At 46.1% G+C, this 206227-nt stretch overlaps 5 protein-coding genes and 1 pseudogene across 21 annotated transcripts; 2 read left to right on the top strand and 4 right to left on the bottom strand.

Annotated features, from left to right (window-relative positions):
* The first annotated feature begins 20481 nt into the window (after window positions 1-20481).
* On the top strand, window positions 20482-68553 carry MAP7D3 (MAP7 domain containing 3). 7 transcript variants are annotated; one of them, XM_067304059.1, is made up of 21 exons: window positions 20482-20608; window positions 34759-34860; window positions 35703-35783; window positions 37174-37337; window positions 40138-40252; window positions 41326-41358; window positions 46413-46514; window positions 49022-49120; window positions 49523-49621; window positions 50700-50825; window positions 52944-53089; window positions 53451-53581; window positions 54159-54412; window positions 59590-59725; window positions 60850-61030; window positions 62193-62297; window positions 62593-62646; window positions 63565-63658; window positions 64113-64311; window positions 65441-65736; window positions 67086-68553. In XM_067304059.1, the coding sequence occupies exons 1-21, from the start codon at window positions 20527-20529 to the stop codon at window positions 67091-67093; spliced, it is 2607 nt and encodes an 868-aa protein (XP_067160160.1). In that variant the 5' UTR covers window positions 20482-20526; the 3' UTR covers window positions 67094-68553. The 7 variants fall into 7 exon arrangements, with proteins under 7 accessions (XP_067160160.1, XP_067160162.1, XP_067160163.1 ...); XM_067304061.1 differs by having other exon boundaries at window positions 41326-41346; window positions 65441-68553; XM_067304062.1 differs by having other exon boundaries at window positions 52968-53089; window positions 65441-68553.
* Window positions 68554-69385: 832 nt separating this feature from the next.
* FHL1 (four and a half LIM domains 1) lies at window positions 69386-104105 on the bottom strand. Of its 4 annotated transcripts, none has more exons than XM_067304067.1 (6): window positions 104011-104105; window positions 73646-73827; window positions 72639-72816; window positions 71975-72144; window positions 71155-71341; window positions 69386-70381 (listed from the first exon to the last, which is right to left on the bottom strand). In XM_067304067.1, exons 2-6 carry the CDS (start codon window positions 73799-73801, stop codon window positions 70224-70226), a joined length of 849 nt encoding a protein of 282 aa, XP_067160168.1. In that variant the 5' UTR covers window positions 73802-73827; window positions 104011-104105; the 3' UTR covers window positions 69386-70223. The 4 variants fall into 4 exon arrangements, with proteins under 4 accessions (XP_067160168.1, XP_013798482.1, XP_067160166.1 ...); XM_013943028.2 differs by lacking the exon at window positions 104011-104105 and adding an exon at window positions 103685-103703; XM_067304065.1 differs by lacking the exon at window positions 104011-104105 and adding an exon at window positions 83105-83204.
* Window positions 104106-116022: 11917 nt separating this feature from the next.
* SLC9A6 (solute carrier family 9 member A6) lies at window positions 116023-142593 on the bottom strand. Its single transcript, XM_067304415.1, has 17 exons — window positions 142532-142593; window positions 141005-141504; window positions 134137-134336; window positions 133677-133754; window positions 132868-132944; window positions 131781-131893; window positions 129288-129393; window positions 125809-125950; window positions 125485-125590; window positions 125180-125268; window positions 124849-124962; window positions 123151-123262; window positions 122473-122626; window positions 121967-121997; window positions 120562-120641; window positions 120059-120164; window positions 116023-119444 (listed from the first exon to the last, which is right to left on the bottom strand). The coding sequence occupies exons 1-17, from the start codon at window positions 142591-142593 to the stop codon at window positions 119169-119171; spliced, it is 2346 nt and encodes a 781-aa protein (XP_067160516.1). The 3' UTR covers window positions 116023-119168.
* Window positions 142594-143105: 512 nt separating this feature from the next.
* Window positions 143106-147680, top strand: MMGT1 (membrane magnesium transporter 1). The gene is made up of 4 exons (XM_067304047.1): window positions 143106-143229; window positions 143548-143600; window positions 144517-144620; window positions 145339-147680. The coding sequence occupies exons 1-4, from the start codon at window positions 143148-143150 to the stop codon at window positions 145499-145501; spliced, it is 402 nt and encodes a 133-aa protein (XP_067160148.1). The 5' UTR covers window positions 143106-143147; the 3' UTR covers window positions 145502-147680.
* Window positions 147681-157842: 10162 nt separating this feature from the next.
* LOC106484777 (integrator complex subunit 6-like) lies at window positions 157843-202021 on the bottom strand. Of its 8 annotated transcripts, none has more exons than XR_010885510.1 (19): window positions 201847-202012; window positions 201683-201760; window positions 180679-180828; window positions 179862-179951; window positions 179349-179532; window positions 178376-178504; window positions 176204-176367; window positions 174918-175070; window positions 173126-173258; window positions 166984-167078; window positions 166120-166230; window positions 164173-164388; window positions 163570-163693; window positions 162858-163000; window positions 162284-162515; window positions 161136-161528; window positions 159584-159677; window positions 158859-159160; window positions 158337-158420 (listed from the first exon to the last, which is right to left on the bottom strand). XR_010885510.1 is itself a non-coding variant. In XM_067304038.1 (18 exons), exons 1-18 carry the CDS (start codon window positions 201955-201957, stop codon window positions 158216-158218), a joined length of 2805 nt encoding a protein of 934 aa, XP_067160139.1. In that variant the 5' UTR covers window positions 201958-202013; the 3' UTR covers window positions 157843-158215. The 8 variants fall into 8 exon arrangements, 6 of the variants coding, with proteins under 6 accessions (XP_067160139.1, XP_067160142.1, XP_067160140.1 ...); XR_010885511.1 differs by having other exon boundaries at window positions 158338-158420; window positions 158783-159160; window positions 201847-202021; XM_067304038.1 differs by lacking the exon at window positions 158859-159160 and having other exon boundaries at window positions 157843-158420; window positions 201847-202013.
* On the bottom strand, window positions 197858-198034 carry LOC136993319 (U2 spliceosomal RNA; annotated as a pseudogene).
* Window positions 202022-206227: the final 4206 nt, after the last annotated feature.

Below are 206227 nucleotides of genomic sequence, written 5' to 3'. Positions count from 1 at the left end.
AGAGTTTTTGAATTCTGTAGTAGGTATTTTAGAGATCTGGGTAAAATCCTTGTGAAGTTCTACGAGTTTAAGAAATACAACTTTAAGAATACAACTAAACCTTCAGATTTATTTGGGTCATTTGTTACAGACTGATTTTAGGATGACATACTTTTTTAATACTGTCAAATATCCTAAGCATGCATTTTTAGAAGGAAAATTTCACGTTTTCTACATTCATTATTAATTTTTAAAAAATTACACTTTTTAAATCCAAAATTGGAGTGAACATTTTGAGGGACCCAAAATAATTTGTTGTGATATGTATTTTTCTTTTTTTTTTCCCCTTGGTTATGTTTTAGTACAAGAAGTAGTGGAATTTTTAATGAAAGAAAAAACCTGTCCTGGACTAGTTACTGATGGCTCCTGAAAGAAACTAGCTATCAGCAAACATCCTGCGCCGTGTTTATTGCCGTGTTCTGTGCCATCACCTCACATTGCCTTTCTACACAGCAGAAGCACTGGGTGAACTTCCAGAACATGATGTTCAACAGAGTCACTGCTGCTTTCTTCTTCCCTAGCGCCGTGGCCCAGCACTGCTGTATCGGCGTGGTTCCCTGGGCATGGTCTTCGGTGTGGGTGTCTGTGCCTCCCTCCCCGGGTAAAATCTGCCCCCGTTGGTTATTCGCTTGCATGCAGCCCATTGCCGTGCCCTGGGCTGAGACGCTGCTGTCGCTCTGCTGACCAGCTATCATGGCTGGAGCCCCGGGCCCAGCACACGGCTTGGCTACACATCCTGCCTTGTGCAACCACATGAGCATTATCTGTTTGCACGTGCTGGGAAGCCCTTAATTTTGTTCTCTATGACTACAAAAGCATAGCTGCAGGAAGTGTACCTGCACATCTGTTTTACAACTATAAGGACCAGATTCTTGGTCTTGCTCCATCTCTGAAATCCTCATAGATGCCCAGCACGAGGGATCTCCAGCTGGTGTTGAGGCAGCAAACTCGGGGCTATTCCTCTCCCTCAGTGCAAGCGTGTTTCCAGAGGGTTGTGCCAGGGGCACGGCCACAGCACCCTGCATCTAATGGCAGATTCCTGCTGGCTCCCTGTCAGCTGGAGTGGTCCAGCCCTGGCCTTTTGCCTGTCATAAACGGTGCATTAGCCCTAAAGATCAAGCCTCACCAGCATTTCCCTCCTGCAAACTAAACAGAGAACCTTCTGCACAACCCATGAGCCTCTCAAAACTGCAGCGCCTAACAGGAGTTTGTCCTTCATTGATCCAATCCACTGTTATTGCTATTGCAACCACATCACATAATCTCCTAAGTGCTGGGACAGAAAATGCTGCTTCCATGCAACACATCTACCCTCCGCTCCCTAGCTTAATGGCCCCAGAGTGACTGCCGCGTGGAGACTTACATGAATTACAATGTCAATCTCATAACTGATTTTATTAGTAGTGTCTCTTCATGGTCCCCTGGAATTATGGATTATGAAAATTGCCTTGAAAGTAATTTGATGTTATGAGACTTTGGAACAAGACCTTTGAGTAATCGAGTGGTTAATATGGTATTAGACTCACCTTGAGGGACATTTAAGTAATGAAAGAGGAAAGAGAAAGAAAGCTGAGGTAGCTATGAGCGGTTGTGGTGGGAGTTAAAAAGCCTTGGCAATGGAGCTGTAGCAAGACTTAAGTGAAATGAAAAATTACATTCTCAAATGATCTCTTTAAACCTGGCTTGTCTCCATAATGAAGTGCCATTAAAGACACCTGGTTTGTTCTGAAAGCGTTATGCTCAGATGCTCTGCACAAGCTAATTTACCACACCTCTTGCTGGTGCACAAAACAGATTAAAAATCCCAAGCATATCCAAAAGACTCGTGCGAGTCCCTAATAGGGACACATCTGCTCTGACCAAATCTCACCACCCTTTTCACGGCAGTGTGCACCACCATGAAGTGCTCAACCGCATTAAGCCGCCCTTGATGCAGGCAGCTTCGCTTTAGCTGCTTCCCGCTGTGCCAGTGAAAGGGGGTGTTTGCAGACACACACGCACAGATTGGTCTTGGGAGCGGACTGAAGGGAACAGGGCTTTTTTTTTTTTTTATAAGGTATTCGGGCCACATGGGAGGAAATACTGCTTGTGGAATTTCATTTATATGTTATTCTGAGCAACTTCATGTCTCTCCTTTGTCAAAGCTGTAACCGTGTTACAGCCAGGACAAGGCACACCAGGTTGTAATTACTCTGGGTGAAATCTTGACTCTATTAAACAAATGACAAATGTCCACTGACTTCAGCGGAGACCCAGTTTACCCAGCGCACAGAGCTGAATCCTGGCAGACCGAGGCGCACACGTGTTTATGGATTATGGGCTGACTTGGGACCGCTGGATGTCACTGTTGCCCCATGCAAGTTTTGCTGATGGGCCTTTCACTGGGCACACAGCAGGTGGCTCTTGCAGAGAAAATGCTGGCATCAAAGGAAGAGTAAAAGCAGCATAAAAAGGAAAAGCAAGCTGCTTATTTTTCAAAAGTGGCATTTAAAAGAAAGAGCAGAACTGCAAGAAACGGGGAGTGAATTTTGCTTACAGCTCATCGCTGCCCACTGAGCGTGACGTAAGCTCACTTCCTCGGGGCGTACGGCAGCGTGAGATCAGAGCCCAGCCACACACTTACGTCCTGCCTTGTCGAATGCAACGTGCCAGGCCGACACGTGCTGGAGGGAGACACGGATTGCATCCCTGTCAGCGGCACATGAGCGCTTACTGTGTAAACCGGAGAGCTGGAAAAGGCCGTTCAGCATGGCTCGCAGCGCGCTGTAATCCATCTGCAGAACAAGGGGGCTGATCAACCCGTTCGGTCCCTGCAGCATCGCTACAGCCCTCCTCATCTCCTCCGCTGGGTTCAGCCCATTTTTAAACATGCTTCTATCCAGCTCCTGGGCACGTGTACGTTACAGGAATAAAACCAGAAAAATACCCACAGCAAGAGCCACTCTCTTGCACTGGTTAATAATTTCCGCCGCCATCCTTCTGAAGCCGGAAACGCCTTCTGGGAGAAGAGCAACAACCGCTGGCATAAGTTGGCCTCAGAAATTTCTTTCTTAAAGTTGTCTATCTCTGGAAGCATTTGTGCCAGTGAGACAGAGTCCTTTTTGGCATGAGACCACCAAAATTACAAATCAGAAATTCAGCCACATGTCTTTACTCTTTGACAGTTTACACTTTAAATCCTCCCTTCCCTGGTAAAATCTTAGTTATATCCTTGTAAATATGATGGAATAATGGTTCTCATCTGAACACAGCCATCCAGACAGCAGTTCAGGAAGACAGGGACCTGCACAACACTCCGTAAAGGGAGCTGCCTTCAAGTTACTGAGGTCTGATTCTTCTCTTTGGCTTTTTCATTCCTGGTGGTTGTGGTTTCAGTGAAAAAGATCCCCTGTTCTGAATTTTCAATCACGCATTGGCCTGGTCTTTGCCAGTTCCTCCCCATCTGCAACCAGGCCTTCCCTCTTGCCCTTTTCTTGCAGTCTAGCCAATGAATTATTTAGAAGGGCATCTTTGATCAGTGACGTTCCCACACGGGGCTCATGCTGGAATCCTTAAATTCACCCACATTTGCAGCCTTCCTCAGTGCATGTGAACAGAGGAAAACCCCAATTGCCTGTATCCTGGTACATATATCTACAGTTAGAGGAATTTACCTATAGTTTTGCTATTCTTATTATTTCCAAGTAGTCTGGGAACTGTAGGATTTCTATGTGGTTATGATGATGCTGGTCAAAAATATGAAAGCTCCAGTTACCCTGCAAGCCACCAAAATTGGGCAGTTCAGTAGGCATAACGGGCTAAATGTTTCCGAGAGTCACCTGGAGCCAGAAACAGGCAAAAGCAGTAGAAAAAAATCTTGCTCCGTAACAGTCCCGTGGACACCTGACTGCGGATCTGGAAGAGGGAGCATGTCATGGCTAGCACTAACAGTCTCTGACCGGTGGTAGGATTCCTCAGTAGCCGTTATTTCCAGCTGGGAAGTCAGAACTGCCTGAAGTATGTGAACTATTCTGCTAGGAAAGTACAGATGACACAGAAACTCAAACAGACAAGTGCCATAGCCAAGATTTTTTCCAAAGCCTGAATTCAGTGTGTCATATCATTGCCGCTTTTCTCATTCCTTCGGCTGAGGAATTTCTTAAAGTGATAATAACATTTTCACTAGATATGACCAAAACCCTATAAAAGCTTTGGAGCTAAATGTAATAGAGCCAAATTCACTTCTGTTGTACATGAATATTTCTCCCTCTGCTTACACTAGAGCAGAATTTAGCCCTGGTTGTGTGGTCGGGGGCCCAGAATGCAGGGACTTGTTACCAGCTGACAGCACACCACGCTTGTCGCATCGGCTTTTGGTTTGCCCAGGACAGGCAGGCACGCCAAGGGGCAATAGCCCTTCTGCCACAGGGAAGCAGCTGGGTAACTCCAGCATCCATGTTACCACTGCCTCCACTTCTGCTGCTGTCTAGATATATTTAAAAGTCTTTTTGATCCAGAAACCATTTCTTATAGGCTACGTTTTATGGCTAGATTTTGCTTTATTACTAAGCACTGCCAGGAGTCTTTTTACTTAGTCTCCTGTTTACCCAATAGAGATGTATTTTACCCAGTAATTATGGGCGCTAGTTGTGAGCGGGAGGACGAGCTTTTGTTTGCTCTCCATTTCAGCTAGCGAACTGCTTGGACCTGGCGAGGAGAGGAGCAAAAGCAGTGGTGCAGGGGTAAAGCGCTCTGGAAACCCCGGCGAGGCTGGTGGGAGATGGAAATGTCGCTCCGTGGCCTGCCCTGAAGAAGCCGGTTGTTTCGGTGCAGCTCCCGTACCAGGTGCACGTCACGCGTACACAGACTCTCCCCACGGAGCCCAGGGACTCCCCATTTCAGCTGCTGAAGAAGGGGGCCGTGCCTGTCTTTTCCCACCAGAAGTCCCTCCAGGTTGGGGTGAAAAGAGGTTTGCAAAGGGAGAAAAGGAAGATGCTGCCCTGTTACGGGATCGATGGAGAAGGCCAGCGGGGTTGGTTGTTCTTAACACATAACCGACCGCCCCTCAGCGTCGTGCAGCGGGAAGGGGCGCAGGGCCGCGGGCTGCTCAGCCGGAGGGTTTCCTTCCCCCGGCAACAGCCGGACCACGGTCGCAACAGTACCCACAGCACCGGTGTCTGCGGAGGGTCAGAGCGGGATTTGTCCCGCGGCTGCTGACTCCTGTCCACGACTGTGGTCGACTGTCTTCTTTTATCTGCGCTTGCCCGTGGCAAACCTCAGGCAATTCTGCGGTTTGATCCAGACACATTTATGCTAAGCGCAACCTCACGCCAGCTGTGCTTTGTTCAGAAAACTTTGATTGGGAATTTCATAAGCCGTCCCTTTAACTCTTTTAATTCCTCTGTAAATAGGCAACTGCCTTTACTTAGCAACTGCCTGACTCACTTCCTTTCTGAGCAATCCCCTGGGCTCCCTGGGTTCTGCATTACTTCCTCTTCGCATTTTCTACATCTTCTGATATTTGTCCTTTTTTAGCTGAGAGAGGCAGTTAAAAATAGCAACAGGATTGCAGTGTGTGTCCATAAAATCAATACAACCACCCCAGAGATCTTCTCGAGCTCTTTCTCAGAATCATTCAATTTTCAGTTGTACGATTACTGTTAAGTCTTGAGGCAAGAAAAAGGATGCATTTTAGTAGCTTCTATAATTTTTTTCTTTATTGACATGTAAACTTCTTCAATATAATTCAGATAGATGTTTTGAAATATTTCTGAAACAGTACTGATATTAACAATCTCACCAGAACAGAAAAAACAGATTTTAGGGACAAATGTTTTACTGTCATCTTTGTATTTTCACCAGATACCTAGAGGATATATTGTTTTTGTAATGCAGTCTTCTGTATTAGTTTATATTAATTATCACCCAGAACTGTCCTAATGGAGAACTAATTATGTGTCGTAAAGAGGTAGTAAAGTTCAAACACATTAAAGCAAAAACCTCCATAACTGCTCAGTGGAACATGCTGTAGTGTGGCAACCCAGATCATTTCAGCAAAATATTAGCCCTGGTTTTAGGTAAAGACATTAGGATTTACCAGCCACAGTAGCACTGCTTGGGGGGAAAAAAAGAACACTGAAAATTATCATTTATTTTTGTCATCATGATTATGTTCACCATTACCTGGCCTGTCAGCCGGCATGCAAGGTGCTGTACACGCACATTACACATAGCCTCTGCCACGCACAGCAGACGATCATCTGCATTCCCAAAGGTGATCCTGCACCCATTTCAGGGCAAGGGCCTAGCTCAGGCTATGGAGAATAGGGCTCAGATCTGAGACTTCACTGCAAGTCTGGTTAAATGTGATTTCTGAAACCAGGAGAGAGTCATGATCTACATTTTAGTGCTATTTAAAGGACAGCCATCGGTGCTAGCAGAATCCCAGTCCGCGCTGAGTCCCTAGGTCTCACCCACCCTCCCGTACCCGTAAAGCAAGGGTCTCTTCCAGGAACCCCCCGTACAGCCTGGCACTGCTCTGGGTAGAAATGAGACACTGCCCGAAGTGCATCTAAGATTCACAGACCCAGCAGATGTTTAAATTTAAACCTAGATTTGACTTGTGCTGAATGGATTTATCTTTGCAAGGGCCAAAGCAAGCCCAGAGTGTTAACGCCTCCAGTGTTCAGGGAATCTGGGAGCTGGAGCCAGCTTTTAATTGTGCTCTCCCAGCTCATTTCTAATTCAATTTTGCTTTAACATTTTTACATTAGAAGGAGTCATAATTGAGTGGGAGGGGACTCTGCTTGAGTCAGAAGTGTATATGTTGAGCTGATTTATTATAGCTAATAATCAGGGCCTCGCTGGATTGTTCCCATCAGGAAAAGAGACCAAAAACATAAGTCAGATATTTACTGTAATGTGCACATAGTCCTGTTTCCTTGAACACAGTAGAAAAAAAATGAAGCAGGTTTTCCCCTGTTCCCTGTTTCCAAATCAGGGCCATTAGGAAGGCCTACCCCCAAAGCCAAGGGTGCTGTTATTTCATGAGTCCGTTGGATGACTGCTTCTCTCACTGACACACTGGCTTGCCTCAAATCCTCTAGCCTTTACGTTTGCAGGCGCAAGCTTTGACATGCAGCCCATTGCACTGGTTGGGAAACTAAAGAGAAATATCGACTCTTAGCTGTCATTACAGAAATAGGTTGTAACTGCATTTTCAATTCAAAGAGCAGTGGTAAGTGAACCATCAGCTTAACTAAGTCTGCAATTGATGCACCTTCCATCACAAGAAGCATTCCTAATTCCTGAATTATTCTATTCTGCCACAGCTTGCTGGAGTGGAGATAAAATCAGATGCTACAAAGCATCCTTCTGTGCTGTATCCTACGTCTAGTCACTCCACACATGCATGCATCTTATTTCACTTTTAGTGTCAAACCGTGCAGTGTGTTCAAGTGAATGGTATCTTAATGGGCTCTACTACCTTAAAGGTTTTTAAGGAATATTGTCCCATGAGAACAGGATGAAATCTGAATGCAGAATACAGCTTTATGCTTGTACCACTTCTCTGTGGAAGTGAGCTATTCATCTTAAGCCAGTGAGAGGCATGAGTAGTTCTCTCTTTATTTCTGCAGGTGGCACCAAGCATTTAGTTCTGAGACATACTTGTTCTTTTAAAGCTATTTTGAATAACTAAAAGTTGCTCTCCGTGCTATTGTACCAGCCCTCTCCATATCATAACCTATATACTAGAACGGCGCATAGGTAAACCAATAGGGTCTGTTTTGATTTTAGTCCATGGACCGTGGGGACATTAGCCGCCTCTCACAGTGGTGATATAACACTTCTTTCACTAGCATCTAAGTATCATCAAAAACATTTTCAAGAGTTTCCTCTCCTTGGCACAGGAACAGAAAATAGGCAAACTTGGCTAAAGACCCTAAAAGATACGTATTTTAAGGGAAGGCTGCAACTACATATTCTTTTAAATATTCCTTCTAGGGGAAATGAAGTTGCTCCTTCCATCCTGACCACAGCAGAGATGCTACCTCAGCCAGTTCCTCCTCTGCACAGGAACTGCCTTCTTCTTGCAAGGGGTCTCATGTTGTGGGCCAGCAGACAGCCTTACTTCTCCCACTCTTCCTCCCTTTCCTAGTCCGAAGCCCACCGTCCAGTACTCCTGAAGGCAATGGGAATTTTGTCTTTGATGCCAACAGAAGGAAGACTGGGTCTCATCTCTGTTCTGTGCCACTCCCCACTCCTATCTACAGGATTTTTAGTCATTTTACAACCTCATATGCCTCATTTAATTTTACAAAATCTTAATGTTCTCCCAGTTTCAAGAGTTTTTTCCTGGCCCTTGTTCCTCTTCTCTGCTCCTGTGTGGTGATCACCACAAGTACCCCCTAACGAACCCCGCAGCCTTGCATGGCTGGGATGTGTCAGCCAGCAGTTGGAAAAGTCTCACGGTAAAACCTGCTTTGCGATAATAGCTTTTCCATCCAGAGTGGGGGGGATCAAAACTTCACACTGACACTAACCAAGGAGAGGAACTAAGGACATAAGGGAAGGAACGATGAAACTGTATGGCCTTCCCCCTTGGATAGCTACCTAGGGAGCATAAGGCACACAAACAGAGCCAGGGAAACCACGTTACAGGGACATTTAGTGGCAAGACACTGGTGCTGGGCTGCCCAGAGCCTCTCACAGCTAAATACCCTGCTCAGCTGTACCCTCAGTGTCTGGGCAGCATGTGGCCTCTCTCCAGCTCCAGGACCCAAGCACCAGTCCCAACTGGTCAGCACTTCCCCCACCAACCCTTGCTGTCACCGGAGTCGTGGTGGGAGCCAAGGTGCCGCCCTGCGGAGGTGTGAGGCATCGATAGCCCCCGGAGGGGGAAGGCTGGGCAGAAGCCAGCGATGGGAGCGAGTATGGGGTTACGGCTGAGCCAAGCACACGGCTTGCTGCGCGTGGGGAGGGGTGTCGCTAACCAGTCCCCTGCCCCGGCTCTGCAGTCGTACCCGTGCCTCGCACCGCTCGCCGGCCTTGCCCGGGGCTGCTGCAGGAAGCCGTACCCTCAGAAGCCGTCCCTTTTGCAGGGCACGTCTTCTGCGAATTTAGTCCGGCTCGCCAGGAGGACAGCGAAGCACTAGTACTGGCAGAGGAGATGCAGCGGGAGTAGATAGCCAGGCCAGTCCTTCCTTTCCGAGCGGAGGTCTGAGCCGGATGCGGCTGTCCTGCTCCATCACAGCCCTAAGCCAACCTACATGCCCACAGTGATTTGGTGAACCCGTGAGACCCAGGACTGAAGCGGATCCTGGTCAAGAACTATAAACTAAATATCTGCGTTCCTAACCACTTGCAGTCGCCGTAACAGTTCAGTGCCACAGTCACAACTCTCAAATTTCCCAGTTGTAAACTCTCCCACAGTTAACTCTGGGGCTTTAAGTTTTCAAGGCTCAATCGGGGATTATCAGTCTTTGCCAGTTAGTTACCTTTTTGGGTGCTCCTTCACACAGATGGCCTGACTCACTGCATTGTGTCAGAGCCAGGATTACATTTCATTGCAGCCTTTTTGAGCTGTTACTCTATCCCCAGGCTAACATATCTCCCATGCTCGCGTGCAAAGGAGAGAGAGACAGCCTAGTGGCCTGGGCCCAAAAATGTTATGACTTATTAATTTAGCAACACATTTTATTCACTGCTGGCAGCATTGGCTGAAGAGCAAAATAAGGAAGCAAGATTCAATCCTGACTCTGTTTCAAAATAAAGGAAACAAACCCATCAATAGTAGTCGTGCACAGTCATGCTAAGAGCAACCATAGACCCCAGGGCTGGACATTGATGGAAATAAATGGAAATAGATTATACTATATCTGTCCTGTCTTCCTCCTGGTCCCACTCCAGCAGAGCACTGTGCTGTTTGACTGGATTGTATATAGGTTCCTGTACTACACTCATCACTGTAATATCTGAAAGCTACTTGTGCTAGGCTTGACTTTCTTAGCTGAGCTATACAGGTATTCAGAGTACACAAAACACCTGGGGTTTTCACAATAAGTTTAGAATAAATGAAGATTTTCCTTGAATTCGTGGAAAGGGTCTGTGTGTTTGGAACATAAAGTCCTGGATTATTTCACTTATGTAGCATTTTTGGTCTACAGCTGAGTGTTCTGGTGTATATTGAAGCATACACTCATTACAATATGTAGTAGAAAGATTATAATACTTAGAAGGTAGATAGGGTTTTATAAGTTCAAAGCACTGTATAACCGCTAACTAATTGAGGTTCATAGCATTGCTTTTAAGTAGATAAGGAATTGCCACTAAAAAGTAAATAGCAGCCAACACTTATTACCCTGAGGTCTGAACTACAGTATCTATTTTTCCAGGTGTGGGCTAGCAAAATAATTGAGTTTGCTCAGATGTCACTGTGCAGTAAAACTGCTAAATGACAGTATTTAAATGGAAATTTTAAATGGAAACCCCCCACCCTCGTACATTGTTCCACCCACTCGCCAGCAAAAGTTGCACAGCCGAAGCGCTGCTATTGCAAGGTATGTCACAACTTCTTTCCACGGGAGTTGAGCAGCCCTGATACTGGCTTGAGTCAGCGAGGCGCGGGCTGCCTGAAAATCATGCCCCCGGGAATCCCCTGCAAACAGGCAGCGCTGCAAGCCCGGTAGGCTGCACGGGTTGCTCGCGTGCTAAGAAGAATAACCAGTAGGTCTGGCGGAGTGAAAGCGCTGCACACTCAGATCTGCCGGAGCACTAGGCACTTCTTTCTTTTTCATTTCCTGCAGCGGAGCAAGCTTCAAAGGGCCTCTCTGTGAGCTGCCTGCTTTGATCCAGTGCTAAAAGGCCTTGAAGCAGGGAATCTCGCAGACCAAAGCAGGCCCTGCCTCACCACAGTAGGGTAAAGGAGAATCCTCAGACATTTTCAAATTTCTCTCCATTTTCCTTCTTCACTGGGTAAACCATGCAACCTCAACAACACACTTGCAGCAGAGTTTATATGCATATGGGTATTATCGCACGGCATTCACAGTAATTTATACAAGGCCACTTACCGCAGAAGGATTTCAAACCACTTAGGGCTCACCACTGTTGACTTGAGCCAGAAATTTTCACACATGAAAGCAGAAGTCTTGGCAAATAAACTAGCAGAAACTGTATTAGCAACTCCATGACCTGTGCTAGTAGCAGTCATACCGAAAGCTCTTACCACCCAGAAGACAAGAGCCCTAAAGGTTTCCATTGGCAGTGTACAAGGGTTGGAGAATACCAGAATTGAAGAGTTTGCTCTGAAAGCTCACTAGAGCACGTGCTCATCTGCTTTACTGAGCTCGTTTCATCGGCTGCTGAGTGTTCGGATGGATGGTTGGCGGCTGATGCCGCCCATGACAGTGAGCATATGGGAGAGAACAACGGTGGATACTCTGAAGGGTTCTTCTGGAGTTAATGTCATTTACATGGTCCCCTGTGCCATTTCATGTTTCTAAAGAATTTCCGCACGCTGTTCCTATGTCTCATTTATTTCAGAAAGATTTAAATGCCTTGCTGGTTTGGCACTTAAATTTCCAGAAGAAATCAATCTGGCTGTCCTTGGCAAAATGTAAATAAATGCAAAGCTAGAAAGTAACAGACTGGACAGAGTGGATTACCTGGGGGGCTCCAATCCTGCATGGTGCTGAAACCATTGCCTACAGCACTGGTTTACTCATCATGATGCCCTTACCTGATATTTTACATTCACGTGCCATGAAGAAGTCAGCCAGTGCTCATTACAGACAGCTACCCTAGAGGCCTGATTGCAGAGTATGCCACTGGTTATATTAGAGGAGGGTGTGACAACTGATTGCTTGTGCATGCAAAACGTAACTGGGATATTTTCAGCATTTGCATGGTTTGGATCGCTCACCTAGCAAACCCTAGTTACAGTAGAAAGCTTCACAGATGTTACCCTCACACGGTCCATTCAGGGACATCTTGTTGCCTGCCTGTTAAGAGCTGGTCATTTTATAATATTAATTTTGATTAATGAACTTCCTTTTTTGTGAATGGACCATGTGTCCTCTCTGTGGTGGAAAGCCTACTTCAAGATTCACAATTCTGTAGCAGCTCACAGCAGTATTTTGAAAATGTGTTCTGCTGGGAAAACTCTGCATTCACATTCCCCAGAGCACAGTGATTCCTCAGAAAAAACGGCAAAGCACTCCCTGCTATTATTGCTTCGAAGCCGAAATGCTTTCTTTACATTTTAATCTTGAAGACTTACCAAAACTGAAGTTAAAACCAGATGTGAAGCCAAAGGAATCATGGGATGGCTAACTTTTGGGAGAGAGACAATTAGAAAATGCTCAAGGAGAAACATCTGGCCTTTCTCTTCCAGCTCCATACCACCATTCAGATCCTTAAGTGAAGAGTAATCCAAACGGGAAAGCATGAAACCTGCTTATGACGGATACTAATGATTCGTTATGGCTGCCCCTGCAATGCAGTCCACAGTTTCAAGAGTAAATGGCAATTCTGTAGGAATGAATTCTCAAAACAATCCTACCAGGCAGGGAAATCAGCCACAGATGGGCTGACGCTTGTGTTTTAAAGCTCTCTTGGCTCCAAACCTAGCTGCTTACCACTCCTTCTAGAATCTGAGGTCCTGATGTCCTCAGTAGCACAGCTTTTGCTGGGCTACAGTGTTTACTAACTGCTGTCTGATGAGTCCAAATCTGACTTTTGAATTAAATTTGGGGGGAAAAATTGTGTAAAAAGGGAGTTTTGTTTGTGTAAAATGAGCATGGGTCTCACCAAAATCTGATCCTTCATCTCTCACTTTGTGTGCATGGATGTGTGGGTGCAGGGAGCCAGAGGAAATATGTGATAGAAGTTATAAAAGCTCCTAGATGCCCCTAAAGTATTTTTAAGCTATTGCACAAGTAACAATACAGACAGACTTAAATTCTAACACAAGGGATCTATTTTACATAGAGAGAAAGACACTTGTGTGGAATACGCTCACAAAGAAGCTTCTTTAGGCAAAACAAACAAACACTAGAGTCATTTATCTCCTTGCCCTCTTTTTAGGCTGCAATACAGGAGCTTCACAGTGTTACAGCCTAAAACTGTGGAAGAGGCTTCCCTCTGTCCTTGCTGAGTTCATCTGCAGGATCCTGCTTCAGCCTGCTCAGCTGGTTGGGAGTAGAGGGCCCATTTCATGTGAGGACAAGGTAGGGTCTATGGAAAAGCAGCCCATGAGACCTGGGTCTTTCCAAACCATGTAAGAAGCTATTGGGAATTGCCAAAGCAGCAAACTCCAAGCCAAAACAGGAAGGAACACTGTAGATTTCAGTAACAGCTATACCACTTAAGCTTCTCTAAATGTTTTTCTTACAAAGAGGAACTCCTCTATGTTCGCCTAAGTGTTTCAGCATGAAATTGCTCTTTAAAAACTCACTAAAGGGACCTATGAGCTAAATTCTTTCTTGATACAGCGAAATAGGACCCATAGCTTTTATCCTCATATTGAACTAGATTAGGTTGGATTAATTGAATGGGAAGAGGCAGGTTCAGCAACAGAATAAACAGATTGTAGCTCCCATACAAGGAAGAGAACCACAGCTTCTTGACACTACGACTGCAGCCAGTGCCTATCTGTGCCAGACACACACATGGTCTTTTACTGTGTAGACCTAGCAGCATCTATATCATACCAGGAGCATCTCTGGCCTCTGCAGAAAGTAAAGGAAATTGGATACTTATGCAGTCATCCTAAAAACACCTGGCTAGTGCCCACTCCCATGCATAGTGGAAGGGTCTCCTTACAAGCTGCAGGAAGTCAAAATTTGGATTAAAGTAATTCCAGCTGTTAACTGCATTAATAAAATCATTATTGCACTTTTAAGGTCTGGCAGATTGCTGCTGTTGCTGCTGAAAAACTGGTTATTTCCTGCTTTTCGCCTTTGTCAGTGGGGTAGTTTAACAGCCATTAGCAGTGTTCTCTCTGGCCGGAGTTCACTTTCCTTTGGCATGGGAACGGCCAGGCAAAAGGCTGCACATTGTATGCACTGAAGCCGCACAGGGTATAAAGACAATGCAGCAAGGTTATTAAGTGTAAGTGTGCCAAGAAATCTTGGAGGAGAAGGTGGCAATATGAAGCAAAAGGCCTACATGGAGCTCGGAAAACAGGAGTTGTTCCTAACAGATCTTCTTCTTAGAGTAGATGGAGACTATCTGACCTCCAAGCAACCATCTTAAACCAACTTAGGAAAGCAAAGATTTCAGTTACAACTTCCATTCCTGCACTAAGAACCTTCCTCATCCTCGCTACAATGTGCTCTTTATTTTTGCTGCTTTTCCAAAAGCAGTGAGGCTGTTATTAGGGACTCTCCTCTGCTTTGCCAAGAAGCTTCGCACATAATGCAAAATGGCATGACTGTCTGTTCTCCTTTTTCCTCCAAGGAGACTTATTTGAAAACCGATCTTTCAAAAGAAGTCACCTTTGAGCTCTTTGAGGGAAAAATGTCTGAGCAGCATCAAGTTCCTGAGAAATAGTATTTTCATGCTCAGATAACTGAAAAATTATTCTGCATTCTCAAATTTCCCATGCTCAGTTTAGGCAGGGAACAATCAGAAGGATTTTCAGATCATTACATAGACTTGAGTAAAGTTATATGCTAATCAGAAAAGAGTCTTCAGAAAATGTCCTCTCAGTCAGGTGTGCAGCACTGTTAGCATAATACTATATCTCTTCACAAAGGTGTTTTATCTCAGCACCACTTGGAACAATACAATATTCATAAAAAGCCACTGCTGGAATATATTATCTCATCAGCACACAATGATAAGATTAAATTGTTTGGTATTAGGAGTGATAAGGATTACTGTATCAGTGTTTAGTTTGTTGGACTTGTATTACTTAGTGCCATTGACAGTAATCACATCAAAATTCTGGATAATTTAGCAATGATTCAATAATAATTACCAGATTGTGCTGTACGGCAAAGGGAAATGCTGGAATCCAAGCAGCCAATGCAGCATTTGTACAATGAGTCAGTGTGATGGGATTTGTACCTTCAGAAAATTGATTAAGCTGATTCACCTTAATCTTTTTTTTTTTTTTTTGGGGGGGGAGGGAAGGGGAGAGATGCACCACATCAAATCAGAGCAGGACCAGGCAGAAGCAAATACTAGAAAGCTACTTTCAAAACTAGCCAGCTACTCTACAAATCTCACAACAAATTTTGGCTTTGATTTAGGCTCTTTGGGGCTGGGAATAACTTACTGTTGCCTCTGTTTAGCCACTGGGCACTGTGGAAATACAAATAACTAGTGATGACAACATTAGACATTTACACATGCAGTGAGCGCTTAAATACAAAGCACCTCAGTCTAGATACACAGATGCAGCTTTTACACAGGCTGTTCAGGCAGTCACTTTTGCAAATCTGGCCAAAGAGCTTAATTTTTATTATTTACCATTACTTGTTTACCATCTTCAATGTGCTCAATGTACCACACACACACAAATACTGTCATTGTTTCAACCTCAAAGAGCTTCTGCTTATATGAAGGAAAGCTGTAGAACAAGTAAGTAGATACATAAACACTGAAAAGACGACATATGGCGAGAACAGACTTTTATTTCCCTTATTTTGCTCCCAGGATTAACTAAAATTTGGATGTTATGGAGAATATGTAGGCTAAGGTAAAATATAGGCGTTATTCTATTAAATGAGAACAGGTGGGACATTCCATGCATCGGATTGCAGACAGGAAAGAAGTTGAGCTTTTTCCACATGGATTACATTACGACACACGTATCACACATCCAGCGTTTGCAATTGCTTGTTCTTTCTGACTTTTCTCCTTTCATACATATTGGACTTCTGTCCTTATAAAAACTATTATACAGCAAAGGAGGAACTAAGATACGCACTGGTGTCATGCACTGAAGCAGCAAACCTTTCCTGCCAGCTACCCAAGGTCACGTGTTGCCTTCCCTCAAACTCATTTATCTTTTGACACCACTTAGTATGCTCTATCTAAATTTAGAAGGCAATTTTGCAATCCTTGCACTGAATAATATGTTTTGGCCAACAGTCCCAAAAATCACCAGCAAGAATCGTCGAATCACATAAACACAGAGCTGGAAGAGACTTCAAGGGGTCAGGCACTCGCTTCCCCTGCCCTGTGATCAGACACTCGGATCAGCCACACATCTCCAGTGCTCCAGAAGTCTTAGGTGTCCACTTAAGTCAGAGCAAGCAGATTATCACCCTTAAATTGTCTCTTCTTTAAGCTAAAAAAATCCCAGTTCTTCAACCATTCCTCATTAATCTTCTCATTATTCTTGTTGCTTTCCTTTGGACCCTCTCCAGTTGGGTGATATCTTCAAGTGCAGTGCCTTAACAGTGGTCCCGCTCGTGCCTTATCCCTGCAGAGCTGAGTGGAAGGATTGCTCTACGGCTCACAGGCTCCCCTTCTGCTCATGCTTTCAGGAAGGGTGCTTCCCTTTCACCATACCATGACACTGTTGACTCATGCTCAGCTGGTAACATCCCAGATTATTTTTCTGCTGTACCTGCTACACAGCAAGCTGTTCTCTGCCCTGCAGTTCTGCAGCTAATTACCCAATCTAGATGTTTTATCTTGCACTGGTCCCTATTTCTCTTCATTTAGATTTTTTTCAGGATTATAACTCTAGTTTGTCAAGACCATTTCGAATTCTATGCTTGTCCTCTAACATATCAGCAGTGCTTACAAATGGAATAGGGATGCTTTTCCATTCCCCCATTATATGTATAATTAATAAAAATACTAGACCAAGGACAAACTAAGGGCTTGATTCTGCATCTCTTGCATTAAGCAATATTGTTTGATAACTTTACATCTAAGGAATTATTCACCCAGATAAATACAAGCCAGTTTGAGCCAAGACTGAAAAATGAGGCCCTTAGAGTGTAGATGTATTAGTAACACAGACTGTTCCTGGTACTTGTCCCAGCAGGAGAGTAATAAACAAGAATGTGCAGTTAAAGCCCATTTGGAAAGAAGGTTGGATGGCTACAGCAATTTTCATGCTACCAATTTTCTTGCCGTCGGCCATGGCAGTTACATTCACCACAGGAAACCCACTGTAATCTGTCACAATATACGTTTTGCGCTTTTGGATTTAGACCATTTTGAAATATTCTTTTTTATTTTTTCAAAATCCTCTGTACAGATATAAATATATAGATGCATCTAATTTCCCTGGTTTCTTATTTTAGCCCTAACGCATTAAGATTCCTACACAAATGAAGTTGAATACACATGAACATTTTATTGTTAGGTACTTCAGAGATCAAAGCAGTTAAGGTCTACAGCTTCACAGAAAATTTAGGGATTGGGTTTTTTTTTTTAACTAGAACATAAAAACCGCTATACCAGATCACAAATTGAGGTCCAGTCAGCATAATATCTAACAGCATGTAACATTAGATACTTTGGGAAAAGGGGTAAGAAAAAGACCATGGGTAGGTGTTTCTTCCTATAGCATGTCCTCCTCAGATATACCAGTGGCTTACGTATTTTCTGAGCTGGCATTTTCTGCACCTGGATCACCCTTAACGTGCTTCTAGTTGACTAATTTTGGCTGAATCATTGGAACATTTTGATATTTCTTAGACCAAAATGCATAGTATAAAACCCCTAGAATCTCAAATTACATCAAGTGGCATGGCTCTATTGACTTTCATCTCATAATGACAATATGCACCAGTTAATGATTTGGCCCAAAACATTTCTGAAAGATTTGTCAGAAAATACCACATGAAAACTAGAAGGACAGAAAGAGTGACTGCAAAATTAAATTACTCATTTTTCTCCAGGGACAATGCAAAAAAGGACAGTCTTTAAAGGATTAGATTAAATCAGCTATTGCAATCAAATCTGCAAATGCAGCAAAATTGAAAGATGATTGCCAGTGCTACTGAAGCCATGCAAGGTCAAAATTTTAATGAAGTTCTACTAAAAATGATTGAACTGAAAATCTGAGAAACAAGGTTATATCAGAAATAAGATGGAAGCTACAGTATGATTGCTGAAATATTAGCTCAAACATTCTTAAACTGCTCATTAGAAAAAAAGATGTTTTTCACCTTAGGGCAGATTTTCTTAGCTAAATTCCTGTGTGCCTAGAGATGAAAGTTATGTACCTCAAGCAGCATGTATACATATGGAGAGCACGGGGGGACAACGTCCCACTTCTACCTCAGGAGTCCTTTTCTCTCTCCCGGATTTCAGTGTGCTTGGCCTTTCTGCTTTAAGTATGCAGCCTCCATATAAAGTCAAACATGTGGAACACTCCGTTTATTTCCCTCCTTGCAATTTGTATCTTCTACTCTGAAGCTTCGCATATGCAGGAAACCAGACATGCTAAACTGGAAGCACTGAGGCCCCTTGTATATACGTCTATCGAAATGGAAAGAACGTAAAATACCATCTCATTTGAAAATTCATTTTGGCTGACCATGCCATTTGCAAGCATTCCTTTCAGCAGAGCGATTCCTCCCAGGCTAATTTTCTCATTTTCTCAGAGGAAAAAAAAGGATAAATGGACGTTGCTCCCCTTTTATTGCCCCGTGCGTTAAAGAAATTCCTTAACTGAAGGGGACATATATGTAACCTAATCACATTCGAAGGCACCCAAACCTTCACAAGTACTCTATTTATAGACATTATGGAAAGTATAGTCTCATAACAGCACATTACCTATGGATCTTGCAAAAACATAAAAATTATATTCTATCACGTAGTCTGACCATTTTTGTCATGTAATCTGACCATATCTATAGTAATTTATGTGGTACAGCACCAACAGAAAATGTTTCGGATACATTTCAAAATAGCTGTTGCTGAAAGGCAGTGGAAAAAAAATACAATGATACAGAATTAGGAGTCAAGAAATCTGGGTTGGTTTTTTTGCTCTGCTGCTTTGTTAATGACTGGTAACCACAGCCTTTGATTTCAGTGACTCAGTTTTCTCACCTGTACAATGAAGGTAATGCACCTAATTATCCCTCCGCGGAAAGGTGAAGTTTAATTTCAGCATGTGTGTAAAGCACATTGAGATTGCCAAGTGGAAGCGCTGTGTAAATGCGAGATATTATTACTACACATTATTAGCGCAGACTTGGGAAATTTGGCACGGATTGTTTTGTTCTTTTTTTCCCTTTAGCTGCCCCTTTGTTTTAAATAACAACAATAAGTGGCATTCTGTAACACCAAGAGGAAACGAGAGACGAAGGACTCCCTGAACACACATGCTAAAGTGGGGAAAGCCAATACAACAAACAAGAAACAAAGAACAGGGCAAGTCCGTGGTCACAATTTTCAAGCTAAAATGGAGCCTTGCTCCAAAATTTCCCAGGGTTCCTTTACACTTTTGTGAGATGCTGCGTGAGCTAATTGCTACTTTTTCCACATTCTTCCCACTTACGGGACAATTCTGTGGCTCTCAGACAGGTAAAGGCCCCTTCGTGATTTCGAAGGGAGTTTTCCGCCCAAGGCCCAAAGCACCTATCCTTTAATAAGGCCACTGACACCGTTTTATCCTCACTCTTCCCAGAGTGTAAGCCTAGAGGCGAGATGAGAACAGACTATTCCAGAAGTCACTGATAAGCAAACCAGCAAAATAACGAACAAGTGGCAAATCCAAAGTGTCACAGAACATGATACGTGGGAATTCATTCAACGCTTTTTGAGTAATCTTTTTTCCCAGGATGGCTCGCTCACCTCGCCCATACCCTGTTACGCTTTCGGGAACACGTACGAACAGCGGTTTTGTGCAGAAACAGCCATTTCCAAGCCCTGACAGCGTGCAGAAGTGGCCAGGGGTGCTCGAAGCAGGCCTTGCATCCCAGCGTCGCCTCCAGCCAGCGAGCACTTGCTTACCCAGCGGCTGTAACCCACATCGCACATTTGCGGCTGCTGATTTCTTGTCAGCTCAGCAAATCTAAATTTTTGCAGGACTGGTAAAACCCAAGACGCGTGCCGCCTGCGGACCGCAGGGCAAGCGGGCCTAGCCGGCGGGCAGCAGCGCACCCTGCCCCGCTGAGGGAGCTTTTCGCAGCTTCAGGCAAGGTAACTCCATTTAACTACCCAGCTATCACTTAACCCTGACCCCGACCCCCCCACCCCCCAACGGCCCCGGGCGCTGCCGCCGAGGCCCCCTCAGGGCTGGGGCCGCCCCGGGGCGCGCGACCGCCCCTCCCCTCCCAACGGCCGCCCGCGGCGGCACTGCGCGGGGCGGGCGCCGGGCGGCGCGGCCTGCTCTGCTCTGCTCTGCTCTGCTGCGCTCTGCTGTGGCGCGGCGCGGCGCGGCGCGGCGCTGCCCTCCCCCGCGGCGGCGCTGGCGGGCGGCGCTGGCGGGCGGCGCGGAGCCTGCGCACTGCGGAGCCTGCGCACTGCGCCTCCCGCGTCCCCCTGCCGCCCGGCCGCCAGTCGTCGCGCGGCCCGGCGCTGAAGATGGCGGAGGGCGGCGGCGGCGCGGCCCCCCCCTCCTCCTCCTCTTCCTCCTCCTCCTTGAAGGGGCTGCGGGAGCAGATGGGTGAGAGCCGGCAGCGCGGCCCCGGGGGGGAGGGAGGAGAGGGGCGGGGGGGCGGCGGCCTCGGGGACCCCCGCGGCGCGGCGCGGCCGCCCGGCTTGGCCCGGCCCGGCCCGGCCCCCCGGCGCTGCCCTCGGTCTCCTTCCCCCTCCGCCGCCGCGGCCCTTTCCCGCCGGCCCGGCTTGGCGGGGCAAGCGGGAGCAGGGAGGGAGGCCGGGGCGAGGAAGAGGAGCGCCGCCCGCCTTCCTCGCGGCGCTGCCCGAGCCCCCGGCCCCCGCCCGGCGACCTCCGGCGGGTCGCGGGCAGGGGCAGGGGCAGAGGCGGCCGCGGGGCTGCTTCGCCGAGGGAATCGCCCATGTTTCCTGCCCCCTTCGAGATCCGGGCTTCGCTCCGCGGTGGCTCCTGCACGCCGGCTCGCCGCTGCTGCAGATGTTTTGTCCAGGTGTTACGTCCCCCAGCACCTAAGCACAGCACGGGACAGTCCGCATCACTGTTTCCTAATCAAAACCTTTTTTTTTCCCTTTCATTTTTTCCCCCTTTTTGAATCAGTATCGTCAGAGGGTTAAAGAAACTTAAATATAGCTCTGCACTGCTTTGGTCTTGTCCTCGAGTGTGTTTATGTATCTGTTTATACTCAAGATGCTTAATAATATCGCACTCTGTGAAATGAGTGTTGTGCAGGTACAAAGCATGCTCCGAGGTGATTTCGTGGCACAGCTGCACACATTAGCTTTGTGGGTGAGCCATTATAAAAGATAAACATTTTCTTATCTCCGGCTTGGAAAAATAAGGAAGGAGCATCATAATTTTTGATTTGTTAGTTTGATCTAAACTAACTAACCTGGATGATGTACAAAAACTACTCTGGCAACCTCTCATTTGACTTTTTTCAATGTGTCTGTGTAATTACTTAAAGAAGAGTGCTGGCAAAAGGTCCTGAATCATCAGCTCGTATCTGGCAGGTTTTCTTCCTCAGTGTACTGTGTCAGGAGTATTCTTTAATTATTTCTTTTTTTCCCCTTTCAGAATTAAGACAATCTTAAGTGCTTGGGAAAGCTAATGATCTGCCAGAAGGTACTTCTCACCTGTACAGATCATGTCTATTTGATCACTGTCCTTGCTGCAAGAACTGCTGAATTTTGTGTATTGGATGCTCTTAAACTGGGAGCCCTAAATGTTTCTAAAGGCCTCATGCAGAGGGTACCCCCACTTGCTGACAGCCATCAGCATTTAGGCCAAGAACCAGAGGTGAAAGGTTCCTTGAACCAGGCAGCTCCATCTCCCTTTAGATACGCACATGTTCCAATATGCACATCATCTTAACAACAACAAATACCCTAACTAGATCCTAGAAAGGATAGACCTTGAATTTTTTTTCCCCTGAGGGGGTAGAAGTCACTGAACCAGTGACATAAACTTCAGTTTATGTGGAACGTGTTTCTAGCAGCTACATGTTAGAAGATGAACTCATTGCTGATGTGAATTGAAGCAATAGTGTCTGTGAGTGTACAGGCCACTGCGCTTCTGCTCCTGCCTTCTTGTCAGCAGCATTCCCTCCCTATCTGGAGAAAGCAAGCAATGTTTAGAAATCATCCTCACAATACAGTGGTTAACAGTGGAATTTGCAAGATAATTGCCACTGTATTTGCTGCTGCTTGGCAAAGTTGTGAACAGCAACCAAGTCTGATACTGCAGCTGTTTGGAGAAGATCTGTAAAAAAGACCATGAGGAACCTCGTTCTGTCCCACGCTGCTGCTTTTTGGCAGGTTTGGAGGTGTGGGCAGAAGGGCATAACTCTTTCTAAGCTCTGTTGACTGAGTAGCGAGTTTCTAATTTGTAACATTTCTTCTAGCCAGAATAGTTATCCCCCATTTCTGCTGGTCTGTGGGCGATTATGTACTTTACCATCCTTGTCAATCTGGAGCATAGACCTCTATGAAAAGCAGAATATAGTGCCACAAGCAGCATCAGTCCTTTGACCATGAACTTCTAGCTGGGAATCTCACGTTTAAGCGTGATGAATAAAGATGGGCAGCGTCTTGCTGAAAAAACCTGGATCCTTCTGCTAGTCAGGATTGGAGATACATACATGTTCCTTTTCTAGGTCCTTAATACAAGACACTACTGGATTCTTGCTCCCTGCTTCCACTTGCTGTTAGCAGCCTTTTGGTACTGGTTTGGTCTTCGGCTTGTTGAGCTTGATAATTGTTTTAGGCCTTGAAAACGTAGAACCCCATAATGCCAGTTGTTACTAACTTCCATATCAATATGGTAAGTTTAAGGAAAATCTTTTTCTTGCCAATTCAGGCTAATACTGAGGGAAGGAAAAGGTGTTTCTCTTTCTGTGAGTATCAACTGTAATTAAGATTTTGCAGGCCAAATCATGCCTGCAGTGTCAGTTCTACAATTCCTTTGCATTAATTTTCTGTCCTTACATGCTTGTCCAATCTTACTTGCTTTAGGTAGGCAACAAAAAGCAGAAAGCTTGTGCAGTTAGAATCTAGTTAACACTTCTATTGGTGATGCACGAACAGGAAACTTAAACTAGATGTGAAGTGTGGTTGTACACTGTGAAAGAGCAGTGCATAAATGGCAGTTTCTTATTCCACTGTTGTGCTCCGTGAGTGCTGTTGTCATCCTTCAGAGACAAAGAGGAATTTTCCCTAGTATTTTAATACTGTAAACGCTGCTGAGCTTGTAAAGATTTGAGAAGAGGGGAATAATCAGTTACCTGTGGTTTACCCAGTTAGTGAGGGTTTTTTTCTGAGAGATATGGGTAATCAGAATTTTAAAAATAGTTTAAACTGTTGTAATCTACCTTTATTTTACTGTTTTACCTTCATTTTCACTAAAATACTAAAGTCTTGACCTTCAAAGTATCAGTGATAGTGGATATGTGTTTGCTTTTGCCAGAGCTTGGCTTCACTGTTGCTTGGTTTTCCACAATATGTTGAATCACTGTTGGGAAGTTTGTTCAAAAAATATTAAAACAGTATATATGTTTTTTCCTTTCTGAGACCTACACAATCTTTGCAATCAATCTGTGCAATCTCAGGACACGGAACAAAAATAAAGTGCTGCCTTCCTGTGGCTTTTTCAGCAAATCTAGCTGCAAGCATGATTACCATTACTTCCATAGCAAGGCCCAGTTTGGTTGGAACTTATCTACTAAAAGTAACAGCTTCAGTCAATCTAATTGCTTGTTCCTCCCTGTATAAGTGACACTGTCTGGCTTTGTCTGTCTTGCCTGGGACACAGTTCCTGTGACTTCTTTACCAAGCATGTATGTACAGAATTAGCACTAAAAGAAGGCTGAATAACTAATAGGGAAACTTCATTGCTCAAGCAAGTAGTCAGGAACATACGCTGATTTGTGTGGTCTCTAGGTAATAGTTATCTAATAAAGTCTGACCTAAGAGCACAAGTTAATAGCAAAAAATATGGAAGTACTAGAGAACTCCTTGGCAGGGGCTTGGTGGCAAAGTCGCACAGCAGTAAACTGGAGGGTGAGTGGTGTGTAGCAAATGCGCTTGGGATCCGGGAGCACCTGACTGTTAAACAACTGATGAATTAACTTCTGCATCCAAGTTTCTTCCTGGAAGAAAGAATTTGCTTTTTAATTTGGATTCTGAAAAGCCTCTGGGTTTTACAGAGTGATTGTGACCAGGGGTGGGCTTCAAAACTTGTCTGGGAAGCTGTAAGACAAGGAAGCCATCCCTTTGCCAGGTTCCTAGTAGCATGGAGACACTAGAGTAAAAACATCTTCAGTATTCAGTTGTTCTGCCTTACTTGGTGGTGGTTGCACGAGTGACTCCCACTGCTTCAGTCTGTGGAGCAAAAGTGACCTAGTGGCTGGGGTGTTACTGTCATTCACTAGATCTGGGTTCAGTTTCTTGTTTTGTCAGACTCCCGAGAACTTTGGAGAAGTTCTTTAAGATCTCTCTGTGCTTCAGCTTTTTTCCCTGCAAAGAAGTAGTAGTAATACTGCTTCACAGAGTGCCAAGGTGATAAATGCATAAAACTCTACAGAAACTGGATGTTGTGTAGGCCCCAGTGGTGAGAGAAAACGTTCCCAGGTAAGGCTGAGAACTTAATGTAGTAGTAATGACTATTAGTCTTAATTTCATTCTCTTCTTGTTGGTGGAAATACAGTAGTACACAGTAGAAATAATTTCACACTGATTCACAAAGATGCATGCTACATATTAGGTGCTTAACATTTTGAAGATTACTTCCAGTTGTAAGTGGTTTATAAAAAAGAAGTTCTATTCTAATTTAAAACTTTTAAGTTCTTCAAATTCCTCCAATGCATTCAAGAAAAATATCCTCCTTGCTGTCAAGCACAGAAAAAATCTCAAGTAATACCACATGCAACATATTTTTGGAAACTTCTCATATAGAATGTTGCATTCTCTACATATTCCTTTATGTGTTAAAATTGCAAAACATACATTTGGATTTCATGCTTCAATTCAGATGAAAGTATTAAACAAGTCTTGCAAAGATTGCTAGTATAATGGCAAAAGCCCAGAGATACCGTGGTTTGTACGATCCCTAACTGTACAAAGCCTTAAAATGTGACTTCGATTAAGGACTGCCTCTTCTTTGTGCACTTTTCTTAAAACGTGCCAATCTGTGTTCTTATTGAAAAGTACTGATACTATTGTTAATTCTCACTTCTTAAAAGTGATGAGAGATTGTGGAAGAAATGTACTGGGATACTGTGTGAGAGAGAGGCAGAAATACTCTGAGATAGTCATAATTGCAGAAGTATCTCTGAATACTTATATCTTTAATTAAGCTTCATTAATCAGAGATACCTACAGTCATATTGTGAAAGGATACCCTGACAATTAAAATTCTGAGCATGCAATTTAAATAACTTATCTGAATATGACTTATCAGATGACTTGCGATGTTTTGAAAACAAACCAGAGACTTCAAATTCCTGGTCGACCACAAATGAATTAGAACCATTTAGCTTCTCATTATACAGCTTACAACCAGGTAGTTCTTAACTGATGATATGCTTTTGATATGTTTGCACATGCCTGTCCAATAATGAGAACTGTTCTAGATGTTAGTGATTAACTTGTTAGGAGTGTGGGATTCATGGAAGAAAATCAAATGTTGCTCGATGTGTTTTAATTTGAAAGAGAGAGCCATTAGCTGCCGTGCATAACGCCCCAGTAATCCACAGTATACATGTGTGTTGTTCACAATGTAGAGAAGTGGACATTACCATTTGCTTTTTAAGGAACGCTGGTCTCCTTGCTTGGCATTTGTTTTCTTCTAAATAATTTTCATTTTCCAGTCAGTTTTGAACTTCTGCTTTCCAGGTGAAGGATTCCACAGTTATAGTTGCATTTGAAGAAAATAGTTACCACTAGCAGTGTTCAGAGCAACTAACTCTCTTCCTCATCGTGTTTTCTGTTTTCATAATTCAAAGGGAACTTTTAAAATATTGTTCTTTGAGTACTTACTGACTCTTAATTTATTGACACCTACCGGTGTTTAAATATGCTGACCTCAACCTTGGGAGGCAGCAAAGATACTGTACAGGCCTTTGAACCACCTTTTCTGGGCAAGTGTCTTAAAGCTTCTAAGTGTTAATATCCCTCTCCAAAGTTAGAGATTGGTTACAAGAATAGGAATCTATAGTATATTTAAAGAACATAAATGAATAAATGTGTTCTGTTAAATGTAAAGTTTATCTTCTCTTTAGTTTTGTCGAGATCATTTCTTAAAGAAACACAAGTTTGTGGCATAATGTTGATCAATGATATGTAAGTTGTGTTTTGGACGTTCAAAGCCTTGGATGGTAGTCTCCACACCAAATCAGTTAAGTGTTACCTTCCTCACTTTCAGATTTCTCCGGAAGACTTCTCTGCCATTAGATAATGAATAAGCTGAAGAGGAACTGAGCCTTCAGTTTATTAAACAAAAACATAGTCTCTTAACTCTTTGTTGTCCTCTTCTGCCCTTTTATCCTACTTGTTTTTTTCACCCATCTGTCATTTCTCACTTATCCATTCTTTAAGCTCTTTGGGCAGGGGTCAGTTCTTGATTAGTTCCCTGGGGTCTTGCATTATTTTTAGGGAATGCCTCTTATCAGAAATGCCTCCATTTTTAATTGTTAGATTAAGCATTCAGTTTTAAGAGAATTTAGTTTAATTCCGTTTACATTTTGTACCACTGTGTTCTGCTCTAGCCTGTGCTTTTGCAACATTAAAACACCCTGTTAACCTGCCAGCATCTTCTAGCACTGTAGTGATGCACAGTTGTATTTGAGTGCTGTGTTAGCCTGGAGACTGGTCTCGTGGAGGTAATGCCAATGTAGCCCCTCTTGTTCAGAAGCAGAAACAGTGTTGGGATTAGTTCCGAAGTTGCCATAAGAAATTCATCCAGTGTAAAAGGCAAAAGCAATAGTTTTCACTGCTATCATGTAAAGGAACTATTATCCTTCCATCTAAAAACAGCTCAGAATTGTGCTTCTACAGGGTTTCTCTCAAGTCAGTTGTGACTTGCAGTGCTAGGCTGTGTTACTGGTGGCATTGTTTGGCCTGGGTGTGCTAAACAATAGCCAGCCTGCAAACGAGAGGACAAAAGCGTTCACACGAAAATGCTTCGAACAAGCAAAGGAACCAGACTGCTCGGGAAAGGGGGAAGTCGGGGATAGGAGAAGCTAGCTGATTTCCAGTGTTACAGATAGTGCAACATAAAAGAAATAATACAGTGGGGAAAACAGATGTGAAAGAGAGAACTAGAAGTTTGTCTTGAAGTTTTTGCAGCAGGGTTAATTTAAGGTGCAGGTGTGTGGACAGGAGCGAGTTTAAGGCCCCCTCCATAGCTAGAGGACTAAAGTGGAGGTGGCTGATTTGTGCCTGTTTAGCTTTTGCTGATACTGGAGCTAGAAGTACCAGTGGGAACTAAACTGCTCTGCAGGTCAGACCTGGGACTGCTCTCACATGAGTTAACCCGATCCAGTAAGAGGCACAAAATATGTTACATTTTTTCCAAATTTACTCCAGAAGCCTGATGCACTGGGAAGCATTAGCAGTGAAAGAAAATGATCTGTACAGCAGAGAGGGTACAAATAAGCCTCTACTCTGTGTTTAACCCTTCACCATTTTACCTTTTTTGTTCCCTGTGTAGCCGTTAAAGCTGCGTCTAATTCTGTCAGGTTTGGAGTATTTAATCTGTATACACCTATATGTAAGTGTATAGCTTATGGTGCATAACTCTCAGGTTTCACTGTGAATCCACTTGAGGTAATGTAAGAGTATATTTATCACATAAATTGTTTTCACGTTAGGCCAATGTATTAGGAAATATTGGAGTTTCCACTATGCAGAAATAGGTAAATACTGATCTCTGTTACAATTATGGAGGTTCAGAAGGTACTTTTAGTCATAGTTTATTGCATCAGCATTAAAGTCAGTGTCTAATATTTCTTTAAAAGAAATCATCCAAGGTGGATGAAAGCAATTTCTGTTTGTTTTGCAGTTGGCAAGAAGAGTTTGTGGTTGCCAACCCACAGAAACTTTGTGCAGAAATATTCTCTTTAGATCAAAAATGCAACCTTAATGTATGCTGATGGAGAATTTTACATAGAGTATAAATATCTTAGTGACTTGCTCTTTCACTGAGAAAGAAAATGAGCATTCCAACCTTTCCAAATCTCTGGCTTCCCTGTAGCTGTGTCTTATAACACTGTGCTTTTAGATAGCAAAGAAACAACAGCAATGCATGACCATTTGCTAAGGAATACAAATGGGCTTGTAAGGCTTGTGTACTCTTTATGTAGGAAGCATTTATTCTAAAGAGAGGTCATTGTGCAGATAAGCTTTGTAAGCACAATGCAATAAAGAGATTAATAACTAATGCCAGATAGAGCAGGGAAATCTGAGTTGCATTAAACCTTGCAGAGAGTGGGGAATATATGAATTGGAGAATTGTCCCCTTTGAAATGCCTTTTTGTACAAATCGTATTATCATATCAAAAGTGACTGGTGAAGGAGTCCTTTCTAAAAAAAGGCCTGGAGAAAACTGGATCATGCTAGATGCAGAGCTTTTTCACTTGACTTCACAAAGGTGAGGAAGAACTGTGGGGGGAAAAACAGAGTGGCAAAGGAGAAACAGAAAGAAACAGAAAGCCAGTGAGTAATTGAGAATAGTGCCTGCCACAGCTCAGTTTCATGTCTTTCAGGTGGTGAGTAATAGCGTACCTTACTAAGAACCCCAAATTGTGAAGCCTAGTCTCTTTCAGAGAAGGGGGTGGATTTAGACTGTTAACTCCTTAACAGCCTCCAGTGCACACGCTACAGGCAGTGCTTCCTACCAGCCTTTCGATGGCTTCTGCAAGAGCTGGTGACACCTCGTCTTCCTCCTTAAGCCCTGTACTGGCAGTTGTCTCACCACTGAGTAGAGAGGAGCATAACTCTAGGCAGAGCAGTGTGAGCAAGTTTAAAATAAGAGAACGAGAGACACAGCAGGAATGAGAATGACTCCTTCCATTGAAGATATGCTGCTTTTGGAAAATAATATAGTGTCTCTGACCATAGAAAGTTTTTGGAGATGGCTGCTGTTTCTTCTAAGGACAAATTTTGATTCCTTGGTCTGTGCTCTTATTACCTTCAAGTTTGGCTTAGCTTGTGTTCTTCCCCTTGGGAAAAGCGTACAGAGATCAACCCACAAATTATTCTAACTAGCAGCCTTACTGGTGCCTCTCTGAGCATGCCTTAGGCTGAATGAATATGGTACCGTGTCTTGGAGATTGCTTCTGCTGTATCTTTGTAGATTGCCTTATTAAAGATAAGTAGTGTTTTGTTAATTATGTGGGGGGATTTTTGATGTTACCAGCTCATAATCTGAGTATGGATGTTTAAGGATAAGTAATAACTTACATTTTTGGAAAAATGTCTCAAATGCTTATTTGTGGACCTGCTAATTCATACACCGCAAAGAAATGCTTGTGTTGAGCAGTTTTGCAGTGGAATCTATATTTGTGATGAATTGAAGAAACCATCCTAAGCTGCCCTGAACACTGAGAAGGAAATCAGATTGTTTTAGAGAATTAGTTGCAGAAGTGGACTTAAATACTACCGTGACAAATTCTGTGGGAGAGAAAAGCACATTAATGTAATAAAATAGGTAACACATTTAGGGAATAAATACAAAATGAAAGCCTGCAAACAAAATCTAGAGTAAGGATAAGGCAACATGAAGCTCTTTTGGCCTGCTGAAGCTGAGAGACGGCGCGTGCTGTTTTATGGAGGTCTGCGTGCTTCCCATCTGGTGAGTGACCAGACAAAACAGGAGAACCATCTGCCTTCCAGCTGGTCAGTCAGGAGGTGCCTACTGGGAGGCTCGCACATTCCGTTGTGGAGAAGGAGCCTGTCAGCCCCTGCAACCCAAAATGGGAGTTAAGGTTTACCGGGAAAATGTAGGAAGAAAGAGAAAAAGAGGGAAAAGAGGATAGCATAGAGGGTCATTCTGTCCGTCATCCAAAACTTTGTGTTATCTACCTGTTTATGTGAGGGTGCGTCCTTGTTCTGGGTCCTCTGAGCAAGGATTGATGGTGTAAAAAGAGTACTTGTCAGTAACATATCATCTTGCATCCATTTGTCTAACCCGTGTTAGTTAATGAGTGGAAATCAGCATAAAAGAAAATGCACAGAAATCTCAAACTAGAATCCTAAATTCTGCTTTCCTAAGAGCAAAAAAATTATTAAAAGAAATAGGATCTGAAATGTGTTACAGAAAAAGATTACTAGCAGCTAGGCAAACAGTAAGTGCTGTAGTGGAGCAAGACAAAAATGGCGTATTGCAAATTTGACACGGTTCACTTTAAAGGGGATATATCTGTTAAGGAAGATAGACTTCATTATTGTTTTATGCATAGCTTATGAACTTCTTATAACCTGCTTTAAACTTTTTTGAAAATGTTTAGATTTAGATAATGTTTAGATAACAACCCTTAATATTCAGGAGATCTCCTAACCTTAGTTTCAAAGACTCAGTCTGGGATTTTTTGTTTGTTTGTTTTCATAGTGAGTCATTAAATCATAAGAACCAGAAGGATTGCTGTGAAAGTCAGCGCGTTCTGCTTTCTTTCTGGCTTGGTATGGGAAAGGAGTGGAAGAGTGTCTGACCAGTTCAGAGGTACCCTGAAAGGGATGAGATGAAAGTCCTAAACCTTGCTAGGGACAGAGCCAGTTCAGTTCCTAATGAGTATTACCTCAGGGCAAGGACAGAAATAGAAATTAGGTTTTATTTTTAGCACCAGTCTCGTCAGGGCATATTGGAAACCTGATCAGTGAAGGGAAGTGCCGTCATACTCAGTGCAAGGGAAGCACCATCATACTTGTGTTGTTAGCTATGTTATGAGCTAAAAGATATTTGAAATAAATGGGATAGTTTGTTTTATCTGGCGTCTTGCCTCAAGTGGTGACCGGTTTTTGATGCTTTGGTTGGTTTGGTTTGTTCATAGTATACTTGACCAGATACATAATGTTAAATGGGGATGAAGGTTCAGTAGGAAAACTGCTTCTCAAATCATCTAATCATTTTATGTTCCAAATAGCCCTATTTTATAATGCATGAATGCAAATATTATTATTGACCAGATGGGGCCTGTACTGTTACTGATTTTAGCTGCAGTATTTAAAGGCAGACTACTCTACAATAAGCACACACATTGAGCTGATCACAAATGATAGTTTTGAAACCTCTAGTGACTGCTGTGGCAGGGGATGGAAGCTCAGAATAGAAATGAAATTTAGTTTAGCTCTAAGATATTTTTTTCTTCTCCAGGAAGATTGCTGAATATCTCTGTGAATGCATCCCCCAGTAATAAGGCAAATGACATGGGCTGCAGTGAAATGGCTGTTAACTAGTTTTCCTTTCTGGGTATCGTCATTGATTAGGGAAGTATTAGGCTCATTTTACAGAGATAGATCGCTTTTGTGTACAATTCTTTTCAGTGAAGCTTCACTCCATAGCAGATGACAGTGTTCATTACAGAAAACTGTACTAAAAAAATTGTAAGCGTCCTGTGCCAAAGAATATTTAGAAGTGTTGAAAGTTAAAATTTCTTTATTCATATTACAGCAAAATAAAAACAGTGTGTTTTTTAAAGGTTGCACAGTACGATAGCATGCTATTTCATTTTCTTGTACAGCAGTAGAATGTTGGTTTTGAAAGATCACAAATAAATGTTTATCTTAAATTTACCATAGAAATCAGAAAGGCTGTTAAACTCTTCTGTTGAGCTGAGACTTGGTGAACTTGTGAAGTTCAGTCACATATCTTGGGGATGCATCAAATATGATGACTGTTCCCTTTTTAGTAATCTTTTGTTTAAATCCCCAGTTCACTTTTAATTCTAACTTTCTGTGGTAGTGGTAGTTACTTCCTTGTAACCTCACTCCTAGTGCCTTTAAATCTGTTACTTTCGAATTTGTAAGCACGTTGCTTCTATTCAAATTCTGGGACACTGAAGCAGTAAACAAATATTTTAACTGACATGCAGAATACTTTTGCTAAGTATTAGAAGACTTTTTCCCCCCCCCCGTGTCCTTTGCAAGTTGTAATGCTTCTCTAACCTACTTTGCTGTTCTTCTATAGAATCTCAAGTAATTTTTTTCAGCCTTAGTTATATTTTTAAGATGAACTAATTGCCTTGCAGATATGACACATTTTTTAAGTTGACACTTTCTCATCATGAACATTATTCAAGTATTTGTTTCTTTTTTTAAATTAATAAATACATAATCCCATAAATCCATTGTGACTGGTTTGTTCGTCAAGATTTCTAATAATAAAATACTTCTGCAAGTAAAATAAGATTAATTTTATATCTCTTTAAATTACAACTTGCTTCTTACTGTAGCTTTGTTGCAAAAAATTGGATGTTTGACATTTCTGAGAGTTGAAGCAAAATTCTAGTGTTGGACTCGAATAAACCTGTTTGTGTGCAGGGCGAATTTATTCCATCGTGCTCCTTCCTGTCTGGGCTGCTCCGCATTCGCCTAGTCTACCTGTACCCCCCCCCCCCGTCCTTCCTCACCCACGCCCTCAGGGAGGCTGAAGAAAAGATGCAATTGGATTTCTGCATTTGTCTTAATTTTAAATCGTATTTAAAGTGGCTTATGTTCTTTTAGCCTTTGTGCTCTACAAAGGTGCCCTTGGACATAAATGTCCTGGCGATATGTTCTCGTTCTCAGAAAAACCTGCAATAGGCTGTGTTTTTTATTGCACTGTTTTCAAGTCTGGCTGGGTTCAGGGTATGTGACTGTGCAAACTTTGTTCTCTGGTTGATGCACTGAGCTGGATTCATATTTTTGTCTGTGCAGCGTGCTACATTGTACAAAATCAGCTTTGTGATTGACATTTTATGTACGCAGTGAAATTATAATGTGCCCTCTTTTTTTAAGCTGTTCTCTTTGCCAATTGGTAATCTCACCATGTCGCAGTAGATCTGGTCTCTTACTTGTTTGAAAAGAGCCTCAGAGATGTAATGGAGAGAATTGAGGAAGACTTTTGTTTGGTGCTGCAATGAAAAATTAATTCAAGACATGGCAACAGCTGCGGGTGACAATTTAGAGTTGCTGAATAAGTATTGTAATCAGCATTTATCACTGCCATCACATGGGATTAAACACTTTGAGGTGATTGTTCTTGGGCACAGCCTTAGGGAGGATTATTACCATGACAGAACTAGTTGTCATGGAAATACATGAAGAAGAGAGACTCTTCCTTCCTCCTTTGCATTCTGTGCTACTCGATTAAAGGAAAGGCTGAGATCATTGAGAAAGCTGTCTTCTTTTTCTTTAAATATAACACCAAATTATACTATTCATCCCTCATGTTATGCTTAAAATCACGGAACATTGTATGTTACTTTTGAGGATTGCCTTTTCTATATAAAACAGGTGTTAACATTTTTTTTAATTATTATATTGTAGTTGATTGCAAATGTGGCTGCACTGCCTTGGTGTTGTGCCGTCTGGTCCATTCCAGTTTTGTGTTTGTTTGTATTTTTCTAAAAGTTTTTCTTAGAGTTAAGCTTTTCTAAGAATGCAAATGATTTCCCTGTGTCCATCACCCGCAGTGACTGGACAGCGTTGAGGAGGAAAACACGTCACTTGTGGGAAAAACCCTCTCCCCGGTGGGGCTGTGCGGGAGCACGGGGCAGAGCAGGCTTGTGGGTTGCCCTGTCTGCTTTCTGTGTAACACTTCACCTTCACACCCTAGAAGGTGACTAATTAAAGTGAAAGCTGATACCAAAATAAAGAAAGATCTGTGCAAAGTGATACAGTAAATTGTCTTCCTGACTTTTTAATGGGTTTTGTTAATTAATGAAATTGGTACTGCCAGGATTTGATTTCTGCGCTGAGGCTTGTAGCCCCCTGCAGTTCACTGCACTCGCCTCGGTAAAACTTGGATAAGGTGAAAGAGTCGCTGCACGAATGCTCAAATTATTGACGTGGAGTCTCATTTATAATTATGATTCATTCCTACAGATCCAATTTTAGAAATACTTTCTAAGCATTCCTTAATGGTTTACTTTATACAGCTAATCCACTTTCTGTTTCATGTCATGAAGTAATGAAAGATCTTAAGAAAGCTTTCCCTGCTTGGGTCTCCGAAGAATATTATTTTACCAGTACTAACCGTCTATTATGTATGTGTTCAGCCTGCAAAAATAAGTGTGGTAGCAGAGAGCCTTTATTATTAACTATAAGTCAGGCTCTAAGTCTACTAAATGTTGTTTCTCTTCTTGCAAAAGTTCATTATTAAACAAGTTAGATTTTTTGGAAACTATATAGTCCTTGCCTATACGTTTCAAAACAAAAGGTTTTTTAACTATTGTTCTTATGAAAAAAAGCTGTACCAGGTCTGAAATCACATTTGCAAGTTTTGTCTCTCTCTTTCTCTCTCTCTCTGTCAAGAGAGAAAGATTAGTGTTTGAAATGAAATACAAATACACTGTAATTTCTAAAGGTTTTTTTTCTTGTTTGTAGGATGAGTAGTCCCAAATTTAGGTATATAATAAAAGGTTCTGCAGCCTTAAATAGATTTCAAATCTTTCTTTCATGGGATTTAGTTGTAGAGCATTTTTCTTAATATGGAATGACTCTTTCTCACAGTTGCTGCAGCCCAAGCCATAGCAGAAGAAAGAAGAAGCCAAAGTGCTGTTAGCCCTGTTGCAGTCCAGACCTCAATAAACATAAAGACAGCAACTAAACCAGGTATAATTATTGGTCATTGTTTGTAAGGAAGTACTGGTTTCACTAGGGAGAGTTGGTGGGGATGAATAAAACATCTTTTTAAAAGAAGTTTCATGCTCTTTCTTCAGGAGAGATCAGAGCATAAAGCACCTGGCATGCTTCATAGGTTTATTAAAGGTCTGGTTTTGATGACAGGTTTTGGTCTTGACTCACTCAGAGTTCATTTGCTAAAGTTGCCTATCTTTTCAGCAGGGCATAGCAATGAAGGTAAATTATTTTTTTGTGTGTTCTGTTCTGGTTACCAATTTGCTTCTGCCTGAAATTCAAGTTTTTATACCTACAAAGGCTCAAGAAGTCTTGGTTCTGCTTAGCCTGCAGACTAGCCTATCCTAAAGCACTTTAGTTTTGTCATGACAGGTAAACTCTCTGTTCCCAGATTGAGTTTTCCTGGATTCCTGTCTTTCTTGATCATAGGAGTTAACATGTGCAAGAATAAGGACCAGAACAGAATTTGGAATAAGTGTGTGTTCTTGCAGCATGACTGACTTCTACTGAGGCTTCCTTTTGGATGTATTCATTGGGCCTTTTAATCTTGTGTCTACTTTCTGCTGCTCTTATTAAAGATACTGGATTGGTTGTTGTGAGGGAATGGAAAGGGGGAAGAAAGGGTAGTCAGCCTCTTCCAAATTTTACAGATGACATCTTTAATCTCTGTATAAAGTGTACAGAGCTTTGATGGTATGTATCTCTCTCAGGATGTTCCACAAACCTTTCAATGGTTTAGACTTACAACTACTTAATTTATTTAAGTTTGAATGTTCAAAATAACTGACAATTACCTGTCTTTAATTTTTTTTTGACAGTGATAGATGGTTCCACTCTAAGAACAGAAGAAAGACAAAGACTAGCCAGGGAGCGCAGAGAAGAGCGGGAAAAGCAAAATGGTATTTTCATTTTCTATTATAAATATAATTTCCTAAAATACTTGTGATAAAAGAATAATTTATTCTCTTATTCCCTGTTCTGTCACTTTTTCAGCTTGCTTGGGGCAAACAACAAGATCTGCTATTTGTCCCACTTTAGTGACGAACCTGAACGGGAAGTATTAGATTTGAGAGGAAAATATTCCAGAGATTCTTAGTTTCTTGAAGCTGTATGTCGCCTTCTCTTTCGTTTCTTAAGGACTGACAAGCAAATTTTGCCAATTTCTCACCAAATACCTTGACAAAAGCACTTCTGAAATAATACCTCTTAGCTTAGAACTGCTTCCTGAAGCCCTGAAGACCAAAGTTTGGGAAGCACTGGTTCAGAGAAAACCAGAAAAGTGGAATGGCTTGATTGCCATTGAACCCTACTTTTCTTGTTCCCTAGCAAACTGAAAAGACTCATGAATTGAAGTGTCAGCAGTATACACTTTATCTTAGCTAAGAATCAAAGACACGGAGAGGAGTATAAAACTCTTGCTCAGCTTTGTGCTGTTTGTGACATGAATCTCGGTGCGTATATGTGCAGCAAGGGTCACTGTATGCCCTGCAGTCCTGGTCCTCAGTCTCCCAGCTTGTGAGGACTAGTGTCTCCCTCTGGCCAGCATGTCTGTGTTTCTTAACATATATGCAAGGGCACATAGGAAGGGGAATGATTGTCTTATCCTTAGGTAGAGAGAGGATAGGACTGGGGCATATCTAGATTTGGAAGTACTTTTAGGTCTTGTATGTAGATAATGCCTATGCATGTTAATATAATAACCTAGTCTCTCAGTACATTTCTTCTGTCTAGCCACAGAACATGTCTCTGCTGTGTATTTAACCACTAGCATTTTGTCACAGGAGTTGAAGCTTCCTGTTAAACTGTACACAGCTGTTTCTAGGTGGAGAATAGCAACGCAATTATTCTGAACTCAGATATGGTAACTGCTGAGTTTTTCCATCTTCTTACTCAGTGCTTTACATCTTTTCATTATATCTTATTTTTAAAAAAATGAGAAACACAGCACAGAAAATTCTGCCCTTTGATACTCAGCTTACTATTAAGACTTTACTATTGTGATGGTAGGAAAAGTGTATGCATAACATAGCATGTATGCATATCCTGACATTCCTGTCTAGTCAGTAAAGTCTAATGGCAGAAGAGGTTCCAATTCGTGCCCGTCCTAGGGACAGAATTAAGACAACTCTGTAGTCACATGCAGTGTCATTCAACACTGCAAACAAATCTTCCTGTATGTTTTACCTTTAAGTGGTGATAGTTTTGTTTGGAAGTCTCGTGCTTGTATGCTACATTGTAATATTGATGAATTGTTAAGTTTGATTTTAATTTCTCTTAAAAAATTTACAGCTGCCAAAGAGACACAAATCCTTGAAAAGGAAAGAAAAGCAAAACTTCAATATGAAAAACAGCTGGAAGAAAGGCAGAGAAAGCTAAAAGAACAGAAGCAGAAGGAGGAACAACGGAGGGCAGCAGTAGAAGAAAAGAGAAAACAAAAAATAGAGGAGGAAAAGGTAACGTGTCAAAGTTGTATAGTTTTATAGCAACTCCTACATTGTGTTCTTACCATATCCTGAAGTGAGGAAAAATAGGGTGGTTACATTCATCCTGTTTTGGTTTGCTTGGAAAGTTACAGGAATTCTCTGTGTGTCAGAATATAAAGATGTTTTACACATCTGTACAGTGGGCTGTATAGATCTGTCTCCTTCTCCCCATCGCAGTCCTAGCTTTGAACTTTAGGAGGCTTTAGTTACTGTTTGGCCTTTGGTTATTTTTAACATGAGTGGAAAAAAAACCCTCATTCCTAGATTTCTAGCTTCCTTTCAGTGAACTTGCACTATAGAGTCTGTAAATTAGCATGGGTGACTGGTCTTAGATTTTTCCTGTGCCTTGCTTCCTAAGAACCCAACTGTGGCCAAAGAGGCTCATGTTTCCGTTTTTCTAATTCACTGTTACTGGTATATTGACTGTTCTTACCTGTCACTTTATCTTTGCTTTGACTGCACATTGACCAGCAAAGCATTATTTGAGTTATGGAACTCATTGTTGCAAGATTCACAGAAGCTGAAAGTAGTAATAAATACATGAACTTGTCATCCCCTTTGAGGAATAGGTCTGCTGGTGGGTATTAAATGTGATGCAGATTCTGAGGGGGTTGATTTCTAGAAGCAGTGTGTCAGTGGTAAAAGCGCTACACGCATACTTGCTTTCATAAGCTTGCTGTACGCACTTGCTATGGGTTATTGCTGAAGAGATGTGGGCCTGGCTGGATCTTCCCCTTGGAGTCCAGTTATTGTTACGCTGTTCTGGTAATATGTCTTTTATACCCTGTTTGACTGGCCATATTCTGCATGTGCAGTAGTGTTCGGTCATCTGTAATCAGCTTCTGTGTGTGTTCAGTGTGATATTTGAACTTCACGGAATAGCTTACATTGCTGAAGAAAAAGCAGAAATGCTTGGGTGGGCCTTGACTGTTATCTGATGCAGTATCATCTCTTTAAGCCACTACTCTGAGTAAAACCATCCCTTGTGCTTCCAGAGATGTGTTACCCTTAAGCCTACAGTACATTATCTGCAATTTTGAAGATGGTGGATATACTTTTTAGTGACCATCTGGGTGAATGATCAAGGAAAACAAGGATTAGCCAATGAGCATTTGATGGTGTTAACTTTGTCTTTACCTGATCCCTAGGGGAAGATCATACCTGTACACGGTGTTGTTCACAAAGAAACTGGCAGATAGGAATACAGTATGCACTTGACCTGTAAACCTTGCTTTTAACCAGGAGGGGAAAACAGATCTTGGCTTTCAGACTCTGACATTAGAGAACAATTGCTTTTAAAGAAGCTATCTTTGCCAGCAAGATACCATCTATGCTTGTAAATTTAGCAGGTATAAGTGCACGAAAAAATTCACAGTCTCCCACAGTCTTGTATGGTACATTAGCTAATTCACTTTTAGTTAATCACCTTCCTTAGATAATGTAGAGTAAGAATCATAGTCATGAATAATGTGGAAGAATAAGTGGTTCTCTGTCTAAGTCTTGAAGGCAATTAGCCATGGCTAAGGTTGAGATATCTGTCCACTCGCAATTATTCAATTATTCTGTACGTCTGTGCAACTGATTATGTTGATGTGTTGAGCTGATAACTGCTTTTCTGTTGTTTGTAGAGTGAGGCCTATGTCTTTAATTACAGCTTTCAGGAACACTGCGCTTATCTTCACAGAAATGTCACCTACAGATTGTATAATGTCTGGGTACTTTGGTATCTTAGGTAAAATCTAGTTGAACTTCATTTAAGGAAAAAAAAAAAAAGCTAAGCTTTATATTTCAAATAAAACATTTTAATTTCATCTTTTTCATAGTGTATGGGATGCTTCCTTCTTTCCAAGTTTGCTTTGTCTGTTTTACACTGGGACTTTTTTAGTCTGCATTGTGAAATGCTGTTGAAAGAAGGTAAAAGCCTTCTGTCCTCAAGAGGGAGAAATGTTTGGATAATGAGTCCCCTTGGCATCTTACTAAAATGGATCAGCAGCAAATACTGCTTCAAAAGATCATTTGGGATGTGACTATTCCAGAAAACAAATCTGTTGTTGATACATGTATGGAAACCTGGCTGATGATGGAAAAGAAATAGTCTAATATGGTTACAATTCATCTTTATGCACAAGAACCAAAGTTTCCCCGTTAGCACTTACTAGTCTGGAGGCAAAAAAGAAAGCTACCTTCATACTCTTTATCCTGTCGGCAGTGGTTGCTGAATATGGAGTTCAGGGGTCTTTTTGCAGTTTTGCATCTTGCTGTTTCTGGTTTCATTATATTTCTGTTAACATCATAATCTGTTAAGAGTTGGGTCAGTGCTTGTATAGTACTCTGCAAATACAAATAACCTTATACTTGGTATTTGATAATGGAGAATTTTAAACAGCTTTTAGAAATAATTTCAGAATATAAACAATCCAAACTGTAAGCAATTATTTTTACTCAGTTTGAGGTTTATCCCTATTTAGAAGATGAGTAGTGCTGTTTACTGAGCAGGGAATCTGTTAACACACCGAATGTAGCTATTTAAAGTAAAGAGTAGAACAGATGATCTATGCTTTAGCTCAGCCTAATCACGTTTGCAGTGTTTTGAAACCGTTAATTGTCATCAACATTGTTTGTGTGGTAGTTTTTACAACAAAAGCTTTTTATCAGGCAGTACAGGTAGAGCATTTTAAATCTTAATGGAAAAAAATCTGTAGTTTGCCTTCTGGCATGGTTGTGCTTGGTAGTGATTATATAGGTTCACAGAAATGTTGTTTGATTACAGGAGCGATATGAAGCAGTTGTGCACCGTACCTTGGAACGAAGTCAGCGACTGGAAACGCGACAAAAGAGATGGTCATGGGGAGGGTCTGTAACTCCAGATTCAGAGACTAAAACAGGTGAGTAGCACCTTTTCTAGCATGGCTAAATACAGAATACGATGGGTGAACTCTGGCAGGTGTAGCACTATTTAGGGGGACCTGGGCATCCTTTACCTCTCTTGGTTCTTGTAACAGGATCTACAGGGAGGTGTTGGGGGGAAGGGTTGTACCTGTACTCACTCTGAAATGCTGCTCAGACCTACGGCTAGTTTCGGCTTTGGGAAGTGCTAGACAGAAACCACCTGGAGATACAACACCTAGCAGCATTGTATTGCCTGCCCCAAACCATCAGATAAGGGGAGTCATAATTTTGAATATTAAATTAATTCTGATTCCTTCAGATGCGGTATGTTAACAGTGATGATAAAACAGAAAAAGAAATAGTGTACTGTGTTATTCTATAGAAAAATGTTTTAAACACACCCTTAGTGTTACAGAATGCTAAATGATGGTTTGAATGACCAGTAATGGGTAAGGGGATGCAGTGGGCAGTGTCCAAGCTTCTTGGAGAATAGGTTCTGTCCTAGATTAGGTGATGCATACTAATGCTCTTTAATTTGGGCTCAGACTGTTGTGTTTCACACAATTAACGGTTTCTGTTTATTAACATTCTGAAATTAGAACAGCAAATCAGGATTGCACTGGGAGGGATCTTCTCACGCAGTGCCTAGTTGGAAGAACTTCCCTTACAGTCATGTTTGAAAGGGAAATAAAACCCACTTAAAATCAAGTATTAGTTTGATTGAATTCTCATTTGAAAAGAAGGACTTTTAAGGATAGTGGCATTGGGTGGCCAGTAGTAATTACAGTGAGTAACTTAAAATAAGTAATTGTTGAGGAATAAATTAAAAACAAACACTCTTCAAGTCAGCCTGTCTTCTGAGTTACTGGAATTGTATTGAGTGTGTTTCAGCATCTGTTTTAGAGTTGGGGTTTTGTCTGTCAGTGAGATGGTGTTTGTTTATGACGTGCTTGGAAGTGCTTATGATATAAATTATCGCTGTGATATCTAGCCTCCCCATGGTTTGGTAAAGTTACGCTGATTGCTGTTTGACCTTGTGACTTAGCTTACGAACCTTCTTCTTCTACAGAACCGCAGACTGCAGATGAAGGTGGAACTGGCGGTATTGATTTCCAAAATGTTCTTTTTTGTTGTTTTACACTCACTACTAACCTTTTAAACTTCAGTTCTTGTTTCTCTGAAACTAAGGAAAACCGTTTTCACATAGATCTTTTCCTGGATCTAGGCCAGCTGTGCAACAAATGTGATTCCTAAGTGGAAAGCAGTCCCCTACGTCTTTAACTATCCCTCCTAGCTAATTAAACTACAGATTAAGTCATGGCATCCTGAGGGAATTTTGAGAGAAAGGATATATGCATTTGGGTTTTTAAAGATGACTGGACACAGCATGGGAGAGGAGAAGAGACATTCCTAGCTGTATGTATTTTGAATATAAATTAGTACAGTGGTCTAAGTTAAAAAAAAAAAAAATCCATCTCTGAACCCCTTTATTGTTTCCTAATTTGCAGAAAGTACTTGGTAAAGTTTGTTTTGTTTTGTTTTGTTTTACCAGCAAATGAAGTAGCGTTTATAAAATCAAATGATACTTTGATAAATCTTTCTTAAAGGGAATGGCTCCTTTGTACAGTTTCATACTTTTTCCATAGAGGGCTCTGCAAAACCAGACCTGGCCATTTATCTAAATACAATTCTATGTATTAAATGCATTTTCATTGGATTTCTAGCACTTTCCAGTGCAAAGATAAAGACATTTGTAGAAACCTTCTGGATTACTGATAAATTCATCAAGTCTGTATGTTTAATATGGGAAATTATTCTTTGCAGCTAGTTTAAGATGATAGCCTTCAGCTAAGACCCAGCTAAATCTAAATTCTGAAAATCTTTGCATGCTCTCAGCATTACTAATTCAATACAGCTGTCTCATAATGCTGACAATATGAGACTTGAAAATGCAATGAAAGTCTGACTGAGTATGATTTAACTGCTCAGGCTTATTCTGGCAGCACAGCAGAAGCATGTGTATTTTATTTAACGTCTCTCTTCCCTTTCTCTGCTCAGCATGAATCCCTAATTTTCTCCCAAATTAGCCAGTTTGCTTGGATTGGTTTACCTGTTAAACATGTGTTCCTTGGGTATATATATAAATCCAATTACTGTATTCCACATTACTGAGTGTCATTTTACTTGGAAACTAGGATATCAAATTTGTCTTATTTCTAAAGGAAAACAACATTTTTTTTGTCCTCTATTCTTTCCCATCTTCTCTAATTTTAAAGTTAAACTTGATAACAAACACAAAATACACCCTTTGCTGTCTCCTACTTTATGCTAGGAAACGAGTCTTGTCTCACCTTCTGATCATGGAGAAAGACCTGAACCATAGTGCTGCTGAAATGCATTAAAAAAACCACTGTCTTCCAGCAAACGTGCTCCTGATGTGAAAATAAACATTGAAGCTGTACCTTATGCATCATAAAGTAACAACAGGAGGAATATATATGTTCTGCTACATTAGATCAATTTGAGTAACTTGGCACTAGTTTTGAAAAATTTGGCTGTGTAGATGAAAAGATAATGCAATGCTTGACCAAGACGCTTTTGTCATTCACGCTGTTTTAAACCTGTGTTATTCTTCAAATTGAGATTTCAAATGTACAGTCATCTTACCTGGGCTGAATAATGTGAAACCATGATTGAATTAATGCTTTTCATATTTCTTCCCACATAAGGATTATCCTTAGCTTTTTAACTTTCTGGGATGTCATTAATAATCTACCCATACTGTATAGGATGCATAAATCTACCTGTTTTTAAAATCCTTATTTGTTCTCTTCCTCCTTATATTTGTGTAATTGTTGGAATGAAAACAATTATTTTTGGATTTTTTGAAAAATGACAGCCTATGAATTCTGCATTATCATTGTGGCTGGGTAATGCACCTTCTCTAACAGCATGTTTAGAGCAAGTTTCAGTATGATATTTTTTCTCTACCATCAGTTTCTATGGCAGATCTAGATTTAGAGACTCCATTTCTTAAAATGAAAAACACTTGGAGTGAGGGGGAAATTTTTTTCGAGTTTCTTTATATTATTTTAAAGCTCTTCCAGATACTAGTGAAGAGTCTTTCATACAAATACATGCATACAAAATCAGACACATTCTTCCATGGACTGGCCATGTCAACAGTAACATCTAGGAATGTTGACTGGTAGAGCAGCATTTATCAGGGGTGGAGGTAGTGTGTTCTGAAAAGTAAACCCCATGTAATTGAACATTTCAACAACCAACAGACATTCTGTATGATTTACAGAATGTGATTCAGTGTGACCACACCAAACACCCGACTGATGGTCTGAAATTTAAAGATTGATGAAAGCGCCAGGGTCAAATGTCACCTTAATGACGCTGCTGTCAGTGCTAAGATGAAACATGCGGGGTGTGGGTCTGCCAAGAAACTCAGGTGAAATGGCAAGACTGTGTAATAAAGCATCCTCGATGACAGAGTCCTTGCAAATGAGAGAGGTTTAGTGATGAGTGCGAAACAAAACTAGCTGTTCAGGTGCATCCCAAGTAGAGACATGTGCCAGTAGAATAGAAATTGGGCTGCTCGATTCTCCCCTTTCTAAACAAAGAGACTAGTAGAAACTTGGGAGGAGCTGTGAGACAGATGATCTTTATTTAGTCTAGTTTTATCCAACCTCAGATAGGCAGTGCTCCAGCACCCCCTCTCAGTGAAATTCAGTGAGAAGCTACGGCTGAAAGCTGCTATCTCTCATAATCATTTTCTTAAAGCACTGTGTTTTCTAGCCCCTTACCCACTACAAGACTTGCTGCATGACAGTCATATGCTTTCTTTGGCTAGGTTGCTACATTTTGTTTTCCTCTCTATTAAAAAAATACAAATGTTTGGTATGATATGGGATTATGCTATATGCTTCTTCCAATTCAGTTCCTTTGCATGGAAGTAATTTAAATTTAACTTTCCAAAATCCAGAAGAGTCTGTTACCTATGTAATCAAACTAACTTCTTCAAGAATATCCTGTTTTCTGAAGCTTTTTTCCTAGTGAATTGTCCAAAGCTTTCAAATTTGCAGAAGCTATCTCATGATTGGAATAGGGAAAAAGTTGAGGCTGTCTGATCATATATTTACAAATATTTTGATCAAAAAGGCTTTGACTTTTTAAGATCTCCAGGCAATTAATGCAAATTAAAATTTTCTGGAAAAAAAAAGCTCAAATATCTGCATGGATATACTTTCTTCTGGAATGGTAACATATAGTACAAATTATATCTTTTCAGTCAAAGGCATCAATTTTAGCCCACGTTCTTGTCACTTTGCCCTCTTTCCCCATGAAAAATGGACACTGATACTCCTTTTTTTTTGTCTGAACAGTCTTTTCAGTTTTTTCTTCTGAGTCTTCTAATGTATCCTGAGTCTTCTAATGGAAGTTTCATCACTTGTAGTCTCTTGACTAAATAACACAGCCCACCTCAAGAACCTGCAAGCTTGCTGAAAAATACTTTGCTTACTGTAATGTTTCTCAAGGCAAGATTTAATTTTCTGTCCTTTGGATCTCAGCAAGTGATAGACCAAGTTTCAGATTTCATGCAAGTGTTGAAGTCCTAATTTGAACAAAGGGAAATTTGTTTTAAAATACCTCCATGATTGAAGGCATTTGATTTCTGCACAGTTGAAGTTAATGCAGTAGCCAAGCTTTCTTTTAAGAGTAGCCACTAGAGGGTAGAGTTTCCCTTTGAAAACACCAGATACAAGAATTACCAGTTTCCTGATGTTTCTGCTCAGTCGTCTTCATTCACAAAATGTCCTTTCTTCTTACCTTAGAAAAATATCTGCAAAGCTCAGATCTCCATTTCGTAACCAGATTCAGTAGATGCCCCATTCTCCCCCCACTACCTTATGGGGGCTGTTCTCTTAATTCACTGTGGCAAGAGCTTTCCACTTCCTTGGCCTCAACTCCAAAATCTGGTTTTCACTTCACATGGTTTTGCTCCTTTGAGAGGGAGTCCAATGGCTCGTGGTGCGCAGGAATCTGGGTTGGGTACATATAGCAAAAGTATGGTCAGAGGCAGGCCTGTCCATATGCATCCTTGTATCCTGGCTGCTTCTACAAGGAGCTGCTATAGCATGCTAGCCAAAGGGAAAAGAAGCTGCCTCTTTGGTGAATAATGCTGCTTTTTCCTGTGGCATTACTTATGCACTAATGAGTTCACATTAATCACCTTTGCTGTCCAGTATGCCAGCAAAATCAATTACTTGTTTGATGTATAGAATTTTTTGTGTTTATTGTGCTAGTCTGCACTGCTTTGTGTGCGCTACCCTTCTCTGCTTATTGAGTTTCCATAGTAACAGATACATGCTTTTCCAAGGCTTTCCCACTTTGGAATAGTGTACATCCTGAAAGAGCATTTCTGAAATTAAAAAGCAAGTTTTCATCTGGCTTGAGGTAAACTTGAAATTTTAAAATATGATACATGATCATAGGATTTTTTTTTTAACACATTCTGATACAATTTATTTAGAAAAGTTGGAAGACTAGTAGGAAGCATGAGCTTAAGGAATAACTTCTAGAAAAACTTTTCAGAAATTTCTAAAATGGTTAGAGCAACCCTTGAGAAATACTCAGAAGCAGGAGTGCTTTCTTACCTTTCCTCGGGACTTGTTTTATCCCTCCAAAAGCATTTGTTTTGTTTTGTTTTTGCTAACTAGCGAATGATTGAGTTAACTGTTTTAACATACCTGGGTGGAAGGAACAAAGAAAGAAATTATTGCTATTCAAGTTTTTTTGTTGCTTTATGTCTTGTCAGTCTGGTAACAACACACAATCTCAGTAGCCTTTGCCTTTACATGTTAGGAGCACAGGCTTTAAAAATCTCTTGTTTGCATGCACGTGCATAAAATCTTGACATGAGTCCAGTAAAACTAACGTGCCATTTCTGTGCAAGTTATAACTTGTGCTAGTTGTGTCAAGTGTGTTCAAAGTTCAAAAGAAAAAGAATCTGTATTTCTCATTAAGCAAAACTGGAAATAGCTTTCAGGATGTAATACTCACTTCCAAAGTTATCTCAGAAGAATGTGTGAAAGGTGCTTCCTCAGATACGAAGGTGAATTCTAAAGTAACCGCTTCTTTACGCAGCCAGCAAGCGGTCCACCTCCACAGCAAACCTCAAACAGGCAGAAGCTGTCGTGAATAAACGTTTATCATCATCTGCAGCACTTCTAAACACTTCTGATCGAAGTAAGTGTTTGTGTTTCTGCTAGCAGCAGGTGTACTGCTCAACTGTTATTTGAGGAGGAGGAAGGATACTCCTCTTCCTCCCTAGCTGTATCGTTCACTTCATATGTTGATCTCAAATGCATTTCATGCAATTTGTTAATCCAGCTTGACTGTTCAGGGCTTTGACCCAGTTGATGTGATCTCTGTTAGAGGAGAAGAGTAACGGTAAAGACTGTTGGTTTTTTATTTTTATTTTTATTTCTGTAATTGTTTTACTAAAGCCAAATCTTGGTGAATGACTGATTCATAAATCACTTCACATCAACTTCAGGGGTTTGCATGCCTTAAATCACACCCTAAAATTTAAGCAAACTAAAAATAGTACAAAATATAAAAATTTGGCTTGTTCTGTTACACAGTTTCAAATCTTTGATTGCCTTGGTGGAGGGAAATCAACTTAGTTTTGGCATCTTTCTATTATGCAGGTCCTGTACTCTGTAGACACACACCTCCTTTCTAATATTAGAATTCAGATACAGAAGAATGCATGAAAAACTCTACTTTGACACCTATAGGAGGTTTTTGGTTGGATGGACATTGTTTTGCTTTGACCTGGAATAGTGTAGCATGATTATAGCCATAGAGTGCTACTCTGACATAATTTCCTAGCCCATTAAAGCAGTGTATTATAAGAGCTTGATACTGATACACAAATTAGCATTTCTTAAACTGTTAGTACACACTGCTGCTTCCAAACATTCTGGGGTATATCTTACTGTGCCAGTGACTGTCAAGGAATAGAAATAGCCTTGAATCCAGCTATTCCTTTTGACTTTTTTTAATGGGCTTCTGATAATGTTTTTGTGCCAGAGATCCTCTGCCAATTTTTGTGGCTTCCAGTCTCATTTTGAATTACAGCTTTAGGGTGGATGAACCTCCTGAGTGCATTGTGTCATGTGAAGTGTGCACCACCCAACTGGTCCTAACTAGGATCTAGAGGGATGGGATAAATTTCTGCCCTTTCCACTCTCTGGTAAATCTGTTCATGCGAGTGTCCTCTCTTCCTCCTCTCCTCTCCCCGCTCCCCATATGTATAAAATACCTAAAGAGGGGAAGTGTGAAAGAAAGCTTGTAGGATGTTACGTCCAGGTTATTCTGTAAATCATGGCAATCTGCCTTTTCCAAATCCAAAAAATGTCAGAAACACATGGAATTGTACTAATCTACTTGTTGTTAGGAAAAATAAAAATGATTTGTGTTATTACAGATTGGTTTATTTTAGCCTGAGATTTCCCTGTGGCGAAGTTTCTCCAGTGTTTTAGGAGCCTGCCTGTATCCCAGAAGGTTTTTTTTTTCCCCAAAAAGATGAAAAGCATTAATAAACTAAGAGCTGTTTAATTCAAAAACAAGTTCAGCTAGGTCTACACTGCAGTGTTGTGTCAATCTACAACCTTTGATCAAATTTGCTGTGCTAGAAAAATCTCTAACATGGACACAGCTAACAGCTTTTACTGGTTCATTTTGGAAGGTGATGCAGCAAAAATCTCCTTGTACTCATACACAGCATGCCTGATAAGTAATCAGTGAACATATCTATACTGGCATAGCTGCAGGGGCAGTCTCTCTGAGTCACTGGAGACTTCCTGTGATTTTAAATGATTTTTATATATAATGTGTCTGCCAGGTTGAGCCCTGGGGTAGGAGCCAGAGACAGGGCTGTAAAGAACAAATTAAGCAACTAACAGAGAAAGTAAGTCATTAGTTATCAACTAATTGGGATTGCTTTCAAGCTTACTGTCTACCTTCAAATTCCTTTGTGAATCTTTAGTCGCTTTGGAGAAAAATTTCTCAAATGGCCTGAAGTAGAAGATGTTTGGACAGGACTCCAACTGATCAAGTGGTCAGGATTAGAGGTTGACAACCTGACTGATTTAGATCGCCGCGACAAGTTAGAGCAATTCTGTGCTCTTGATCTGGCGCTCAAGAAGAAACTGGCTGTTTGGTAAATGATGGCTAAATTCAAACTGCGGAGAAAATACAACTGCAGGATTAACCAAATTGCTTCTGCTGCATGTATGTGCCTGGGGAGGGGGAGGCACAGAATTTGGAAATGAGAGAAAGATGCTTGTCCCTGGGTCAGTGGAGTATTTCTTCAGCTGTGATCTGTGCTAACTTTCAGCTGAACACTGTTTGTTGCTCTCTTGCTTGTACAGAATGTGAGCAATGGCCTTTTTTAATTATTACATGCATTTAAAAAGGCATACAAAGATGGCCTCAGGAGGTCAAACGCAGTCTATCAAGACTAGCATCCTGTCTCTGTGATCAGTAACGTACACAAGGAAGGGGTATTAGAAGCAATGCATATAGGGAGTGATTCTTCCCTGATACAGGTATCCTGCTTCTGAAGGATTCATAAATCCATGCAGTGACTTAATTGCGCCTCTGTGTCTTAGGCCTAAGTGGGGCTGGTGTTAGAAGGGACTTTCTAGACTTTTACACAAAATTAATCCATGCACTTTCACTTCCAGGTACCACAAAGAGAAGTGCCTCATTAAACAGACTGAATAACAAGGTTCCTCTACATTCTCAGCAGTCAGCACCCAAAGGGTCACAGGTGGAACAGAAAGGTGCTAGAAACCAGCTTGTTTTGAGAATTGGGAGGCAGTAAATGGGATATTTAAAAGTGACTTTAAACCATGTCCCAGTTTTATTATAAATGTTTTCATTCCGACTTTCGCTGCTGTGCTTGTGGTCCAAGCACTTGAATATAAATATTGTTATGCACATTCCAGTACCAGATATTCAATAACTTGGTTTCTATAAACCAGCTTTATTCCTTTGTACAGTGGAAGGGTGGGGGGAGAGAAGAAAACCAAACCATTTAGCTCGTGAGGAACTAGTGCTTCATAATGATAGACCAGGGTTTTTAGGTGGTTTTTTGACAAAAGAAAAGTATGGGAATGACAGTTCAGAAAATCATATATATAAATACCTTGTTAAAAATAATCTTCCTTACGCTTGGTCTCTAGGAGGAACAGAAAAGAAGAGGAGCACATCTTTGAATAGAATGAGTAGTAAACCCCCTTCCACTCCTGAGCTAGAAAAAGTGAAAAAGGAAGAAAAAACAGGTGGTTGTTTCATAAAGCTACATTTCTCTTAAAAGGCATTCACAGTAAAGTTTGGATAGGCTAAATTCCACTAGTTTCCTTTGGTTCTCAAATCTCTAGAGCTTTTGTAAGGACTTTTAGTTATCTAGTGGTAAAGATAGAATTGTAAATGGTAAAGATTAAATTCCTTGCTTTGAACAAAAAATCCTATAAGAAGGACTTTTAATTAAATTGTGCTGTAAGTAGATAGCAAAATGTCTCTCTGCTCAAACTAGAGAGATGTATATTTGAAAGTTGATAGACTTATATGTAACTATAGTAAAAATTTCACTAATATGTTCACTCAGGTAAATCTTACACTTTCGCTTTTTAAGCTCTGTTTCATCATTCAGTTTAAAAGCAACTTCTCTGTTCCTGCTGCTGGCCTTAACTTTGTGCATGCAAATGAAGGAGGAAACCTGTTCTCACTTGAGTCTGTTTTCCATTCTTTGTATTCCCCACTAGGTTACGAATATCTCTTTTCTAGTAAATCTTCCTAAAGCTGAAGTCTAGCAACTTTTCTAATATGTTTTTCCCTTTGAGTTAACAATTCTGAAACTTTCCTTTTTAGCAGCTCTTGCCAACACTCAAAACTACAGTATTCTGCTTCTGAACCTTTCCTGTATGGGAGAATGATGGATGCTGTCCATGTGAATTTGTATGTTCAGATGATGCCTGACAATAACCATCTGCTTTGATTTGAGAGGCCTCTGTTTATTAAAGAGCTTTTCCTGCAATCTAGAGAAGAAAGCTCTGCAGAGCTGGGTCAAAATTGTTTTGTATTTTGACCAACTTCAGCACACGTCTGTGTTGTGTGTGTCAGTCCTTACTCATTAAAATGATTAGCAACCGATGGACAATCAGTGCAACATTAGAGATTGCAGTGTTTAATTCTTCCGTATTATTAGTTTGGATTTCCCTCTTCATGACTTCAGTATCTTTCTCCAAAAAATGTTATGATTTGCAACAATGCTCACAAACCTCCTTTGCTTTGTGCTGCTTGTCTCTTCCATTATATGATTTCACGTTGGATCCTTTTTGATTTGTTCCCATCATTTAGCTCGTCGCTCCCAGGTCAGTCCTCTGGACAGTAGCGTAATCAGTCGCCTCCTCGCCCCCACACAGGCCTCCTTAGCTAGGAGTAAAAGTGCTGCTACATTATCGGCTGATGGACAAGATCCCTCAGGTAACAGGAGGACAGTAAAGCCTGAAAGTTTTATGCAGTTGCTCTTCAAGCAAGCAACTTACATGATAGTCACTAACCATGGTACTCTTCAGTATGAATTGGACAGTTAATATATGGTTGCATATTATATTATTTATCTAATATTTTCTTTGGTCAGCAATAACAAATTCATATGCTACATTGCATGTTTACTTTTCAAAACTGTAGAATAATACTGGCTTTTAAACTCCAGTGTCAGTTTACTTGCTCTGCAGAGAACTGAATGCTGGTGTTCTGTTTTGTTTTTCTTAACTGACTCAGAGATCTGCATTTGAGTGTACCCTCAAATGAATCTGAGGCATATTTGTCAGAGAACAGTGGTAGGAAATGGGAGAAAAAAAAATCCAAACATATGACTTCAAAGGAGGCCAAAAGAAATAAGTGTAGGGCCCAGATTTCTTTATGGGGAAGAAACTCTTGTAGGAACATGACAAAAGGGATGTTTTAACATAAGTGCAGGGAGCTCTGAGCCAGCTTCATTCAGGCTGATTGTAGAAGCGGAGGCATATTAGAAGGAGAGAACATACTGTAGAGGAACCATAGCTGGCTCATGCAATTTTATATTGGTCCAAACTGAGCTGGTAAGTCCCCACAGCAGCTCAGGTTGGTACTAGCGCAGGGATCGCTACAGCATATTCCATTTGCAAACCCTAGGTGTGTCCCACGTGTCTTAAAATGGTAACTGGATGACTGTAAGAACACTCCAGTAAATATGCATCTGGCACTGCTGTGGAGTCCTTTCTCCTCCTCTTTTACCTTTCAACTTACATTCCCAATTTTGCTCATTTCCTCTTAAGTATATTCCTCCGTCTTTATTTTTTATCTTATGCCACTTAACTTGGTCCTTATTGGTAACAGTAACATTTCTACACTGCTACTCTTGTGTAATCAATCCTTTACTTTTTTGGTTCATAGTCAGTGGTTGTATTTTTTTCCACACCTATATCTGTGCCACTTTTATTTTACCATGAATATTTCAATTCATGTCATGTGGGGAAATACCATCTTTTTCACTGTTACTGACAGCATGTGATTTATTCACTATTGCTGAGTTAAAGATAACTTTTACAATTGTATCAGTTTACTTAGAGGTACTTTCTTCATTTCGGTAGACACCTACCTGTGCTTTAGCACAAACTAAGCACAAACAGAATGCAGTTCTCCTTAAACAAATGCTATAAGTATAAAAATAAAATGTGTTTTCCGTAAGAGTACAGAAATTGAGTGCTAGCATCTGTCACAATTTATCTGTCACACTATAGAAAAATCAGGCGCCTGGTAGAGAAGTAGATTTTTACAAATATGTATATCCATCTATGGTTATCTTAATAAAAGAAGTAATTTGAGAATATAATCTCTTACAGTATCTTACTACATGTGAGGAGGTTGACGTTTAAGGTAGCAAAGCTATTTTAGTTTGACAGTTAATCCTTTTCTGTTGATCAGTTTCTCACACACCTTCTATGTTGATTTGTTAATGTGGATAAAAGCCACAAATAGGTAGTGATAAAGGGATCAGAGAGGGAAAGTAGAATAAAATACTGTTGCATGAAGGCTTATTCCACAAGAAAAGTGTGTAAAATAATGCTCAGATTCCTGATGTAGTGCTGCTTTGTAACCAGTCTTTGAAAGGAAGGAATTTTTCCTCCCTGAGTATGGGGGAAACATTCTTAAAACTAGAACCGATCTCTGTAACATGAAGAACTTGTAATGAATGTTGCTAGGCCATTAAAGCTATTCTGAAGTATTTGTGACTAGATGCAGCTTGACTGAAGTGAAAGTTACACTGATGTGTTGCAAATTTAGAGATTGTTTGGAAAAGCATTTTATTTTTATCTGCTCCAAACTGCTGCTTTTCAGAATGGTTTTATTCTTGGTGCTATTGCTTCCAAAGTACTAATTGTGGTGGTGGTGTCTGTGTCCATGACCCATTGCAATGTGCACTTCCTGTGGTGTTTCTCTGTACGGTTTCTAACACACACAATCTTTCTTTCTCTCTTTCTCCCTCTTCCTTTTCTCCTGTTCTTATGCTGTGCACTTGGTTCTTGTTTTGTCTTGTCAAATTCCTAACTTTTATAGAATCTTACCTCTGTCCTCGTTCAGCTTCAGCCAGTTCCATCAATTCCCCAGTTCCAACTCCTAAGGTGCCCGTGCGCAGTCGTAGCATCGACAGATTGAAGTCCACTGTATCTTCATCTGATGCAAGTTCACCTAATTCAACCCAGGTTTGTTGAAAATCCACAGGATTTAGCTTTGTATTAATCTGGGGGTTTGGAACAGCTCAGGATGGGATTCTGTTTTGTTTTCTTATTGAGATGTCCTGTAGCAATTGCTTCAAAAAACATAGTACTGAAGTTGGATTTGAATTTTGTGATCCTTGATCTCTCTAATATCTTAAAGACATGCTGCTTGCTACTTATGGTTCCTGAAATTTCAGTTTTGTAACATATTTTCTGGATCTGTGTTTTAGAATAATGCATCTTGTTGAGAAGTTGTATGTTTGTTGTGCTAACAGCTACCCTGTCTTCTCTGTCTTTAATGTATCCTAGAAAGTGAGCATTATTGTATTTTTATGTATTTTCTTAGAAATCAGAGACAGAAAAACCGTCCCCAGGTTCTGGGGGAAGACGCCCTCCATCACCATCTGTGTCTGCCCGTAGAAGATCCCCTTCTCCTGCTAATTTGGTGAAGCGTCCTCCGTCGCCTTCTACAACTAGGTATGCATCCTGGTTAAATATCTTTTAGTTTATTGGACCGAAATGAAGGCTGCTTCCTGTCTCAAAGACAACTGTGCTGTTAGAACTCAGACAACCTACGCAAGGCCATGTTCATGTACATAAGGACTTCACTTTGTCCAGTTTGTCTTTTCCACAGTAGAAATGCAACTATTACTTAGGCCTTCATCTCTTTTGTGCGGACAAAATATACCACTTCTTTTGTATGGTCTGTACACTACAACAAATAGGATGCGTGCAAGCTTTCACTTAAGTCAATCAAACTGTGTTAGTGTAGGAAGTTCCTTGGATTGGAACCAAAGGGTTTATCCTCGACATGGAGTAAATGGAGGTCTGTGCTAGAAGACCTGTTTTAATGTTAGCCCACAAGGACTGAGTCCAGGTGCCCGGAGTATTTTGGAATCCTATGTTTCAGTTTTAGGAGGAAGGCAGCAGTAATTTGAGTGTGGCCTTATTTTTAAATAAGGTATGTAATATAAACTAACCGAAGTAGACTGCTGTCTTGAGCTGTGTGCTTGAGGTTTGCAATGTTAGCCCTGAAGAATGTTCTTTATTTCAGCAGACAAAATCAAAAGACTCGCCCGCTTTCACCTAGCATATCAAAACAGAGGCCACCATCTCCTACTCCAGTCTCCAAGCCAGCACCCATCCAACGCCCACCTCTCACACCAAGTGTTATGAACTTTACCAAAAAGAAAACTGAAGCAGAGAGCAAACCAAAGGATAAGAGCACAGAAGGAGCAGGACAGGAGCAAGGTGCTTCACCTGCCTCGGATAGGGACACAGTAGCAACTAGCACAAAGACCAAAGAAGGTGAGTGTTTCTCAGTGACTGATGTACTCAAGACATCTCCAGTGTATGTTAGGACTGGTAAAGTAATTAGTTTATAAGGCAAACCACTAGAGATTAGGACGTTTAAAGGTGGAAGCAGTTCATTGCTGATTACTTATTTAATAGTTTCACACAGTGTGACTCTGGGGGGGAGGGGGAGGTTAGTACAGTAGTCAGTTTATTTGACTTGGAGATCCAAGATTTAAGTCAGTAACTCTTAGTATTTCTGTTTACACTGTAGCTTATGAAAGTAGAAATCCTCTTTGCCTTTTGGACTTCCTAAGTTTCCTGTTTTCCTTCTGGACTTTTAGACATCCTAGATGAGAGGTCTACTACCTTAGGTTTGCAAAGCCAATAGCTAAACATACAGAGGATTTTTGATCTGGTTGGTAGTTCTTAAAATTGTACAGAGACTTACTTGGAGAAAAAGATCAGCTATTGATGCAACATAGCTTAAAAGCCAGTTTTCATAAAACTAGAAACCTGCCTGAATCTTGATTCCAGTCAATGTATAATGATTGCTGCCTCAGGAAAAAGTGGTCAGTGCACAGGTCGTGCTGAGGACTGTACCTGGGTGGATTAAGGAGAGCCATATACCAGAGAAGCAATTAGTTTCCTGGTCCTCTTCATTGTGCCAAGTAAGCACAGCGCCTGTCCCTCGTGCTGGAAGAACACTCTCTGCCTTCTCCAGAACAGAGTCTGGGAGAGTCTTCTGATGAGGACTTGCAGGCACTTCTCTGTGGAGAAGGACATAGGGGAAACTTAACAGGAAAAGGAGGGATCTCTGGAGTTTAAACTACAGCCAGTGGGCAGTACTGAGGGTGAAAATCTTTCAGAAATGACAGGTAAGTAGGAACATATGCTTGCTGCATGCTGCTGCATGTACAGTTCCTTTTGTGCATTCCTCAGCTGGTACAGTTGTCTGTCACTTCTGCGACTCTTCTGTGACACTACTCAATGTTGGATGTGAAATACTTTTAGTCTGTTGAAGAACCCATTTATGGTACAGTTCTTTGAGCATATGTTCCTCTAGAAGGAAGCCTGGGTGTTGTAGTCAAGTGTCAATGTTTGTATGAAGCTGCACATCCGTCTTCAAACAGTGTCTCATCATTCTTCTTTGCAGTCAAATGTCCATCTCTCCATGTGTGTACATTACTGTAATAAATGTCTTGCATGCCTCAGAGGGGACATAATCAGTTGTAATCAATGTCATCACTTGGTGAAAGCTGCCATAACAATCTGTCCTATTCCTGTATCTTCCACTTGTTTTGGAACAGGTGTCCTTGTTCCTTGGGTGCCTCACCTGTCTCTTCTCCACACTGACTTCTGGAACTATATTAACCCAATTTATCTGTTTCTATTTTATTCTATTGCTAATATCCAAGCTAGTCATCTTTGTCGTGATTTGTAATGGTGTTGGGTGAAGCTCTTTTTCTTTGGCATATACAAGATAAGGAAATAGTGGCCATGTTGTTGAACCTAGAGATGATTTGGTTTATCTCTCTGAATATTTTGATACAATGGAATATTGCTGAGTGTTTCACATGTGAATGTAGGGCAAAATCTTTGTTCTTAAAAATAAAAAGTTGCATGTATTTTTCAAGGCACGTGGTGTGCAGTAGGTGTTGAAGAGCAGGAAATAGTGATGGACATCTGTGTAGGCACTTCACCTTGTGGACTGGTGCAGTACCATATCTCAGTCAGCTTCTAAAATCAAAGTGCACCAGCAAATGGCATGTGGCAAATCAGTGTCTTGTAGGTTCAACGTAATTGAGCTTTGTGTACTTGGATCTTCATACCATCTCTTTTCACTCAAACTGAACTTGATTGCCTGTTGCTGACAGACGGCAATCAAGTCTCTTTGTCTTGTTTTTTATGTGTCTTTGTACAGAAATATGCCGTTCTGCAGTAAAACACTTTTTATTTTTCAGTGGCTTGGAGCAGTTGTCATTTCTGGCAGCAGCCTTTCGCAGCTTCTCTGAGAGTTAAAAGGCTTGTTTCAACTTAAAACATAAGAAATGCTCCTTCATGAGCTCACACCTTATGCGTGATGATAGGTAATAAACTTAGATCTATCATGGAGCCTCACTTTTTTTGTATCCAACTAGAGAAGGCTTTGGAATAAGAGTTCTGGATAAAGTGTGTATATATGACTTGCCTTGAAATGAGTTGGAATCTTCTCTCCATCAAAGTAATGGTTCAATACAAGCCTGCTTGTGTTCTCGCTGTCAAAGTGAAAAGTAACAGTCCAGCAAGGTAATGACACTGGCTTCTCCTCACGCAGCAGATAATGTGGAATATTTTTTAATGCCTTGTGAAAAATTACAGCTTAATGAGAGAAAAGGAGGAGGTTCAGCTTTCACCTCTTCACATGTCTCAGGTCTTCTGCATCCTTCCCACTCACTTGGTGACCAAGTACTGCTGGAGAGGAGCTGTCTAGAGGCAGTCTGTGTTCCTAATGACTGCAAGTATCTTAATAGTGCCTCTTTGCTCTTAAACCATAGGCTAGAATTAAGCAAGACCAACAGATCAGCTGTCAGTCCTATGGGTATATTTAAAATTATTCTGAGACATCTCTCTTACCTGTTTTCCTCTTTCCCCTCCCGTCAGGAGGAGGTCATTTGAGAAGACAACCATTCTTATTATCAGGGACAATACTAGGAGCACTAGGAAAATAGACTGGTGTGTAAAATGCTGGAGGCGTCTTCCTTAGACACATTAGGAATCATGTTGGGAAGTCCTATGCCCTGCCCTATATGGACTGTACAAGGCAGGAGTATAGGAAGCATGTTCACCAGTGCAGTTTGCTCACCACAGTCTGCAGAATTGTTTCCTTGTGTTAGAGAAGTGCTCTAAAGTTGACTATCCAAATATCAAGGAGTTGAACAGGAGAAGCGTGATGTACTTAATTGTCATAGAGGTAAGATATTTTGACACCTTGGCAACTGAGGGCAGCACAGGATCTCCGTATATAGTGTATCCACAAACTCAGGCAGTCTAGACCAGTGCGCATGGACCTGTGCATCTGACACTTTGCACTCTTAACCTTGGGTGCACAGACATGAAAGCACTACTGAAGTAACTGTATGGAAAACATCAGTAAAGCTTCAAAAAGTGAATATACAACGGGAAGATCTCCCATAAACTTGAGGTGTGCTATCCTTTCTTTTGTTTTTCTGCCCCCTGTTCTTTCCATATCTGTGGTATTCTGAATATTGCTGTGACTAATTTTTCTATCTCATTTTTGATACCTGATATTCATAGTATTACAAGCTATTATTATCATGTTATAACCCTAAAACAGTAGTTCCCTTGGGCTCCTTGGTGAGCATTAAATTCTTTTTTTAGGTTCAATTTGGTCAACCAATTTTGGCATGATTTAGATTCTAGCAGTGTTAGATTAGGACTGTTATGCTAGTTGCTGTGCAAGTGCATAATGGAAGATGGCTTCTACTGTAAAAAGCATCTAGTGTAAACTTGCAAGACAGTCAAGTGGTAGAGGAGAAGACAATGTTGACTTCCAAAGGGTGTGTACTAGCAACACTAAATGAAATCCTCCCTCCTTTTCTTCAAATAAAAAAAAAAAGTTGCAGAATTTATGAAGAAAAACACTTTTTTCTTAGTTTTATGTTCATGAATGTCTTGAGTAGGTAAACAGTGAATGGTGCAGGTTCTCATAGTATGCATGGTTCTCATAACTGCAAAGGACTGGGCATTCTTGCTCAGGGAGGAGGAGGAAGATCACCTTTGACTGAGTTCAGTTTGGAAGTGCTATGGTTGTATTCTTGTTTGTACCAACATGACTGTGTTTTTGCTGAAATCAGAATCAGCCTTCATCCTGGAGAGGTGCTGCTTTTTCAGCATTGTATAAATCTAAATATTAGTGCTGGAATGCTTTCTACAAGACTGCAAGAACAATTTGCATGCATGCAGCAGTGCCGTGATTCAGCTGCTGAGGGCGTACTCTTTGAAGCTTTGGCCTCTGGCTGCAGGTAGTGATTATGTGTCCACAGGACTTAAGCAGCTTTTCAAATATTAAAGTACCTAATGACGGCATTGTGTTTTGAGTGATTTGTCGTTAGGTCAGAAGCGAAATAGTGGATCAAACCCTGATGTCATTGTTCATTAAAATTACCTTGGCTTGAAGGTTTTATAAATGTTATGCAAAGATGTATGTGCTGATTTGTGAAATATTAAAAAGAAGAAAGCAGGTCCCCACCAGCATTATGGTGCTATTGCTCTGCTGACATCAAGAGCTAATTCTCTGAATATTCAGATGCTCAGTTCTCCAGTCACATTAAACCAGTTACATTTCTAGAGAGCAGGAATAGCTTATAAAATCAAAGTTCTTTTAATATATATTGAGTGTAATTGAGTGGCAAGCTTCCCCCTGCCCCCCTTAATGTTGATTTATAATAGTATCTCTGATGTTCAGACACTGTAGTACCACACAGGACATTAACAAATGTAAACAGGATTATGGAAGTATTTACCTACTGTGTGGTTGGTGCTGTTTTGATCTCCATGTAAAGTATAAATGGATTTGTTGCTAAAATATGTGGAAATATGGTATTACTGAATTCATTAGTGTATGCTTTCACAGCCAGATAAAATGGTGATTATTGGCACCCTAAAATTCTCTATAAATATAAAAGCAAGGATGTTAATGTTATGAAACAATGAAGAGAAATTTTAAAATTAGTATTTCCTCTTTGGGCTCGTGGATGTATGCTCAGTTTTATTAGAAGGAAGATAAATGTATTTCCTGAAGCAGGTTTTTTTTTTCAATTTTCTTTTAAGTGCATGTAAATGTTCTAGAATAAAAGTGTCTTTTTAGAAATATGTTTTTAAGTATTATGGTAATTCTAGAATATCTTTAATCATATTGCCTGAAAAGTGGTTGAATCAGTGTAGCTGAAATGAGTTGTTACTAGTTCAGTATCAATGAGATACGGTGGCTCTGCATTCGTCTCCTTAGGACTGCCCCTTGGCTCTTGTGGGCCTTTGTACGCAGGGTATGCTCACCGAGTGGTGAGTACTGGTCTGAAAGATAGTGAGTCATTTGATCAAAAGAAAAATCTCACGTCACAGTGATAAGGTCTTTTTAATTTTAAAATTACTGGAGCTTTTTTAACAGCAGTTTCTTTTAAACTTTGCAGAATCAGGTAGCAAAACTATAGCAGGGACCACCACTGCTGAAGAAGCTGCTAAAATCTTGGCAGAGAAACGACGTCTAGCACGGGAGCAAAGAGAGCGTGAAGATCAAGAAAGAATTCAGAGGCAGGAAGAGGAAAGGTAACAATTCGGGAGCAGGAAATGAGGCCTTCTGAAGTGGGGCATGGTCACTTTAGATACATAGATTCCCTAAGCATTAGTTTGAGATCCTGTAAATCTTAATGCAGTTCCTGAAGCGGTGGACTGGCACTAGCATCATTTGAGATGGGACAGGTTGTTGTGTATATCATTAATGTATATCTCAGTATTATGTAGTGAATGGTCAGTGTGCAAGTAACTGCTCCTTTTTCCTTCTAGTCACCAGTGATGCTTTATTTCAAATCTAGAATGTGCTTTTTACATCATTTATATTTGATTTGTTGCCTTGAGATATTCGAGCACTCTGTATTAAACTGCCCTTTGACGAACTCAGGCAGTGGTTTGATGTTACACTACATCTGACTTTAGGGATCCTAAATTTGGATCAGAAAATGTTGCAGCCAAGTAATTCAAAGCAATAAATTAGAGTTTATTTGGTTTGCCATGTAGAAGTTGTTAAAAATAAATTAACTTATTAACTGTGTGCTGACTAACTCTGTTACGGATCAGGTGTCACCTGTCTGTGCTGCTCTGAATGTTATGGAACATCAGATATTGTCTGTTTTCCAGTCATGGGTATAAAGCTATCATAAACTTATATATAGTCTGCTGTGGATGTTTTGTCAGAAATATGATGTCATGCCCTTACTGGATGAGGTCTGATCTGACAGTGCACACCTCCAGTATGATGTCTGTGGAACTAAGGCCATGGAAAAAACAGTGTTTTAGAAAATCTGACTAATTTTATGCTTGACAGTGATTGAAAGGTTCATTCGTGTCATGGATGCTGATGGTATTTATTAAATAGTCATCTCTTAATCCAGTTCTCAATCAAATGTTCCATTATTGGAACAGCCAGCCTTGGACTTGACTTAATCAGCAAAGAGCATTTAAGCACTTGGAGATAGTTTCTTCCAAGTTATTTTGTTTTTTCCTTTGACTGGTCTAGATGGTAAGATTTTTAAATACACACCAGAAAGTATCTTAATGCACTTATTCTGTGGTTAAGTAACTTTAAACTTTCTTGCTTCCTAGTCTGTTTTATGTGCATGCATGCTTTAAAGAAAGTAATATCCAGTCAGTAATCTGTATTTTGGAAACACTAGAATCAGAGCAGAAGAAATGGCCAAGAGAGCAATTGAAGAAAAAGCACGACGGGAAGAGGAGCTCCGCAGACTGGAGGAAGAAAAAAGACTGGCTTATGAAGAACAGCAAAGACAAGCTGAAGAGGAGAGGATTCGCCGAGAACAGGAAGAACAGGAAAAACTTGCAGAGCTTCAACACCAGGTCTGCTTATCTGTAGACTCCACTGTGTTCCTTGTACAAGCTGTTGACATGTTTTCAAGGGGCTTATCTTTTTTTGTTCCATAGAACAGTTTTGACAAACCTTTGTCAGGAACAATAAAAGCAGAGTTCATCCTGTGCGTGATGGGAGATTGATTAATGAATGTCTTGAAGTCCTTTTCTTTGCCCTATTTTGTGTGATTTTTTCCAACATTCGATAAATACAGGCCTGGGACAGAAGCAAATTTTTTTGGAATTTTTTTTTATCCATCTGGGACATTATTTTGCATACAAGAGACATGGAGAACTGTAAAATATTTGTACTGCTCCCACTTTCCCAACTAACTGCTATGAATTATAAGAAAGCGGTCTGTCTGGAAAAAGTCATCTAGCTTGCTCTGATTTCTTTTAATTAAAGATTTGTAGTGTTTCCAAGTCTGCTGTTCCAGTTGCTAAATATAGTCTTCCACAGCTAAGATCTGTTTACCTTTGCAAAGGCATCTTCCTAAGTGAAGGAAGTCGTGTTTTGCAGAGAGTGGACTTTCTTTGAATTAGATTAATTTTGAAAGTCAAAGCAGTTTTACAATGAAATTACTTGCATTTAAAGAGCTGTATCTTATGGATTGCATCCACATGTGCGTCTGAACTTTTCCTTGCAAGCTTGCTTATGCTTATAAAAATTATTTAGACAGTGTTCCCTATCACCTTCTCATCCTTCCAGTTATACTGGAAAAGAACACTAAGATACTCACTGCCAAGTATCTTGATAGTAATACCTGACTGCCAAGATTTTTAAATCAACCTTGCCACATTTAGGATTTAATTGCTGTCCTGTTGCTTCATAAAATATCCTTCTTAGACAAATCTTCATCCTGAAGTATAGTTTGAACCCTGAGTAGCTCAACAGCATCCAGAATGTTTGCATAATCCTAATACAGCCACGCACACAGATTTTCTTTTCAAATCAGTTTCTGAATCTCATAGCAATAGATAATTAATGTCAGTAACTGGATAGTTGGCATTTACCTGCAGTGCATGGTAGTACTAGAAGAGTGATTGTCTGGGACTTCTGTCTGTGTTGAACAAGAATCTCTGTAACAGCTCTGATTTTGATTCTTGGGAATGAGTTGTGCACTGGATGCTGTTTTCTTTGCATTATTTTCAGAGAGAAGAAGCTGAAGCAAAAGCCCAAGAAGAGGCTGAAAGACAGCGGCTGGAAAGAGAGAGAATTATGCAGCAAAATATGCAGGAAAGGCTTGAAAGAAAAAAGGTATGCTGTACTGAAAGCAAAAAAGTTTCTCAACCTAAAATAGTGGTTGAAGTGTTAGTATTAAAGCAAGCTGGTCTAAATAAACTGAACAGGCAAACTGTCTCAGATGCATTTGAATAGAAATAGCATGTTTTGGGAAAAAAAGCCAACTCTGGCTTATGAGCTTTAAAAAATGGTAAATAAAGTAGTAAATTTATGAAATATGAACATTTTTGATGATTGGTGAAAATTTAAACCAGAAGGCTGAAATATAAAGTTCTATATGTCATTGCAAATATTTTCTCCATTTTAACAGAGAATTGAAGAAATAATGAAAAGAACACGAAAATCGGATCAAAATGAATCAAAGGTACTTGGTTTTTTGGATCTGTATAATGACACAGAGTAGGCTCATAGAGATCCACGGTTGTGATGCACTTTCCTTCCCAGAGAAGGCTTTACCATGCGTCCTGCTTTCCACTGTTATTCTGCCATAAAATTACTTCCATGTGAAGTGTAAAGGTCTGGTACAGTAATTTTCAGTAGCTTCCCATTGTACACATGCTTCTTTACTTGTTCTGACCAGAAGTCTTTGCATCTGATGCGTTTTTGTTCAAACCATATAGAACCAATGTGATCTGGCATTATCGCTTGCAGATCACTTTCAGCAGAAAACTGCTGTTAGCAATGGATCTCCCCCCTTCCTCCCCCCACCTTTTTTTTTTTTGCCATTTTTACCATATCCTTTCTGCTGAGGTTATTTTTCCCCAGAAAACTTAAGATTCCTGGCTTCATCTATTTATTTAAAGCAAATCTTAGAGGTTCCTTTGGGTTTCTACAGTAAGCTGGATGTATTTTTGTTAGCACAGTGAGCCTTGACCTAAGATTTGTGGTGAATTATTCATATTGTACTGAGGAGTAGTTGCCATTTTCTGAATATTCAAAACGCAGACCCAAGTCTTCATATGGCTGAAAACCAATAAATATGTAGCACATACCTTGGAGAGATGAGAGAAGAGAGAACTCTGGAGTAGTTTGTAGGTAGGAGGTGGTAGTAGCTCTTCCACATGTTCCATTACAGGCTCTGGCTCAGCTGGGCATGTTGTTGTTGGGTGACCTGAGAATTCAGTATTGACTTCAGCAGCCCTGTTAGTTGATGTCCTCTCCCAGCCAGGGATGTGGATTGCCTATTAGCTTCTGGACTAGTCTTGTGCAGGAGCTGTGATTGAGCCATTTCTGAACCGCTAAATAGTAGCGAGCTATTGTGAATAACACTCAGGGAATTCAGTTGCAGAATGAAGAGAAGTCTGCCTCCGAGGTCATTGAGGGAGAGGATATTGAAGAGGAGGAAGAGTTGGGTCTTGAGAAGACTGATCAACCAGGTAAGGAACCTGGCTGAGTCAGATCTAAGTGGCAGTCGGTGTTTCAGTGATGTTTAATCATTGTCGAAAATGTCACTGAGTTAATAGCATTGTGATGGTCTGAGCACACAAGTCCCAGAAGTGCCATCGAGGCTCTCTGCTCAAATGCAGTATAGATCATTGCCTGTTCCATACCACAGAAGAAGAGCAAAATGGTTAAATGGAGAATGATTTGAGTGTGAAATACAGGCAGCATGTAAGCATTTTATGTGTGTATTTTTAAAGATAGAAAACAACTTTCCTGTTGTTATACAAGCTTCTCCATAGAGAAATTAATCTATTGAAACTAAGTTCCTTGAATTTTGACTGGGAAAGGTTATTTGGACGGTTGTATTTTATTCATTTTGAGTAACAACTCAGTTACTGAAGCTCTTTTTTTTTTTTTTTTTTTTTTTCTCCCCCCCTTCACCTTCAGGAAAGCTAAATGGTGTTGACTTACCCCAGGAAGTCAAGCAGGAGACAGAAGGTTGTTCAGAGATTGCACATAGCTTGATCTCTAAAGAATCTGAGGAACAAGATGGGTCAAAGTTGAAGGCCAGTGAAGTATTTATGAATGGAAGTGATTTGAAAAGTGATGAGGGGTCTCTGCTTGTTACTGAATTAAAGGATTCCAGGTGAGTCTGTGTACGTGGTGGTTTTACTGTCAGAGCAATTACCTGTCATGCAAGAAATCCTCCTCTATGCTTCAGTTAAATTTAGTACTGTGTGTTGCATTGCATCAAATTTTGTACCCTACTAGCTTAGTGGTATTTCTCTGGCTTGCTCCAGGCATGTGATGTGTGCATGCTGTCAATTTACTGCTTCATGTAGAGACAGTTAGTTCAGAATGATTGTTTGTGTGGATGGCACCTTGTTAATGGTAGTGGCTTTTCTAAGAAGTGAGAGACAGAGCCAGCAGCACACCAGTGTTACTTCTTGTAAAGAAAGGCAGTGGCTTGAAATCTTTTCCCTGGGAGTGACTGGCAGTTCATTTCGTTAAGAAAACATTAAACAAAGGGGAGGAGGACAAAACTGAAAAGTAAGAATAACCTACAGAAGGCTCTCGAACAGTTTCAGTTGTGCTGAAACACCAGATACAACACAAAAGCCTTCCTTAATGGGAATTTTTTTAATATTTCAAATTTTATCTCTTTAGACATAAAGCATTTCCATCTAATACTGGAAAAATTGTCCTCTGATGCTTGTTCCATTTGCTCATCTAAATGCTAATGATTTAGAAGTGGCAATGTGAACTCTTTTTTAAAGTGATGATAAATTTCATTCCTCTAGTGATGGAATACAAAGACATTTTCATGATTTTCTTAAGAATGAATGAAAACTGATCACTCTGATTTGGGTATAGATTGTGAATGTTTAAGTATAACTTGTCTTCTGAGGCTCAATTTTGTGTTCAAAAAAGTCTTAACTGGAGAAAAAAAGAAAGGAGAATTGTCCACTATTAAAATAGGGGTTTAATAGTGCAGGGTTTTAAACTTGTTGCTTTCTTGTGTCAAATTTCTGGAGCTAGACCTTACTCGAGAGCTATTAGTATAGTAAAAAGTGAGTGTGTGTTGGTGAATCGTTCTTCCCCTTCAACTCTTGGGGAGGAGATCTCATGTGGCAGCTGGAGGAGCTTGTGAGGGAATGCCCTTCAGGATACGCTGTGCTTGCAAAGTATGCAGATTGCTAATTGTCTGGCCTCTAAAGAATCTAAAGATTAAATATCCAGAAATTCTAATAAAAATATCCATTCTCTTTTTCTAGCCATCCTGCAAAAGAAATGGTTGTCGATGACTCAGTAATGTTGGGTGTTAATGAAGCTGATCATACAATTGGACTTATTCAGAATCTTAATGGAAAATCCGGTTCATGGACTTTTGAGGAGTTTATTGACGTTGGAATACATTCCAAGTCAAGCAAACTGAGTTCGGACAGCATCCCTGCTGATAACTGTAATCAAAACTTGAATGATGCTGCTACAATTCCTTCTAGTCCTAAATTGGCATTTGAGGAAGATGGTGCAGTGAATTCATTGACCAAACCTATAGATGCTTCATCAGGTAATCCAAGCTGATTTCCTCCTTTATCTCCTCCTCTGGCTAGATAATTCACTTTCTTGCAATTTACTCTTCTTGCCTTAACTTCAGCTTCTTATTTTCAAGGCACTTTTCCCAGTGTGTAGGCTGGAAAGAAAGCTCTTCCTTTAGTGCTTGTAACTTACATTCTGTCAAAAGGAGACACCAACTGATGCCTTTTTAGGGACTTGCTTTATGCTGTGGCTAAAGCCCAACATTAAGGCTTTCCAAAGACACAACTGAATCCCTGTGAAGCTCCTGTAGCTCTCACCAGCACTCAAGCCCATCTCTTGTATTTTAGGCTTCTTCTGAAATGTCTTAAATGGCACATGTTACTTTTGAAGATACTAACAGTTTAAAAGGTGTCTGATGTAACTCTTTACAGATAAGACCTGGCTGCTTTCCCCCTTCCACTCCTAGGCATGTTCTGTAACTTTTTGATGCTGAGCTGCATGGCCTTAGGAGGTTTCTTCGGGCTCTGGCAGGATATTAGCTGTCCTCTCTACTTACTGTAGAATAGTCTTTCACTTGACTGAAGGATGTAACACCATCCTTAAATTACACAAAGAGAGTTTTGTTACATTTTGGGAGGAGTGATAGGGCTACAGACACAGTACTCTGAATTTTCTGAAAGAAGCTGGGCTGCCTCTGAAGCCACGTATAGTTGAGAGCCCAGACCCTGATGCAGTGCAGTGCAGGGTGTAAGAGGGGCTTCGGTAAGCTAGTTTACGTAAGACTAAACCTCTCTGGTGGTGGAGCTAAACCCCAAATGGACATGCTCACAGCAGGAGATCTCTGTCAGTGAGATAAATGACTGCGTGAACAGTTGAATGAATGGTAGTGAAAAACCAAGACTTGCTATCCGCATTTCCTTCAAATGATGTGTAGCACTTTTTTTGATTAAAGTGTAGCACTTTTCTAGACTGAACTGTTTCTTGAGTCTCCTCTGTCGCTACGCGTCTTGCGAATTGCAGTCCTATGGGCATAGCCTTCCCGAGACTTTCCTTGAGGCCAGGCTATGGGATGAGAACGACTTACGTGGTATTGCTGATCACATTCTCTGTTCTGACCAAAATCATTAACTTATTCGTGAAGAAAGTATTGCCTTTTAGTTTTGAACTTGAATATTTTTGAGATAATATGATTTAAGAATTATGTACGCAGCTTCAGGAACTAATATTCATAAATTAGAAAAATGCTACTGTGCTGGTTTTCTAAGTAACCAGTTGGTTCTGTGCTCACCCCCTGGACGCAGACTGACAGCAATGATAGACTGATGTGGAATACACACAGTATGATGGTTAAATGTTTTCTTTTCTTTGCTCTTTGGACAGAACTGTGAACACTAGAGACCTGGAAATAATCTGATTGCACTTCAGTAATCCAGTGTTTTATCAAGTACCGAAGGCCTTGTTTTGAAAAGCTGCTTGTTTACCTTTACCCATCTTCAAGCTTGCAAAAAACAAACAAAAAAACACCAGGGGAGGGATAACAAACTTCTAGATTTGCACCTTGAAAACATTTCAGGGAGACTCTTTTGCTGTTGTTCCTTTTCCATTTGTTTCGTTAAATGTTGGATAAGATTTTCTTGTTTAAATATCACTTGGTTCCCTTTTACAGACTTTCCCCTAACCTGTTTGAGTCCTTTCATTTTCATATCACTGTACTGTACAGCAGGGTGCCACTGGAGGCTTTCCAGTTAGCTACTGGCCAGATTTTGCATCTTCCTAAAAAGGCACTTAATGAATAAAAGACTCATTTAGTGCATGTTAAAACTGAACTCCATTTGTAACAGTCTTCTGAAAAACGCTGTACACGTGTTGGTTCACAAACTATTTAAAAAGGCAAAATTATCTTCAATTTTGAATTAAGTAGAAAAATTTCTTACTTCCTAACATGAAAATATTGGCAGTTTCAAAAAGCAGTATTGTACCATCGCTAATATGTTTTAATCTATTGGAAAACATCAAAACGTTTTACAGCATATGCACTAATATATTACAAAAATGTTGATACCTAAGACATGTTTGTCATAGTGCAGTTTAACATTGTCATGCTTTTAAAAATGTTTTCCTTTTGAATTACATATTTAAGTTTATCTATACTCATGTAAGTATTATTTTATTGTGTACATAACAGTATTAGACCATTGAAGTCATGTTTTGTTCATGTTAATTATTCTAAGTGTTCCTGTGCTAGCTTTATAACAGTGGCTGCAAACTGCATACATATTTCCCTTCCCCTAAAGCCTGCATTAAGTAATCTATTTAACCTCAACTTGCCTGCTTTTTACAGCATGAAGAGATTAACTAAACATCTTCTGAAAAATGGCTGCTACTAAAAGTAATAATTCAGCCTTGTATCTTCTGTAACAGATATATTGAATACGTGAGTACTTTAAAGAATAGCTGTCTCAAATCCTGCTAAAAAACATTGGCTGATACTTCAAATGAATCATCCAAACGGCAGCTGCGTTTTCAGTGTTTAGATGCAAATGTTTTTGCTGGAACTAAATGTGTTCTTTCCTCAACACCACAGTTACAATAGGAAACCCTCAGCTGTCTTACTCTCGGTGTTGGCTATTCAGAATATGGTAGAACTGTTTTAGACTTAGAGCAGTGCCTTAGGTAAAAAGACTGTATTTTTGTATGATAGCTGTTTCATTCTGGCAGAGACAATCATTCTAACAAACAAGATGCTGATATTTTTTTTTTTCTGTGCAGATATTATTTGTTGAAAGGTCTGTTACAGCTCTATGTAAATATGTGCACACTGTTAAATAAACTTTGCAGTTGAACAATGCTTTATTCCTGTAGTACTAAACATTACCTTACCAGGAGTCTCCAAACCCTTGCCATGCTGACCTGCCTTGAGGTACACTCTGGTGCTGCTCTGACTGTTCCGCACATAGCAGACTCCCAAAACGAGGAGCCTCTTTTGCAGTTGCATTTGTGTGGTTGGAAAGGTATTTGTATTAACACCGTCAGATCTTGCTGTGTTTGTACCTGCCTATGACATGTTCATTACTGTTGAATTCTTTAACTCGCTTTTCACTTTAAGTCTTTGCCTTTTACGTGTATAACTGGCATCTGTATGTTTTAACGCTGATTCTAGCGAATCATGACCATAATTCTAATGAATTCTAGTGAATTATGACCAGAGGGGAGCAGTGACTGTTGGGAATACAGCGAGATGCTGCCTTTTTGTTTTACTTGGGAGGGTTCTTTGTTTCTGGTAGGTGCTTGTGACTGAAAGGGAACAACTGGAGCACCATCCAGTTTACAAATATTTGTTTGGTATCAGCTGCTGCTATGGAAGAAACCTTAAACCAGGGTTCAGGTCGGTGAAGAGCTGTGTGTAGACAGTGGTTGTACTTGTCTTCTGCAAAGGACTCTTTCACACAAGCTGTTCCTAGCAGATGGTCTGGAGTCAGTTATAAAAGAAAAAGAAAAACTCTGGTTTATGGAAATTGTTGGTTTGGTCCTCAGCTATTTAAGGGTACTGTGGCAGAGCAGCTGCCTCCTACTTTGCCAGTGGAAGCATGGTATCAGACCTGATTTCAGTAGCTCAGCCATAAGAGGTGTCACTCATGTGAGACAGTGAAATGAAAAACCGGTTTTCCAGACTGCAGGACTCCAAACAAGCACTAGTCTCATTTTTATTAAATCATAAAACGTACACTGACATGATAGGAGAGCTATGATTGTCTGAGCTACTTTAAGGCACTTCTAAATGCATGTGCATTTTGCTGTAGTTCAAAGACTTACTTCTTACTAATGGATTAGTAATTTCATATAGAAAACCTCATTTAAACAGTGATGTAAAAAAAGCTGGTGAGCAAAACTTTTGGACAAACCATGCAGAAATCAAGACTAAAACATGTTTATGGAAACTAACTAAAGCTAAATCATACTGTCAAAATGTTATTATATGTAAGACAAAGCCATTCCATACACTTGCTGCAATTCAGTGTGGTAGGATAATGTAAGGTATTTATTATGACTTGCTATTGTGTGATATACGTAATGTACCTGTACTGTAAATGCATAATAATAAGCTCTCTCTCATCCTGGGTGCAAGGTACCGAGGCTTGTGCATGCCTTGTCAAACCCAATTCATTTAAGTGCCAAGCTTAAATATACCAGACAAGTTTAAAACCAGCTTTGTTTTAGTTTAGGCTACACATGCAGATTATATAGTATTGGGATCTTTAAGGCTAAACCTAAAACTGAAGTGGCATTTTAAGCCTTTACACTAAAGGTTACTTGAAAGCAAAGTTAGCTTTTTGCAACAACATGTGTTTTCTTACTGCAGGAGCTTCAAAAATCAAACCCAGTATGGTTAGGTTACTTTAGTTTTTTATGCTAAAATGAAAAAAGGTAAGAGTTTTAGCATGCAAAGCCTGCTTCTTTACCAAGACTATTTTGGAAAGCAGGGCTGAAATCCATTTTACAGCAGTTGCTGTTTGCTCCTTACAGTCGTTTGGGACACTCAGCGCAGTAAATTTTTCCATTATGGCAAACAAAGCGCTTGTTGGCCAGACCACGGGCACACTTTGTGCATTTGAAACAATAATCGTGCCAGGATTCATCTTCGTAGTTAACCACACTGGTTCCTCTTCCAAATCCTGCTAGGAGAGAAAACAATTATAGGACGACGATAGTAGGTTGTCCTTGGCCGTGTTAGTCCACCAAGCAGCAAGTCTCATTCTTAATGCCTCCTGTGCTTCTACACTAATGTAACTAACTGAACCACACTGTTTGCTGCTCAGTATTACTGCTCTTGGAGAAACAGGCAGCTTTGCATGGGTTTGTGTGGCTTGTCTACACTAAGGTTTTTCTCTTGGATCCTATCTCCAGGGAACAGTCAAGTTGAAGGAAAGAGTAATAGAGCAAGGACAGGCTGGGCCAAACACCCAACCATATTGTTACAGGGTCAGATCCATGCTCTGAAATGCAGAAGAGAAGGGAAGAGTCATGGGACTGGCAGGATAGTACCCATATTTTAGGGGTGAGCTTTCTGGGGTTTTCATATCCAATAGCCATGACATGTAAAACATATTAGAAGCAAAGCAAGCATTACTCCAGGGCACTAAAGCACTGCTCTTTTTAGTCTTCTGGTTCCCAAACTAAGATTTAGGTGGGAAATGTTCCGTTTGGGGCAGTTCTGGGGGAGATAAATTTGAGGAGTACAAAAGGTGAAGAGTTCAGTTAGTTACTAACTCAGCCTCCCTCCAAGAGGAGCATGTGGCTTGTAATTAGATCACATGTAAATTGCAGGAATACGGTTGGGGATACTAGACCTGCTCCTGGTGTTAGTAGCCTCTGAGGTACATGGCTTTTGGCGATCACACTTCTGACCTTAAGCACTCAGTGCACCCAAACTGCATTTAATCCAGCTTACCTGTAATAGGATTCTTGCAGCCAGCACACTTCTTGGCAACGCACTCCTTGTAGCAGTCAACACAGTAAAACTGATCCTCTACAGCTGTGAAGCGCTTCCCACCCAGTTGCTTCTTGCAGTTGGAACAAATGAAGCACTCTGAATGCCAAGGCTGCTCCTGGTAAGTGAGACCTCCAGAAGTGATGGGCTAGGAGGCAAAGAGCAGATATGCTGTGTTTCAGAATCAGTAGGGAGGAAGAGGGGTGACACTTGCATGGCGTGTATGGTGGGGGAGCTTTGTCATTGTGAAGATCTTCTTTTGAAGGTTTCCATTAAAATGAAATAGAGCAATACTTGAGTTTCTGTAGCCTGAAATCCTACATGTCTGGAGCCTTCATAATAGTTTATTTTACCTGCAGCAACTCTGCAGTTCTACATTAATCAGTTGCAGAAGCTGTAAAACAGTCATTTATATAAAACATTGGTTTGCTGCTTGAATACGCAATACCTACTCGAGCACTTAAACCATCTTAGCCTTGTCATCCCCAAAGCAAGTGCAGGACTGGTGTTGTCTTGGTTTTGGTCTGTGAGCAGCAGAGCTGCCCTCGGAAAACTCCTACAGCCCCTGCTCAGCTACTGTAATATGCAATAACCTTTAGCTCACTCATGATGTTAAGCCACACCAGCTGCTCACAGCAGTATCTCAGGGAAGGAAAGTAAGCAGTGCAGTACAGCTATAGCATGATCTGTCTGCTGGTTTACCCTCCTAGCTTCTAACAGACACGCAAGGGTTAGCAACTCTAAATTCAGGCAGCTGCCTTTGCAAACCGGAAGGACTTACATTCTTGCATTTAGCACAGGTCTTGGCAAACTTATGCTCATGGCAGGAGACACAGTAGAAGTCATCGCCCTTGGGGAAGAAGCTCCCAGATCCGATCACTTGCTTGCACTGGCTGCAAGTGAAGCAGTCCTTATGCCAGACCATCTTCTTGTACTCAACATTTTGGTCTCCTATAACAGACAATGTTATTTGGGATTTCAGGCCGGCGGCAAACTCTCCACCCCTTGCAATGTGGCATGGCAGTAGACAAGACCTCAACTGGCGCGTGTGAATAAGGGAAGGGCTGTTAATTTCTGCATCCCACTGAATTCCATCTAACCAGGGCCTTCCAGATTTTCTTAAATGTTTATGCCAGGCAAGTGCCTGAGCCTTTCTGAGAAGAGGGGCACTGGAGGTTGCACTTCTACAGAACAAACCTTTTGATAGAAGTGGTTTAATACTGACTACTAAGGTGAACAATTCACACAAGGGTTAACTGCAAGGCAGCCTTGGAACACTTTTCTAAAATGAACAGGTGAGAGCAACAGTTAAAACTTGCACCATTTCGTGGTGCTCCAGACTTTGAGCATGATGCCCAGACACCTAACAGCAGCCTCCAGGACTGATTAACCTCTGTGCTTTTGCACTAGAGCAGCCCTCAGCAGTGGTATCACTAGCACCATACCTGCAATAATAGGCTTGAAGCAGCCCTTACATCTGGGTGCATCTTCAGTGGCAGTGCAGTTGCTGCACCAAACCTTGTTGTTCTCCCTCAGCATAAAGGGCTCGTTGACCAAGGATGTAGAGCACTTGAAGCAGCGGAAGCAGCTGTCATGCCAGTAACGGTTCTTGAAATGCAGCTCCTGGAACAAACAAAAATAAAGTGAGCAGTAAGTCCTTCTCTTTTGCTGAGCACCCCTTAAAACAAGCAGTCATCTCATAAGCCTTGGCAGTAAGGATAGATTTTATTTTTTTTTTCTCCTGTAACTTCCACATTCAGTGTTTGGGGGTGCAGCTCACGTGCAAACGAGGAGGGACATTTAACCAGACTCACTGACACAAGGGGCTTAATTACAATCACAGTTGAAAGGCTACAGCTATGAAGATTTTAAATCCACTATACAATTAAAACTTGGGAGTTTCAGGGTACCAGTGTTTTTAACAAGCCACTTTGAGATTTGAAGTTCTGTAAGCATTTGTGGGCTTCTCTAGTCATCAGGTTCCCTCTAGTTAAGGTGTACATTATTATTGCCAGAAACACAAAGCACTAAAGGCTTAACTAACTGACAAAAGCCAGACCAAGGAGTGTCTTCCCAAGTGCTTTGGCCCAAAGATTAGTTTTCTGCAAGTCCTGTGCGGGCTAGATTAACTGCAGTGCTGTCTTCAGGACAATTGAGCATTTGCAGCGGTTCATGTGGCTGAATCTAGATCCTGAAATTAGATCCTGTGCAAAAGCAGCCCATCCTGAGCATCCCTTATTGCGTTATCCCAGAGCCTCTGGCTCTTTGCCCAAGAAACACGTGCAAGCACGGTCTGACCAACAGCCAGAGGGCTCAGCTCTTGCTTTTGCACAGAGCCTCACAGACAGGCCAGAGCCAGAAAAACAAATGGGAGAGAAATCAGCATCTGCCTGTCACATTCTCATCACAAAATTTAATGCAATGACCACCAGTTTAACTACTCGGCACTCACCTTGGAGTCGGCACCGATGGGTTTCTTGCACTCAATGCAGGTGTTGGCGCAGAACTTCTCAAAGCACTTGACGCAGCAGTGGCGGCCTTCCTTCTGCACATACTTCTTCCCTTGCAGCGGGTCACGGCAGTAGTGGCAGTCAAAGCGGTCCGACATGGTGCCCACAGTGTAACTGCCAGGCCCTGCAAGAGGAAAGAAGGTAAATTTACAGCCCTGAAGCCCTAAGAACTGTTACAGCTTCTGGGGCCTGTGCAAGTGAGGACACTTAATAGAAGGGCAGCCCAGCAGTGAATGTGTGGCAGTGCCAAGCTCTTTGAGGGCTTGTTACTACAGAGAGCAGCTTTTGTTAGGGCAACTCTGCCATCAGACAGCTCAAGGGTTTATAAAACAGCCTGCTCTCTACCAACTGCATGGGCATTTTCCAGGTGCCCACATAGTCCTTCCTTCTTGTCCTTTCTTGACATGAGCATGTTTCACTAACAGCTTCTGCTGCTCCTTAGCACAGTCACACCATCCATGCAATAGCTCCAGAGTGGTGTCCCCTGTCCTGCTGCAGCGAGATGCAGCTCTCCTTGCAGGGACCTGGGTGGCAGGTCTGGGGCAGGGTGGCTGTCAGGTCTGCACACAGGCAGGACCCCGTCTCTCTCTGGGTGCTGGAGCAGAGGTGGGAACGCCCAGAAGCGCCTCCATGGCCCCCCCAACCACAGTGCAACATATCCAAGGGCTCACAGCTAGCAAGTTGCTAAGTAAACTGTACAACTCTGTTCTGACTTTTGCTCACAGACCATTAAAAGAAAGAAAAATGCACAGAAATGGTAGCCAGGACAAAGCAGGAGATTTAGTTTTCTTCTACGCTGTAGGATAACACTGGTGAGGAGGATGTGGCCCCAATGTAAATCCAACAAGAGACCAATCTGCCAGAACTCTATCCCCTTTCCTTTGAGCACTGACTCCTGCCAAAGGTGCAGTGAGCTCACCAGCCCCCAGTACACTAAAGCCTCTCAGTCTTGCAAAGGCCTCAACAGAATTAAATGTAGCTTTACCATTGCTAATTAGGGCTCAGCCCTGCACCCACTGAAGTCAGAGTTTTGCCATTGCACTACCCTGAGCAGACACCGAGGCTTGTGCTTCTCTTTGAGTTCTGTCTTTGGGGTCTAAGGCCACTAAACCTTCGCTCTCGGGAAGGCTGGGCGCAGTAGACAGCCTGGGTTCATTCACAGCAATCGCCAGCTCAAACCACTGTGTGTTGTGTATTGCCCTTTAGGATGTAGGGGGGAGACGGACCGTGAAGTTTCAGGACGATGTGGGCTCCAGCGGAAAGCTATGTGGGCTGACTCCTGGCTGTGCTGTGGAGCTCAGCAGGGATGGGGCCAAAGGCTGCCCTACCTCCTGGAAGCACCGCGTTTGGCGCTACAGTTAGCATAAGCAATGCATTAGTAACACAAATATTTTCATTTGCCTTAATAGCCAGCCAAGATATGAATGCTAGATTTCTGCCTGCAGAGAGGCAGGATGGGCTCTGGCCAAACAAAAAAATGCAGCTCCCTGTCTCCCAGGGTCCCAACTGCTGTGACTGCAGCCCAGCAAAGTTTGCTCGCTCCATGACTCCTGGACGTGGTTCCCAGAGAGGGAAGTCGAGTCAAGCCACAGCCTTTCCTTATCACCTTCTTAAGAGGAAGGATCCTAGCCTGTTTTATTTACATATTTCAAGTCAAGCAAGGGTAACGATATCTAATCGCTCATTAACAGCAGCTTAGTTCAAAAGGGCCAGATCCAGCAGTCCTTGGCTAGACCCTGGCTGAGGCTCCACATAATATGTGCACAGATATCACCGCCAACCAAGAACAGAGCAGAATAGTTTCCATGTTTCCAGCCGAAGCCTGCAGCCAGCTGCAGCCCTCCCGAGGCCTTTTGTGCCGGATATTTGTGCAGCTTCCAGCTGCCTCTTTCACTGGGCTTTCATATATAAAGTGATGAGGAAAAAAAAAACATGAAGACATCTCCCGATATTTGAAGAAACTTCTTAAGCTCATGCCAGCAGCACTCTGCCAAAACATGACTATTGCACCGCGGCCGGCTAGCTAGCACTTCAGCTGGGAGCTAAGGTGGGTGTGGAGGTCTCTCGACCGTAGGAGTTTCCACTTTGGCCGGAGGTGCAAGACCAGCCTTTCTCCCCCAGCTACCCACCCCCAGCTCGCACGCCTAGTCTCAGCCTCCCAGACCACCTCTGCTAACTGCTCTTTCCATTTCCCCGCGCCTGGCCGCAGAGGAAGCCAGCAAAGTTTCCGGCTAGAAGGCTGTAGAAAGCACCTGCCCGCTTACATAACCCCGTGCAGTCCTTCCCCCTCCGTCGCGCAGGGTGGGCACGCGGCCGGCCCCCCGCAGAAGTCGCCCTCGGGAGGAAACGCGGCTCGGCCTCTGCTCGCGCCTCTCGGAGGCTCCGCAAAGCCGCCTTTTCCGTGCGCTGCAGGGAGCCGGGGAGTAGCCTCGACCTTTCTTCCTCAGCAGCCTCCGGGCGGGCGGGAGATGAGGCAATAGTCTGGCAGCGGGGGATGCCAAGAGGGACTTTAATTAGTCTTTTCCTGATAGAGCTGAAGCGCCAGCGGGGAGAGAGAGGGGATTACGCGGTCGGGCAATACATCGTGTTGCTGCTTCCTGCTGTTAGCCGGGGACGGCTCCGAGCATTTCCCTCGCGTAGCCTCCGCCCCGGCCACCCCGCCGAGCCCCTGTGCCCCAGTCCTTGGGGCTAAAGCACCGAGACGGACAACGCTGCAGCTGGCGCGGGCTGCTGTGCTATCCGCTCCCCGTGGAGCCCAGACCCGCGCCGGCCTTGCCCGGGAGCCATCGCAGCGCTCTGTAAACTGGAGCCGGGCTTGGGATTTCTGGGTGTACACGGGGCGCTTCAGCTCCGGGCTGTGCCCGCATGGCAAGGGAAGGTCCACGGGAGCCCCGCAGTTTGCTGCTGAAGGCTCTAAAGGCAGGAATGCTGTGCTTTTATAGCACAGAGACCTGTTTGCATGGCTTTTCATTGGACACCTGCCCGCCCCAGTGCTGCTAGACTTCCATCAGCCGTGTGGTCCAGCCCATCAGCACGAGAAATCCCCACGCCGGCACCGGAGCCCTGGGCCGAGGGCTCATTGCTGCCGCCTTTGCGAGGAGCGGGAGCAGGGCTCAGCAGCAGCAGCCTCTCGAGCGTGAGCACCCTTCACCAGATGGGCATGCATCAACCCAACCAGGTCTTCACCAGAGCAGAGCCCTGCCGAGGCTGCCCAGCAAGCTCGGACACCAGAGCATGAAGCGCTGGGGCAGCAGACGGAGGGAAAGCTTTGCTGTCTGCTTAGCAGACCTCATTTTTTTCCCCTTTGAGAGCAACACGCTGTTGGCAACGCAACACAAGCGGCCCTGAGGCAGCCAGCTCCTAGGCGCGAAGTCCAGGGAGGTGCCTGCCTCCACGTGAACCTTGGACAGTCGCTCAGAGCTCTCCTCCTGCCTCATTTCTGCGCTCAGGAACGTGCTGAAAACAAGACAGGGGAAGGGCCCACCACGTGCTGTGGCCACCAGTCATAGAGGACTTGATTTGCTCCAGCACCGTGCACAAGCCGAGAAGTAACTGGAATAGGGAACGGGAGACGAGGCTCACACTTGCTTCTCAGATTTTAAAATCCAGGAGCCATCCCGGTGGCTCCTGTTGGTCACCCTCTGGGTAACGCCAGGCCAGAACAAGCTGGAGCACTGCTGTTCCGGAGGGCAGGACGGATAACGCTGTCTCTCTTTCCCAAGCCAGAAGGGACTTGCCCCGAGGGAGGAGCGCTGCGCGGGGAGGCGGCAGCAGCGGTGGGGACACAGTTCACACCCTTTGCCTTCCCTGGAGCCTGTAAAGCCGCGCCGGAGGCCCAGCTGGCAGGAATTGCGCTCTGCGGGGAGCGAGTTCGGGAAGCGCAGCCTTGCCGAGGTCAGGGGACGGCCATGTCCTGCTGACAGCTCTGCCAAGGGTTGCGCTTGTACCGGTTCAAGTAAACAAAACAAATAAACAAACAGCTGGGAAACATGGAAACTATGTGAGCCACCGCCAGCTCCGCAGAGCTTTGTCAAGCAAGTGGGTTTTAGTTGGAAGAAATGCAATTGCGCGGAGTCCAGGGCAAGCGGTACTGAAACATTCCTGATCTCAGGTTCAGCGTTGCCTTAAACCAGAACATGTAATTGTGAACATATGGCCCAGGGAGGAACACACCCCTGTGATCCCGTGTAACGCTCCGTGCCCTAACCCGAGGCAGACGTTCATCGCTGCAGCTTTGGAGACCTGCAGACAGCACCGGGCCTGGAGCCCACAGGAGCCGGGCTGTGTCTGCAGACATGCTAGCATCTGCCCGCCTTGAGCCAGCTCATGGACCAATAAACCTCTCTCATACACGGCCGGGGGCAGCCGGGGGACAAGAATTTGCTTTCAGCTCTTACAGGAGCTTTCTGCCCTCAGCGGTATCATCCCTTCCCTGATCTAGGCCTCAGAAAGGCCCCTCCACCCCCCTATCTGCAAGGGGGATGCAAACACTGCCCACTCTTGGTGCAAGAGCGAACCCAGCCCTCCACGCGGTGGAACGTGCCGTCTGCTCAAGCTCTCCGTTCACCCGTGCCGTGCCCAGAGCCCGCACCAGCTGGGCCATCCCCAGTAACCCTCACGCTGAAGAAGCCCAGTTAAGGGCCAGCGCACAGGAGCCCCAAAACCCCATCGGACCACGGCAGGCTGCCCAGAGCAAGGCCAGGCTCCGGTGGCGACCACCAGACCACTTCCCCAGAGGGGAGCAAATGCCCACGAGACTGAAGAGCACTGCAGCCCGGAGAAGAAACATTCGGCTTCCTACTGCTGCTCCCTAAAGGAATCCAGTGTCCCCTGGCAGAAGGTAGAGACAGCATGTACTGGTTGTGCTCCGTAAAAAAATAAATACATCTGCTAGAGCCTGGATGGCATCAGATCACAGTTTTAGAGATGTTTACCTCCTTAGTAACCTATTCCTCCTACAGCTGCACTGTACCCCCACCGCTTAGCTTCCAGATACGTTAACCTTGGCCTGTCTTTGCTGTCCAGAAAATAGGCCCATAAATTATAAAAGCTAAAGACACAGTAGATGCATGGAAAAACCTCAACTCCTCCTCTCAGCTTGTCATAACCACCCTTCCTGGGGGCCTTCGTTTGGGTGCACGCTGTGCAGCTCCCCGTGCGGCAGCTGTTGAGCACACAGCGTGGATTCACACCGGTGCCGCAGCCGCGCTGCAGCAATGCAAGACGCGGTGCTCAGGGTAAGCACCCAAACTAGCCAATGAAGCTGTAAGTGCCGCACCTTTATGCTTCGTTTCACAGCAGGGCGTTTAAAACGTGCATGTGTTTGGGCTTGGAAGTTATTTGAACAAGGTTTCTTTGGCTGCAGCCGTGCACCAGACCACGCTGCCCCCTGAGCTGAACGCCTAGCTAGGAGTCTCCTGTTTAACACCAGGAGAATCACGTCTATCCCAACACGCACCTCCAAGCCTGCTTTCAGCCCGGTGGGACCACAGAACGTGATTTAGGAAGCGGAAACAAAAGCATCGACTGACTCAGACCATCCTCTGGCCTGGGCTCCCCTCCGGCGACATAGGAAGTAGGCAGGAAGAGAGCGCGCAGGCTGCTGGGGATGGGGGTTAAATGCAGCGCGTGCCTTTCCTTAACAGCCTGGAGGGCCCTCGATAAAAATAAGAGCTCAAGAGAAATCCAGCAAGACCTGTAAGTCCTCTTTTCGTTCCTCTTCCAGGAGTTCAGACTCCCCCAACAGCAGCACTACCAGTTTTCCAAAGCTGCTCCAGAAGCTGACACCGCTTTAAGCGAGGTGTCCCCCTCCCACGAGCCCTGACGGGTGCTGTCTAAATGTAGCTCCCTGATGAATTTGGCTACAGCTAGAGGGCAGCTGGCCAGACCGGTGGCCTTCTCACGTATCAGGCTATTTGGCACAAAGACCGGCTGGAATTCAACTCTAACATTTACCTGACCGTAGAGGTGCCAGCTAGCCACTTGTCCCAAAAGAGCATCTGCTGCTTTTCCAAAGCAGCCCCTCAGTCCTGCACAACCACAGCTTTCATCCTTCAGACAGGGATCTCCAAAGTAGGGACCCCGCAGGCCTCCCGGCGCCCCACGGCACGCTGGCACCACGCCGCGGCGCGGCCGCAGGGCTCTGCAGGCTGGTGGCCAGGCTCAGGGCTACGCACGGCACGGCTTTGGGCTCGGAAACAGCGCAGTCGCGAGACCCAAGCGGTGCCGCCCCACAAAAGCAATGGCATTAACACATGCTTAGCGATGCGCTGCCATAACCGTAATCCCAGAGAGCACGTACCCCGAGCACGCGCTCGCCCTCCTCTCCGCACACTGATCTCTAGGCTGCCCCACCGAGCGCCCTGCCTCGCAGTCCCGGCTGCGGCTCCTGGCTCCCGCGGCCCTCGCCCTGGTCCGTCCCGGTTCGGTCGTGCTGCGTCAAGCGAGGCAGCATCGCCGTGGTTTGCAGAGCAAACGGAACCGAGGCACTCGGCAAACGGAGCTGAAGCGTGACTGATAAGCGAAGCACTTGCCACAGGATGTGTGTTAATGTCTCCGGGGAATATGTTTAAATGCGATAAACCACCATGGACGAACGCAAAGTGTGGTCTGTAAAAGCAACCAGGGAAACCGCGCTTAAACCTTACGGACTCTTCTGCCATTTAGGAAAGCAGAAGAGACTAAAGGTGCTGACCCTCTGCCGGTGTGCTGGATACCCGGGCTGCATATTCCACGGCAATGTGGAAAGAAGGGAGCGGTTGCTTTTTGACTCTACACGAGTTTGATTTCCCTCCACCGGCTGAGTACGCCCAGCCCCAGGAACACCGGGCACTGCCTACACCTGCCTGTTTCGGCTCCAGACCTGGCACCAGCTGCTGCATCACCTGAGTTTTATCTTCAGCATTTCTCCGTGCAGTGCCGCGTGGTTTGCTATAAATACCAGGAAATAGCCTTAAAAGAAGGGTCCCATTAATCAGGAGCGCGATGCGACACGCAGGAGCGCACCTCCAGGTCGCTGGCACGCCACCCTGGACAACAAACATTTGCAAAGCCAAGGGGAAGAAAGAAATCCCTGGCAGGTCATTTTTGCCGGGAGGGCTGGCAGTAAAGGGTGAAGAGCTGTGCTCTGCCATTGCCAGGCTGGAGCACGTGCGAGTCGCATACTCTATAATCCAAAAATTATTCTGTGGATAAAATGGAAGCTTCTTTATTTAGAACAAAAACAGCTCCAAGTTCCTCAGGCGGCTGCCAAATCGTTCCCTGTGGTCCTATTGCCACCACGTCTGAGCACATCCCAATCACTATTAAATCTTCACGCTTCTCCGGGGAAGGAGGGACGCGCTATTAAAAACACACCGCTCCAGTCCTGCAAAGACTTCCCGCAGGGCTTGCTTGAGCGCTCGGTGCGGAGCCCGGCTGAGGCTGCCAAGGCTCCAGCGCGCACGGCACTGCGGCCGAGAGCGGCTCCGAGCGCTGCGCAGGACTTGGGCAACAGAGTCCAAACCTTTCAAGAAGGACCCAAACCAACAGCAAAAAAATACCCTGTTCAGGGTGACCCCAGGCACAGGCGGGCCCCGTGGCTGCCTCCGAGGCTCCCGAATGGTGCTCCCGGCTACACGTGGATCTGCCCCCTCTCACTACCGCGATGCCTCTCTCACGCCGGGGCGCACCCGAGAGCCAAACGCGGGGCTTCCTCCGCTGCAGGGAGCTGGTCCCAGCGGGACCCTGCTGCGGCCACCCCGGCAGAGGGGGGTGGTCCCGGCTGGCTTTGGCAGCAGGCGCACGCGCACGTAACCTGTCGGTGGCAGCGCTCCAACCGCAGCATCCGCCTGGGAGACACTTTTGCGTTTTGCATTACAGCGCGACATCAGATGCGGAGAGGCCAAACCCTGCCCCTGGTTCAGGCTGCCCGCGGCCGGCAAGGCAGGAAGCCCAGCCCAGCTCCGCTGCGTCCCAGCGCGGTGCCCCAGCCGCCCAGCCAGCGGGAAGCATCCCGCTGCACGGTGGCTATCCGCACCGTGCGCACCTGGGTGTGCGTTAACTGTGATTATCGCTGCAGTACTTGGGCTAGAACCACTCAAAAGCACAACAAAGTTTGGTCCTTGTCGCAGCGAACACCCAGGCTGAGGAAGGCAGGCACGGCCGGGAGGATAACGGAACGATGCAACAGCGGCGGTCAGTCTGGTGGGCCGAGGTCAACAAATACATGTCTTGCATCTAAATCAAATGGATCCCTCTTGTTAGACACCTTTGAAAGGCTTAAAAATGCCACAGGAAATCAGATTTTATATGTTATACGGCACAACGAGTATCTGTGCCGCACAAGTAAATCCTGAGCAATTACGTGCAACGTGAGAAGCCTCACACCCACCCTTCGCCCAGGGGGGGCTGAGCGCGAGTTTAACGGCACGCCGCGGCTTTCCTCCCCGCTTCGGAGAGGCTCTGCGTTGCCATCCGCGTCTCGTGAGCGCCACGTTGCCCTCGCTCCACGCATGCGGCCGCTCAGCCCCAAACTCAGCGCCCAGGACACGTCCGCCCCACACACTACGTCTCATCGAGGTTTGCAAGGGCAGTGCAACCAGGCAGTGTAATCTAGGGCTGTGAATGGATGCTGGACCTTAAGAGACGCACGAGCGTGGTTAGCTTCTAGGAGCCAGATAAGGGTTTTTTTCAACCCTGAAGAGTTTTCAATGGGTCTGTAACTGGAGGGCTGACAAGATTAGTCATAGGTGGGGAAACACAACATATCTGCATGCCAAGGGGGACGTGCAAAACACTTTCAGGATTCCTGTCAGTGTTAACAGGAAGGAAAAATTACATTTTCTTACTACTGGTGAGGGTCAGCCTGTTTGATCCATAGGACAAGCACAAAGAAGAGGAAGTAACCACCAGCCCCCCTGCAGAGCAGAGCAGGGCAGAGCAGAGCAAGCCACCCGGGTTTACGCACACGTTCCCCTCCGCTGCGGGCTCCCCCTGCTCACGGCCGCAACAAACTCGCTGCCCAGAGAAGCGCCATCCCCCACTTTCACCTAACCTTCCTCAAAGAGCAGCCAAGCCCCAGGATTCCCACGGCAGCGGGTGCAAAAGCACTTACCGCCCAGCACATTGCACAACCGCATGCAGCCAGCACCACCTGCACCTGCACCTGCACCCCTCGCTGCTGCTGCTGCTGCTGCTGCTGCTGCTGCTGCTGCTGCTGCTGCTGCTGCTGCTGCTGCTGCCACCACACTCCCAGCACCCCTCCCGCGCCCTGGTTATTAAGCCCATTTGCCATCATTAGCTACAGCTGCAGACTGCAGAGGCATAGGACAGCATTTAAGGAGGTATTTCTCTGGCGCAGGATGGTGCAGCAAACCCTTCCTGCCCGTTCGGCAGGCAGTGTGCCTGCGTTTCCCCGTCACCTGTGTGCCTGTGGAAAGCCATCGGTAACAGCCCCGATCACAAGCAGCCCCTTGGGCAACGCGGGTCACGGTGTCTTGGCCGATAAGGAAGCGCCTCGTTTGATAACATACATTTAAAGGGAGGCTATTAATACGGACGGGACTCCTACCAGATGTCCACTCCCCTCCCCAGAGATCACAACCTTAATCCCCCTTGAAAATTCTTACCATTTTAGGTGATCCGAGAGAGAAGAATAGGATCCAGAGACCTCTGGGGGCAACATGTAAATACCTGCCTGGCTACTCAGCACCCAAATTAGTCCCAAAGGCAGAGCGCGCCTCAGGAACTTGACCCCCTGCTAGTACAATTTGGCCTTGGCTTTGGAGCTAGATTGTGTCTCGCAGCCGTCGCGAGCTGAGTTACAAACCCGACGTTGCTTCTGCGCCGCCGTTGCTGGAGGAAGGAGGCCCGAGGAGCCGGCTCCCGGCCGTGGGGCACGGAAAGGCTGCGGCTTGCGCCCCTGGGGACCCGGGTGAGAGCCCGGAGAGGATCGTTCATGGGAGCTACTTCACGCTGAAGCTGTCTTGCCAGTAAAACCAACACAGCTGGTCCCCCTCTGGTTTCCACCCTGAGGAGCGACCCAAAGCGAGCAAGCCCCCCAGCAGCAGCTCTTGGAAAGCCTGGTTTCATGATTATGGGGCTTCTCTGATGTCTAAGAATACAGCTGGGCTCGTCGCCTTGCTGAGAGCGCTGCCGCCTGCCCTGTCCCCTGCTCAGGGCTCTGCAAGCCCCCCGGGAGGCCCCTGCTCTCGGGCACAGCCTGAACCCGGCCGACCGCTTTGCCCCCGCATCGCTGCAGCAGCGGAGCGAGGTCTGGAGCGGGGCTCGCTCCTGCACGGCGGTTCGGGCTGCCGCGGGCGGAGGCGGCGAGCTGCAGCGCCGGCTCGCACCCCGCGTTATGTAATCGGCGGCGGCGGCGGCCCGCGCGCAGGGCCGGGGGCCAGGGACACCCAGCTGCTAATCCCGCCTCGACACTGACTCACTCTGCGGCCGTGGGAAAGGCAGTTAACCGCCCTGACAGCCGCTCGGAAGAGCCCGTGTTTATCATTCCTGCCCTCGCAGCCCATCACGGTGGTGTCTGGCCTCCGGGCAGCAATCGGCACATCCAGCCCGCGCGGCCCCGCTACGGCCCGGCACCGGGAGCATCTTCCCTTCGCGCTGCGGAGTCGCTGAGAGCTCCTTGGCCACATGTGCGCGCGGCGGGGCGCAGGCAGCCCCCAGCCCCGGCGCCGGGCTCGGTGACCCCCCGGGCCTCGGCGGCCGTGTTAGGGCCCCCGGCAGCACGCACACAATGTCCACAGCTTCGCTGGCATCCCGACACCTCCGAGTTTCCGCCGTGGCCTGGAAAAGGCCACCCTCGACAGCGTGCAGTCCCCGAACGGCGCAGCACGGCTCTACCTGCGCAGCACGTCGCGACTGGGAAACGCGCTAAAATACCAGTACGCTGAAATACTTTGGCGAGGAAAAACCCGACGCTGCTCTGCCCCAGCTCGTGTATAAACTCAGGCAAATTGTTTGCATACTTCGGATGGTAACAGGAACCCTAACAACTGGTATTTTCCTGTGCTAATCTCACTGTGCACAGGGCAATGTTTACAGACATGAGTTCATTTTTGGCAGTGCGCACAGCGTGTGCACCATTAACCATTCTCATTCCTTTCTGCTTCGCTGTGCACAGCGCCGGCACGTTCCTGCTCGGGAGCCGTTTCCTCCTTCCCTGGAATACCCCGTTATTTTGGTTAGAAGCGGAAACCTTCGCTTCCCGTCCCGAAAGGCGGCACGGGCATCCCAGGCGGCGCGGGCTGGGGCCCAGCCTCGCCGAGGGCACAGGGCTGCGCTCCGCGTCTTGGCCGCTCGCTTTGGCCGCGCGACCTTGCGCAGCTCCCGCCTCCTCCCCAAGCCCCTTTTTGTCCCCCGGCTGCCTCTGCGCGTGATCAAACGCGGCGGCGGCGGCGGCGGCGCGAGGCGCGCGTGCCCGGGGGGCATCGCTGCCCCGTGCGACCCGGCAGGGAGCCGAAGCCTCCGGGGAAGGGAGCGTGCCCGGAAAGCGGCAGCGCCAGCCCCGGCTGCAGCCTTCCTCGCCGGCTGGGCCGCGTGCTCCCCGGGGACGGCGCGTGCCTGTGCGCTGGCACCGCGCGGCGTTCGGCGTCCAGCCTCGCCACCGCGCTCCCCCGGGGCCGGGCAGAGGGACGAGCACTACAAACACGCCAGCGGGGCACGCGGGCTGGCGCCTGCATGTTTTTAACATTAAACCTCGGCTTTCCTGTAGGTTTTCAGCACGTAAGGGAGCAGGGCCGGGCGCGCCGACCCCACCGTACGGGTCCGAGCGCACAGCGGCATGGCTAAGGCATAGTGTCATGCACTCGGATAGACAAATGATTCATATTGTGGTTTCCAGAGTATTTTCTTGCCCTAACAATCCTGCCAGAAAAGGTCTGGGCGGCTCGGCTTGCTCGCACATCCTGCTGTCACTCAACGGGCAGAAAGTCCTAAATAGAGCCCCTCTAACCCAGGCATTGATGAACTATTAGTCACCATCATCAAAGAAAGCAGCGGGCAGCAGTAAATGCGAGGAGGAGGGGAGCGTCTGTCCTCCTCTTGGGGTCATGCGTTACCCCCCGGCCCCCATGCACCGCTCAGCAAAGCCCAGTAAACTGGCGCCGAAAGGCTCCCGCTAAAACGAGAGCCCCAGCTCGCTCCACGACCCGTCTCTCTCGCAGACGGGCTTCGGACTCGCTCCGCTCCAGGCTGGCGCTGTGGAGGCGCGGGAGCAGCACGGGACCATCGGAGGGGCCGAGTCAGGCAGTGCGGGCGTTTGCGTCCACAGCTGCGTTTGCTCCCATCTAGCATTTGCACAAAACCTTCCTTTTTTACACGTAACAGCACAGCAGATTCAGGCTTTGAGGGGTTCATTTGTGTATTTTAAATCCCCTCTTACAGTCGCATGCAGCCTGCGTATATCATCCCGCAGCAGAGAGCTCTCCGGCCGACCCACCGCAGCCCGTTCAAGCAACGCAGAGCCGGTGCAGTTCAGACCCAGACAGTTTGTCCCTAGGGTAACACCGAAACCCCCCCCGAGGCTCAAACCTGGACCACCTCCCCGAGGGGCTCGGACACCCCTGTGCCCCCCCAGCCTCCTGCCTGCTCAGCCCAGCTGAACCCCAGCCCACGCGGTGCCAGGCGAAGCTCTTCGGCTCGGCTGGGAGCATGGGGCAGAGGAGCTGGGAGCAAGCTTGTAAGACAGACCCAGGTCCGGTAGCCCTCCACAGATGCAGATGATGTGAGTGAGCAGAAACAAAAGGAGAAAAGAAGGGGGGATAAGAAGAGAGGAAAAAAATAAGGAAGAGGGTGTAGGAGCATGCAGGAAAGAACGGCCCAGAGATGCAGCTGCAGCTGGAAATAAAGGGGTCTGAAAAACAGCAAAACTGGAAAGAGAGAGAAACAGGGATTTTTCCCATCTGTCTTCATCCACAAGCTGGACTACTTCCAGGACTATTCCCAAGGCAGCTCCAAATTTATTTCCCGGCTGCCATCTGCTCCGCGGATCCTTTCCACACGCGCTCCCGACTGGCCCCCGTTGCCATCACCTGTTGCTGACATGGCAGAGCTCTGGCAGGCTGCTGAAAGCCAAGCGATACCAAGGTTTGGGGTGGGGGAAGCGCTTGTGAATTCATCGAGAGCTGCTTTGTAGACCCAAGGTTTTGTTCAGCTCCTGTCCGGGCTATTTTGAGCTTGGAGAAGCCTCAGGGCAGTGGGAGCACCAGCACAGACCCCTGGCAGCAGTCCCAGAGTATAAAAGCTCCTTAGGGGACTGAGAAGTTGTAGCAGGATTAGGTGCTACACAGGATGGCTTTGATTCAGCCGCACCAGCAAAGACCAGTTCCTCCCATCCCTTTTCCCGGTGGCTCCTTGTTATATTGCAGAGAAGATGCAAAGTCTCCCAGCAGCAAGGCCACTGGGTGCCTGCTGTGGTCTGTACAGTTAGGTTGAGACATGTAGTACAAGCTTAAAAAGAGAGTCACTCCCAAAAGCCTGCACATTTTTAAAAAAAATCTCTTAGGAAGACAAATGCATTTTTCTTAAATGCACAAAGTTAAACCTGGGCCTTGTTTCTCTTTCCGGCTCTGCCTTGGCCCTGCCTGCAGACTGCAGAGAGGAGCTGCGAGTGCGCAGCCAGCCAGCCTGGGAGGCCCCGCAGGCGCCCTGCAACCCCTTGCAAGGTGGAAACTGCAGGTCTGAATGCTCCGGGACATCAGCCAACTTTAAGGGAGGGGAGGGGTGGCAAAGACTGCCTTTTCCTATCCTGGCAGAAAGACACAGCTGTACCTCTAAGATGGCTCCGATTCAGATGCCTTATACCATCACCAAGCCCCTAACTGGGCTTAAAAACCTCGAACACAGCATCTGCCTGCTCCTTCCTGGCAGCCTCGAGGCTGCATTGGGCGCAGATGCCCCCTGCACTGCCCAGCGACGCTGCAGAGCTTGAGCAAAGCAGCTGAGGGTGCAGGAATAACCCAGGGAGCATCTGCTGAGGAGGATGAAGGAGCAGGCGCAGGGGAAGCAGGCTGTCCGTGCGATCACACAGGAGCGGTGGGAAGGTCTCTGGTTTAGCAGCTCAGGGCCCCAGCGGTGCTGCTATCTCACCCCGCTGGCCAGGCTCCTGCATCCAAAGCTCCTGGGAGAGCTCTGGGGTTTCCGCTCAGCCCAACGCCCCGCGCTTTGGCTCCAGACCTCCAACAAAGCAGCACTACGCCTTCAGCAGCACGCCAACATGATGGGGGTGTGATGCCTCCAGACCCAGTTAGCAACATCACTGCTTCCAGCACCGCTGTGGTCCTCAGAGGACCCTCCCCGAGGCCACGCAAGCTGCCCACGGGCTCTCACCACCACTCAGTTACCCCACAGCTCTGGCTTAGCAGAGCAGAGCTCCGTTCCGGCTGCCTGGGGAGGGCAAGACCTGCCAGCTGCAGGTCTCTTCATTCAGGGTTTAGCTGCAGTGAAATAACAGGAGGAAAGACCGGGGGGAGTCAAACGTGGGGCGAAGGCTTTTGAGTCACGGCTTTCCCCCCACGGCCTAGCCCTGACTTCAGAACTGAGAAAAGCAGCCTAAGTCCCCTGGCCCCGATCCCAGCCAGACAGCATGGCAATCTCATCTAGGAGAAACAGGGCCTGATGGACATCCACAGCAATATAATCCTACCATCCCCATGCAACAGATGCTCACGCTAGGGCTTCACCAAGTTATTAGTGAGCCGTCACTGAAATAGTATTTCACAACTTCCATTACGCTCCCTGCACTGTTAATTGCTCTCAATTGCTTTTCATGGGCGCAGCAGCTGCTGAGCCATGCTCTGCCCCCAGCGCAGTCAAAGAGCTCAAAGTGAAGAGCACGGAAGGAAGCGCGGTTATTAGTTTGTATCATCGCTTGAAAGCTGGGTCATTCACCTTCCCTGGAAATTACCCACGACGATTCAGAAATTAGCAGCTACCCAGACATCAGCTGCAGCACATGGCCCTCCACCACCCTCCACGTGGCTCTCCAGTAGCCCCGCCATCCTCCCGTGCTTGTTCACCGTGCGTCCACCGGACCCGGCTGCAAGAAGGGCTTGCAAGGCGACCGCGGCAGGCCGTGCCTGCACTCTTTCTCCAAAGACAGGGAACACTTGCACCTTGGGGGTTTCTAGAAAAACAGCACGTTCCCGGCAAGCTGGTGGGCAGGCAGCCCTCCAGACCCCCTTCCTATGCCCCCGCAGGATAGCATGCCGCACCAAAGAAAAAGAAAAAGGAGAAGAAGGGGCTGTTTTGGGCAGCTGTCGTTCTGGTAAAGCACCCTCCAGAAATTCAGCACACGGGGGACGCTGAGGACAGAAAACTTCAGCTCAGGTGGTCAGGGATGGGTGGAGCAGATGCCTCTCGGAAAGGGGCCAGGAGGAAGCATGCTGCCTGGCTACGGGTGAAGACCAGCCACAGCTTCAGCGGGAAGGACGTGCCCTTCCAAGTGTCGACACGCTGGCTGGGAAGACTCTCTGGCATCCAGCACACCATCAAAGCACTGCCCGAACCTGGCGCGGGCCCCAAGGCCGTGCCCTGAGCACTGATTTAGAGCCGGCGGGAGCGGGTCCTGGCGTACGTGCTGAGCAGAGCACCAGCCCGTTGCCCTGGGCACGGGATGCTCGCCTCGAGCCAGATTAGCATTTGGCTAACTATGTTTTCAGTTGTTAGACAGCACTGGTGGCTGGAAGGACCAAATCTCACTTGTTACTTGGCCATCTTAAAAATAACCCTTCCAAAGCCCCACAGTGCATAACCCCAGGTCTGTCTCGGCTCCGAGAGCCAAGGGAGATCAGCTTGCAGGCCTGACGGGGTATTTTTGGGCACTCTGACTAATTGTCAGGACATATGCTGGGCATTCTTTACAGGGAAAAACAAAGCTGCAAAGTCCCCTCTGGTGAGGCCCACGAGGTTGGATTAGTCAGAAAAGTTATTCTCAGAAACTTCTGCTTTGGAAGGGGTTGGTTTTATTTCCAGCTTCAGATAAATATGTTTTTAAATGGCGGAGGGTCGGCTTCCTCGCAGCCTGATACGAATAGCGAAGGCCCAGCCAGGCTGGGCCTCCTCGCGCTGGGAGCACGCCTTAGCAAAGCGAGAGCGACTCTCCGTTCCCAGCAGAGTGACTGCTGTCCAGACAGCGTAAATAGCAATTACTGTTGCTCCATTAAATATAAGACCTGCAGGCTGCTTATCTGTAACGGTGCCTTTCTTCTTCCTTACTGGCTCTTTACTGCGGGCTGAAATACTTCTCCCTACACGGTCCCACCTTCATGCTTATCACAAGCAAATTAGGCAGCCGTGCCCACCCCCTGCACTAATTAAGTCTTTCATTACCTGGCTGGAGTAGCAATAACTACATGGCTTAACAGACGCACAGCAGTGACCTGCACAAACGCCTCTCCTGTCCCTCAGGCACGGTCCACCGCAGGACCGAGCTCCGCACCAACCTCAGCGCGGGCAGGAGAAGTGGAAACCCTTCACCTTGGAGCGGCTTCAAATTCACAGGCGCTTTCTTGGTGTCACATCGCACGGGCACCTGCTGGACGTGCCGGGGACGTGCTTCAGGACAGTTTGGGGAGAGGACACCCACCCAAGGGGCGCAACGCGGCCCACAGGACACCCGCTTACTCGTAAGGCGGGGCGGTGGTGTGGACTTCTAGGCCTGGGTTATCACACCCTTCCTCCGCTGAACCGGGTGCTGTTTAACTCTCCCCTTTGCCAGGGCTTAGCTTGCGACCGGAGCTGACTTCACCCCGCGCTCGCATCAATACGCTGCGAACCAGCCCGTCGAGCCGCTCGTTAAAGCCCCGTCCAGCTAACAGCCGCACGTCGGCGGCTCAGCGAGGCTCTTTCTTTGCCTCCCTGCTCCTGCGGCAAGCCGGAGCCCTTGCCGGACCAGGAGACCCCTTGCGCAAGCTCCCGGCCAGGCTGAGCTTGCCCTGGCTGCTCTTTCCCAAACCAACCTCCAAAAGCCTGAGGACACAAGCAAAACGGGGCAAGTCAGCCAGGCTTTCGGAAGAGCCGGGGGCCCTGGCGAATGAGTATTTCGCCAGCCGTGCCCCTCCTTGCCTGCTCCCGCTGCAGCCAGCCCTGCTCCGAGCGCGCTGGCCGGCCCCGGGGAGCGAGGGCTCCCGGCTCAGCAGCCGCCGAGGCTCCACGCGCAAGCGTGAAGTCCTCCTCGGAGGTCACCTCCCCTGCGAGGAGCGGCGATCGGCCGGTCCTCGCGGCTTGAGAGCCAAACGCCCTGGAAGGAAGCGCATCTCCCAGCTCATTTACCACGAAAGAAGAACCGCCTTTAAAAACAACCCGATTTGGTTTCCCTCACGGCCGCGTGCCAAGGAGCGTGACAGCTGTCAGAAGCCCTGCGCGGGCACGGAGGAGGGGCGCGATCCCCAAATCCCGCTGTAAATCACTCCCACCGCCGACGAAGCCGGACGGACGCCCGACCGACAGCGAGCGGCAAGGCTGGGCAGGGATCTCGGAGAGGTCTGGTGGCCCAGCTCCTCGCCGCTTCCCCTCCCAAGAGCCCGTCTCTCCCGCCCCGACGGCTCTTCCCTTCGAGGCCGGTTTAAGCCTGCGCTCACCCACCTCCATCTCTTTATCCTTATTAAAGGATACAAGGAATTGCGCACGTGCAACACATCCGCAGCCCCCCTGCACGCGTACGCCTGGAGCAGCAGGCTTCTCCCCGCCGCCGCGCGAGGCCGGGGCGCGCTCAGCCCCCGCGTGACGCTAGCTCACGCCAAAAGCCGCTCCGTGCTCTGACCCCGGCGCAGGCTCTCGCTTCCGCGCTGGCCCCCGTGCTCGTGCTTTCCCTTCCTCTCGCTCCTTCTCCCAGCAGGAGCGCTGCAGCAAGGACACGCGCGTCTCGGGGCGGTGAGGGCTCCCCCGAGTCCCCCCCTGCGCTCCCCGCGCGTTCCTCCCCCGAGCCGCACGGCAATGCCCGCCGAGGGGGAACGTCGTCAGTCCGGTTTCTAAGAGCGGCCTTAAAACGTGTGAGCCGTTTCTTGGGAGTCGGGGATGATATTTGCAAAGTGCCTGTGCGATACGGGAGCATAAATCTCGTTTCTTCACAGAGTGATAACGATCTGGGGTCTCCCTGGAAATCACGTCGCCTCAGCGCTGGGCAAGGACTACGCCGAAAAACATTCTCGGGGGGCTGATTAGAAAATGCTGATTCAAAAAAAACCAATCTTTAGGCTTTTCATCAGGATTAGGATTCAATTTCAGCCAAAACCCGGGAGACCCAACCTGGACCGGCTGCGAGCCCGCGCTCTGAAGCCAGCCCCGGCTTGCACCATCCATCCCAGCCGGACGTCCTCATCCGCAGGATGGAGGCCCTTCTGCGGGACGGGGAAAGGGGGGGATTCTCCTCCCCCCAGCACCCTCCCACACTAGTTTTGGGGTAACCTGGCAAAGTTTCGGCCACTTTGGCACCTTCAGAAATGTTAAGAGCAGTGGATTAATACTTGGTGAGGAAAGCGGTGGCGGAAATGACGTTATTTACGCTGCTGCATGTAATTTGCCTCCCAGGACCGTGCTGCAGCCTGATGCGGATCCCAGAACGCGCCAATTACGTCACACCCCAGCAGCTGAGACTCCGGCTTTTCGGAGCCTTCCCGGCCAGCTGTGCATGTGCTCTCCCCTCTCCGGGACTCATTTACATACCTGCACAGATTTTTTTCTTTTTTTTTTTTTAATGAGAACACAGAGCCAAAAAGCAAACGTGGAACGCCTTCTCTAACGAAGAGGCCCCTGCGTCTCCACAATCTAAGGCTAAAAGCCCCGACGCAGAGGAGAGCATGGCCCGGAGCCCCGGGCTGCGCTGGGGGAGCTGCAGGCTCCCTCCTGCCCGCCCAGAGGCCACGGGCGAGGGACACGCTCCGGCGAGGCCCAGCTGGCTCTTGGCTGGCCGGGGGGGACACGGGGGAGGATGCTGGTTTGGGTAACTCTGCAGCCCCTTCGGCGCGGGGGGAGCCATGGAGATTTCTGCCGGTCCTTCCGCACCACGCGCTGCGGAGGAGCCAGCCTGCTTTCTGCCGGCTCTGGAGAGGGCTCCCGTCACACGGGTCTTCTCCTCCGCCTTTGCTTGGGGCACGCGTCACTTGAAACCCATGAGCCAGGGCTCAGGGCTCTCCGCACACGGAGCGGCGGAAGAGCTGGAGCAGCATCCCCGTTCATCCCGCACCGCCGCAGGGCCAGGCCGGGGACGTCGGCGACCAGAGAAGGTCCCTCCGCTCTCCCGCCGAGGACCTCCCAGGAGCGCAGCACACGCGCAGCACTTCTTCCAGCCCTCGCTCTTGGAGCAACGGGCAAAGTCTACGGGCTGCTGCATTTATTAAACACAAACCTCGGAATAAAAAAAGTAAGGCCCTTTTAAATGTGTGCTCATTTTAAACATAAAAATAAACCAAGTGGAGACAGTACGATACTTATGCGTTTGATTAAGCCATCTTCTGCTGTGTGGCTGGATCTGGGCCCAGCGATGGTTTTGTTTTCTTTTTCAAGTGGGGGTGAGACAATAAATTCAGGGACAACGAGTAACACAGTCTGCAAAGAGAAACAGTCCCGCTCCATACGATTGCTGCTAGCTGTCAAACTGACGTCCGAATCAAACTATTAGGGCATCGGCCCCATGTGACAAAAAGCAGCGCTAATTGCAGGCAAGCCCCAGAGAAAACCGGCAAAAACCTAAAGCAGATGTGAAACAGCGGCTTTCTTTTAAACCCAGCTCGTGCATGAGGAAACCCAAGCACCAGGCTCCCCCTGGAACGGTGCAGAACCAGGGGGAAAGGGTGAGGTTTGCAAACCGTCGAGGATTTTTCCAGCCGTAGCAAGGTATCACGTCAGACTCTTTACTGTGCCTTTGCTAAAGTAACACCTGCTGGGCCAAATTCTCTTCTCAGCTGTGCTCGGAGCAAAGCTGGTAGCAAGCGCCGCCTGCTTCCTGCCAGCGCTAAGCAAGGTTAGACTCCGTCCTGCCCGAGTCCACGATCTGAAAAGTACAGCGGTATTTTTAGTTGCCCGGAGAGAGCCAAAAAAGCAAGCGAGCCTTGATACCGCGGAGGTGCCACGCCGGGGCGGGGGCGCGCTGGGGGGGGGACAAGGCCGAGGGAGGCGTTGCAGACCTGCCGGGACGCCCGTGCCCCTCCGACCGCTGACGCCCTGCCGCTCTGCGCCGCGCGGAGGCGACGGGAAGGGACATTAGCCGCTGCACGCACATAGTACACACGCGCGCGCGTATCAGCCGCGCCGTGCCTTCTCTCCAAAAAGCTGCTGAGAGCAAGCGATAAAATGCTCCGGAGCAACTCGCTAGCTCCGGGCCAGCTCAGTTACAGGCAGCGCAGGGAACGCGGGTGGCCAGGGCGCAAGGCTCTGCCACGCAGCAGAATCGTGCAGGCTCAAACCCAGCCCTTTGGGTGCCCCCGACGCACCTTCGAGAGCGCTACCAGTGCTGGACCGGATGGAAGAGGCAGATGCGCACAGCTGGAATCATGTTCCTTTTACCCAAATCTCACTCAGTTATAGCTCCTCACATTAAACTTGTCTGCTTTCAAATGCTGCCCAGCTCCCCGCCGCGGGGCTTCGTGAAGCCTTTCCCCGGAGCGGATGACCAAATGCTCCGGCGGCCGCGACGCGGAGCTGCCCATGATGCGCAGGGGCTCAGCTGCGTCCCCAGAGCATTTTCCACACAGCTCCAGGGAGGAGGAGCTGGAAGAAGTCCACCCCTGGGCCTGGAGGGACTTGCAAGAACACCGAGATGAGCACTTAGTGCTTGCAAAATTATAATAGAAGACTTCCAACACACAGAAATACCCCTGTTGAGACCAACGTGGCTTTTTATAGATGCAGCCTTTGTCCCCTCGCTGCAGAACGCATCTGGATAAGCCATGCTGTTAATCCAAAAAAAAAAAAAAAAAAAACCTGCATTTTTTATCATGTGTATGGGTTCATGGATTACACTTCAGGGGTTCAGCTTTTGCCTGTGCTTGTGCTGATGGTAACTGTTGTCTGTTTTCAATCACTGCTAACTACGTTTTAAAAGCCTCAGTGAAATCCATCAGCAGGCCCTGGCTAAGCGGCTTGTGCTCTGCCTCACCGAGACCGTTGCCAGGCGATACGCTAATGTCTTTTCCTTTTCATTTATTTGATCCCTCAGCAACGGGGAGCCAAAACGGAGCGCAGGGAGCAGCAGAGCACGCTGCCCCACCTCTGCCCGCCGCGGCCGGTGCGGAGGGCCAGATGCACAGCCCCTGCCATCAGGCAGGCCTTCGCCAAGAAAAACCGCCTTTCTTCCAAAAACATGAATGCGCTGGAAGTAGGTGCACATGGAAGAGGCCAGACCCAGCCGTCCTGCCTTGGCGAGCAGCGAGGCCAGGAGCCCTGCGAGAGCCGCTCTGACCTGCAGGTGCTTGGCCAGCACAGAGCGAGGAAGGCGACGGTCTCCTGGCCACCGGCGCAGGACACGGGGCTTCCTCGCTCCTGGCGGTGCTCATGCTCCTGCCACCTAGCATCGCCTGCGGGTTTATCCCTGGAGCCACCAAGGGCTTGTAGGCACCACGGCGAAGCCGCTGCCGGGGCGTTCAAGCTGAGCAGCTCTTGCCCCGAGGCCAGGTGGGTGGAGCGGTGAGGACCACTCCAGCCGCAGCAGCCCCAGCGAGCGGGATCGCCCCGTCCGGCTCACCCGCGGGCTGGAGCACGCAGCGTGCCGATGTGCAGGGCTCCCACAGCAGCGCTGCGGGAGACGGCGCTCCGAGGGACCTTCCTCGGGGCCGGAAGCAGCAGATACGCCGCTCCAACCTCAGCTGTTTAAAGCTTGCCCTTAGCTACACGCCAGGTATCCAGATTTCCCTTGCATGGGGAGAAGCATCAAAGGCGGGCAGGATGGAGGAGGAGGAGGAGGAGGAGGCCTTCTCCGTCTGCTGCAGCGAGCCCCGTCACTATCCCAGCGAGCGGAGCCAGGAGCCCACGGTCCCACCTGGGACATCGGCACCCTTTCCGGGAACCGCAGGAGCCCGATTTCGGCAAGCGGCCTCGCGACATCCCCCCCTGCATGAATCCGGCTCGCAAGGCAGAAGCTCTCCGGTGAAGCAGCTCAGAGAGCATCCGAGCGGAGCGGCGGCGTTACTGGCGCTGGCTGCCTTTCCCGCCGGCTGCTCCAGCTCGGGCCCCCAGCGCTGCTCGGAGGATGAGCTCATGGCTATTTCAGGTTGGATTTGCTCTTGGCGATCTCCCTGGTAACCAAAACAAATGACTCATTGGTTTATAACAGATTTATTGGTTGTTTGTTTCAGCGTCCGGCGGAGCACACAGAGTTTCACCACTTCGCAGGACCAGCCCAGCCGGGGGTCCGAGCGGGCGTAGGACGGTGTTTACAGGCATTGCCGTGGAGATGGGATGTGTTAGCGCTGGAGGTCAGAGGGAAAGCCGAGTTCAGGCCTGACCTGGGCGACATGAAGCTTCCAAAAAAAGCAGATGTGCGAGGTGTGAGCAGCAGGTGTGCGGCACGGCATTAGCTCACACACGCCGCAGATGCTTCTGCACAGCGGCCTTCTGCCGTCCCAGATACCACATAGGTATCAACCCCCTTGGCACAGCAAAATAACCGGGGAGACACTGTTTGCAATCCTTTCCTCCCAGAGATTGCAAAATCTTTTCCAAAACAGGTATCCAAGGGATCTGTCACTAGCACATCTGCTGACACCAGATCTCAACAGCTTCGTGTCACAAGTAAGAACTATGAGGACACCAGCCAGTTATAGGACTCGTTCCCTGTTTATGCTCTTGCACATGAATTTCCTCCCGTTCATCATCACATGCATCAGCACAAAGGGCACTGAGAAGCCAAGGAACAGGACTAAGCCCAGGGTATTTGCCTGCGCTGACCTCCAACACAGAGCGTTTGAAAGAAATCAGCAGTGTCCATTTAGCCTGTCACACCTAGACCTAGCCAAGATTTAGCACAGAACTTACCCAAATCCCCCCTTAGATTTAAAAAAGGGGTTTGGGGGGTTGTTGTTTTCACTGAAAGTGTTTTTGCAAGAAAGAAAAACTCTGTCCTGACCAGCTCAATCCAGCAAACTGAAATTTTCAGAAGTCCTGCAGAAATATAACTTTGGCTGAGACCCCAGTCCAGTCCTCTGATGGGAGTGGGCCGGTTGCATCCCCCACCCGCAGTGCGCCAGGGAAGGCATGAGCAGCCATTTGAGCAAAGCGACTAAGCCCCACTATCCAGCTAGGCAGGCTGGAGAGCTGGTTCCAGCTGCCAGGTCATTGGGTTTTAAATGGACACAACCTCGCAGAGCACAGCGGGGCTGGAGAACATCTCCCGTTCATTCAGTGCGACCAGGTCCCCTCTGCAGAGCACCTGCAGCCCCGCTGGGGGAAGCCCACCCTGCCACAAAGGCAGGGCCAGAATCGAAGTTTTCACATTTAAGATTTTTTGTGACCTTACGGCGCTAACAGGATAAAAGAGAAGGGGAGATATCAGTGAGGGGTGGACGACATGCTCGTGCATCGAACCGAGCAAGTCAGCAGAAAACTAAAGACTTCCATCCCTGCTGGATGCCTTCGCACCTCTGCAGAGTAAACGTGGGCTGCGTTCTGGTCCCGCTCCGATCCTGCCGCCCATGCCATTTCCAGAAACAGCACTGAAGTATGTTATACATCAAGTGGCGTTTACCTGGCAGGCTGGTCGAAAGGGGAAGCGTGTCTGGCTTCCAGTCAGCAGAGCAGGGGTAGAGAGAAAACAGTGTTTGCAAGTGTTGAGTGAAATAAATAGCTCTGTGTATTTTTACAGCAAAATGAGACCAGAGAGAGAGAGATTCTTGCACCCTCCACTGCTCATTACTGCCTCTCTTACGGTACCGGCAGCAGCAGGACCAGGTCAGGACAGTGCTTGGAGATCAGCAAGGACTTTGAAGTGGCAGCAGATCAGTAGGAATTGCTCTGTTTTCTGCATCAGGACTGAATTAGGACCAAGGAGCCCTGTCCTCCTGGAAGTGCTGTCTCCATTTTTGGTCCCCTGAACCACCGACTGCTCTGCAGTGAATGCCGTACAGAAGAGCGGGATGCGGTGCCAGGCTCCCAGGATGCTTTCAGGATCCTAACGCTTCCTCTGCAGGCTGTGCATCCAAACAGACGCCAGCCAGAACAACTCATCCAGCCTGTCCCCTGGATTAGGTAAGTCATACTATAAAGCTGTCTGCAGTCTGCAGTAGCAGTATGAGTGTACACAGCTGTCCCGGGACGGCACGTCTTCTGGGATGGAGGCAGTCCTGGGCATTACACACCTACGGGACATTTTAAAAATCTTTCTGCTTTTTCAGTGGAGTAAGAGGTGGAACAAACTAGCAAGACTCAGAACAAAGCGGAAGAGGCTAGAGTCTCCAAAAATGAGACGGTAAGACAGAAGCTGGAAGGACAGGCAGGGCCCCAGAAGTGACTAATTCCAAGCCTTTGCCCCAGTGTTTATTATAGCAAAGAGCAGATAAGAAAGGCAGCTGATGGTAACAACTGCCAGGGGCAGCCAGTCCCAAGTTAAACAAAGAGCAAATGGCTTGCAAGTAGCCTGCCAAGTCTGAATAGTTCCCACAACTTGGGGCATTTCTTTAAAAGAAAGTTCAGGGTTTTTTCCCACCCCACCCTAACTCCATATCAGCAATGAGGAAGCTATAGGTTGGGTGGGTTTCAGTCACCCTTGGGGGGGGATTTTTGGCCAAAGACCCCTGGAAGCACTTGAAAACTGAACATTCCCAAATGAGGGCATTGGGGAAGGGCTTGGAGCCAATTCCCTGCCTGAAAGCCAACAGGCAACCACTGTGGGCAGGACCAGCCGTTGGTTTTGCGTGCTGACCACTATTTTTCTTATCAAGGGAAGCAAGGCACATCCAGCACACTGGTTCAGAAGACAATTTCGGAGAGCTGAGAGGTTTTTTGCTGTCTCTGGCCAAACAAAACAGCGGAGAGCAGCTCTTGCTCTCCCAGAAGTGCTAAAGTCCTCTGCAGCTTAGACACTGGCGTAACACAAGAACGCTCGCATACCAGCACAGCCACTTTTGTCATTAAAGCCAGCTTGCAAGTCAAAAACAAAACAGGTTGATCACAGATCTGTGCACCAAACGTGCCTCCCACCAGGAATCGCTCAGCACATCCAGCACGGGCAATCGCCCAGGTTAAGAGTGGCCTCTGAAACGCATCATTGCAGGGGACAGACACCACCAGAGCCAGCCATCATTTTAGCTGAAGCTCCCCTATCCCAAGGTATCACAAGGCATGAGAGGCTCTGATGTCTTGAAGAGAAGTAGGAGGGTTTCTCAGGAGGGTAAGCATTTTTTTTTTTTTAATCTATTTCCCTTGTTCTTCTTCCCTGTCTACATCAAAAAACAGAAGTCAGAACAGACTCATTTCACTGTAGCTCTGCAGTTTGGCAAGAATTAAACCAGCTTTGAAACAATTTGATTCCAAATCATTAAACGTCAAAATATACCTGTCAAGCAACCTCTGATTTTAGTCTCTATTTTTCACTCTGATTTTGTTTTCTCCTTCCAGGAGTGGGAAAAATATGGCAAACAAGGAAGCTGAAAAGCGCTGCAGTGCTGTGCACTTCCAACAGGAACAATCTTCTCCTGTTCTTCATTTGAGCTCTGGGTGACAACTTGTGTTCTGCATTTGACTCCAACAGATCACAAATGCAACCATATCCCACCACTTTTAATCCCCCCCGGTTTTATCTGGTGTTCATTGCCTATTCATGTGCCAAGCTACCAGCTCTGCTGGGCAAGAGGAAGCAGAGCTTTCCTCATCCAGCTCTTTTCCACCAAACAGGAGAGGGAAATCCCAAATTTCATCCGTCACTGGGGTCACCTCAGGGAGCAACAAAGAACAAGGCACGTCTGTGAAATGAGTGAATCTTCTAAAAACACAGCTCTCCCCAAGCACTCTGGAGTGAAGAGGTTTTGAATTTCCTACTTGTAAAAATAATGCAATTCTTTAATACCATCCAAACCAAAATTGTAACTTTGCACTAAAGTTTCCAGGCAGGCGCACAGCAAAATACCATCACTTCCACCCTGGGCTGCAGCTCCCTCACTGTCAGGAGCCCTGACACGACCATCCAGTCTTTTCCAGGACACTCTGTCATTTGATCTTTTTTAAAGAGCGCTTCCTCAGGACTCTGTCTGTCCCCTTCCAAGATGGTTATAGTGCCATCTTCATCCTGCTTTTGAATAACTCCTACCAAAGTCCTAAATGCCATTTTAACCCTGCCCTGCCATGGGCTGAGCACCCTCCTTGCCGCGAGGGAAAGAGCCATTTGCTCAGAGGGAGATCAACGAGCTGGAGGAACCCGGGAGCATCCACCCATCTCCCAGCTGACACCGCTCTGTCTTGCTCTGACAGCGGGAATTTGCTCTGGCAGCATCCTTGGCACCACACACACCTGAACCACTCTGAAAGCATCGAGGGCCAAACTCTGCTTCGGCACAAGCTGCAGAGACCCGCAGTGAATGCTGCCCCTCGGAGAAGGACTTTTTTTTTAATCTTCCTACGTAACAGCTCAGAGCAGAGTAACACCTTTGTGGGAAATACTTAAAGCAGCAAAATGAATCCACCTTTGGTAGGAACGAGATTTTTGGCTACCAGCCTGGGGAAGGTGAACGTGCGTACGCACGGCGCCTGCACCCTCCAGGGCCGAGGATGCACAGCACGGACAGGGCTGCGTTTCCCCAGCATCCCTCCCCGCTTCGCGCCCTGCCTGTTTTGCCAGCACCCAGGCCCAGCAGCACCCGCTTTAGACACAGCAGGAAAATTTCCACGCACCAAGTGACTCAATAACCCTTCTTTAAGCGACATTATTTATCAATTTATATGTTGGTGCGGAGCTCAAGGTTCCGCAGCGGTTTTGCCCAGCCCGCAGCCTCCCTTCGGACACAGGCCGTAGGTGAAGCGGGAGAGATGCTGGCCCCAGACCGGCCTTGCGCTCTCAGCCCCGCTTCGTCCCCGCAGTGGCCAGCCGGGAGCGATATGCCCGGAGATGGCTCGCGCCGCCTGTCCGCAGAAGCCCCCCGACGGACGCCGGGGAGCCCACGGGCGCTGGGCTGCGCCCCGTCTCCGAGCGCCGGTGCCTTTGCTCACGGGCTCTGCCAAGCGGCTGCAGGCAGGGTTGTGCCTGGGGAGGAAGGGACTGAAGGCAGACTGTACGGCACAGCCCTTCCAAAACCGTGCTGCAGAAGTGGAAACATGCACTTCATCTAGATAACATTTAATCCTTCAGAGTCCTGGTGTCTCGAGAGCCATCTGGTTAAAATTCCTCTCCAAATCAGGGTATCTAAATGAAACATGAGGTCTCTTTCTTCCTCCCACACTCCCGCTGCCAAAATCAGACATGAAATGACTGATCTCAGATATTTCTGCTTTGTTATTCCCCCTGTCTGCATCTTCTATAAGAGAGAAATGAATAAAAGAGCTGAAGTATTTTGACTGTAAAGTTTGCACTGTACTTTTTATTATAAAGTCACAGGTCAGGTCTGGGAAGGTTTATCATAATTTCCATTACTTTCTTTCCAAGCAAAAAGCCATTCCAGAGCTAAAGTTACAGAATCGCACCCAAAAGCTCCACTCGGCTACCTCTGCACTCCTGCACGCAGGGGGCAAGGTGACGCTAGCCGTCCACGCGCCTCCCGGCGATGCCCCCATCTCAGCCCGGCCCCGGGGGAACCCGGCACCAGCTGGGCGGCCGCTGCTCTCCGGGGAGCCGCTCCGAGCGAGGAGAGCGCCCGAAGCCCGAGCGAGCTTTGCGCGTTGCTGGTTGTGAGGCTCACTCGCTGCTAGTAGCGCCGTGCACTTAATGCCGCTTTCGGACTGACAGAGGCAGAGGTCTAGGCCACAGTTAAATGTAGCGTTAAAAGGTCCAAGCGATAAAAGCAGTGCTGGGACTTCAGGTTTCAGCAGTCCCAGGAAAAGCAAAAGTGCTAAACATAGGCTGGGCTAGTTCATCTCATCAGCAAAGATCAGAGGAATTTTCCAAGGTACTTTAGGGAATTAGATACCTAAATCCCCCCAGGGCATCGCCTGGGCAGTTGCACATTTAAAAGGACATCATTCACATAGGTTACTGCTGAGGGGACAATGTTATTCCTGGCTCACATCATTATTATTTCCACTGGAGCACACGAAGCTTCAGCCACGTCCGAGGCTGCGGATAACGAGTAGGTGTCTCCAAGAGGGAGGAAGGGAAGGTAGTCACAGCTGTGGTACCGGTACCATGGTACTTTCCATCAGCATGCATGCAGTGCAGAAAGGGCAAAGGGACATCCTATAACATGGAACAACCCTGTTTTCACATAGATGAAGTCATAGGAAAATCATAGGAAATGATTTTTTTCTTGTAGACAAGGAAGGCAGTTTTTTAAAGCCATTGTTACACCCTAGTGCATTGGGCATGGCCTGTGAGCAATATTCAGGGGATACTGGCTGAGACCAGAGACAAAGTGCATCTAAAGCATCGTCCCCCTGCTCCTGGTGGCGAGGAGGGACCTGACAGAGCTCCCACCAGCTGGCTCATGCCCTATGTCTGGGTTTTCCATTCATGGTACAGCTTGACGGAGAGGCTGCTTCCGAAATAAAGCCTGCCAAGATGCACTGGAGAGCATTTATTTTCAAGAGTTTGAGTACCCTAAACATTGCCTGCTTTTGGGCAGCTGCCAATATTTACATCCAGGCAGAGAATCATACCAGCATATGCAGAGACAGGCCATCATGCCCAGCGGGGAATAACACCTCCTGGTAGGAGCACTTCAAGAGCCCAGTCCTACAGGTCTCCCCTGGCCAAAAGAGCAGTGCAACTCAGAAACCAACGGTAAAATCCCAGTCCAGAACTGGTTCCTAAGAGCTAAAGTCCAAGACCTGAGCAGTTAAATTTTTGTTACTCTGAGCTCTTGTTTTTGCACTTAGGTGTTTCAAAGCTAACATCACAACTCACATTTTCCTAGCAGTTATTAGTCAAGAATGGATTTTTATTTACTGAGCTCTTTAGGGAGAAATTAGGGACTGGTTTGTATTCAGGAATGCTGTACTCGGGGGCGGGGGGGAGAGGGTGTTGTCTATGAAATGAAGTATGTGGGTGCTTTTATCATTAAAAAAGAAAGTTACAATTTTAAAGCCATATTTGGCTGCATGATCAGCTATTCACTTTTTACATCATGGCTTAAGAATTTAATCAGTTTCCTTTCTAAAGCTTTTTTTTTTTTTCCTTCCCCTTTAAAAACTTCCCAAAACAAAGTTAAAAAAAAAAACTAATTGGTAGCACATAAAAGGAAAAAAAAATTGATGGAGTTCAATGATTTGAAAAGCAGCCCCATCCCTTTCTGAACCACAAACTAGCTCCTGCTTATGTAACATGGACTGAACCAGAGTCACATGCATTAACTTATCTTTTGAAAATTTGCTAAAGAAAAGATTAACGACAGAGACACCCATTGCAAACACACGGGTGGATAGTTTCACTCATGCAGGTGACTCCGCAGACGTAGATACAAGGGTGCAGTGTTTGTACAAAGATAAAGGCATCTGCATTCACACGGGGACAGGGGCAGACGCGGCTCATCAGAAACTTTGCAGCTCTCTGAACTCCCTACGGAAAGGAAGAGGAAGGCGCAATAAGCACCGGCTAAAAGCTGCGTTTCTATATTCCCCCATTCTGTTCCTAACCGCCTGCTCCTGCGCTTTAGCGGGTATCGGTCCCTGCTTTCCCAGAGCCTCACATCACCTGAGGAGCCCACAAAACAGCCGCTGGTTTAGCTACTTCCTCCCTATCTGTCACTAAAAACTTCAAACCGGCGCACTGGATCACCTGCCGAGAAAAGCACGGTGCTGACAGCTCACGCACGGCTCCGTCCTGCTGCAAACCCTCCCCAAACACCCACTCGACCGGGAAACAACGGGGAAAGAGGAATGCGCACCCCGGTCGCCGCCGTTAGCTCCAAACCTACCGCCTTCCCAGGAGGGACCGCCGCTATCAGAGAAAGGAGGATGCAAAGGAAATCAGAGGCGAGAATCCAGATCAGAGAAACCCCACACTCAACCCCCCCCCCCCAAAACAGGGGCAGTTTCCGAGGTTCACTCAGCGTTAACTTCCTTCACGAAGCAGCTGCTTGCCAGAAAGCGTTTTAGCAGCGGTGCATGCTACGCGCGCAGCGGTTCCCCGCTCCCGCCGCAAGCGCTTCCCAGCGAGACCCCCCCGGCGGGGCAGAGCCGAGACCCCCCCGGCCTGGCCGCCCCGCTCGGCGAGGCCGGTGCTCCGGGGGCAGGTGCTTACTGGCGGCTGCGGAGAGCCCGGGAGCTGCTGCGAGGCGGCGGCTGCCTGGACGGGACGGGACGGGACTGGACGGGGCGGCGGCCCGGGCGTGCGGGACGCGGCGGGTGCAGCTGGCAGCACCGCGGGCCGCGCAGCGCTTATAGCAGGGAGACGCCTCGCAAAAAGTTCGCCCAGCCAATAGCACTGTTGCTGCCCGGGGAGCGGATGGAGGTGGGGGGGGGGGGGGGGACCAGCCCTTGGGGGAAAACCCGGCCGGAGCGGCGCTTTGCCAGCGGAGCTGTTGCCCTGGGAGCCGCAGGGTTCGCCAGGCTGCGCGGAGCCCTGCTGCCCCCGAAATCGTGTCGTTCCCCCCCCACCACCCCCCTTTCACCCAAGGAAAGCACAGCGCAAACCAGCCCTGTCGGGGGGGGGGGGATTCGCCCTCAGCCTCCCACCCTGTCCAAGCTGCCCTCCCCCAAGGCTAAAGCTTTTGCCGGCAGCTCTGTTACAATACGTGTCACCTTCAGGTTCATAGACACCGTTTCCAGGACAGAAAATAAATAAAAGGGAAGGGTTGTTTCAAGTCAGAAGCCTGCAGGGAAGGAATGAACCCAACCAAAGAGTACAGCACAGATGATGCCAAAAGATAGTTATTTTCTTCTGAAAAGACAGGAGAAAGTACTATCAGGCAGCAAAAAAAAAGCCAAAAAAAAAAAATCATTCCTATGTTTGAACAAATCTGCCCGTTTGTGCTGCACCACGTCAGGCAAATCTGAGAGCATTCACTTTTGTTTTCCATTCCCCTCCCTTCTCCATCCCTTATCCCAGTTGTTTTCTACTCATTCATCTTCCAAGTTTGTCCCACTTCTTTCATGCTCCTGCTATTGGATATGTGGTCCAGCAAGTTTTTCCACAAGAGATACTTGAGTTGGAGCTCTTGCATTACAAATAGACTTTTGCGGTGTCTTAGAGAGCCCCAGAGCTTCTGGACAACGGCAGGGGAGGCAGGGCATCCGGGTGGGGACCCTGGATACACTACCGGTATGCCCAGAGAGCAGATCCTGATACTCGGAGCCAAGGAATTTGTTTGTTTAGTAAAAAGAAACAAACGTTGTGTAAGAGCAAACATACCTCTTTACAGAAGCGTTTGCATTTCTGGGCATCTCCGCATTTTTTCCTACAAACAGGTGATTCCCACAGGTTCTTCCAACATCCCTAATGGCCATATTAACAACAATCCTGGCAGGTAAGAGAAGATGTTTGTTGGTTGTGTTGTCCTGGAGTTCAAGGCTCAGACTGTCACCACTAACCAAGAACAACTTCAGGCACACATAAAATACAAATGTGAAATACCGATGTTATTTACTATTACAGATCAAAGTTTACATTCAACTTTCAGAGGAATCCAAATACCCACTTCCAGCTTGTTATTCCAGCAGCTCTTCCAACAAGCATAAGACTTAGTTACCACCAGCAAAGAGCTTTTCTCTAGTGGGTGTCTGTAACCAGCAACCAGACCAACAGGAACATTAGCAAAAACCTCCTGTCCCCAAGGCATAACGTCAGTTATGTGATTGCAGCTGCACAGCTTTGGGACTCAGGAGAAAGCATAGACACTAAGGCCCCGGTAGGACAGGACATTCGGGCAGAATATTCCCAGTTAGACAAGTCAAGCCAAGAGCTGTGGAAGAAACCTGAACTTTAGACTGCCGGGATGGAAAGACAAACTAGATGTAACACCAGCCGTAGGAGAGCTTCCCCAGGGCAGTCTGGACTCTGCAGCCACCTCCTGCAGGGTCTCTTCCTTCAAGACCACAAGACCAGCCCAGGTCCTGCTCCAAGCCAGCCACCAGCTGTCTCTTGAGCAGCCAGCCAGGCATTTAGCACAACACCTGCACCAGTGGAGGCAGAGTTAGAGCCCCTTCACCAGAGGTCAGTCACTGCCTCTGCGAGCACAGGAGGAGACCGTCTGGGCATCTTTGCAGATGCAGCTTGGAAGGGCACGAGCGTGCTGGTAGGCGAATGAGCCCCCTGGCAGGTACCGCAGCCTATCGGCAGGGCGACAGGCACCCTGCGCCTGAGGAAACATCGTCAGGCAGCTGATGGGACCCTCCGCCTCCCGTTTAAAATATGAGATGGCCTCCACATGCAACGCAAACTGGAGATCCCACTGCCACATCCCCAAAGCTAGCTGAGAGGTCTATCAGCCCAATGGAGCAGCAGCCAAATACTGACTCGAAATGCTCCTGGTCAATACAACAAGCATCTCACTGATTACAGCAGAGTGAGATGTAATTCAATTTTTTTTCCCCCTCAGGTTAAGCTAAAGGCTCGATCCTCTGCACGCTCCTCCCTGATAGTCCTTTGGCCTTTCTTGGATGGCCCCAGGGACACGCTGTCATGTCCAGAGAGAAGCAGCAGCATAAGCACACGTAGCCTCACGCACATCGCAATAGCCTGATTCTGTTTGAAAAAAAACAGAAGATGATTTAGAGACCAAAGACAGCACGCAGCTAGAGTCCAGAAGAAGGCACTCAAGCATTTTCACATCACAGATATAACATAGTGCCATAAAGACCTCTGCCAAAGTGCTGCATTAAACCAGAATAAACTGCAAGAATGACACAACTCATTTCAAAGGATTGAGACAACTCTGCGTCAGCCCAGAGCTGTCACTATTGCTTGCTATGGAATACAATCAGTTACTGCATTCATCAATTTTTGGCAAACACACGCACACACACAAAAAAAAATCCAATGTATCCTTGACGAGTTATCCAAACAAGATGAACTATGAGCAGAAGCACTTAAAACCGAGTCAGTTGAATTAGTCACTCAAAGGCTAGCTGTGAGGAAACTTTATTTGGAAATACTGGAGCTTGTAAGGTTGGGGAGGGAGGCTGCTTGACACAGAACGCTTGGTGAGGGACCCAAAGGAGCCAGATGTTACCCCAACCCTCACCTGAAAGCAAGGGCTTGTCCACATGGGGAAGAGATACGTAGCCTTTTTATCATCATCATTGGCAGCGTCTGGATCTCCACTCTCTTTTAATTCAAATGTGATGGGCTGGGGGTGATGGATCTTGTCCTTCTGGGCCCAGGTGTGCCCACCTGCGACAGGCTAATTACCTGGCAGCTCGTTAAGGAAGCATCTGGGCAGGTGAAGCAGTGGAAAAGCTGAAACATCTCAGAGTCATTCCTCCCAGGGAGGCTGGGCACGGCTTCTTTGCTTTTTGTAACAGTGGGGTGACACGAAGCCTTTTTCTGCAGAGTCTGAGCACACACGTGCAGCATGCTTTGGAAATTGTACACAAGTTCTGGACCTGTGTGCCCAGCCGGGTCATCACGACCTGCTCAGAGGATTAATTGCAGTTGGACTCTCGATGGAGAGAGGGTTTTTTGGTGCTGCCAAAGGGCCTTGATGGACCCTTCCTCATCAGGGGCTGCGCAAACCCACACGGGATGAAGCGGGAACTTCTGAATTTAGCAGGCTAAGTAATAAGATGCATAAGCAAAAGTTCAGCTTTCCACTTTTTTTTTTTATTTTTATGTCAAAATATGCCTGTGGCATGGCACTACAGTACCATCATGCAACAGAGCAAAAAGAAGTGTTCAAAAATGGGAAAATCACCTGCCAAAAGACTGGTATCAAATCAACCTGTGAGCAATTTCAGGGACCATGTTGTTTAAGGCTTTGCCCCACTCGCATTTTCCTGAGTGACGCCAGAATCGGCACATTGAGAGATAGCTCCCACCTAAAAAAACGACTGCAGGGATGGCTCAGCTATCCGGTTAAGGGGATCGGCCCCGTCAGCCTGCACATCGCCCTTTGGCAGAGGCCAAAATGCTTCTCCCAGGACAAGCTGCTCCCTGTGCGCATGGAAAATTGTGAAGGTGACTCCCATTTATAAAGGATGATGCATCCGGCCCCCAGAAAAACGGACCCAGCTGTTGACTCCCTGGCCCCAGCAAGGCTACGTTTGCAACACAAACCAAGGTTTCCACCTCGCTTTCCAGCAGCAATATAAATTTCCAAGGAATGTTGGCAGCACGCAAAGGTATTTATCTGCAGCCTGCAGGGGGCTATTTGAACCATGCGAGGTTTTGTGCCCAACGTAAGGGTTGAGGTTTTCTGCTACACGGTTATTTGAATCACAGCGTTTCCGGCCACATTCATGTGCGTGCGCCCTGGTGTTGTGCATGGTTTTTGCTGGCTCTCGGGCCAGGATCTGGGAGCAGAGGGGAGCCCAGCGTCCCCGGGCCCCCTGCACCGGGGGATGCACCCAGGGGTGCACCGGGAGCCCTGCACGCCGCTGCCTCCCCTCCCCGCAGAGCAGCCTCATGCAGGCGCAGGAGCTGCGTAATTCTCGTCTAATCCTGCGGCACGGGATGGACTCCCATGCCCGGGGCGTGGGCAACAGCCTGGGCAAGCAAATAACTCCGCTCCTGTGAAACTACTGCTGCAACTAAAATTTTTCAGCCACCGGCTGCTGAAGACAAGTGAGTTTCCACTGACTTCTGCCACCGCTGGGTCACAGTTTGTGTTTTGTGTGTAAGTGTTTCTGGACTTTGGCCCTTCCAGCAAACACCTCGGCCCTCCCTTTAACAAGAACTGAAATCCATCAAATATTTGCCTATTTGCATAAGCAGAACAAATAAAACCTGAGACAAGATTTGGTCCTTGGTTTTTATCTGTGGGTAAGTGCGGGCCTTATCTGTTATCAGTTACTGGGTGGATATGTATGCCGAGAGAGATTTACCAAAGTAGAGTAATAGCAATGAGGGAAACTGATAAAATAGATAATATAAGGTTTTATCTTTAACATAACAGACGGATTTTTGAAAGTATGTGTGTATGGCCACCTAAAATATGCTTATTTTTATCTTAGTATACGTAATGACCCTAACAGGGCTCTTTTACCTTGGTGTCAGGCTCACCAGGAGTTTCACGTTCCAGGTTTGAAAAGGGGGCTTCCAGGCGTCACACCACAATCAGACTCATTCATTAATTTTAACCTTAGATTTTATTCCTGGGGAAAAAAAAAATTAATTCAAGGTACCCACAGGCTAACCTAAGTAAAATAAGTCTTTTAATAGCAGAGGAGGTTTTCAAAGCAAGACAAATCTCATTCTGCTCGAGTCTGCAGCTAAAATAAAAAAAAAATCAAATCAATTAAAAAGCTGAGGACCGTGGAAGGAAACACATACAACTGGATTAGATCCCCGAAAGGAACATGAGGACCAATGGGCACAGCATCGCCGCATCAGCCCAGCGCTCGAGGCACCAGGATTAAATTCCACGTCCCGCTGCAGACTTCTTGCTCGACCTCAGCCCTGTCACCTAACAGCTGTCCGTCGGGCACAACCTGCCCAGCCCCGGTGCTGCCGGCTGCAGATGGACCCGGGAAGGAGCAGGGATCACCAGCTCGCAACCTGAGCTTTAGCCGGACGAGTCCAGGAAAATCACATGGTGCCCAGGACCCCGCCGGGAGGCCAAGCGTGGAGATGAAGCAGTTTGGCCAAAGACGCGGACGTGGTCAGCCCCAGGGCTGGAGCTGAACTTGGGTCTCCAGCTGAACAGCCCGGCACGCCAGGTCACAAGTGCCGCTGGCTAAATCGGAGTCCAGGCCTTTTTTTTCCTGTATGTAAGTATGCTGGGAACCATATTTATTATTTTACTATACTAAACTTGCTAGGAACCATATTTACTGCTCAGTCCTAAGATGATGACAATGAAGAAAACTCAGGTCACATCTTTCTACCTTTTCTGCTTGTTCCTTGAGTCTGACAGCATTGGCTTTACAGTCGTTTTTACCTTCCCTGTCAATTCAAGCTTTGCTCTGCTGAAAAAGCCTGTATGCAAATGTCCAGGCTATTTACAGAAGGCTCAGTTACAAGCAAGGCTGGATTTTTTTCGCCCCTATGTCAAACAAATCAAGTTAACTGTATCCCCATAAACTATTGTGCTTCATGTTAGCTCAGTACTTAAGCAGAAAGTGAGCCTGTGTACGCTTTCCAAAGGCTCCGTTTCACAGGCAACAACAGCAAAAAAAAAAGAAATAAATAGTCATGGGAAAATTACAAACTCTTTGGCACTAAGGAAATTATGACTGCAATTTCCTGAGCGCTGTGTGCTGAAGGAGCTGCCGTGAATAGCTGTCAGGCAGCTTTCTCTACCAAAAGGTCTGAGACGTGATAGCAGGCTTTGGAGGAGATTTGTCCGTGCTGGACTCGTGCTCTCCTAGCGTTTTCAGCGGGTTTCCTTTAGTTGGCACGAAGGGAGCGTGGACGTGCACTCCTTGTTTTAAACGGAGATTTCGGGGATTCAGCTCTTGCGTGACAGCGGGAGAGCTCACGTCTTAGCTAAATTCTGCTGAACGAAGGTGATTTAAAACCAGTTTGAAGTCAAAGCTGCAAGAGGCCCGAGAGAAAGATCTCAGCTCCGTGCAGGGACGCGGGGAAGCAGTCTCCCTGCCACCGCCCCACCGGAATAGCTGTCTTCAGTACGAACACATTATTGTGACTTTTAGGTGATTTTCCACGTGAGGAGACACCTCGCCACCGTGTCCCTGCCTCCGACCCCGGGCGGGAAGGGGCGCAGGTTCACCCCGGCTTCCCACCAGCTCCGAGCGGTCGGCGAGAACCGCCCCGGAGCGACGTGGGGGGGACGCGGGGGGTCCCGGGACCCGACCTGCCGGGATACGCCAGGGCGCCCCGGGGCCGGATCCAGCCCCCTCGGAGATGCTGCTGCCCCTTGCGCGATGCCACCGGTGCCCGTGGCAGCCCGGAGCCGCAAACAGCCGGCGGCAGGAGCCAAGCGGGAAACCTGGTAACCGCCCTGTAAATATTTACCCGTGACGCCGGGGCTCTGCTCGGGCCGGCTCCTTGGGAGCACGGCGGCCCCGCAAGCCCCGGCCTCCCACCGGGACATCGCCCCCCCCCCCGGTGCCGCGTCCGACGCTGGGGGCGGCTCCGCAACCTGGAGGTCCCGTCGCTCCGACCTCGGCATGTCGGCAGCGAGCTCGGCCCCCGCACCCCACTCGCGAGGGCCATCGGGCCGCCGGCAGCGCTGCCACAGGCGCGCGGGCAGATCCCGGCTGGAGCAGCGACAGGCGCCGAGCGAGGCATGCGACCGCGCCGAGCGGTGCCGACGTCCCACCGCGGGATGGTCGCGTTCGGCCCTCCAAGGCGTCTGGTCCAGGGCTGCGGCATTTTATCAACAGCAAACATCTCCGCAGCGACGCTCCGGCTGGTGAGCCGGCCCCGTGCGGAGCAGATGGGAAGTCCCTGGGAAGATCCATTCGCCTTTTGTCATGATTTGGGCGTTCTCATGCGAGCAGTGGACATGGCTGCGAATTCCCAGGGTGGAAAATGCACAGCCTGGATGGACCTCGTGCTTCTGCGGCGGCTTCGCGGCCCTTCGCCAGGCAGCCGCACCTCTGCAGAGGAATTGCATCTCCAGCTGCTGCCTCGGTTTTGCACCTAAAAAATAGACACAAATGCAAACAGTGACCTCAGACCACTCAACCAGGCAGCTGATTTAGCTAAATAGCTTTGGGATGTTCATATTTGTTCCAAAGCTATAAACTACGGCAAAGTGTCTGGAGAAGGGAAGACGTTTGCGCTAAATCTGGCCCTTCCGTCACCGAGATCCAGAGGCCCTTTTCTCCATCAGGCATTTCCAATTCTCTCTTATTACAAACCTCCAAAGCTTCAGAGACCGGGAGAATTTATGCAGTGTTTCATAAAAGCAGCAGCGATTAATATTAACTAAGGAGAAGAGAAAGGAAAGCAATGCCGCGTCTAACGTTCCCCTTCCTCCGGGAGCTCGGGGCGCGAGCGGCGCGCAGGAGAGCGGCGCAGCCATCCATGAGCAGGGCGCACAGAGGAGGTGCCCGAAGGCGCTGCGGGGACGTGGACGATGTGCTGACATTAGCTGTCTGGGGAGCTCTGCCCCCGGAGCTGCTAGCAGTCAGGGTGCGTTTCGGTAGGGACCGGCATCCCGGGAGGGGCGAGGAAGGTGTCGTAGGTGGGACGCGGGTGCAGAAGTTGCCTCCTGGGGAAGGCTGTGGCCTCGCTTGGATTTTTTGTGATTAGCCCATCCTAAATCAGGTTCAGGAGCTGCAGCTAGCATGGGGGAGAGGAGGAGGAGGAGGTGGTGGTGGTCATCATGGAGGAGGAGGAGGAGGTCACAGGGTTTTAGGGGCTGCGCGGCTGCCGGCGCAGAAGGGGAGACCCTGGCTAAGAGCAGCAATAGCTCCTCGTGCCACGCTGGGGCCAGGAGCTAGGCATGGGGGACAGACTCTGGGCTGCAGGCGGAGGACGATGACGATGTCCCCAGCAGAAGGATCAGGCAGAAGTCAGGATGCAGAAGTCCCTGCAGACAGGAAGGGCTCAGGGTAGCTGCTGGCAACCTGAAGCTCTTGATCCTATTTTAGCGTGTGCTCATAGGAACAGGAAGGGCAAGGGGGAACATTTCTGTTGCTGTTTCAGCCTAGGCACCATTTACATTGCAAAGTGCTTTGATGTGCGTTCAGCTGGTGTTTTCCTATGCACAAAGCATCCTTCGCTCCCGAGCACCACGGTGCGCTCCCAGCTCGGCGCAGCCCGCGCGGGGAGGCTAGAACAGCTAACCTTGCTGCTGCTGGCAGGAGAGCTGACACACTGCAGAAAACCGACAGCTTTAATTTATACACTTTTTTATCTTTGTCCGCATTCTTGGGAGCTTACGCAAACAGGAAAGGGAGCAGTGGTCACACATATCCTTAGAAGTGGCTATGACCACACTATTCTGCAAAACACACGGGGTTAGGCGACTGCAACCATATATGGCCTCCTCGGGGCTGGAGCGCTGCCTCGGAGCAGGGCTGGCACCCCTCGCAGGAGGACAGCCGGTGGAATTTCCTATGAAAGGCCAGCTAAGAAAGACCAAATCCTTCTGTATATATGCCTGTCTAAATATTGGACAACAAATTCAAGGCTCTGCTACCCTGGAGTCCTGAATCTCTCAGAGCCTCCCACAGTCATTATGGGATCTGGTAGCCCCCAGGCCAGGCTCTAAGTGCCCATCACGGACAGTAACGGCTGGATTGAGGAAAAGCACCTAGATGGCCTATGTGAAGGCTTCGTGTCCTAGAGTAATGTGCTCCAGAGCCCATGACAGGCTTCAATTCCGCTGCCCTGGCTTCGGGGTGTCCTGTCCCAGCCTCAACCCCGACATCCCACCTCTGAAGCAACCCACCAAGGCCTTGTTCGTTATCGGGCTGGGAGCCGTCAGGGACATCAGGATCACCGCAGTGTCTCGCTGCTCTCCCTGCAGTCCGGTTGCAACGGTACAGAAGTCATGGCTCCGGGAACCGGATAGTTCCCAACGCTGCCGCTGGCGTGCTTGCCCGGAGCCCGCTGCTCCCGCCGGCACGGTGCAAGGCTCCTTCTGGCATTAGCGTGGTTGAAGGCACAGGTGAGTTATAAATGCCTCTGCACGAAGCGACACCCACATCGCTCACGGCTCAGCAGGGCGCAGGCGGCGTTGGCGCAGGGCAGCTCCGGCCCGTGTTGCTACGCTCGCGCTGGACACAGAGAATACACAAATATTCCCGCTGCCTCTGCGTTCCCTCACTGCCTTGGCAGATTTTATTACAGTTGTCAGCAAGAACACCAGTTCTTCATTTCCCCACTCCTTGCCTCGTCTTCCAGTTATTCGCCAATCACAGACACATACGGCCAAAAGATTTTTTTGTAGTTTAATATTTTAAAAATATAGTTGGGCCCACAAGCACCTGAAGGTACTTTTGCCTCCACCTCTTCTCTTATCTTGCCAAGATACTTCTTGCACAATACTCCCCGCATCTGGCGGCAAATGCTGTTTTGGGGCTGTGACGGATGGGAGCCAAGCAGAGAGAAGAGTCCTCTTGCAACAGAGCAGACAGCCATCGTGACCACAAATCGGTTGCAGATGACAGTCCTCCCTCAAAGCCTGTAGCCTGTGAGGTCTCAGGCTGCTGCAGCTTGTCAGGTACAGGCAGCGGATTCATTTGGCCCCATTATGGGCTGAGGATTTCAGGATTTCAGGACCTTCACCTTGCTGCAGCCGAGGTGGGACAGGAGGAGGCTGTTAGGAGCACGTTGAAAGGACCAGGTAACAACAGATGAGATTCGTTACTGCTGACGAGCAGTGAAATCCCACCTTCTACTTAGGCATGTGACCAGGGCATTTAGCAGGCGCGACCCTGGGGAGATCCTGGTCCGCAGTGCACATGTCCTGGCAAAGCAGCGCTTAGTCCCTAGTGCCGTGAATTGCTCAAAGCCCAAGGGGGGGGAAGCTTAGGGCAGCGGAGCCTGGAGAGCAAGGCAGCACCGTGCGGGAAGGTGGCCTTGCAGGCTTGGCGCCGTGCGTGGGGTCTGGGACAGCTCTGACAGCTGTCAGCAACACCAGCGAGGGCCACATCTCCTGTGTCCCACCTCCGAGGGGCTACAACCAGCCTTGCAACCAGCTTGTCACCACCAGCCATGCGCTCCTGCTCCTAAAGCCTAACAGAAAAAATACCAGCGAGGGAAGCAGCTGGCTTTAACGGGAAAAGCAAGATGCAGAGTAGATGTGCAGTCTCTGAGCCCAAGGTCACCTCCGGACACCCAGGTGCTGATGCCCACCCACAGGTTCCCCACTGAGAGCGCCAGGTCCAGGCCCCGCTAGCAAATTCCCCCCTCTCCTCGGCTCCCTCTGCAAAGGCAGCGGCGAGGCCGTCGCCACGCCAAGTGCATCCTTCGTGCGCGAACAGCAACGAGCCGCAGGTTTCTGCCGAGAGGCTGCGGCGGCGCGAGCGCTGCAATCGGCTCTTTCCTCCTCCCCGCGGCGAAGGTCGGTGGTGGGGAAGGCAGGGGGGACGCTGCGCCCCGGGGCAGGGCTGGGGTCTCTCCGCGCCGCCTGGCCCTGCAGGGACACGGCGGTGGCCGACGGTTACTGGCCTTTCCAATATTGCCATCTAGAGGACCCGCCAAGGACGAGAGAGGCTCGGAGGCCACGGCGAGCTAAGAACGGAGATGCAAAAGCTTGCTTTTTCGTTCTGCCTCCCATGAAGGCTTTCCCGGCGTGACATGGAGATGGAGAGCCAAGCGCACGCGACTGTCCATGCCTTGAGCGCGAGCATACGGGATTGCTCGAAAACCAGCCCTGATGTTCGAGGCTGTAGATACCAAGCAACTAGCCCCAAGTGCCCCCGACCCCCAAAAAGTTCTTTTTCCTGCCAACGAATTTACATTACCCAGTCAACCATGTTTCCATTTATTTCTAAGGAGCGTGCCACGCTGCTTCCGAGGGCTTGCACGGGTAAAGAGCTGCCCAAAGGCATGCACTCAACCGCTAGACTACGTCCTTGTTTGCTTTAGTTACGTGCCCGAGTACGGCACGCGTACATCGGGATTAGCCGTGTTTATCCTGGGTGTCAGGATTTTGAAGGTGTGAGAGCTACCAGGGGAAATAGTGTTATTTCATAGTAAAAAAACCCCATGCCTCTGTCCCGCTCCCAGGACTTGCTGCACTTGGTGCTCGCGGACTCGCGCTGCTTTTGGGCGCTGCAGTCGGTGCTCCGGTGAAGCCCGGCAGGAGCGTGCAGGAACCGTGGGACCTCGGGAAAGCCGAGCGGACATCCTCGCGCCGGCTGCAGCCTCGGGACACCGAACGGATAAAAAATGCGTGAATTGCTCAGTGCCAAACCATTATGACAGCCCTGCTCTAAAAAAAAAAAAGTCCCTGCCTAGCTTTTCCATGCGAGAGCTTTCTGCACGTGTTCACCATCCTCCTCGGTCCAGACGGGCGAAGGCTTTCCAGCAGCGGTGCAGCAGGTTTTGCCTTGCCTTTGCGTAGCCGTGAATTTTACGCTGGCGAGTAGAGGCGAGGGCGATACCCCCGCCGACCCGCTCCTCTCCCTCGCCCCTTTACCGACGGCCGTGAACAAACCCCGCCTGAGGAGGTCGACACGTCGCGTCTTCGCTAGGGATTTGTTCCCGCGGTAATTAATGAAACGGCACACACGGTTCCAGAAAAAAAAAGATCTTTTATAGGCCCATAATCCTTCTTTCACAGTACAACGCAACGGGAAGGGATTTAGTCAGTGTAAACAGAAGGTCCAATAGTGATCATCAGCTATCACAGATCAGCTGCACAAACACCACAACTACAGAGTTAATGCCGTTACCGCACAAGTTGACGATACTAGTACAAACCATAACTTTACCTACAATGCTTTTTCATGTGCAAAAACCATGTAAATTCAATTTACAGAAGGAGGAGGGCACCTTCTCTACAGCTTCAGGCGAGCCATAAACCGCCTGCGTGGGGCTGCCTCGTCTATTTGGCAAAAGGTCTCCAAGGCCTGGTTTTCCCCGGCGCCGAGTACCCCGAGTTTCACCTGCGGCACGCGCAAATCATCAGGGTCCGCACGGGAAAACCAGGCCCTCTTGTGCTCTCTCCTGCGGCAGGACAAAGAAAACGATCAGCTGAGCACTAATCCGAGTCGTTTATCAAATCACTCCTGAATTCCAGCTTAGGTTTATTCATTTACCCGGACAATACAAAATAGTCCTGGTTGTATTGTGTGTGAAACCTAAGAGAATTTGCAGGTACCCCGTCAAATCATCATTTGCTAACTTTTTTAAGCATGAAGTTGAACTGCCGCTGGCATCAAAAGCTGAGGCTTATAGTAATTTGTTGGTAAGCTGAAAAGACAGTGGATAATTTATTAAAGCCAGAGGATCAGAGAAAGAGAAGAATGCATTACTAACAGTTTAATTTTTAAAACTGAGTTAACCAGGGCCTAACACGGCTCTCGGTGCAACCGCGCAAGCGATGACACCTGGATTTACCACTCCTGACTCTTGGGGAGGTCTCAGGCGGCACAAAACACGGGGCCTCGAGGAGGGGGCAGCGGGGCCGGGGCAGGGACCCCGGGAGGCGCCCGGCGGCCCCACCACGCGCTCTGCCCTGCGCGCCCGGCTGTACCACCGCAAACTTTTTGTAAATTGAATTCATAGTCAGACTACACAGGAAAAAACAAGAGGTGGTTATTTATCATACCTCTTCAAAAACACAAAACTAGGAAACAAACAAAAAAAAAGATGTAGAAGTGATGCAGTAAACCTAAAGTCAACATGTACCAACCTTTTTTTTTTTTTTCCTTTTTTTCTTTTTTAAACACATGAAGTTAAGTTACAGACATCATATAAAATGCACACGTTATGGAAATCCTGCATAGCAGGAAACAAAGAGGCTAGCGCTAATCCAACAGCTACGTTAACAGCTAGAACTGCCATTTATCGGTGCAAGAAGAGTCTACGCCTAAACACAAACAGAGCGCACCCCCCTTCGCGAGGAGCCCTATGGCAACACCTATATAGTTTGTTCGGAAGGAAAAAGAAAGTACTTTCTTGGGGATAAACTGCCAAAATAATTAGTTTCACTTCAGTACAATTAAGGCAAAGTTACTTAGACCTGAGAAAATGAAAAACAGAAGTTTAAATTTAAGTTTCTCAACTATAAACACACACGCAAAATTTCTGTATCTCCTGTCTCCTCCAACTCTCAGGTAGCGCTGGGGACAACAGCCGGAGGGAAACCGCTCGGAGGGCCCGGGTGCGATCCCGAAGGAGGCGGAGGTTGCTCCAAGGGAGCCGGGAGCGCTCAGCCTCACCTCGCTCTTGTTGCACAAATTCTCCTGTTGGCACAGAGCGGGCTGCCTCCGGAGCAGGCTTGCAGCGCTCCTGCAACCCTGGAAGTCTTGTACTGCAAGACTGCGGCTAAAATAGGCAATAAAATTGCATACTGTAAATTTCCATGTTTTCCCCTTCTCCGGGGGAAAGGAAGATGTCAGGGTTAACAATTTCACTGCACCTTTAGCCATTTCCCTAACTACAGAGTAAATCTTGTAACACTCGTGCGAAATTGCAAATTGTTCTGTGCTCTTCCTTGGGAAAACAGCAAAGCAAACAAGCAAAACCCCAAAAAACAGATCAACCCGCAAACGTTTCTCCGTAAATGGTAAGCGACATGAGAGAGAGCAGGATTACAGACACATGGCATGCTAATGCAAAGGGGTTATTAAACAAAGTGCAATGATTTGGGCTATACAGGGGGACAGACGGACGGACAACTCCCCTTCAGGACTGCCTCGGTGCCAAACACCTCCAGAGGCGCCCGGAGGAAGGGGTTCAAGCGGGAGTCCCGGCGCTCGCGCTGCTGCTCGCCCGACGCAGCGTGGATCCGCACGGCGCTGCCGGACACCTCCCCGACCCGAGCAGGAGAGATCCGCTCGCACGACGGCGCGGTCGCTTCCCCAGCACGAAATTTAGGTGCCTGCTCCGGATTTCGACTGCTGTTTCCGCAGAGCTGCTCGAGCGGCAACCGAAAGACCGGCTCAGCCACAAAGCCTGCGCGCAGCCCGCGTGGCGCGGACGGGATCGCTCCTTCCCCCCAGCACGAGCGCGGACACAGCCTCCCGCCCTCCCGTTTCCTTGGGCTCCGATCCAAGCAGCCAGAAACCCAGAACCGCTGCAAGCAGCTCTGGCTGGTGCCTGCCGTTAGCCTGCTGAAGCAGCAGCTTGGGCAGAGGAGACAGGTCACTTAAAACAAGAAACTCTTTCCCCCTTCCCTCCCATCCCTCCGCTGGGACGAGGATCCCAGCTCGGGTTCCCGCAAAGCGGAGAAGGTTATTGCTGGCCACTGCCCCGCGAGACAGGCCGCAGGCAGACATTTCACTGACATTTTAACGCGATTATCCAAAGGTCAGAGACAAAATTGCCCATCTGAATAGAAAGCAGTTTACATTGTTCGCCACCGCTTGCCCACCCCGCTCTCCCAGGTACAAAGGACGAACAGGGAGGCAGCTCCTTTACTTACCAGCTGGAACCTGAACCCTTCATCGAATCACACCGTAAAAGAAGCTCACTGTGTGCAAAAGATTCTTACGCTAAAACAGTTCCACCCTACACAGTGCAGTCAACACAGTTTTTAACTTAAATTTGCAGCTTGTTCTTTACAAGTGCTTGGCAGAGAATATTTATATTCTTCTGACACCATATAAATAATATTTATACAGCTTAGACATTTTGAGACATGCATTAGACTTTAGGTAGTACATATTTCTTGATCATATATGCAAATATTACTGTCAATTAACCGAGCAACCTTATGCTGGACCATGCCTTGCGTTATCCAGAACGTTTGATGGCGGCTCCGAGTCATCCATGGGAAGAACCAGGCGCGTTCCCCGGATTACGAGTTCATGGTCCCCAAAAGCAAGCTCCCGATCCAGCGCATCCTCGGAGCTGTTTCCTACGAACCGCCGTGACGTGCCACTGGACGCGACCGAATCGGTGTTCACGGTGGAATCCCCATACGTCAGGCTGATGTCCCCGTCATTCAAAATGAGGTCGGAGTCATCATCCTTCAGCTGCTCCTGATTCTGGGTAACAAACAGAAAGAAAGCGTTGGTTAGCTCTTCCTGGACGGGTAAGTTTGGAATCGCCCGGCCGCAGCCCACGAGTCCGAATCACAGGCTCTCCCTCACGGTGACCGTAACCAGATGTGCTGCAAACGCATCTTTGAGTCCAGAAGACTTGCATAACGCATTAACTTTGCTGCAGGCTACTTAAAAAGGCTCTCTTGACTCTTTTTTTTCCCGGATGCTATATTCAGATATATGGTAAATGCAGTTTTGATTGATTTTAACTGGACTAAAAACTCCTGTGGCTACAGGAACCGCATCAGGAACCCATCACAGCCATCTCTGTTTTGGGCAGGTAGCTCGACACTGATGCTTTGCAAGTGGGACAAGGGAGCTCCTGCCACGGAGAGCTCCCACCGCGTGGGGCTGCCCGGCACAGCGATCCCTCAGTGCTGCCGGAGCACCATGCCGGCTCCGGCACCGCTATCCGCAGAGCCCCAGGAGACCAAGCCTGGCCACCAGACCCAGCTCTTTGGATGCACTTTGCACCCAGAGGCTACAGAGAGATGTAAACGTGTCAAACTCCACCAAGACCGGGACAGAAGGGACCTGCGAGGCGGCACCGGACTCACTTCGTACGCCTGCGGACTCGTCAGGCACCTGGCAAGAGGCCCGCAGCACGCCGGGAGCGTGGTGGTGAGCGGAGGACCGCTGTGCGTCAGCAGAGGCTTCAGATAGCTGCAGGGACGGTCAAGGAAGAAGCAGGAACACGGTGATGTCGGCAGGTCCAGGGTCCCTGGTTTTGGAGACACCCGGCTGGGAGGACAAGTGGGATTTTACGATTGCTGCTAGCTAGCGGGCGGCTGGGCGACGCAGGGCGCTGCAGAGGGTGCCCGCGCCTGCGGCCTGCGAGAGCCCAGCTGCGAGCGAGCCGCTGCTGCGCCTCCGCGAACCGCAGACGCTCAGGCCTCGCCGCTGCAGACACGAGAAGGCGCAAAGCACAACCCGACAGCACGACGGGGAAGCGAACGCCGGCTCCCCTGCCAAGGGGCGAGCGAGCCGCGCTCGGAGGCAGCGGGGATAGCCCGCCCCGCGGGACGCGGCACCCCCCCGGCCGGCTGCCCGTCAAGGATACTTGTGGTCGAAGTTGTACCACATGCGGAAGAGCCAGGCGCTTTCTGCCTTCGTACTCCTCCTCTCGCTTTCCGGGACGCCCTGCGGGAGAGCAAAACATTAAACAGGGGCCGGACGACGCACCGACTGTGCTCGGAGACCTGGAGCCTCCACGGGGCACCAGGTTACTCCCGCGGGAACATAACACACCTGCCCGCTGCCTTTTCAGAGGAAACCTTTGGACTGCAGGGAGCAATAAGGATGTTCATACCATGCTAGGCTAAAGTCCTTCCCGCACCGCGTTGTGCATCTAGCAGTGCACGGCAGCCTCGGGGAGGCAGCATCAAAGCAGGGTGAGCACAGAGCGGCTGTTTTTCTGCTGCAGCCGTCCAGTGTCTGGCCCCAAGCTCTTAACGGCCTCGGAGCCAGCAGCTGCATCCAGACATCAGATTTAATAGCAACTGACAGGTTCGACCTCCATCGATCTCGCCTGAGACGCTATATGCAAATAATCCTGTGTCATGGGGATTCCTGCCTTCCTTTGGGTTGGGGAAAAAATGCAAAACTCTTTGGAGGAGACTACAAATACCATCACATATTTCATAGAAATGTGGCTTTCAGACTTACAGCTCTGGGCTGCCTCTAGCATTTGACGATTCCTCGCCAGAAAGTGAACAGCCCAGTAAATGGCTCCGAATTAAAGAAACCTCCAAGGGGCTGAGCTCGCACGGAAATCAGTGGGAGTCTCAGCCACAACGCGGCCGGGCTGCACACGCCTGGGCCCCCCTGCAGCCCAGGCAGCTCCCCACGGGCAGCGTTTCTCCTTGTGCCAGGTAACTGCGCACAGGGAACAGCAGGGCAGAGCAGAGGTTCAGGAAACAACTTCTGGGTAAAAATGGGACCAGAGATGCTACATAAAATGGGTCAGGAAATGGCATTTCCATACTGCATCCTGTACAGGAATGAGGCAGAGAGCAGGCTTATGTGTTCTTAATGCTCAAACTGCAACCTCAGGAGCAGGAAGACTACAGTGACAACTTCAGACCCCTGAATCCTCCATGTCACGTACATTTTGATTTTCATTTCAATAGCACATCACATTTTCTTGCTTCCATGTTTATATTAAGAAAGCAAAACCAGCAGATGCATTGGGGCAGTAATCTGGACTGACTAAACAGTGCGGTGTTATTTCCACGGTCTTCTTTCAAGTTGAATAAAAGAAGGCCTCAGTTATAACTACAGAGGGCACAGAAAAGAAATCATTTGTGCTGACTGCAAACTCTTTCACCAAAGGAACTAAAAACCCTGCTACAGCTGGAAGGGCGACGAGCACAGAAGAGCATTCACACGATCTCAGCTGCGCTCTCCGCACCCATGAGCGTAGCGCAAACTCCTCTCCAAAGCCCACCCGAGGGCTCGGCACTCACCACGTTTTCCTGATCTGCATCCACACCAACGCTGAGGAGGAGAAAACAAGCACACGGTGAGGACATGCACTCCCGCACGGACACGTACCACCGCGCCGGGGCAAGGCCAGAAGCTCCTGTTGTCTTTAGGGCAAGCAAAGTCCTTTTGCTGTTTTTCCCTCGACCGCGGGCAGACGTGGCTAGGGGCACAGGCGAGAGCGGTTGCCGCTTGCACCCCACAGCGTGCCGTTCCCAGCGACCGCGCTGCCGAGAGCTCCCGTGGGAAGCAGCGGCAGCTCACAGCAACTCACCGTGCAAGCGCGTTAATGCCCCCGTTTAGGGCAGCAAAAGCGAAACTTTCGGCTGAGCCCACGCTAAAGCCCCAAGGAAGCGTGTCACCTGCCCCCAGCTCAGAGCGCGCTCCCAAAGCGGGCCCAGGGTGGCACGATGCCGAGGACAAGGAACAGCGAGCACCCCCATTTCGGGGCACGAGGCAGGTGACACCGCACCGGTAGAGCCGCACTCACCGGATATTGAGGCACGACAGCATGGCCGTGGTGCCCCCGCCGAAAACCCACACCGTGGAGAAGACGATGAGGAGCGTGGTGCTGAACATCATCTGCCGGGCGTAGGTGGCCGTGTCGCGGATGGCTAAGGCGAACGCCATGGCTCCTCGCAGCCCTGTGCGGGGATGGCACCAGCGGAGGAGCTCGGTTAGCCTAGGGGATGGGTGACCACCTCCACCTCCCGCATCCAGGCCACGCATGTGGACTTCCCAACCTGGACATACCCAAAACTGCCCAGCCTCCCCAGCCCCGCGTGCCTGGCTCAGCTCTGTCCATCCAACAGGACGTTCGCCATCAGAGATCACAGCGCTTTAGCAGTGATGCTTTAAGCTTACGCTATGAAGTTTGGTGTTACCACCACCATTTTCCAACTAAACATGCCCAGAGAGGCCAACTCTACCTCCCGCCCCCCTGCTCCACACTGTTCACTCAAGTGCAGGGCCAGAAGATACCACAATTTTGTCTCCAAACTGGGGCATTAACGGTGGTGAGCCAAAAGGAGCGCTTCCCTGCCCAACCTCTTCTCCAGACATTTCCCACGAGAGGTCTAACATTGGAGGAGGAATATCTCCCATCGCTGGGGGGGGTGAGGAAGTGCAGATGAGCCATACATTTGGAGACAAGGACGTGCTAACATACCGGCAAACATCATCATATGCTGCAAATTTGTTCCAATCTTATTTCTTCTCCCCAGATTCAGTAAAAATGACAATGGGTAAATATTGGCAGCTCTTCCTAGGAAGATAGCAAGCTACATTTGCACGCGTTAAGGAAACTGCTCTTCCTGTCTCCCCTTGTATCCCACCTCCGTGCCCACAGCCAATTCCTACTGCGCAGCAGAAACATTGAGGAGCTTCAGAAACACATTGGTCCTTTCAATGCAGAGATAACAGCCCAGCTCCGAGCGCTACGGCAGCGCGGGAAGAGCACGCTACTGCCTTACCGAAGTGATACCCCCACTGCAACGCAGGAATATCACACCAAGAAAAGCACAAAGAAACAGGATGAAACATCAGGTTAGGCAAGATGGAGGGGAGATAAACCACTGCTTCCCGCTCTGTGCTCTCCCCTACTGTGCTCATTTTCCACCACAAAAATTATTTGTCCTTTGTGAAGCTCAGGTTATCACAGCTACCAGGATCTCTCTGACATTTCCCAGCACACCACACTTCGCAGCTGGGTTTGAAGCTTTAAGGCAAGTTCAGTTCCCAAAGATTATTCAGCAAAATGAAAGCAGTAGCCATGGAGGGGAGGGGAAAAAAAAAAAAATCTAATACTCTCTGTTTTCATAGCCTGGGAGATACAAGAATCACCAGCCCCTTCATATTGCCTTTATCTTTGAAGCTGTGGCTTTTAATACCAGCACCCAGATGGCAAAAATAATCTTGGAGCCAGAATTCAGTGCAGCCTAGAATAATATGTAAAATGCTTCCAGCTTTTATGTTCTTTCCTGAACATCATGAATTTGCATAAGAGACATATTTCATGATCTCTCTCGTGAATGAGCTATTTCATCAGCAATTTAGCCAGTTCCTACTGAAGAGGCACAGCAGAAGATTTCAATCGAACTACCCAAATGGCTTTTCCAGGCTCTGCGCTCCCTTCTACCCCCCTGCAGCCCTGCAAAAGCCAAGCCGGGAAATTTAGCAGACCCCACGGCAAGCCCCCGCACCAACAGTGCCAAAGCTAACAACACGTTATTTATCGGTGAAAACCTGCTTCAGTGCAGGCAAAGGCTGAAAATAATTTCACACATCTGAACCGGCTTGATACGAAGTGAATTCCTTCCAGACCTCACTTCTCCGAGACCCAGGTGCGTTAGCTTGCCTCCATTAGCGTTAGCTTGCAAAAGGGAAAATCCTTTCTCACTACATCATCCGGAGGCTTCAACACGGCAGCTTCAACAGTGCTAATTCGACAATTTTTTTCAGGCTTAACCAAATGGGATAGCAGAGAAAAGAGGAAGCAAACGGCTCGCTGTACCAGGAGGCCCCTCTTTGCAAAGCCACTACTGTTTTCCCCCGTACCGCATTGCCACGTGACAGAGCTCGGCGCCTCGGCCCCACGTTCGCACCAAATGCCGAGTCCCCGCAGCAGCTGCTTCTAGCGCCCAAGGAAGCAGACAAGACAGAATAAAACAGAAAAGCTGGGAGAAAAAACTCCATCTTTTTAAAATAATCAGTGAAGCCACAAGGAGAAATCCCCGTACTTTTAAAAATAAAGCTAGACTGACTGAAAAAGAAAATAAAAACCACATTTGAATCAAAAGCACAGACTAGGAATGTGGCATCTCTCTTTCTTTTCTTGTTTTATCAAATGGACTTCTGTAAAGGATACGAAAGCGCCCACCACAAAGGTAGGGTTAAAGACATGGTTCTGGAAGGTGAACAGCGCAAGTCCCATGTAGGAGAAGATAAAGTTTTCTGCCAAGAAATTCAGAAGCTCGAACAACTGAAAGAGAAAAACCAATTAAAAGCGAGTTAAACAGCATAGATTTAACAAGAAAAACATGTTAGCCCATTCATCACGCAATAAATACTTCTGTAGGAGCAACTCCAGTAAAACCCAGCTGTATACAGACCGATCCACCTAATTCTGGCTAAAAGGAAAGAAAAAAATTACCAAACTTGAAATTCAGAGAGGCTGAACAGGGCTGAGCAGCTCTTACCTGCTTAGTTCTGTGTTGGGACTCGGTAGATAAGTTGTTATAGGTGTAATGGGCCTGGGTGATCCCGCAAAACAGCACGGCCACGACACCTGGGGAGCAGAGGGTCACATCAGCCTCCGGCCATGGGAAGGGGCCGAGCTGCACGCAGACACTGCGGGGCCTTAACGCAGCGCTCGCACAGCCGCGAACGATTATACTTGTGCAAGGCGAGGGCAAACACCGGCTGCGACCGACACAGGGAGACGCGCAGGTCAGCAGCACCACCGTCCCCGCCGATCCCACCCCAGGGCTGTGCTGGAGCTCGCCTGTGAAGCCGCACGCTTCGGCCAGCAGGAACGTGCTCCAGGACATCAGGAAGAACAGGCCGGTCTCCAGCAACGGGAACTCCCGGAGTTTGGTGAACTTGGTGACGTTGCAGACTGTTAAGGACAACTTGGAGAGGAACTGTAGGCTAAGAGGGTATCAACTCTAGTTATATGTCACTGCAATCCTATACCGAAACACGCCATGTCACTGCCTTTCATTAACGTAGGCAAGAAAACCATGAAACTTTGGATCTGGGAGAAATGCAGTGCAGTAAAACGAGCTGCTGTTACGTAAACACTTGGAAAAGCCCACGAAAAGGATATTAATGCTGTCACAACTCCAGTAGCTGCCCCCATTGCAAAAGACCCACTGAAAATCCCCAGGAAGATCCCAATAGACTTGAACATCGCTGTGACATCAAACGTGTGGCTGTTGTCACCCGCCGGCTGGTACGCAACAATCGACCTGAAAAGAGGGAGAAAAAGCACCCACAAGAACAAAAGGCTCAGTAGGTCTGCAGGGAGAGGGACAACCCCGGCCCCTGCCCCGCTCCTCGGGCCGTGCTGCAGCCCCCCCGTGTTCACAGCGCAGGGCACGGTGGGGCACCCTCTCCCTGCGCGGGGAATTTGGGATCCACCTTGGGATCTGCTCCCAGCCAGTGTCCGGCAGCTCGGCCCCCCCTCCCAGGCAAGACCCTGCATTTGCTCCTTCTAGATGTTAAAAAGCATCAGGCCAAGAGTCATCTCTTGTGCAATCACCTGTTTGCTGGGTGACAATTCTTCAATTCTGATGGTATTTTTTTTGGGGGGTGGCATCAGCCCTCTTTAAGGTCAGGCGCTTTGGGACCACAAAGCGTTCAAGCAGGAAGCCTACATCCCTCTCCGTTGATGGGAATACCCCCTGGAGAACTGTAAGTCACTCACTTTTATTGCATTTAACATGCGCTACATTTATTTTGCACAGTTCTGAGTTCTGAAGTGAAATATCACACGGTAATATGGCAAATGGCACAGTGCCCGTTTCGAACAGCAACGCTATTATCTTTATCATCCAAACTTTAACACAGCTTTCTTATGCGATGACAAATTAGTCAGCCGTGATGGTACTCCATCAGTCCAGGCTGATTACACTTCTGACGTTTCTCACTTCTAACTCTGGATTAACCGAGTGCTGTATGAGCTCTTCCACCACTTTACCTGGAAAGGGTGAGATGCAGAAGAACCCGTATTCATCTTCTAAGCCCCGTTTCAGCACTGACTCATTATTAGCTTTCTCTGATGTAAATTTACAGAAAACGTTAACTTCCTAGTTGGCACTCCCTGGCTGGCTCTCTTAAAGATCTTGGATGTGAACTTTCAATAGCTGCAGCTTAACCTCCCAAGCTGGGCTGGAACGGAAAGTTACCGTCTCGCGCACGCATCCTGCAGCTTTCCCCCCTATTTACAGACCAGTATTTCTCTGCAGTCTGACATTTCTCTGGGTCTGCCGTCTCCGACACCTAACAGGTCGCTGCCCTCGCGAAGCTGCTCTGCTTTTAGTGCATTTTAACTCTTCTGCATTGCTTTTCTTACACTGAAAGCCACAAATTTCTCCCTGTGATTTGATTTCTTTCCTCAGTCCTATCTTCCGCTTTCCATTCACCAGCATGTTGTTCTTCTTTCGGTGTTTTTTTTTTTTTAATCCAGACTGATTTCATTTCCCCTCCATAACCGGCCGCATGGATGATGGTTTTGCATTTTAACCTATTACAGCTTTCTATCCGGTTTTGCTTTTCGAGCCACTAATAAAACATTCCCATGATCGCCCTTCATGCGTTCTGCCTCAGCTGTCACTGCTACTGGGGCTCTGAGCCCCGCGAAGCCCCGTGACGCCCCGCGGCCCCGCACCTGGGCGCTCGCCGCCTCCGGGTTCTGGGTTCGATTCCTCTTTATCCGGCCTCATCCTGAAACCACCTCCCTGCCGCCAAACCCAGCCCGACGCCGTGAGGAAGCACCTCCGGCCCGGGGACGGGAAGGCAGGGTGAAGCTTCGGGTTGGTGTGTTTTACTTCCTCCTTTCTCCTCCTCCTCCTCCTCCGCACCAGGCACGGGGCTTCCCGAAACACATCCCAGCACACAAGCAACGCCAGGCTCCAGCTGGCCAGGATGCTCCGGCCCCGAGAGCGAGCCCTGCCGTGCTGGCGGCGGCCGAGCCGTCCCCGAGCAGCTCCCCCAGCCATGCCTTCGCCGGGAAACAAGCCACGACCACATAAAATTTAAAAAAGGAGGGCTATAAGTAAGAGCTCGGGACTCCTCGCAGCGGAGCCCCCTCCCCGCAGGAGCAAGGGGCCCCGGCCGCCCCCTCGCACGGGAGACGCGTCCGCGTCAGCACGGGGACGGCCGCGGCTTAGGCGGCTCAAGATCATCCTCGAAACCCCTGCGCTGATCGACACCCGGCGTGCTGACCGCACTGGTCCTGTACGCCTCGCGTTTATCCAGCTGCTTACGGTGACAGCAGAGACGGACAGACTACGGCCGAGTTTCGAATGGGTACGTTTTAGCTGCTCAGAGGCCCCAGAGAGGTGAGCGTGCTGACGACCGCTCTGCGCAAAAACCTTGCACTGAAATAACGCGCACTTCGGGGTCGCTGTCGTTTTGGTGCGAAGTATCTCACTTCGGAGAGGGGGGTTTGAAGACAGCTTGTGGAAAGAGGAAGCAAGGAAATCAGAGCAACAGCGACCAAGCTGGCCCCGAAACACTGCAGCACGTCGATCATGGCCCACGGTGCACTTATTTATGGTCACACCAGCGCGTGGGCATCGATCCACCAGGGATTTCATCACCCCGATGCTCAGCCCACCAACTCCTGCCCCGAACCAGCACAGGCCCCACCACCCATCTCCTCCTCGCTCTGGATCTTGGACAGGACCCGGCTGTGCTGCATTTACTCTCGCCCCAGCAGTGACACATCCAGTGGAAAAGCCAGAGTGAGCAACACAAACGGTTCCAGAAACCTCAACAGAACCATTCAGTGTAGTAAACACAACCCATGCGAGCTGAGATACGAGCCTCACAATATGTTACTTACTGCCTACACATCAGTAGAGCCCACGCAATCAGCACGCTGGAGTGACAAGTATTCCAGAAATATTTTCTGCATTAGTCTTAGCTATAAGTTAACCTGTCATGATTGCAGATATTATGTATTTCCAAACAAACTCCCATGATGACAACACAATGAAAATGCAGATAAAATATGCTCTGTGTGCCGAAATATTTTAAAACATCCTTTAGGGAGCCACCAAGCTTCCAGTGCGGATGTTCAGTCCAGCATATTAACGCCAGTTGCAAGAAATGTCACGTCCTTGGTGCAGGAAAGTGGGCAGAGAAAGGAAACAGCTGCTTTGCCAACTATTTCCACCTAAGCCAAAGCAGGTATTTGTGGAAAGGAGGCCAAGCAGGCAGGAGCAAACCCATCTCAGAGGGGTTTCAGGGGATGCTCTGGCTGAAGAGCAGACATGGTGCTTTTCACATTTCAGAGGACATAAAAAATTCCTTCCGACTAGGTCAACAGGCCATAAAAGAAACAAATCAAACTATCCATCATACATGGGGTAGTGGTAATGATGACCCACACTCCCAAACATCAGTCTTCAATGAGGAGACTAATCAGGAGGTCACTACGGCTTTTGGGGAGAGTTAACAGGGAATTCAGGTCTTGCAAATGCTGATGCTCGTATTTGAGAGGAGCAAGGGCAGGTGGCTCCCCCAGCGCCTGACATGTAACATACATAACAATTAAAAATAAAAACAGAACACACTTACGAAGACAGCACTATGGCAACGGCATCATTGAGGACGCTTTCGCCAAAGAGAAGGGCATACAGCTCAACATCAACCTGGAGCTCATGGAATATGGCAAGAACAGTCACTGACAAATAGAAAAATAGAGACACATTCAGAAAGGTGCCGTTATTTTTGCGTCATCAAAGACAAAACACCCCTTGCAGAAAGCTGCCTTCCTGCACGTCTGAGCCAGTCCGTCACGACGCTCCCCGCCGCCCCCCGTGCCCCTTGCGATGCTCTTCCTTCTGCCCTGTAAGCGTTGCATCTGCTTTATGACCCACCTCCCTCTCCGGTTATTAAAGCACACACCGGCTGTTATGCCTACAGCGTCTTTTGCAGGCAGACGTGCCCCCGACCTTCCTGGGGGTCCGAGCGCCGGGACCGCGGGCCGGGCTGCGGCACCGCGCCGACACGAGCTCTCCAGTCGCTGCAGACTGGAGCTAGCTCGGAGCATCGGCGCACAGACGTCCCCCATCGCAGGAGGGACGCAGGCTCGCGAGGAGGATCCACCTCCTGCCTCGGGGGGATGGCTGTCATTTCCATCCATCCGACATCCCACGAGAAACCCCGGGAGCTGATTCAACGTGGGGCAACACGACGGGAAGCGCCAGCATGGATGCGCTAGCGTTTTAGACCTATCAGGAAAAAGCCAGGCACGAGCCCAAATCCCATTTGGGGGTTTCTTGTGATTCGCACCAGTCAGAACACGCTCATCCCTTTTTCAATCCAGTGGCCCCAAGATAACGGAAGCACAACAGGCTTTGCGCATCCGTGCAAAAGCAACCACAACGCAGCACGCGGCACGTCACGCAAAGCCTCGCCAAGCCGGGCTCGTTCCGGCAACGGCTCCGAAAGCCCCTTAAAGCAACCGCCAGGGACTCGTCCCTGCACGCCGAAGGGGTTGATCCCATCCGCGCTGCTCAGCCAGCAGCTTGAGCGGCGCTTACAGAGCCCAGGGCAGCATCCGCAAACACCCCTCGTCTCACGGCGCCGAGCACCCGGGAACCTCCCCAGGCGCCCTGACCCGCCACGGGGCACCGCGCGTTGCACCGTCGCGTCTGGACGGCTGCTCCCGCCTCCGCAAACGCGGCCCCCTCTCGGCGTCAGCTCCCCGGCTCCGTTTCGGGGAAGACACCGAGACCCCACAGCCTCCGGGCTCTGTACGAGGCGCGCGGGAACGGCTGCTCCCCAGAGGGACCGATGGCCTCAGCGCCCTCCCCCAAGACATGCTCAGAGAAGCCGAGAAATCGCTTTTGCTCTTTTTTTTTTTTTAAGGTTGTTTTTAATAAAAATGTCAGCACTAAACAGCACACCAATACTTGGCAAATCTTAGGAAAACCCAGAAAAAAAACAACTCATTAAAAACTCATCAGGAATGCACATCTCGGATCTCCACTTTACAGACAGATGCAGCTGCTGCAGTGGAAAAGGTTATATTCTGCAGCATTATTACTGAATATATCTATACAGATATAGATATGTATACACACGCACACATATGCACAATGCTTCTTGCCTTTGAAAATGGGAATGACCAATTCTCAGGATGAGCATGTTAAGAGTCCAGATTCATCCAGAAATGACAACCATGGGCACTTCTTTTAAAAGCACAAAAGACTTGGCTCCTCCAGGAATGCAGTCTCCCCCCTCCATGAAAAACTGACCACTATCTGCTTTTAAAAAGATCCCCCAAAGCTCCTGTAACATGGGGAGGGGGATGAGGCTGCCACCTCCCCCAGCCCCACGACGCTGTTCTCAAATGCAGCAGCCGAGCTGCAAAGGGAGAAATTCAAGATCTGTTTGGCACAAGGCAGGAGGAAGGAAAAGCCCCTTGCGGTCCCGTGTTTTTAGGTGAAGTTGGAGCATGCAACCAAGCAGCTGCCATGTGAAAGCAATTCTGAACTAACTGAAATTCAGCTGAACAAGGCCAAGGTTTTTCACAGTTTGGTTTTACAAAGTGCTTGAATAGACAGAGCTGTCGTTACTGTCCTCAAGACACTTTTTATTAAGACCAATTTTCAATTAGATTAACACCTTCCAAAAATCCCATCAAAACATAAGCTGGGGGATATCAATTTTAACAGGCAGGAACTAAAACCTCCCCGTAATCACACATCTTGCTCTGCGTCAGCTGCTTGCGCAGCATGTCAGAAATACAGCGGACCTGTCCCAAGCCCCAGTGAAGTAAGGAAGAGACTGCCTAGGACTTCACTGCAAAGATAAAGATTTAGAAAAAGAAGGTTTGGAAAAGATACTACACTTAACTGGAAGGAATCCAGAAAAAAAAGAAAAAAAAGAGAGAGACAACTTTGATCTCTAAAAATGTTGCAAGCAAACTTAAAATAAACTCCGGAATTCAGAAAGAGGGAAATTCCACGGGTTTCAGTTCTCTTCTTTCTTCCCCTTTTTAACACAACTCAAAACAGAGCAATACGTAGGTAAGATGAGGAAAAAAATCACCACTTAACATACCTGGGTCAGTAGCCGACACGATAGCACCAAACAGGAGGCAGTCAGTGAAGTAGAAGTCTCCACCGAGCTGCCCCGTGACCTTCATCAAGGCAACGCAGCCGTACATGATGGAGCTGTTGAATCAGAGGACACAAGTACCCACATTTGAAGCAGACGTAAACAACGTTCAGATGGGCTCAGCTCCCCAGATTTTGCCAGATTAGCCCCTAAAGTTATCCAGGCATAGGAAGAGCAAAGAAGGGAGCTGCATGAGCTGAGCCTGGTGAAACACCTGGGTTATGGTCTCAGCAGGGAGCGCAGGAGCGTGAACTCGGAGGCGCTCACCACCATACCCTACATATAACATATGCCATGTACTCCAGCGTGGAATTAGCTAGCCTGGCAGGGCTGAAGAAAGCAACAGACAGGCTAAGCCTGCCTCGAGCTGGCGGGACGGGCAGCAGCGATCACCTTCCACATGTATCGCAGCGTTTCATATTAACACATTTCAGCAGAACGACCTCAGCCTGGCTTTGAAACGGCCAAAACTTTCAGTTAGGATTAGATAATACAGGCGCTGAGATTGCTTGAATCCACCGGACTCTCCAGCGGGAAGCACCTCACGGGAGCCTGCACACTACTACCCAGAACAGGAATTATCTAACGCCCTCTGCTCGGAGAGATACACCATTGGAAACGCAATCTCGGACCGCGTGCCCTAGGCATCCGCTTCCAGCAAATAAGGACAGGACTTGTGTTTATGATCCTCAGACCCTACTTTCTGCTTTTGTGTCTTGTGCGTTACTTCTGTTTGCTGTTGTGCTTTTGAATTTCTTTTTTTTTTAAAAAAGTCCGCACAGAGAACTGCAAAACTTTCCTTTCCATGTATATCAATATTCTGTATCAGATACTGCAAACACTGTGGAATTAGACAGCGATCCACCCTGTCCACAGAGTGAAAGTTTGGACAGCAAGTAGTATTATTTGCCCCGGCTGAGCAGCAGGAGCAGAAAGCCTGTCTTATCTTTCGGGGCTGGGATTAGCGCCTGCAGCTCCCAGGTGAGCTCAGACCTGCGCCGAGGAACCAGGTCGGGCTCCAGCTACTCACCCGATCACCAGGCAGGAAATGGCAGTTCCAAGAAAAGCGTACGCCAGGATCGAGCCCAAGTTCCTGAAGAAATGCCTCTAGAAGGAGAAGAGAAAAGCCCTGAATCACACCGCGCTAACGCTTTATTTCAAGCCTTGCCAACCCTTGCGCAGGCATCCACGCAGCGCCAGCTGCAGCCTGCATCCCGCTGAAACGCCGCAGGACCGGACGCGCACGGCTGCACAGCGCCTAGCGCGGAAGCGTGCACGGCCGCACCTGCAGACCTTAACGCAGCGCTAATAAACATGAGCATATCGCTTTCTCGTTGCAGGGTGTTTAAGAAGCTGCTGTTCTGAGGCCCGGGGACCGGTTTCCTAAGCCAGCACGATTCCTCCATCCTCCTCCTGCAGGCCAAACAGGCTTGTTTTCCTCTCCGTCCAAATCCGCGTTTCAGAGAGCTGCTCGTTCAGTGAATAACTTGCTGCTTTCTAAAACCTTCCCACCTTCCTAAATCCACAAAAAGCCTCAGATGATCCAGCTGCATGCAAAGGCCCAAAAACAGCCTTTGAACCTGCATCTCTGAGGAAGCGTAATCCTCCCTCAGTCTCCGCCTGGGTCAAAACCTGGGAACGGTCCGGGTTGCCGACCCTTCCTGGGGCAGAGCAACAGGCGCTCTCAGCCCTGCTTTCTGAAATCCCGCGTGCACTGGGGAAAAACCGTACCTAACACCACAGACTTGGCCTGCCGACCAAGCATTAAAACGCTCTCAAGTATTAAAAATGCCCTGGAGGCAGAGAAACTAAAAATGTAGGCGCTGCAAAGACACGTACCCTTTTTAAGCTGTAGCCTGCATAAAATATAATCGGAGGAAGCAAGATGTTGAAAAACACCTCGGGATCAAAAGTCACCTGTTTAAAAAAAAACAAAGAAAGAAAGAAAAAAAGGCAGTAAAACAGTTTGTTAAGATTTTGCAAGACAAAACATGCATAAGAATGACACAAAATATACAGAATACCCCCTGCATTGCCACCCGAGGAAATGGTGCCAGGCGAACACCGTGAGAACGCGCCAGGGATCTTTTGGGGACACGGCCCACAGTTTAAACAGCTTAAATTAAGACCAGCTGAAACTACAGTTTCATTACGCCGAGCATTCAGCTTAGAAGTTACAGCTGACCGCAAGCCCACTGAAGTAAACCGAAAAAAAGAAATCTCAGTCTCGGGACAGAGGCCCGGGCCGTCGGAGCGACCGGGGAGCGCCGCCCGCCTCCGCGCGCAGCGGCTGCCTCACCTTCCTCAGCATCTCGTTATCCTGGACGTTATTGAGCTCCTGGGCGCTGATCTCCCCCTTCAGGGTGTACTCGTAGTACTTGCCGCTGACGTTCACCAGCAGCGTGGCGGGGCTGCTCTGCACCTGGCAGCTCAGCGTCACGTTGTTGACGTCGCTGGGGACGTGGATGCCGTAGCGGAGGACCACGCCGACCAGGACCCCTGCGAGAGGCAGGCGTTAGCGAGACCTTTCCGAGCACGCCAGGATCCCGGCACCCCACTCGGCTGCCGGAACGGTGCTAATAGTTGCCCGTTTGGTATTAAACCGTCCCTGCTCTCCCACAAGCCGTGCAAGCGCGCTCCATGCTCGCGCTGACTTCCCAACAGCAGGCATGGGCTGGTCCTAAAGCCATTAAGGGATTAAAAAAGATACCCAGCTACTGTCATGAACGCTTTGGGGAGGGTGAGCATCCTCAGTAAGACACCGTCCCAGGCCGGTGCTGTTTGCTTCAAAAAGCAGCCGGAGAGGAGATGCGCTCCAGCACTGGAGAGACGGTTTTGATTCACTTCCCTTTGCCACCTTTTGCACCTCAGTTCTCTGTGCTCCTCCCTCCCTAAAATGACAGCAGCAATGTTTCCTTTCTCCCCACTCACCCTGCTCATTCGGACTGCAGGACCCCGGTCCGACGGGCTGCCCCTCACTGCACAGCCACACGAGCCCCAGGACCGGCGGCTGTCGCAGCGCACGACAGCGATCCCCATTTCCTAAGAGCCGCTGAAGCTTTGCTCTCCAAGCCAACTGCCCGGACGCCGGGGTCCTTCCTGCACTCCCTGCACGCCCGTCTCCGACTCGGCGCCGGGAGCAGCCGCCCCCGGGCCACCGGCAGCCCTGCGCGCTGGCGCTGCCTCCGGATCAGCTGCCGTGCGGGAGGATTGCGGGGTTAACTTGCAAGTCAGCAATTTATAGGGCGCTTTTTATTCGCAGCGCAGCTGATCAGCTGCAAACTGAGGTCTAGCATCCAGCTAAATGGCATTCACATAGCGCTGGCTCCTCCGGTGGCTTCTGGCCAGCGTGGTGTGTTGAATGCTCTTCTACCAGTGCTTTTTGACACAAGTGCTGTTTCGGGTGCAAAACTGCAGGCTGGGGAGGGGAGGATGTCCCACAAGATGCTTTTCCATGCAGTCTTCAGCTCAAAAGGCTTCAGAAACTGCTGGACTAAAGCAGCGCTGAGTCACAAAAATCTTGCATCTTAACCCCATCTCCCAGCCTCACATTTATGACAAGCTCCCCGGCATGTGGGAACTCAACGGAGACTGCCACACGCAGAAGGCTCCTCCATTTGCGTCCCAGGACGCTCAGGGTCTTTAGCGTTGCCTTAATTAAGATCCTCCTCTGAGCTTTCCCATAGGAAGGGCATGACCCAAACCGAAGGCAACACCCAACTCCTCCTCCGCAGCCATCTCACAGGGGCAACAGGAAGGGAGACGCGGGACTGCAGCACGTTCAGCATCTCCTGCACCCCGCTCCAAGGCTGCTGCTGAGCTTTAGCCTTCTCTTCCCTTGCCAGCAGCTTTCCAGAATGAAACTTGCTCATTTTGCCAATGACCAGAAGAAAGCACCCCCCACCGCACCCCAAGGGACGTCGCGCACAGCAGTGGCCACGGCAGCGAGACCAGAGCACGCAACAAGGCCACGATCAGAGGCAGAAGAACCAGCTGCTAATGGAGACTTACTGCCGCCAACTCGTCATTCCAGAGACCGGGCTGACGGGCCAGGGAGCTGCACCGAAAACCCAGTCCCTGGTCAAACGGGGTGCTCCTGCAACACAGCTGAGCTGCTCTCGCAAAGTTACCAGGGCTTTAAGCCATGCGCAGTCAACCGGGCTCACCGCAGGCTTGGGGCTTTATTCTGGCACTCGCCATCGGCACAGAACTGCCCCGACGGCAACAGAAAAGGCCCATCCTCTAGCGCACAACCACACGGGGCAGCTCCAGCAAGCAGAGCTGCCTCAGGGTAAGGCAGAGCCTTCACTGCAGAGAGCATCTGCCATCGCTGCTTTTAAACCATCATCGTTAACAGGGGACACCAGAAAGGAATCCCTTTGCTTACTTCTCTGCTAGCATTTCAATTCCTGCGATCTTCCACTATTTGCTCTGAAAATAAAAACATGGAAACAAAGGCAAGGATGCCAAGAAGGTCAAGATGCCTTAACACGTCCTTACTTGAGCATGTGGCAGGAGGGGTGCATGGTCACCACAGCATCAGGACAAAATGCCCAGGTTTCCTTTCATGCAGATGACCACCTCCTAGGCACCATCAGAGGCAAACAAGACTCTCCACCGGGATCAAGTGAGCTTCAGAGGGCTTATTCACAACTGCCTACAGCTATGAAGCAACACTCGACGGTGGCATTGGGAGATTTCAATGTCACAGCCATGAAAAGGAAGAGCGCTGGACTGGAGATCTCCGTTGCCTCTTCCCCTTGCAATTGCTGCTCCGCTCCTGCAGCCGAGCAGCACCCAAAGGGGCCCCAGCAGCACCAGGGGCACTGGGCTCCCCATCCTGCACGAGACACCCTGGGGGTGGCTCTCGGAAAGTCGATCTTGGAGCTCCACATGGCAATCGGAGACCTCCAGCAGCACCTGCCCATCTTTCCTCTGCTGGAAACCCACCCAGTGACCCCCTCGAATGCCAGGGCTTACCACTTTGAAATCGGATGCCCTGCAGAAGGAAGGCAGGACAGACGGCGGCGGCTGGGAATTCAGAAGGGATCCTGACTTCACCCACCTCTCCCTCCGCTCTTAATCCCTGCCCCAAAGAGGCGCTACAGCTGATGGCACTCGGGTCGGCCCTTTCCGTCCCGCTTGCCCGGACAGCTGCTCCGGGCCCCGTGGGCCAGCCCCACTCAGCTTGTAGCCCAATTCCTGCTCCAGCCAGGAACGGGACAAGGGGAGCTACTTATATGGAAAGGATGCTGCTGCTGTGCCCGGAGCCACTTATTCCGACATTAGAACGAGAGCCCAGAGCCCAGCCTGCCCCCGAGGCAATGCCAGGCCCGTCGGGGAGCCGGTCTCTGTCGCCCAGTCCCACATATTTCCCGCGGAACGATGCTACCTGGAAGCACCCAGGACCAAACTGGCTTGGACAGAGCTACTTTTTAGGGACCAAAAACAGTCCTGGGCTTAGGCTGACTGGACCTAGCCCAGGGGACCGCGTAGGTGCTGCCGGCTCGGAGCATCCCTTAGGGAACGAACGGCTCAGCGCTCTTGGCGCTCGCAGAGCCCCCCTAGCAGCGCCCGGGGAGCCGCTCCGCCAGCCCCAAACGCTCCTGCTGCCAAAACTTTTACAAAACCAAGCTCCGGCAGGGAATCTGACACCAGGAAGCCGACAGCTGGGAGCTGCGAGGAGCGAGACGCCAACGGCAACGCCGCCGCCTTAATCGAGCCCTTTTATGTCAGGTGCTAAAGCTGATTTTCACTGCATTTACCCTGACTTCATTAAAAAAAGCAAGCAGAAGCCCACGGGCTTTTCGAGGTGCTGCCGAACATTTCTGAGCTCGGATTTAAAATGAAGACCAATGTATCGCAGTTCAGGCCAGGGGATGCTCAATGAAAGCACACAGGATCCCCAGGCCAACAGGAACCCGGACAGAAAAGGAAAGAAAATTGTAGTGAACAGCCGAGAACATCACGACGGCAAACAATTAAGACACAGGCAATTCAGGAACCAAATGGGAACAAGCACAAGGAAGCTAAACTTCTCTAGAAGTTGCCTCCTGCCACATACACCAGCAGAGCCCAAGAAGAAATCAGTAAGACTGTCCATTTAACTGTCCTAAATTTTGAGTACCTGGGATGCGGGAACTTAATTCGAAGCACTGAAACGAAGCTTTAGGGCTACTGACCACCTATGGTCTCCCACAGTGAAGCATTTTCAAACCGTACCCAGCTCTGCAACGTCAGCTCTGAGCAGACAGTGCAGCATGTAAGATGCAAATCCACCCAAAGCAAAAGCTTATAACTCAGAACAAAAACACAGGTGCAAGAGGAAACTGTGATGCATTTCCACGGAAAGAGATGCATGCAAAAATTTTACCTGACTTTGCTTTTTTTTTTTTAAATTAGAAAAAGAGAGACTTTTACAAATTGCCTTTCTTGCCCAGATTTAAGTAACTATTTCAAAGGCTGCCGAATGCAGCACTTCCACATTTTCAGCTGACTTCCTCCAGGCTGAAGGCATCGCAGGGGACGGGGACAGTGAATCAGACGTGAACCTACTCGCTCCCTGCAGCCTTTCAGCCCTCACTGTAGAGCACCAGTCCTACCAACCCCTGGGAAACTGCACCTCCCTTTTCCTAAGGTGGTTCTCATGACGCGGGACATAAAATGCCAAAATCTCAGCAGCAGAGATAAACTCAGGATTTCGCTGTGCAACTGGTCTGGTGACATTACTTACTTTGCTAACAATTCTCTTAAGTGCAGTCTGCAAAACAGCAGGCAGCAAAGACGCATTTTACAGATCAGCAGGGGACCGAGAGGACACGGCTCGTCCTCCAGCCCTCAGCTGGTGTTGGGGAGAAAGGCAGGGTGAAGCAGAAGACAACTCCAGGAGAACCAAGTTAAGGGCAAGTTTGAAAGAATAAATAGAATAGGATAAATGGAGCAGGAAGGAGGCCGGCAACATGCACAGCGGCTTCGCCAACGGCTTACGCTAATTTGTAAACACAGACGGTGATTTCGTGCCTCTGGGCTCAAGCAGTTTGCTCCACCCCTCCGTTTTGAAGGGCACTTCCAATTAACGGAAATTTAGGATAACCAACGGCCTGAACACATGAAGTTACAGCTTTTAAAGCAGAGCGCTCTGCCGCCTGGGGAACCGGGCAAGGGCTCTGCGCCCAGCCAGCACGAGCCTGGTCGCACGTCGCTGCAACCAGCGATGGGGAGAAAAGCACAGAGGGCAGGTACTAACTCCAGCTCCCAACAGAAGATGCCTTTTTAATCCTAAACTTCATAAATCTCGTCTAGAGGAGGGTCTGTGGTTGGGTTAACCGTTCCCCCGGCACAGCTCTCAGTTTTGTTTTGGTTGAGCCCCAGGCACGATTCGGTGCAGGCTGCTGCATGTGGCCACATCACCTCGGTCTCCAAGCACCTCCAGGTGACCACAGAAATCACAAGTCACCGGTGACCTCCCACCAGCTATCGACCTGCTTCCCCCAGAACCACAGCCTCGCTGGGCGTCTCACCCAAGGTCTGGTCCCCACAGGAGGAGCAATCCAGAAGGTCCCTATGCAGCCAAGGTCCACATTGCAGTGGCATCTGCCCAAATGGCCCTGCTCTCCACCCCAGACTGCCACCAGCGCAAACGCGCGCAGGAGTAACAGCGCAAGTGCTCTTACTGCTGGGCTGGAAATGGCTTCAAATGCAGCCGGGGACCCTGCCGGTGCTGCAGGAGAGCCCTGCTCCGGCAGGCGCTGCTGCAAGCACCCAGTACCTGTGCAAAGCCCACGGCACGGCAGCGACGCCGGCCCCGCGCACGGCCACTTCCCGGCACGGCTCCCACGCTGGGCGACGCGGCGGCTGCCAGGCTGCCTGTTAAAAGTCAACCAGCTTCCTCATCAGAGATTTCAGAGTAGCACTTGGCTCGAGAGCACTCGGTATCTGATTTGCAGAGCAAACAACGCTCCCGCACCCAGATAGCGCCTGGCCCGGGGACACGGTGCAGCGAGCCGGGACGGGGCCGCGACGCCGGGGCAGCCGCGCGTGTGCAAGGGGGTGCTGCAAAGGGGTAACCCCGAGGGAGACCGTACGGGCTGGAGAGAGCCGCCGAGCCCCTCTCCCCAAACCCGCCTGGGACCCCGATGCCCCACTGCCTTCCCTTCGGGACGGGAGGGCCCCTGCCCGTTCGACAGGCTGGAGCAAACCCAGCGCCACCACCCCGGCATGCGGCTCGGCCCCGGTGACCCCTTATCCTGGCGGCCCAAATCCGGGACGGGCTGCCAAGGGGCTGGCTAATCCCCGAAATGCATCCCAGCTCACGCCGGTCTGCGCTGGCCCCTCCGCGCCACACGCTGCCGGGTCGGGCAAAGTCCACGCGCGCCCCCTTCGCCGCCCAGACCCCACGACGGAATCACCATCCGCCCTCCCCGGGCCCCCCCAGTGCGGTGCGACGCCAGTGGTGGGGGCCACACAGCCGCCCGCCTGCACCGGGGTGCGACCGGGCAGAGCAGGGGGGCCGGCGGGGGCCCGAGGCTGCCCAAGGGGTGCAACCGGATTGGGGTTTGCCCAGGGGGGCTGGTAGGGGGGAGCTGGGGGCCTGTCCAGGGAGGCTGCGTGGAGGAGTCTCGCAGGGGGAGGCTTGCGGGGGGGAGCCTGGGGTGGGGGTCTCGCATGCTGCGGGGGGGGCCGCCTGCTCGCACGGGGACCTGGGCACACTTGCAGGGGGGAGTTTGCACGGTGGGGGTCCACGGCTTGCACAAAGGCGTGGGGGCGCCCAGGGTGCCCGGGCCAGCTTGCACGGGGGAGCACGGGGGAGCCTTGCACGGGGGCGATGCACGAGGGCCTCGCACGGGGGCCGCGAACGATGCCCTTGCAAGGGAGCCACGCAGGGGGCCGGTGCACTGGGGGGCAATGCACCGCGGGGGGAAGGGGGGGGGCAATGCAACGCACGGGGAGGCAACGCATGGGGGGATCAGGCACGGGGAGGGGGGGCAATGAACGGGGGGAGCCAATCCAGGAGGGGCAATGCAAGAGGGGGGCAACGCAAAGGGGGCAATGCACGGGCACGGGGGGGGCAATGCAAGGGGGGAGCAATGCAAGGTGGGGCAATGCACGGGCACGGGGGGGAGGGGGCGGCAATGCAGGGGCGCCGCCCCCCGCCCGGCGCCCCTCACCGTAGATCATGGCCAGCCCGGTCTCGTGCAGGAAGCGGGCGCGGCGATGCTTGAAGAGCCAGATGGTGAGGATGGTGAGGGTGAGCAGCAGGATGAAGACGAGCAGGTTGGCGCTGTCCTGCCGGTGGCTCTCCTCCGCCGCCTTCTCCGACACGATCTCCTCCTCCAGCGCCCCGGGCCGCGCCGCCACCTCGGCGCCCGCCGCCGCCGCCCGCGCCCACAGCGCCGCCGCCGCCAGCCCCAGCCCCAGCCCCGCCACCGGCCCCGGCCCCGGCCCCGGCCGCCGCGGCGCCGCCATCGCCCCGGCCCGGCCCGGCCCGGCCCCGCCGCCACCAGGAAGCGGCGCTGGGCGCAGCGCGCAGGCGCCGCCCGCTCGGCGCGGGGCGGGGCGAGGCGGGGCGGGGCGGGGCGGGGCGGGACAGCGGCGGGGTGGGGCCGCGCCGGGGCTGCCGGGGGGAGCGGGCGGGGGCCGCAAGCGCGCAGGATAAAGGCGGGCAAGGCTGCAAGGGAGAAACTGATAGCACGGGCGTGGGGAACAGGCGTGCGAGCTTGCAAGGGAAAAGCATTGCACGGGTGTGGGGAGAGGGGGGTGCGAGCTTGCAAGGGAAAAAACTGATTGCACGGGTGTGGGGAAAGGGGGGTGCGAGCTTGCAAGGGGAAAAAGGTTGGAAGGGTGTGGGGGGATGCAAGCTTGGAAGGGAAAAGCATTGCACGGGTGTAGAGAAAGGGGGGTGCAAGCTTGCAAGGGAGAAACTGATGGCATGGGCATGGGGAACAGGGCATGCAAGCTTGCAAGGGAAAAGCATTGCATGGGTGTGGGGAGAGGGGGGTGCAAGCTTGCAAGGGAAAACTGATTGCATGGGTTTGTGGGGGAGTGCAAGCTTGCAAGGGGCAAAAGAGGTTGGAAGGGTGTGGGAGGATGCAAGCTTGCAAGGGAGAAACAGATTGTAGGAGTGTGGAGAAGGGAGTGCAAGCTTGCAAGGGGCAAAAGAGGTTGGAAGGGTGTGGGAGGATGCAAGCTTGCAAGGGAGAAACAGATTGTAGGAGTGTGGAGAAGGGTGTACAAGCTTGCAAGGGAAAAACTGATTGCACGGGTGTGTGGGGGTGTGCAAGCTTGCAAGGGGCAGAAGAGATTGGAAGGGTGTGGGGGGATGCAAGCCTGCTAGGGAAAAGCATTGCATGGTTGTGGAGAAGGGGGGGGTGCAAGCTTGCAAGGGGCAAAAGAGGTTGGAAGGGTGTGGGAAAAGGGGGTCGCAAGCTTGCAAAGGGAAAAAAAAAACGTTGCAAAGGTGTGCAGAAAGAGAGTTCCAAGGGGAAAAATAGGTAAGGGTGCAAAGGAGAGGTAGTTGCAAGATAATAAAGGAAAGGCAAGAGTGCAAAGAAGGGGGTTGCAAGGGAAAAGAATAGGTTTCAAGGGTGCCAAAAGTAGTTTGCAGGATTGCAAGGGGAGAGCTTTGCAAGATTGCCTGGATAAAAAATGGCTTTTTAAAAAAGGGTTGCAAGATTGCAAGGAAGAAGAAGTTTTACGCAGGCCCCAGCTCTGCAAGACCACCCAGATGAGTGGTTGGGGTTTTGTATGTGAGGTGCATTGGAGGGCAGCGTGGCCAGGCCAGGAAGCCAGGGTTGCCCTGCATTGCTGCAGCCCCCACAGCTGTGCCCGGACGCGCTGCCAGGTCCCTTTTTCCTTCCGAGGGTCCTTCGAGCTTCGAGGTTGAACATGTGGACAGTGAAACTCAAGCCAGAGCCCCAAACGGCTCCAGGGAGGAGGCACCTTGGTCCCTTGAGGGGGCAGCTCTGTCCCTCGGGGTTTACTCCAGCCCCGGCCCTGTGCTGCCTTTGTGAATGTGAACGCCGTAAAACGCGGGCTTTACCCCAACCCCTGCTGTTGTGAATGGGGCTCCCGTGGGAAAAACGAGGGCCGTCGCCACGCCCCCTCTCGCCGTCGCCACCCCCCCTCGCCGTCGCCACGCCCCTTCCCGCCGTCGCCACGCCCCTCCCGCCGTCGCCACGCCCCCTCCCGCCGGCCGGGGCGCGGCCTGGCCCCGCCCCTCCGTGACGCCATCAGCGGGCGCCCGGCGTCACGGGCGCCCCTGGCGGCGGCGGCGGCGGGCGGGCGCGGGGCGAGCGGCGCCCGGCGGGGACGATGGCGGCCGCCTCGGTGTGGAAGGGGCTGGTGGGGCTCGGCCTCTTCGCCTTGGCCCACGCGGCCTTCTCGGCGGCGCAGCGTGAGTGGGCGGCGGGCGGCGGCGGCGGCGCGGGGCGGGAGGCCGCGGGGAGGCCCGGCGGGCCGCCCGGCCGGGCTGAGGGGAGCGGGCCGCGCCGCCGCGCGGGGGCCGGGGCAGCCCGGGCCGCGCCGCGCCGGGCCGCGGGGCCGCGCGAGGCGGAGCCGCCTCCCCGGGGCAGCCGGGCGGGACCGGGGCTGCCTGGCCCCGGCGTTGCGCCGCGTGGTGTTCCCGACCCCGCGGCGAAGGGTTGCGGCGCTCGCGGCGGTGCCGTTCGCTCTTGCGGGGGGTGTGATGCTTCGCTGTGTTTCTGTCTTGTAGATCGTTCTTACATGAGACTAACAGAAAAGGAAGATGAAACGTTGCCGATAGATGTAAGTTTAAGGTTTTTACCGTGTTCGAAAGGTGTCGTGCTGTTTGGGTAGTTTAGTCTCGCTCAGTTGCTCTTTAATGTGATAGGCAAGAGTAAAGTGGTTCTTAAATTGCGCTTTCTTTCGAGTCCAGAAGAACCTCGCTTTCTTATCCCCACTTCCTGCAGTATGTTAGATCTGGCAGAGGGAACAAACCCAGGTCAGACTTCCCACTGCTTCTTTGCAGCTATGCTGAAGCGCCAGAAACTCCCCCAACGCAGCTTAAGCCCCGGAGAGGCTTTGCATTCATGTCCTGCTTTGCAGCGTAAACATCCTCCTCCCTCTGGCTTTTGTTGGCTGACATCTGTTTATCCAGGGTGGCTGTGTGCCTGTTTGATCCCAGCACAGTCTGCTTCAGGAGTTGTTGTTGCCGTGTTTTTTTTTTTTTTTAATTTCGCTTTAATTATTATCTGTTCCATTTCTGCCTAATCAAAAAGTTAAGAAGATGAAATACCCACCACTACCAGGCAGTGTTCAGGCAGAGTAGCAGCTGTCACCTCTGTAGAGTGTGTTGGCAGCTAACGCGTTTCTCAGAAAGAGCATTAGATCCTTAAGTGCACAGGAACAAAGTGTTTTCTTCTAAGGAAGACAAGGTCTTGCTGAGGAGCTGCGTGAATCAATTTAATTCATGCAATGCAGACTGGATGTCAGGCATCTTAAGCTCCTTTCAGCTCTGCAACTGTTTTGCTATGCTACCCTAGGTGAGTTATTTAATCTTTGTGTGCCTCAGTTTCCCTACTGTTGAATCGCCCACCTTTGTAAAGCACTTGCCATCACTGGATGAAAAGTGCAAAAGACTGTTTAGAAGAGGAGATGTTTTTGTAAACACTAAAAGCACTTAGTAACGTATATGTCGCATTGTATTTTCCTCTTGTTACAGATAGTTCTTCAAACTCTGTTAGCCTTTGCAGTTACCTGCTATGGGATAGTACATATCGCAGGAGAGTTTAAAGACATGGATGCCACTTCAGAACTAAAAAATAAGTATGTTTTATTTCATCTCCTCGTAAGTACGTGTATCTGCATCTCTCTATATAAACTGAGCACATCTGTGAAGTAGCAGCATTGCGCTTGCTCTCTCTTTAGCTCAGTTCTTCTTAAATGCATGTTGTAGATGTAACACAGAGAAGAACAGTCACATCTAAGAAGCCAGAAGTGTGTGGAATTTCAGACAGTTAGATAACAGGAACAAATGAAATAAGCTTCTTGCTTTTCCTTGTCCGAAGTCCTGCCTTGCAGAGTTGGTAGAGGAATGAAATGACTGCATGGACAGTAAGAGACAGTGTTACTGTATTTCGTACCATTTACCTAAAAGCTTGAACTTCAGGCATGGAAAAGGATGGCAAGCTGATGGTAAACAGTGTCGAGGTATTAACACAAGTGACAGCTGAAGTAAGGCTGGCACTTTAGGTACATTTGCAGGTAGTAATCCACAGACCTGCCTCTAAGCTCCAGGAAGAACAGTGAAGTTAGTTTGTGGTGTGAGCAATGTCCATGTATTGAGCAGTCAGTGTTTTTCTGGCTCTTTGGCTTTGTATTTCTCAACTGCACTGCATTTTGGTTCAAGTAACTTGTAAAGTGCACATACTTTCCCTAAACTTTGTATTTCTCTGTCTCTAAAAGTTGATGTATCCTAGACTGACTCTTCTAAAACCACCATTCTAAAGCAGTATTAACTTTGACTTTTTATATTTATTTGAAGGACATTTGACACATTAAGGAACCATCCATCATTTTATGTATTTAATCATCGTGGTAGAGTATTGTTCCAGTCCCCAGACACAGTGAATTCTTCTTCAAACCAAGATGCTTTGTCATCCAGCTCGTCACTGAAATTTCGAAAACTTGAACCTCTGCGCCGTTAAGACTTTTACAGATTATAATAATAATCCAGGACACTGAGATGTAATATTCAAGTTGGGGATGTAAACACTTTTTTTAATTTCTGGAGCAGTATTTATATTGATCTTCCAGACTTTATAAAGTATATATATATATATATATATATATATATAAAAACTAAGGACCTTCTTTGTACACTGTTAACAAAAATGACTGAATTGTGAATTGGCAATGCAATGTAAATTATTCTACACTTATGCTGTGAAACACATCTTCAAATTTTCATATATTAAAAAAGTTGCAGCTGACTTCAGTTAAAACAAAAAGCAAGCTAGTTTTTACCACATTTAATATTCTTTGTCAAGAAGGAATGTTTGAGTGCTATTTATTTTCTCAGTTTGCTTGCACTACAGTTTATGGAACTTCTTCAGAAATACTGTGTGCACTGCATCATTTAACAGCAGAAAAAGGGCAGCATCTCCTGTTCCTAGAATGCCTAGGAGACCTGCATGGTGTAGGCATGGGAAGTCAAAAAGGTTGCTTTCGGTTTTATTTTTTTACAGTGCTGAAGAATAGTTGTGTGAGTTTTTCCTTTTTTTTTTTTTCTCCCCAGTTTTCTTTACCATGTTATTTCCTTGTGGCCCTCTGTTTAAATGTAAACTGTCCTGTGTTGCCCCAAGTTGCCTGGGATGTGGCTGTACATTTGGTGTCTGTGTGGGGGAAGGCAGCTCACTTCTGATCACATAAATAATCTACGATGCTCAGCTTGTTTACCCACTGTATTTATGTTCTCTTGGGTTGTGTATATGGGAATGTTCATCAGACGGCTGAATGGTGTTTTAGTACCTCAGAATGGCACCAGATACCAGTTCCTGAGTTATCTTCTGTGAGAAGTGTTTAAGTACCAATAAGAAATATCCATTCTATAAATGTTCCAATGGTAGGTCCAGCAGCTGTATCTGTTTACTGGCGTTAGCACAGTACAGGTAATCAACTGGTCGTGGTACAACTACCCCTTTTTCTGCCAACAGAGCCTATAAAATTGATTTCTTTTTCCAGTTGAGCCCTTAGTTGATTTAAGATGACTGTCTTGATTATATGTACTAGGACAGATGTTATGGTCCCTAACTCTTACTGACTTCTAAATTCTGATCTCCCCTTAGGTGGAGAGAGGGTGAAACAATGCTAATTTTTTTTTTCTTGGTCTGGCATTTCAGTCCAGCAATGGAATACCCTTCTCTCACTTACCTGACATAGCCAAGAGAGGGTAGTTTGAGATACCGATGGGGCCAAGTAGAAGTTTGCATAGTCTGAGGATGTCGCTCTGCCTCTGTGCAAAGTCACCCTTTTGTCCTAGCATCTGTTTTTTAAATTGTTTAGAACTTTCAAAGGCGAAAAGCTTAGCAAAGATACTGTGTAAACTGAAGCCTCTTTTTCTAGCTCTGCCCATCCTATGGAGTGGGTCCCCCAGTGCTAGGGCAATATCCATAGCTGCTGCTCTACAATCACCCTTAAGCATCTGGGTTTGGTTAGAAAGGGTTACTCTGCCAGCTGAAAGCGTTTGAGCTGCTGCATTACTTCCTAGAGTGTTCTGGCTCCCCGGTAGCTGGTGTCACAAATCAGCTCTCATGATAGCTGCTGTCACCAAAAGTCTCTAAAATAGTAAGCGTCAGGTCAGCTCTCTGTTGCAGGCAGAGCTCTTTCCTTGGCAGAGAGGGCTGCCGTGGCGGCAGGCACTGCGTGGAGGAAATGGCTGAATGCAGGCCAGGTGGCCTTGCTAGTCACAGAGGAAAAGCAGCAGACGGAATTAGTGGAGGGAGAGAAGCGAGGCAGAACGTCAGTAACCGCTGTACAGACTGATACCACAACTGTGGTTGGCGGTGAGCCGCTGGTAGAGGGTCTCTTAGAGCAGGGCTGCTCACCCTTCGTGTCTAAGAAGCCCCGTCTGCGCTACTGTAAGGCTACGTGGACCTGCCCAAGGCAAAGGTGCTGCTCCGTGACGGTTGAAGTCATTCTTGGAGAAAAACTGTTTCTCAGACCGAGTCAAGCTAGCAGCACCCTGTTGGCTGTACCAGGTCGCTTCTCTCGTGACAAGCAGCCTTACTCCTCAGCAGCAACGGTTATCTCACATAACAAAGCTGTACAAATTATTTTTTCTTATTGATCTTGCAATGTCCAATAAAAATTGATATCCTTAAAGCATTTGGGAGTGGTTGTCTTTATTTCTGACCATCCTAGAGCCTGCCACAGCAACTCCCTGATGACTGTGTGTTTAAAAACGACTGCCTAGTATTGACAAAAGTGGTGGATCTTGTCTTAATTATGGCACATGTGAAAGTTTGTGCTTGGCCTGGCATTCATTAGCATGAGGTAAGATCAGTAAAGGGAATCAAAGCAACATGCTCTAAGTAGCTAAATAAAACATGTAAGAAGAAAAAGTTATTGACCTTTGAGATTCCTAGTCAACGTATCTAGTAGAGCTGACCTATTTTCCATCTTCCGTTTAACCATAGTTAAAGGCTTTTCTACCACATGCTAATCCCCTGCCTACCCACAGAACATGCTCATGTGAGGTTTGGTATTGCAATGGTTGCAGGAGGCGACAGCCAGCCTGCTCATGGGGCTGGAGACAGTTAAATGGTGGACTTGAGCAAGAGTGCTTTTCACTCACGGTTCTGCTTTTCTACTGGAGCAGGCTGGAAAGGCAGCAAAGAACTAGAAGAGTTTGCTCAACGACAGCATTAATCACGATTGCACCATGAAGAAAGCAGGAGGCTCACCCTTCATCTGCTTACTGAGCTGCCTAAATTCTTCTGTCTGGATCCAGCCCTGAATGTGAGGGTGTAAAAACCAGCAATCGGTGTTTTAGAGAGGGAGCACCTTAGCCAGCTCCCAAAGATGCACCGTGCTGCACCTGGCAGTGCACAGGCATCAGTCGCTTGCAGACAAGTTTCCCTTCTTCAAAAGCAAAACAAGCTTAATGGATTGGGCTAATAGGAAGTTTCCAAGCTCACGCAGTGTATTTTCACTGCCATCAAGCCTTGAACTGAGCTGGCTAAGGGACATGATGTTTCTGCTGCGTTCAATACTGTTAAAAAAGAAAAAGGTGCTGCTCATTTGCATTTGTTGCAGAAGTAGCCAGTTTAGGCTGCAACAATTTTGATGTTTTCTTCACCCCTCCTCAACAGCCAGTATTAGTTTAGCGGGGAATTCTCTTTGTACGGTTAAAGTGCCCAGGAGTTGGGGCCTAGGGCAGAGTTGCCATCAGTAAATCCCGCACTCTTGCTGCCCGTTGCTTATTAGAGGCTGCTGTGACGGACGCCTTCCCCCGGCTGGGAATACAACCGGTAAAAATCGCTGTTCCCAGGGAGAGGGCGACAAGGGCCGAGCTGCAGCACCTCGTCCGAAAATAACGGCCAATTACACGCGTTCGTTCCCAAGCCTGAGCGCTATAAGGGAGCCTTTTGCTTACCCTCCGCGCTTCTCCGGAGACCGCGAGCGCTGGGGCCCTCGCTGCGGCACAAGAAAACAAAAGGCAGCTGCGAGAGCAATTAGCGCTGCTTTTAACGGGTTCGGCCGGGCGCCCCACCGCCGCAGGGCCCCGGCCTGACGCTGCCTAGCCAACGCTGGCGGCTAATCCCCCCTTTCCCAGGAGGGCTTGAGCACAAACACGGCTCCGTCCCCGGAGAAAGCAGGAAGCGGCAGCTACTTTCTAGTCTAAAATGATTTTTTTTTTTGGCCTCCTTATTGCCCACTTCCCGTGCTTGGGGTTCCCTTGCGCTGCACCGCATCTCCGACACCCTCGGCGATGGCGGGAGCTACACGGACACCCTCCGGCTGGATCCGGCCTCCCCCCTCTGCCCTTGAGGGACACCGTTTCCGCCTCTTCTGGGGAGTCGGACGCAGCTAAACAGCAGCATTCGGAAAGGCCGGGGCTCGCCCCGCAGCATCCGGGCGCGTCCTGGAGCACTCTGCGGGAATCCCACCCGGAGCTGCCGGATCCCTCCGGCCTCGCCGGGGCAGGGAAGCTGCAGCTCGGTTTACAGCTTCCTGCCGTCCCCAGCCGGTGCCTGTAAAGCCCTGGCAGGCAGCCTGCGCAGCGGGGAAGGGCAGAGAAAGGCTGTTTTGAATGTTAAACAAGCAGAAAACTTCGGTACCAGCTTTCTGCGGCTGGAACTAGCAGCGAAGGCAAAACTCCCCCGGCTGGTTTGGCCTTGAGGGTGACCTTGAAGCCTTAAGCACCTGGGGGAAAACCAGGGTGCAAATAAATCCTGGCTTCAAGCAGGTAGAAAGCTTTTAATCAGTCCCATGTTGTTCTCAGCGATACAATGTCATTTCAAAATGCTTTGGACTGCAACAAAAGCTACATCCTTAAAATGGCAGCTAATTAATTTTCCTGTCCTGCTAACTTAATCCTTTTTCCAGCCAAGAAAGGCAAATGGGAGTTCACGAAGCGGCGGCAGCCAGGAGCCTGGCAGCGGGAGCAGGAGCGTCTGTCAGGAACACGAGCCCCAGGGCTCTTTGGCAGCGGCCCAGGCATTGCAGTGTCACACTTTATCAGCCCATTTTAAAAGGCAGGGAAGGAAAAAAAAAGGGTGAATATGGAATATCAACCCAACAGTTTGTCCTACACCAGCGGTCCAGGGGAACCCACCTACCTCCCCACCAAATACGCAGCTATTTACTCCCTATCTGTAACTCCAGTGTCACCCTCGCTGCCAGACCCAGCCCTGCGCTGGCAGCTCCCTCCTGTCCCTTCCCGGTGCTGGCCAAGCGCTTGCCCAGTTTTCCAGGGACCGGCCGGAGGCACATTGCAGTGCAGGAGGCTTTCTGACTTCAGACTTAACAGCAAAGAACGAAAGAAAGAAAAAAAAAAAAGAGAGATGTTTCTGCTGTATTTTTGAGAGAACAGACTTTCTGGGCCAGCGATCCGAGGCCAGTGTTGACGTTTTCCCGGCCAGCCCCAGGCCGCGCCAGCAACCTCTGGCCGCTGAGGTCTCCGCTGCAGTGGAACGAGGAGGAGCACCCGGCACGCGCAGTAAATGCCAAAGCAGGGATTTACTCCCTGGTCTGGGATGCAGAAGTGCACAAAACACACTTGCATCAAAAAGCAGTTTCTGGGGAGGCAACGTCGTGGGCGCTCCAAAGACCAGCTCCCAAAGCCCCAGCGAGGGCTGCTTGCTTCCCCACATCCGCGCAAAGCTGTCGCTCCCAGGACTGTTATCGGATCACTTTAGACTCAAACATACCAGCAGATCTGGGCTCAGCCCACAGCAAAGACAACCCCGCAGTAAATACAGGCGCTTTCCCAGCACAGCTTGAAGCGCAGGGAGGGGAGGCGAGAGAAAGGGCAAAATAAAATCCTCAGAGCTGCCTTCTCCAAGAGCAGCACGCTGCTCCTGCTTCGCAATCCACCCTCACGTAAAGATCTCTGCCCAGAGACCGGGTGGAATCGGCGCGATTCCGAAGTCGAAGCCTTACCACCACCACTCTGGGACCACCGCTGAGCGGCGACAACCGTCACAGGGTCTTTGACGCCACCAGCACAAGCTGGCAAATCCTGCTTGCGCCGCTTTGAATACAACAGCCTTGAACAGAACGCAAAGGAAAAGTCCCAGCAGAGCAAGACCAACGTGCTTCTCGCCTGGGAGGGACCCCACAACCCACAGGTGCAACAGAGCTGCTTAACAAACCCAAATCTCCTGCTGCAAGTGTGGCCATGCTGCTGCGTTGGGCTGGGCTGGGCTAACAGTAGGCAGCAACCTCTGAAAGGGACAGGTTGAGAAGTCTTCCCACCCAGCGTGATGAGAACAGTGCTCAGTTCTTCCTGCGTACCCGGTCAAGGGAGGCCTGCAAGGCTTTCTCCACTCTGCCCTTGCTTCTGACACTCAAGAGGTAACTGCAGAGCTTAAAAGGGCTAGAAACAAGGCTCAGCCCCCCCCCCCAGCGTTCTCAGAAGCAGCACAGGGTTCGGTGGGGACAGTCAGCAAGGATTGGGTAACAGGCAAGTTAAGGCAGCAGCACTGAAAAAAAAGAAGAAAAAAAAAAAAAAGAGGTGAGTCATTTTAGTCGGTCGCAGTTCCAGGAAGAGCAGCAGAGGAGCACAGATATCCATCAGCACAGCACAGCACCAAGACACCCCGTTCACAGCGCACCGGCTCCAGAGGCACGCCGAGAACGTGAGAACGTCTGTCCCAGAGACGTGACTCAGGTTTCCGCCTCCTCAGGGAGCTCTGGCCCGTCAGCACGTCCGTGTCAACGGGTGAACAGAGCAATCATCATTTGCAAACTCTGATTTCCTACAGTGACAAGAACAGTCCCTTTCTTTTCCTTGCTTTCATGGCCCCTTCTCACCTCAACAGAGTGGGCATACCAAGTCCACGGGTGCAAGGCAGAGCCTGGGTAGGAGACCTGCTCTCTGGTTGCATCTACACGAATGCAGGATTTGGCCATTCAGAACCCAGGCAAAAAACAGGCTTTTCTGCTGCCCCTGAAGTCTGAACCTCCTTGGGCTCCTGTTCTGTGCTCTTCTGGAAACAGTCATCAATCAAACTTGCCCGGCAATGGTTTGCTGTCACAGCCTGGGCTATGACTCACCAACAACTGCCTTTTCTTCAGAAAATTCACTGCCAGTTCTCAGGAATCGGCCTCAGTTCCCTCACCCCATTTCACCCGTTGCAAGCTGCAGGGATACTTGCGGCAGCAGGTGAAGGAACATCTTCCCAAGTATCTCTCCCCGGCATGGCGCGCCCAGGGGCTTGCTGCTGCTTTTGGTGCAGCACACTGAGCCCTCAGGTGCCCTGTCTGCATCTGGCCTGAGGCAAGCCAAACGCTGCTGCAGCATTTCAAGCACCACGCGTTTGCATCCCTGTTTTCTACAAATACGCCTGCAGAAGGATTTGCTGAATCTGACACATTTAAAACAGCCTTTTGCAAAGCTTGTCAGCTCGCCACCATCTCCTTTTCCACTAATGACCATTTTGGATAGCAGCTTCTACAGTCTGCCCACTTCTTGTTGGCGGAGAGAAGAGTCCTGAATCCAGGGATGCCAGGGGGATTTAAAATACGCTTTTGCAATGGCTGAGAAAGAAAAGGCACTGGAGCAGTTTGGGTCAGAAACCAGAACTCGGCTTTAAAGAAGAGGCAATACCACCACAAGTGCCTACAGGCTCTGGTGAGTTCTCCACAGCACTGCTACCTCCCTCTTCCCCAACTCCCACTTTATTCCAGCTCTGGAAGCACGCTTCCAGCCAAACATGCCCGCTTCCGCTGCCGCCCCGTGGAAGCACCACTTCGCAGCCCGCCGCGGCGAGTCTGCCGCTTCCCACCCCGCGCTCCCGCGGCGCCAGGCCCAGGCTGCCACGTCCCAGAGGGCAGGGAGGGAGCCCACCAACACGCGCAAGCGGCCTGTTGTTTCGTGTGGGATTTGCAGCACCGGGGAAAGACAACCATGCAAGACCAAATTAGGGCATGGATTTTATAATCATCTCTTCTAGTGACACACTATATGACCTTGGGTAAGTCCCTCCATCCATCTCTAAAGACTCTCTCATAGGAGTGCCACAAGACTTTAATTAGCAGCCCTAAAAGTACTTGGGATAGTTTGTCTCTCTTCCAAAATAACCAACTGCAGATGAATTGGAACAACCTTATTTTCAAATTCTGCAAGCAACTAGGATCCAGGCTGCTCTCAGATCAGTCACTTAAACAACATAATCAAAGTTAAATGTGCCAGCTGTGCATGAAGGATTTTAATGTGCTGCATGGACTGGAAAATAGCTTGAAGAACCAACGTTATTTTCCATGGCTGGGATGTCACTGTCGAGCAGCTGCATTATAATCATCTGCAATCAGCAAAATGTTTTTATCACTTTTTAGTCTTGGGGAGGAGGGCTCTTTTTTATTTCTGTCCTACTTATATGAAAGCATTCTCGAGTCCTGAGGCACCCATTACCAAGAGATCAAGCAGCTACTAAGGAAATGTAAATTGATCAAAAAATCGTCAACTTTTCATGGTCAAAACACACTATATCGACAAGTTCCTAAACTTCACAAGTTGTGCACAGACAATAAAACTATTCACTACTGCTACCACTTCCAAAAAACAACACGCGCATTTCCACAAATCCAGCAAACATACAGCTCCGGTTTCCAAGAGGCAGTTCCCTGCGCTCACACACCCCAGGCCTCTCCGAGGCAGTCGGACAGCTCCGCAGCAGAGTCCCTCCCTTCGGAAAACCTGAGCGCAGCCAGCTCTGCAGAAGCAGATGGGTCACAGCTGCAAGACGAAGGAAGAGGGAAAGTTTTGCAGCTCCAGCCTTCTCACAGAGCTGAACCGCTCTTTGATATACTCTACACATTAAATATTTACCCATAAAATGTTGAAAGATGCATGTACTTTGGAGAAAATGGCAAGAATGAGGTTGAATACACAAATAAAGCTTTGTCTTTGTAATTACCAAAATGCTTTGAAAACCTCTCCTCTAGCTTCACCATCCTGTGAGGCAGTATTTCACAAATGAGGACAGACCATGAGGATGCACCAGCTGCTCAGCAGCAGTGAGCAGAGCACTGATGTACAGGAAAGTGCCAGAGGTACCCAATACTTTAAGGTACATTTTTTAAGACTACTCATATTAGAAGTGACAGCAATTGAGATGACAGCAAGCATACATAAATGCCGATGATCCGACTACTTCCACTGCTGTTGGAGCTGATCCAGGAGTAGAAAATAGCTGTAAAATTCCCATCACAGATGTGGAGATGAAACTTCGCAAGCTCTCAAAAAAGAAATCAACTTCCTGCAAAAATCTGATGGGGGGTTTCCATTCCACTCTCTCTCCCAGACCAAACTATTCTTTTGGACTTCACCATAATTTGTGTAAGACCTTCAGCCCAAGCTCAAAAATCTTACGAAATGCAGTTCCTTAGCTGGCTTCCCAACACAAGTTAAAGGGTGATTTTGTTTTCTTTACATGGCATCAGCGGTTACCATACCTGGCAAACTCACATGGCTGCCAACTCAGCAAGGGTATAAGCAGCTATGGTTTTCTGCTGCATGTGAAAATATTCTCCAGTGAGTTTACCCAGACTGTACTAACAGCTGAACTCCTTCCGTGGCACATTCTTTTTTCTGAACTCTGAATTATCAACTGCTAAAGATTTCAGATTTGCACTCCTAGTCCTGAGAACTGGCTCATTCACTTTTTGACTGAATGCTCTGAAGCGCTGGAGCAAATCAAGCTGAACCAGCTTTCACCGCATCTAAGAGGAAGCTCTTTTCCCAGTGACTCTATCCATAACCACTAGCCGCACTCCCAGCTTGATGGACAACAACAGGGCTCTCACAAACTGCCACTGCGTTAGAGCCACTACCAAGAGACAGCTGCAAACCTTGTCAACAGAGATTGAGGCAAGAAAAGCACCAATGCTGAACACAAACCAACAGCCTACTTTCAGGGTCAAAACAACATGCCAAGTTGCAGCTGAACTAGAACTGTTGAAGAAAATGATACATGTCTAGGCTTTTTAGCTCACTCTTTCCTCTCCTAAATAAGGCAGTCACAAAACCGAGCACGATTCAGATTTAGAAGTACAATTTAACAACAGTTCCTGCAGGCCACAAGATTTCTGCTAAATCCCAACATAGTATTCCTCTCCCGTTTCTTCCTTTTCCACTTAAGACAGACATGAAGTTTTCTGCAGACGTGAAAGTTGGAAGCTTCTTTTAAATCTAGTGACTAAACATACTTCCTTCAGATCTCTGCCAAAACCCCGTCTCTGCCAGATTTTGGAGGTGTCTTTGGCCTTGTTTTCAGCTTCGCTAGATTGTGTGTTCTTCAAGGTAAGAGTTCTAGAGTCCATTTGCAAAAGGTGTGATGTTGCCACCTTGGCTGGTATGAAACACTGTAGTTTAGCTTTAAAAGTTGTTTCTGTAACAAATGTATTTCCATTCACGTTTTTCATCAAAAGTTTCTTAGCAGGTATTAAAGAACAGATGAAAAAAAAAAAACTTGATACCCCTATACTGCTGCCATTTCAGCCAGCCAGTTTAGAGACAGAACCTGGAGAAAATTACCAGGAAAAAAGAAAAAAAAAAAGTAAGCTTTTTTGCATGCTCTTTCCTGTAAAGGGAGGTATAACAATGCTTGGCCACTGCAAATTCAAGCATAGCACAGTAACAGCCTCTGGGGCCTTTATTTTGGAAGATGATAATCATTTTCAGATGCTGGTTAGGCCTGGGCAAGAATATGCTCTTGCACATCATAAATGCATATTGCACACAAATTAGGAACAGCAGCATCCAACAGACACCTGCCATCAGGGACTGGATCCTGGTAGCTGTACACCTATCAGCTTATCCTAGGAAAGGAGAATTTCTCTTGTAAACACCAAGGAGTTAAGAAAGATAACCACGCACTGAGGATATGTAGTTAGGAGAGGGTCAGGAAATACAAAAAGCAGAATACACGCAGGTACCTTAGCTCCAGAGCACCACACAGCCTTTCTACAGATAACCAGAACAGATACACTTAATTCGTTAATTCAGATTGTTAAACTACACTCAAGGGAAACAGAGCAGGCTATGTTCCTGCCCCCCCCAACACACTTCTTAACATTCCAGTTTTAACTGTGTCATATTATTTCAACCTTAGATATGGGCTCAAAAATATAAGATAAGATTGAGCAAAGCACTTACAGCTTTCCAAATTCCATCTACACATACACATATACTTGCTAACCTACACATTTTCCCAATCCCTTGTTTGGGAACGATCATGTTGCGCAAAGATTCATTTGTCACATGGAGTAGACACAATCTCCAGTAATGCAGCTGTTGCTTCTGGCGTCATGTTCTCTACCCAGAAACAAGAAGGCCTGAACCTCACGTAACCCCTCCTGGTTGTCCCAGTTGCACACCGATGTGAATTGTTCCATTCTTGTGCTCGTGGTTGTATTTGTCCATTTATCACCCACATCCAGCACGGCTGTCTGTCTTAGGAAGAGTTCTCTTTGTTAATATTCTCTTTGACAAACACGACTGTGAAGCATTAATTGGTTTCGTAAGTGAGCAATGTTCATTTTGTTCTCCATTTGGGAAACACTCAAGACTCTGTGCACTCTTAACTGGATTACTTTCACTCTTTCTTCTTCATCTCTTCATTGACACAACCTGTGAAAATGCAACATCTTGCTTCTTCCTTCTGAAGATTCATGTCCAGTTCACTGTAAGTTTCTTCCCCTCTGATATTCTGATCTGAATTCGATTTATTCAGATAGAATAATAGTGCAGAATAGGAAAATTCTTGGTTTGAACTTGAATGGATTATTCTGTAGTTTCGGTACATGTTCTGAGGCATGAGATTTCAAACAAGTAAGTCAAAGAGTCATCAGCTTCCTCTAGCTAATTTGGTGGCCAACTGTATCACACCAGAAGAGCAGGTCTAGATCCTAACAATAGCACCAGTTAAAAACACTCTTTGGTAACCCCTGCTCAGACACATTATGATCAAGTCAGTATCTCTCAAACCAGAAAAGAAAATTAAGTAACCTTTAAACAGAAGAAAGCTATCTCCTCTGACCACCTACTATTTCAAAAATAACGCGATGCATATTACCAGTCATTTTAAAACCAGGTACTTGCAATATATCTGACCTACTGTAAACACATTCCCTCTTAGAGTCCAACATTAGGCTTGGGAGGTCTGTGATGATGACATAGAGCTTCCATATAAGGAGTCTGAAGGGATGAACCCCACTTCACATCATTCCAAAGTATTACTGCGTTTTTTTTAATGTTCAAAATGTACACATGATTAACATCAGTGCTAGGAGAAGAGTTAGGACAGGTTTATAGCAACTTTTTTCCCCATCACTTCATTCACATAACATTGTAGCAGAGACTTGCTGCTGGATTTTATTTCCTTCTTGCATTTTACTGGTGTAATTCCAATGGTCAAACTGCATCTTTCTGAGAGACAAGGCCACTGCTTTAGGGGGGAGTGAAAAGATGCCTCATAGGTTGGCTAGTAGTAACAATCTCACACGCTGGCTGGTTGACTGGAATCCCTAGCATATTTGCAGTACTATGAAAGGAGCTAGTTAACATGATCACAACTTCAACCTGTCTTTAAAACAAAGGTGTTAAAGGATCGGAAGATGCATGTAATTGAACTGAACATAAATAATTATCAGAAGAGCCACTTACTACTGGCATATTATTGTCACTGTTTTAAAGCAAAAATTTAATTACACACAGGTCCTTCAGTCTTCTTAGGTTCGTATGTCTTGTGACATATAAGGTTACCTTTGGAAAAACAGTAAGAGGAACGGAGGAGAAGATACCGACTCAGGTAATCAAAGGTTTAGTAAATTGGAACTTAGGCCTTTAATACCGAGTAAGAATGTGCACCCTGTGCACTACTATCAATCTAATGCAGCCTGAGCTGACTGATGGGGCAGGCGCTCCAGGGTACAAGCCATTGGAAGCTAAGTACAACACGTTCTGCAGCTATTACCGCAAGCTGTGTTTGAGGGCAGGCGGGTCAGATTCAGTTACAGTGTAGCTATGCTACTTGCTGGTTTTACAAAAATATTAGAAGTCTGTTGGTAACAGACAATCAGAGGAACTCAATGCTGCCCGCTACAGACTCCTCAGATTAGCACTTATTAAAAATTAATAAAATGGTTTATTTTATATATACATATGTTCCAAAAAAATTTATACAGTTAAAATATCAAATTAGTGATCTGGTAACAATACTGTTCAAAATAATCTCTTTTGTATGAACATTAAAATACACGTTTTTAAAAGCGTTTCCTTTTAGTGCTTCCAAAGCACAGCGTGTGCCAAGGCCACCTGAAGAATCTCCGTCCTCCTCACAGGATGAAAGAGAACTGAAGTCGGGGACCTGGGAAGCCTCAGGTGCACTTTCATAATGTCTGTAGACAAAACAGAAGAGAGTCTGAGGTAGATTGTTTAGTGACCATGAGGTGGTAACAGTCACAGGGCTGTCTTTAGCTTTCATTAACACAATAGCAGTTTCTTTACTCTCAATCTACACTGAATCTCAAGTTTAAAGGCATGGCTAGTAGTTCTTGGGAACAAGACCCTTGTCTCTGTGGTGGCAACATGCAATATTACCAGTGCAGGTGTTTCTGGGAGGGTTTTTTTGGGAACACACGGGATCTCTCCACGATGCAGACAGTGCGTGCATTTGACAGTGCCCCATTTTAGTGCAACCTGCTGCCTATAGCACGTAAAATGTCTAATGACAGTGTTCAAATGAGTAAATTCTCATCACCTGCAGGAGGGGCAGCAATGGTTATTTTCTTCAGCCTGTTGAGCAAATAGCACCCTCCACAGGAAAAAAGCCACACCTTTCATGGCAAATCCTTAAGGTTATAGCCCAGCTTCTGCCGATAGAGGTTCTTAAAGTCAAAGCTCCACTGCTTCTTCTCAGACTCTGACAGTAAAATCACTTGACTGCCAAGATGGTGAGGGCAGCAGCTACATCCTCTTCCACTCTTCTGCGGCACAGCAAACTCATTCCTGGTCCATACTGGTCTGGCCGGTACACTATTATCTACTGTTGACATGATTAACTCTGTTGGGTAGGCTGTTGAACTCTAGTTCCTCTAGTATTCTCTCTAAGTGTTGTATTAAGACCCGTTTTTTAAACCTAAGGAAGAGAGGGGAGTAATTTAATTTTTTTCTTCTGAAAATACATGAACAACTCAAGATTATTCAGCCATGACAAACGATATTTCCAAAGGCTCTGATTCCAGTATGGAAGAGCTTGCTTTATTTCTGGTATTATAATAGCACCTCTAATTTAATACAGCTGCCCTTCCCCCAACCCAGCCAAATTTTGGGTCTTTCTTCAATAATGACCCATCTCTCTACTTCACATTTAAAATGTAAGTAAAGACTATTTATTTACTCCATAAAATATAATGGTAGTTTGATTGCTAAAACAACTATAGTAATTTATATCTGTTAAAAGAGGAAAGCACATTAAGTACTAGAACTGGGAAAGTTTAGGATTTACTGCCATGACCAAAATTAACATTTATGACTCCCAGTCATTTATATCTATACAAACCTTGCTGCTTCCTTGATAGCAAATTCAATGAAATACTTCTGAATTTCCATAGGTCCTTGAACCTCCTCCAGAAGAGAGAAGATTTTTTCATAATCTAAAAAAATTCAAACAGATATTAAAAATAGATCTTGCAAACGTATTTTCAATAGAGCTCAACAGCCAAAAGAAGAAACAAAGCCCAGTGTTTCACACTTAGACATCTGGTATAAGACTAGGAAAAAAAGCCAACATTGGCTTTATGTACAGAAAGCAGCTGATACCAATAACTTCACATGATACTGAAGATCTGCTGTTCAAGCGTGGCATTCAAGAAGTAGGTTCTGTGTAAGAGTGGCAGCTAGAAGCATCTGCCCTCAGAAAATGCAGGATAAGTTTGCTCAGTAGAGAAGTCTCCTATTTCCACAAACACAGTGCCATCATTAACAGTTAATATATGCAAAGGGCTACAAAGCCCCGTTTTAACCTGGAGCTATCATTTCTGGAAGCAGAGGTTAGGACTAGTCTTCTTAAAAGACAAATTATTAATGCTTAGTCTGAACACTATTAATATCACTGTCTTACCAGTATAAAGTAAATATGTGCACCACAAAAGAATGAATTGGACATATTAGACTAGAAACAAATGAAAAAAATCATGGTTTCAATATTTTCCCTATTTGAGCCCAATACGAAGCTATGGTGCTGTGACTAACAGTCCATTTAGAATAATGCAGCAGCTAAAGAATGAGGATATACAGTCAGAACTGTGAATATACATACACATCTAACACACTGCTAGCAGCTTCTTTTTGATGACTGCCTGAACTCTGAATCAAGACAAATGACTCATACTGAACATACTACTATTTTATTCGATATCCTCATTTACTGGATATGAATTTGGTGCAAGATTAAACTAGCTCACTTTGCAAAACAGGAAGCTAACACATAACCAAGTAGGAAGTTTTACACTATCTTTAAAATAAAATCACTAGTTACACTGTCTTTCAAAATAATAAAATACCACAACACTACTAACTGTGCGATTCCCTTTCCAGCATGGTCCAAGATGCACCCTTGTAGCTACCTATGCCTTTGCCCACCCAAAGGAAGCTCTGAAGGACACAGAGCAACAAAGTGCACCAGGCATATACAAAGAGTAGTGCAGTATAAAGGAAGTCTGAGAAAGGCATTGCTGAGCTCTCTGAAGTACCCTTTCAGTACGGAAATACATACTTGCATTAGGTCATCAGTAACACCTTTCTAGAGCTACAAAGACAAAACCTTTGAAAGCTGCTTTACAGGGTACCTTTTACACCAGTTAACCTATGTTCAAGGGCAAACAAGGTCATTTGGCACTTCTCCTCCCAAATAGTAGTTTCTAAACTTCAGCTCACCTGCCCTCCACGCAACAACTTTTCCTCCTTTCTTGTCCCTCCATTGATCACATGCAATCAGAAATAATTCAAAAAACTAAGTTGCATGTATTTTAAAAATAGCTCCATATAACATTAAGAAAGTCTTCTGTATCCCTAGCCCGTGTTTAATATACTGACAAGGTTTAAGAACTTACTTCTTCCAGGTTTGCGAACCTCTTTCATCACTTTAATCTTGATATCAGCATTGTTTCCCTCCAACATCGCAGGTGTTATTTTCAATGAGTTTGGCACAGATCCAGAAGTAGACTCCATAACCCGTTTTTGGTCATCTCCAGACACACTGTAATTGAGAGGCCCTCGAACAAGAGCATTGGTTCCAGGTTTATGATCCAGCCCATCTTCACTTAAACAGTTGAACTCATCAGGTAGAGAATCTAAGTCATTGGGTAGCATTTCATCCTCTCCCATAACAGCTGGAACTGAAGGAGCCATTTGCACAGGTAAGCCATCAATTTGCTTTTCCACTGACTGACAGTTTTCTGCTTTCTTCTCTACGTTGCCATCTTGGACAATACTGTTATTGGTATCTACAAATTAAAAAGATGCATCTTACTAGTGCATAACTGTAGTATCAAAAAAAAAACCCAACAACAAAAAACACAACAAAAACACACACACACACACACACACACACACACAAAAAGACCCCTTCTTGTTTAAAGTACTACATGGTGATCTGAAAGTACTGAATAACTCTCTTCAATACTTTAACCTCTGAAGCGACACAGGAAATACTTTCCTTTGGACTGTTACCATCTCACATCGCTGTCATGAAGTCATCATTTTCTGTATTGCTATTTTAGTGTTACAATTTCTAGCTAAACTAATGTTTTCCTTCCTCACCCCAACTCTAATGAAAAAAAAAGTTTTCTTCCGATTCCATTTGCTGGAATAGGTTGGTAAGAAAATTAGTTTTTGAAGGAAATGAAAACATAACCTTATTTTAACTTTCCTACCCCAGCTTTCCCTACCTCAAACTACAGAATACACAAATGAGAACTAAAAGCTGTTCTGAAATCTTTACAATCCAACAAAGCATCTTGGTGAAAGGTTTCAAGTTTTTTGGGGTTTTTTTTGATTTTTCATCAAAATTGCTTTTCATTCAAAACTTCAGCTGTAACAGTAGCCTGTTCATCTAGGCCAACAAAAGAGAAATTCAGTCCTAATTAACACTAGTTAAAGCATACAAATGCTGACATACTCTTTTGAATTAGCTTAGAAAGCAAAGGGATAGGTTTTTTGTACACACATTTCCATTTGTGACGATGCAGACTCACTCTACCTTTATTTGCTGGGATGCCTTTGAGGTTCAGATACGATGGGGATCCAGAAGCAGAGGGCGGCCCTTTCCCACCAACATGATTCGTTACAACAGGCGGTGACTGTGGTCGTCTCAACAGCGGTGACATACTACGCCTTCTCTTTAGCGATGCTGGAGTATTGGGCTCTCCAGGACGCTTGATCTTATTCTGAGGCCCAGTGACAAATTCATCTGCCTCATCTATCATCATACCCTGAAAAGAAATTTTTTTCAATCAGTAAAAAACAGAATTTGAAACCATTTTATCAGTTCATTACAATTCAGGTGGTTTTCAAAACCCTTTACAGCTCTCAGAACACAGACATATCTAACGTACACTGTAACCAGAGACTGACCAGCGCCACTCTGTAAATCAACACAATTCTTTACATATTTCTCTTAGACCACGTGAAAGATACCACTCCTTTCTGCATATTACAGAAGAGCTGTACTGGTTAAGAATATACCACAATTAGATAAGAAATTCTACTCATAAATTAAATATTTCAAATCATGTTAAGAGTAACTATACAGCAGATAGCATGACTCCTCCTACCTTCTTATCCTGTTTAAAAGGATTGCCAAATGTATGAAGTCTTTTTGGCTGATCCGGATCAATCTCCCGAAGGGGTGATGGCATCATTTTCAGGTATTCCTGGTAATTTCCCATTTGAGCAACAGGGACACTATGAAGGCAGTCTGCAGCAGAACAGCAGATCTTTATTTAGTCTGCTGTAAAACTAGGGCAATACAAACTTCACACACGCACTTCAATTACAGGTGTTAGCATTTAAGAACCAGAAATGACCACTTCTTTTCACTGCGGAGAAAGAGCTGAAGACTACAATTTTAGAAATAAGGCTGACAAGAGCTAAGCTTAATTTGCACGAAAAGAATGAAAAATAAGTAAAGTTTAATCTCTATCCTAACAACTGCATCTTAGACCTAACAAGGGCAAACTGGAAATAAGCCTCTCTGCTTAAGCTACCATCACTACAAATACATCTGCCTACTGCATCTTATCATATGGGATTGCTCTCTCATGAAGCTTATTTTTAAAATTCAAAGCAAGCATGACATTTTCCATGACAGAAGGCAAAAAATTTCCTTCTCTCCTCTCGACAGCCAAGACAAAGACACTGACCACCCCAACAAATGATGCAAAGCCCACTTCCTCTCCCACTCCTGGGGCAGAAAACACTACTTCAGTGAATAACTAAATAGCTCTACCACTTCTAAACTGCTAATGAAGAATGGTGGCTACTTACCCTCATCCTGCCCCAAGATAAGCCTGTGTGTTTTCAGAAGATTGGTTCTCATTCTAGTTAGCTGGTCTAGAAGACTGCGACGAGGAATATCATATGCATTTCTGAATGCCTGTGGCTTTAAATCCTAGTTTTAAAACAAAACAAACAACTTTCAGTTAACCTACCAATCCTCATGCATGGAGAAATTCCTCTGTATATTGTAATAATGTTAATTTTTAAAAAAATATTTTGTAGTTACTTCAGATCTTCATAACTGGATACAGCAGACTCAATGTCTGTCACAGTCTTTTCAGCAAGACCCTATTCACACTAGCACTTTCAGCTCCATTAAAACTAAGCATGTTAATTCCTGGACTAGCAATACTAGCTGCCTCTTGTAGAGGTACTTAAAACGTAACAATCTTTATTTACTACTATGGGATTTTCAAAGAGTGTCCAAGAAGCATGCGCAAAAAAATGCATTTAATCTTCTATTTCTGTTCTTCACTTGTCACAATTCAGAGAAGATACTTCCTTCCTTCTTCTACATTAAGTCTATAAAAATTACCCATTAAAAACAGATCAGATAACTGCTTAATCACGCAAGATTACTCTGGTGTTTACCTTGTTTAAGAGTCCTATGTGGAAGCCAGCAAATTCTTTAACATTCATTTCTGCCAGTCTCAGTGGAGATTCCCCAGTGATCCCTTGCAGCAGTTGCTTAAAATCCCTACTGTGCACCAAGGAGAGGCCACTGGAGTGATTTTTCACTTTTATTCCAATTTCTTGTGGAACTTTCTTACCCACTGAACCTATAATCCGTTCCGACTCTATTTTTGTCTAAAATGGAATCACACCGTGAGTTAAAGAATCAGCAAGCATTGCAGATCTCAAGTATTAAACACTCAGTACATTAACAGACTAAAACTATAAATTTGGCTCCCAGCTACTCAAGAAATGGGAGAACTACCTATCCAGGGCTATGTTAGATTCTACAGGAAAAAAACCCTAATGTGCTATCTTATGGAAAAAATACTCAGCTGGCATATCTAATTTTATATGGCCAGTTAGGAGGTCTGTGAATATTGCCGATTTTGCTGCAAAGTCTGTAAATTTCTTTTCGTGCCCCTGAAGACTCATCTTTAAACAGAAAGAACATAAGCTAACTGAAGGTGAGATGCCTCAGGTTACTTTAAAAGTAGCATCTAAAGCAACAGTATTATTCAGATACAATAACATCATTTCAGAAACAACCCAAGAACTAAGATGCACTATGCTTGCAAAAAGATAAGAAAAACAAGTAGCAGAACCTATAAGAAGTTTGCTTCATCAGTGAGTTTCTAAAACATATTACTTCTCCAATTAGCACAAACTTCTTATTATAGCTACAGATAGTTTTACTGGTTAACAAGTGTATGTGTCCATCCGTAAGACTGTATTTATGTATTTAGTGTTAAGTATATTCAATACAAGATTTCCACCCACTTGCAATACCTTAAAAAAAAGAAAAAAGAAAAAAAAACAACATAAAAAAAACCCAAAACACACACTGATTGCAACCCACTTCCCCCAAATCTCATCCTCTGCAGGGTTTGCTTCATCATCTTTGGGAAACTCTGAATTTAAGGACAGCAGGAGGACACCAGAATTCTGGAATTGCATGCCCCTATACGGGAGCTTATAATGCATGCAACACATTTAAACTGTTTCATGCGCTGAGAATGTCTGTGAACACCACGGTAGCCATCTCAAGCCATTCTGACTCTATATTGCAGATAAGTAATAAAAGTTGGCATATCATTAAGCTACTGAAATACCACAGGAAGTTTTTATGTCTAACAGATGCTCAGTCATGTCAGAGGCTTTTTGAGCATTCGTATTTTGTGCATTCTTTAAGGCGGAGGATTTTTTCTTTGTAATTTTTAAAGGCTGCACTGCTTCCCCACTGACTAGAATTCTAGATATTAAACTGCTGTTCGAGAACCACTCATGCTAAGGAGGCATGGCTTTCAGACAGTTACACCTGAAAAGGCATTCTTGACAAAGAGAAAAGATATGCAAGACTATTTCCCATCAGGTCACATTTAATACATACAATGGATTTGACCTGAAGGAAGCAAGAAGCTCAGATATAAAACTCAAACTAGGACCTTATTCCCCCTGGAAAAGAAAGTACACTTTTTTAGAATGTACACATTGCCAAGTCACCCATGAAAATAAACATGAAACTGGGAACAAGCCTCTGACTTAAGCTGTGATGAATACTGGCAAAAGCAGCCACAAATCCAATTACCGATAATATTTGGAGTTTAAAGGTCTAATAGAGGTTTAAAATGTAGCGGAAGAGGTCTCCTTCTCACTCCCCTCCACCACTTACAGAAGGCACAATCACTGGCTCTAGAACCAATCTGGATTCATCCGTATTTGCAGTGGAAATGCTCACCAGTCTTCAATTATAACGTATGCTGTACACCCATATGAACTCCCACAGGGATTAACTGCTTTATAATGAGATTACCACAAACTAAATAATCAACGCACTTCTAATTGCAAAGGTTTTATCAATACTACCTGTTGGCTGAGTTTTTTAAGGTAAGAGATAACACTGTAACTAAGTCCACAATCTAAATTATCTGATATCAGATTTGGAGCTCCCATCATCCTTAGGGCTTTCTTTAATGGCTATAAGGAAAACAAAATACACAATAGTAAGAGAGTAAGTCTTTAAAAAAAAAATTTATAAGATCAATTACAGGAAGCTAAGGCACATGGATTAGTGCTCTAGCTTTTCCACTTTTGGCAACTAAAATTCAAGTCTATTCAGATAACATGTGACATGAGTTTGGTAGTCTAACTAGCTTGCAATGGACAGTATGCCACATTACCAAGACACCACACACTGTGGTGCCACTGGCAATTTCCACTCAAAGGCTCAGTACCAGAATAGCCGGGATGATGCAAGTCCGTATTGAGGTGCATTGTCCAAGCTACATGTAAAAGGTGACACAGTGCCTCCCCCCACCCTTTATCTGGCCCAGCCAGTTCTCTTAGCATCAGCTTCCCAAGTTCTAGCAGTTCACCCACATTAATACTAAGCAAATCTGCACTTTCCTTACCAAGCTACAAAAATAATGGCAAATTTGGTTTCTCTGAAAAATCTAAAGTATATTAAATCAAAGCACATTAAATATTTAATGAACTGAAAACGTAGTAAATATCTTAATATAGTTACTTTTGCTAAATATAATTAAAGGTATTTATTTCTTAAATATGTTAGACCTAATCTACACACCTCTGCAAAGCAAAATGTTTGCTACCTAAAATTTCATCATAATTATGTAAGCAAAATTTACTAGAAAGAGGTATAGTGCGCAGGACTCTGGTCGCACTAGCCATCATTATACCCAGGAACAAGAAATGAGAAAAGAAACATACCAGTAAGTAGTAAGGAGGCATTGTTTTTAAGTAGTTGTCAAAAGCCTGTCGCCACTTCAGATTTGGTTTAAGTTTGTGAACCTTAAACAAATCATCTGCAACAAGGAAAACAACAAAACAAGGTTTCATTCATCTAGTCCCAGACCATTAGCACTATTCAAAATTCAAGGTGCCAAGTTTCCCCCCCTTTTCTTCCCGCTCCCCCGTCTCCCAATGGGGCTTCCCCACAAAACCTGTCCTTAACCTTAGGTTTGAAGAATTTTGAGTCCTCAGTGCTAGCTGTAGTAGATACTCTGGAATGATTCCTCATTACAGGCAAACTTTCAAGGTATGCCAGACTCCTCATTACAATAAACTTATAATGTATGCCAGAATCTTAAATACCGAACACAACTACTAGGAGCATGGAAGGTGTAATGGATCCACCTGCTAGAGGGTTTTTACCTCCCTCAGCTCTCTTTTGCATCATCAGGGACTCTCTGCCTCTGATTAAACCAAACAACATTCATTTGGTTCAATTTCCATTTTCACCACAGCTTTCTTTTGTTCAACCTGTATGATGAATTCAATCCTGGCTTCCAATAAAAACGTCATTAGGTATCAGAGGGGAAGAAAAGAAAAAAAAAAAATTCAGAGCAGGGAATCCTTATGATGAGCTTTGCTGGACTCCACTGGCAGCAGCGGCAGCTGCCCCAGGCAGGGAGGGGAATGCCTCCAGCCCCACTGCCTGCCTCCTGCCACAGGAGCAAACTCTCCCACGGATGCAGGCAGGAGACGGTAATTAGCTACACAAACTGTTTGACGCCATTTACAAAAAGGGCAACCAGACACATTATTTCCTTTGGACACTGTTTTGGAAACCCCTTGCTCGCGCTAGAGGTGTGCGTACCACTGTACAGGAGTCGCTGACTTGCAGCATGTACCTATTTGCTGTGTACACGACAAACTGTAACAGTGATCTCCAAACATCAGAAGGGAACATGGCATCCTGCAATTTATCTTTTGAGATTATAATCTATCAGTTGAGATCAAGTTTCTTCTTAGTAGGCCTGTAATATGCTGGCAAAGGGAGGCTAGTGGAAGTATACACAGGACTGGAAAAAGGAATCTCCAAAAATTAACTGGGGAGAGCTGCAGGAGACGGGGAGATGCACAGAAGAGGGTGTGAGAAAGACAGATGCAGCAATGAAGTTGTTTCCTCCAGATTGAGCTTTCAGGAAGATATATTTGGAGAAGAAAATTTGACTTGCATAGTATTCTGCATAAATAGAACGGATGTTAAGATAGGATTTTCCAAGTTCTCATCGTCAAACCACACTTAATTACAGGTATTTTCCAATCTAAATGAATTCTGTATCACATACAAAAACTACTCTACAGCTGCTCTAATTATTCTCTTCTCTGGCCTGAAGGAAGTGGGGTGGAGCTTGAGAGGACAAGTTAGAACTCCATTTTGATCTCAATATACCACATGCTTAGTGCTATTATCCAAAAGAACCTGTGATAACATTCTGACATATGGCAAATGCAAAATAATATCCATTCTTACAAGCCTATTAGCTTTTTGCAGCAAAATGGAAGTTAAACTATACGACCCTCTCCCAAAATTCAATGAAAAACATGAAAACACTGCAAAATGTTGCTATAATATGTGCTAATATTTTAAAGTCTGTAAATTGGTTATGAGTATAGCTTAAACCTCAGACACCGTATCAGTCATTTATTACTGTCTGATTTTTTACACTGATACAACCCTTTAAGTTTCACAGTGCAGCCACTCTTAGGCATAGATGTTCACAATACATATTGGTTCAGCTAGCTGTAATCCTTGATCCACACCATGGCTGTGGTCTGAGAAGTTAGCCGCAGAGGCGCCCCTCTGATCTTTGCTATCCAAAAAAAGAAGTTCTGAAACGTAAGTAGAACTTCAGCAAAGATCCATCCTATTTACAATGAGAGCCTCCCAGCAGCACGAACTCACTGCAAGAACTCCTACCTTCTACAAGGAAGAAGGTCATGGTGGTAAACATAGCCACAAGTTTTAAGGAAAACATCACCATCAACATCTTACCTGCCTCTGTTGCAAGAGTTCAAGACAGACATACACTTTTCAGCAGATTGCAACACAGGCACTTGAAATGTACTTTTTCCACTGTGCTCTGGGCTGCCTGTGAGCATTTATATAAATAAGCAAACAACTGATAACTCAGTTAACTATTTCTTTTGTAGATGAAATCCAAGACCTTTGTAAATAAAATCCAAAAGTATTGAAAGAATCCTTTCATAGAGTAGCTTTAATCCAACCTATTAATTTCCAGATGCTACTCTCTGCATAGTCCAAAAATCCTTTAATATGAAATTCTTTTCACTTCTACTAAACTCAAAGGGAGCTAAAAGCACTGAATAATTTGGAAGATGGTATCAGAAGCCATTAGGAAAGAGCCACAAGCAGTAACAATTCAAGAGAACACAGGTAAAACTACAGACAAATCAGTTAATTTAATCTGTGTGAACCAAAAATAGTCTTTACCCATAACCCACCAAACTGTGACAAACAAGATACTAATACATAGCTTTAATATTCTGTACCACCTTAGGGGATTTGATGTACTTTCAATCTTAGAGAACAAGTTTAAAAAAAACCCAAACAAACAAAACAAAACAAAAAAGCAAGCTTAATAGTTTAGTTGGAGCCTGTTTACTGAGGTAGCTCATGTGACAACAGCCTAGTTCAAAACAATAGTTTGCATCATGTAACCCAAAGTTAAAACTTACCCCCCCTTTTTCTTTTAAATCACCATCCACATTAAATTCCACCTAAACAAGCACAACACTATTCCCTGCCAACTCCTATAATTCTGAGCTTTCCAATGCCTCCACACTAATAGATAAGGTCCTTCATTTTAAGCAGTAGAGACTCATCATTTTACATTCAGGGAATGTAATATCCTTCCCTGCAGACAACCTAGCCAAAAATAAGGAGCTACAAGGTGAAACAGCATCCAACTACCAGAAGGGTAGTGCGTTATTCTGTTCTCCCATTGGTACAAAGTATTTGGTCCCCCCTCCCCTAGCGCAATAGCAGATTATGTTCACATTTGTGAGAAAGACAGCCCTTGGTTTCCAAAATATAAAATCATTATTTACAGGCTCTCTCCAGGAGCCTATAAAGGCATCAAGGAAGCTGTCCATGTTGCAGTCCTTCATGGGCAGACATCTTCTAAATGCTCCTCCTTCTGCATATTTAGTCCCATGGAGAAAGGGCAGTAACCACCTCATGGTATATTTGCATCACTGCTGTTTCACCACCGCTTCTGCTGACACTGCTGGGGAACAAGCCCTCCCTCTGTCCATCAGCGCCTGCCCTTTCCCTAATGCAACTAGGAAGATCAGTCAAAAAACCATCTTAGGAAAGGCAGTAGCACTCAGCAGCATACTCGTCTTTGCTAAGCTCTATCTCTAACCCCTTGTTTGACTTCTACTTTATGAATCTGGCTGTACAATTGTTTTTAAACAGAAAGATATCTTAAAGTAGAATGGCTTTGCTAATATCAAAGGCAACAGTCCTTCAAGAAGAAATTTCTATAATCCCTGGGCCACATACTCAGCATCAAAGTACATCATCGTTCATCTGCAAAAAGCTCTGTCTTCAGAAGTTTATTGCATCTCACACTGATCAAAAAAACCAACAAACAAAAATGCCTGCACCCATCTCCTCAGTTCTCAGAGCATGTCACCACCACAAACGAGTCACGATGGCTCTCTAGGCTTCCTTACGAGTTGAAAGAGCAGGAGCAGTTTAGCTGCAATAGCACGTTCCACACAATCTGTCTTACCTCTATAAAAGAGCCAGAGACCAGAGTTTTGTGAGCCAACCTCTCTCCCACCGCACATGGGTCAGGATAACAATGAACTGCGCAGCTTCACTCTTTTATCAACAGCCACATTAAGTGGCTCCTCACAAAGCTTCAGATTCTAAGAGCAGATCCATTACGTTACATGCTATAGCATTCCCAAATCTACTCTTGCGGAAACTGGGAAATAAGTCACTAGATCTATAGGATGTAGTACAACTTACATCCTTCAGTCATAGACCACTAGAGCTTGTTTCAGTTCACTCAGGCATCACCTGAAAGCTTCATTTATGCATGCCTACCCTGTCTGTATTTTAGGCCTGTCTCTTATATTATTTTCCAAAAATAGGATTAAAGCTCCCCCTGCTCAGGAATGCAGAAGGAATACAGAAATGCAGGAAATAATTGCTTAAGCATCTTGCTATCTGCTTATAATGCTTGAACACATGTAAGCCACTTGGTAAGAGAGCTGAACGTTCACAGAATGGTTCAGAAAACTGTACAGTACAAGTGATACAGCTGTAGGGTGGTTTTGGTTTATTCCTTCAACAGAAGGAAGGGAAAAGTATTATCCATGGTACTCTCCCAAGGTAAGTCCCAGTCTTCAAATACAATATTCTACCATTAGGGCAGGAGCCACTAGAACCTTGTTGATGGGTGGTAGTGGCTGGATAGAGCAGGTTTCTCCTCTCCCGAGTTTGGGAAGTTCTCGTATTCTTTTTAATCTGGGTGAGAGCAGTGAAAGATTGGTTTTATACACTCAAATCAGTCCTTGACTGAGACATCAGCATCCATTACTGGTATGTATCAAGCTTATAGTCTTAGGCATTTTCTGCACTGGTAAGTAGGAAAGGGGCAGGATCTGCTTTTAGATTTCACGTATATTCTACAGAATTTAATTCCACCATGCCTTAGAGACCAAGGATAAAAAAGTCCTGGAAAAAAGATCTGAATGTAACCCTTTGTGTATCTGTTTGTGTTAACAGTAGGGAATACACAGTATTTGTATACTAGAGAAAACATCCAGTTTACAACTCAAACAACATGGAAGCTTCACACTCTCCTTTAAACAGACTTCAGAAATTTAAGATGTGGGATTCCAGGTGGATGTGAGTGAACTGCAGAACAGCACTACAAATACTGAAGAGGTGCCTTTGTCCATAAAGCAGGAAGACCTTTATACCCCTGCAAAAAAAGGCCAGGGGAGGACATGGATTGCCAGGAAAGACACGGCAGAACCGCAAATGTCAGCATCAAAAGCACACCAAAATGAATAGGGAAATTCATTTGCTATCAAAGACGACAACTTAACTAGTAGATCTGCAGCAGTAACTCAGCAGCAGGCTCACAGAAATCGTAATTTAGTCTAAAAGTATCCTACTTGCATACTTTGGGACAATTATTAGGCTGTGTGGCTGATTATACAAGACATTCACATTACCAACAAGCATAAATTTTCTTTTTTGGTTACGACCAGGATTGTGAAAAAGCATTCCTGAACTGTTTTTCCTAGAACTGAATGTAGTCTTGTGTAAGACACAGTGAGATTCAATGTTACTTCTCTTATATCTTCACTGTTATTCTGTATCACTAAGCACACCCACAAAAAACAAAAAAGCCCTACAGCATCTACAGATAAAAGGTTTAGTAGCACCCAGGAACCTATTCTCTCTGCAGTTATCTTTTTGCCATGGGAACCAGAACCCTTACAGCCACAATTATTATGGCATCTATTCACACAGCACCTTTTTATACTGTCTTTCCTGTAGAAAGCAAGTTCATTGTGGGAATGAAAAACATTGGTCCTTTGGGCAGGGAAGAAACGTGGGCTGTTTCATTGCTCTGTTTCTCTTTACTACTCCGAACTGCATCAGGGAATTTCCCTTTTCCCAACACCCATAAGAAACCCTGCATCTGATCTTCCAGTCAAAAATTAGCTGCTGCAAGAGCAACTACAAAACCTGGATACACCACACCCTAAATGAGGGAAAAGAATGGAGGTTGAAGCTTACTCCAGGTTAAGGAAGAGGCTACGTGTCTAGGAGGTGAACAGCATCAAACATGCACTGGAAGCAGGTAGCTCTCCTCCTCTGCTGGAGAGAAAAAAAGGGAGAGGGGGTATGAAAATCCTCTCCTCCCAAATTATATTAAAGAGTTTGCAACATTCTCTACTCTCTGATCTCCATTATTTTATAATGTCTCAAACTAAGGCAGAACACTAACCGTTACTGTTTTTATTTCATTCTGAAGTAGTTATATCAGCAGACCAATGTAAATTTATTACCTACCTAACAATGGAAGTAAAACAGGATAGTTGTAAGGCATCACAAAGAGGTTTACACAGGTTAAAGTAGTGCTTGCTTTTAAATACCCGAATGGATGGCCAAGTTCGCTGTATTTTCCACTGCTACTCACAAATACCTGATAAAGAATGAAAAGTATCACTGTATCATAAGAACACAGAGAATATTAAGCACAGAGCATTTAAAATTAAAATCAATTTGAATCCAACTCCATTAAGACAACAGATTATCAAGAACAGCCAAGCTGGAGGTTGCACACACCAAAGTGAGCATGCACTTACATTCCTCAGTCATAAAACTCAGACATGCAACATTTAGCATATCCCCAGCATGGAACCGCTCGTCACAGTATAATCTTTAGTGAGCCTACTTTTAAGTGATGCTCTGAATAGCTTTCTAACTATTTAAAACGGGTTAAAGGGACATCTGTTGAAGGTATTATTAAAAAAAAAAAAATTAAAATTAGTCCTCTGATTCGTATATAAAATAGTATGACCAAAATTTACAAAATTGATAAACCAAAAAAACTAGAACTTTTTAAACATACAAATTAAACAAACATAAATATTCAAGAAACTTATCTTAATAACGCCAAGTGTCAACACTCTTGATTTTCACTTTTTTAAAACTATGCATAGGAGTATTAACCTTGAAAAAAAGCATTCTCTATTTGCAATCAAGGATTTCAACAGGATGAACATGGTACATATTCTTATTGGGACAGTCAAAATAATCCATATTTAACCACAAATAATTTTTGTAAGAAAACAAACCTTAGAGTAAAAAGGAGATTTTTTTTCCTCTGTTTTTTAACAGGGTTTTTTTACTTGAGGCATAAGGAACCAGGTTTGTTAAATGGTGACTATGATAATTAGCCTATTTCTCTAGTTTGTAAGGGTCTGGTATGCAGCTGGGAAAATAAAAGCCATTTTTGAAAAACAGCAGAGAAATTTAAAAAACTAAGACTGTCTGGAGAACTTAGGCAAATAACATATTTATGAATGCATTCAAGCCATTTTTGCAATTAACTTGTTAAAAGTAACTTCAAATTTTCTTCTAAAAATGGTTGCTATATTTGCAGTTAAGTTTTAATATTTACTGGAGGTGGGATGGAACTAAAAATAAAGGGAAACACACTTCACACCCTTTCCAGATCACACTAACCAAACTCCTGGTGTACGTATTGAGCTATTCTTTACAGGAACACCATAGAGAAGGGAATTACAAGCTTTTTTTTTTTTTTCCTAAATAGAGGATGCAGAAACAAGTCACTTGTCCGGAACCACCAAAGGAGCATGCGGCGAAGGATTTCAGCAACAGAACTTTGACATCTTCAAGGCCAAGCTAGTTGCCAGTCCAGTCAACAAGGTAACAGCTTCCATTCAGTTCCCATTAGCAGTTTCAGCCACCCAGGGGAAATTGTTGCCTAATCAATATCTACAGGTATGATGGAAACTAGTGCTAGTTTTTCCTGTAAGCAAATGGAAGCCTGCAAGAGAATTTCAATTTAGCCAAAAACAGAACTGGGGGACATTTCTTACCAAAACACGATGGACCTAAAAACAGAATTAAATTAACTTACAATGCCTACAGAGAGAACATGCATTCTAACCTCTAATAATTTTATTAGAAAGGAGGTGACTGGCACCATGACATGTTTCTTCTCATCAGCCACAGAGTCTGACGCAAGACCCTTGTTCTGGAGCCATACAAAATCTAAGGTACTGCTACTTTATGATACCCATTACATTTCTAGAATCAAATAAAGGTCAAATACCTGCCAGCAGGTATGGGGAGACTTTCGTTCCAAGATGTATTGTGTTAAGGGTGAAGGCTCAAGCTCATACTTGTCAAAAGGAAGCTTGTCTATTACCATTGGTTCACAATCAACACAGGAGAACCTCACAACAGGGTGAGCTGTGCGTGGAGGCTAAAAGGAAGGGGAAAAACATAACAGATCAATTGTCTGGTATTAACAGCAAACAAGTCAGCCCTCTTTATTAACAAAAGAGAGAGACAGACAGACAGACTGAAAAGCATACATTTTACAATCCTGTAAGCCTAAATTCTGTTTTCATAATTTCCTTTTAAAACAAAAATATGATATAAGCACCTACCATGTGATATACACTAACTAACTGAATATTTCTGACTTTAAAAAAAAAAAAAAAAAAAAAAAAAGCACTGGCACACACATTCTTCCCACCAAGAGGAAAATATGGTTAATATTTAACTATCTTTATATTTAAAAGCCTCCTTGTCAGTCAATCCATAATATGACAAATGATTTAAAGAAAACTTCAGCTCTGCTTCCCAGCTTGATGCTCACAGAACTATACAAGTGAAATTGTGCACACTTCATGAAGAATATTTCAACGTATTCCCTGCTGAGTTTGAGTTTTTTCCTCTTGAATTATGGTGGGGGGAAAGGGGTAGCAGGGGCAAGTATTTTGAGCACTTGCAAAGTGCAGAAACAGAATACGCCCAACAGGAGAGAAATATTTAGAAAGACTAGTAAGACATGCCAAAAGCATGACCATTTCAGAAGGAAAGGGAGAAACGAATGCTGTTCTTTCCTCATTTTCTGAATGATGCAAATCTTCCCTTACAGTTTTAATTCTTTCTGCTAGAGAAAGAAGAGTCCATATATGAAGTACTGCTAAACAGAGAAACACAGTGGTTTTTCTATCCTCCCGAATAAAAATAAATCCTCCTTGTTCCATCTGAATACTTTTTATTAAGTTTCTTATGAAAATTTAAAAGGTTCACTATAGTTTGTGGTGTAAGGAGTACTTTAAAAGCTTATAAAATTGAACTGTAAAAACTGTTTACCAAATTAGCTAACCAGATATATGGCAGTAACCTTTTCAGACCCAAGAAGTATCACAGCACACAATACCTACATTAGATTATACCATTCTGTGTTACAGTAGTTTGAACTACTCCTTTTAAGCAAAGTTAGATCTTATTCCTAAACAGAGAGAGTCAAAGATTACTTTATTATTAATTTTCAGTCGGTTTAATTAGACATAGAATTCTTTTTTCAGTTCTTATTTTACTTACCAGTGTTGGTGAATTTTGATCAGGCCAAAAAGATTCTGGAATTGGCCAATGTCCAACAGGAACACCAGTTTTAGGGTTAGGCCGTACATAAATGAGCTTATGACAGCTATGCCACGGTTGAGAAGCAAATGAATTGATGGGCCTGGATGAATCAACAAGTCCATCTAAAATTTAAACAAAGCAAAATAACAACAAAAAAAGAAAACAAATAACAACATGGCATGCATTTGCCTCCCAGCAAAATTTCTGTATTAGCAACTAATAAGGCATTCCATTACAATTTTTTCAAAGACATACATACAGATCTTTACATCAGTGGCTAAAAAAGCTAAACATCAAGGTGTAAAACAGCATCATCTGAGTAACAATGGTAATATTTGCCCACATCTACCCTCCTGCTTCTGTGGCACAGCAGTTAGATAATAAGGCATACTCACATACTGTGGAAAAAGCTACTTGCTTAAGTTCAGTACTTTGACATGGATCTGATATATAATAGCAAGTCTATTATTTTTAGATTTGCTGCACTTGTAAGATTGATCATTTGCATTTACAGTCTTTCTACAAGGGATGCAAAACTCATTGAGTAATGCTGCCACTAGTGGGAACAAAGTGGAGAAAAGTTTTGTGGAAAAGTCAGATGCATCTTGCAGGAGCAGCTTTTGTCACATTAATTAGTAAGAATGTCACAGTTCAAAAACCTTGTTGTCTACTGCAAAGAGCACTGTTCTCTGCCAGTTCCCTGTGTGTACCAGCATACACTCCCCTTCACACTGAGGGGAGAGCAGGTTTGTAGCAATACAGAATTTCAGAATTGGCTTCAGAACACTATTCTTCAAGGCAAATGGCACAGCAGAGATCACCCATTTAAAGAATCTTTTTTTCTTTTACAAACATTTTACACTACTAACTTGCCCTGCTTTAGAGACAGCTAGCCAATACTATGCAAAACACCTTTTGGTATAGTTCTCTGCATTATATACACAGTGATCTTTATAGCTTTGGTGAGTCCTATTAAATTTATCTCTAGTTTAGAACTTCCTTGATTCACGTAAAGATGAAAACTCTCAACATTTTTGTACACTCATGTCCACAGTGTGTCATCATGTAAATGTGACAAAAGGTTAAAAAACTATTCCACCAGCTGTTTTGCCATGTAGGTGAATGTTTGGGCCAACAGGGACGAGGGACTTTGCTGAGGTGCCAGCCTGCACTGCATTAGAGGCAAGCTTAAGCATACTTTCAAGAAAATGACATTTATATAAGCAAAAGGAGGAAAAAATATATATAAGGCAAGAAACGTCATTAAAAATGAAAGCAGGGATAAAACTGATTGTGTTAGGATGCTCAGAAGAGCCTAAAAGCTATCACACTTCTGACATTCCAGGAACATCCTCGTTTTCTAAATACGAACTGGTCAGTTCTCTCTCTCCTTCCCTTCAGTCACGAAATTCTGCAAACCTGAAGAACTGTTCCACGTTAAGAGTACATATCCTTTTTCCTTATTATGCACTTTACTTGCAGCTAGCAAAATAATTCCTTGTTCTCTGCACATATTTCTTCACTTGCAGCTAAGAACATTTAATTTAAACTAATTGTTTTGTGATTAATTAGCAGAATGAAAATGCCCAGAAACTAAAAAATTTGTATTAGAGATGTTTAAGGACTTAAATACACTAGTTCTAAATTTAATTAATTAAAAAGTAAGTTTTGACAGTACCGGAATGCAAACTCTACCATTTCTTGCAAATACTCACTCCCCCTTGTTGCTTCCTTCAGAGGTGAGAAAAAGTGACTGGAAAGCTAGCCAGCAGGTAAAAGATCATCCATACAAGCATATGGCATCATTCAACTTATTGAGGATTAAACTAACACTAGTAAAAATTCAGCAAAGACAAGACTAAACACACACATGCATGCAACTTGGTTATGAAAAGAACATCCACGATGATTTGGGCTATTTGAAGAGATACCAGAGCTGTATCACTGAAGCATGTAAGATTTTTATATGCTTAATCACTTTTTTAGAATATATTAGACCTCTGATGCATCCTGTATATTACAGTGAAAAGAAGGTAGAAAGTAAATTTAAGATACTTGAGGACATCTGCATGCATACAAAACATTTCTTTTTGAGTACTAAAGAAAAACAAAGCAAAAGAGTTACTATACCTTCTCCAATAGGAGCTGGATCTGGTCCTGACTTTTCAAAGTTAATAACAACTCCACTTTGAACTTTTTGAACTAGAGACTCTAAACACTGATTCAACATTCTTTGTGTCCGAACACAGTAGGAACGACCTAGACAAGAGAGAAATTGCACAGGGGAAATATGAAAGCAAGCTTTGGGCAATCTTAATCGAGGAAGACATTTTGTTACACAAGTCACTTTGTCAAGGCTTTCAACTTTACCTAAAATAATAGCAAACTTAGTAAAAGCTGATGTAAAATGCAAAGTACTTTTCAAATGTAAACACAACCGAGGAAAACCAAACTGATGTTTCTTATCTCTTGAAATCTCATTAGTAAAACAAGCCTTGAAGGCTGTATCAGGCTGGTCCAGCCTGGGCTTATAAAGGTCCTTAAGAACCTCTGATTTCACCAGGACTTTGTAACTCAACTGCGTTTGTCTCTCCAGACCTAATCAACTCTAATACAATCCCTAACATCCCCTCCCAAGCAACATTTTTTTCAAACAACAATCCAGCAAGAATTCTGATGAAGATATAGAGGAACAAACAAACTCTAGAATTAATTCCTTTAAAATTACATCTAGCTTATTAGTTGTGCAGCAGAATTAACTTCTCAATCATACCTGTCCCACTCACTCAACATTTAAATAACAAATCTCATGGCTGAGCAAAGTCAACCTCCACAAGGACAATCTAATTCTCCAATTCCTCCTACTGGTGCATCAAGGAGATCCTCTCAAATCTGGATTTGAAATAGGAACGTGGTTTATTTTAGAGTTTTTCTGTGCTACTGGAAACTAAGCTCAAACAGCACCATACAGATTCACATGGAACCCAACTAATCTGAACATGGTGTTTAAATGGAGAAAAGCAAGAAGTAAAGCTGAATTGAAGGAAAAGAATATTTTAAGTCAGATACCAAATGTAAATGAGAGCAAGTAACATTCAGTTACCTCCTGTGACTTCACACATCTGTGTGATGGCAGATTCATCAGTAGGCACACTCCCAAGCTGCTCTGGTTCAGCAGATGCAGCTCCCGGCAAACGCAGCACTAGAGCAAACAGCCTTTGATCCCAACGAAATGGTTCTTTGGTTAGTTCACTTCCAGGCAAAGGAGAGTTCAAAGGAAGATGAAGCTAGTAAAGTAAGATTTGAAGAATATTTTTAAGTATTTGACAAGTCATCTAAAAACATAATATGCAAGTTTTCTAATTACTTTGCAAGCTAAAGGACCTGATTTTCCCTCCTATCCACTAGTCTATCTGAAGTTATAGTCTGGAAACCCATAAGGACTATAAATTTGATGGTTGCACAATGACAACAAAGCCAGTTTCTTTTCTCTATAAAACAGGTTGATGAATGAAATGGAAGTACTATTCATAGGAAGAAAAATGCAATTGATATTCATCTCAGCATAGTACCAACTTGCAAGATCATAATCAGAGTGAATCTAATACAAGTTTACCTCCTCTTGAACTCCAGCCGTATTTGTCAGTTTGTTTCCATCTGTGATGGTAATTAAAATAGATGGCTCCAGAAAGAATGGATTCCTTCCCTAGAGATGAAAGCACAGGAATACTAAGAGTAATGCTCAATTGTAGACTTATATTTTTGTCATTATAAAATAAGCAGTAAGATGAGCAATCTTTCAAAATAATCCTGTAATTTTCTTTAAACAGGTGTGGGGCTATACAGAACTACCTAAATACTGCTACACTGTGCACTCACACACCCCCAATTATTTGCCTAAACACATTTTTAAAATTACTCCTCTCTTCTTCAGTAACAGCATCAACCCCCGTACCCCACAAAAGCAGTACATAAATTAGTGACAACACAGAGAACTCAGAATTTCATGACAGTGAGGCACAAACATAACTTAACTGCCCCCTTCAGAGTGAGGGAGGGGAAGACAGGACATTAACTAAACAGAATATATAAAACTGCAAAGCAGATTGGCTGCCATCCGGTGTGCATACTCCCATACAACAACTGTGCATCTACAGTCTGGGTCATTTGTATTACTGCTTTCTTTGTAGTTCAACAAGGAAAAAAGTACTAGTATATTCTAGTGTATGAAACATGTATGTTTTTCTCTGCTGTATGTCACAGCAGAGAAAAAATGAACCTTCTTTCAAGTTTTAATACACAGCTATCCAACAGAACAATATATAAAAAATTGTAAAAAGTAAAAAGATAAACTTGAACCATCAAAATCCCTCCACCAAAAAGCATACCAAAATAAAAAAAATAAAAATAAAGACTACAAACAGATTTGTTACCTGTCCATAGTTGTCTATTCCAGATACTAATCTATTGAGATTTAACAAGTCAAATGATGATCTGAGTGCCTGACCAAGGGTTGTTAGTCCTGAAGCTTGCAGATTTTTCAGTTCATTCATAAATGTTGCATGATTTTCCTTCCATCCAGCCTGAAACATAAAACAAAAAAGCTTATTAGCTATTTCAGTAACAACCTGTGATTTATCATTAATGAACTTTGAGTTGTTATTATCATATCACTTTGCATAAAAAGTAGGATTATAATGCAGTGTACCTGTTAATGAGGAATGTTTTCTTGCTACATACACCTAATACATATCTTACTGCACAACTTTACGTGAAACATACAGTAAGCATACAATGGGATGCTGACAAAATACACACATTATCAAGTGCTTGAAATAATTTACAACTACCCAGCTCTCACCATGAAAACTGCTGTAGAGGTGACGCAACTAACAGAACTATTTGGATTCAGTATGCGAGTATTTTGTTAGAAGGAACTCTAAAATAAATCAAATTTATAAGTAGTTGTATAATTTATAGTAGTTGCCAAAGTAAGAAAAGCAATGATAAAAGCAAGATACCAGCAACACAGTGTACCTGCTTCTTCTATCATATACCCTCTTTCACCCTTCCCTCCATAAATCCAGACTAAAAGAAAGGGATGCATAGGCAACATATAGTAATACAAGAGTTATAATCTAACAGCCAAAATTAAAAAGAAGAGAAAAAAAAAAAAGGCAGTAATAATGCTGATTGCCATCTTTGCTCCCTGGTCACCTTCTCTCCCTCCCCCCCGATTTCCCCAAGTAAGAAGTATTATCAGCATATGAATTAAAGAATTATCACCAGCCATTTTCAATATATTCCATGACTACGACTTGCTTAACTTTTCCTTCTCTTTTTCCTGGGTACATTTCATGCCTTTCAATGTATTATCAAGCATCTTCCATCACTTCTGCATTAAAAACCCCATGGTTTTTTCCTACCTTGATGTTTCAACCTCCAGCCCTGTGCTCTTTAACTACATTCTTCTGCCCTTACTTCCCACTGTGAGCCTTTCTATAGGGTAGCTGCAAACACCTGACGTTTGGCCTAGAAAGCAGGCAAGATATTCTTTCTGGTCTCCAGCTTCAAGAAAATACGCATGCAGGCATATGACTATCTTTTCTTCATGACTTCAGTTTGAGATTCTTCTCACTAACTTCTTCCATTTCTTTGCTGCCACCCAAACCTTTACAGAGCTTCTGAATGAAACTTATTTCTTTTCGGTTGCCCCGAAACCTGCATGACAGCTTCAGACCTCGACAGATGTGCCTGCATTCCTCTGCACCTGAGTCTTCCCTTTAAAACCACATACAGTTGTAGACCAGCTGCTGGCTCCCAATTTCATATTTTAACAGAACCTGCTCTTTATAGAGGAGGAAACAGGACAAATTTAGAGAAGGCCAGAGGCTTCTCTCTCATGTGCCAAAGGCTGGCAGGTGCTGGGCAGAAACCAGCAGCTGGTAGAAGGTAAATAATATACCTCAGTTGAAGAGAGCTGTAATACCCAGAAGTTCTGGGTGACAAGTACTACACCAAGACCCTGGGAGATCATGAGTTTGCTCATGAGTTTGTCTTGGGTCTTTTCTTTTAAACTATTAAAAAAACAAAAACAACAACCAAAAAAACCACTCATGTAAGACAGAACCAAACAATTGTTTAGAGTGTTTCAGTATCTCACAGCTCAAAATTTGGGGATCACAAAAAAAGTTAAGTTACTGCTGATAAAGCTTGCAGATAACTCAAAGAAACAGCAGAAGGCGATGAGGACAGATCAGTCCTACCAAGCAGTCTGGATCCCATGGTAAGCCAGGCTAACATACACATTAGCATCAACAGTTGTGCTTCACATTCCTTCCTCCTAAAAAAGTGGTATGCTTTTAGGATGGGAGGCTGTTGCAGAAAACACCAGCTCGCAGGGAATTGGGGCACGATTTAAGCTGCCCCAACCAAAAAGAGCAACCCTAGATATTCACACAATTATCAGCCTTGCTATCACAGCTGAACCGTTCTGACAGTAAGCAAGCAGTTATTCACCCAGGCTCACTATCATCTGACAGCCCTGGAGACGTTTCCATGCTTCACACAGAATCCTGGTTACGTAGACAAGGAGAGAATGATTTTGGACAGTCTGACTTTTGCTGGGACAACCTCTGAACAACAAGTCATCCACGGGAAGTAGGTTGTCTCCTCCCTGGCTGCACTGGTCTCAGGAGTAATCACCTGCCGACTATTCCATGTTGTGCAAGAATCTAGGACAGGATTTTCCTGTCCTTTTTAAACAGTTACATCCCACTGCCAATTTCGAGTACACTCTGTGGTCTGGGTAGGTGGTAATGGAGTAGACAGCAAGTTCTGAGCCATAAATCAATACAAGAATGGAGCAGAAATGAAAAGTTTTCCAGTCCTGCAAACGAGATGATCAATGTCTCTGCTGAGTTCTCAGGCCTAAGCTAGGAGGATTTCATTTCTCTTTAGAACAATGAAGCACCATAAGGAGAATCAACAAAAACAGTTTTTGGTCAGATTTAGCTCCCTGAACCAGTTCTTCAGGATTTAGATCAGTACACAGGAGAGGGAAAAGAGGAAAATTCTGCAATGGGGCAAAGAGGCAAAACAGACTTTCAGCAGCAGCTCACCATTAAACCAGCCTATTTTTATCATCAAACTACACTAAGTTCAAAGGAACCATGTCGTGCTGTGTTCAATCAGCCAAATAAATCTCAGTAACATAGGATCAGTGCACCCTGTCCCTCACAGTCAGAGCTGAACAAAATATGGCATCTCATCAGCTGAGCCATGGTAACTCCCCCCCACGTGCTCTCAGCCCAAGGCAACCGTAAGGTGATGACTTTGCTCGACACTGTCATTGCACGGTAAGCGACATGTTTGCACCTGGAAACCACAGGTTATGATTCCTCTCGTTCCACTCCCTAACTCAACCGGCAGCCACCCAGCCCCAGTGTCGGGACACAGAAGATTTACAGGAATTACAGGATTTACAGGGGCTCATTGCTTTGGAGCGCAAGACCAATGTGTTAATTATCTTTTTTCAGAACAAAAGAGCATCAAATCCCAACAACAACATCTGCGTTGTCCTTAAAAAACACTTTTATGAAGATTTATAACCAGTGAACCTTAGCAACTTATCTAGTCTCTGGAAAATCTCCAGAGATGCCACTATTCTAGGACTATTCACTCGCTGCTTTCCCTATTCCAAGATCTCTAATGGACAGGCATCTGCACACAGCTGCTTTGGGTATCTCAGTCCAAAGAGCACAGAGGACTGTCAACTCCTCCCGACCTATTCTTAATGAGGCATCTTGAGAGACACCTACCAAAAACGCTGAAGCATACCAAAACAGTGCAGATCGCATGTAAAATACTGCTCTTGGCACAAAAGGAGAGCTATTGCACACTTAAGTATTGTGTCTACACCTTTCACACCAGAAAGGTGCATGACACTTCAGAATGCACCTAGTGCCTTGATCAAGGACGCCATTCAGCACAACAAACCCCTTGCTTTGTCATGCTGAACGAGCCCTCTGTGCAAACAGGGAGGGTCTCCCACCCACAACCCAGAAGGTGTCCTTTGAGTTAACTCAACAACTGCGCAGAACTTTTGACTTCTGTGAACTCTTAGATACAAGTGAAACTGCTACACTTTGTCTGGCAAAACCACTTAGCAAATGAGTCAAGTTTCCTGGGAATAACCAGGAATACTCCAAAAGTGTTTTCCAGTGAAGACTGCTGTTTGAGTTTCTTTACTGCAAAAGCACATTGGGGAGCAAAGCATTTAAAAAGGCAGCATTATTTCTCACTGACAACTCTGATTGAAACTCTGATGAATTTAGGAGTATTTCTTTTTAAAATAAATAGTGAAAGTTCTCACTGATATTTAGAGATTTTGCTGTTTTCCAGTTCTGAAAACATTTGCTTGGCTTCCAATGCCTGTGTTTGATCTAACAGCAGTGTGGTTGACTGCCAGCAAAATACGCTGTACTTTTTTCCGGTGCATAACAAAGTATGCTGAAGATACAAAAAAGTAGCTGATTACCATTAGTTTAACTTCTGCAGAACCTACTTTTCCATTACATCCTACAGCCTCTCACAGGATCTTGAGAGGCAAACCAGAGGAGATCTGTACATATTTCTCTTAAATAAACAAAATAGTACCAGAAAACTTCTCATTAAGTGAACAAGGGCAGAAGATGCAGGATTTGCCCAATTCCGCACCCAGTTTCAAATAAAGGTCTGATTAGTTAACATAATACATTCTTCAATTTATCCTCAGAACAAACTTTTGGTATCAAAAATACCAAAGTTAATGATAAGAAGGTCTACTTTTGTAAATGATTCTCCTAGGAAAATTCTAATCAATGAAGTAACAGAGAATAATTAAATGTGTATTTCAGGGACCGAAACTCAAGCCTGATAAGTACTCTTTTCTCTCCATATATACAGTAGAATCATTCTTAAAGTAAAATAAAAAGAGTCAAGTATATAACAGAGCATACAGACAAGTTTAAAAAAAGCACTTTAAAGTGATTAAATAATAATCCTTCCTGAATTCAAAATACAGCTACTAATGCTGCTTAGGAAAAAATACTGCTTCTATATAGCACTACTTTCATCTGCCAGTAGAAATATTGAGGGAAAAAAAAAAGTAATTATGAAGTCAGAACTAAGTATTAATTATTCTAGTTGTTTATGAACCAACTCTAATATTGAGAGTTGGATTTTTCATCTTCAATATTACATTCCTACTTAGTCACTTTTACACCCAGAATTTATTAGTAGTAATCTGAGGGGCCTCTCTCTTGCCACAATGTTACCATGCTATCCTTTGATAATTTATAAGAACAAGTAATTTTAGCCAGTATACACATACCAACAGATTTTTGAAGACAGCTGGAAAGAAGCCAGCAGTATAAGCAAAAGTCCCACCCTTCTTGCTTGTGCCAAGAACAGGCAAAAATGCAGTGTCATTTAGCCTTCTGTGTTGATAACTACAAGTTTTGGATACCATCCTACGAAACCCCGAGATTTGCAAGTCCCCCAAAGCAGCAGCATACCACTCTCCAGCTGCTGGCTTCTGCCTTCACAAGTAAAGCATATTGGGAAAACTAAATCTAGCCGAAAAGTAAAATTCTTTTCTGCTGGCTTAGTTTTCAGCTGAATCTGTGCCCTGCTCTACTTCACCATGCAGCTATAGAGTAATTTCAGCTGCTTCAAAACGCAGGTAAGGTCAAATGGCTTCCTTCAGCAGTAGAGAGGCCCATGATCATCTAGCTTGCAGACTAAAGCCAAGATGAAGAATCTAGTGAAGAAAAGGCTCTATTTACCCCAACAAGTCCCAGGACTAACTGAAAGAAGTAGAATTGAACAGCAAATGACAATCTACTGATTCTGAGTGAGACTAAGAGCTTCAAGACTTAGGAAAAACAAAGATTTCAGTTGTGAGCGGTGGGAAAGCATATCTTACAAAATGCATTAGTTAAAAAAAAAAAAAAAACTATATTCATTATACAAAGCAGAACATTATCAAAATACAAGTAAAACATTACCAAGTTTTGGATATGTTTAACATGTCACGTTGTAACCCCAGCTACACTGGCTTAACTGGCATATTCACTGTTTTTATCTTTATTTAGCAATACAACATTTTAAGGCAGCATGGCTGACACCAACTATTTCGCAACATGCTTTGGTCAGCCTGTGTGGGCAGTCCCAGGACAGTCAGAGCACAAGAACTGCAGGTCCAGAGCACTCTCTCCCAATTTCGCCAGCCCCATGCAATCAGGGGGGCTGGAGCTTTCCAGGCTGCAAGCCTTAGTCTTTAGTGCTTTTACAGCAGATGCCAAAAGACACTGGATTATGAAACAGTAGTTTAACATTTACTGGACTGCTTTCAGATCTGATTCAAAGAAGTATAACACTACCAAAAAATAATCCTCCAAATTAGAAGACAATCTGGAATCTAGCATGCCAATCACAACAGTCTGTCTGTCTGTCTGTCACGCAGTATTTACTCAAACATACAGATTTTTATGGTTTTGCTAAAATTTTCCCCAATAGTAAGAATGTGATTTTAGATATTATAACACGTTTAAGATACATATGTAAATTTCTCAGTAGTTCAAGCTATTATTCAGTGCATCCATCTTAGGAAAACAGAGGCTAATTCAGGATAACATGTCTGTGGCATACTGGGCTGTCACTGACACCCGTTTGGAAAAATAAGGTAAAATAAGGTAAGAAAAATCCAACAGTTGAAATCTGAAACCACTCCTGCTATGGAATTTAAGACCTTGTGAAGAAAGTGAAGCCAGCAGAATATTGTGCCTTTTGACTCATCAAAATGATAAACTTTCAAGTTCTCTCTCTGTTCACTGGTAACTGTAAACGTGACCACCAGCCAAATCTGTTTGTGTCTGCGTAAGAATCAAGTAGACATTTCCTTTCTAGGCAACTGAATTACTCTTTCTGACTCCCTTCAGTGCCAGAGCTTGTTCCTCAAACACCAAAACTTCATCTCTCTGTAACCTCCTTAACTCAGCCCCACTATTGCTCCGTAAGTCCTGCAGCAGAGAATGCCCTCCTGCGTGATCTAGAGCTTCCCTGCCCCAGCTTCAGTAACTTTAGTCTTGTATTTACTGGAATTCCTATTCTATCTTCATTTTCAAAACAGTAAGAGAATTAGTCAGCCCAGTTTCACTATGACAAAACATAGCGAAGGGGGAGAGGTGGAGTGGTCCTAGTACCATTTTCCTCCCTCCCCTGCGATGAACAGAGTAACACTGCTGGTGGATACAGAGCAGCCAACGTCCATACTCCTAACTTGTTTTATTTGATGCTCAGGGAGATTTACTAGCTGGAAATAGCTCACAGTAGAACAGAGGTATTGATTATGCTACAAAACATCCTGTACAATTTTTTTTAACATTTAAAAATCCTAAAATGAGTCAGCATAATCGCTTAACTTCTTGATTTTCACAAACATTTGCCTGAATTGTGCAAGCGGGGGTGGGGGAAGGAATAGCTCCAAGAGACGCTTACAGAGATTGACTGCCCTCCAAACAGTTATGAATGCCATTTCTGAGGCAACAGAGCTCTCAGGTTCTGTCTGTACCTTGGCTGCAGAAAGCCTCTTCTCCAGTGTCAGTACCTGTGTGTTCTCATTACCTTTATGCAACATAGCAGTCATGTTGATGCACAGTATCAAAAAGAACTTGCAAGAGCAATTCTTTTTCTTTCTTGGCACAGGACAGCATCAGAACACCCATCTCTTAGATGCGAGATTAGAATACCGCCAGAACATAATGATATTGTCCCAGAGGCCTGAATTCAACCTACTATCAGGGACAGTGCTGTACACTGTGAGCCAGCTTAGATCCAAGCTGTGCAGTCCTGGATCTGGAGCACTAGTAAGGGCTGGTGGAGGTGTATCAATGATCTTAATGGTCTGATGCAAAACTTGCGGGAAGATGAGAAAGACTTGATGAGCTCAAGCCAGCTGTGTGCAATTGCTATCTCTGTGTTATGTTCTCCAGCACATAGTAAATCATTTATATTATTAGTTTTATTCCCCACTTTTCTTGCCTCCCCTTGCCTTAGATAAGTTTGAAACACAAAAAACTGTTACTCCAATCTTTCCCTGTAACAAACTGCGAGGAAGAGACCAATACATCTTGATTAGTAGAGCCTGTATTTAGGTTTTCATGGGGAAGCCAGGTTTTGCAAAGCAGAGTTTCAGTGTAAAGATTAGACATGACTCCACTGCAGACCCAACAGAAACAAGCCCTTGTCTCGCAGGCAGGTATAAACTGATGTTTACTGAGAGAGGAGCCTAGGAAAAACATCTTTTCAGAACACTGCCTATATTTCTCATTTAAGGAATATTTAAATTTGTGAGTTTACTATCCATTAAAACTTCCCTCAGTTTTCCTTAACAAGCCCGCAGAGTACTCATATACAATGAAGAGACTGAGACAGTCACCTGCTCCTCCTTACATTAGAGGCAGTGACAGGCAGGTTAGAAATATAAGGCTAAAGCACTGTGAACAGTAAGCAAATTGTTTCCTTCTGCCAGTTATTTCTGCTGCTTTTGTGAGACGTTCAAACTGAGAGCGAGTGGTCAGGTGCTGCTTTAAATCCAGGTAAGACTGTTTTGACAAATTTTATTAAACACTTGTTTTCAGTCCCAGTCAAATAATCTATAAAGACAAAAAACTTCTCCAAGAGAGCAGAGAAGCACAAGCTGCTTAAATACACCTTTAGAAAGAAGACACTCAAGAGGAGCAGGTGATTCTTAATCCCACAGTTTGAGACGTTTTGTTTGACACCACAGAATTTTATAGAAAGCTGTCACTTGTACGTCATCTCCTTCCATTTACAGGCACCATGATTATTCCCATTTTCTCCAGCTCTGGACAAAGTAATGTAGCTCCATACCTTATACAGTTAGGTCTCCTCCTTCCCTTCCCCCACCCCCCTATATTGTTTTCCTTCACAACAGGCGACAACTTTAGCGCAAGAAAAAACGTGTTATTCACTGGCTATGTTTGGGTCAGCAAGCAGTGCAGAACGTCATTGATGGTAAGGACATGACATGCACATTACTGCATTTCATGGGTTTTCCTTCAGAACAGCTCTAGTATGGGCCTATGGACTCATCGCTCATTGGCAGTTGGAAAGCATCTTCCAGTTTTATTTCATCCAAAAGCAATCCAGTTCTTGCACTCCAAAGCAGGTCCGCAGTATGAACAAAGGTGCACCCGGAGATCCACTTCAACTGTACATTCCTAACTTGAACTCTCATGTTAAGTGCACTCATTGAAGATAAATTCTTTTATAGAAAAAGGACAGATTGGACTGGCTTGCTTTTTAAAGCATGTGACGTTAGTGAACGTGAACAAGATCAAAACCACACTTCAGTACAATACATAAATTCCGGTTATTGTTACTGACAGCCAGTCAGTTACACAGAAAGAAGTTTTATCTTCCGTGGAAAAAAATTATTTCTCCGTATTTCAAAAGTCACATACCTTGGAAAACAAGCTTATCCAAACTACACCATGTGGTCCACCATTCTTTTCAGAAGAATTCAAAGTTAAACAAGATGTATAAAAGCTTCTCCATCAAGAAGAAATCAAGATGTTTATCTAAAAGCGACTCATTAATCTTTAAGTATAGTACCCATGAAAAACACTAGTAGAGAGGCTCTTAAGTTCAAGCTACAGAACAAGAGTACTGCAGCCTTGTGTTAATTACGGGCATTCAGAGTGCAGCAATATCTTCTCCGGTTAGAAATGTGGAACAGAGATGCTATATGATCACCCAAAGCTGGAAAGTGTGCTTGGAATCAAGTGGTAATAAACATCGCCAATTCCAAGCCCCCCCCCCCCCCAAAATAAAACAAACAAAAAAAACCCACTCATCACCTTTCTATTCAATACCTGCTGCTCCTGCTTTAATCCATCTCTGGATCTAGTTTTTTTAGTCAACAATGCTTCATGTATTCTGACTGCTACATTCACTGCATTTTTTTGCTGCAGAAGGATGAAAGGACTATACATGAAAAAAGGAAAGTATAAAACCCAAAGAGGTCACGGTATCAACCCATTTCAAAAAGTATTCTTACTTTAATAAGAGAACACTATCCAGTTAGAAAACAGTGTTTTGGAGAAATGAGTGACAAACTAGGATATTTTAGTACAGTATTAAACTAATACAAGCTATGTTTTATACAATAGCTTAATGAAGATGGAGCACAGATTCAATCACATAATTTGCAGCTCTCATACAGTAAGCAAATGAAAAGGTCACATGCTTATGTTGAGTAGCATAGTATTCATTTTAGAAACATCACTATTGATACACCTAAACAAAAAACAGAACAAAAAAAAATCCACACACTGGAGAGCATGGGACAGTTGAATCATGAGTGTTTCAACTAAAAATTCTCATTAACTCATAGCCTGTTGCTCTTCCCGACCATCAAACACACTTCCAGTACCACCCAGCCTCCAGCTCTGTCCTTCACCTGGCCCCTTCCCACCCCCAGTAGCACTGGAAAAGTCACAAGGAACAAAGATAACAGCTCAGAGGTTACAGAGGGTACAGCTATCAGCATGTGTGCTGTCAGCACAAGGGATTCCTCGTGTCCCACTTTGGGGACTAGAGTAGAAGAGAGATTCATAATTCTCTAGCTTTACAGCAAGGAACTGAAAGAATGCAGCATCAATCCACGTTCATTTTGAAAATCTTTACATTCCTCTCCTCTCCTTCCAAAGTATATCACGGAACTAGTTGTAGTGCATTAAAATTTTACGTGTATTAAAAGCTTATTTTTAATCTTCAGAAAGAAAAAAAAAAATCTTGAAAGTCCAAAAAAATTGCAATCTGAGTGGGCAACTTATGGGGGTTATCTAATCCAGAAGTTTACCCAATTTACATCAGGAATCCCATCCGAGACACTACTGCAATGCACAAGACAAGACTTTAGACCACAACTAAATTCACGTCTTTGCTGAAGGAGCATAATTTAGGAAATCTCAACCAAATAAGCTAGCAAACAATGTCCACTCCATCTTCAAGTCTGATATGGTAACAAAAGCAAAAACAAACAAAAAAAACCCACCCCCACATACACATTTTGGGGGTAGCGCTGTTATGGTCAAAGTTTTGTATTTTAGAGCGGTGTAAATTTACAATTTTGTTCTAGAGTCACCTGATTCAAAAGCAATCATCTCAGTTTCAGCTCTTTTGTTTACATGGAGGCACGCACGGTCTCACCCTCCCTCGCAGCCCCCTCTCGGTTTCTCCATGCAGTGTCACACCAGCTAACCGGCTACCCTGAATATATGCACTTGCAGGTTATGAGGGCTTGCAGGCGGCCCCCTCGGAGCGGAAGCCAGGCCCTGTTCCCAGCCCAGGATGCCCAGCAAGTCCCCAGCCTCTGAGTGCACCATCAGGACGCCTAGCAGAAGCTAAAGAAACCAAGCGTTCTGGATCAACAGATGCAGATTTTCCCACAAAGCAGAGTTTAATTTTTTTTTTTTTTTTTTGGACAGTGATAGAGCTCATAGCTTTAAAAAACACGCTACAAACACCAATACTAATGCATTATTCTCACTTATAAACAGAGCATAGCAACATCAGCTTAACTACACTGTAGATCTTTATTTTCAGTTAAATTAGTCTTCAGATAACAGCCATGTTACGAAGACTTGTATTTTTAAAACACTCTTTTAGACTTTAAAAGCATGTCTGAAAATAAAGCCAAAACAACAATTGTCATTATCTCTAAAAAGCAAAATTAGGGAGTTCTGAAGCATTAACTTTGTATCCTAGAATAACATTTAACATTTCTAATGCTACTTCTCCTGGAGAGTTCACATCAGAGTCCAAGCAAAGAAACACAGTAACTGTGTTTAAAAGAAGGGGAGATCTGCCCTTTAGCTAGAAAATACCCTTAGAACTATTAATACCGAGCTGTCGCCAATTCAAAAGCATGAAAACAAGAAGATATATGTTATTTAAAAGAAAACAAGGCTCTAGGTTACTTATCTGGTGATAAGTAGTTCGAGTTTCAGAGATACATACTACACCAAAAGAAAAAATTTGTCTTTCAAATTCTCTGCAGAGTGAATGTATAGATTAATACAAGGCTGCAGGCAACCACACATTCTGAATTGCACAATAACAGACTCCCATTACAAGAATGTATTTTTTCCTTGGCATTTCATTAAAACCTTAACCCTAGAAGAAAGTGTTGCTTATGGTTTTCTGGTAGATTTTGCCACTTTTTTTTTTTTTTAGTAGCACAAAAATTACATATTAAGTGGTACATCTTTCAAATATGAAGAAATAAAAAATTCCAAGCTTCAAAATGCACAGTGAACAATCTGCACTTAAAATTAAGAATAGCAACAACTGCCCTTTTCCCTACTTTTTTGTGGCCCACATTAATAGTCATGGATACAGTCATTCAAAAACAGGGGAAATGAAGAACAGAATCACTAAAGCACGGAGACATCCACAACCTTCTCAGAGGCCTATATACCCCCCTCCGAACACTGATCTTCCAAAAGACAACTAACAAGCTGCTTTTCAAAGTCACACAAAAGAGAAATAACTTTTTCCCCATTTAATTGGAACTGTCTGAAGTATGAAAATACTGTAGGAGACAGCATAACATTTTGTGTTTTCTTGTTCATAATAGGCTCAAAACATCATTCTTGTACCACTGCTGTAAATCACAGTTCTTTTTGGCAAGCGTTTTTGAAAAACATGCAAGAATGACTATTATAAGCAAGAAGAAGAATGCCTGCAGCCTTAATTACCTTTTTCCACTGTTATGATGTGCGAGAATCAACATTTAACACAATATTGGCTCTTTGTAAACGTTAAAAATAATAAATGCTCATACTCAAAACTTCATGCAAGCATTTTGTACATATTCAGCTAGACTGCAAAGCCAGTTTACAAGGCCTAGGCCACAAATTATTCTTGCATTACTATTACCAAAAAATTATTTTTTTTGGGGGGGGGGTGGGGAGAAGACACTTGTGAAAACAGGATACAAACAGCACAAAGGGAGAGGAGGCAGCCAGTAAAGATTACACCTGGCAGGAACCACCGATTTCACAAAGTACCTTCTCTCTTGCAGAGAGAGTATTTCACTGCAAAAATGCAACTAGGGAGATACCACTTAACTGTTTGTTTACACACTTTAAGTTTCTATTTTTAAAATAAAAGTGACCTTCGCACTGAGGATGAGTTAAGCCTCTTAGTGCAAACATATCCACTTTTGTGGAGTTTATCCTGGAGTCTTAAGGGCTTACATCTTTGAATGTGTCCAAGATCAAATAAAGAACCAAACAGAAAGATGAAAAAATAAATTGTTACAGTGGCTATGAACAACAGATGTTACTTTCCATCCAACGTCTTTGGCATCTCACTAATGGCATGAAGCAGCAATCCATTTAAGATGAAAAAGCAAGGTTTAAGTTTGCAACCTCCTGTGGAAACAGAATCAGTTAAGGTATTTTCCTTAAGAATCAACCTAGCAACACAGACTCTCCCCTTCAGTGAATACAGGTAGCCAGTGAAAGCACAAGTTTAAGTATCTAAAAGTAATGATAAAAAACTTCCAAAACTAATGACAAAAAATGACAGCCAAGTAGAGTTTGGTTTATCACATCCATCAAAGAAAGAATTCACTTTTGAAATGCTTTTCCACTTAAATTCAGTGCTTCGAAAGAACTCATCACCTTCTTTTGGCATGAACTTGAATTTTACAAGGGACCTCAATTTCAGAATTGAGGCATCAAACTACTTCGCTCTTTTAGAAGAATGAATCACCTTGAATGTTACAGGAAGGGGAGAGAGAGGAGGAAGAAAAAAAAGAAAAAAGAAAAAGGTACATTACTCAGCACAAAATTCCTTAGCATAGTCCTTTCTCCTCTCTACACCAGGTCCTGCAGAAGGGTTTTGACTAGAAGTCACAAATGAAAGTGGAAAATGCAGACAGCAAGAAGCACGCACTTGGGATAGGGTACTGGAAGGCAGAATAGCATGCTTATGTCTAGGCTTGACCTTTAGTCTACCCAATATGTTGTTCCTCAAGAAAGGGAATGCATTTTTTAAGGTATGCTCTTGACAGGAATCCATTTAGTATTTTTGAAAGCTGCACAGTACTAGAATATTTTACCGTCTGTCTGCTACAGGAATGCCATTGATAATTCCCAAGTTTTCACTAAACTAGTACTAAATTGTAGATTGAGACATGCACTGCAGTCCTTAACATACAAATCTATCTCATTTGCACCAAAAAGAACCTTTGAACTGCTTTTGGCCTTACTTGCTCAATTCCAAGATAGATAGCTAATTAAAAATAAAAGAGGGGCTTTCCACGCGTGTACACAGTACACACATTTCATTTAAAGTCTTAAGTGATAAGGCAGTTAAATAAAAAGAGAAGAGAGGGTAAAAACTGTTCAGTGGGGGATTCTCAAGCAGCATGGAAGTGGATTTTGTTTTGTCCTCAAAAAAGAACTAGACATTAGGGATTTGCCCCAATGCTCCTTATGAAACGGAGTGACTTCTGTTAAACAAAATGAATCTAAGAAAAGAAACAAACAGATAAGAGCAATTGTTGGTTTTAAGCTGCCATTTGTTCATGCTGAAAGTCAGCCCTGCAAAGACAGACAAATTCCATGATTCAAAAAAAAAAAAAAAAGAAAAAAATCCACACCACACAAGCAGTGGAAGCTGTATTGCAAGATTGGAGGAGAGGTCTACTTAGTACTTCAGAGGTAATGGGAAATGCTAGTGCTTAGACACAAAAAGCAGATCAAATATTGCTATGAATGATTCAGAACATGAACGGAGGTATCTTTAATATAGGGAAAACTAGAGAGAATAGGGATGGCCATCTCTCTCCACTAAACAAGTACGGAATGTAGTCTCTTAAATTAGTTATCAAGAACAGACATTGTGTATACTATCTACTTTTCAACCAGTTCAATACTATATTCTGCATGGTTTTTTTTTTTTCCTCCTTCCAACAATCCTTGGCTAGTAAGTTTACTAAGTTTGTACATTATTTACAGCAAATGTGGAGAGAAAGATAGGCCTCTCCCATTCACCTCAGCCTTCTTTCCCTTTTGCCTCTGATATCACCTTCCCTCCTGTTCTTGCAGCTGCTAATCTGCCTTGCCACAAACAATTCTGCCTGCCTGCATCATCACTACCAACTTGTAAACCTCTGTCCATGTTTCCAGCTGTTCATACTTCCTTTTCCACAGCCCAGTTAAGACCAATAAGTATCTGTATTTGCCAGAAGACAGACCTTTTACACAAAGCTGATGATTTTCAGTGCCCCAAGATTCCTGTAAAAGTTTATCAACTTAAGAATATTCTGTGGATTTACTATAGACTACCTTACTAGATAGCCTTATGGTTTTCTTCCTTGACAAAATTTTAAAACACACGAACGCATTTCCTATCATTTTAATTTTAGCCAGCTTTCCTGAAGATCTCTGCCTCAAGCCTAACAGGTTTCACAGTGGGGTTTCTCCTTCCCCCTGCAGCTCAGGGTCAGGAACTCCTGATTTAATTTATTCCAGAAACACACAAGTAGATCCCACATCTCTGTTTTGCAGCACAGTCTATTCATTCATCCCCTTCACAGGGTTTGGGAGTAACTGGTTACTTTCTATACCAGCACATCTTCAACTTGAACCAAACCAAGACAAAACCCCCAAAAAACCTGCAGGCAAAAAGCTTTCGAGCTACTTATAAAAATAAACAAATAAATAAATAAAATAGCAAAGTTAGTTTCCCTGAGTCTGACCTTATGAACTCTCAGTTCTGAAGCATTATTTTAGTACGGTAAAATAACAGGTTATTTACATGTTTTAAGTATTCACTGATGGACCTTAAAAGAGCCTTCCACAGATTCCTATTCTAGCCTCTAATCCACCCCAACTTGACATCGAGATCTGAAGTAATCAAGATCAACTCCTCTCATGAAAATTTCAAGGAAAAGGAGGAAGTTGCCCAGTCACTGACCCAGAGAGTCCATCATGAAGGGCTGCTTCCACAAGAGAGCCCTTCAGCACTGCAGCAACATATGGTCGGACTAGCAGGGAACAGAAACAGAGTTTGAAAGCATTCTATCAGTTCCAGTTTGTATCTCATCCAGTCCTCTCACACTTTTCTTTTTTCTACCTGCATGGCACATCCTTTCAGGTTAAGACTACCACTCCATTTCTGCCTTCCCATGGTGTACAGACCTTGATTCCAAAAGCATCATCTCACCATCTCTAGCCACAGGCAGTGGTAACCCAAGAATTTCTAAATACTTGTTCTCCCCATCACTTATCAATATCTATTAAAACAAACAAACAAACAAACTACACCTCCACAACAAGGCTCGCAATGATTCTTCTTCCTCCAAAAAGTGTCTTAGCATTTTCCTCCAAATCACAGTAGACACTGCTCTAAAACTACTAGCTGCAGGCATTTCTCATATAGTAAGCATTTCAAAGAGCAGCCATATATCATATTAAGAATTTTGAGCAAGTCTCAGACAGCTACACACGTCCTTCTGCACCCAAATTCAGGGAATCCACTTCCAATGCAGCCACAACTGGCTCCCTTATTCAGTATATTACACAATAAAAACACTAAAGATGCATATAGTTTCAGATGCAGCAATATAAATATAGTTTAAGTTTTTCCAATACTCTGACTTGCGACCAAGTCATTTTTGAAGAGTCCCACAGACCTGCCCCCCCCCCAAAGACATATTTCTATGACCCTATCATGAACAATATTCCTCAAGCACTGAAGAAAGGCTGTATCATTGCCACAACCAGTCACAAGGGAACAGGGCAGTCCAGTTATTCAACAGCTTCACATAAGACCACCACTGCTTTATTCTGGGACTGAAGCAGCCATCTGCAGCACAAATCCACAAGCATGCTGAAGCTGTTCCACGAACTGCAGGATATAAGGTGTGACAAAAAAAACACAAATGGAAGAACAAAGAGCTAAACCTTGCTCTCCTTTTCAAAAACTCTTTTTAGACAGAGATTTTGATATCAGCATCCCATATAAGCTCTGTTTACAGACAACTCTGGGTACACCTTGCTAAAACTTCCCTCCCCACCTCTTTTCTACATCACTGGAAAACAGCAAAAGTCGCTGGGAAGAGAAAGAAAATAAGTCTCTTCCTTTTCCCCATATTTCTATTCTAGTGCCACTACTTCAATACCACTAGTACAGGAAAACACGATAAAGTAGATTAAGATCCTATCTGTTTAAACCATGGCACATGCTTAGGTGCAGAGAAAAATATACATTTGAGAGTAAAAAAGAGCAGCTGAGGATGCTAAAACTTTGTATGATTTCAAAAAAGCAACTGGGCAAACACATGTAAGAAAAAAAGCTACAGAAGACCATTACAGACATACCAACCCTCAGCATGCATCTCTGAGCTACAAACCACGGGAGCTCAGTTTTTTGCAGAATTATCAGTAATACGCTTGGCCTGTTTTTATTCTCCTCCCTACACATTCAGTATTAGCCACCTTCTGTGGAAAGAGATGAGAAGGGTGAGGCTGGCACACTATTTTGAAGGCACTGAAATAACAGGTCAAAGAATAGAGGAGACAGAGCAAGCTCCTATTCCTAAAAATCCATTAATACAAAGTCTTCAAAACAAGGACATATCAGGTATTAAATTCAAAGGGACTGATAACGCACTTTATCTTAGCTAAAGGGCCAAGAATGCAGACTGCTGGGCCAGACAGACCTTCGGCCTATCCAGTAAGGCTTAAACTGATTTTACTCGCCCAAGAGAACTGGAAACACATAGGAGAGTAAATTCCTTTGGCACCTAAAAATCAAGCACTAGTGTTTTAATTGCAGTAGACACCTGCCACATGCCAGTGGACAAAAAGGAGTTTTACTGTATCATTAGCTTATTGAGTGCACTAAATACCCCAAATCAGAACGGACTAGCTTGCTTCAGTGTTGCTGTCATACCAGTAAACTGAGGCAAACTCATTTGACAGCACCCTATTACAATTTTGATCTGGAAAGTGCAAGAAAAGCATCTTGTTTATGGTATAAAAGTCCAGCTGAACATTCTTACTTCATGAAGTAACTTATTATCTTTCCCTCCTACTCCATAAAATAGAGTCTGATCCAATGTTCAAAAGAATTTACAGGTATATTTCCATTGACATATAGGACAAATATGTTTGTACATCTCATGTTTTTAAAATATTAGTTGTTTTATTGGAGAGAATATTTTGGGAGCCTAAGTAATGCTTGTAAATGGCTGCATCAGTTTTTAATCACAATTCACCATCCATATATTATATAACAGAAATGAAACATGGTTCCAGGGGCATTTGTAAAACAGCACTGTTGATTTAAAATACTGCAAGGCTACAGGGAAATGAACTATAAAACTAAAGGAAAAAAAATACACTCATCTCAGTTAACCCTGCACTAAGCTGAAGTTCCCATAATACCTCTACCTCCTGGGTGGTCTCAACACTGCAGAAACTGATGGAAATAATCTCAAAGATACTTCTTAAAGTTACCAGTAAAATATTATGATTCACATTGTGATACAGATGTAAGAATGTTCAACTTGATCCTTATACCATAACTGAGATGCTTTACTTGCATTTTTCCAGATTAAAATTGTACCTGGAGGCTCTCAAATGAGTTTGTGTCAGTCTAGTGGCATGTCAGCAACACTGAAGCAAGCTAGTCCATGCATTTGTGCAATGTATTTAAATAAATAAAAAGGAGAGATAAAGCAGCCACTAACCAACAGCAGCCACTACTGCACATATTTGGTAAGTAAACTTGCAAAATATGTTCCCTTAACAAGTTTGTTTTCTCCTCTAAATCAAAAGAGATAATAAAATATCTAACTGCAGCAATATTAGCATAAAAACTAATTTTTATTTCCAAGTATGTTTTGTCAGACATACACAATCTGGCCTGCACTACAAAGTTTTCCTGGCGTAACTATGGTGGTTAGAAACACTACAGAGAGGCATAATAAACACCAGTAAAAGGTCTTGAGAACATGTCTTCAACTGGGGAGAAGAATCATGATGTTGCTGTAAGGCTCCTTCTGCTCAAGTAAGAGACAGGATGCCAGTGTAATCATACTAATGTCTGTGATGCCAAAAACTCTTTATGTAATAGTTCAACTGAAGTTGTGATCATAATTATTAAATGTATATCTACAGGATCTGTAGTCTGTTCCTACAGAAGTTACAAAGTTTTGAAAAAATATTTTAAGATTTTTTTTTAACAGTCCTTAAAAAACAAACAAAAAAAGCTATGCTAAAGGAAGAAAAATAACTGTTTCTAAAAAGACACTAGCACATTATAAGTGCCACAATACATGATTTTTTTTTTCTTGGCTACATACTGTATGTCAAATATGATTCAATATTACAATGGATATCACAGAGTCCCATTTATTTCAATTACTATTTACTAAAATTGGGAACTCAGTCAAATGCTGATCAGCATGTTATTTAAAGCACATGGATTTTCTTTAGCGAGTTTTAGTACAGCATGTGTTAATAACCTGTAGCATTAACATACAGAACTCCAAGCAGAAGAGTCATTTTTACTGAATCACCATTATGCTCACTACTGCTGCAGTAAAAAGGTGTCTCTCTCAAACTTAAGACAGGTTTACTTGTAAACACCTGACAAGAAGCTAAGAAAAAGAAACTCTCCAGACAGGAAGTTCATAGTTAACACTGGCATGACAAGGACTTGATTTTTGTATTCAGCCACAAGTGGTGATGGGAAAAAAGATGCAAGCATTATGTTTAAGAAAATTCTCCAATGTGGACCAGAGTTTGTTTGGTTGTTGTTGGTTTTTGGGGTTTTTTTGGTTTTTTTTAAGATACTAGGTCTCTATAACTTTAAGCCATAAAAGGGATGCTTCCAATTCACAGTAATACGATGACCCAGCACCCTCTTCTGAGGAAACGAAACGGAAAGCTACAGTAACAAACAATAAATACCGACTCACAGCATCGCTTGTCATTTCAAAAAGCAAACTGCATTTTCCAACTGTTACTGCTGCATACCGCTGATGAAAGGAACCAAGATTCCTAGCTCTAGATGACTGAGTTTGCTTATTACCAAAGATGTGCATTACATGGCATCAGCACAATCATTTTTATAGTTTCTCTTCAACAAGCTTTAGTGAGGGATCTAGAGAGGGCTATCTATTCTCCTCTGGGACAACTAATAACAAATTTTTACATGTAACTCTATGGCCTTCCTCATATTGCTCTAAGGCCCAACAGTTATCAGATGATAAATATACTGGTCATGGCCAATATGGTTCTAGAGCAGGTCAGCAGATGAGATGGGAACATATGTATGCAGCTAGTCAACAGGATGATTTGGGGAGGGCTCTAAATCTCCCAAAGCTAAGGCGATTTCTGTAGCATGTTTTAATGAAACATCTGAAATGAAGTTAAACACTGATGTCTCAGCAGTTTGAGGGCTGCAGCTTAAGGGGAACAAGGAGTCCCGATTTTCTTCTTGTGCCACCACCTCGCGGTGCAGCCAGCACGACAGACGCCTCGGCCCTACCTGCCTCCATCCTGAGGCAGGAGGAGGAAAAGGGGGCCGAGCAGAGGCAGCCCTGCGGCCTCGAGCCCGGCTCACCACGGCCGCGCGCAGGGACGTCTACCTGCGCCGCAGCTGCGAGCGCCTCACGCAGAACAGGTGCAGGCTGCAAGACGCAGCAGGAGGGAAGGGAAAAGAGAAAAAAAAGAAAAGAAAAGAAAGAAAAAACCCAGATCGCTGCCTCTTTTGCAGCGCGGAGCCGGAAGACAACCCCCTACCGCCTCCGTTCTACACACCACGGCGACGGCCCGGAGGCGGCAGCGCCCGGGGGGCGGCGAAGGGCCGCGCCGGGGAGCCCCAGGCGGCCGCTGCCCCCCGCCCGGGCGCCGCGGGCGGCACGGCACGGGACGGCACGGGACGAGGGGGGGGGGCACAAGGGCCGGGAGCCCCCCGCCGCCCTCCCCGCGGGGCGGCGGCCCGGGAGCGAAGCGCTGCGCGGCCGCCGCCTCACGGGAGGCGGGCGAGCAACGGCCCGGGAGGCGGAGCGCGGCCGCCCGCCCGCCCGCCCTCGGCACGCCGGGGCGGTGAATCACGCTCCCGTCGGTCTCCTCCCCCCACCTCCTCCATCTCAGCAGCGCCCTCAGCCTCTCTCCTCCATACAAAAGCAAAATGTCCGCCATCTTCACAGGCTGCTGCCGCCGCCGCCGGGCCGGCCGGGGCTGCGCCGCGCCGCCGCCTCCGGGCGGGCGGGCGGCCCGGCGGCGAGGCCGGGGCGGCGGCGCGGGGCCGGGGCGGCGGGGAGGGGGCGCTGATTACCTTGATGCAGCAGGGCGGCTCGTCGAAGGTAACCAGCATGTACCTGTCGCCGCGGCTGGCCGGGTCGCGGGCCCGCAGCTGCGGAGAGAGCGGAGAGAGGCGGCGTGAGCGGGCGGAAGGGGGCGAGCGGGGCGGCGGGGCGGCCCCCCCGGCGCCGCACTCACCTTCATGAAGATCTCCACGGCGCCCTTGGCGATGTCCAGGTAGCTGGTGCCCAGATACGCCCGCTGGTTCATGGAGGCGGACGTGTCTATGAGGAAGAGGAGGATCGGCATGGTCCAGGCAGAGCCCCGGCCCGCCGGGCACCCCGCGGGGAGGAGGGAGGGAGGGGGGGAGCGGCTCTCCCCCCCCGGCCGGCCGCCCGCCTGTCCGCCCGCCCGCCCCGGCTCCGGCTCCGCTCCGGCTCCCGCCGCTGCGGCTCGTTACTGAGCTGCCTGTGTTCACTGAGACTCAACTTCTCTTCCCCGAGCTTCCACCAGCACCATGTGACCAGCGCGCACGCCATTGGCTGCCAATTATACCCGCATTTGCATATTCATGAAGTAGGGGGGAGGCGGCGGGGTGACAAGGGACGCGGGGCGGCGGGAGGCGCCGCGGGCCCCCTGCGCGCGCGCGGGGCGCCGCACCTGTCACCGCCCCCCCCAGCCTCACCCCCCCCCCCCCGCCGCGGGGCTCCCCGCGCCTCGCCGCAGGGGCGGCCCCGGCCCCCGCCTGGCCCTCGACGGGCCCCGGGAGCGGGCCGGAGCTGTCAGCCGGCCCGGTAAAACGGGCAGAGCAGCTCGGCTAACCGCCTCCGTGACATAATCGCTCTGGTGTCCAGAGGTTCGGCCGAGGCGCGCTAAAGCCCTCGCCCTTCCCCGGGCGCTCGTTCTCGGCTCGGCAACGGCCCTCGCCCCGACTTCCGAAACAGCTGGTTACCCTTGGTTTCTACCCTCGCGTACTCACCGAGCACCTCGCAGCAGCTCAGCGAAGGCAGGGCGGTCAAAAATAATCAGCTGCGGCAAAACTGAAGATACGCCTAGCGCAGACTGTCCTTCCCTCCTGCTCAGGCCAAAGCAACAGGAGTCTCGGGCTGAAGGAGAAGGGCTCGAGGCGCTCCTCGCCGGCGACAAGGCCGCGTGGTGGTGGCAAGGCCGCGTGGCGGTGACGAGGCCGCGTGGCGGCGGCCTGGGTGCGCGACGGCCTGGCCCGGCCCCAGCCCCAGCCCCGAGCAGCCACTGCCAGCGCGGCCGGACCAAGGGACCGGGTGGAGGGAAAGCATCGCGCTGCGCCTGCTCGCGAGCGCTCGTTTGCCTCCCGCATCCCGTCCCGAAAGCACAAAAGCAGCACTGCCAACCTGAATCTTAGTTTAAAATAATACTTAAGTAACTAATAATACTTTCCAACACTTTTACATTCAGAGGCCCTTTCCACAGATTTCTTTTTTTCGCTCCTCGTTTGAACAATAGGCAGAGTCTGTTTCAGTTTTCACACCGTTTTTCTGAAGCGTTCGGACAAAACTGTTGTTTCACAGCGCCACAGGTGAATTGTAAAATCCCCATTGTAAAGCTATTTGCATTACAAAATATGAACATTCATAAGGATATTATTACTCATCTTGATCCAAATAATCACAAATGTAATTCCATTTAATTCACGGATGTACTTGTCCCCTTTACCTCATCACAGAAAAGAGTCTGAATACAGGATGCTAGTCAGTCTCTGCCTTTGCTTTAGACAGAGGTTTATATTTTTGAAATCTTAGTTTCTGCAAATAGTTTTCATATAATATTATAAAATTATATAGCTAGTGGACCGTAAGTGGAAAAATTAATAGCTGAAAAGTGGTTCATATTGAAAACAAATACTGTCAAACCCGCAATCTCTCCATTCCACTATCCAAGTTATGTATGTGTGAGTGCAATTGCAATTAAGGTTTTGTGAAAGTTAACAATCATGGAAAAAATGCCAGAAGGGATAAATATTTTTACATAAATGTTGTATACATGAACGGAGCCAAACAGAAATGGAATTTGAATCTTTACAGATAAGACAAAATGCAGGTACCAACAGTGCCAGCTTTCCCATATTTTTGTCCTGCTGTGTGTTAGTCTGGAAAGACGACTCCTAGATACGGAATAGATGTGTTAAGGACTGAACGGAAACTAAACTATTGGTAGAAGATGCCAGCTAATAACACTAGTCCCTGCACCGAGAACTTGCTGAGGCCACCTATGCATTTCTGTAACGTCAACCAGATGAGATCAGAGACTAACTTTTGATTCCAGCTGACCTCAGCCAATGCAAACTGGCAATCTAGAGGTCCTGCGTCCTACAGTGTCCTCAAGGCAGACTATATGAAATGCTAAACAATAATTTAAAGTTCATTCTCTCACCAAATATTTTTATTCCAGACTGCCAAAAACCTAAAAGCCTCTTCTCCCACATCCAAACATAATATTTAAAGGTCAAGGCAGACCTCTCTTGTTTCCAGTTTCAGAGGCTGACCTTTCCAAGGGCAGCAGCAGGCAAGGTTCACACACTCTGCCTCTCTCTCTCTTGAGGATTTTGGCTTTGGAGCTTGCTCCTGCTGGTCTCTGAAAGAGCTGAGATCTAGCAATTTTATGGCACAATGCAGGACATTTATTTACTTTAATGTGACTTTTTTACTCCTGAAAATAATGGACACCATGGTTGCTAATGTGCATAAAGACAGTTGCAGTGAGTCGTGCTTTACTGCTGCCCGTTGCACGCAACTCTATACACTTTGTGTTTGCATTGCTGACTACCTGGCAGCTATGGTGACAGACATTTGCTACATCTATAAAGTTTAAACTTCTCTTGATTTTCAATTGAAATTACTCTCATCTAAATTTCTTCAACTGCGATACTTAAAGAAATTGTCTCTGTGGGGAAATTAATCAGAGCAGCTACTGCAGATTAAGCTCTCCTATAATTAAATATTTTGAAATAGCTCCTGTGTAGGTATTCTATCCCAGCGTAAAAAGGAACATTATTTTGGAAGAATGGTTTCAGTCAATTTCTAACCAAACGAATCAGTCTTATTTTTCCCTGTTGCGCTGATAAGTTGTTATTTTTCTGTTCCCTGTCCTCACACAGCTTAAGATCTAAGCTGTTGCCTCTAGCAGGATTTTAGCTCCAACAGTCTTCCTTACTTTTTAACACTTTGTATTGCTTCATCTCTTACTTTTTTCTCACCTGGCTGCTTTCTGACCTGAACAAGTAATGTGAGACACTAGCCCCGCTCCTTTAGGCCCTGAAGGAGGTCTGCTTTGGCATTGATTAGCCATCTGAATTTGGAATACACTTGATACCTTAGTCAGAAATATCTACTTAAAATCTGGATCAACAGCTAAATCCTTCAAACCTCCCCCCGCCACTGCCTTCTGTGGCTCCCCGGCTCAGTCTTGTAATACAGCCTGGCCACTTTTATACTTGATTTCAAAGGCTTCAAGCCAGAGCAGAAATGGTAATTGTTAAATCATTATAAAAATACTGATTAATCCATCCAGTGACTTGGGAGGTGAGTCGCTATCATACAGAAAAGGAGCTGCCACAGGGCTACGGGCCTTGCTCAGTACCGCACCAGACCTAAGTTTCAGTACCACGGTGAGAATTCAGAAGTTTTAGCTCCTAGCCTAGCCATAAATCTGTACTGTCCCCGTCAGAAAGATGAAATCCCCTGTTTACGTAAAGAATTTGTGTACAGCTGAACTCCTCTATGAAAGGTAAGAAACCTCACTGAACAGTAACTTCTCCTTCCACAGCATCAGTAAGCATATGGCAGAGTAAGAATATAGGGAATTCAAGATGGCAGAAGCTGCGCAGATGCAAGTCCTTTCCTATTGCGTGCTGTGTCGGGGTGGGATGTTCTCACCCGGCAGCAGTTAGCCACTCTTCAGCCAGGCATGGGAAGAGGACAGGCTGCTTCTGTCAGTGGGTCACACAGGCCCTTCTGAAAAAATCAGGCCGTTATTTTGCTGGATGTTGCTCAGCAGCACTTTTTTTTTCATGATTTTGTACTTACAATACCAACTTCCACAAAATTGCAAGTCGGCCCTTAAAAATTTCTGCCCCTTCCACTTACTCCATCCATCTCCTTTCTGCAATCATTCCACTAAAGACAAGGAAGAGCTTGGGAGTCTGATCCAAAACTCTCTGTAGCAGCAGTAGACTCTCCTCTGCCTTTTAGGAGTTTGGTTTTGCAGATTGGAGGACTGTAACTGCAGCTTAGGTATAAATCCCACATCACTGTGGGCCTTCAGACTTTATGAGTGTAAATCTCCCATGGAGATGTGCACCTGCATCTCTTTTCACAGGCTCCGGTGGATTCGACAGTTCCATTTTCAGCTGAAGTATCAGGATTAGACAACAGATACATGTCCTGACTGCAGCACATTTTGTGCTGATTTATTGACTGTGCATAAATACCACACCATAACTGTCATATTTAACCACAGAAAAGAAAACTATATGCTCAGGAAAATAACTCAAGGGAAGTCTCAGATTTTCATTAAGTCATGCCGCCTCCCCCACGCAGTTCAG

Source organism: Apteryx mantelli, chromosome 13 (assembly GCF_036417845.1).
Source record: "Apteryx mantelli isolate bAptMan1 chromosome 13, bAptMan1.hap1, whole genome shotgun sequence".
NCBI lineage: Eukaryota > Metazoa > Chordata > Aves > Apterygiformes > Apterygidae > Apteryx > Apteryx mantelli.
Note: the sequence above shows the minus strand (reverse complement) of the source record. Positions and strands in the feature narration are given on the sequence as shown.

Excerpts from the sequence above, each read along its gene's own strand:
- MAP7D3 (XM_067304057.1), top strand. The coding sequence starts at position 20,527 with ATGGCGGAGGGCGGCGGCGGCGCGGCCCCCCCCTCCTCCTCCTCTTCC. Across the intron at positions 54,413-59,589 it reads TAGCACAAAGACCAAAGAAG|AATCAGGTAGCAAAACTATA; the intron begins GTGAGTGTTTCT and ends TAAACTTTGCAG. Across the intron at positions 64,312-65,440 it reads ACTGAATTAAAGGATTCCAG|CCATCCTGCAAAAGAAATGG; the intron begins GTGAGTCTGTGT and ends CTCTTTTTCTAG.
- FHL1 (XM_067304065.1), bottom strand. The coding sequence starts at position 83,126 with ATGGCTTTCCACAGGCACACAG. Across the intron at positions 72,817-73,645 it reads CCATCGGTGCCGACTCCAAG|GAGCTGCATTTCAAGAACCG; the intron begins GTGAGTGCCGAG and ends TGTTTGTTCCAG. Across the intron at positions 71,342-71,974 it reads CCTGTGCTAAATGCAAGAAT|CCCATCACTTCTGGAGGTCT; the intron begins GTAAGTCCTTCC and ends TTTGCCTCCTAG.
- SLC9A6 (XM_067304415.1), bottom strand. The coding sequence starts at position 142,593 with ATGCACCTCACATACAAAACCCCAACCACTCATCTGGGTGGTCTTGCA. Across the intron at positions 141,505-142,531 it reads CTTGCAGAGCTGGGGCCTGC|CCTTGCCCGCCTTTATCCTG; the intron begins GTAAAACTTCTT and ends TCTCCCTTGCAG. Across the intron at positions 119,445-120,058 it reads CGAGTCCGCAGGCGTACGAA|AATCAGGAGCAGCTGAAGGA; the intron begins GTGAGTCCGGTG and ends TTTGTTACCCAG.
- MMGT1 (XM_067304047.1), top strand. The coding sequence starts at position 143,148 with ATGGCGGCCGCCTCGGTGTGGAAGGGGCTGGTGGGGCTCGGCCTCTTC. Across the intron at positions 143,230-143,547 it reads GGCCTTCTCGGCGGCGCAGC|ATCGTTCTTACATGAGACTA; the intron begins GTGAGTGGGCGG and ends TCTGTCTTGTAG. Across the intron at positions 143,601-144,516 it reads ATGAAACGTTGCCGATAGAT|ATAGTTCTTCAAACTCTGTT; the intron begins GTAAGTTTAAGG and ends CTCTTGTTACAG.
- LOC106484777 (XM_067304038.1), bottom strand. The coding sequence starts at position 201,957 with ATGCCGATCCTCCTCTTCCTCATAGACACGTCCGCCTCCATGAACCAG. Across the intron at positions 173,259-174,917 it reads CTCCCCATACCTGCTGGCAG|GTATTTGTGAGTAGCAGTGG; the intron begins GTATTTGACCTT and ends ATTCTTTATCAG. Across the intron at positions 167,079-173,125 it reads TGTTTTACTTCCATTGTTAG|ATGATTTGTTTAAGGTTCAC; the intron begins GTAGGTAATAAA and ends TCCTTGTTGCAG.